At 48.3% G+C, this 288,122-nt stretch overlaps 3 protein-coding genes, 1 long non-coding RNA gene and 1 pseudogene across 4 annotated transcripts; 3 read left to right on the top strand and 2 right to left on the bottom strand.

Moving 5' to 3' along the window:
- Positions 1–57,810: 57,810 nt before the first annotated feature.
- Positions 57,811–62,116, bottom strand: LOC141197721 (uncharacterized). Its single transcript, XM_073662804.1, has 5 exons — positions 61,895–62,116; positions 61,688–61,811; positions 61,507–61,604; positions 61,218–61,308; positions 57,811–59,245 (listed from the first exon to the last, which is right to left on the bottom strand). The coding sequence occupies exons 1-5, from the start codon at positions 62,114–62,116 to the stop codon at positions 58,254–58,256; spliced, it is 1,527 nt and encodes a 508-aa protein (XP_073518905.1). The 3' UTR covers positions 57,811–58,253.
- Positions 62,117–62,208: 92 nt separating this feature from the next.
- Positions 62,209–64,538, bottom strand: LOC141197776 (uncharacterized). Its single transcript, XR_012269851.1, has 3 exons — positions 64,480–64,538; positions 64,131–64,409; positions 62,209–62,357 (listed from the first exon to the last, which is right to left on the bottom strand). It is a non-coding gene; the product is annotated as an uncharacterized lncRNA (long non-coding RNA).
- Positions 64,539–81,960: 17,422 nt separating this feature from the next.
- On the top strand, positions 81,961–110,379 carry LOC141197720 (uncharacterized). Its single transcript, XM_073662803.1, has 9 exons — positions 81,961–81,969; positions 82,071–82,197; positions 83,884–83,981; positions 84,180–84,270; positions 92,167–93,280; positions 102,590–102,659; positions 106,186–106,281; positions 107,369–107,459; positions 109,465–110,379. Exons 1-9 carry the CDS (start codon positions 81,961–81,963, stop codon positions 110,334–110,336), a joined length of 2,568 nt encoding a protein of 855 aa, XP_073518904.1. The 3' UTR covers positions 110,337–110,379.
- A 17,862-nt stretch (positions 110,380–128,241) lies between these two features.
- Positions 128,242–136,407, top strand: LOC141197719 (oocyte zinc finger protein XlCOF29-like). Its single transcript, XM_073662802.1, has 3 exons — positions 128,242–128,386; positions 128,516–128,695; positions 136,321–136,407. Exons 1-3 carry the CDS (start codon positions 128,309–128,311, stop codon positions 136,405–136,407), a joined length of 345 nt encoding a protein of 114 aa, XP_073518903.1. The 5' UTR covers positions 128,242–128,308.
- Positions 136,408–167,884: 31,477 nt separating this feature from the next.
- LOC141197717 (uncharacterized) lies at positions 167,885–287,644 on the top strand (annotated as a pseudogene).
- The last annotated feature ends 478 nt before the right edge of the window (positions 287,645–288,122 follow it).

Here is a 288,122-nt window from a genome sequence, read left to right as displayed (position 1 = left end):
ACTGTTTGGGCGCACGGCAGGGCTCAGAAGGGAAGAGGCACCATTTGACTTTTTGAATGTAAAATTTGCTTGAATAATTAGCGGACGCCATGTCACGTTTGGGAAGCCCCTGATGTGCCTAAACAGTGGAAACCCCCCACAAGTGACACCATTTTGGAAACTAGACCCCTCGAGGAACTTATCTAGATGTGTGATGAGCACCCTGAACCCCCAGATGCTTCACAGAAGTTTATAACATTGAGCCGTAAAAATAAAATTTTCACATTTTTCCCACAAAAATGTTTTTCAGCCCCAAATTTTGCATTTTCATAAGGGTAACAGGAGAAATTGCACCAAACCATTTGTTGTACAATTTCTCCTGAGTAAGCAGATACCCCATATGTGGGGGGAAAACACTGTTTGGGCGCACGGCAGGGTTCAGAAGGGAAGGATCACTGTGTGACTTTTTGAACACAAAATTGGCTGGAATCGAGAGCGGACACCATGTCGTGTTTGGAGAGCCCCTGATGTGCCTAAACAGTGGAAACCCCCACAAGTGACCCCATTTTGGAAACTACACCCATCAAGGATTTTATCAAGGGGTATAGTGAACATTTTGAACCCGGAGGTACGACACAGAATTTGATAACTTATTCAATATGATGACCTAATGTCATTAGTCTTGAGCGCAAGTGTTCACTACTTGAGTTTGAATCGGATACTCAGGTATGCACCAAGTATCGCGAGGGCTCGAGTGACTTGCTTGAGTCCCCATCCCACATGTTTCACGGTTGTTATACACCCAAAAAAAACATGCGGGGATTGCTCATGTATAGCAGGCAATCCCTGTGTTTTTTTGGCTGTATAACAACCACGAAACATGCGGGGTGAGGACTCGAGCATATCACCCGAGTACCTGATGCAAACTCAAGAAGCGAGTACTTGCGCTCAACACAAGTCACCATATTGTCGTCATTTTTTTTCTTTACTATTGAAAAAATCCCAACCCCAACACAACGCTAATACAACTCTAACCCTAACACAACTCTAACCCTAACACAACCCTAATCGGAACTATAACACAAGCTTAACCCTAACCATAATCCTAACCTTAAACTTAACACAACCCTAATCCTAACCCTAACACAACCCCAACCCAACCCCAACCCTAATCGTAAGCCTAACCCTAATCGTAACCCTAACGCAACCCTTACACAACAATAACCCTAACTGCAAAGAATGGAAAAATTATACAACAACCCATTTGGATCACAAACATCATGATTAGAGGTTCAAAAGTGGAAACAGTGCCCCTTTTGTCCACCAAAAACAATTCCATATACATGCCATAATTTATAACAAGGAGAAAAATGGAGCCTTCAATAGCTTAGAACGATTATTCAAATTTTATTACATATAAAGATTAAAATCAGTAACAAAAAACACACCATATAACATTTATGCACAAAAAAAGTGATCAACACAGACCTCAAGCTGTAAGTAGCCAGTGGCGCCAATTACAATGTGGTATCATGAATAGTGACTATGCCACAAGGGCATTCCTATACGTAGTACATACTGAGAGTATCTAATGAGTCCATAAGTTAAACCCTGAGCCAAAGGGAAGGTATAGTACCTAGTACATCTTGGTAGTTATCAATAGGCTCAAGGGAGAATACATATTAAATAATTGGACTCATGAACATACCCAGCAGTTGGAGATGGACGCCAATGGGACCGTCAACCTGGTGAGAAGATTCCTCACGTCCCCTACGCACGTTTCGCTTGTATAAATGACCGCTTCATCATGGAGGAAAGAATGGAAAAAGAATATTTTTTTTATGTTAGAATTTTTATCTAACTAAGGGGGGGACAAAGGGGGATTTGATTTATTATTTTTTTTCTTTTGATCACTGTGATAGGGTTTATCACAGTGATCAAAAGGAACCAATAGGGAAAATTCCTTATTGTTGCCGATCACCGGCCGGCAGATCTTTTTTTTTCGTGATCAGTGATTAGCAGCAACCACGTGATCGGGGACTGGAAATAGCGGCTCTGATCATGTTCTCCAGGGTCTTAGCTACCCCCGGTAGCTGAGACTTCGAGGATTTCCGACGCCGGGGTACGCTACAGCCTTATTCCTCAGTGACGCATTTTCACAGCGCTGAGGAATAAGAACCCTTAACTGCCAACGTGAAAATGCATTACGGTGGTCGTTAAGGGGTTAAATACTCAAACATTGAGAGTTGACCTCATCTCACTTTCCCCCTGACCTGTGCATGATGGCCTGAAGGATAGTTGTGAACTATAAAAGGGGGTGTGAAGACCCGGGGTCTTCCATGGGTGTAACACTACTCAAACAACACAGGGTGAGGGTAAAACAGCGTGGCAATACTTTATTGAACCACAAAGCAAACAATAAACACATAGAACAGTCCCAGCAAATTCCCAAGGTGGTACATTACACAGTCTCACCTTTCCTTCTCTGCCCGCCTGGGATAGAACAGCTGCGACTTTGGAGACTTCCAAGGCCGACTACCTCAACCAGTGGCCCTCTGCTTCTGGTGGGCCCCCACAGAGAGGAGGTAGCGGCAAGCTTAGGAAACTAGCAGTCCATTGAGGTACAAAACCTGGAGACCCGAGGGTCCCAACCTGGTCTCTCCTAGAGTTTCCATGGGGCCAGATGACCGGCGGGTCACAATCTGGCTTCTCCGAATGTCTCCATGGGTTGCAGGCGACCGGAGGGTCCCTCCTGGCAACCCCAAACAACATATCCATGGGGCCAGGTGACTTCTTCATCCCACCCTGGTCTCCCCAAAATGTATCCATGGTCTCTCTGATGGTTAATGGAGCTGATCCATATCTTTCCAGCCAGGGCCGATACCCTTAGGCCTGAATCATGTAGAATCCAAATCTGAGTATCTTTAGGTAAAATCCATGGTTCCAAGCTGATGGTTTCAGGGTCTGGGTGTCCTCTTGCTTCTCCTTGATTCTCTGCTTGCAGAACTACAGACATCCCTGTTTATATTTACATCTGTGTAAGGTCATCAGTCACAGGTTGGGGGAGAGGGCAACGTCATGTCTCATTGTTTGAGCTAATCAATTTACATAGTTGGTATAGCAAGGGCCTCTTGTAAATAAACATTGTTTCAGAATCAAAGAGCAGATAACATTCAGGGTTATACAAATAATAGTCTGTGTTAATCAACTAAAGAAGAACACAAGTTAAAAAGTCAACATAAAAAGAAAGGTATACTGCTCTTGCCATCAGAAAGTATGTCTGGCATAATTAAGATTTTACGCTGTATAGTCACAGGGGATCTGCCTCTGTTCCCCAGACAGAGACTCTACAGTATGCCAGCTTAAGGGACCATGGCCCTACCTGGAAGAATTCAGATCTTCTCAACTGACCATCACATAACCCTCAAAAACGTTTTGAAGAATTCAGGTTGGGACAAAGTCACCTGGCCACATACCTCACTGCACTCGGTTAGCTTCCTAAGCTTGCCGTTACCTCCTCTTTGTGGGTGCCCGCCAAAAGCTGGGTGCTACTGGTTGGGGTAGTAGGCCCTGGATGCCATGAAGTCACACCTGCTCTAACCCCGGCGAGCCAGCGGAAGGGTGAGACTCTGTAATTTGCACCATCTTGGGTATTTGCTAGGACTGTCCGTTATATTATTGTCTGTTTGGTTGTTCAATAAAGTATTGCCACACTGTTTTAGCCTCATTCTATGTTGTCTGAGTAATATGCCCATGAGGAAGCAGTGTGGGAGTTCAGTGGGATGAGCCCTGGTCCATGCGGTCTTTCTCAAGACAGCTGGGCCAGTGGACGAGAGCACTCACTGACCCTCAGGTCTCCACACCATCGTTCAAATATTTGTTAATTCGTACGTGTTCTGTGATTTTCACACATACTCATTGAAGTCTATGGTGTTCTCATTCGAGAAAATCATTGATGAAAAACTGTTGGTAAAAATTGATTCCTTAATCAAATTCCCAGCAGAAACTCTGTAACTCTCCTACCAAAACTCATGGTTTTTAAAGTGTTTCTGCTCTGAAAAATTCTGCAAAAAAACCCCAAACTGTGTGAACACGCCTTGCCCATACCTGTCTCACTACCATAGGTCATGCCAATCAGATCTTCGATCTTTGTTTCGGGTTTCTTCTGTTTGGGCCTTATCTCAGGAGCCTTAAGCCATTATTCTCTCAGCCACTAGGCCCATTGTGTGGATGGAAAAAGTAGACCCAGTGCAGCCGTCACCACAGGAAATCTCAGATGCAGACCCAGGTGATGGGTTCGGCCTGAGAAAAAATGCCTCCACTAATGCACAGTTAGCTTTGGGGGCAGAGGAAGAACATTTCTGCCCACCGAAGGGGCTGATCCCAGGGAGGCAGGACAATAAGCCACATGTTTAATCGTGAAGTGGTGTAATGACGTGGAAGGGATAGGATCGAGGCTGAGGTCTTGGAGCCCAGGGATGAATGGCCTATGGAGATCAGTCACCAACTGGGCTTGATAAACGTGCTACAGTTGTGGGATCTGTTGTTTGGATTTAAACTTTCTTAAAGGACTGTTGCTACTGGACACCTGTGCTTCCCTCATTTTACATGTCGTCTGGAGGAATGTGAATACAGACTATAATGGCTGGAGATTCAAAATCTGTGGGCCAACCAAAAATTTGGAGACAGCGAGTATCGCATGGTACAAAGGCAATGGAACTACCGTCCCCGGGGAAGGGATCGTGTGTACTAATACAATTGTATTTTGTACATTTATCTGGAGTTGTTGTAAAAACTTGATGTAAGGAATAAAATATTGTTGCATCGTTAACCTGCCTAGTTGAATATATACATCCCACAACCTCAGATCTTCACAACATCACTTGAGGCACATGGCATGTTAAAGAGGTTGTCTACTACTATAGAGAATGCCCCAATGTATTTAAACAGTGGAGATAAGTCTTTTTGTAAATACCTTGTGTGGTCTTTATTGCCTGTGAGCGGCGCCATCGCTGACCGCTCACAGGCATCACATGACCTCCGGCTGTAGCCGGCTCGGGCATAAACTGATTTCACGTCAAGTCAGGCGTGACCCAGTGACGCACTCCCCTCCAATTGATGGGCTGTGGACGGGGATACCCCGCACGTCACAGCCCAGCATCTACCGCGTGATTTCCTTCTCCGGCATTCACTGGGAAAGCGTGCGGTGGATGCTGGGCGGTGACGCGCGGGGAAACCTCGCCCACGGCCCATGACTCAGTGAGGAACGCGACACTGGTTCACGTGACATCAGGGGATGCCAGAGGAGGCTGCAGCCGGGGGGTCACGTGATGCCTGTGGGGTCAGCGATAGCGCCACTCACAGGCAATAAAGACCACACAAGGTATTTACAAAAAGACTTATCTCCACTGTTTAAATACATTGGGGCATTCTCTATAGTAGTAGACAACCTCTTTAGCATCGTGAGCCACACTGCATACAGTCACGTGTGGTGTAGAATACGTCATTGACGTTCTTCTCCCCCAAAGTGAGGGCATAGGGCCTAGGGAACGGAAATAGCTAGAGACCCAGAACGACGATGAAATATGAAAACACTATAAAGGGATAGGTGTGCAAAGACCTGAGAAAGGTGAGAAGATTTCTTTTTATCTCCTTCCTTACCTTGAGTTAATTTACTCATCTCTAGACTGTAGATCAGCAGCTAAGAGAACTTTATTCTTCTAGACTTGCGTCAGACTCCTGAATTACCCAGTGGCCAGCAAGGATAATGAGTCATTTGACGTGAAATGGCCGTCGTCCATGAGAGGTGGAGCACCTTTCGGCCACGGTGTCCGCTAGCTGCAATTAGTTCCATCTGATTTTCCTTAGGAATGTTGTGACGCTACTTATCGATTATAAAGCTGAAGAAGCTATTACGTGAAACGCGCGTTAGGGGTAAACAGGTCTAGGTAATTATTATTCTGCATTCCATCTGGGGTGTCTTGCTGGTACCTGCTATAATTCAATGGATACCTACTACCTTATAATTAACCATTTGGTACAATACTAAATTCACAGATATTTTTCCGCATTTAGCTATCCTGTGACCTATGCAGTATATTCAGCATTTATTTAACCTCAACCTGCATACAAGTTGAATATCTCTATCTGCACGCTGTATTTTATTGGTCTTACCGCATGATTCCACTAGGGGGAGATATTTACAAAACTGAGTGCCAATACAAACCTATATATTTGCACTGAGCACTTTACAGTGACCCCTGCTTGGGTATTTACTATACAATGATCTGGTGAGTATATTTGTTTTGACTTACATACGATTTTTATTGCACTAGCAATACTGATGTGGTACTATATTTCTCCGTGTGGAGTGTGTTATATTGTGTATATATATTATAGTATAATCTTGTTTTTTTGGCAGTGTGTGTTCTCCTTTTTGTATATTTTTGTTTTAATATATATGTCATTTTTATGTGTTTAATAAAATTTATAGATTATATTAATGTGTTCTACTTCCTACTCATTGTCTCAAGGGAGTGTCTCTTTTGGCTGATCATCGATTATGTGTTTAAAGCTAAAAAGCCCAACTACATAGAGGCCAAAGTATCTGCCATTGTTATATGAGATTGTACCGTACCCAGTGTGAATGATAGATGCCTTACAGCAATGTTCTCAGGAGTATTATATGCCTTGGCAAAATGTTCTCATACGGTAATACACATCCTAAGACGACGTTCAACTATAGAATCCCGGTGTGTTTTCTTCCCCCACAGTCCTTCCATACTAAAAAAGTCAGCTAGGCTTTAGTGGTTCTCCCAATATGACCCCTGGTACAGTTTCCTTAGAAGCACAGCAGTTCACAGTCTTCCCAGTATAGTACAGGACTTTTGCATGTCACACTCTTTCCTCCTTTTTGAATGTCGTCCTTGACATTCATCTTAATTGGTCAATCTGACCACTTCTGAGACAGTGGTGAAGGTTGGATAACTTTATATACAAATTGGCATTGTGAAATTGGTATAACATTCATAAACATTGATAACAACCTAATCTCACGACCTTTTTCTTGTAGGATGCCTGTAAGAAATAAAAAATTAACACAATTAAAACAATCAGCATCTCTTGAGCTGGAGCTTTTCGTACGTGTTCAACCAGCTCTCTCTCTCTTTGCTTTAACAGTTCTTTGTTTCTGTTAAATCTTAATTACGGATATTCATTTTATTCTTAATTCTGAATTCTGTACCATACATTGCATAAGATTGCATCAGCCATCGTGTTAGGGTTTCTAGATGACATGCGCTATTTGTGTATTTTTTGTTCAGTGCCATATGCAGAAGAACAGGTGCTATATGACTGGCCTATATAATCTCATGTTAGAGGGGGGCGCTCTTGCCATTTCACAGGACACAGAACGAGAATCTATGTGTGAAGAAAACAGCTGCTGATGTAGGCCCAAGGAGACACGTTCTTTACCCGGACACATGGTATCATCCTGACACACGTGCTGGACACAGACAGACGTAACCTACCATCCAGGATCCCAGGAAAAGATGGGTGAATCTCAACTATTAAGCTAATTATGGACAAATGGACAATCACTCTAACTATTTAACTATTTTATGTAACTTCTGCAATCATTCTTTTTAATGGAAAATTCAAGAATAAATCAATACTTTTTTTTATAAGAATATCCTGATATTGATACTTTGATCAATCACATCTGATAAGAAGTCCTTGATAGAAAATTATACGGAAATAAATATTTTTTCACAGTTTCTACAAAGTCTTTTAAGGAAAATCAAAGCATGAAAACAAGTCTTTCCACCAAGCAACATCTTCCATACTGCCTTTCGGTGATGAATACCACTCAAGTGGGCTTACCTTGTCCACAGGCAGAGATACCTGTTTCCATTCGACAGTCCTTGGCACTTGACTCGGTTCACCAAATGTCTCATACGTCACCATCACGGGCCTCCTCACTTCTCGAATCGACATCCTCCTGGTGGGTTGTTCCTCAGAGACCACAGGTTCTTCGGTCACAGAAGTTTCTTTCGCCGCACTAATTTCCCGTGCTTCCTCAGTTGCTCTTGGAGCTGCCTCTGTAAGTTCCTGTACTTCTCCTGAGTCGCTTGTTTCCACACGGTCTGGTAATTCTGCTCCTCCTGAGTGTCGATCGGTCTCTTCATGGGCTGGTGTTCAATCATCAGATCTGAATTGGACTTCATCTGTACTCCTTGGTACGAACTCTGGAGCCTCAGGACTTAGTTCATTCTTCTGAGGATGGTACATCCCTCTCCTTGCCGGTCTGAGAAATACAACAGTGTGTTCTTCTCCATCGGAACTTTCAAGGTCACTATCCACCTCTGGAGCTTCAGTCTATGATGATCCCTTTGTGGATCTCGGACGATGTAGGTCTACTTCTGGGAAGTCTTGTTGGGGTGGAAGATAATCACAGGGTAGCAGTAAATTACGATGTACTATTCTGGTTTTCTTGTCTCCCGTTTCCAATCGGATTTCATACACTGGGCTGTCATTAGCTTTCCTCCTTACGACCACATACACCTTGTCTTCCCAGTACGAATGAAGTTTTCCTGGATCGCCTTTCTCACTTACGTTCTTGACTAGCACCCGGCTTCCCAGTGCCAATTCTGCTCCATAACATTTTCGATCATAGTACTCCTTACTCTTGCTCTGTCCTTGCGTAACCACTTTGGACGCTATGTTGTATGCCTCTGCCATCCGTTCCTTCCATTTCCGAACGTACTCTGAATACGTTCTGTAAGTCTCTGACACCGGAGTATCAAATATGATGTCGACTGGCAGTCTTGGCGATCATCCATACAATAGGAAAAAGGGTGATTAACCCGTTGCATCGCTCTTTGTACAGTTTTAGGCATGTACCACTTTTGCACAAGAACTCTTCCAGTCTTTCTTCTCGTCAGCTGTTGAAATGCGCAACATCAACAATAATGTCTGGTTAAAACGTTCCTATTGTCCATTACCCTCTGGGTAATAGGGCGTTGTGCTGGATCTCAGTATTCTACAGTACTTTCCTAGCTTGGCAAAGAGCTGGTTTTCAAATTCTCTTCCTTGGTCATGGTGTAACCTCAAAGGGAACCCAAACCTCAAAGCAAAATCATTGAAGATCTTCTCTGCTGCTGTTCGACCTGATTTATTGGTGGTGGCATATGCTTGAGCAAATCAAGTGAAATGCTCCATCACCACCAAGATGCATTCGTAACCACCCTTGCACGTCTCGAGATGTAGAAAGTCTATTGAGACCATCTCAAATGAATGCATAGTTTGGATGTTGCCCATAGGTGCCCGGGTTGATGTGTTGGAACATTTATCTTTCAGACAACCACACTCCCTGGTCACGTACCTCTCAATATCTCTCTGCACGTACAGCCAGAAGAAAAGTTCACGGATCAAATTTGTTGTCCTTTCCACTCCCAGGTGTCCCATGTTTTCATGGAGTTCTTTGAAGACCAATCTACTGAATACTCTGGGTAGTACCAACTGCTGGTTTTGTCCTCCTTTGCGATACAGGATACCGTCTTCACTGAGGTAGAGCTTCGTCCATTCTTTAATTAAAACAGATACTGCTGGTGACTCATTGTCTCTCTCCCGTTTACTTGGAAACCGATTTTGGTCCACATAAAGTAGTATTCCACCAATTATCTGATCTTACTGTTGTGCTCTACAGATTTTCCCTTTTGGTAGTTGTTGAATAGACCAGGGGTGATCTTGTTCTCTCGCTTTTATGGTGGTTTCCACCGTCAACTGACACCACAATGGTGTGTCTTCCTCCTGATAAGCTTGTACTGCTTGGGTAGTGCTCTCAATTGTTTCCAGACTGACTTCCTCTGAACATTCTTACATGAACTCCTCAGGCACTAGTGGCATTCTTGACAATCCATCAGCATCCGCATTGCATTTTCCTGGCCTGTACTTGATACTGAAATTGAAGTCAGCTAGTTCAGCGACCCATCTCTGACCCGTTGCATTCAGTTTGGCTGTAGTAAGGACATACAGTACAGACCAAAAGTTTGGACACACCTTCTTATTTAAAGATTTTTCTGTATTTACATGACTATGAAAATTGTACATTCACACTGAAGGCATCAAAACTATGAATTAACACATGTGGAATTATATACTTAACAAAAAAGTGTGAAACAACTGAAAATTTGGCTTTTATTCTAGGTTCTTCAAAGTAGTCACCTTTTGCTTTGATGACTGCTTTGCACACTCTTGGCATTCTCTTGATGAGCTTCAAGAGGTAGTCACCGGAAATGGTTTTCACTTCACAGGTGTGCCCTGTCAGGTTTAATAAGTGGGATTTCTTGACTTATAAATGGGGTTGGGACCATCAGTTGTGTTGTGCAGAATTCAGGTGGATACACAGCTGATAGTCCTACTGAATAGACTGTTAGAATTTGTATTATGGCAAGAAAAAAGCAGCTAAGTAAAGAAAAACGAGTGGCCATCATTACTTTAAGAAATTAAGGTCAGTCAACCTGAAACTTGGGCAAACTTTGAAAGTGTCCCCAAGTGCAGTTGCAAAAACCATCAAGCGCTACAAAGAAACTGGCCCAGGAAAGGAAGATCAAGAGTCACCTCTGCTTCTGAGGATAAGTTTATCCAAATCACCAGCCTCAGAAATCACAGGTTAACAGCAGCTCAGATTAGAGACCAGGTCAATGCCACACAGAGTTCTAGCAGCAGACACATCTCTTCAACAACTGTTAAGAGGAGACTTTGTGCAGCAGGCCTTCATGGTAAAATAGCTGCTAGGAAACCACTGCTAAGGACAGGCAACAAGCAGAAGAGACTTGTTTGGGCTAAAGAACACAAGGAATTGGACATTAGACCAGTGGAAATCTGTGCTTTGGTCTGATGAGTCAAAATTTGAGATCTTTGGTTCCAACCACCGTGTCTTTGTGCGACGCAGAAAAAGGTGAACGGATGGACTCTACATGCCTGGTTCCCACCGTGAAGCATGGAGGAGGAGGTATGATGGTGTGGGGGTGCTTTGCTGGTGACACTGTTGGGGATTTATTCAAAATTGAAGGCATACTGAACCAGTATGGCTACCACAGCATCTTGCAGCGGCATGCTATTCCATCCGGTTTGCGTTTAGTTGGACCATCATTTATTTTTCAACAGGACAATGACCCCAAACACACCTCCAGGCTGTGTAAGAGCTATTTGACCAAGAGGGAGAGTGATGGGGTAATACGCCAGATGACCTGGCCTCCAAAGTCACCAGACCTGAACCCAATCGAGATGGTTTGGGGTGAGTTGGACCGCAGAGTGAAGGCAAAAGGGCCAACAAGTGCTAAGCATCTCTGCTGCACAAAGTCTCCTCTTAACAATTGATGAAGAGATGTGTCTGCTGCTAGAACTCTGTGTGGCATTGACCTGGTCTCTAATCTGAGCTGCTGTTAACCTGCGATTTCTGAGGCTGGTGACTCGGATAAACTTATCCTCAGAAGCAGAGGTGACTCTTGGTCTTCCTTTCCTGGCGCGGTCCTCATGTGAGACAGTTTCTTTGTAGCGCTTGATGGTTTTTGCAACTGCACTTGGGGACACTTTCAAAGTTTTCCCAATTTTTCGCACTGACTGACCTTCATTTCTTAAAGTAATGATGGCCACTCATTTTTCTTTACTTAGAATTTGTATTATGGAAAGAAAAAAGCAGCTAACAGTTTATTCAGCAGGACTATCAGCTGTGTATCCACCTGACTTCTGCACAACACAACTGATGGTCCCAACCCCATTTATAAGGCAAGAAATCCCACTTATTAAACCTAGAATATAAGATATATTTTCAGTTGTTTCACAATTTTTTGTAAAGTATATAATTCCACATGTGTTAATTCATAGTTTTGATGCCTTCAGTGTGAATGTACAATTTTCATAGCCATGAAAATACAGAAAAATCTTTAAATGAGAAGGTGTGTCCAAACTTTTGGTCTGTACTGTAGGTCAAAGGGTTGTTGTCAGTGTATACCTCAAACTCTTTGCTGTAGTATAGATAATCTCTAAATCGTTCACAGATAGCTCATTTCAATGCCAGGAACTCCAATTTTCCGGAATGTAGATGGTAATTCTTCTCGGCGTCTGTCAATGTTCTAGAACCGTAACCGATGACTCTCATTTTTCCATCTTGATGCTGATACAGGGCAGCTCCCAGTCCAACCTGAGAAGCGTCACAATGAAGAACAATTGGTAAATTGAAATCAGGATATCCCATGATGGGTGGTTTTACCAGGTAGTCTACTAGTTCTTCCATTGCCTCCTGGTGGTCTGCTGTCCAGAGAATAGGCTGTTGGGACGAAACGGTGCTGTTTCTTTTAAGCCCAGTCCTACCCGCATTCTTCTTTTTCTCCGTGGGTGTTGTTGTCTCTGTCATCCCCCCCAAGAGGAGGTATAGTGTGTCAGGGTAAAAAAGAATATATATTTTCTCTATTTTTCCACTTTTATACTTTTATACGCTTTGCTTATGTACTAACCACCATTTTGTGTCTTATAACAATAAGCTTTCCTTGCTACGTGTTACTCAGATCGAAACTTATGCTAAGATGGCGCCGGTATCAGCCAAGCACCTGTTTCAGAGAAATGAAACCAAAACATCAACTGACTGTTGTCTGCCCAGAGACTGAGTTAAGGAGATGTGGACCAATCAGGAGTGGCCAGATACTAGACATTTATGACTTACCCCGCCCCGAACAATCCATTTATGGCTTACCCCGCCCCGAACAACCCCTTTCCCCTCCCCATTATGTAGTGTATTTAAGTTTGTGCATGCGGAAATAAAGACAGAACATTGCTAAGATTGTGGCTTGCCAGTAGCCTTCTGAGCATGCTCTGAGTTTGAACCAGCTTGTTGTCTGACTCATTCTTTGAATGGTTGACCCATGCTCATAGCCTTAATTTGGAGTGACTGGAGGACGAGTGGAATGTCGCTACGACCCCGTTGGCGCCCAACGTGGGGCGTGGCTAGCGGTACGCCGCCCTCCCGGACCCATATTGCTGACTTCCCTGGTGGTGACCGCGGCGGCTGAATTTGAGGCCTGATCAACCTCCATCGAACATGGTAAGTCGAGATGTATTTTATATGTCTCACTTGCCTGTGTGTCAGCCGCAGCGGTTCCTGTGGGATTATCAGTTTGGATCTGGGTGGGTGACCGGTCGAGTGGTGAGACCTTGGGCGTCCCGCGCCACGTCCCGTACCAGCAACTGTGAGACCGAGTGACGTCGCATGCCTGCGCGTTCTCGTGTGCACACCACCTCCTCCTCCACCAGTCACTGTACTTTTCTTAGATAGTTGCCCCCCGTGACTGATAGACGATTCCAAGCCATCCTTGAATTGAAGTGTAAGGGAGAAAGAATCTGTGACGAATTGAGGAGTGCTCTTCGTCTACCACAGAGACTGCTGTAAAGTCAAGGTTAGGAAAGGAGATAGATTGAGGTGTCTCTCTATCTCATCAGTGTATTGAGGTGTGCTCTACACTGAAGGTTAGGAAAGGAGATAGATTGAGGTGTCTCTCTATCTCATCAGTGTATTGAGGTGTGCTCTACACTGAAGGTTAGGAAAGGAGATAGATTGAGGTGTCTCTCTATCTCATCAGTGTATTGAGGTGTGCTCTACACTGACGGGTGGTGACCTGTAATCAGGGTGCCGTGGTGAGTCGCACTGTAAAGTCGCCATTCAAGGTTAGGAAAGGAAATAGATTGAGGTGTCTCTCTATCTCATCAGTGTATTGAGGTGTGCTCTACACTGAGGGGTGGCGACATGTGGACTGCACCAGTGATCTGAGTCGCGACAGATCATTGCTTTCTATAAGAAAATGTTGCTTATGTTCAAATCTGAAAGACCTGGCAAGATGCCGGATGGTGCAGTGGGAGTCATCCAATTAGTAGAGTCACGGGAAAGCAAGGAGGCTGTTAAGAATGTTAGGAATTTGTATAAAATGATAAGTTTACCCAGTACGGGCAGACTTCAGCCTTCAGTGTAGAAGGAATGCGTAACAAAAAAAAATAAATAAATAAAGGGATGTTGAGTGATCAAGGACTCCTGCACCAGGCTCAAGCACATCTTAGAGTAGCGAATGAGTTAAAGGTTGAGGGCTGGAAAGAAGTAGATGGTGCGGGGGGGACAGAGAATGCCGAGCCTTTGTTCGGATACATGAAAGCTGCAGAATGTGATTTGTTATGTGACCCTAAATTGGCCGTAACCCCGTTGATGCCTGTCACTACACCGAGCCCTCAGCCACCACCCTATAATGGCGCCGACGCCAAATCATCGGAAGGATGGACGTGTCGTATGTGTGGAGAGCAGAACCCGCCCTGGGCGGAGTTCTGCTGTGTCTGTGGGGCGGGCCGCCCATGGCACGATGCCCAGCCTGCCTCCAAGAACAATCCCACTCCCACTCCAACTCCTCCCTCCAACGGCCATCTTTCTACACCTTTTCCTGCCTCCAAGAACAATCCCACTCCCACTCCAACTCCTCCCTCCAACGGCCATCTTACTACACCTTTTCCTGCCTCCAAGAACAATCCCACTCCCACTCCAACTCCTCCCTCCAACGGCCATCTTACTACACCTTTTACTTGTTGTGGGAGGCCCGGAAAGCCCCAATCCGGCCTATATCCACTACTAGATCCGTCCGGTGCTTATTACCAGCCGCCAGCACGGGTGGAAAAGCCCGCAGTCCCAGAGCACCCATCTGAAACTAATGTGATACCCTCTGCTCCAGTCCACGATGCTGAGGCGCTCCCTCTGTTCCCCATAGGGGTCGCCCATAATCCTGGGGATATCCTCCTCAACTCCTCAGAATTTCAGGCCAGACTACTCTCCCTCCGCCAACATACTGTTACTCAAGACGATACGGAGCCAGATGAGGGATGGGCTCAAGATACTCCAGCCCCCCCCCCTTTATCCCATACGTCTCCTATGGCATCCTCCACCCCACATCCATTACCCATACTCCGGCCCTTGCTCCAAGCAACTGCTGAAAGAACACCACCCCCCAGCCCCTCAGAAGTCTGGGACCCCTGCCGCTCCCGGAATCTAGTAGACCCATCAGGACGCCCTGTCACTCTGTCAATAGGCTATGGTGACATCCTTACACATCGGGTGGGGGCCATAGTCAACCCTGCAAACACCCGTATGAGCCATGTTGGAGGAATGGCTCGTAAAATTGCCCTTGCTGCTGGTTCCACTCTGGCTGCAGAATGCCAGGCTCACTTAGCCGAAAACGGAGAGCTTTCAAAAGGCCAGACCTTAGTCACCCGTGCGGGTAGACTGCCCGCTGATGTTATCATACATGCACTGGGTCCTATTTATGACCCCCAGAACCCCGAAGAGTCACGTTCCACTCTCACATCTACCATCCGTTCAGTACTCCTTCATGCAGGAAAATTGAGTCATCAGGATATGCCCAGACGCACTTTAGCGATACCACTTATATCTTCTTGAATTTTCGGCTACCCACTCGGGCCGTGCATGGAGGAACACGTACTAGCCCTCAAGGAAGGCATGGAGACTCTCCCCCATGGATTGGACTCAATACGCATTGTATGTGTCCGTAGTCCAACAGTTCATGCTGCTATGCCTTTGGCCCTTAAGCTACTAGTGGCAACCTCCTCCCCAACACCGATACCTAATGCGGTTCTGTTGCCTGAAGAATCCTCCCTAACTGCCACCCCAAACACCACCAAGGAACATGCGACGCTGCCCGGTCCTCAACAAGTTCCTGGACCTTTAGGGATGATCAAATATCAACCCTTTACCCCAGTACAAGTAGACACTCTGGTCTCAAAGCTTCCTGATCCCGATAAATCTCCCATGCAGTATGCTAGACGCTTGGACACAACCAGAGCCATTTATGGTGCAACCTGGGCTGATTTGGCAGGTATCACATCTGTGAAGGCTAAGGAATATTTCTTGCCTACTATCGAAAAGGCCATGGATTCCACAAAAGCAGGATCCCTTAGTATGTATGAATCCGGCCTAGAATACATGAAACAGTTAAAAGCCTGGGCTCAGGATCGCTTGTCAGATCAAGCTGGGTCTGTACAAGATGTTCAACAAGACCCTGATGAATCTGTGGAAAGATATGCTGCAAGACTCAGCATGCATTTTGAGGATCTCGGATACAGTCCTCACGTCAAGACGCAGGCCGCCCTGTTGGTTCAGGCCCTAGTAGATGGCCTACAAGACGCCCTCAGAGATGAGGTTCTGAGGGTACGCCCCGAGATCCGTTCTTCTTCTTTTAACGACGCGGTGGACATTGTCAAAGCTTTCCAAAAAGCCATGCTAAAAATAGAAAAGGATACTAAGCCAAAGAAGAAAGCCGCTCCTGCCATGGTATATCAAGCTCAAGAAAGCTACCCACCCCCTGGCAACCAACATGGAATCAAGTGGGTAATGGTTAAAGGCACAGGTGATGATACTCCTCCCACATATAGAAAACAAGACAGAAGAAATGACAGGGGGCCACCTAGAGACAAGAGACAATCTCGTGATTCTGAAGGACGCATACTGTGTTGGGAATGTGGTAGCCCTAATCACATTCTCAGAGACTGTTCAACCCGCAGACAGTACCATGACCGCTCGTTTCATGACGGTCCACACAACCATAGACCTTCCCGTGAACCATCTCACCCACGCCAATGACGGCCCGGTCAATCAGTGTCCACTTTCCCGTCTACGCACTCCACGGCCGCCTGTGGGACTGTCACTTTACAGGTGGACCATCAACCATTAAAGTTCCTGGTGGACACTGGGGCGGCCACATCTGTCATTTCTTCCACACAGCTCCCTCCCTCGGTATCCCTATCACCGGATACCCTCACCTGTGTTGGGGTGGAAGGCCAACATACTTCCTCCCCACTCACAGTCCCTGTGTCTGCAGGACCATTCACTGGAGTACTCACAAGATTCTTGGTCTCAGAAACTTGCCCCGTTAATTTGTTGGGAGCCGATCTCTTAGAGCGGATGAAGGCAACTATTACCTTCGGAAACCATGGTATGGAGCTTCTTCTGCGAGATCCTCATTCCGAACAAGGGACTGAAGATTGCTGCGTTCTCAAAGCCTTCCCTCTCATGATGATGACCATACAACCTCACACTCTTCTTGATACCTCACAGTTCCCTCACTCTCTGTGGTCCAGCGGGCCAGAGGACGTTGGCCTCCTGCAGGTTCCCCCGGTCCAAGTACACCTCAAGCCTGGACACAGGTATCCACGGTTGCCACAATACCCCCTCAAGGCGGCACAAGAACAAAGCTTGGGTACCCAAATCGCTTCCCTCCTGGAGTCAGGAGTCCTTGTTAGATGTGTATCTCCATGCAATACACCACTCTTTCCTGTAAAGAAGAAAACCGCTCCAGGAGAGCCTCCAAGATACCGGTTGGTTCAGGATCTCAGAGCCGTCAATGCAGCTACCATTTTAGAAACTCCAGTGGTACCCAACCCAAACACCCTCTTGTCTCAGGTGCCTCCAACGGCCACCTTGTTTACGGTGTTAGATCTGGCCAACGCCTTCTTCAGTATACCCTTGCATGAAGATTCGTGGTTTCTTTTTGCCTTTACCTTTCAAGGAGCACAGCTTACATGGACCAGGACTCCACAAGGAGCCCAGAACTCTCCTAACCAATTCATTCATTCTATGAAGTCTATTCTGGGGCCATGGGTTCAAGAGAACCCTCAGGTCACTCTTCTACAATATGTGGATGATCTTTTACTCTGCGGCACTGAAGAGAATTTGCCAGAGATGTCAACATCCCTTCTCTGGTTTCTTCACTCAGCTAACTGTAAGGTCTCGAAAGGCAAAGTCCAATGGTGTCTGCCCAAGGTCATTTTTCTCGGACATTGTATATCACAAGGTGCTAGACATCTGACTGAAGAAAGAAAACAAGCCATCATGGATATCACCTTCCCAACCACCTACTCCGCTATGCAGACTTTCCTTGGCCTCATCACTTACTGCAGGCAATGGATCCCGGATGCCTCAAAGCTTATGCAACCCCTGTATGACTGTCTTAAGGACGAAGGCTCCGTCTGGCTTCATGCTGAAGATCCACGTGTCTCTCACCAACGCAGACTATGTTTTGACCGCCTTAAACAGGCTGTTGTCTCTGCCCCGGCCTTGGGCTTACCAGACTATACTCAGCCATTTCACCTCTTTGTCTCTGAATCGGAAGGTCATGCCTCTGGAGTTCTAGCACAACGCTATGATCATAAGTATCGGCCTTTAGGCTACTACTCAGCCCGCCTGCACCCTGTCGCTCGAACTGCCCCCACGTGCCTTAAGGCGGTCCACGCTGCTCACATCCTCCTTGACAAGTCAGCTGATATCGTCCTTGGACATGATCTAGTTATACAGGCTGGCCATGATCTCTCGGCTGTTCTGCAACAAACATCTCCGAAACATCTAACCAACCAAAGACACCTGCGGCTGCAGTGTTCCCTATTGTTGCCCTCCAATATAACATTTACCAGATGTCTGACTATCAACCCTGCCACTTTGCTTCCACCTTCTAGGGGAGAAGATGAACAGGGTGAAGGTCCATTGGCGGAACCTCATGATTGTATAAAAATTTTGCAGGAAGAGACTTCTGCTCCAGAGAATATGGTGGCACATCCGCTCGCACACCCTGCCTTGCATCTATGGACTGATGGATCCCGTTTCGCAGACCCTCAAGGGAAGTTCCACACGGGATATGCTGTCACAACAGACCTAACAGTCCTCAAGGCTGAAGCTCTACCACCATACATGTCTGCACAAGAAGCTGAACTTGTAGCTCTCACAGAAGCCTGCCACCTGGCAGCTGGAACAACGGCAAACATATATACCGATTCTAGGTATGGACATGGAATTTGCAATGATTTTGGACTCTTGTGGAAGTCTAGAGGATTCATCACAGCTGCAGGTACACCAGTGAAACATGCCTCATGGATTAAGGCCCTAATGAAGGCCCTGGAACTACCCATTCAGGTTGCTGTTATCAAGGTCAAGGCTCATGGAAGACTAGATTCCAGGGAAGCCAGGGGCAACCACCTAGCTGACCAAGCAGCCAAGACTGCAGCAGTGGAGAATGTGTCATCAAAGTGGCAGGAAAAGGAAGAAGAGATGGGGGAGACCCTGCAAACCGTAGCTGTGGTGCTCACTAGAGCAAGGGCCAAAGAACAGCCGGCGGAAGACCATACAAGTCCAGCGGAGACACGAGTGGAATCCAGGGGGGTCAGGATGCCTGAAGAAAAATTGTGTGAGGAACAAAGGAAGACCCCCACTGAAGAAGTCAAGCAATGGAAAGCGGCAGGAGCCGTGCTGGCAGGTCGCAAAGATTTAAAGATCGACTCAGCTCTTTATCAAGTGGACGGAAAACCTTGCTTGCCCAGGCGCATGTACTCAGCCGTGGCAGCATGGGCTCACGGGCCTACACACAGAGGAAAGAATCAAGCCTTGGCATGTATCAAGAAACTGTACTTTGCACCCGGAATCTCTTCCACTGTGACTGCATACTCAAAATCCTGCTCTGTCTGCGCTACCTGCAACCCAACGTGTACGGCACGGGTCCCTCTCCAACACCTGGCTAAACCAGACTACCCTTGGCAGAGAATACAAGTCGACCATATCCAAATGCCTAAAGCAGGAAAATATGAGTACGTTTTGGTAGCCGTGGATATGTTCTCAGCCTGGCCCGAGGCCTACCCGGTTGTCAACATGACTGCTAAAGTCACAGCCAAGAAACTGATCACTGAAATTGCCTGCAGATTTGGAGTTCCCCAAGTCATAGAATCGGATCAAGGACCAGCTTTCACAGCAAATATCTACAAAGAACTTTGGAACATGTTGGGAACAGATTTGGGCCTCCACACTCCATACTATCCTGCCAGGTCAGGCAAAGTGGAAAGGATGAATTCCACACTCAAGACCCAGCTCTTGAAAATGACCCAAGATCATCCCCTCCCCTGGCCCGACCTACTCCCTATAGTATTGTATCATATCAGACACACCCCACAAGCTAAACATGGGCTAACTCCCTATGAAATTTTGTTTGGGACCCCACCTAAAATAGGAGAAATTAGGCCCCAAGAGTTGTCTGAAACACATGATAGAGTAGTAAAATTTGTGATTGCTCTGTCTAAAGAATTGACTAACACCCGCTCTGCAGTGTCTGCTTCTCTCCCAGAATCCACAGGTGATGCGGTACATGATTTCACCCCAGGCGACCTGGTGTACGTAAAGAAGTTTGTCCGGAGAGACTGTCTCCAACCCAGATTTGAGGGCCCCTACACTGTGATCCTGACTACTCCTACAGCTCTGAAGCTTGAGGGCAAGAGCACCTGGATTCACGCCTCCCACTGCAAGAGAGACAAAACGAGCCTATAAAAGATGACTACCTTCTTCTATATCCTTTCCATATGCTTACTGTCTGTCCCAGGGTGGACAGCTACCACATTCTGGGTAGATACACACGCAAAAATCCAGACGTATCGATTTGATTACTGTGACATAGTGAATTGCGCAGGAATGACATGGTATGCTGCATAGTCCCCTTATACAGGAAAGCTATAAACAATGCTGTTCCAACCTCCGGGACCTTTTTTGAATCAAGAAACCACATCTCTGTTACATGATGATACCAGTAAGGAAGATATGGAGAAATACACTCCTTTGAACAAGCCTGACCAGACCCCCCATGACAGAGTCCAATTGAGAGATCTAGTTTAGGGTCAGTTGGGAGAACTCCATGTGTCATTTAGGGTAGGGCTCAATTGTTTGGGGGCGTCCCATAAGGGGGCAGTCTCTAAGATGATTGGGTGAAGAAATCCACCTCCCCTCTCCCCACACATGGACAGTCTCAAAGGCCCCGAAGCAAGGGAAAGCTTAGTGTTTAGGGGGGAATGTCAGGGTAAAAAAGAATATATATTTTCTCTATTTTTCCACTTTTATACTTTTATACTTTTATACGCTTTGCTTATGTACTAACCACCATTTTGTGTCTTATAACAATAAGCTTTCCTTGCTACGTGTTACTCAGATCGAAACTTATGCTAAGATGGCGCCGGTATCAGCCAAGCACCTGTTTCAGAGAAATGAAACCAAAACATCAACTGACTGTTGTCTGCCCAGAGACTGAGTTAAGGAGATGTGGACCAATCAGGAGTGGCCAGATACTAGACATTTATGGCTTACCCCGCCCCGAACAACCCCTTTCCCCTCCCCATTATGTAGTGTATTTAAGTTTGTGCATGCGGAAATAAAGACAGAACATTGCTGAGATCGTGGCTTGCCAGTAGCCTTCTGAGCATGCTCTGAGTTTGAACCAGCTTGTTGTCTGACTCATTCTTTGAATGGTTGACCCATGCTCATAGCCTTAATTTGGAGTGACTGGAGGACGAGTGGAATGTCGCTACGACCCCGACAAGTGGGGCGGCAATCCTGGAGAAGTTGCGAAATTAAGTACTAAAGTAGGAGAGGAATCCTTATATCTGCCTCAACTCCCCGACGGTAGAGGGCCGCTTGTCTTTTAAGGCCTGTACCTGAGTGATTTCTGGGTCCATGGTATATCCTTCTCCGGACACAATTTTCCCTAGAAATCGGACTTGTCTTTTGAACAGTTCACACTCCTTTGGGGTCATCCTAACTCCGTGTTGTTGATACTGTTGTAATACGATCCTCACGTGTTCAACATGCTCCCGGAAGGTTTGCTGTGTACCACATTGTCATCCAAGTACAGCTGGCAGATATCGTCCCTCAATCCTTCTAAACATGTCTCCATGCTCCTCTGGAATTCTGTTGGAGATGAACTGAGCCCAAACGGTATGCGGATCCACTCATATAATCCCCACGTTGTGATGAATGCTGTCAAGGGTCTACTGGACTCTTCGACAAACCCTTAGTGGTATGCCTTACCCTGATCGAAGACAGAGAACAAGTTGCTTCCTGATAGGCTATCCAGCATATCTTGGATCTTTGGTATTGGGTGCCGATTAGGTACTGACTTTCGGTTTAGTTCCCGGTAATCACAACAGAGTCTCAACATACCGTCCTTCTTCCTAACACAGACAATAGGAGAGGAATAAGATGACTTCGACTTTTGGACCCAACCTCTGTTGATGACATCTTGTAAATATTCTTTCACTTCACGATGTAATGGTTTTGGCACAGACATGTAACTTCTGGTTACTGGGGTTGTGTCTTTCAAACTGATTTTCAAATGCAACGATGGGATACAGCCTATATCAGAGTCATCTTTGGAGAACGCATGACACTCTTCTCTCAGCATCTGTTTTGCTACCGCTAGATCTTCAGCCCACAAGTGTTCCAGGGGTACTGGGGGATCCCAGGACCCCGAGGTGGGTTGCGCAATTTCCTCCCCTGGGAAACTCCTGTTCCTTGGTCGGGAGACTGAATTCATTGTAGACCCCTGGGCTGGTCTCACACTGGCTGGATAAACCATTTTAACGGTTTTGATGTGACCTAACACAGTCTTTGGATCCAGTCTAATTTTGTGTTTTGTAGCATTCATCACCAGTACTGTCACTCGAGCAAACCCACCAGTAGGAATCGTAAGCACAGTCTCACCTTGAACTAGGCCTTCCGCAAGTTCTGAGAAGTCTTTTGGCACGAACCTTTGGGACTTTTTGGGACTTTTCTTCCCGGTTCTACCCGGACTCCACACCTCACCACCACCATTTGGTTTGCAGGGATGATGGTTGGGCATAAGCCTACCTTCACTTCTTTAGTTCCATTGTATTCTGTGCTTTCTTTACTCTATGAATCACGTTTTCTGCCACGGCGTTGGGTATGGCAAGCGATGTGGCGATTGCATCCACCACCAAACGCCCCTGTCTTGTGTTTCGTGATGACCTCACTGATTACATTATAACCCAGGATAGGATCCTTTGCCACGTTCTGATCACTGGTCACGAGAAAAGGTACCAAAAGCTCGATGGTGTTGCTGTTCTTCGTGGCCCCGAGTTGGAAAGTCACTTCCACCCAGCCTATGAAAGGGATTTCGGTCTGGTTGATGGCTTTGCTGTGGAGTTCCACTGGTCCCAATAGTTCTTTTAAGTGACCGAAGGCAAGTGTGTGGCAGGTAGCGCCTTCTCCATTCTTCATTTAAAAGGCTCGTTTGGGCTCCTGTGTCCCACAGTGATTTTACTAGGAGTCCATCTAGCTGGCACTGTATAAAGCACCTTTCACCAATTAGGCTGATGAGGTTATCTGTGCTGACTGAGGAATCCTCCTCCCAGGAGTACATCGTTTGACCTCTGCACTGGGCATTAAGTAACTGATGCCCCTGTCTCCCCTGCAGCTGTTGCAGATGGGAACACACTTGGGGATAGTACTGACGCAGCAGTTTTACCTCATGAACCGTTCTGGGGTATGGTGAGATTTGGATTTGCTTCTGGGGCCTCCTCCGTGTCGCGGTTACCAGTCGCCTCGCACTGGTAACCTCCTCTCTTTTAACCCAAGCGACCATGACCATTGGTATTCCTTGGCATAATGCCCTTGCTCACCACATCTTAGACAGTGGACACACACCGTACTGTGATTTCAAGAACGGCACACTTCACAAACTGGGTATCTTCTGTTTTAGAACCCACTCCTGGGTCTGAGGGATACCGGTTCTGGCCTAGAACAAATCAACTTTTTCACCTCCATCAACTCGGCTCGCAGTTCTCCTATTACTTCCTCCCAGTCAGAGCTGGCAGGCCTCCCTTTTGTTGGTGATTTAAGGTTCCCTCTCAGAGGTGGCACTGGAGGGTCTCTATGATGATCTTCGGACTGGCCACTGGGGGTCTCCATCTTCAGATAACTCATTTTGGAGATTTTAGGAGCAGAGCCTTTCTTTAACTTCTGTTCGCTCTCTGACTCCAAACTAGCGGCCTCATTCATTTTTTCAATTAGGACTTCGTCTAAAATGCCAGGATCTTCTAGGTACTGTTTCAGCTGCAACTTGATATCTTTGCTGATTAATCCCGTTCCCAATGATCTCAAGAACATCTTCTGGACTAGTCCAGCATAAAACTTCTTTTCCGCTTCTACATCTTTGGATGCAAACATCAGTCTATCCTTCAGTTCAATTGCTCTGAACAAGAAATTTTGGGGTGATTCCTTATTTTTCTGTGAGAGGTTAATGAGTCGGTGGAACAATTCTGAAGTACTCTCTTCTTTATAGTGCCCTTTTAAAATCATCATCACATGTTGCAAGGTCAATTGACTTTTCATTTCTAGCATACTACGGAGGTTCAATCCTGGGCTGATCGCTTTTACCACCCCCTCAACGATCTCATCTGGCTGGTAGCCTTTCTGTAAGCCTGCATCGATCTGGTGCAACAAGTTCCTATAAGACAAGTCTCCCTTTCTGTTCACACTCTCCAATCTGTCCCCGGATCTTGAACTCTTTCTTTATGGTGATTTGTGGTGTTAGAGAGGACTGTCTCCCTGATTTATCTAACCTGAGCAGGTTAAAGGTCCTGTCTGAGTCTATCACCCGTTCAGAGCTTTTGGTGTATTCCTGCAGGGCTGTTGTTAGGGCTTTGAATTGTTCTTTCAATTCCTGTAGTTCAGTCTGTGGACGGAGATTCCCGCTTTTGGTAATTGGTGCCGCCCCTCTATACTCCAACTTCAACCTGGTTAGAAACTGTGTTAGTTCCTGGAGGAATGTCCCCATGATGTCTTCAGCTTCTTTCTCCCCCAGCTCATCCAATTTTTGCATTAATGGCAGCTAACAGTTGCCTGCGGTTGTGTGCTTTGGAAATCTGTTCTACTGACATCTTTATATGTTCTGCTACTGTTCTCAATTCTTCACAGGTTAACTGAAGAAGCAGCTCACTAATTCTGTTCATTTGTATTTCCACATCCATTGCTGCTAGTGAGTTTTTCATTAGGGCTGGTCTCCTTTAACTGGTGTAGCAGAGTTGAGTTGAGGTGCTGTGCTGCTGTGTTTTTCCAGACACTTTTCCTCTTCTCCCTCTACCCGCTAATTCCTGCTCAGGATTCCCAGTACAGGCCAGCAATGCTACCCACACGCCGCTAGGTTCAGCTAGGGGCGAGACAGGTTACATGAATTCTTTGGAATCCTGGGGGAACCGTTACTCAGGGCGACCATAGACCATGTGCTGCAGTTTCTCTCAGGCACACAGGGGTACTGACCGTCAGGCACAGACACGTAGGTTGTTTCACTTTGCTGACCAGACAAACTTGACAAGAGTACCCAAACGGTAGAACAGTAGCATTTAATAAGAAGCCGCACAGCCAGTGCAAGTTAAGTCTTATGAGCAACAGGCTCCAGTGACAAACAGTACAGTTTCCTTAGCAGCACAGCAGTTCACAGTCTTCCCAGTAGTACAGGACAGCACAGTTCTAATGCAAAGGCACATTAATGAACACAGCATTCTTTACAGCACAGTGAGATGGAGGAGGGGGGGGGTTGCTGAGGGAGATGATCCCTGTGACACCATTTCTTCCAGTCCTTATCTTTCTGCCTGACAATACTCTGCACTGTTAGTTCAGGGACTCTACCTGACCTGTGCTTAGCTTCACTCCTGACTTGAATTCTTTTCACTTGCAAGGGCGCTTCTGTGAGATACAGTACACAAACACCACCTTTCTCTTCGGCTCCAGCCAGGCAGTAAACAACTTCCCCACAATGCCCCTGGGGCCCTGCTAAAACACTCCCCTACTCCTGTGACTGTGTTAACCCCTCTAGTTGATGGATGCTTCTGAAGCACAAAACTTCCTGTCTCATGTGCTTGTGTTACTTCTAATAGTTGCTGAATGGTTTTAAAGCAACAGCACTTCTGCATGTCACACTCTGCAACAGCACTACTTCTGCATGTCACATATAGCGAACACACGTCCGAATTCCAGCGCATGGAATATGTGTATATGCCCCCACACGATCACTGCCAGCTTCATGATAACCCAATTAAGATTATTCGCTGCCACCACCAATCAGTTCTGGCCGATTGACGCCTTATAGGTAGCATATATGGCTTCGGGGGTGGGGGAGGAGATTACAGAACAGAAGAAAGGAAACAGAACTATTACATTTTATATTTAATCCAAAAGGGAGGCAGTGTCTATGAAAAAATATACAAAAGATTTTACAAAGGTGGACAAAACAATACAGAATATACAGTTACACAAAATAAAAAGGGATTAACAAAAGAAACTTACTAGACAGATCGCAGAGACGATTCAGTTTAGCTGGAGGTGAGGCGCTCAAATGGACCGTTATTGAACGGGACCCGTGCTTACAAATATGTATCTCCCGGCATGAGTATAGATCCAGACTCAGCTGGACCTTTTATGCCAAAGGGGAGACCTGCCCACACACTCCCCTGTGATGACCTCACGTTGGCAGGTCGCATGGTTTTTATTAAATCTCTAACTTCTACGATAACTTCTCGTTGGTTGATAGCAGAAGTTAGCAAGTGACGCCATATTTTTTATAGAGAATTTACCTTTCTTTTGAGACCAGACATGACCTGGCTGCTTATTTTTGTACTTTTGCGTTATAGTTTACCGGAAGGGCGTACAGATACAGAAAAATATGCGTATTGTTCCTTAGCTAACCCTGCCACTAAAAATGTATCCCATCGCGATCGGAATTATAGAAGTTACGATATTCCATATTTCGTGTCGTGCCTATGAGACTGCAGATTCAACACCTGTGCAAATGAGAATGACCCGGCTATTGTGAGGAGTGTGGTAGATTTCCTTTGAACCTTATCTAGAAGTTTCCTGCCCATTCAGTCTCTGGCCCATATGCTCAAATGTGTCTATTTGTCACCCATGTCTCTACATTTGGTATGGTAATTAGCCTAGGTTTTTGGCCACTTCTTTTGTGCCCTACCACTTTGCATAGAAGCAGCCTTTCTAGATTGCTAGCTCCTTCTCCTGTGACAAATCGTATAGGGGAGGGGGGAAGAGGGGTTTGGAGGGAGAGAGAGATTTTTAGCATTTTCCATGACATCTCCCCCTTTTTGAGGTAGCATAGGGGCCAATTTACAGGTCGCCTCTTAAGCCTACTTCCACGGCACCCCATAATACGCTCTCTTTCAGGGGTTCGGAGATGGGATTCTCCAGTGGATAACCACCCTTTCCTGCTGATCCGACAAGCTGTGGACCCAACTCGCCCACCACCATGATCGACTTGGTTCGAGCTTTCCGATCACCCTGACCGGTTTGGGGTACATTTTTCCCACCCCTCTGACAGGCTACGGGTACCTTCCTCCTATACTCCTGACAGACAGTGGGACCCACATTTCCCTCACTGTGCCCGGTTGTGGGACCTACCTTCCCACCCCTCATTGCTACCTGGGGAGCCGGGTTAACTATGGGGCAGCTACAAGCGGCCATTTCACAGTCTGTCATGACACTGGTAGGCGGCACAGGACCACTTTCCTTATGCTCCCTGTGTTTCTCCCCATCTTTTCCCATTATCTCTGGAGCCGTGCTAGTCATGGGGCAGCTACCACTGTCCATGTCACCATCTGGCAAGACACTGGTCACCTGCACGGGATGACCTGCTTCCTGGTGTCCGTGCCTGCTCCCATTGCCCATAGCACTTATACTTGCTCCTTTTAGGGGATCCTCAGCAACATCACCCCGCGACATGACGTGGCCGAGTTCCCCTTTACCGCAACACACATTTTTATTATGCATCACATTGACATTATTGACACTGACATCACATGACATTTCAGATCTGGGAGGGTTTTCAGGTATGTATCGGGCAACCAACCGTCCCAGATTAGTTCCCAATAGCACGTTAATGGGACGTGCTATTGGGAACTAATAGCTTAACCTCCCTTAACCCCCTCCCCGCACCCCAGTCCAGGAAAACTCAGGCCATCAGTATGGGACGGCGAACACCCTCAAACCTGGTGACAGCCAGGGTCTTCCCAGGAATGAGTTCTTCTGGCAACACGAACTTAGGGCGGATGAGGATAAGTTCTGCGCCAGTGTCCTTAAGTCCAACAGTAATGGTGTTGCCCACAGTAACCGGTAAGTTCTCACGGGCCCTGCTAACTGCCCCACTCACAAAAATAATGGCTGCAGTAGGCCCTGGGGCCTCAGTTGTGGGGATCCTCTCCTGCCTCTCGGGGCAGACAAGGCTGATGTGACCCGTTTGGTCACAAGTATAACACCTCCGAGAGTCAAATGCAGGCTAGTGCTGGAAGATGGGGCAGGACCCCGAGGGCCGGCTGGCTGGAACACTGGGGGTGGTTGTTGGCTTACCCCCTTTCCAGCTGGCGACGGCTGACTTCCGCACCTCTGATTTGTGTTTGGCCTTATAGGCATCTGCAATCTGGGTTGCTTTGGTGGCTTCCTTCAGCTCCCGGTCCAGTACAAACTGTCACACTTCCACAGGGAAAAGACAAAGAAACTGGTCCTTCACCATCAGATCCTTCAGGCCCTCGATGGTGGTGACTGACAGTCCTCGGACCTACTGCTCAAAGTTGATCCTGAGCCCATCCACCACATCACTGTAGCTGTCATGTGGTCCACGTTGGAGGGCTCTGAACTTTTTCTGGTAAACCTCTGGAGTCCGCTGGTACTTTTTTTTTATCAGGGCCTGCTTGATGGCCTTGTAGTCTCCATCTTGGTCTCGAGGGAGAGAAGCAAATGCATCCAAAGCTTTTTCTCTGAGCCCTGGAGTTAAATATCTTGGCCACTGGTCCTCAGGCAGCTAGTCCTGTCTGCAGGCTTTTTCAAATCCCCGCAGAAATATGTCCAAGTCCCCGTCCTTTTCCATTACAGGAAAATGCTCAGGATGGGGCATAAAACTGTTGGCACTGTTGGACTCATGGGTCTGTGTGGGGGATGGCTCCTTCTGAATCCGGTCTAGTGCCAGCTGGTACAGATGCTCATCTTGGGCCTGTCGCTCAGCAGCCTCTTGGAATTTCATTATCAGCTGCAGTCGCCCGTCATGATCGTCTGCTGCAAACTACTCCAAGACCATCTGCAGGTGGGGGTCCATACTACCCTGGCTGCCGGTATGGCTGGCAATCACAGGTGGGACCCCTGCAGCAGCGCCCTCTGGGCCTTGGCTGGCCGCCCCATCATCAGGGTTCTGCTGTCGGACTGGCTCTATGGCAACTTGCAACAATTCAGGCCTTGGTTTTGCCTGTTGAGTCAATCTGTCCCAGCTCACAGAGAGCAGTGATAGTGTCCTCTGACTGCTGGTGATACCAGGGCTCTCCATGCGTAGACATCATTGACAAACAAAAGATAGGACAGAAAAACAAGAAAAAGGTGGGGGAGGTGCAACTGCTACACGTACAGCAATGTCCCAGATAAAAAAATATTAAAACAGAGCCTGATTTCTTAAAACTTTGAACAGAATTCTCGCAAGAACCGTGCAAGTTTTCAGTGACAGGAATGATTGCTCAATCTGTGTGACCCTGGCCTGGATGCCACAAATGTTTAATAAAGCTGTGTCTGAGAGCAAGGGGGAGGTTCCCTGGTTAGGGACCATTAGCATGCAGCACCTCCTGTCCCAGGCTAGTAGGGGGAGCAGGCTGCCCCTATAAAAGCTGGAACTGGGGGCAGGGTTAGGGAGAACTGGACGACCTGTCTCTGAAGTGAGAGGTGTCCCAGAGAAGGGAGAGTCAGTTCAGCTGTAACTGAGGAGGTCGTGTGGCAGTAGAGGAGCCACGAGCCAGGGACGGAAGGCGAAGTGAGCCTGTCCTGGCTGAGAGAAAAACTGATCTACCGGAATTTGGTGTCCGAGGCTGTTAGGATTCCAAGTCCTACAGCAAATAACCAGCCCGCAGGGGATTGTATGTCCCTTGGCCTAAGAAGCCCGGAGGTTCCGCCACAGCAGAAGGGACCAGCAAAGCTGCACCAGGCCAAGAGTAGAAAGGGACCCAAGTTGCCAGCCATACGGGCGAGAAGACACGGCGAGCTCAGAAACGTGGGCTATTACACCACGAGGAGGGAAATGGCCAGAAAGAGCGCAGAGAGCACAGTAGGCCTACACCCTCACCCTGACCAGGAGGGCTTCCCACTTGTTCTCAGACATCCAGGCCCCCTTCTAGCCAGGACTGTTTTTGGGTCGTCTCACCTGTCCCAATAAAGACCCTGAACAGTTCTTGAGGCCTCCGTTTCCTGGCTATTGCGATCAGAATCATCCCCTCCATCATCCACTTACACTGCCCTGGGGCTACACTCCTCCCGTGGGGGGTTATACTACTCAGTGCTGCACACTTACATCTGCCCCAGTGGTCTGCACTGCAGCGGCAGTTATCCCTGACCGCAATCCAAGGGTGGCGCAGTCGGAACTTCCCATACATATATCAAAAGACGGTTTCCATTTAAGCCTGACACCCTGAGCACGGGATCGGGTCGCCACTACTACTCCCCATCCGCATCCAGAGGCCCGGCCCTGAGTACCCCACGGGCCAGGGGGCGAGTCAAATCCAGCCACTGATGTTCTGTAATATCCCACTGCTTGCCACCAATTTATCAGGGATTGTGCACACGCACGATCCCAATTTTTCATTACTTAGCTATCGGCAAGCGAGCAGTGAGCGTATGGCATACACACCTCCGAATTCCAACTCATGAAATATGTGTATACACCCCCGTACGATCACTGCCAGCTTCACAATAACCCAATTAAGATTATTCACTGTCATCACCAATCAGTTCTGGCTGATAGGTAGTGTATATGGCTTCGGGGGGAGGGGTGAGATTAGAACAGAAGAAAGAACTATTACATTTTATATTTAATCTGAAAGGGAAGCAGTGTTTATGAAAAAATATACAAAATATTTCACAAAGGGGGACAATACAATACAGAATATACAGTTACACAAAATAAAAACGGATTAACAGAAGAAACAAGAAACTTACTAGACAGATCGCAGAGACTATTCAGTTTAGCTGGAGGGGAGGCGCTCCAATGGACCATTATCGAACGGGACCCGTGCTTACAAAATATGTCAATAAACAAACTGCGGACCACATAATAAACAGTGTGGGTTGGGGGTCTAGAGGGGAGACTCAACCCCCATCTCCACACAAAAGTGTGATATAACAAGGATGGAGACATGCAGACAAATGAGCCATATTCCTTTGCTGACCTCTACGGGGAGCAAACGGAATATGGCTGTCTCCTGCCATTGCTCCGTCCCTGCGCTGTTCCTCTCAGATTTGGGCCCCCCTTCAGTGGGTGAGTGAGGTGCTACATAGCTTTTGTGGTAGCGTGGGCTCCATGAACTCAGTATAGTTGAATTTAAGCTGTTGGATCACTTGCTCCTTTCTCTATCCCTGCATCACTGTGCTCCATGATCCCTTGGGTGGGGTCCCCGTAGAGGTCAGCAAAGGAATTATCTGGTGACAATGCGGAGAGTGGCCTTGGGACAGATCAGGGTCTGCAGGAGAACATTAATAAATTTAAAACACTCCTGAAACGGAGAACCCGCACCTGGTGGAATCATGCATTTTTAATGAAGTATATTGATAAGACTCTTATCCCCAGAGGTTTGCGGGTTGAAATCTTTCCCTCATTTCCGATTGAGGACGAGACCTTTAAGAATAAATGGGAGGAACTGGCGGATACCTGCTCCCTGGGATTTCTTAAACTACTGAAAGGACTGAATGAGACATCTCTTAATGAGATGGAGATTGAAATTGAACAATTACAAGTTCAATTTAAGAAAGATATGTCTACTGATAAATTGAAGCAGTTGAACGATGAGGTCGATCTGGAGTGTCAGAAATGGGTTAAGGAAATACATGCTAATAAAATTAAGAAATTTCAACGTGACATACACGATAAACAATCTCGGAGTGTATATAGATGGCGAATGCCCTTGGTTAGATCACTTCGAGATCCCGGAACAACTTCTTCTCTCGCTCGACATCAATCGCTTCAACTGCTTCAAATGGGGATCATATACCATCGGAAAACCCAGGTGGTCGCCCAGGAACAGATAATCTTCCATTACCGAGAATCCAGACAAGACCTACTAATAGGAGAAAACGTACCACGTCTTATCAGGTTAGTGATCCCCGGGGGGGACTCCGTGTCGTGAACCTATCCACTCATGTACTAACCGAGGCACAGATGGAGGTCCTAAGTTTGGGTCTATCCTTTGCACCCACTAATGCATTTAACTTTTTTACTGCTTTGAAGGACCTCCATCTGTTTGCACGGAAACTTATTCTCAAAAAACTTTATTCCAGGTCGCATGGTGAGGATGGCCCGATGACCGCGGCAGAGAGAAAGGCATTAAAGAACTTGGAGGACCTCCTTTTGGAGCAGGAACAACCCCCCCATAAGAGGTGGGCTACCACAGCCGCGACATCCGAGATCTACAAGGTTCCATCCCTTGTCCTTGAGCCCTGCAATCGAGATCTTTGTACGCTTGGTGACGGAGGATTTGAGGCATCTCCCCACACGGAGGTGATATGATAATCTTACTTACTCTCAACGTACAGTGATACATCAGTTGCAATCGCTCCGTGATGTTGTCATTAAGCCGGCGGACAAGGGAGGGAACATTGTACTGTGGCCCTGCTCCAAATATGAGAGGGAGGCGCTATGTCAACTAAGAGACATCAAGACGTATTCCAGATTATTTTACAATCCCACGGCCTCCTTCTCTGCTGCGCTCCAGGGGATCCTGGGCCGCGCCTGTGAACAGGGTATTATTAATCGGCGGGCAGTGGAGGCTTTAACTGTTCGATTTCCTAAGACTGCTACTTTGCATTTACTTCCTAAAATTCACGTCCGATCGTGTCAGGATTGGGCAGTTTGTGTGGTCCTATTTGTCATTATATTGACAGCCACCTCCGCCCGTTGGTGGAAACCCTTCCGTCATATATCAAGGACACGATGGACGTTCTCGCGCGGGTTGATGGCGTCCTTGTTACAGATGGCACTCTCCTGGTCACGGCCAATGTGGAGAGTCTTTATACCTGTATCGGCCATGATCTGGGACTGTCAGCGGCCCGCCTGTTCCTTGGAACTTCCGAGCTGGACGGCCCATCACTTGAGTTTATCCTTGAGCTCCTCCACTTAGTCCTCTGCCACAACTATTTCTTATTTATAGATACAATGATACAGAAGTGGGCATGGCGATGGGGGCGACCTGTGCGCCCTCGTATGCCAACCTCTTCCTGGGCACCTGGGAAAGGGATATATTTGGCGACAAGGGCATACTGGGCGCGGACCGCTTCGTGTCATGGCTTAGATACATGGATGACATCCTATTCTTTTGGCAGGGGACGGTGGAGGAGCTTGACGATTTCATGTTGCGGCTCAATTCCAACAATCGTGCTATTAAGTTGACCTATATGTATCATCATAAATGGATTGATTTTTTGGATATCACTTTGGAGGTAGACTGTGATTCTTTTATTCAGACTGATGTCTTTAGAAAACCTACCTCGGTCAACTCCTTAATACATGCTGCTTCCGCACATGACTCCTCTACGATTCGGGTCGTCCCGGTCGGACAGTTCCTTAGGATGAGGCGGATCTGTTCCACTGATTCCAACTTTGAAAGACAGGCCTCAGACCTGGCCGAGCGTTTCAGACAATGCGGTTATAGTAACCGCTGCATCGGCCGTGGCTATGTGAGGGCACGGAACACTTCCCGTAACCATCAGATTTATCCTCCTAATGTACCAAAACGGGGGACACCGGAGAGGATCCGCTACATTTCCACATTCAACCATGAGTGGGGGACTATGCGGCGGATCCTCTCCCGCCACTGGAGCATTCTCGGAGCGGAGCCCTCCCTATGGGATTCTATAGGAAATTACCCACAAATTACACTTCGGCGGGCTAATAACCTGGGTGATTTGCTGGTTTCAAGCCATTATGTTCCTCCCTTGTCCAACCCCTTTAGGTCCCGCGTACCCACGGTGGGTTCCTTTCCGTGTGGCTAGTGTGCCGCCTGCACCAATGTCCTGCGCAGCACGTCCGTCACGTCCTCTGATGGTTCTCGCCAATTTAGGATCCGTAATTATATCTCTTGCGGTACAACCCATGTGGTGTATTATGCCATATGTGGTTGTCAACTGATTTATGTGGGACTTACCACAAGAGAACTAAGAATCAGGGTTCGTGAACATGTGCGGGACATTGGTGCGGCTCGGACTGTGGTCGATCCCCGTGAGCTAAAGACTCTGCCACGCCACTTCAAGGTAGTCCATAATTGTGACCCCAGGACGTTGAAGGTGCGTGGCATTGATGTCATACATCTTGGCTCAGGGAGTGGAAATGGCAAGCGACTTCTGGCCCAAAAAGAGGCCAGATGGATTGTCACTTTGGACACCGTGGCTCCGCGGGGCCTGAACGAGAACCTGGGGTTCTCTATTCCTTTCTCTGAGATAGGTTATTTGATTTTTTGAATTTCATATAATGAGTTCTTGTTCTCCTGCGGATCCTGTTCGATTGACTAGGGGCCATGGCTATATGTCTTTATATTTTTTGGATTTTATGTGTTCTTACTGTTTGTGTTTACTTCTTTTATGTAGTGATTGCGCCCAAACAACTGTCTACTCTGCCCCATACCATCCGTGGAGGCGAATCCCGCTTGTGGACCCCTTCCATCCTGACATTTGAAACGGAGTAGATGGATGATGAAGATTATATGCACATACACTTTTACAGTGTGTGTCCTCCCCTTTGTATTTTGATGTCTGTCAGCATCTATATGATTACTACTTAGTGCTATATTCTCTTAGATACTTTGTTTGATATTATGCATGAATATTATTATGAAGGGATGGCACCTTATGATGCGGCCATACTGATTCTAGGGAATGGTTTTGCTCACTCCATATATACTTCCCTCTGTATTTATCTGTGCACAGATGTGGTGCGCATGCGCCCAGTCTCCCCCGCCCTGTGGCCGCGCTCAGCTGTCACTAAGCCTTCGGAGCGTCACCGGGAATAGCGCTCGCCTGCATTTCCGGGCACGCGCCGACGTCTTGACGGCTGGGGCGCGTACATGGAGGCGGTAGTAGCCGCAGCGCATGCGCCGTTTTCATCTAATGCTTGGCGGCCATATTGGAAAATCACGTGACAACACATGTGACCTCCTGGGGGGCGTACTTAAAGGTCCTGAAAGCGCAACCACACATGCCTCTTAAGAAAGCCAAGGGAAATCACCGTCGAAACGTGCGTCAAAAAGAGGCTGTCTCCTGCCATTGCTCCGTCCCTGCGCTGTTCCTCTCAGATTTGGGCCCCCCTTCATTGGGTGAGTGAGGTGCTACATAGCTTTGGTGGTAGAGTGGGCTCCATGAACTCAGTATAGTTGAATTTAAGCTGTTGGATCACTTGCTCCTTTCTCTATCCCTGCATCACTGTGCTCCATGACCCCTTGGGTGGGGTCCCCGTAGAGGTCAGCAAAGGAATATGGCTCATTTGTCTGCATGTCTCCATCCTTGTTATATCCTATATATTTGATGTGATGTACTGTTTTTAAATGAATTATTTATTAAATAAAGCTTCTTATGCCAGTATACTCAACGGTTCTGCTGTTTATATTTACAAAATATGTGTATCGTCGGCGTCTCTGTCTCCTGCCAGGCAGAGACGCCGTTCCCCTCACTGGCGCGGTCCTGGTCCGGCGTCCTCATGCTGTTGCGCGCAGGGCGCAGCTTCCCGGGCACTGTGCTTACGGCGTTCACGCTCCCTCCCTCTTAAAGGGGCCGCGCGCGCCGTCCTAAAGAGTCCCTGGCCAATGGCCGGAGGACCACTCCTATATAGAGCACCTCCTCCAAAATGGGGGTACCTGTGCAAGGTTGTTGTTTGCGTGCTAACACTCTCCTCAGCCCTCAGGTTCCAGTACCTGCCAGACTGTCAACTAGCCATGCCTGTCTATCAGCCGTGGCCGCCAGCCTGTCTGTCTGCCGTGCCCGCCAGCCTGTCTGTCTGCCGTGCCCGCCAGCCTGTCTGTCTGCCGTGCCCGCCAGCCTGTCTGTCTGCCGTGCCCGCCAGCCTGTCTACCCGGATCACCTGTCAGGCCACCTGCCATGTCTGCCTGCCTATCTACCCGGATCACCTGTCAGGCCACCTGCCGAAGAACCACTCCTATATAGAGCACCTCCTCCAAAATGGAGGTGCCTGAGCAAGGTTGTTGTTTGTGTGCTAACACTCTCCTCAGCCCTCAGGTTCCAGTACCTGCCAGCCTGTCTGTTAGCCGTGCCCGCCAGCCTATCAGCCGTGCCCGCCTGCCTGTCAGCCGTGCCCGCCTGCCTGTCTGCCGTGCCCGCCAGCCTGCCTGTCTGCCGTGCCCGCCAGCCTGTCTGTCTGCCGTGCCCGCCAGCCTGTCTACCCGGATCACCTGTCAGGCCACCTGCCATGTCTGCCTGCCTATCTACCCGGATCACCTGTCAGGCCACCTGCCGAAGAACCACTCCTATATAGAGCACCTCCTCCAAAATGGAGGTGCCTGAGCAAGGTTGTTGTTTGTGTGCTAACACTCTCCTCAGCCCTCAGGTTCCAGTACCTGCCAGCCTGTCTGTTAGCCGTGCCCGCCAGCCTATCAGCCGTGCCCGCCTGCCTGTCAGCCGTGCCCGCCTGCCTGTCAGCCGTGCCCGCCAGCCTGCCTGTCTGCCGTGCCCGCCTGCCTGTCTACCCGGATCACCTGTCAGGCCTGTCATGCCACCTGCCATGTCCGCCTGCCTGTCTACCCGGATCACCTGTCAAGCCACCTGCCGTGTACGGTTGTTTGCCTACCTGAATCAACTGTCTGTCTACCTGCCGAGCCCGCCTGTCTGTCTACCCGGATCACCCGTCAAGCTACCTGCCGTGTTCATTCGCTGTACCGGTCAGCTTCAGCCATCTGACCCGTGGGCGTCTCCTGCTCTCACACAAGGTCGGTCCCTGGTCCACCTGCCCGGTCCCTCCCTGGTTCGCGGAGTCGATTAAGCCGCCGTGTGGCCAGGGTCGGTCCGAGTTGGCACTTAGTTACTCCTCTCTGGTCCCTCCTTGCATCTCAGCACAGAGGTTCCACCACCCGGACCCGTAACAGTTTGCACAGGCCATGGAACCCGATGGCTCCCAGGTCCTTCGCTCTCAGACCCGTACCAAGAGGTCTCTCACCAGAGATCCCAACAGGATACTATCCTGTCCTATCTGCGGACAGTCAACTCCCGCCTGGACGCGCTGTCCACCCCGACTGTGTCGACTGTGTCTGTCTCTAACCGATCAGCACCCACTCCGGCAGCACCTCAACCCAGTGGCGCTGTGGCACCCGGCTTTGGACCCCGGCTCTCAGCACCTCCACGATTTGGTGGTGACCCCGTTCTTTGTTGGGGCTTCATAAATCAGTGCACGCTGCACTTTAAACTCACCTCCAACCAGGCCAAGGTGGCGTTCATCATGTCTCACCTCACCGGAGAGGCGTTGGCGTGGCTTAACCCTCTGTGGGAAGAGAGGGGATCCCCTGGTGTCCGATCTTCAGGCTTTCCTCGCTGCCTTCCGGAAGGTGTTCGATGAGCCCGGACCAAAATCTTCTAGTGCCTCCTCACTTCTCCGTCTCAGCCAAGGGAGTCTCACTGTGGGCCAGTATGCAGTGCGTTTCCGAACCCTCGCATCTAAACTTACTTGGAACAATGACGCCCTGGTGTCCACCTTTTGGGAGGGGCTTTCCGGACGGATCAAGGATGAGCTAGCCGGTCGTGACATACCACCCTCCCTGGACGACCTGGTGTCATTAGCTACTGTCAGGGAAACACACTTGGTCAGACCTTGCAGCCCTCTGGCGCCCCCTTATCCTGCTGGTCAAACACGGTATTGACTGGGGATAAGCACGGGCGCAGCTGCTCTAATTTATGTTGACTATTGTGGCACGTGATGTGACAGGACGTATATATACCACCAGTTCCTTCCAGGAACGTATATATACCTCCGTCCAGCCACCCTCAAACCACAATACCGCATAAATATTGGTATACTTCCACAACCGATCGCTTAACAGGTGGATTGGGTACCTGTTCGGTAACGTGAATTATCGGGTGAGGAACGTGTTTGCTCGAAATAGGACAAGAAGAACGAAGCTGGTAAATAATAATGATTTGCTCCCGAAAGTGGGCAGTGTTTACAAAATATATACAAGATATTATTAAAGAGACAATTTACATATATGCATAAACAGTTATTAAAATAAAAAGGATAAGGGATAACAAAACCTGCGCCACGAGGTGATGGTCTCAGATTCTGCGGGGGGGGGGGGGGGGGGGGGCGGCTCCCCGGAAATTAGATGTGATTCTTCCACGCAGCGAGGGGTGCATGCGTCTGATGTCCCAGGGCAAGAATGAATTAAAATGGCCGTTCTGGTTTTTAGTAAGGGGCCAAAACATTAGGAGACACCCATGTTGTTTACCTCACACAGGGGCTCGGTTTTGTGAACCCACCCAGCTGCATAAGACATAAAAATCCTTCAGATTTCATATCTTGGTATGGGGGGGTCCCACATCCAAGATGGAGACATCATGTTTGCCGTCACCGCTATTCATGAAGATGGATATCAAATATGATATCTCTATGACGCTCAGAAGCTCAGAATCCATTTCCCAGGTTCCTGGTGGTCTCCCAGCCACGAAAACCACACCATCACAATTGGAAAAAGGTGAACATCTCAAAAATGTGTGTTTGTGACAGTCATGTGCATTATTAAAATCGACATTAAAAGTTTGTACAGTTAGACAATAGAATCTTGGAGGGAATTTCCAGTTTAGACCAGAATGCTTGCTCTGGGCTGAGGCTTTATGGCGGTCATAAAAATTCCTGGTTTGGGGAAAGCAGAGAAGTTCTATGTAGCCTCTTCCAAATGAGCAGGGGGTGGAGATTTAGGACATCTCTCATTTTTAAAACTAGGACAAAAATACATTTTGCCTGACATCTCCCCCTTTTTAGACTGCGCTATGGAGGTAGGACCTTCTGGTACTCCTCCAGGCGTATCTCTGGAGGCTCCCCTCGCCGGGACAACCCATCGGCATTGCCATGCTCGCTGCCTTTGCGGTGTTGAACGGTAAAGTCGTACTGCTGAAGGGTGAGGCTCCAGCATAACAACCTTCCGTTGGCACCGGACATGGTGTGCAGCCAACTCAGGGGGTTGTGGTCAGTGAAGGGGTGCCCGTACAAGTAAGGCTGTAAACGGTTGAGGGCCCATACAATGGCCAGGCACTCCTTCTCTATGGTGGAATAGGCCACTTCCCTCGGCAGCAGTTTCCGACTTAGGTACAACACGGGGTGTTCTTGGTTCCCCGAGTCGACCTGGCTGAGTACAGCATCGAGGCCAAACTCACTGGCGTCGGTCTGTACGAAGAGTGGCCGTGTGCCGTCGACCGCCTTTAGCACAGGAGAGCTGCTCAGGGCAGTCTTCAAAGCCCGAAAGGCCACCTCGCATTCATCTGTCCATTTGACTGAATGGGGTAGGCTCCTCCTGGTGAGGTCTGTCAAGGGCTTCGCAAGGCTACTATAGTTTTGTACAAAGCGTCTATAGTACCCGGCGGTACCCAAGAAGGACTGCACCTGCTTCTTGGTCCTGGGGGTGGGCCAGGACACGATAGCGTCCACCTTCCCAGGCTCTGGCTTCAGAGTACCCCCACCTACCCGGTGCCCCAGGTAGTGGACCTCGTTCATGCCCATCTGGCACTTTCCTGGCTTAATGATCAAGCCCGCCTGGTGAATGCGCCCGAGCACCTGCTGCAGATGCTCAAGGTGATCCTCCCAGATGGGACTGAAGACGGCAATATCATCCAGGTACGCCACTGCGTACCTCTCCAGTCCCTGGAACAGGTGGTTGACCATTCGCTGGAACGTGCCAGGGGCATTTTTCATGCCAAAAGGCATGACCGTGGATTCATACAATCCGAAGGGGGTGATAAAGGCGGACTTCTCCTGGGCCTTGGGGCTCAAGGGAATCTGCCAATATCCCCGACTCAGATCCATAATGGAGAGATAGCTCGCGCTGGCTAACCGCTCCACCAGCTCCTCAATGCGTGGCATTGGTTGTGCGTCAGAGGCTGTGATAGCGTTGAGCCCCCTGTAGTCCACACAGAACCGGGTGGTCCGGTCCTTCTTTGGCACCAGGACTACAGGTGAGGCCCACGCACTCTTGGACCGCTTAATCACGCCCAACTTCAGCATCTCCTCGACCTCCTGGCGGATGACATGCTGCACCTCGTCGGAGATTCGATAGGCTGTCCGCCGGAGTGGGGCATGATTCCCGGTGTCCACTTCATGGACCACCACTTCAGTCCTGCCAGGCAGGATGGTGAACACTGCTTGGAAGGGTTTCAGCACTGCTCGCATCTGAGACCTTTGGTCTGCGGATAGCAAGGCGCTTATCTCTACATCCTCTGGGGACCCGCTGGCCTTCGCTTGGGCCAGCATGTCCAAGAGGGGGTCGTCCTCCCCATTCTCGGGCAGGCTGCAGACCGGTAGGACGCAGGCTCCACGTTCTTGATGAGCCTTCATCATATTAACGTGAAAAGCCTTCTGCCTACCCCGCGCGTGGTCAAGAGTGATCACGTAGGTGACCGGGTTGAGCTGTTGGTGAATGACGTATGGGCCTTCCCAGGCCGCCTGAAGCTTATCCTTTGGTACGGGGACCAGCACCCACACCTTCTGACCCACCTGGTAGGTCCGCTCTCGGGCGTTCTGGTCGTACCAATGCTTCTGGTCAGCCTGGGCTTGCGCCATGTTGTCATGCACCAACTGCGTCAAGGTCTGCATCTTGTCACGGAAGCGCATGACATACTCCATGATGGACACTCCTGGGGAGCTCGGCTCTTTTTCCCAGAATTCCCTTATCAACCCAAGGGGTCCTCGGACACGCCTGCCATACAGGAGCTCAAAAGGGGGAGAACCCCGTCGAGGCCTGTGGAACCTCTCTGTAAGCAAATAGCAGGTGTGGGAGGTAACGCTCCCAGTCGCGTCCCTGGGTCTCAACCAGCATTTTTAACATCTGTTTGAGGGTACCGTTGAATCGCTCACACAAACCATTGGTTTGGGGATGATACGCGCTCGATACCAGATGCTGCACCTGCATTTTCTTACATAGGGCCTCCATTAAGCGTGACATGAACTGGGTCCCCTGGTCGGTAAGCATCTCCCTGGGAAAGCCTACTCGCGAAAAGATGGCCAAGAGGGCGTCCGCCACCTTATCCGCCCTAATTGAGGACAGGGCTACTGCCTCCGGATACCGGGTAGCATAGTCTACCACGGTAAGGATGAAATGTTTTCCAGAGCTGCTGGGTATGGCCAGTGGTCCCACAATGTCCACAGCAATCCTCTGGAAAGGCTCCTCTATCACTGGCAAAGAGATCAGGGGGGCTTTGGGAGCCGGCCCTGACTTTCCCACTCTTTGACACGTGGTACAGGAGCGACAGTAGTTCACCACATCTGTCCCCATTTTGGGCCAATAAAAGTGATGAGACAGCCGGGCCTTGGTTTTGCTGACCCCCAAGTGTCCAGCGAGTGGAATTTCATGGGCGATCCGCAAGAACTCATCCCTGAATTGGTAGGGGACGACCAGCTGTCTTTCCCTCAGCCACTCCTGTTGGGGTGTACAGGGAACTGTCTCCCAGTACAACCTCCCTTGGTCCCAGAATACCCTCTCCTTATCCGACTCGGAGGTGGGTTTCTCAGCGAGGCTCCTTAACGTCTCCAGGCTAGCATCTGAGTGCAGAGCTGCCTGAAACTCCTGGCTGGAGGAAGCCAGAAGTGAGGTTAAGGCCACGTCCTCACTGGGACCGGCTCTGGGTCCATACCTGATTCTGTTATTCCTCTGTCCGAGGAGGGTCCAGAAGGCAGGGCGTTACTTGCGTTCTGGGCACTCTGACTGCGGGTAACAGTGGCTATATAGGCCGTCTCCCCGGGGAATAACACCGTCCCATCAGCCTGTGCAGCTATGAGTACTACTTCCCCATCCCCCCCATTACCTCAGGCACAGTGCTACGTATGGGGCAGCTACCATCAGTGTAACATACCTGGCGGCGTCCTTGCATGGTGGTCCATCTCCCACTGTGCAAGAGCGCGCACTTGATCTCCAGTCCAGAATGTCTCTCTGGCTTCCCTCCTTGCTGTCTGTTTGTCTGTTTTGGCTGCATAGGGCGACGCCCGCTGAACTTCCTGTTTCTTGTACCTGCTGCGGACACGCCCCTGTTGCACCTTCAGCCTATTGCTGTCCATCTTTGGGTATTTATACCACCTTCTTCCTCAAGATGGCGCCTGAGCATTGTGTCCTGTCAGTCGGCTTTTTGTCTCTGACATGCCAGGTCCTATCCTGTTTTCCTGCCTGTTTTCCAGTTCTGTGTCTGAACTGTGGTCTGTTCTTGTGAACACGCTTCTTGCCTGTTCTTTCGCCTTCTAGGGGCCGTATTCCTAGATCTGCCTGTCTGTGCCTTGCGGTATCTGTTCCCGTCTGAACAGAGTCCTGTTTGTGTCCCTGCCTTGCGGTATCTGTTCCTGTCTGAACTGAGTCCTGTCTATGTCTCCTGCCTTGCGGTATCAGTTCCCGTGTCTGAACTGAGTCCTGTCTGTGTACTCTTGCCTGCTGCCTTTCCTGGAGGCTGTATTTCCAGGCCTGTCTGAACACGCTCCTAGCCTGTTCCTCCCGCCTTCTAGGGGCCGATTACCTAGATCCGTTCCTGTATCTTGTCTGTCCTGTCTGAACACGCTCCTTGCCTGTTCGTTCCGCCTCTCTGGGGGCCGTATTCCCAGACCCGCTCCTGTATCCCGCTGCAGTGTCGGTCTCTTCCGTACACTCAGTTCCAGTCTGAACTCTCTCCTATCCTTTACCTGTTTTGCCTCTATGTCCGTTCCTTTCCTTTTTCTGCAGAGTCTGAACTCGTACCTAACTCCTGCTTGTTGTCTCTGTACTCCCGTTTGTGAGTTTGTGGTCCACGTGCTACTTCACTGCAAGTACCCTGTGGGTATCTGGCTCTGCCTTTCCCTTCCTGTCTGTTCCGTGTGAACAGAGCCCTGTCCGTCCTGCTCTGACTCCTTGCTCACTGCTCCGGCAGCCTTGCTCCGCTCTGACCCTTTTGCTCTCTGCTCCGGCAGTCCTGTCCTGCCCTGCTTCTGCTCGCTGCTCCGGCAGTCCTGTCCTGCCCTGCTTCTGCTCGCTGCTCCGGCAGTCCTGTCCTGCCCTGCTTCTGCTCGCTGCTCTGACAGTCCTGTCCTGCCCTGCTTCTGCCCGCTGCTCCGGCAGTCCTGTCCTGCCCTGCTTCTGCCCGCTGCTCCGGCAGTCCTGTACTGCCCTGCTTCTGCCCGCTGCTCCGGCAGCCCCGTCCTGCTCTGTTCTTGCCCACCGCTTCGGGCATTCCCTCTCTGCTGTGGTTGTCTACCGCATCTGCGGTTCTGTGACCCAGTCTGTACTGGGTCTTAACCTTTCTGTGCTCCAGCCCGTCCTTTCGGCCAGTACCTCCCTGCCTGCATACTCGCCTGTATCCACCCATCTGCATACCTGCCGTGTTTGCTTACATCCACCAGTCTGTGCCAGCCTAACCTGCCTGTTCCAGTAATCCCAGTGTGGGTCAACCCCCGTGTCCGGAGTTTGACCTGGAGTAGCACCTGGTCCCTCTGCCCGGTTTCTCCCTGGTGCACTGGCGTCGTATGCCGTCGTGCCACCTTGGTCGGATCGGCCAGATACTTAGTCACGCCCCTCCAGGCACTCTCCGGTCCATGGTCCAGTGGAACCACAACACCCGCACACGCCAGTCAGTCCGGGCGTGTGCATAACAGCATGCTCAGGCCATGGTTCCCGTTGAGCCCCACGGCCTTTGCTCTCTGAGAAGTTTTCCAGCGAATACATGCATTAAAAATAAATAAATATTTTTTTTTTTTTCTCAGCTGAGTTCCAGGCTAATTACGCACCCGTCCAGATGGATCTATCTGCTCTCGTTCCTGCGGATCCGCCACGTTACTATGGGGATCCAAGACAAAGTCGTGCATTTGTGGAGCAATGCATGCTACACTTCAAGTTCTACCCTCTATGTTTTCCCACCGATCGGGTTAAGGTGGCATTCATTATGTCTTACCTGGCGGGTGATGCCTTGGAATGGATCAACCCCCTATATGAAACACAGGATCCGATCCTCCTGGACCTAATGGCCTTCCTGGTGGCCTTTCTAATGGTCTTCGATGATCCTAACCCGGAGGCTCCTGCTGAAGCTTCACCTCCCAATGTCCCGGAGCAGCCCCGATGGGTAATGTGTGTGGGTACCGCAATAGTCCTCCAGCCCAATGAGACTACTGCCCACCCAGAATCCTCACAGGGTGACTACGCTTTCCGGAATACTTCTCCCAACCTCAAGAGGCAGTCCAGACGTGCTAGACGTAGAGGCAAGCCGTCACGCCAGGGTCTGTCCTCCCTGAGACCTCCTGACCCCAACCTTGAAGTCCCTACTGAAGCTTCATCTCCCTGTATCCCAGAGAAGCCCCAACGGGTAATGTGCGTGGGTAGTGCTCCGGTTCTCCTGCCCGAAGAGACTTCTGCCCATCCAGACTCCACACAGGAGAACTTCCTGCACCCGGCATCAGATGCTTCACCCACTTTAACCGGTGTGCATGTCCAAGGATGCTCCAAAGCTGTGGTTACCTCTGAGTCTGTGCACCTCTACTACCTGGCGGAGGACCCCCTGTTGTCTCCTGAATCCTCCGGGATACCACTCGATGACAAATGGAGAGAGACTTCTCTACACTTGGTACTCGATACTTTGTCCGCTTCGTCCTGTGAGTCTGACAATGGGTACCCCGAAGTGGTAGTTACCCCCGAGTCTCTACACCCCTCCGACCAGGCGGAGGACCTCCAGTTGTCTCCAGAACCCTTCGGGGTGCTACCTGGTAGCGAAAGGACAGAGACTCTCCTATACTCTGTACCTGATACCTCGCTCGCTTCGTCCAGTGAGTCCAACCTAGTGTACTCCGAAGCAGAGGTTACTCCCGAGTCTCTACACCCCTCCGACCAGGCGGAGGACCTCCAGTTGTCTCCAGAACCCTTCGGGGTGCTACCTGGTAGCGAAAGGACAGAGACTCTCCTATACTCTGTACCTGATACCTCGCTCGCTTCGTCCAGTGAGTCCAACCTAGTGTACTCCGAAGCAGAGGTTACTCCCGAGTCTCTACACCCCTCCGACCAGGCGGAGGACCTCCAGTTGTCTCCAGAACCCTTCGGGGTGCCACCTGGTGGTGAATGGACAGAGACTTTCCTATATCCTGGATCTGATACCTCGCTTGCTTCGTCCAGTGAGTCCGACCTTGTGTACTCTGAAGCAGAGGTTACCCTTGAGTCTCTACACCCCTCTGACCAGGCGGAGGACCTCCAGTTGTCTCCAGAACCCTTCGGGGTGCCACCTGGTGGTGAATGGACAGAGACTTTCCTATACTCGGTACCCGATACCTCGCCTGCTTCCTCCAGTGAGTCCGACCTAGTGTACTCTGAAGCAGATGTTTTCTCTGAGCCTCTGCACTCTTCTGACCCGGCGGAGGACCTCCAGTTGTTTCCTGAATTCTCCGGGGTACCACCAGATAACAAAGAGACAGTGACTTTTCCTCATTATGTACCTGATAACCCGTCTATTTCTTCCTGTGAGCTTGACAAGATGTACCTCGAAGCAGAGATTACCCCCAAGTCTCTGTCCCCCTCCAACCCGGTGAAGGACTTCCAGTTGTCTCCTGTACCCTCTGGGGTGCCACCTGAAAATATGTGGAGAGAGACTTCCTTGTGTGCTGTTCCTGGTACTCCACCCGTTTCGTCTGTTGCTAAGGATGGCTGGATAGGAGGTAGCATCCTAGCTAACCAGATGAGATCAATTTTTCCTGTGGACAGTGGAAGTGATCTCCTTGAAGTGAACGACTGGTCCTCGAATTCCCTGCGGAAGATTCTGGCAGGCCTGAAGAAGAGGGGGCGTAAGGGGGGGGGTACTGTAACATACCTGGCGGCGTCCTTGCATGGTGGTCCATCTCCCACTGTGCAAGAGCGCGCACTTGATCTCCAGTCCAGAATGTCTCTCTGGCTTCCCTCCTTGCTGTCTGTTTGTCTGTTTTGGCTGCATAGGGCGACGCCCGCTGAACTTCCTGTTTCTTGTACCTGCTGCGGACACGCCCCTGTTGCACCTTCAGCCTATTGCTGCCCATCTTTGGGTATTTATACCACCTTCTTCCTCAAGATGGCGCCTGAGCATTGTGTCCTGTCAGTCGGCTTTTTGTCTCTGACATGCCAGGTCCTATCCTGTTTTCCTGCCTGTTTTCCAGTTCTGTGTCTGAACTGTGGTCTGTTCTTGTGAACACGCTTCTTGCCTGTTCTTTCGCCTTCTAGGGGCCGTATTCCTAGATCTGCCTGTCTGTGCCTTGCGGTATCTGTTCCCGTCTGAACAGAGTCCTGTTTGTGTCTCTGCCTTTCGGTATCTGTTCCCGTCTGAACAGAGTCCTGTTTGTGTCCCTGCCTTGCGGTATCTGTTCCTGTCTGAACTGAGTCCTGTCTATGTCTCCTGCCTTGCGGTATCAGTTCCCGTGTCTGAACTGAGTCCTGTCTGTGTACTCTTGCCTGCTGCCTTTCCTGGAGGCTGTATTTCCAGGCCTGTCTGAACACGCTCCTAGCCTGTTCCTCCCGCCTTCTAGGGGCCGATTACCTAGATCCGTTCCTGTATCTTGTCTGTCCTGTCTGAACACGCTCCTTGCCTGTTCGTTCCGCCTCTCTGGGGGCCGTATTCCCAGACCCGCTCCTGTATCCCGCTGCAGTGTCGGTCTCTTCCGTACACTCAGTTCCAGTCTGAACTCTCTCCTATCCTTTACCTGTTTTGCGTCTATGTCCGTTCCTTTCCTTTTTCTGCAGAGTCTGAACTCGTACCTAACTCCTGCTTGTTGTCTCTGTACTCCCGTTTGTGAGTTTGTGGTCCACGTGCTACTTCACTGCAAGTACCCTGTGGGTATCTGGCTCTGCCTTTCCCTTCCTGTCTGTTCCGTGTGAACAGAGCCCTGTCCGTCCTGCTCTGACTCCTTGCTCACTGCTCCGGCAGCCTTGCTCCGCTCTGACCCTTTTGCTCTCTGCTCCGGCAGTCCTGTCCTGCCCTGCTTCTGCTCGCTGCTCCGGCAGTCCTGTCCTGCCCTGCTTCTGCTCGCTGCTCCGGCAGTCCTGTCCTGCCCTGCTTCTGCCCGCTGCTCCAGCAGTCCTGTCCTGCCCTGCTTCTGCCCGCTGCTCCGGCAGTCCTGTCCTGCCCTGCTTCTGCCCGCTGCTCCGGCAGTCCTGTCCTGCCCTGCTTCTGCCCGCTGCTCCGGCAGTCCTGTCCTGCCCTGCTTCTGCCCGCTGCTCCGGCAGTCCTGTCCTGCCCTGCTTCTGCCCGCTGCTCCGGCAGTCCTGTCCTGCCCTGCTCGTGCTCGCTGCTCCTGCAGCCCCGTCCTGCTCTGTTCTTGCCCACCGCTTCGGGCGTTCCCTCTCTGCTGTGGTTGTCTACCGCATCTGCGGTTCTGTGACCCAGTCTGTACTGGGTCTTAACCTTTCTGTGCTCCAGCCCGTCCTTTCGGCCAGTACCTCCCTGCCTGCATACTCGCCTGTATCCACCCATCTGCATACCTGCCGTGTTTGCTTACATCCACCAGTCTGTGCCAGCCTAACCTGCCTGTTCCAGTAATCCCAGTGTGGGTCAACCCCCGTGTCCGGAGTTTGACCTGGAGTAGCACCTGGTCCCTCTGCCCGGTTTCTCCCTGGTGCACTGGCGTCGTATGCCGTCGTGCCACCTTGGTCGGATCGGCGAGATACTTAGTCACGCCCCTCCAGGCACTCTCCGGTCCATGGTCCAGTGGAACCACAACACCCGCACACGCCAGTCAGTCCGGGCGTGTGCATAACAATCAGCCAGGTCACCATCTGTTGTGACACTGGTCACTGGCACAGCACCACCTGCTTTGTGGTCCCCGTGCCTCTCCCCATTACCCTTAGCACTGACATTTGCTCCTGCTAGGGGATCCTCAGCAATATCACCCCGCAGCGTGATATGGCTGAGTTCTCCTGTACCTTCCAGTACATCATCATCATCATCATTATCAGCAGGTAAAGCATTGACATTCACAGTATCAGCATTAACCTTACCAACCGTATCAGATCGAGGAGGGGGGTCAGGGACATAATAAGCAAACATCCTCCCCAAATCAGTTCCCAACAAAACATTTGCAGGTAGATTTTCAGATACTCCCACTTCCTTCATCCCACTCCCCGCACCCCAATCAATAAAAACCCGGGCCATGGGCAAGGGGCATCGGAAGCCCCCAATCCCGGTGACAGTCAGGGTCTTTCCCGGAATAAGCGCTTCAGCGGACACCAGTTCGGGTCGGATGAGGGTTCGTTCAGCCCCAGTGTCCTTGAGGCCTACAGTGACAGTGTCCCCTACCATGACAGACTGCAAGTTTTCACAGGCCCTCCCAACCGGCCCACCCACCAAAAGAACTGATGCATTAGGCCCTGGGGCCGTGGATGGAGGGTTCTTCCTCTGCTTCTCTGGGCAAGTGGCGCTGAGATGACCAGTCTGGTTGCAGAAATAACACCTGCGGGCATCAGATGCAGGCCGGGCATTGGTAACGGGGAAAAGGCCTCCGGAAGGTCGGCTGGCAGGGGCAGGAATGGTGGTTGATGGCTTACCCCCTTTCCAGCTGGCGACGACAGGCTTCCGCACCTCTGGTCTCCGGTTGGCCTCGTAGGTGTCTGCGATCTGCGCTGCTTTATTGGCATCTGGTGGCTCCCGATCCATCACGAACTGCCGTACCTCAGTCGGACACAGATGCAGGAACTGGTCTTTCACCATCAGATCCTTTAGCTGCTCAAAGGTGGTCGCTGACAGTCCTTGGATCCACTGCTCAAAGTTGGTTCGGAGCCCATGCACCACATCGCTGTAACTGTCGTGCGGTCCACGTTGGAGGTTCCGGAACTTTTTACGGTACACCTCAGGAGTCAGTTGGAACCTCTGGATTAGGGCCTGCTTAATGGCATCATAGTTCCCATCGAGGCTCTGAGGAAGAGCCACAAACACATCCAGAGCTTTGCCTCGCAGCCCTGCAGTTAAGTATCGCGCCCACTGTTCCTCAGGCAGCTGGTACTGTCTGCAAGTCTTTTCAACACCCCTCAGAAAGGTGTCGAGGTCGAAGTCCTTTTCCATCACCGGAAAATGCTCAGGACGGGGCTTAAACAGGGTCACATTGTTGGCCTCACTGCTACGTGAGGTGGATCCTGGGATCCCGAGTTGGGCCATCTGCAGTTCATGGGCCCTCTGGGCTTGGGCCTCTCGCTCTGCTGTCTCGGCCCTCTCGGCCTCCGCTCGCCGCTCGGCAGCCTCCTGGTGCTGCTGAATTACTTTCAGCAGTCCTTCATGATCCTCTGCAGGAAGTTGCTGTAGACCCATCTGCAGATACGGGTCCACGCTGCCCTGGTCGCTGACGCGGCGTGCATCTACAGGTGGGACCCCTGCAGCAGTCCTTCCATATCTCGGCTGACCCCTGGCCCTGCTGAGGTCTGGAGAAGGGCTTGCTCGGTATCCAGTTGCGCCAGTGCAGCAGCCATTTGTTCTTTGTTTTTGCCGAGGGGGTCAATGCCTTTGGTTATACATATTCCAATAAGAGTGTCCTTTTTCTGCTGGCTGCACCAGAACTCCCCAACTACGACCATGATCACCAAAATAAAAATAGAAAAGAAAAAACGAAGAAGGGTAGGGGTAACTGCTACACATACAGTATTGTCTCAGATCTAATAAACACTGAGTTCGATCTTCAAAACTTTTGTGCAGGGTCCAGGTAAGAACCGTGCAAGTTTTTAGTGAGAGGAATGATTGCTCAAACCAGATCACTAATGTCCTATGATCCCACCGCTTGCCACCAATTGTCAGGGAAACACACTTGGTCAGACCTTGCAGCCCTCTGGCGCCCCCTTATCCTGCTGGTCAAACACGGTATTGATCGGGGATAAGCACGGGCGCAGCTGCTCTAATTTATGTAAACTATTGTGGCACGTGATGTGACAGGACGTATATATACCACCAGTTCCTTCCAGGAACGTATATATACCTCCGTCCAGCCACCCTCAAACCACAATAATCACATAAATACTGGTATACTGCCACCACCGATCGCTTAACAGGTGGATCGGGTACTCGTTAGGTAACGTGAATTAGCGGGTGAGGAACGTGTTTGCTCGACATAGGACAAGAAGAACGAAGCTGGTAAATAATAATGATTTATTCCCGAAAGTGGGCAGTGTTTACAAAAGATATACAAGATATTATAAAAGAGACAATTTACATATATGCATAAACAGCTATTAAAATAAAAGGGATAAGTGATAGTAAAACCTGCGCCACGAGGTGATGGTCTCAGATTCTGTGGGGGAGGACGGCTCCCCGGAAATTAGATGTGATTCTTCCACGCAGCGAGGGGTGCATGCGTCTGACGTCCCAGGGCAAGAATGAATTAAAATGGCCGTTCTGGTTTTTAGTAAGGGGCCAAAACATTAGGAGACACCCATGTTTACCTCACACAGGGGCTCGGTTTTGTGAAACCAGCTGCATAAGACATAAAAATCCTTCAGATTTCATATCTTGGTATGGGGGGGTCCCACATCCAAGATGGAGACATCATGTTTGCCGTAACCACTATTCATGAAGATGGATATCAAATATGATATCTCTATGACGCTCAGAAGCTCAGAATCCATTTCCCAGGTTCCTGGTGGTCTCCCAGCCACGAAAACCACACCATCACAATTGGAAAAAGGTGAACATCTCAAAAATGTGGTCCCTGTGTTTGTGACAGTCATGTGCATTATTAAAATCGACATTAAAAGTTTGTACAGTTAGACAATAGGATCTTGGAGGGAATTTCCAGTTTAGACCAGAATGCTTGCTCTGGGCTGAGGCTTTATGGCGGTCATAAAAAATTCCTGGTTTGGGGAAAGCAAAGAAGTTCTATGTAGCCTCTTCCAAATGAGCAGGGGGTGGAGATTTAAGACATCTCTCATTTTTAAAACTAGGACAAAAATACATTTTGCCTGACAGCTACCCGGATTGACATCCGTTTCCTGGAACGCACTATGGAGATGACCCATGAAAGGAGACCTCCGCGTCTCGCTCCCGTCTTCCAAAGTCCAGTCTCACAACCTGCACTCCGCCGGGTGTCTTCTCCAGAACCAATGCAAATTGACCAAGCCAAGATGGTCAAGTCTCTCCAGGTGACCAGTCGTGCCGTGGGAAGTAGCTTCTATTGTGGCAATATAGAGCATCAGATCCGCTCTTGCCAGGTGAGACCGGGAAACTCCAGTGTCTAGGACCGCTCGGAGAGGTCGTCCTAGACAAGAGTTCTTCCTCTCCGCCCTTGACTCTGTCTGTTTCCGTTACCAGTGGTGAGACCCGCTTCTTCGAGACTGCCCATCTGGATTCCGGAGCCGCTGGGAATCTCATTCAACAGACCATTGTGGAGCATTTTCAGATTCCTACCATACATCTGGCAGATCCTTTAGCAGTTTACTCTGTGGATGAAAAACTTCTCCCTGAAACCATCTTGTTGGTCACTGAGCCAGTAACTCTTCAGGTGGGAATGCTGCACTCGGAGAAGATCTCCTTTTATGTACTGTCCGGTCTCTCTCATCCCATCTTGCTTGGCCTGCCTTGGTTACAGAGACATAAGCCCGTCCTGAATTGGAGCTCGGGAGAGGTGCTCTGTTGGGGGCAGGAATGCCATAACACCTGTCCGGTTCCAGTTCGTCCTGCTCGACCCCCGTCTACTCCGGCTAACCTACCTGACTTGCCTGCACCACACTGGTCCTATGCAGACGTTTTTGATAAAAAGGAGGCAGAGACACTACCACCTCATAGGCTGTATGATTGCCCCATTGACCTAATACCTGGTGCCTCAACTCCTCGGGGGCGAATCTACCCCTTGTCGCTAGCCGAAACCCGTGCCATGTCTGAATATATTGAAGAAAATCTTGCTAGGGGATTTATCCAGAAATCCACTTCTCCGGCTGGAACAGGATTCTTCTTCGTCAAGAAGAAGGACAGCTCTCTTCATCCTCGTATTGACTATAGGGGTCTAAACCAGATTGCCATCAAGAATAAGTACCCCCTGCCTCTCATCTCCGAGCTGTTTGACAGCTTAAAGGGCGCCAAGATCTTCACTAAGCTCGACGTGCGTGGGGCATACAATCTGGTCCGGATAAGCCAGGGAGACGAATGGAAGACGGCATTCAACACCCGGGATGGTCACTACATGTACCGCGTGATGCCCTTCGGTCTCTGCAATGCTCCAGCCATCTTCCAGGAGTTGGTAAACAATATCTTTCGAGATCTCCGGTATTCCTGCGTGGTAGTGTACCTGGACGATATCTTGGTGTTCTCCCCTGATCTGCCCTCTCACCGGAGGGATGTTCGTCAGGTACTGCTGAGGCTCCGGAGTAATCACCTGTATGCCAAGTACGAGAAATGCCTCTTTGAGCAGACCTCCCTGCCATTTCTGGGGTATATCATCTCGGAGACCGGACTGCGGATGGATCTCGAGAGGGTGTCTGCCGTCTTAAAGTGGCCCCGACCTGAGGGGTTGAAGGCCATTCAGCGGTTTCTGGGATTCGCTAACTATTACCGCTTCTTCATTCCTCATTTTTCCTCCCGGACAGCTCCCACCTCTGCTCTTAGCCGTAAGGGAGAAAATCCCAGGGAGTGGTCTCCCGAGGCAGAGAAGGCCTTTATCTCTCTTAAACAAGCTTTCTCCTCCGCTCCTGTGCTGCACCATCCTGATGGCAATAAACAGTTCTTCCTGGAGGTTGATGCCTCTTCCTCCGGAGCAGGAGCAGTGCTCACCCAGAAATCCTCGTCCGGGCGAATGGTGACCTGCGGCTTCTTCTCCAAACTCTTCTCTCCAGCCGAGCGTAATTACTCCATAGGAGATCGTGAACTGCTGGCCATCGAATTAGCGCTGGAGGAGTGGCGCTACTTGCTTGAGGGGGCTCTGCACCCGGTGGTCATCAACACTGATCATAAAAACCTCGCGTATTTGCAGACCGCCCAGAGACCAAACCCGAGTCAGGCCAGATGGTCTTTGTTCTTTGCTCGATTCTGTTTCAACCTCCATTACCGCCCGGCAGAAAAGAACATTAAAGCTGATGCTCTATCCCGCTCTTTTCTGTCTTCCGACCTGGAGGAAGAGCCTCTGCACATCATTGATCCCTCCAGAATTATGATTGTTGCTCCATTTGACCTGTCTCATCTTCCCCATGGTAGCGGCTCAGGATCAGAAGAGGGTCTTACTCTGGGGCCATTCATCCAAACTGGCTGGCCATGCCGGCCAGAGGAAGACATACAGTTAGGTCCATATATATTTGGACAGAGACAACATTTTTCTAATTTTGGTTCCAGCCATTACCACAATGAATTTTAAACAAAACAATTCAGATGCAGTTGAAGTTCAGACTTTCAGCTTTCATTTGAGGGTATCCACATTAAAATTGGATGAAGGGTTTAGGAGTTTCAGCTCCTTAACATGTGCCACCCTGTTTTTAAAGGGACCAAAAGTAATTGGACAATTGACTCCAAGGCTATTTCATGGACAGGTGTGGGCAATCCCTTCGTTATGTCATTCTCAATTAAGCAGATAAAAGGCCTGGAGTTGATTTGAGGTGTGGTGCTTGCATTTGGAAAGTTTTGCTGTGAAGTAAACATGCGGTCAAAGGAGCTCTCCATGCAGGTGAAACAAGCCATCCTTAAACTGCAAAAACAGAAAAAACCCATCTGAGAAATTGCTACAATATTAGGAGTGGCAAAATCTACAGTTTGGAACATCCTGAGAAAGAAAGAAAGCACTGGTGAACTCATCAATGCAAAAAGACCTGGGCGCCCACGGAAGACAACAGTGGTGGATGATCGCAGAATAATCTCCATGGTGAAGAGAAACCACTTCACAACAGCCAACCAAGTGAACAACACTCTCCAGGAGGTAGGCGTTTCAATATCCAAATCTACCATAAAGAGAAGACTGCATGAAAGTAAATACAGAGGGTTCACTGCACGGTGCAAGCCACTCATAAGCATCAAGAAGAAAAAGGCTAGACTGGACTTTGCTAAAAAAACATCTAAAAAAGCCAGCACAGTTCAGGAAGAACATTCTTTGGACAGATGAAACCAAGATCAACCTCTACCAGAATGATGCAAAGAGAGAAGTATGGCGAAGGCGTGGTACAGCTCATGATCCAAAGCATACCACATCATCTGTAAAACACGGCGGAGGCAGTGTGATGGCTTGGGCATGCATGGCTGCCAGTGGCACTGGGTCACTAGTGTTTATTGATGATGTGACACAGGACAGAAGTAGCCGAATGAATTCTGATGTATTCAGAGCCATACTGTGTGTTCAGATCCAGCCAAATGCAGCCAAACTGATTGGTCGTCGTTTCATACTACAGATGGACAATGACCCAAAACATAAAGCCAAAACAACCCAGGAGTTTATTAAAGCAAAGAAGTGGAATATTCTTGAATGGCCAAGTCAGTCACCTGATCTCAACCCAATTGAGCATGCATTTCACTTGTTAAAGACTAAACTTCAGACAGAAAGGCCCACAAACAAACAGCAACTGAAAACCACCGCAGTAAAGGCCTGGCAGAGCATCAAAAAGGAGGAAACACAGCGCCTGGTGATGTCCATGAGTTCAAGACTTCAGGCAGTCATTGCCAACAAAGGGTTTTCAACCAAGTACTAGAAATGAACATTTTATTTACAATTATTTAATTTGTCCAATTACTTTTGGTCCCTTTAAAAACAGGGTGGCACATGTTAAGGAGCTGAAACTCCTAAACCCTTCATCCAATTTTAATGTGGATACCCTCAAATGAAAGCTGAAAGTCTGAACTTCAACTGCATCTGAATTGTTTTGTTTAAAATTCATTGTGGTAATGTCTAGAACCAAAATTAGAAAAATGTTGTCTCTGTCCAAATATATATGGACCTAACTGTATCTGCTCATTACCCGGCACTATTGGTGGCCCACCCTGTGCAAGGATGTTGCGTATTTTGTCGCGGCTTGTTCCTCTTGTGCCCGTAACAAGATACCCAGGCACCTTCCAGCCGGTCGTCTCCTTCCTCTTCCTGTGCCTTCCGCTCCGTGGCAACATATTGCAATGGATTTCATCACGGATCTTCCTGTATTGGCCACTTGTACTGTCATTTGGGTGATCACCGACCACTTCTCCAAGATGGCTCACTTCATTTCTCTGCCTGGTCTTCTGTCTGCACCTGTGCTGGCTAAGGACTTTATCCGTCACATCTTCCGTCTCCACGGCTTACCCCTCCACATTGTCTCGGACCGAGGAGATCAGTTCACTTCTCGCTTTTGGAGAGCCATGTGCAAGCTGCTGGATGTCTTTTTGCATTTCTCTTCTGCCTACCATCCTCAGTCCAGTGGTCAAGTGGAACGTATCAATCAGATCCTTACCAACTTTCTTCGGCACTTTGTCAAAGCTCACAATAGCGATTGGGTTGAGCTCCTACCCTGGGCCGAGTTTTCCTATAACAACCATGTAAGTGAGTCCTCTGCTAAATCTCCATTTTTCGTGGTCTACGGTCAAAACCCTGGATTCCATTTCCAGTCTCCGCTTCAGTGGACAATCCTGCCGCGGAGTCTCTCGTCAGTGAATTTTCTGCAATTTGGGAGTACACTAGATCTGCGCTTCTTCAGTCCTCCGAGCGGATGAAGAAACATGCTGATAAGAGACATCTGGATCCACCTCAATTCTTTCCGGGAGACAAGGTCTGGCTTTCCTCCAAATATGTCCGTCTCAAGATTCCATCATATAAGTTGGGTAAGCGGTTCATCAGTCCGTTCGAGATCCTGAATCAAATAAATCCAGTGGCTTACAAGCTGAAACTCCTGGCCTCCTTATGGATCCCCAACTCCTTTCATGTGTCTCTCCTCAAACCTGTTGTCTTTAATTCAATTCTTTCTCTGACAATCCAGGTACCGCTCCAGCTCTAAGCTCCGCTGAGGACGTCTTTGAGGTAGAGAACATTTTGGCCATCAAGAGGGTAAGAGGAAAGATTTTCTTTCTTGTGGATTGGAAGGGGTTTAGTCCTGAGGAGAAATCTTGGGAGCCCAGGGAGAACATTCATGCCCCTCGTCTTCTTGAAAAATTTCTTGCGGGCCTAAAGAAGAGGGGGCGTAAAGAGGGGGAGGGGGGTACTGTAGCATCGGCGTCTTTGCCTCCTGCCAGGCAGAGATGCCGTTTCCCTCACAGCCGCAGTCCTGGTCCGGCGCCCTCCAGCTCCCCTGCTGCTGCTGTTGCGCGCAGCTTCCCGGGCAGTGTGCTTAGGGCGTGAGCACCCTCCCTCTTAAAGGAGCCGCGTGCGCCATCCTAAAGAGTCCCCGGCCAATGGCCGGAGAACCACTCCTATATAGAGCACCTCCTCCAAAATGGAGGTGCCTGTGCAAGGTTGTTGTTTGTGTGCTAACACCTGCTCAGCCCTCAGGTTCCAGTACCTGCCAGCCTATCAGCCGTGCCTGCCGGCCTGTCTACCCGGATCACCTGTCAGACCACCTGTCATGTCCGCCTGCCTGTCCACCGGATCACCTGTCAGGCCACCTGCCGTGTCCGCCTGCTTGCCTACCTGGATCACCTGTCTGGCTACCTGCCGAGCCCGTCTGCCTACCCGGACCATCCGTCAAGCTACCTGCCGTGCTCATTCACTGTACCAGTCAGCTTCAGCCATCTGACCCATGGGAGTCGCCTGCTCTCAAACAAGATCGGTCCCAGAGTGGCACCTGGTCCACCTGCCCGGTCCCTCCCTGGTTCACGGAGTCGATTAAGCCATGCGGCCAGGGTCGGTCCGAGTTGGCACTTAGTTACGCCACTCCTTGCATCTCAGCACAGAGGTTCCACCACCCGGACCCGTAACAATATGTATCTCCCGGCATGAGTATAGATCCAGGCTCAGCTGGACCTTTTATGCCAAAGGGGCGCCCTGCCCACACACTCCCCTGTGATGACCTCACGTGGGCACCTTCATGGTTTTTATTAAATCTCTAACTTCTGCGATAACTTTTCGCTGGTTGATTGCAGAAGTTAGAAAGTGACGCCATATTTTAATTGCAAAATTTACCTTTCTTTAGACACCAGACATGACCTGGCTGCTGTCCGTTATTTTTGTACTTTTGCGTTATGGCTCACCGGCAGGGCGTACAGATACGGAAAAATATGCGAATTGTTCCTAAGCTAACCCTGCCGCTAAAAATATGTGTCCCATTGCGATCGGAATTATAGAACTTACGATATTCCATATTTCGTGTCGGTGCCTACGAGACTGCAGATTCGACACATGTGCAAATGAGAATGACCCGGCTATTGTGAGGAGTGTGGTAGATTTCCTTTGAACCTTATCTAGAAGTTTCCTGCCCATTCAGTCTCTGGCCCATATGCTCAAATGTGTCTATTTGTCACCCATGTCTCTACATTTGGTATGGTAATTAGCCTGGGTATTTGGCCACTTCTTTTGTGCCCTGCCACTTCGCATAGAAGCAGCCTTTCTAGATTGCTAGCTCCTTCTTCTGTAACAAATAGTATAGGGGGGGGGGGGAGACTTCTAGCATTTTCTATGACAAGTTAAAAGAAGCTATTTGTAAGCTGCCCACTTTATATACTTGAAAGTACAGATCACAGATGCAAGTGGCTGAGCAATTGCAAAAAAAAAATCTATGGCAAAGCTACTTCAGGAAAAAGACAGCCAGATTTTTCTTGAAATGACTTGGCCGGCATCTTAAAGACGCAATGTGCACATAGCCAAACAAGCATCATAATTGAAGTTTTCCCCATACCTGCTGTCCTAGTTCTAGAGCAGACAACTGTTTTGTCCAGCTAAAAAAAAAATTATTACAGCTGAATCAATCAGGAAAACAGAATGAAAACTGATCAAAAAGTTACACTTTTCCTAAACTGCAACCAATAAAAATTTTTCATTCTCCTTCACGTTCCCCACAAAAAAGCCACCATACATTTCAATAGATCGAAACATAAAAATGTTGTGGGTCTTTAAATGTAGCAGAAGAAACAAAGAGATTTCATTGTCCAAGAGTATAAAAACAAAACATACTTCCCTGTGTGAGCTCTTTGATGTTCATGAAGTTATATGTGGGTAAAACATTTCTAAACATCCCGAATATAATTATGACATAGCACCTATATGAGTTATGTGATGGTCAATAAGATATGATCTCCTATTTTTCTGACATTCTGTGCATGAAAATTACTTCATCCCTGTGTGACTTCTTTGATGTCTGACCAAATGTATTTTAGCCTTATAACATTGTCCGCATTCTGAACATGAATACGGCTTCTCCCCGGTGTGGCTTCTCTGATGTATAACCAAGGCTGATTTATGGCTAAAACATTTCCCACATTCTGAACATGAAAATGGTTTTTCCCCCGTGTGAATTCTCTGATGTATAGTAAGAGTTGATTTCTGTTTAAAACATTTTCCGCAATCTAAACAGGAGTACGGCTTCTCCCCTGTGTGACTTCTTTGATGTCTGACAAGATCTATTTTAGCTTTATAACAATTTTCACATTCTGAACATGAATACGGCTTCTCCCCTGTATGGCTTCTCTGATGTATAACAAAAGTAGATTTATGGCTAAAACATTTCCCACATTCTGAACATGAAAATGGTTTTTCCCCCGTGTGAGTTCTCTGATGTATAGTAAGAGTTGATTTCTGTTTAAAACATTTTCCGCAATCCAAACATGAATGCGGCTTCTCTACTGAGTGAATTTTTTGATGATTAACAAGATCTAATCTTGAATTAAAAGATTTCCCACATTCTGAACATGAATATGGCTTCTCTTCTGTGTGACTTCTTTGATGTTTAATGAAATCTTCTTTGGTTCTAAAACATTTTCCACATTGTGAACAAAAAAATGGCTTCTCCCTTGCGTGAATTCTGTGATGTATAGCAACAGTTGTCTTACGTGTAAAGCTTTTCCCACATTCTGAGCAGGAGTATGGCTTCTCCCTTATCTGAGCTTTTCTTTCGTTAACATCACTTCTGTGACTTTTACTTTGCTTGACAGTCTGTGGTGAATCGAAGGATAGGACCTGTTGTTCAGATGATAGATCTTTGTTTTGGAGGGCTGAGAGTGTATCTGGAATAATGGCATGCTCTTCATATGAAGCTGGGGTGATACCAAGATCTTCTACTTTACATTCTGAAGATCTCAAATATCTCCTGGTGAAGTCATCTAGCAAAAATAAAAGCAGACTTATTTTGTAATATTATAACCATAACATTATGTTGTTAAAGGGGTTTTCCCCTTTCAGAAAATCCTGTCCCTGAGCACAGTTAGTTTTTTTTTAACAATCTGCGCTTTACTCATTGTCCCTGGGGCAACCGGTGTAAATGAACAGCTGAACTTATCAATGAAGGTATACACCATCTATGAGGCCATCTAACCTAGTGGTTAGCTATCATAAATAAATGCAATAAGGGTAAAGTTACCTATATATTCAGTCACCAAGATCTAGTGTCCTCCCCATCCCAATGCCGTTTCGCCAATGCTTCTTCTGGGGGAGCCACTACCATCAGGCCTCATAGATGGTGTATACCTTAATTGATAAGTTCAGCTGTTCATTTATCTACAGCACTATGCACTTGCACTTTATATGGGTTACTGAAGGTCAATACTCTGTATTTTGATTGCTATGGGACTCATTAAATCACATTTACCAGTATATATTTAATCTATTGATATTAATCATGAATTATAACAATATTTGGATCATTTTCCCTATTGGAAAGTCCTCTGTCATTGTGAAGACCCAGGGTCTTCAGTGGGTGTAATGCTACTCAGACAACAAAGTGTGAGGGTTAAACAGAGTGGCAATACTTTATTGAACCACAAAGCGGACAATAAACACATAGAACAGTCCCAGCAAATACCCAAGATGGTACAACCTTACACAGTCTCGCCCTTCTTTCTCTGCCCGTCTGGGATAGAACAGCTGTGACTTTTGGACTTCCAGGGCCAACTACCTCAACCAGTGGCCCCCCGCTTCTGGCGGGCCCCCACACAGAGAAGGTAGCGGCAAGCTTAGGAAGATAGCAGTCCATCGAGGTACAAGACCAGGAGACTCTAGGCTCCCAACCTGGCCTCTCCGAGAGTTTCCATGGGGCCAGATGACCGGTGGGTCCCAATCTGGCTTCTCCGAATGTCTTCATGGGTTCCAGGCAACCGGTGGGTCTCTCCTGGCAACCCCAGACAACATATCCATGGGGCCAGGTGACTTTTTCGTCCTAACCTGGTCTCCCCCAAAGTATCTATGGTCTCTCTGATGTCAATGGAGCAGATCTGTATCTTTCCAGTCAGGGCCATACCCTTAGGACGGAATCATGTAGAATCCAGATCTGTGTCTCTTTGGATGCCATGCTATCCATCTACTTTCCTGAAGGATGTCTCCCATTCTCCTTGTAAAGTCTTTCTGATCCTCCTTGCAGCACTATAGACATCCCTGTTTATATTTACATCTGTGTAAGATCATCAGTCAGAGATAAAGGTGCATGGCTCACCAGGTCTCATTGTTTGAGCTAATCAATTTACATAGTTGGTATCACAGGGGCTATTATAAATAAACCTCTAGCTGACTTTTAGTACAATTTGTCATTAGCATAGTAAACATGATTGTTTCCAAAGAAATAGAATTCAACATTCAGGGTTATACAAATACTGGTCTGCTCTTATTGACCAGAGAAATACACAAAGATAATAGTGTATGTCTCTTGGATTAAGAAATCTAAACGTCTGGCTTATTAAGATTTTAGGCTGTATCGTCACAGTCATCTATTATATCCTCTAGGAATTAATAACTTATCCAGTGATGATTTGAGCCTGTTTTGGGGTTACTATTCCCTCTTGTTGTATGTGTTCCTCTTTTGTGGAGGTTGTTACCCTGTCTTTTTTTAATTGTTTTTATATTTGGTCAAATAAAAATTATACATTTTAAATTTAAAGCTGGTATCTCTTTTCATCTAGACAGCTAGTTATTTGCTGATTTAGATTTAGGTTATACATAAGTGGAGGAATAATTTAGAAAACCATAAATGTGCAGCTAACAAATCCTGAGAAAACACAGCTCATAAAATGGAGCACAAAATTATTTCAGCCGGTGACTGAAAATAATCTAGAAACTTCTCTGTATCTAGTGGTCACTACTCACCTGGGTGGTCATATGTAGGAATCTCCTCTTTACACCGCTCATCACCCCTCACATATGCCTCTATAGTATTAATATGGGTCAGATCTTCACCCTGAAACAAATATTGTAAAAGTCACAGACAGATGGAGAAGTCCCATCTATGATCAGCTCTAATCCTGCCATCTCCACCGTTCTCATTACACAAGTATAAAACATATAATACTGGTGGATAAAACAAGACTGAGCACAAGACCTTCACAGCCGTCTACACATCATAGGGGAGATCTCATGACACCTTCTCTCCATCTACCTGATGATCCTGAGGAACATTGGGGTCTTCTTGTTTACAGTCCTGTGGAAGAAGAGGACGGGGACATCTCTCTGGTGTTGTCCTCTTACTGGATAGATCTGGAGGAAACACATACAGGGGCTGAATTCATTCTTTACATACAGATAATTATAGGCCGTGTGTATTTAGTCCTGTCTATTACCTGGTGATGTGAGGGGCTGGGGAACCTCCATCATGACGTCCTTGTACAGATCTTTGTGTCCTTCTAAATACTCCCACTCCTCCATGGAGAAATAGACAGCGACATCCTGACACCTTATAGGAACCTGACACATACAATGATATCGTCATCCCCCCGATCCCTCCATAGCGTTACTGTATAATGTCCCAGCATTCCCAGCAGTGTCACCTCTCCAGTCAGCAGCTCAATCATCTTGTAGGTGAGTTCTAGGATCTTCTGCTCATTGATGTCCTCATGTATCAGGGAGTGAGGTGGAGACCTCGTGATTGGGCTCAGGGGTCTTCCCCATCCCTCAGACACAGGGTCCTGACAGCGCTCACTAGAGGTCTTCTTCACTACTGTGTAATCCTGGTTATAGAGAGACACATTAATAAATCTCCCTCCAGACATTTCCAGAGTCCTCACCTCTCCAGTTCTGTCCATCTGTTATTCCCTTAGATAAGAATGATGTAATGTGACGTCATCAGAATCTCTCACCTCTCCAGTAAGCCGGAAGAGGATCTCTAGGGTGAGGTGGAATATCCTCTCCGCCATCTTGTCTCTGTCCATATCCATCTTTGATGGGTCAATCAGGAAAACTCTCCTAGGGCTCGCACTTATCAGCGTAAATAAAATTGCTCCGATGTTGTTCCTGAAAAGTAAGACGAGTGTCATGCGAGTACAATGCGATTTTTCTCACCTATCATCCGTATGCAACATACAGTAATTCTCTTGTCATTAAACCTAGTTTTCTAACTTATAAAACAATCTTAAATACAGATATAGATGATTGATAGAAATATGTGAGATATATAATCAGCGCTTTGTGTGCGTAGTTTTCTGTAATTAGCTAATAAATAAAAGAAAAAAAATGACGTGGGGTCCCTCCTATTTTTTACTAACCAGCAAAGGCTAAACAGACAGCTGATATTAATAGGATGAGGAAGGGTCCATGGATATTGGCCCGCTCCCAGACTAACAACACCAGCCCTCAGCCGCCCCAGAAATGACGCATCCATTAGATGCACCAGTTCTGGCACTTAGCCTCGGCTCTTCCCGCTTGCCCTGGTGCGTTGGAAAGCGGGGTAATGATTTTGGGGTAGAAGTCAGCTGACATCAAGACCAGGAGTTAGTAATGGAGAGGCATCTATAAGACACCCTCATTACAAACCTATAAGTTTAAAGCAAAATACACACACAGATAAAAGTCCTTTACTTGGACAAAGCGCTCCCAATCCTCTTTTACCCATTACCTTTAACAAATCAAATATTCCAAAGGGGTCTGTCGTAAATCCATCCCACAACGATCTCAAACTCTGCTACATCCGGATGGTGTGTTGAGTGGTGACATAAGCGACTGCTCAGCACATCACTAGCTGCCCCAACGCGCGTTTCGCTTTGTTAGCACATGGCCATGTACTAACAAATCAAAACGCATGTTGGGGCTGCGGTTTATTCCCAGGGGGATGATTCGGCTTTATGGGTAAGACTTGGCTGCTTTGATGTGGCCTTGTATTTGGAGGATTTGGGTGTTTTATAGATGTGTGAGGGGGAATTAAGCATAATACTAATGATAAAAGTACTATCATAGAAAGATTTATTCCCTTCTTACACTATCCTCCCCATTCATTTAACCATTTGTGTCTACCCATTTACTGAATCCTCCCCCCCTCCTTTTTTGTTACCGTCTATACTATATTTTTTTGTAATTTTTTTTTGTCTGCTGGTCACTTCATGACTTTTAGGCCATAGCCCCACTATCATTAGTATTCAGTCAGTATTTTTTCTCAGGAGTGGGAGATAAATGCAGAATTGGTGACTTCTTTCTATTCCACCTTTTCTCTGATTGTTCCTCACCCGGTTTTGGCTCCCACCCCTGAGAAAAAAATACTGATTGAATACTGACCAAATACTGATAGGGGGGCCATGGCCTTAGATTGTTTTTAGTGAGATATTTTGTACTAATAAAGGAAATATTACTTTTAACCTTTAAAACTCCAGTGGTTTGCCTTGTTTCTCTTCAAAAAAAAGCTCTGTCTGAACAAAACCTAAGTGTTGATATTTGTGAAAAAGTTGTAAAATGTAAAAATACATGTTGGTATTAACATAATGGGGAAAATCCTAACGTTCTCCCGTTATTTTACCAAGCAGTAAAGAGAGTAAAAAGAAATCTGAAAACCAAGGACAGGACTGACGTCTCCGCTGAGGACTGGAGGAGGTTCGGCCTGAATGCTGCACTCGTGGTGTGAACACGGACATATTAGATTATTTGTGGATATTCACGTGTCTTATTCTGGGTCATTTCTGGACTAAACACAGTTATTTTACTGGGCTGGTCCACGAAAAAGAACAGATTGTCCACGGACGACATTTATGAGCTGTATATTATATATGTATCCAGTATTTTGTGGTTTCTTTTACTCACTCTGGGATCTTTCTAGTTCTGCACAATTTACTTTCTGTAGGTAATTCTCACTCTGCTCTGCCCTCCGATTCTTTAGGAGGAACCTGAAGAGCTTGACGGCCTTTCAGGTAGTATAGGTCCGAGTTGCCATCTTCTAGTCTGTGGTTCGCGCTGTCTCTGCTCGCTCAGGAACCATTGGGAACCATTGGGGACTGCGGGGTCAGGATCTTTAGTCTGGACAGGAACCAGCAGGGGCAGTTGCAGTTTTTCAGCGTGTTTCCTATTTTCCCGAGTGAATTACTACACAAACAAAACAACGAAGTGTGAATAACGGCTAATCCTGCTAGAGAATAATGGAGACAGCACATACCTCCACCTGCAGAGCTGCCACCACATATATGGCTGCTCTGTGCACACAGGACCTGTGATGAGGTCACAGGAGGGGAGGAGTCAGGGGTCACATGATCAGGGGCCTCAGTGGAGGCAGGACTCTGCTGTGCTGGTTGTCATGGTGCTGGATGAGATGAAGTTTATGTGTGGGGTCAGGAGGGGTTTACAGTGTGGATGTAGCAGAGCTGTGTGTGTACGAGGTGTACGGAGCAGAGCCGTGTGTGTATGAGGTGTACGGAGCGGAGCCGTGTGTGTACAAGGTGTACGGAGCAGAGCCGCGTGTGTACGAGGTGTACGGAGCAGAGCCGTGTGTGTATGAGGTGTACGGAGCAGAGCCGCGTGTGTACGAGGTGTACGGAGCAGAGCCGCGTGTGTACGAGGTGTACGAAGCAGAGCCGTGTGTGTACGAGGTGTACGGAGCGGAGCCGCGTGTGTACGAGGTGTACGAAGCGGAGCCGGGTGTGTGCGAGGTGTACGGAGTGGAGCCTCGTGTGTTCGAGGTGTACGGAGCGGAGCCGCGTGTGTGCGAGGTGTACGGAACGGAGCCGCTTGTGTGCGAGGTGTACTGAGCGGAGCCGCGTGTGTACGAGGCGTACGGAGCAGAGCCGTGTGTGTACGAGGCGTACGGAGCAGAGCCGTGTGTGTACGAGGTGTACGGAGCAGAGCCGTGTGTACGAGATGTACGGAGTGGAGCCGTGCGTGTGCGAGGTGTACGGAGCGGAGCTGCGAGTGTACGAGGTGTACGGAGCGGAGCCGCGTGTGTACTAGGTGTACGGAGCGGAGCCGCGTGTGTACTAGGTGTACGGAGCGGAGCCGCGTGTGTACGAGGCGTACGGAGCGGAGCCGCGCGCGTGCGAGGCGTACGGAGCGGAGCCGCGCGCGTGCGAGGCGTACGGAGCGGAGCCGCGTGTGTACGAGGCGTATTGAGCGGAGCCGCGTGTGTACGAGGCGTATTGAGCGGAGCCGCGTGTGTACGAGGCGTATTGAGCGGAGCCGCGTGTGTACGAGGCGTACGGAGCGGAGCCGCGTGTGTACGAGGTGTACGGAGCGGAGCCGCGTGTGTACGAGGTGTACGGAGCGGAGCCGCATGTGTACGAGGTGGACGGAGTGAAGCCGCGCGTGTATGAGGCGTACGGAGCAGAGCCGTGTGTACGAGATGTACGGAGTGGAGCCGTGCGTGTGCGAGGTGTACGGAGCGGAGCCGCGTGTGTACGAGGTGTACGAAGCAGAGCCGCGTGTGTACGGAGCGGAGCCGCGCGTGTGCGAGGCGTACGGAGCGGAGCCGCGCGTGTGCGAGGCGTACGGAGCGGAGCCGGGCGCGTGCGAGGCGTACGGAGCGGAGCCGCACGCGTGCGAGGCGTACGGAGCGGAGCCGCGTGTGTACGAGGCGTATTGAGCGGAGCCGCGTGTGTACGAGGTGTACGGAGCGGAGCCGCGTGTGTACGAGGTGTACGGAGCGGAGCCGCGTGTGTACGAGGTGTACGGAGCAGAGCCGCGTGTGTACGAGGTGTACGGAGCGGAGCCGCGTGTGTACTAGGTGTACGGAGCGGAGCCGCGTGTGTACGGAGCGGAGCCGTGCGTGTGCGAGGCGTACGGAGCGGAGCCGCGCGTGTGCGAGGCGTACGGAGCGGAGCCGCGCGCGTGCGAGGCGTACGGAGCGGAGCCGCGCGCGTGCGAGGCGTACGGAGCGGAGCCGCGCGCGTACGAGGCGTACGGAGCGGAGCCGCGCGTGTGCGAGGTGTACTGAGTGTGTACGAGGTGTACTGAGCGGAGCCGCGTGTGTGCGAGGTGTACGGAGCGGAGCCTCGTGTGTTCGAGGTGTACGGAGCGGAGCCGCGTGTGTGCGAGGTGTACGGAACGGAGCCGCGTGTGTGCGAGGTGTACGGAACGGAGCCGCGTGTGTACGAGGTGTACTGAGCGGAGCCGCATGTGTACGAGGTGGACGGAGTGAAGCCGCGCGTGTATGAGGTGTACGGAGCAGAGCCATGTGTACGAGATGTACGGAGTGGAGCCGTGCGTGTGCGAGGTGTACGGAGAAGAGCCACGTGCATCTGAGGTGTAGGGAGCGGAGCCGAGTGTGTAGGAGGTGTACGGAGCGGAGCCGCATGTGTACGAGGTGGACGGAGTGAAGCCGCGCGTGTACGAGGTGTACGGAGCAGAGCCATGTGTACGAGATGTACGGAGTGGAGCCGTGCGTGTGCGAGGTGTACGGAGAAGAGCCACGTGCATCTGAGGTGTAGGGAGCGGAGCCGAGTGTGTAGGAGGTGTACGGAGCGGAGCCGCGTGTGTACAAGGTGTACGGAGCAGAGCCGGATGTGTAAGAGGTGTACGGAGCGGAGCCGCGCGCGTACGAGGTGTACGGAATAGAGCCTTTGGTGTACGGAGCGGAGCAGTGCGTGTACGAGGTGTATGGAGTGGAGCCACGCGTGTAACATAGTAATGTAGGTTGAATAAAGACCTCGGTCCATGAAGTTCAATCTTCCTCCCCTATTTGTACATTTTGTCTAATTTAACTGTAACTCACAATGTTATCTGTATCTAGGAAATCATTCAGCCCTACGTTGGGATTGCAGGATTTTATTTCTCTTTTTAAACATCCTAAAATGTTGTTTGCTTTTGCGGCTGCTGCTTGACATTGAGTACTGCTGCTCAGCTTACTTGTAACCAAAATATCCAAGTCCTTCTCCTGTACTGTAGTCCCGAGTATACTCCCATTTAATGTATATGTAACAATAGGATTACTCCGTCCTACATGCATTACTCTACATTGTGTTTGCCCATTCAGTCGTCTTATCCAGATTGTTCTGCAATATCGTAATGTCAAGATCAGATTTTAATATCCTACATAGTTTGGTGTCGTCAATCCCATCCAGAAGATCATTAATAAAGCGGTTAAAAAGTATCGGTCCTAGCACAGATCCCTGCGGTCCCCACTGCTGACTATGTCCCATTCAGAGAACATATCATTTATGATGACTCTTTGTTTCCTATCATTTTGCCAATTCCTTACCCATCTGCTTATAGTTCCCCCAAGTCCTTGCTTCTGTAGCTTCAGTATAAGGCTGCTATGTGGTACAGTATCAAATGCCTTCGCAAATCACATCCGCCGCATTACCAACATCCAGATTTGCACTTACCTCCTCATAGAACCCAACATATTGGTTAGACACGACCTATTCTTCATGAATCCGTGCTGATTATCATTTATACTCTCTGCGATATAACTCTGCAGGTCATCTCTGAAGATGTCTTCAAAAACTTTGCACACTACTGATGTCAGACTTACCGGACGGTGGTTACCTGGATCCACCTTCTTACCTTTCTTAAATATCGGTACCACATTGGATATCCTCCAATCCTGTGGCACCAACCCTCTTACAAGAGAGTCTAAGAAGATGAAATGCAGCGGTTTGTCAATTACTGAGCTCAATTCCCTCAGTATCCACGGATAAATACCATCTGGTCCAGGGGATTTGTCAATGTTTAATTTGCTCAGACCCAGGTGTACTTCTTTTTGTGTTAAACTAGTTATATCAGGTGGTGAACTTTGATTTTTACCCTGTTGAAAGATCCCTGGAACAGACGGTTTGTTGGTGAACATGGATGAAAAGTGCCTTTTTTAATATCACAGCCTTTTCTTTGTGTTCTATAATTATCTTGTTATTATTAACCCCTTAACAACATTAGACGTACTAATACGCGTCAATGCCCTGGGACTTAAGATCCAGACCCGTATTAGTACGTCATGGTGATCGCGCGCGCACACAGGCTGTGCGGGCGCGATCGCCGCCGGGTGTCAGCTGATTGTCACAGCTGACACCCGGCACTATGTGCAGGGAGCGGTCCCGCACCGCTCCCAGCACATTAACCCCCGCGATGCTGCGATCGAAGTCGATCGCAGCATTGCGGTGGCAAGGGGAGGTGATCGCAGATACTCACCTCCTCTTCCGGCTTCCAGCGCTGACTGCCGTGGTTTCCAGGATGTTGCCATGATGACCCGATGTCGTCATGACAACATCCGGGTCACCAGACAGCAGTAAGATTGTTTGGACATGTGCAGTGCATCTCCAAACAATCTTCTCCCTGTCCAACGCTGACAGCCTGCATGACACAGGGATGGTGCTGCATTCCTATGCTATGCAGGCGATCAGAGAAAAAAAAGTGAAAGTCCCACAGTGGGACAAAGTAATAAAGTATAAAAACTATCAGAAAGTGAAAAAAAAAAAAAAAAATTGTAAAATATAAAAAAAAAAATAATAATAATAATCCACCAAAAATAAAAATATAATGCACCCATCAATAAATATTATTTAAAAAAAAACAAACAAAACAAAACAATAAAAGTACACATATTTGGTATCGCCGCGTCCGGAACAACCTGACCTATAAAACTGTCCCACTAGTTAACCCCTTTGGTGAACACGGTAAAAAATATAAATAAAAAACGAAGCAAAAAACAATTCTTTATCACCATACCGCCAAACAAAAAATGGAATAACACGTGATCAAAAAGACAAATATAAATAAAAATGGTACCGCTGAAAATGTCATCTCGTCCCGCAAAAAACAAGCCACCATACAGCTCCATCAGCTGAAAAATAAAAAAGTTATAGCTCTCAGAATAAAGCTATGCTAAAAAAATATTTTTTCTATAAAATAGCTTTTTTATGTAAAAGTGCAAAACATAGAAATACGATATAAATGTAGTATCGCTGTAAACGTACTGACCCGAAGAATAAAGCTGCCTTATCAATTTTACCACACGCGGAACAGAATAAAAAAAGAAAAAAAAAAACAATTCCTGAATTGTTGATTTTTGTTTATTCTGCCTCCCAAAAATCGGATTAGAAAGCGATCAAAAAATGTCACGTGCCTGAAAATGGCACCAATAAAAACGTCAACTCATCCCGCAAAAAAAAAGCCATCAAATGACTGTCTGCCAAAATCTGGAAAAATTATAGCTCTCAAAATATGGCGATGCAAAAACTAGATTTTACAAAAATGCGACTTTTAGTGTGTGACAGCTGTCAGTCATAAAAACCCCATATGTTTTGATTCATAAAAATGAAAAAGTGTTTTTTTTTCACTTTTTCATTTTTACGAATCAATTTGTGAAGCACCTGGGGGTTCCAAGTGCTCACTATGCATCTAGATAGGTGCCTTGGGGGGTCTAGTTTCCAAAATGGGGTCACTTGTGGGGGAGCTCCAATGTTTGGGCACACAGGGGCTCTCCAAATGCAACATGATGTCCGCTAACAAATTGAGCCGATTTTCCATTCAATTTGTTAGCGGACACCATGTTGCATTTGGAGAGTCCCTGTGTGCCCAAACATTGGAGCTCCCCCACAATTGACCCCATTTTGGAAACTAGACCCCCCAAGGCACCTTTCTAGATGCATAGTGAGCACTTGGAACCCCCAGGTGCTTCACAAATTGATTCGTAAAAATGAAAAAGTGAAAAAAAAAACACTTTTTCATTTTTACGAATCAATTTGTGAAGCACCTGGGGGTTCCAAGTGCTCACTATGCATCTAGATAGGTGCCTTCGGGGGTCTAGTTTCCAAAATGGGGTCACTTGTGGGGGAGCTCCAATGTTTGGGCACACAGGGGCTCTCCAAACGCAACATGGCGTCCGCTAATTATTCAAGCAAATTTTACAATCAAAAAGTCAAATGGCGCTCCTTCCCTTCCGAGCCCTGCCATGCGCCCAAACAGTGTTTTTTCCCCACATATGGGGTATCTGCGTGCCCAGGGGAAATTGCACAACAAATTTTGGGGTCCATTTTTCTTTGTCACCCCAGTGAAAATAAAAAAAATTGGGTCTAAAGTAACATTTTTGTGAAAAAAGTTAAATGTTCATTTTTTTCTTCCACATTCCAAAAATTCCTGTGAAGCACCTGAAGGGTTAATAAACTTATTGAATGTAGTTTTGAGCACCTTGAGGGGTGCAGTTTTTAGAATGGTGTCACTTTGGGGTATTTTCTGTCAGAAAGACCTCTCAAAGTGACTTCAAATGTGATGTGGTCCCTAAAAAAATGGTTTTGTAAATTTTGTTGGAAAAATGAGAAATCGCTGGTCAACTTTTAACCCTTATAGCTCCCTACCAAAAAAAAATTTTGGTTCCAAAATTGTGCTGATGTAAAGTAGACATGTGGGAAATGTTATTTATTAACTATTTTGTGTGACATATCTCTCTGATTTAAGGGCATAAAAATTCAAATTTTGAAAATTGCAAAATTTTCAAAATTTTCGCCAAATTTCCGTTTTTTTCACAAATAAACGCAAGTGATATCGAAGAAATTTTACCACTATCATGAAGTACAATATGTCATGAAAAAACAATCTCAGAATCAGGGGGATCCGTTGAAGCGTTCCAGAGTAATTACCTCATAAAGTGACAGTGGTCAGAATTGTAAAAATTGGCCTGGTCATTAACGTGCAAACCACCCTCGGGGGTTAAGGGGTTAAAGGGGTTTTTCCACTAACGAAAGTTCATTTTAATCAACAGATCTTGGAATAATAATAACTTCCATAATTGGATGTGTTTAAATAAAAGGTTCCTGTGCTGAGATAATCTTATAAATGTCACCCTGTGTAATGGCTGTGTCTGACCATGTATGGAACACAGTCTGGATTAATTTAATGTCGCTGGCGATTTGTTGCTCGGTAGAGATCTTTGCTAGCTTGATTTCTTTTTTACATTTCTTATTTAGGTCTTTATACTCCTGAAATACTATTTCTATATTCTCGGCCTTCAAGATTTTGAATGCCCTTTGCATTTGTCTTATTAAACTTTGTGCTGTCTTACTTATCCATAATGGTTTCTTTTTATTCCTGGACATTTTATTAACCGAGGGTATAAATTTTCTACAGGATTCTAGTAGTATTTCCTTAAACATGCCCCATTTATGTTCGGTATCCCCGGTCACCATGACATGGTCCCAGTCTACCCGATTAAGCTCTTCCCTTAATTTGTTGAAATCAGCTTTCCTAAAGTTCCCGTTTTTTGCATTTCCTTTATTTAAATGTTTTATTGAATATTACATTGAAACTTACCATATTATGGTCGCTGCTTCCCAAATGCTCCCAGACCTGTAGATCTGAAAAATAGGACCCGCACACTTTTAGTATTAAAGTACAGGTGCACAAATACGCTATGTGGCAATGTACTAACATACATATGTTACACGATGCGTCAGAGCGCTGCGACTAATGATTACATTAACTCCAATATTGCTGTAAACGTTAAAAACACAAGGTATTTAGTTAGCGTTTTTGATCAACAAGCACAAAGCCTCCAACCACGTCAAGGTGACCTTTTAATATGGATGGTCCCTAACAACTATATGTCCTACCTCTCTATGTGCCAAACCTTGTGTTGGAAAGATGGGTGGATAAGGGTGCTGAGCCCTGGAGGGGGCCACAGTGTGCTGACGCATCATGTATCTGTATGTTTGTGCTCATGGATAAATGTCCAGGGTCGAGAACTTATAACTTGTGAGTTTGAACACTGCAAACCGCTAACTCTGTTCTGACTGGGGTAGATATGAATAAATCTCCCGTAGTTTGATTTGACCAGATTCACTCATTTCAGGGGGGAAATTTGATACAAACCGAATCTGTTAAGATGGGGTTAAAAAAAACTCTTATACTCAACTCTCCTCAGCCTTTCCTATATCTATCCTGCCACCACTGGTCCTTCGAATGGTTCTTGTTTTGTATCTTCGTTGTGGGCTTCCAGTCACTTCTGGTCGGGTCTTCTGTTCATCCTATATCATCAAATGATGCACAACGCACTTACGGTAGTCTATTGTCGCCCCAATCATTTTGATGATGGCTCCTCCGCAATTTAGTGCAACCTCTTGAAGTGAGCTGGGTGTAAGTTAACTCACTTATATGTATAAATACATGTGTGGTCAATACAAAGGACTTTTTTAACGGGATGCGTGGGAGTGTAGCGCCCCGAGGGTTCGGTTGCTACAGGGGTATTGCACCTCAACCAGAGGTGTGATATTCCACTCCCAGGTAAGGATGGAGTGTGGACCAGGGCTCAGTTAGCTGCATGCACACACTCACCCCATTTCCGGGGGACAGCTCGACGGTGCTCCCATTTATGCAGGCACAACTGACCATGTCCCTGGCTGGAGTGGGGAGGGGGGAGATAACCCAGTGATGTAGGAGCAGAGGGGACGGTTTCTGGAGCATAGTAAGGAGCTCATTGGGTGCAGGTCACCTGAGCTCAGACACAGATAAGCAGATAAAAGGTGGGAGCCATCTTAAGTCCGGGATAGCAGAGAAGAAGTCCAGTCAGTGGGTTCAGAAGGGAGAGAGAGCTGACAGGGAGCCGAGGCTCAGCCTGAGCTCAGCTCCACAACGTAGGCCTAGAGAGAAGGCCGGGGCCAGAGAGGAGAAGAGAAGAAGGAGAAGGAAGGAGAAGAGACAGAGGAGTAGAAGGGCTCCAGAAACAAGAAGGCAGAAGGGACCCTAAGAGAGCAGAATGGACAGCAACCATTGCAAACCCGCGTTATATCGGGTGAGGGGTCAGGCTGTGGAAGGGTACCGGATTCCCAAGTTGGTGGAGGTAAATCATCCCTCAGCCAAGAACCGGAGGTCGTGATCATTTATTGGTGTGACCCCCCCGCCAAACCTGCTAGGAAGGCGCCATATAGGATAGCGGGAAGCGGAGGCCAACGCTTACCCGACACGGTCCGCGGTAGCTGGACAGAAGTTTGGTCACTGGTGGGGCACGAGAGGCCAGAGAAAGGACAGAAGGGGGTCCTGTGCCATACTCCTGAATTGCCTGGGGGTTGACCGAGCTCCTCACCTGGTGGACGCAGCACGGCTTGGGCAGTCATTGCTGACAGAAGTGACATGGATAACAACTGTGAGTAAAAACCCTGGACTGCACCATTGGACTCAGTGTGATCTTTGCTGCACCTGCACCATCACCCCCAGCATCCACCTACACTGCCCTGAGGCTACACTCTTCCCGTGGGGAGTTATCCTACCCCTGTGCTGCACACCAACACCAGCCTCAGCGGTCTGCCTAGCAGCGGCGGTTATCTTTGACCGCAATCAACGGGTGGCGTAGTCGGACATTCAAAACACTGATAAATTTGTTCTGACCACCCTGAGCCACGGGACCGGATCGCCACTGCTACCCCCAGCATCGTACAGAAGCCCGGTTCCGGGTACCCCACGGCCCAGGGGGCGAGTCAGTAGAACCACCCGTGGTGCGAGGAGAGACTCGGGGCATAACTAGGGACCTCACCAAATCTAACCTCAGATGTACGATGGCTTGACTACTGCGTGACCGGAGGAAGGTGGACCCGGTGCTACTCCAGGACAAACCTCGGGTGGGTGGCAGTTGACCCCCAAGGGACAGGAGGCAGGCGCAGGCTGGCACGGGTAGGCGGACACGGCTGGTAGACAGGCAAGCGGGCACGGCTGGTAGACAGGCGGGCACAGCAGGAAGACAGGTAGGCGGGCCTGGCTGGTAGACAGGAAGGTGGGCCCGGCTGGTAGACAGGCAGGTGGGGACAGCTGGTAGACAGGCAGGTAAATGGAGATACTTGCACTAGGACCTGAGAGTTAACAAGAGTGTTTAGCAAATAAACTTAAAATGTTGCACAGGCACCTCCATGTTGGAGGAGGTGCCTTAGGTAGTTAGTGTCCTCTGGTCATTTGCCGGGGACACTTTAGGACGGTGCGCATGGCCCCTTAGGAGGTGGGGAGCGCGCGCGCACTCTAAGCACAGTGCCCGGGGATCAGCGTGGAAGGACAGAGGAGCGGGACACGGCGGTAAGAGGGGTTGGCGTCTCTGCCGGGGGAGAGGGGCAAGAGGCAGAGACGCCTGCGCTACAACTTGCACATAACTTATTCCTTCCAAGGACCAGAGAGCACTCATTATGTGTGGAGGAAAGGCGATTCCGGCAGCTAAATAGGAAAAGGTTCTTTACAGTTAGAGCAGTGAGACTGTGGAATGCCGACCACAAGAGGTAGTTGTGGCCGACACTAGAACAGTTTTTAAAAAAGGGCTGGATGTTTTTATCACAACAAATGGCATTGTGGGTTTTACATAATCTAGTGATAGAGAATGTATAACTGGTGGAGGAAGGTTGCACTTGATGGACCAGAGTCTTTTTTTTACAATCTATATAACACCAGCTACTTAAGCTCAGCTACTATTCTTTGCGGCCACTGCAGCTCAGCTCCATTGCAGTGACTGACAGAGGGCGGAAATGTAGAGGGAGAAATTGTGCGAATACCTGTACAGGTCGAATAAACTTGTTCATAAAATCCTTGCGAAAAGCGCGATATCCATTGAAGATGTTGATTAGGGTTAAGTGAATCAGCTGCTCAGTGGAACTCTGTCTCATAGTAATGGTTATCTCATTCACTTGAGTAGGATGGTACGTCAAGAGGAGACAAGAAAATATACAAGAGCAGAAAGTAGTCATAGCTAAGATTGTAACTTTCATTACTGATGCTTCGCAGAGGTAAAATCTAGTACCATTGGATGGGAGACTCGGGGAGGAAACCTGAATCAAATGAATTATCAAGAAAAATGGAAAATCTGTGAATCTGAGAAGGGAGTTGGCAAAATCCTGCTTTGACTCCCACAAAGACAGCTATTTATGAAGTACAACCAAAAGAGTCATTCCACATACAGTTTCTGATGGTTTAGAGAAACAGTCTCTAGGTGTCCATCATTTTTGAAGGTTGGTACTGTAAAATCTTTTGGAAGTGTCCCCTAGCCACCACCATGCTTCACTGTAGGCAGGGTGTTCTTTTTAGCATTTGCTTCATTCATCCTCTTTCAGTAATACTTTTATCCATAAGCCTGAAAATGTCCAGTTTTGTTTCACAGAATAGAATCCCAAAATTTCTGTGGCTTATTGACATGAAATTGACACTATTAGAGCAGACAACTCTTGCGATTTTAGGTTACTGAAGGTGTACTTCTTGGAGATGGGTCATGTTTCCTTCAAGTCCAGGTAGTGTAGTCAGTGTTCTTGGGACTTTGAACTTGTAAAGACTGCTTCCAGCTGTATCTCTAAGAACATTCAATGCCTTTGCAATCCTTTTGTATTCTTTTCCTTGTTTGCAATAAGCAGTGGTCTCTTCTCAACTTTTTTGACCACTCTAAGAATATTAATGAACCTGATGGAGTTAACTATAAAGACTGGCCTAAGATTCCTCAGGAATGCTGAAAAGCCGATGTCTGGGTATGTAGCAATGTTTACAGCTGGTGATAACTGCCATAGGGGTTCTACTAAGTACTCAGCATGCAGCTCATGAAGCCAATAGAATTAGTGATGAGTGAGCATATTCGCTACTGCTCGTCGCTCGCCCGAGCATCTCTCTGCTCGACATGGTCGGCGCTCACCGAGTATTTCTGGGGTTGCTCAGCGGGAGCTTGGGCCCCCTCCCTGCATGTTTGGCAGGGAGCCAATCAACATGCAGGGATTGCCTGCCACTCACTGTAATACCATAGCCATGTTGGTTGTGGGCATTACAGTGATTGGCTGGCCGCACAGCGTCATCAGGTCTATATCTGACCTGGCGCCGCCATGCTCATCACAGTCACTCCGGATCAGACAGTGTAGGGAGAGCTGCTGCTGCATCAGGGAGAGATTTAATCGTGTATTAGGTAGTGTAGGGAGAAAATCCGTACATTACACATATCCATCTTAACAAACAGTCCTTTTGAGGACTAACTAATCCATCTGCAGAGATATCAGGCAGGCAGTGTATATAGGCAGGCAGGCAGTGTAAATAGCAGACTGCAGTGCATATAGCACAAGAGGCTCCATTCCAATTCTGCCTTCTGCTGCTGTTAGATATTTCTAGACAAAGGCCCAGGTCTCAGGGGCCAGGAATACTTTTATTTGGATCTTAATCCTCATTATTTGCTTAAAAAGCAATCCAGAGAACACGGTTTTTCTGTGCCATTTGCTTGTTGGCACTGCAGAATACAGCCAGGTCCTTTCCATATTACATATTACTCTCCACTGTGGGAACTAGTACAAGGACTTGATCCCAAGGGCTGAACTGCCTGAGCCTGGCTGACCAGTTGTAGACCCTAGATTAAGCCTCTTGTGCCTGGACGAGATGTTTTATGATGGGCATCACCTTCACAATCTTCTCCTGCAATTGGGTAACGTGCTCAATGACGATCCAGTGGGGCGTTACTTCGGCTTCCCAGGCTTCCTTCACTATATCAAGGAGACCCCGAGGATGTCGGCCATACAGAAGTTCTAATGTAGAGAATCTGGTAGAGGCTTGTGGAACCTCCTGGATAGAAAACAACAGAGATGGTGGAGACAGTCACAGTCTTGACCGTCCTTCTCTATGACCTTCTTAAGCATACTCTTCTATCTTTTAATGAACCTGATGTTTTCAGTTGCGTAATTTGCAGGGCCTTACACAGTTGCTTCATCACCTTACTCATAAAGGCTGTTCCTTGGTCTGTGTAAAAAAGATACTTCTTTCCGTATGTTTTTTTTCTATCAAGGACTTCTTATCAGATGCGATCGATCACAGACTATATCACGATATTCTTATAAAAAAATGTATCGATTTATTCTCAGATTGTCCATTAAAAAGAATGATTGCAATAGTTACATAAAATAGTTAAATAGCTATAAAGTGATTGTCCATTTATCCATAATTAGCTTAATAGTTGAGATTCACCCATCTTTTCCTGGGATCCCGAATGGTAGATTGCGTCTGTCTGTGTCCAGCACGTGTGTCAGAATGACACCATGTGTCATCCAGTGTCTTGTGAAATGGCAAGAGTGCACCTTGTCTCTAACATGGGGTTATATAGGCCGATCATATAGCACCTGTTCTTCTGCGTATGTCACTGAACTACACTGCTCAAAAAAATAAAGGGAACACTCAAATCCCCCATCCTAGATCTGAATGAATGAAATCTTCTCATTGAATACTTTGTTCTGTAGAAAGCTGAATGCGCTGACAACAAAATCACACAAAAATCATCAATGGAAATCAAATTTATTAACCAATGGAGGCCTGGATTTGGAGTCACCCCCAAAATTAAAGTGGAAAAACTCACTACAGGCCGATCCAACTGTGATGTAATGTCCTTAAAACAAGTCAAAATGAGGCTCAGTATTGTGTGTGGCCTCCACATGCCTGTATGACCTCCCTACAACGCCTGGGCATGCTCCTGATGAGGCTGAGTATTGTGTGTGGCCTCCACGTGCCTGTATGACCTCCCTACAACGCCTGGGCATGCTCCTGATGAGGCTCAGTATTGTGTGTGGCCTCCACGTGCCTGTATGACCTCCCTACAACGCCTGGGCATGCTCCTGATGAGGCTGAGTATTGTGTGCGGCCTCCACGTGCCTGTATGACCTCCCTACAACGCCTGGGCATGCTCCTGATGAGGCTGAGTATTGTGTGCGGCCTCCACGTGCCTGTATGACCTCCCTACAACGCCTGGGCATGCTCCTGATGAGGTTGCGGATGGTCTCCTGTGGGATCTCCTTCCAGACCTGGACTAAAGCATCCGCCAACTCCTGGACAGTCTGTGGTGCAACGTGACGTTGGTTAATGGAGCGAGACATGATGTCCCAGATGTGATCAATCGGATTCAGGTCTGAGGAACGGGCGGCCAGTCCATAGCTTCAATGCATTTATCTTGCAGGAACTGCTGACACACTCCAGCCACATGAAGTTTGGCATTGTCCTGCATTAGGAGGAACCCAGGGCTAAATGCACCAGCATATGGCCTCACAAGGGGTCTGAGGATCTAATTTTGGTACCTAATGGCAGTCAGGCTACCTCTGGCGAGCACATGGAGGGCTGTGCGGCCCTCCAAAGAAATGCCGACCCACACCATTACTGACCCACTGCCAAACCGGTCATGCTGTAGGATGTTGCAGGCAGCAGATCGCTCTCCATGGCGTCTCCAGACTCTGTCACGTCTGTCACGTGTGCTCAGTGTGAACCTGCTTTCATCTGTGAAGAGCACAGGGCGCCAGTGGCGACTTTGCCAATCCTGGTGTTCTGTGGCAAATGCCAAGTGTCCTGCACATTGTTGGACTGTGAGCACAACCCCCATCTGTGGACGTTGAGCCCTCATACCACCCTCATGGAGTCAGTTTCTAACCATTTGTGCAGACACATGCACATTTGTGGCCTGCTGGAGGTCATTTTGCAGGGCTCTGGCAGTGCTCCTCCTGTTCCTCCTTTCACAAAGGAGGAGGTAACGGTCCTGCTGCTGGGTTGTTGCCCTCCTATGGCTCCCTCCACATCTTCTGGCATCTGCTCCATGCTCTGGACACTGTGCTGACAGACACAGCTACCCTTCTTGCTACAGCTCGCACTGATGTGCCATCCTGGATGAACTGCACTACCTGACCAACTTCTGTGGGTTGTACTGTAGACACCGCCTCATGCTACTGTACCTCTAGGGGTGAGAGCAATGGCAAAATGAAAAAGTGACCAAAACAACAGCCAAAAACAATGAGAACAGAGAAATGGTCTGTGGTTACCACCTGCAGAACCACTCCTTTATAGGGGGTATCTAGCTAATTGCCGATCATTTCTACCAGTTGTCTGTTCCATTTGCACAACAGCAGGAGAAATTGATTCACAATCAGTGTTGCTTCATAACTGGACAGGTAGATTTCACAGAAGTGTTATTGACTTGGAGTTACATTGTGTTGCTTAAGTGTTCCCTTTATTTTTTTGATCAGTGTAAAAATACACAAATAGCGCATGTCATCTAGAAAGCCAAGCATGATGGCTGATGCAATCTTAGGCAATGTATGGTACAGAATTCAGAAGAAAATGAATATCCGTAATTAATATTTAATAGTCGGTCAGGATCTCCCTCGGTAATCTGGTCCGGGAGAAAACGTGTACCAACTTGTGGGCTATACTTTTCACAGAGGGGTTTCTCAAGGAAACCTCTTCAGGGTACCACGTAGCATAGTCAAGGATGACCAATATGTATTGATGCCCATGAGTAAGTTTAACCAGGGGACCGACCAGGCATGGCAGTTCGCTCAAATGGCACTTCTACGATAGGTAATGGCATGAGGGGACTTTGAAAGTGAGAGGAGGGGCGGTTATCTAGCAGGTGGGACAGGACCTGCAATACTTTAAGATTTCCCGGTGACATCCGGGCCAATAAAACCTCCACATAACTCGTTCTAGAGTTTTGTCCACTCCCATATGGCCACCCAAGACATGTGAATGGACCATGTCCATCATCCTCTGCCTACATGGTCAGGGTACCAACAATTGCTTCACTATTTCCTCTCTGACCTTAGTAACCAGGTACAATAAAATAGGGAAATCTCGTGTCGGCCCCTGGCTGTTGTGCTATACCATTTATGACTGTTACATTATTGAACGGCCTCATTTAGAGTTATGTCACTATATTGGGCGAACCCTAAATTTTCGCCGGTCACCCCTAACTCAGGAATTTCGGCCTCAGGGGACACTACCTCCTCATATTCCGCAAGGACACAGAAGGGAAACCCGTCAGACTCTGAGTGTGGTGACACTTCTTTAGGGGCGACCCATCTCTTAACCGAGACACAAGTCCGAAAACAATCAACAGTCGCGGACTATGATAATGGGGTGCAATAAGTAATACACCACGCCGACCTTGTGGGACTTAGTACCTTGGGCTGTTTCAATGTCCACTCTGGCTACTGGATAGTCAAACTTCCTCTCTAGCTGGGAAGAAGGTTGGCGTCTGTTGCAATCACGATGATGCTAGAGAGGAAGTTTGACCCTCACAAGGGTCACCAAACTCCCTTAGTCTAGCCGACTATTCACCTTTACAAGACAAGCTTATGGCCCCTCACTGTGTGGAAAGTTCACACTGCAGGCTAGATAGGTATAGTATGAACAGCAGCGACCCAGGCTACAGTTCATCGGCTCGGAGGTCAGGGGACAACGGGGGCTATATGACCTGGGCCGTGACATTTCCACCATATAATATCACCAGCTGGGACTTCCGCATAACCTCCCCCGCCTCTTTGGATCTTGGACATCCTATACCATTTTGGGCCTCCACCCTCTGTTGGGACACCCAGTATGGAGTGGGTTGACTACCCAAGGAATCCTTGACCCCCTGATACCTTTCGAAAACTCTGACCAGGTCATCGGCGGTCCGGGGATCACCCTGGCAACCCAAGTCTGTATTTGCCTTGGAAAGGAGTGCACCAGCTGGTATATTACCATTCGCTCTACCATCTACGCAGGGGTAGAGATCTCTGGCTGCAACCATTTTTGGACCAGGTGCAGCACATCAAGCATTTGGGAGCAAGGCGGTTTGTCACGGTGATGCGCCCAGCGATGGATCCATTGTCTCCCCCAAGTGCACAAAAATGTCAGCTTTATATATTCCTTGGCGTCTTGTAAGGCCAAGTCATAGTAAGCCTTCTGGAGCTCCCCCATTAAATATAACACCAGTACTTCCCCCCATTGCTCAGGCGGGAGTTTCTCCCTCTTGGCGAGCTTTTAAAAAATGTTCAAAAAGGCCTCTATGTCGTCATCCTTGGTCATTTTCTGCAGGACTCTCCTTATCGCCTTCCGGATGGAAAAATCATCAGCTGACCTTGGAGCCGAAGCTGCCTCCATGCCACGAACTGCCTCTGCGAGTAAAACAAACTGCTTATTTGCCTCCTGTTGCATCAGCTGTTGTTGGTACTGCTGCTGCAGCTGAGCTTGAACCAGGTGTTTAATCAGGTCCTACATGCTGTCTGAAGTTGCTCCCTGGCTTATGGCCGCCTTCACCCAGGACATGCAGTACCTCTGTAGCAGTCACATGTGTTTCCTGGGAATGCTGCCCGCACTTCTAACACCAATTGTGGGAATGCTACTCACTTGGGTGCATGGTGAGGTAACACAGGAACGGTTTCCATTTAAATGTCCATGCTGGTATATTGGTGCTTCATAAACCATGCCACAAGCAAAGGAAAATAAACGGCCTTAACACACAAGAGGCCTTCTTACCTCCACACACACAGACCATGTGTCAAACAAACAGACTCCATTTTACCCTGTGAACCACACCCATGGATGGGTTATGTGGGCAGCCAGACCCCTCTATCTCTCAGGCTGCCCGTGAAATCTGACCCAGACACAAAAAACAAGCCTCTTAGTACTATGTGCACTACGCAATACTCCAGGTTTACATCACAGAGGACAACCACCTCTGTGATACATACCTCCCATCAACTATGTGTCCGGAAGCCACCTTGCATCATGTTAGACCAAACAAGGAGTTAATGGCTGATATACTGTACATGCACACACGTATACAGCTATAGTGAGGTAAATGGAGGTGCATAGAAACTGATAGCTTCCTTCATGCACATACACTCCCATCATCATTCATCTTACTGACCCAGAACTCGCTCTATTCAGAGGATGCAGATAGGTAACTCGGGATATATTGATCAGAAGCTTGATGGTCAAGGTGAAGAGACAAATAAAAGCCCCTCAGTCTTGATTTTTAGGATATTTACAGCTTTGTGGATTAATAAAAACAATGTGTGATTGCACATTTTTGTCTTTCAGCAGTTGATGGACATCAGCCCCTTGTGTATGAGCTCCTGGATGTCAGGAGACTTAGGAGAACAGTCAGAAGCTCCTAACATGGCGTCTGTCAGCTTCTCCATCTGTGGGCGATCCAGTGTCCTTCACCGTAAATCTCCTGTTTAAGACGGGTCCACAAGTTGTCACTAGGGTTAGGTCGGGTGAGGAGGGAGCGCGCGGCTCCGCTCAACCCACACAAAGCTCCTCTCCCTACACCTCGTACACGCGTGGCTCTGCTCCATACACCTGGTACACGCATTTCTCTGTATGCCTCGTACACACGCGGCTCCGCTCCGTACACCTCGTACACGCACGTCTCCGCTCCGTACACCTCGTACACGCACGTCTCCGCTCCGTACACCAGGTACACGCGCGGCTCCGCTCCGTACACCTCATACACGCGTGGCTCCGCTCCGTACACCTCGTACACGCGTGGCTCCGCTCCGTACACCTCGTACACGCGCGGCTCCGCTCCGTACACCTCGTACACGCGCGGCTCCGCTCCGTACACCTCGTACACGCGCGGCTCCGCTCCGTACACCTCGTACACGCGCGGCTCCGCTCCGTACACATCGTACACGCGCGGCTCCGCTCCGTACACATCGTACACACGCGGCTCCGCTCCGTACACCTCGTACACACGCGGCTCCGCTCCGTACACCTCGTACACGCGCGGCTCCGCTAAATACACCTCGTACACGCGCGGCTCTGCTCCGTACACCTCGTACACACACGGCTCTGCTCCGTACACCTCGTACACACGCGGCTCCGCTCCGTACACCTCGTACACACGCGGCTCCGCTCCGTACACCTCGTACACACGCGGCTCCGCTCCGTACACCTCGTACACACGCGGCTCTGCTACATCCACACTGTAAACCCCTCCTGACCCCACACATAAACTTCAGCTCATCCAGCACCATGACAACCAGCACAGCAGAGTCCTGCATCCACTGAGGCCCCTGATCATGTGACCCCTGACTCCTCCCCTCCTGTGACCTCATCACAGCTCCTGGGCGCACAGAGCAGCCATCTTCCTTCCATTTAGGATCCTGTAGATTCAGTCGTTCTCATCATTATCTTCCATCTTCTAGAAAATTTACCTTAAACCTTAGTGGATGGAGAAGGACAAGAAGAAGATGGCGGAGAGGATATTACACCTCACCCTAGAGATCCTCTTCCGGCTTACTGGAGAGGTGAGAGATTCTGATGACGTCACATTACATCATTCTTATCTATGGGAATAACAGATGGACAGAACTGGAGAGGTGAGGACTCTGGAAATGTCTGGAGGGAGATTTATTAATGTGTCTCTCCATAACCAGGATTACACAGTAGTGAAGACGACCTCTAGTGAGCGCTGCCAGGACCCTGTGTCTGAGGGATGGGGAAGACCCCTGAGCCCAATCACAGGGCCTCCACCTCACCCCCTGATACATGAGGACATCAATGACCAGAAGATCCTAGAACTCACCTACAAGATGATTGAGCTGCTGACTGGAGAGGTGACACTGCTGGGAATGCTGGGACATTATACAGTAATGCTATGGAGGGATCGGGGGGATGACGGTATCATTGTATGTGTCAGGTTCCTATAAGATGTCAGGATGTCGCCGTCTATTTCTCCATGGAGGAGTGGGAGTATTTAGAAGGACACAAAGATCTGTACAAGGACGTCATGATGGAGGTTCCCCAGCCCCTCACATCACCAGGTAATAGACAGGACTAAATACACACGGCCTATAATTATCTGTATGGAAAGAATGAATTCAGTCCCTGTATGTGTTTCCTCCAGATCTATCCAGTAAGAGGACAACACCAGAGAGATGTCCCCGTCCTCTTCTTCCACAGGACTGTAAACAAGAAGACCCCAATGTTCCTCAGGATCATCAGGTAGATGGAGAGAAGGTGTCATGAGATCTCCCCTATGATGTGTAGACGGCTGTGAAGGTCTTGTGCTCAGTCTTGTTTTATCCACCAGTATTATATGTTTTATACTTGTGTAATGAGAACGGTGGAGATGGCAGGATTAGAGCTGATCATAGATGTGACTTCTCCATCTGTCTGTGACTTTTACAATATTTGTTTCAGGGTGAAGATCTGACCCATATTAATACTACAGAGACATATGTGAGGGGTGAGGAGCGGTGTAAAGAGGAGATTCCTACATATGACCACCCAGGTGAGTACTGACCACTAAATGCAGAGAAGTCACAGATCCTGTGGTCATTATATTATGAGTTTGATCACACAAGTAAGTGACGTGCATTTTACTTGCAGATAGATTTGATGCATAACAAAAAAAACTTTTTTTTCACCTTTTTTTGATTAACGAATTTTGGTAGCAAAGTTTCATTGATGAAATGGAATTTTATTTGCTGCAGAAAGCCACCATGTCTCCAATTGTAATGTAGTTGTGAGTTGCCAGATTACAGCTGAATGTCAAGAAGAGAGCCGGGTCACACACAGAAGTCAGACAGGTGGACATCTAAGATGGAGAAGCCAAGGTCTATATCTAGCAGCAGTACACGTCCCGGAAGGGCAGTCAAGTGAGAAGCCAAACCATTCTGCGGTCAACAAGAAGTATATAGTCAGATCAGGAAAGGGTTTATAAGTAGAGATGAGTGAACTTGTTCGGAAAACGTTCGCCAATCTCAAAGTCGACACGAACATGGCACATTCGGATTCATGTTCGAACCCCCGAGCATTTTCCTCAAAATTGGCAAAATTCGGCCAAAGTTTGGTAAATGATACAGCTTCCACTAATGCTTTTGTTAGGACTTTGTCTAGGATAGTTGTTCTGTATGATGTGAGGGGATGACATGTTTGATGAGGGGAGAGGAGCGGCAGACTGTTATCCTTATTTTTTGTTGTTTATTAACTTAATGTGTGGAGATTCCGGCAGCCAATCAGGGTGCAGAAACCATCCACAACGTCCAGAAACAAGGGCTTGTGTCATTGGCTGCCGAAGCCACATGTCCCTCACCATATAAAAAGCAAACATGTGGCTTGGGCGCTATTTTGTCAGTGTAACAGCATGGTGAAGCTGCTGCTGGAAGCAGGCAGAACGTTAGCTAGGCAGTTTATTGTCAGCTAGTTCAGATAGATAGGATCTTGTGTCAAATCGACCTTCCAGCAGATCAATCCTTTGTGCTAGTTGTGTGGTGCCACCAACAGTCCACATTTCAGCAGATCAATCCTTTGTGCTAATTGTGTGCTCCAGCCAGCAGTCCACATTTCAGCTTCTAAATCCTTTGCGCTAATTGTGTGGCCCAGACACTAGTCCACATTTCAGCATCTAAATCATTTGTGCTAATTATGTGGTCCAGCCAGGATTCCACATTTCAGCATATAAATCTTTTGTGCTAATTCTGTGGTCTAGCCACACTATCTCAGCAAATAAATACTGATTGTTATTTTAGTGACAGGTGACTGACAGGTCTGGGTCTAGGGTTGTGAAACAGCTGGTTAAAAGAGGGGAAGGGTACATCCAACATGAGTGGGGAAAGCAAGATTGTGGTGGAAGGGGGAATAGGCTTGGTGTACCAGGTGTATGTGGGGTAGGTGGTAATGTTACTGAAATCTCTACTGAACAAACACCGGCTCGTCCTATCTAAAGACAACTGACAACTTCTGTTACTGGTCAGACTACTCCATTTCCTTTCTTTGGCAGTCGCACAGTGGTACACCTTGTAGACCAGGCCATAAAGAGCATGTGCTCCAATAGATGGCAAGCACTGCATCAAGTGTCCTCTTCCTCCACCTTAACATCACACACAGTACAATCCTCAGACATGGCACCCCAATTATCCTTGTTTCCCCCCACATCACAACTCTCCAACCGTACAACTGACTGTGCAGAACCACAGATGGGTGAGTCTGCAGAGCTGTTCACACATTCAATTCCATGGGCATCAGAGGTCTGCTCCAAAGATTTACAGACTCAAGAGGAGGAAAGCATCTGCACCGATGCCCAAATTTTTTTTCAGTTGGATCCGGGGCCGAACAAAGTAGGGTCCAAGCAGAATCCAGGCCCTCGTCACCAGATGTTAACCCCTGGGGGTGATCCTGATGAGACTCAGATTCCTGAGGCTCACACGGACTGTACTGTGCTGTCAGGGCAGGAAGAGGAGGAGGGCGAGGAGTGGGAGAATAGAATGGATAATGATGAGGTTCTAGATCCCAATTGGTGTAAACCCAGAGGCACACAGCTGAGTAGTTCAGCAGAGATGATGGAGGAGGAGGAAGACGAGGAGATTAACTTGCAGCTTCAGGCACAGACACGGAGTGGTGCAACCACGACAAACACTGCATCCTCAGCCACAACTCTGGCTGTGGCCAGCAGTGGTCGCGGGTCTGCAGTTTACAGGGACGGCAAGGGTTGCCTATCCTGGGCCTTTTTTGAGACCTCAAAGGATGACCAAACTCACGTTATCTGCCAACTTTGTAAAAAACGATTCAGTAGAGGCAAAAATTTCAATAATTTGACTACTGTAATATTAAGTTAATAATTTTTATTTATATAGCGCCACCATATTCCGCAGCACTTTACAATTAAGCGGGGACATGTACAGACAATAAATTCAATACAATTTAAGACAGTTTAAACAGTTACATTAGGAGTGAGGTCGCTGCTCGCAAGCTTACATTCTACAAGGAAATGGGGGGGACACAATAGGTGAAAAGTGCTTCTTATTTCAGGTCTGGCAATTATAATAAATAGGGATTTTCATATAAAGCTGTATGATCCGGTCATCAGCCAGTATGTTTAAGTTTAATACTCAAGTACCGAGTAGGGAGCAGATTCTGAAAAATATTTAGAAGGAGGGAACAGGTGAAAGTTAATTTACTGAGAAGTTAAGGTGGTGGGCTTGTTTAAATAGATGGGTTTTTAAAGCGCGCTTGAAGACATGGGGGCTAGGCATCAGTCGGATCGCCTGGGGTAGTGCATTCCAGAGATCTGGTGCAGCACGAGAGAAGTCTTGGAGACGGAGATGCAAGGTTCGGATTATGGGGGATGTTAGTCTTAGGTCATTTGTAGAACGGAGGGCACGTGTAGGGCTATAGGCAGAGATGAGAGAGGAGATATAAGGCAGTGCAGAACTGTGGAGAGCTTTGTGGGTGAGAGCGATGAGTTTATATTGGACCCTGTAGCGGACGGGCAACCAGTGTAAAAACTGGCACAAGATGGAGGCATCGGTGAAGCGGCTGGACAGAAATACGACCCTGGCTGCCACATTCAGGACTTATTGGAGAGGAGAAAGTTTGGTAAGAGAGAGACCGATCAGAAGAGGTGATGCAGTAGTCCAGACGAGAGTGAATAAGAGCAACAGGAAGAGTTTTAGCAGTTTCAAAGGTGAGAAAAGGTCTGATTCTGGAGATGTTTTTAAGATGCAGGTGACAAGAGCAAGTAAATGATCGGATATGGAGAGTAAAGGAAAGCTTAGTGTCGAATATGACCCCAAGACAGCGGGCGTGCTGCTTGGGAGTTATCGTTGAACCCTCCAAGGTAATTTCAATGTTAGGTATAGGTAGGTTAGTAGAGGAGAGAAACACAAGAAGTTCAGTTTTAGAGAGATTCAGTTTAAGACAGAGGGAGGACATGATGTTAGAGACAGTGGACGGACAATACTTGGTATTTTGTATTAGGGTATGGCTGATGTCAGGTGAAGAGGTGTATAGTTAGGTGTCGTCAGCATAGAGATGATACTGGAACCCAAATCTGCTGATAGTTTGTCCAATAGGGGCAGTGTATAGAGAGAAGAGGAGGGGGCCTAGGACTGAGCCCAGCGGGACCCCGCTAGTAAGGGGACGAGGAGAGCAAGAGGAGCCGGCAAAAGATACCATGAATGAGCGGTCAAAGAGGTAGGAGGAGAACCAGGAGAGAACGGTGTCCTTGAGGCCTATAGAACTGAGCATAGTGAGGAGGAGCTGGTGATCCACAGTGTCAAATGTGGCAGAGATCCAGGAGAATCAGCAGGGACCAGTGACCTTTGGATTTGACTGTTAGTAGATCAATAGAGACTTTAGTGAGGGCAGTTTCAGTGGAGTGTAAGGAGCGTAAACCAGATTGTAGAGGGTCGAGGAGAGAGTTATCTGAGAGATAGCGGATTAGACGGGAGTGGACCAAGCGTTCCAGGAATTTAGAGCTGAAAGGAAGGTTAGAGACAGATCTGTAGTTAGCAGTGCAGTTCTGGTCCAGGGATGGCTTTTTAAGTAAAGGGGTTATGATGGCATGTTTAAATGAGGAGGGAAAGATACCTGAAGAAAGAGAGAGGTTAAATATTTTAGTCAGGTGAGTGGTGACCACCGGTGAGAGAGACTGCAGGAGATGTGAAGGAATGGGGTCACTGTTGCAGGTCGAGAAGAAGTGAGGAGCTGGGTAACTTCTTCTGTAACAGCCTCAAAGATGGCTAGTGAGCTTGAAGTGTGGCTGGGAAGGGGATCCAGGCACTGAGGAGATTGGACTGGGATGTCCTGATGGATGTGGTTGATTTTTTTCTAGGAAATAAGTGGCCAGGTCCTCCCCGCTGAGGTTGGTGGTGGGGGCCTGTGCTTTAGGTTTCAGCAGGGAGTTTAAGGTTTCAAAAAGTCGTTTTGGATTGTTGGACAGTGAAGTGATGAGGGTGGTGAAGTAGGATTGTTTGGCCAGATGAAGGGCAGAGTTATAGGTTTTGAGCATGAATTTATAGTGGATGAAGTCCTCTGCTAAAAGATTTTCTCCACTGACGCTCAGCACACCTTGAGCAACGCTGAAGAAAGCGTGTTTGCATTGTGGGCCAGGGCTGCACATGCAGCGAGCAGAGACAGGAGAAGACCAGGTCCAGAGAATTTCCGTCTTCGTGCGTAGGAGAATTAGTAAATTGTGAGAGGCCGAATGAGGAGGTTAGAGAAAGTAGATGAGAGGAAGATTGGGAGAGGAAATCATTGATGAGGATATTAAATCTCCCATGATGATGGTGGGGATGTCACAGGATAGAAAGTGAGGAAGCCAGGTGGCAAAGTGATCCAGGAACTGACCGGAGGAGCCTGGAGGGCAATACACAACCACCACTCGCAGGGAGAAGGGTTTGAAGAGTCTGATGGTGTGCACTTCAAAGGAAGGAAACATAAGTGAGGGAACTGGGGGGATGACCGGGAAAGCACATTGTGGTAAAAGCACACCAACACCTCCACCCTGTCTATTCTCAGGTCTGGCAGTATGTGAAAATTTCAGCCCACCAAAGGAGAGAGCAGCAGCTGCGGTGGTGTCTGAATGCTGGATCCAGGTTTCAGTAATAGCCAGAAGGTTAAGGGAATTAGAGAGGAAAAAATTGTGAGTGTAAGTTAGTTTGTTACACACAGACCGTGCGTTCCAGAGAGCACAGTGGAAAGCAATAGGAGAGGGCATGCACTGAATGTTTCTATAGGCAGCTGGAGGAGAGTGGTGCATGCTAGTGGAGGGAGGCCCAAGATTGGCGGAGATGTCGCCAGGGACTAGTAGAAAGAGAAAAAAGAGAGAGAGCAGGTGGTGCAATGATTTGTATGAACGTTATGAGTGCTGTATGGAGGTAGTGGATGGTTTGGAGTGGGTGAGAAAGGTCAGTAGAGCCTCAGAGTTATACATGGGAGAGGGGAAAGAGGAGGGGTTGATATGCAGAGAGTGCACAGAATGTGTTTAAAGGGCGGGCGAGATGTGAGAGGTTAAAACAAGTAAGAAGCAGATTGCTATGACCAATGCATAATGCAATACAAGTGATAAAGAAGCAGCATGTATGTATGAATATCTTATGCACCTTACCTGTCTCCTGCCCTGCCTAACTGCTGTTGTATAACTGCTTATTAAAAGCACTTTAAGCTATTGCACTTAAAGTCTGTTGCACGTGTGACCCAGCACGCGTGCTATCCTGAGCCAGAGCTGAATATATGTATGAACCGGCACATGCGCGATCAACATGCGTTAGTTAGAATCTCACTACGCTAAAATGCGGACTAGCGGGCCTCGCCAACCACCGGCCGCCCCATCAACCACATGTGCTGCTTTTTCCTCCTCCATGACCGTGGCAAGTGTTCTCACACAAGTCTCCGGCCGCAGAACCTCCACTTGTTTATCTGGTACAGTCGGGGTGAGTGAGAGCCCGTCAGCCCATGGCTGACTGCTGCTGTGCCATTATAAAATTTCTTCTGTAGGTCAATTAATGACACTTTTCCTGGTGTCAGCCCCTAATTTTTGGAAATGTTTGGACTCCAAGTTGGGTTTCCTTCATGTGTGTTACCTGAATTTGGCAGGACTCTCAGAGCACCAGGCCTACACCTGTCACTCATCAACGTGCTACTGATCAATCTTTATGCTAGAAATCCTGCTCCAAGCCCTGTCCCAAGCCCTGTCCAAAGCCCTGTCCCAAGCCCTGTCCCAAGCCCTGTCCCATGCCCTGTCCCATGCCCTGTCCCATGCCCCGTCCCATGCCCCGTCCCAAGCTCTGTCCCAAGCCGCTTCCCAAGCCGCGTCCCAAGCCGCGTCCCAAGCCCTGTCCCATGCCCTGTCCCATGCCCCGTCCCATGCCCCGTCCCATGCCCCGTCCCATGCCCCGTCCCATGCCCCGTCCCAAGCTCCGTCCCAAGCCGCTTCCCAAGCCGCTTCCCAAGCCGCGTCCCAAGCCGCTTCCCAAGCCGCGTCCCAAGCCCCGTCCCAAGCCTCGTCCCAAGCCTCGTCCCAAGCCCCGTCCCAAGCCCCGTCCCAAGCCCTGTCCCATGCATCCATGCTGTGCAATTATACTACTTGTATTCGGAGTCAATTGATGCCACTTTTCCTGTTCGGCGCACATCGGGACGTTCGCCAAACTGAACCGAACCATGAAAGGTTTGCTCATCTCTATTTAGAAGTAGGGTCCGGTAATAATCTAGTCAAAACCAGGTAAGAGCTTAACTAAAAATTAGTAATAACAGTTTTGTTAATTTGGCGCATACACAATGAACTATGTGACCCTGTGGACTTAGCGAAGCATCTCCACCAGCGCAATCCATTAGTCCCTACTTTAGCGTCTGCTGTTAACATCACCGTCTTATATAATACATACAGTCTTGGCAGAAAGTGGATTTTGGCAACAAGGTGCCAACAATTTTGTCTGGCCTATTTTTGGACTTTTTTTTCTCTCTTTTTATTTTTGTGTTGTTCCAGTACCCAGAACAGAAATAAGCGAGTGTATAACAAAACAGGAGAAATACTTCATTTTCTGGAATCATTTCAAGGGCGCCAACACTTTCGGCTATGATTGTATATGGAGAAATGTGAGACAATATAGAGATTAAAAATACAATTTATTAGATTGCAGTTGAGAACACATAAAAATACAAAAAGCCATATAAGAGGGATAAATGTAATCACAAAAAGACAATGGAATGGGGCACATGGGTGAGCCCGGGATAAGTCCTAATCATACAGCCTTAAAGGGGTATTCTCACTTCCAAAATCCTACCCCAAAATATAGTAGGTGTAATAATAATAATAGCAAATACCTCCAATTAGAAATGTGGTATAGTTCTCCTGATTTTCTTTGTCACTTACCCCATGTGCAGGGCATTGCAGTAGCTTAGGTATCCATGGGTATGACCACTAGCAACTAACTGTCACTATATGAGTGATAGTAACCATGGATACCTAATCTACTGCAATGCCCTGAACATGGAGTAAGTGACATAGTGAATCAGAAGAACTATACTACATTTCTAATTGGAGATATTTGCTTATATTATTATTATTACATCTACTACATATTGGGATAGTTTCTCGGAGATGTGAATACCTCATCTTGCATGTTTTTATGGCGTGTATTTTTCTCTGTTGCTTTAGATTGTAATGTAATAAAGCTTATTTTTAATCCTCCCTTTATTGCCCCAAAAGTTTCTGCGTATATGTATTATGTTCGTCGATGGTACGTTAGGGATTCAGTACCATGGGATTTGTGCAGAGGTGGCTCACCACTGTCTTAGGTCATAGTTTCATTATACTTTGATTTGTAAAGAATTATGTATAGAGAAATGTTATAAAATATAAGGCATTGATATTGAAAAATAATAAAATCAGATTTATTCTTGGCAGATGACTGTGGTGTCAAACCAGATACCCATGAAAAGCGTGCCATTATTCCAGCTATACCTCCAGCCCTTCAGAGCAGAAATCAATCATCTGAGCCTTTTCAGTCCGTCATCTACTTGGATTCATCACAGACTGTTAAGCAAAATGAAAGCCAGAGAAGGGATGTCGAACATCAAATAATTCCCACAGGGAAGAAACCATTTTCCTGTTCAGAATGTGGGAAATGTTTTCAATATAAATCTAAATTGCTTAAACATCAAAGAATTCACACAGGAGAGAAGCCATATTTATGTCCAGAATGTGGGAAATGTTTCAACCAGAAATCACATTTCCTAATGCATCAACGTATTCACACAGGAGAGAAGCCATATTCATGTTCAGAATGTGGGAAATGTTTTTACCATACGTCAAATTTGCTTACACATCAAAGAATTCACACAGGGGAGAGACCATATTCGTGTTCAGAATGTGGGAAATGTTTTAGGCAGAAACGAGATCTTCATATACATCAAAGAATTCACACAGGTGAGAAGCCATATTCATGTCCAGAATGTGGGAAATATTTTAACTACAAACCAGATCTTCTTAAACATCAAAGAATTCACACTGGAGAGAAGCCATATTCATGTCCAGAATGCGGGAAATGTTTTATCCAGAAACCGGATCTTCTTAAACATCAGAGAATTCACACAGGGGAGAAGCCATATTCATGTCCAGAATGTGGGAAATGTTTTAAAAACAAATCTACTCTTCTTAAACATCAAAGAACTCACACAGGAGAGAAGCCATATTCATGTCCAGAATGCGGGAAATGTTTTATCCAGAAATCAGATCTTCTTAAACATCAGAGAATTCACACAGGGGAGAAGCCATATTCATGTCCAGAATGCGGGAAATATTTTAAACACAAATCAAGTCTTCTTAAACATCAAAGAACTCACACAGGAGAGAAGCCATATTCATGTCCAGAATGTGGGAAATGTTATAGTTTGAATTCAAAACTTGTTGAACATCAGAGATCTCATACAGGGGAGAAACCATTTTTATGTTCAGAATGTGGGAAACGTTATTCTCGGGAATCATATCTTCATCATCTAAAAACTCATGTCGTGATATAGTCATTTCCTTGTTTATTAAAATAATTTTGACAAATTTTACAAGAAAAAATATCCAACAGTTACAGTCAAATTAAAGTCACAGTTTTAGAAGAGAAACAATTTTCATCACTAAATGATGATTAGGAAATAGAGATGAGCGAATATTCCGTTAGTCCATTTGATGAAAACCACTAACGCTGCCACCAATCCTGGACCTAAGGACGTGGACACAGTGGAAGCCTCTGGCCTACAAGTGATTGCAAAGCAAACTTCACAGCACACTACATATGGACCGGGACACTGCTTGTTTGTGAGGTGCCAGGGCGTGGAGAAGCAGCATTTTTCCCACGACTACCGCCCTGGGCACCATCCACTGCCACCAGTCGCGGTTTTACAACGCCAGCAAGTCGCCTTTACTTGGCAACACACTGGGACATATGCACATCCAGCTTTCCCAAGCTCCTGAGCAGTTCACTACTTGCACTCTGGCTACCTGGTAACACAACCAAGCTATTTTCTCTCCCCGAGATCGTGGGTTCGTTAAAGCAACGAAAAACAAACATATTAAATGTTAGATTTAATATCCAAAAGTAACACAGTGCTTAAAAAAGTTACAAATCAACCAATAACATGAAGTCATACATAATACAAACAGTCTAATAAAAAGAATGAATAAACCTTACATGACTGGACCATGAGATTTCTTTGCGGGGAAGATGCCACCGAAAAGGTTGTGGTACTGAACGAGCATACGCATGTGGTTCTTCGGGATCTGACCTTGATATACGGTAGAAGAGATGTTATAATGGGTCTCATCAGACCCTTCACTCCCCTTTCCGCTGAGGTAAGAAGGAGACGGCTTATAATATTTGATTCTAATTCAGTTTTTGTCCTCATTTCTGATGTGGGTCATATTTTTTCCAAGAAACATTCCATAGAAACAATATGGCCGTCATCTATACATATCACACATGAAAATGATCTATCATAATTCGGGGAGATATTGCGCCCCTGTGGATTGCCAGTTACCAAAACTTTTGCAATTTTACCCAAAGGTGCCAATCTGCTCCCCGATCATGGATATATCCATGGATTCTGTAAAACTAGAATTATAATACAAAATACAAAAAAACTTAAAATATTGTTCTACATTCTCCCAGCTGGGCAGTACAGACAGACTGACTGCACAAGATGAAAGCCCCAGCCTCTGCATTTAATACCCATGTGCCAGTGGAGCCATACAGTGACACATCTGATGGTCCAAATAGTTATCCAACAATGACAGCTACCTGTTCATTACTCTGTATACAGACTCCATGTCAGCTCTCCATCAGATAACCTGCTTCAATTAACTGCTCACAGCGGGTGGAAGGCAGTGATCAGAAGCCCCCAGCCTTTGATCTGCATAACTCCATGTATGACAAATCAAATCAACCAAAAAATTGATTTCTACCAAATCGATTAGTTAAAAAATGAAAATACTCCAAACTCTCCATTTCCCTGGAAAATACATGTATGACACTCTTAAGGTTTCTGATGACCATATCCAGCCCTTTAAAGCCCTTTAATGCAAAGCTAGCCTTAGTAATGTCAAAATGCCGCTTTTTGCTTTACAGTGTCTCTAATTGTTACTGGCATATGACATGGCGCGTCTTACCTCTATATTACCCCATCCTTTACTACTAATATTACTGGGACTGTCTGTAGTGTTTAAAGTGACACCTTATTATGAACTGATACCCTGAACTGAACTGCATACCCGAGATAAGACTACACTAACACTTTGTAATGTAGTAGTGTTACGCTCCTGTCCCACGAGTTCATGCCTCTTTTAATACATGAGAATATCTTGTTGGCTTTAGAAGACACGGATTAATATTAAATTAGGTGATTTCATATGTGTTTTGCAAGTACAATCCAGATCCTTCTCTACCAGTGACTCTCCTAGTTTAACTCCCCTGAGCATACGATGACGGCAGATTATTACACCCAGGTCCTTCTCTACAAGTATCTCTCTTAATTTAATTATCCTAAACATACGATGACTGCACATTATTACAATCAAATCCTTCTCTACCAGTGACTCTCCTAGTTTAGTTATCCTGAATATACGATGACTGCACATTATTATAAACAGATCCTCATCTACAAGTGATTTACCAACACGGTACTCAGTAGTTTTACTGTTTTAATATAATTAAAACAGGGAGAGATTTGCTTGTTTATAGTTAGTATAGGTATTCCAGAACATATATACAACTGAACTAACAGTCCTTCTGAGGACTAATCCAGCTGCATATAATCAGAACTAGGCAGGAGTTAGGCAGGCAGTGTATGCGGCAGACTGCAGAGCATATAGCGCATGAGGGTCCATTGATCGTCCTGTCTGCTGTTGCAGTAAAAATTACAGATATTTGTAGACATAGCCACAGATATCAGGGGCAAGGGCAATTTTTTTTTATCTTAATCCTGGTTATTTGCTTAAAAAGCATTCCAGAATACACCATTTTTCTGCTCCATTTGCTTGGTAGCACCGCAGAATACAGCCAGATCTGTTTCATATTTCAGCGATAAAAAAAAACAGAAATTTGAACTGAACGTGGAAAATATTGGCCTCCTTTTCCATTCTGTTGCAGTGTGTCGGTCAAGCTATTCACACTAGGTCTCTGTGTAGAATAATATTAGTAAATTACAGGCCTGATATTTAAAACCGTGGTTCTCTGTCAGACATATCACCTATAACAGTGTTCCAAAATCATCCATTTCTGCCTTTCAATTCGTTGCAGTGTGTCGGTCAAGCTATTCACACTAGGTCTCTGTGTAGAAAAATATTAGTAAATTACAGGCCTGATATTTAAAACTGTGGTTCTTTGTCAGACATATCACATATAACTGCGTTCCAAAATCAGACATTTCTCGTGAACGTGGAAAATATTATCTTCCATTTAAAATGGGCAAGGTGCGTGGCAAGAGACGGGGAAGTGGACGTGATGGTGATGGTGCATTCAGAGGACATGGCCGTGGGCAAGCTGAAATTGTGCCACAACAAACACCCACATCTTGTCGCTCGACCTTCCTGTCCCAATGACTAGGGGATCGCAGTACACCACTACTGAACCCAGAGCAGTGTCAAATGGTTGTTGGTTGGATAGCAGATAACGCTTCCAGTGTCTTTGCCACCACCCTGTCTTCCACACAGTCAAGTCTCAGTAGCCATGGGTCTGGACCACATATTCCTCACCTTGAATCTCCTTCGTCCCACCATGCCGAGTGCTTGGAGACAACTAATCCCACACTTGGACACTCAGAAGAGCTGTTCACTTTTCCATTTGTAGATTCAGCCCTCTTGCCTGGCCATCTTCAAGCGAGTCAAGAGGAGAACGCGTGTAGCGATGCCCAAATATTGGAGCAGCCACGGTCACACGAAGGCAACAGTGAGAAAGTGCAATTACTGTCACAAGAGGTGGATGATGATGATGAAGAGACACAATTGCCAGAAAGTCAGGAGGAGGACCAGGGTGCGGAAGTGGACGACAAGGTGGTAAATGATATAGTAACTGACCCAACTTGGCAGGGGGACATTCTGAGCAAGGACAGAAGCATAAGGGAAGAGAGGCGTAGCACCACAACAGGCAGGAAGAAGCAGTGTGGTGGCTGCAGACAAGGCGGGAAAGCGTTCCTCATAACGCCAACAAGACGGAAGTTGCCAGTACAACTGTTAGGTCTTCCCGAGTCTGGTTGTTTTTTAAAGACTCTGCAGATAACCCCAAAAAGGCCATTTGCACCACCTGCCAGGCCAGCTTCAACTAGCAGCCTGACCACCACCAGTATGATCAGGCACATGGCAGAAAAGCACCCGACTAAGTGGGCCGAACCCCAGGGTCCAGAAACAGTGACTGCGGGTGACACCACTGCTTCTTCCGCTGATGTGCATGCACGCCAATCCCCCATCCATGGTGCATGCCAAGATGCCTCCCGCCCTGCACGTGTGTTGCACACTCTCAACTAGCACCATCAGCAAGCCCGTCCTTGTCCCAGTGCAGCGTCCAGTTGCCCCTACCCCAGTCCTTGAAACGCAAGCGCAAATACACAGCCAGTGCCCCACAGGCCACACTACTAAATTCACACATTTCTCGACTGCTTGCGCTCAAAATATTGCCTTTTTGGCTCGTGGAGATGGAAGCTTTCCGCAACCTTATGGCAGCGGCCGTCCCTTGGTATTCTGTCCCCAGCCGCCACTATTTCTCCCGGTGTGCCATCCCCGCATTACACAAGCACGTGTCACACAACATTAGCCGTGTCCTCAACAACGCAGTTACTGGGAAAGTCAACCTAACCACGGACACGTGGACAAGTGCTTGTGGGCAGGGACAGTACATCTCGCTAACGGCACACTGGGTTAATATAGTGGAAGCCGGGACCCAGTCGGACCTTGGGATGGAATACATCCTCCCAACGCTGATAATTGCTTGCCCCGGGTCAGTCAGGGTTGCCCCCACATTCTACAGCTCCTGCACCTCCTCTTCCTCTTCAGCCTCCATCTCCGAAATGACCACATCAGTTGCAATGCAGCACTGCTTCGGCCAAGCGGCAACAAGCTGTGCTGAAGCTAATATGCTTAGATGACAAACCGCACAAGGCTGAAGAGGTGTGGACAGCTCTGAAAGAGCAAACAGATCTGTGGCTGACATCGCTGACCCTACAGCCAGGCATGGTTGTGTGTGACAATGGCCGGAACCTGGTGGTGGGTCTGAGGTGAGGCGAGGTCACACAAGTACCAGGCCTGGCCCATGGTCTTAACCTCGTGTTTCAGCGGTTTCTCAAAACCTACCTGGATCTGTTGGATCTGCTTGTCAAAGTACGCCGCCTGTGTGCCCATTTTAGAAAGTCAGCTACAGCTTCCGCCGCCCTTGCCATGCTTCAGCAGTGTTTGTAGCTTCCAACTCACCGACTGATCTGCGATGTCCCCACGCGTTTGAACTCTACATTGCAGATGTTGGGAAGGATTTGTGAGCAGAAGAGGGCAGTTGTTGACTACCAGCATCACAAGGATATCGGTATTCAGGTCAGACTCCACAGATAAGACCTCAGGAGTGGACATGGATGTCAGACATTTGTACCATCCTCCAAAACTTGGAGGACTCCACCAAGATGGTGAGCGGCGATGATGCCATAATTAGCATCACCATCCCACTTCTCTGTCTTCTGAAATGCTCTCTGCTCACAATTAAAGAGGATGCATTGCAGGCAGAGCACAATGAGATGGAGCAAGGAACCATACAGGGTGATTCCACACAGTCCAGTCTCATCTCATCCCAACATGGATTGGGTGACAATGAGCAAGAGGAGGAAGAACAGTAGCTAGTTTCCTGCGCTATAGACGGTACTACCTGCACAACTGTCATACCGTCTGCTCAGCATGGATGGCCTGAGGACAGGGAGGAAGAGGATGAGGAGGAGAGCATGGTCAGTCATCCTCTTGGTGAGAATACAGAAGTCTTGCCTCTTTGCAGTCTGGCACACATGGCTGAGTTTATGTTACGCTGCACTTCCCGTAAACCTCGCGTAGTCCAAATTTTGGGTGACAATCATTACTGGTTGGTGATACTTCTAGACCCATGCTACAAGGAGAACTTTCTGTCTCTTATTCCCCTGCAGGACAGGCCTAATAAAATGGGGCAGTACGAGAAGGCCCTTGTTGAGGAATTATTTAAAAAATTCCCATCAGAAAACGCTGGTGGCAGAGGTCACAGTTCGTTGGACAACAAAGGAGTACAGGCAAGAGAGACACAAATACAATCCAGCAGAGGCAGGGGAACACTATCAAAGTTCTGGGACAGTTTTCTCAGACCCTCCCACAGGCCCTGAGGTGTGGAGTATTCTCCCAAGGAAGGAAAAGTTTCAGAAGATGGTGAGGGAGTACCTTGCCGACCGTACCAACGTCCTCCGTGATTCCTCTGTGCCTTATAATTATTGGGTAACCAAGCTGGACACGTGGCATGAACTGTCTCTCTCCACCTTGGAGGTCCTGGCCTGCCCTGCCACTAGCGATTTGTCAGAGCGGGTTTTAGTGCTACTGGTGGAACTATAACCGACATGCGCATCCACCAGTCAACTGAAAATGCTGACAGGCTGACTCTTATAAAAATGAACAAGGGTTGGATTAGGCCAGACTTCTCAACACCACCGAATGATAGCAGCGTAACATAAACTCAAATACAGTGTCTTTTTTTTGGAGAGGTCTAACTCTATTCCCATGCACCTCTGCCTTCACACCCAGACATGGGTATATGCTTCCTGATTTTGTCTATTTGCTTTTGTCCTCCTCCTTCTCCGCATCATCCTCCACCAACATATCACCACCACATGTACCATATCAACATATCTATGTTTCTTGCAAGGGGTATTGGAGTTCCTCCAAATTTTTGTCAGCCGTTGCTTCACTGCATAGGCAAACACTATGGGAGACACACTTCCTAATAATGGGAACATTGTTTTCAGGAGGCCCCCCGACCTCTACATCTCTTGCAAGGGGCATCGGAGTTCCTCCAAATTTTTGGCAGCCATTGCTTCACTGCATAGGCAAACAGTATGGGATACACACTTCCTAATAATGGGAGCAATTTTTGCAGGAGGCCCTTCGACCTCTACATCTCTTGAAAGGGGCATTGGAGTTCCTCCAAATTTTTGGCAGCCATTGCTTCACTGCATATCCTGTAACTGAATAGCAGACCCTCTCCTTTCTAATGGGAACATGTTGTACTCGTTACTGTGGCCCAGCTGTATGTGTCTTTATATTATTAGTGGGGTTTTTCCCAAATTTTGGCAGCCCTTGCAGTCACAACATGGGCATTACCACTATAGGAGACCTGCTCCCTTTTAAATGGGAACATTTTTTTTTTACTGAGACCCTCCTCTATGTCTCTTCAAAGGGGTATTGGGTTGCTTCCAAATTTTTGGTAAACCTTGCAGTCACAGCATACGGAATAACAGTATAGGAGACCCACTCGTTAATAATGGGAACTACAAATCATAGCCGATTGCTGGCCCTTTAAGAATAGTAAGGGCCGCCTGATGTCCCTATAAAAATAGTCTTCGTGACTTTCAGAGTCCCTCCATCATAAATGAAACAGGATTTGTCTGATGATGTGTCACACACCACATGGCCAGATAAGTTTGTAAAATTACATCTCCTGGTGAATGCATTTGTCTTGGTTGAAAGCAATGCAAAAGTGCAAACAAGCATGAAAAACGCTATGTGTGAACATAGCCCAAGGTGTGGAGGAGCATTTTTGTTTTTGTTTATTTATTTTGCCTTATATACACAAGTCATTACCCTGGAAAGGATGTTCCTTAACATATTTCCCAGGAAAATTCATTTTGGTTTAGTTTTTGTATGCTTTATTGTGAGTCTGTAAAAGTGGCATAATACCTCTGACAACGTTGTTGACAGCAGTGACCTGGGAGTCAGAAATGCTTCCAGGGTTCTTCCCCATGCTGTTCCCATGTCATTTGAGCACTGTTCCCATCGATTTGGGCAATTTTTAGGCCCTCTGCAGACCGCCGAGGGGAGCCGCCGGAAAAATGCTCGAGTTTCCCATAGACTTACACTGGGTTCGTTACTCAGTCCGAGCACTCGAGCATTCCAATTTGCTCGACTCGAACAATGAGTACCCGAGCATTATAGTGCTCGCTCATCACTAGTGGAAAGGGCTTGGATATGAGGTTTGAAGGAGAGATTAGAGTCAAGGGTTACCCCTAGGCAGTGAGCTTGCGGGACTGGGGAGAGTGGGTAGCCATTGACTTTGATAGATAGGTCAGGTGGGTGGGGTTGAGTGAGATGGTGGAAAGATAATGAATTCGGTTTTATCCATATTAAGTTTTAGGAATCTAGCAGAGAAGAAAGATGAAATAGCGGACAGACATTGCACATTACCACTTGCTCTACCATCTGCGCAGGGGTAGAGGACTTTGCCTGCAACTATTTTTGGACATGGTTCAGCAAATCAAACATTTGGTAGCGAGGGGGTTTGTCACTGTGATATGCCCAGCGGTGGACCCGTTGTACCCTGACATTGCCACTCTCAATCGCGTCTTTTAAGGCTAAATCATAGTAGGCCTTCCATAGTAGCTCCCCCGTTAAGTATGGCACCAGCACTTCCGCCCATTGCTCTGGCTAGAGTTTCTCCCTCTCGGCGACCCTCTCAAAAATGGTCAAAAAGGCCTGTATGTCATCACACTTGGCCATTTTCTGCAGGGCTCTCCTTACCGCCTTCAGGATGGGAAAATCATTAGCTGACCTTTGAGTCAAAGCTGCCGCCATGCCGCGAACCTCTGTTAAATAAGCAGCTTATTTGTCTCTTGTTGCGCCAGCTGTTGTCGGTACTGCTGCTACAGCTGGGCTTGTACCAGGTGTTTCACTAGGTTCTCCATGCTATCTGACGTTATTTGCTGGCTTATGGCCGCCTTTGCCCAGGGCATGCAGTACCTCTGTAGTAGTTACACGTGTTCCCTGGGAACGCTGCCTGCACTTCTAAAACCAATTGTGGGAATGCTACTCACTTTGGTGCGTGGTGAGGTAACACGGGAACTGTTTCCATTTATATGTCCTTGCTGGGTTATTGGTTCTTCATAAACCACGTCACAAGCATAGGAAAATAAACGGCCTTTCAATGGAGGCAAAACAAAGTAAACAGTTGCAACAATGGCACTTTAGAGACAGTCCAGTTTGGAGATGACACACAGGAGGCCTTCTTACCTCCACACACACAGACCATGTGTCAAAACAAACAGACTCCATTTTACCCTATGGACCACACCCAGGGGTGGGTATGTGGGCAGCCAGACCCCATCATCTCTCAGGCTGCCCCTAAAACCCGGGTACAGAAGCACAAAACAAGCCTCTTAGTACTATGTGCCCTAGAGCAATACTCCAGGTTTATAACACAGAGGACAACCACCTCTGTGATACATACCTCCCATCAACTATGTGTCCGGAAGCCATCTTACATCATCTTAGACCAAACAAGGAGTTAATGGCTGAAATACATACAAACACGTATACAGCCATAGTGAGGTAAATGAAGGTGCATAGAAACTGACAACTTTCTTCATGCACATACACTCCCATCATCATTCATCTTAGTGACCAGAACTCGCTCTATTCAGACGGTGCAGATAGATAAATCGGGATATATTGATCAGAAGCTTCATGGTCAAGGTGAAGAGACAAATAAAAGCCCCTCAGTCTTGATTTCTAGGATATTTACAGCTTTGTGGAATAATAAGTATAATGTGTGATTGCTCATTTTTGTTTTGATGAACATCAGCCCCTTGTGTATGAGCTCCTGGATGTCAGGAGACTTAGGAGAACAGTCAGAAGCTCCAAACATGGAGTCTGTCAGCTTCTCCATCTGTGGGCGATCCAGTGTCCTTCACCGTAAATCTCCTGTTTAAGACAGGCCCACAGGTCGGGTGAGGAGGGAGCGCACGGTTCTGATCTGTCCACATGGCTTCTCTTACACATCAAACACACACACGGCTCCGCTCCGTACACCTCGTACACACGCGGCTCCGCTCCGTACACCTCGTACACACGCGGCTCCGCTCCGTACACCTCGTACACACGCGGCTCCGCTCCGTACACCTCGTACACACGCGGCTCTGCTCCGTACACACGCGGCTCCGCTCCGTACACCTCGTACACACGCGGCTCCGCTCCGTACACCTCGTACACACGCGGCTCCGCTCCGTACACCTCGTACACACGCGGCTCCGCTCCGTACACCTCGTACACACGCGGCTCTGCTCCGTACACCTCGTACACACGCGGCTCAGCTCCGTATACCTCGTACACACGAGGCTCAGCTCCGTACACCTCGTACACAAGCGGCTCCGCTCCGTACACCTCGTACACACGCGGCTCTGCTCCGTACACCTCGTACACACGCGGCTCTGCTCCGTACACCTCGTACACACAGGGCTCTGCTCCGTACACCTCGTACACACGCGGCTCCGCTCCGTACACCTCGTACACACACGGTTCCGCTCCGTACACCTCGTACACACGCGGCTCCGCTCCGTACACACGCGGCTCCGCTCCGTACACCTCGTACACACGCGGCTCCGCTCCGTACACCTCGTACACACGCGGCTCCGCTCCGTACACCTCGTACACACGCGGCTCCGCTCCGTACACCTCGTACACACGCGGCTCTGCTCCGTACACCTCGTACACACGCGGCTCAGCTCCGTATACCTCGTACACACGAGGCTCAGCTCCGTACACCTCGTACAAAAGCGGCTCCGCTCCGTACACCTCGTACACACGCGGCTCTGCTCCGTACACCTCGTACACACGCGGCTCTGCTCCGTACACCTCGTACACACAGGGCTCTGCTCCGTACACCTCGTACACACGCGGCTCAGCTCCGTACACCTCGTACACACGCGGCTCAGCTCCGTATGCCTCGTACACACGAGGCTCAGCTCCGTACACCTCGTACACAAGCGGCTCCGCTCCGTACACCTCGTACACACGCGGCTCTGCTCCGTACACCTCGTACACACGCGGCTCTGCTCCGTACACCTCGTACACACAGGGCTCAGCTCCGTACACCTCGTACACAAGCGGCTCAGCTCCGTACACCTCGTACACACACGGTTCCGCTCCGTACACCTCGTACACACACGGTTCCGCACCGTACACCTCGTACACACACGGCTCTGCTCCGCACACCTCGTACACACGGCTCCGCTCCGTACACCTCGTACACACGCGGCTCCGCACCGTACACCTCGTACACACGCGGCTCTGCTCCGTACACCTCGTACACACAGGGCTCAGCTCCGTACACCTCGTACACAAGCGGCTCAGCTCCGTACACCTCGTACACACACGGTTCCGCTCCGTACACCTCGTACACACACGGTTCCGCACCGTACACCTCGTACACACACGGCTCTGCTCCGCACACCTCGTACACACGGCTCCGCTCCGTACACCTCGTACACACGCGGCTCCGCTCCGTACACCTCGTACACACGCGGCTCTGCTCCGTACACCTCGTACACACACGGCTCTGCTCCGTACACCTCGTACACGCGCGGCTCCGCTCCGTACACCTCGTACACACGCGGCTCTGCTCCGTACACCTCGTACACGCGCGGCTCCGCTCCGTACACCTCGTACACACGCGGCTCTGCTCCGTACACCTCGTACACACGCGGCTCTGCTCCGTACACCTCGTACACGCGCGGCTCCGCTCCGTACACCTCGTACACACGCGGCTCTGCTCCGTACACCTCGTACACACACGGCTCTGCTCCGTACACCTCGTACACGCGCGGCTCCGCTCCGTACACCTCGTACACACGCGGCTCTGCTCCGTACACCTCGTACACGCGCGGCTCCGCTCCGTACACCTCGTACACACGCGGCTCTGCTCCGTACACCTCGTACACACACGGCTCTGCTCCGTACACCTCGTACACGCGCGGCTCCGCTCCGTACACCTCGTACACACGCGGCTCTGCTCCGTACACCTCGTACACGCGCGGCTCCGCTCCGTACACCTCGTACACACGCGGCTCTGCTCCGTACACCTCGTACACACACGGCTCTGCTCCGTACACCTCGTACACGCGCGGCTCCGCTCCGTACACACGCGGCTCTGCTCCGTACACCTCGTACACGCGCGGCTCCGCTCCGTACACCTCGTACACACGCGGCTCTGCTACATCCACACTGTAAACCCCTCCTGACCCCACACATAAACTTCAGCTCATCCAGCACCATGACAACCAGCACAGCAGAGTCCTGCATCCACTGAGGCCCCTGATCATGTGACCCCTGACTCCTCCCCTACTGTGACCTCATCACAGGTCCTGTGGGCACAGAGCAGCCATATATGTGGAGGCGGCTCTGCAGGTGGAGGTATGTGGTGGCTTTTCCTTTTTTCGTTAATGTGAAGAAATGAGTTTGTTGTGAAATCGCCCAGAAGTGAGAATCTCCCTAATAACAGACGGAGTCCTGTGACCTCACTATAACACCCGTCTCCGGCCTAAGAGTAGAGCGCCCCCGCCTGACAGGACTTTGGGGTCTTATCTGCTGTTTTCAGGTCACTTCTTCTAACTGTTTTAGAAACCTGAAGGGGTTAAAAGAAGTTAAAGAAACTGAACGTGTGAACAGCGAGTTGTTCATCATTATCTTCCATCTTCTAGAAAATTTACCTTAAACCTTAGTAGATGGAGAAGGACAAGAAGAAGATGGCGGAGAGGATATTCCACCTCACCCTAGAGATCCTCTTCCGGCTTACTGGAGAGGTGAGAGATTCTGATGACGTCACATTACATCATTCTTATCTATGGGAATAACAGATGGACAGAACTGGAGAGGTGAGGACTCTGGAAATGTCTGGAGGGAGATTTATTAATGTGTCTCTCCATAACCAGGATTACACAGTAGTGAAGAAGACCTCTAGTGGGCGCTGTCAGGACCCTGTGTCTGAGGGATGGGGAAGACCCCTGAGCCCAATCACGAGGCCTCCACCTCACCCCCTGATACATGAGGACATCAATGACCAGAAGATCCTAGAACTCACCTACAAGATGATTGAGCTGCTGACTGGAGAGGTGACACTGCAGGGAATGCTGGGACATTATACAGTAACGCTATGGAGGGATCGGGGGGATGACGGTATCATTGTATGTGTCAGGTTCCTATAAGGTGTCAGGATGTCGCCGTCTATTTTTCCATGGAGGAGTGGGAGTATTTAGAAGGACACAAAGATCTGTACAAGGACGTCATGATGGAGGTTCCCCAGCCCCTCACATCACCAGGTAATAGACAGGACTAAATTCACACGGCCTATAATTATCTGTATGTAAAGAATGAATTCAGTCCCTGTATGTGTTTCCTCCAGATCTATCCAGCAAGAGGACAACACCAGAGAGATGTCCCCGTCCTCTTCTTCCACAGGACTGTAAACAAGAAGACCCCAATGTTCCTCAGGATCATCAGGTAGATGGAGAGAAGGTGTCATGAGATCTCCCCTATGATGTGTAGACGGCTGTGAAGGTCTTGCGCTCAGTCTTGTTTTATCCCCCAGTATTGTATGTTTTATACTTGTGTAATGAGAACGGTGGAGATAGTTACATAGTTTATAAGGCCGATAAAAGACAAGCGTCCATCCAGTTCAGCCTATTTCTTGTGCACTGCAGCTATTCCGCAGCGTTGATCCAGGGGAAGGCAAAAAAAAAACATGTGGTATAGGCCAATTTACATCATCGAGGAAAAATTCACTTCCCGACTCCAATCTGGCAGTCAGATTAAATCCCTGGATTAATTAACTAAGCATAAGATGTAATTTTATTGTTCTCAAGAAAGGCGTCCAGGCCTCTCTTGAACTCATTAAGTGAGTTGGACATCACCACTTCCTCTCCCAGAGAGTTCCAGAGTCTCACGGCTCTGACCGTAAAGAATCCCCTTCTATGCTGGTGCAGGAACCTCCTTTCCTCCAGACGCATAGTGTGCCCCCTCGTCTTTGTCACCATCCTTGGTATAAACAGGTCATGGGAGAGATCTCTGTATTGCCCCCTGATGTATTTATACATGTTTATGAGGTCTCCCCTAAGCCTTCTCTTTTCCAACGTAAATAGGCCTAATTTTGACAACCTCTCTGGGTATTCTAGTCCCTCCATTCCCTTTATTACCTTAGTCGCCCTCCTTTGTACCCTCTCTAGCTCCAATATGTCTTTCCTGAACACCGGAGCCCAGAACTGTGCACAATATTCTAAGTGCGGCCTTACCAGCGCTTTATACAGAGGAAGAACAATGTTCTCATCATATGCCCCTATTCCTCTTCTGATGCATGCCATGACTCTATTTGCCTTCGCAGCTGCTGCCTGACACTGGGCACTCCAATTTAATTTGCTATTAACCAAGACGCCCAGGTCCTTCTCCATGTCAGATTTCCCCAACGGTTTCCCATTTAATATGTATGGGTGACTGCTGTTTTTCTTTCCCATGTGCATGGAGATGGCAGGATTAGAGCCGATCATAGATGGGACTTCTCATCTGTCTGTGACTTTTACAATATTTGTTTCAGGGTGAAGATCTGACCCATATTAATACTACAGAGACATATGTGAGGGATGATGAGCGGTGTAAAGAGGAGATTCCTACATATGACCACCCAGGTGAGTAGTGACCATTAAATGCAGAGAAGTCACAGATCCTGTGGTCATTATATTATGAGTTTGATCACACAAGTAATTGACGTGCATTTTACTTACAGATAGATTTGATGCATAACAAAAAAAAACTTTTTTTCTCACCTTTTTTGATTAACGCATTTTGGCAGCAAAGTTTCATTGGTTAAATGGGATTTTATTTGCTGCAGAAAGGCACCATGTCTCCAATTGTAATGTAGTTGTGAGTTGCCAGATTACAGCTGAATGTCAAGAATAGAGCCGGGTCACATACAGAAGTCAGGCAGGTGGACATCTAAGCTGGAGAAGCCAAGGTCAATATCTAGCAGCAGTACACGTCCCGGAAGAGCAGTCAAGTGAGAAGCCAAACCGTTCTGCGGTCAACAAGAAGTATGTAGGCAGATCAGGAAAGGGTTGAGAAGTAGGGTCAGGTAATAATCTGGTCAAAGCCCAGTTTTGATTCTCCATTGAACATTTCACTAGAAAAGATCAGTGACAATACACACAAAGGAAATAAACGTGTCTATAACAAAACAGGTGTAATTGCAATAATGTCCTAGGAGAAATACTTCATTTTCTGGAACAATTTTAAGGGCGCCAACTATTTCCACCATGACTGTGTACAGAGAAATGTGAGACAATATAGAGATTAAAAATACAATTTATTAGATCGCAGTTGAAAACACATAAAAATACAAAAAGCCATTTAAGAGGGATCAATGTAATCACAAAAAACAATGGAATGAGGCATCTGAATGAGTCCTGGATAAGTCCTAAGCATACAGCCTTGAAGGGGTATTCCCATCTCCAAAATCCTATCCCAAAATATAGTAGGTGTGATAATAATAATAGAAAATACCTCCAATTAGAAATGTACTCCGAGTGTCCTGGGATCACCACGCTGACGTAGCGACCCTCCATCCCCTTACAGCAGAAGCACAAGGTGGCAGAGACAACATTCGTGACTGTTCCGCACACCGGATTGTTATTGTCGGGGAAGTTCCCGATTCGGATCTTGGCCCCCATCAGTCGCTCCAGACCACAGTCCATCCTGTTAGTTATGGCGACGCTGGATGTCTTGTAGCTCTTGCCCAGGTCCAGCTTCCACCAGGGATCCTTCTCCAGGTTGGAGACACTGACTTCAATAGTGACTTCTGCACCCACACCAACCTGGAGAAGGATCCCTGGTGGAAGCTGGACCTGGGCAAGAGCTACAAGATATCCAGCGTCGCCATAACCAACAGGATGGACTGTTGCCCTGAGCGACTGATGGGGGCCGAGGTCCGAATCGGGAACTCCCCCGACAATAACATTCCAGTGTGCGGCACAGTCACCAATGTGGTCTCTGCCACCTTGTCCTTCTGTTGTAAGGGGATGGAGGGTCGCTACGTCAGCGTGGTGATCCCATGACACTCGGAGTACCTGTCGATGTGTGAGGTCGAGGTTTATTCAGACTCCAATTAGAAATGTGGTATAGTTCTCCTGATTCTTTGTCACTTACCCCATGTGCAGAGCATTGCAGTAGCTTAGGTATCCATAGTTATGACCACTAGCAACTAACTTGCAATGCCCTGAACATGGGGTAAGCGACATAGCGAATCAGAAGAACTATACTACATTTCTAATTGGAGATATTTGCTAATCTTATTTTTATTACACCTACTACATATTGGTATAGTTTCTCGGAGATGTGAATACCCCATCTTACATGTTTTTATGGCGTGTATTTTTAACTGTTGCTGCAGATTGTAATGTAATAAGGCTTATTTTTAATCCTCCCTTTATTGCCTCAAACGTTTCTGCCTGAATGTATTATGTTTGTCGATTGTATATTAGGGGTTGAGTACCATGGGATTTGTGAACAGGTGGCTCACCACTGTCTTAGGTCATAGTTTCATTATATTTGATTTGTATAGAATTATGTATAGAGAAATGTTATAAAATATAAGGAATTGATATTGAAAAATAATAAAATCAGATTTATTCTTGGCAGATGACTGTGGTGTCAAACCAGATACCCATGAAAAGCGTGCCATTATTCCAGCTATACCTCCAGCCCTTCAGAGCAGAAATCAATCATCTGAGCCTTTTCAGTCCGTCATCTACTTGGATTCATCACAGACTGTTAAGCAAAATGAAAGCCAGAGAAGGGATGTCGAACATCAAATAATTCCCCCAGGGAAGAAACCATTTTCATGTTCAGAATGTGGGAAATGTTTTATCCAGAAACCAGATCTTCATAAACATCAAAAATTTCACACAGGAGAGAAGCCATATTCATGTTCAGAATGTGGGAAATGTTTTCAATATAAATCTAAATTGCTTACACATCAGAGAAGTCACACAGGAGAAAAGCCATTTTCATGTTCAGAATGTGCGAAATGTTATATCCAGAGACAAGACCTTCTTAAACATCAAATAATTCCCACAGAGAAGAAACCATTATCCTGTTCAGAATGTGGGAAATATTTTAAAACTAAATCTAAATTGCTGACACATCAGAGAATTCACACAGGAGAAAAGCCATTTTCATGTTCAGAATGTGCGAAATGTTTCAGCGATAAGTCAAATTTGCTTAAACATTACAGAAGTCATACAGGAGAGAAGCCATATTCATGTTCAGAATGTGGGAAATGTTTTATCCAGAAATCAGATCTTCATAAACATCAAAGAGTTCACACAGGAGAGAAGCCATATTCATGTTCAGAATGTGGGAAATGTTTTATCCAGAAACCAGATCTTCAAAAACATCAAAGAATTCACACTGGAGAAAAGCCATATTCATGTCCAGAATGTGGGAAATGTTTCACGCAGGGTTCATGTTTAATACAGCATATACAGTTACACAAAATAAAAAGGGATTAATAGAAGGACTTACTAGGCCGATCGCAGAGACGATTCAGTTTAGCTGAAGGGAAGCAGTCAAATGAACCGTTATGGAACAGGACCCCCGCTTACACAAATATGTATAACCCGGCATGAGTATAGATCAATATTCGGCCTGATCTTTTATGCCAACGGGGGCACTGCCCACACACTCCCCTGTGATGACCTCACGTGGGCTGGTCTCCGCCCTTCTTGGTTTTATTAAATCTCTAATTTTCTGCGATAACTCCTCACTGGTTGATCGCAGAAGTTAGCAAGTGATGCCATCTTTTTTATTGCAAATTTACCTTTACTTAGAGACCATACATTACATGACTGCTGTCCGTTATTTTCATGTTCTTGCGTTACAACTCACTGGGAGGGCTTACAGATATGGTAAAAATGTGCATATTGTTCATTAGTTAACCCCACCGCTAAGAAAGTGTGTCCCATCACACTCGGAATTATAGAACTTCCGATATTCCATATTTCATGTCAGTACCTAAAAGTTTAGGGATTGCAGCTGGGAATGTCCTGGCTATTTTGGGGAGTGAGATAGGTTCCCTTTGAAGCCATAAGGAGATGTTTCCTATTTACTCAGGTGTCTATTCATCACCCATGTCTCTCCATGTGGTATGATAATTAGCCTGGATAATGGAGTTTGTCACCTCTTGTGTGTAGTCCCTTTTGGATAGAGACAGCTCCTTAGATTGCGAGCTCTTGCTCCTTTGACAAATGGTATAGGGGAGGGGGAAGAGTGACGGATTTCAGAGGGAGAGAGATTCTTAATATTTTCTATGACAATGCACTATTTACTATCTTTTGCATAAGATTGCCATATGAAATGTACTTGTTATATTAGACAGTTGCTTTACATCAGGGCGTGGTATGGTCCATACAGTTTGCATCTCAGACCTAGTCTTGTTCAGTGTTTTTTCATTTTCTGTCTGTTGTTATTGGCGTGTAATGTAAAGGCATCACCTGTAATGTCAATAACATTTATTCATTTAATCTACATTGTTGCTGGAGGTCCTTTTGCTTTATAGGTTTTCTTCATTTGGGCCTTTGAGGTACTGCCTAAGGCGTCATACGTACGGCCATCATGGCAAAGTTTGTGAGGAATCTCCTATAGTACCCCACGATTCCCAGAAAGGCTCTAACTTGCTTTTTTAAGAGTGGTCTTGGCCAGTTTTGGATTGCATCTACTTTACTGATCCGGGGTTTGATCTCGCCTCTACCTACTACATATCCTAGTTATTTGGCCTCTTTATTTCCCATGGCAAAATGTTTTCAGATTTATAGAAAACCCTGCCTTCCTGAGAGGATCAAACACCGCCTGGACCTTTTGCAGGTGACATCTCCAATCCGGGCTGAAGATTACGATATATAAAGTATGATGCAGTGTAATTCTTACGGATTGCGAGGATCCAGTCTTCTCCTTGGCTTCTTGTGACATGGGGATTTGCCAATATTTCTTAGTTAAATCCAAGATGGTTATATACCTTGCCAGCCCACGTCTCGCGATTAGTTCATCCACACACGGCATCTGATATGCGTTGAACTTGGACTTCATTCAGCTTCCTATAATCGTTACAGAACCTCCATTCGCCATCAGGTTTTGGAACCAGGACAATAGGGATAGACCACCCTCTCTGATTCCTCAATGACTCAGAGATTCCTTGGAGAATAGCTCTCGCTAGGCCTCAGGAATTAGATAGGGCTTCAAGTTCACCCGCACATGGGATTCCATCAGAACCTCATGTTCTATGACCTTTGTACAAAATAGCAAATCTAAGAACAGGTCCCTGTTCTGCTGCAACAACTCCCGCACTGCTATTTTTGAGCCTTCAACGGGATCTTTGCTATTATGACTCTTTCAACATCTGCTTCAGGCTTGTCCTGAAAACATGGAGTTTCAACTGGCTCCCTATCTTGCCACCTACGTACACTTGGTACAGTTTTAGTCTTCCTGGTTATTATTATTAATTAATATAGTGCCATTAATTCTATGGCGATTTACATGTGAAAAAGTGGTATACATAGCAGACAACAAGTACAATAGTTTAAACAAAAACAAGTCACCGACTGGCACAGGAGGCGAGAGGACCCTGCCCGTGAGGGCTCACAGTGTAGAAGGGGTGGGTGAGGATGCCGTAGGTGAGGGTACAGCTGGTCATGCAGTGAGGGTTACTGCAGATTGTAGGCTTGTCGGAAGAGGTCGGTCTTCAGGTTCCTTTTGAAGGTTTCCACGGTAGGCGAGAGTCTGACTTGTTGGAGTAGAGAGTTCCAGAGTAGGGGGGATGCGTGGGAGAAATCTTGTATGCGATTGTGGGAAGAGGAGAAAGGAGCAGCGTAGAGAAGGTGGTCCTGTGAGGATCGGAGGTTGCATGCAAGTAGGTACCGGGAGACTAGATCATAGATATATGGAGGAGACAGGCTATGGATGGTTTTGTATGCCAAGGTTAGGGTCTTGAACTTGAGTCTCTGGGCAATGGGGAGCCAGTGCAGGGATTGGCAGCAGGAAGAGACTGGGGAATAGCGGGGGGACAGGTGCATTAGTCGGGCAGCAGAGTTTAGGATAGATTGCAGGGGTGCGAGAGTGTTAGAATAGAGGCCACAGAGCAGGAGGTTGCAGTAGTCGAGGAGAGAGATGATGAGGGCACGCACTAGTGTTTTTGCAAATTCATGGTTGAGGAATGTGCGGATCCGGGGAATATTTTTGAATTGGAGTCGGCATGAAGTGGAAAGGGCTTGGATATGAGGTTTGAAGGAGAGATTAGAGTCAAGGGTTACCCAGAGGCAGCGAGACTTTGATAGATAGGTCAGGAGGGGGGTTGAGTGAGATGGTGGAAATATGATGAATTTGGTTTTATCCATATTAAGTTTTAGGAATCTAGCAGAGAAGAAAGATGAAATAGCAGACAGACATTGTGGTATTCTGGTTAGTAAGGAGTTGATATCGAGTACAGAGAGGTAGATCTGTGATGGACCTTGTAGTTCCCTTCACCAAGCTTCTCTACCACCTCATAGGGGTCTTACCATTTGGCCAAAAACTTACTCTCCACTGTGGGAATTAGTACAAGGACTCTGTCCCCGGGGCTGAACTGCCTCAGCCTGGCTGACCCGTTGTAGACCCTAGATTGAGCCCCTTGTGCCTGGAGGAAATGTCCTTTTATGATGGGCATCACCTTCGCAATCATCTCCGACATTTTGGTGACATCCTCAATGATGCTCCGATGGGGTGTAACCTCGGCTTCTCAGGAATCCTTCTCTATATGAAGGAGACCCCTTGCATGTCGACCATATAGAAGTTCAAATGGAGAAAATCCGGTCGAGGCTTGTGGAACCTCCCGGATAGAAAACAACAGATACGGGAGGAGACAGTCCCAGTCTGACCGTCCTTCTATATGACCTTCTTAAGCATACTCTTCAATGTTTTATTTAACCTTTCCACAAGGCCGTCCATCTGGGATGGTACATGGATGTCTTCAGTTGTGTAATTTGCAGGGCCTTACACAGTTCCCTCATCACCTTACTCATAAAGGCTTTTCCTTGGTCGGTAAGTATCTCCCCCGGTAATCCGTTCCAGGAAAAAATGTGTACCAACTCGTGGGCTTTACTTACCACAGAGGAGTTTCTCAGGGGAACCGCTTCAGAGCACCACGTAGCATAGTCAAGGATGAACAATATGTATTGATGCCCACAAGCAGATTTAACCAGGTGATGGACCAAGTCCATGGCAATTCACTCAAACGGCACTTCTATGATGGGTAATGGTACGAGGGGACGTCGAAAGTGAGAGGAGGGGCAATTATCTGGCAGGTGGGACAAGACCTGCAATACTTTAAGATTTCCTGGTGACATCCAGGCCAATAGAACCTCCGCACAACCTGTTCTAAAGTTTTATCCACATCCAAATGGTCAAGACATGTAAATGGACCATGTCCAGCATCCTTCGTCTACATGGTCAGGGTACCAACAATTGCTCCACTATTTCCTCTCTGACCTTAATAACGCTGTACAATAACTCCCCACTCAACATAAAATAGGGAAACCTGGTGTCAGCCCCTGGCTCTTGCGCTATACTGTTTAAGACGGTTACATTATTTAATGTCTCCTTTAGCATTAGCTCCCTATCACGGGCAGACCTAATATTTTCACCGGTCCCCCCTACATCAGGAATGTTGGCCCCAAGGGACACTACCTTGTCATCCCCCACAAGGACAGAGAAGGGAAACCCATCAGACTCTGAGTGTGGTGACAGTTCTTTAGGGGCGACCCGTCTCTTAATCGAGCACTGTCACCCTCCCCCAAATGTCCCAAAACAAACAAAAGTCCTGGCCTATAATAATGGGGTGCAGTAAGTCCTAGACCACGCCACGTGGGACTCAGTACCTTGGCCCATTCCAATGTCCACTCTGGCCACTGGATAGCCTTTAGCATCCTCATGAAAGCAATTGACGTCAACCTTCTTTCCATGGATGAGCTAGAGAGGAAATGTGGCCCTCACGAGGGTCAACAAACTTTCTAAGCCTAGCAGTCCAGTCACTTGCCGACCATTCCCCATTACGGGACAAGCTTGTGGCCCCTTGTTGCGTGGAAAGATCACACTGCAAACTGGATACACATAGTATGAACAGTGGCAACCCAGGCTACAGTCCATCTGCTCGGAAGTCAGAGGACAATGGGGGGCTATATGGCCTGGACCGTGATATTTCCAGCATATATTGCCAGCTGGGACCTTTGGTATAACCTCCCCTGAGCCTTTTGACCTTGTACGCCCCACCCCTTTTTTGGGTTCCCCAAGGAACCATTGACCCCGTGATATCTTTCGAACAGTCTGACCAGGTCATCTGCATTCCGGGGATCCCCCTGGGCAACCCAAGTCTGTATTGGCCTCGGAAAGTAGTGCACAAACCGGTAGATTACCACTCGCTCTACCATCTGCGCAGATGTCAGCTGCTGGCCTCTGATAGGCCGGCGGCTGGCGCTGGTATTGCTATGCACAGAGCCGGTCTCTGCGCAGCAATACACTGCAATACAGCGCTGATATCGGCGGCTGCGGCCACGATCGTTACAGGGTCCATGCCTGCGGGCCACAGGTGCAGAAAGGACGCTGAGGGAATGGAGGACAGGTGAGAATATATATTATTTTCTCTGTCATGTGAAATACAGCACAGGGGACCTGTACTCAGTATGGGGGGACGGGGACCCTGAGCGCAGTATGGGGGGACGGGGACGGGGACCATGAGCACAGTATGGGGGGGACGGGGACCCTGAGCGCTGTATGGGGGGGGGGATCCTGAGCGCTGTATGGGGTGGGCTGGGATCCTGATAGCTGTATGGGGGTGGGGCGGGGACCCTGAGTGCAGTATGGGGGGACGGGGACTCTGTGCGAAGTATGGTGGAGGCGGCCCTGTGCGCAGTATGGGGGGGGACATGTCTGCAAGATGGGGACCTGGATGGGGGACATGTCTGCAACATAAGGACCAGGATGGGGGACAATGTCTGCAATATGGGGGACCATGTCTGCAATATGGGGGACCTGGATGGGGGACCATGTCTGCAATATGGGGGGACCTGGATTGAGGACCATGTCTGCAATATGGGGGACCTGGATGGGGGACCATGTCTGCAATATGGGGACCATGTCTGCAATATGAAGGCCATGTCTGCAATATGGGGGACCTGGATGGGGGACCATGTCTGCAATATGGGGGACCATGTCGGTAATATGGGGGACCATGTCTGCAATATGGAGGACCTGGATGGGAGACCATGTCTGCTGGATGGGGGACCATGTCTGCAATATGGGGGACCTGGATGGGAGACCATGTCTGCAATATGGGGGACCTGGAGGGGAGACCATGTCTGCAATATGGGGACCAGTTCAAAAGGTGTATAGAAAATAAAATGGTATCACTAAAAATGTCACTTTGTCATGCAAATAATGCGGCCCCCCAAATTAAATGTTTTTCCGTGTGCGGCCCATATGCCCTGCTGAGTTTGAGACCCCTGGTCTAGGACAACCACTTCTGTGATACATACTTCCCATCAACTATGTGTCCGAAAGCCACCTTACATCATCTTAGACCGAACAAGGAGTTAATGGCTGAAATACATACAAACATGTATACAGCCATAGTGAGGTAATGAAGGTGCATAGAAACTGACAGCTTCCTTCATGCACATACACTCCCATCATCATTCATCTTACTGACCCAGAACTCGCTCTATTTAGATGGTACTAATAGATAACTCAGGATATAGTAATCAGAAGCTTCATGGTTAAGGTGAAGAGAGTCTTGATTTCTAGGATATTTACTGCTTTGTGGATTAATAAGTACACTGCGGGGACCCCCAACCAAACCCCGACGCTCAGCCCCCCTACCACCGCCCCTTTCCTTGCCAATAATGTACCACGTACAACTGGATGGATGAGGATCAGTCACAGCTTTATTAACTATTTCCATTCATTTTATTAGAAAGGCATTTCATTTTTTCCAAAAATTCGCTCGTTGCCCCATGCCCTGTGTCTCCACACAGTCAAGTCGGCCAACAAGTGGAACTTTCTAACATGTCCTTTCTTTATTTCCAGGCCATGGAGGATCCTGCATACCTGCATGCAGGACTCCGACCCCCACCCATCTCGCTTAACGCTTGCTCGACTCCGTCTTGGAGCCCTGACAAAAATATATCCAGACCAATATCAGTTAAGGGAACTCCATCGGGCATTATAAGGCCTGTTTTATCCCCTTCCAGTTGTCGGTGTCGTTTACAAATTTTTCCATCCGTGCGTTGATTATCCGCTTTGTTCGTTCAAAGGCCGCGCTGTCTCGAGCACCTCGTCATACCACTCTCGGCACTATCTCCGACCACACTATCGTTAATTTTGGGAAAAATGCTCTGAAGCGCCCCGTGTCTAGCTTCATCATTGTAATTAATTCTACACTCTTGTAATGGCCAAGGTCGTTTCCCCCGGCGTGTATGACTAAGATGACCAGACCTCTTGCCCCTTTCCCTATTCCGATCACCTCTAGGAGTACCTGTGGCCATTACAGGTCTCTAATGCCTCTCCAGTTGAAATATGTCTCATGAAACCCCAAGTTCCTCCCGCCTGGGCGGACTTTTGCCCTTTTTTCTGCCCAGTATATGTATGAGTGGCCTATAACCCAAACTGTTGGCTTCGTGTCACCTGGAAGAAAACAAACCACGTTAAGATAACAAGTCCGGTCTTATGTATCTCACGAAACAAGCGGATAGCCATCTCCCTATCCTTTGAACTTCCAGTTCTGACAGTCCTGCTCTTGCTGCTTCCATGGCTGCGCCTATGCGGAATGAGTGCGTTCCGTACTCTTTAGGGGAATTCCCTGCTGATGTTAGGTGTGAGGACTTGGCCACTTACTAAATACTTTTCCAGCACTGAGCACCCATTTTCATCGATCTTATTTTTGCATTTTGTTAGAAATTTGCTTGCTGTGTTTTGTTAGTGATTTGTTTGCTCATCAGTTCAATCTCAGGTATCCATTCCATTCAGTGACCTTATCTCAGGGGCCTTGGACCATTGTTCTTTAAGCCAAGGGACCCCTTATGTAGAGGGAAAGAGTGGACACAGTGGAGCTGTCACCACAACGCTAAGGGGGAGGGTGTCATCACTTCTGACCTTTGGAGGGGGCTGACCCCAGGGAGGAAAACAGACACATGCTTGAGTGAGAGTTGTGTGGAAGGATTGAAGGAAGAGGATGGAGACTGTAGACTTGGAAGGATGGATGGATAAACATGTTACCATTATGGATTATGTCGCTTGGATTTAAACTTTCTTCAAAGGACTGCTGCTACTGGATACCTGTGCTTTCATTGTTTTATCTGCCGTCTAGAGGATCATGGACTGTGGCTACAGACTATACTGGCTGGAGATACAAAATCTGTGGGCCAAACAAAAGTTGGGAGACAGTGAGTATGGCCTTATACAAAGCCAGTGGAACTTCTGAACCCAGATTGGGAATTTGAGGACGGAGAGCTGTATTTTGGCCATTTACCTGGAATTCCTTTATTACCATGGCTGTGATCAATAAAATATTGACGCATCGTTAACCTGCCAAGGTGACTACTTACAACCCACAACCTCAGATCTCTACAAGTGATGGCAAGCGGTGGGATCACCTGTCTCTGGACAGCATACCAGAGAAAGTTACTGAGCGGTTACTTGGCGGAAGAGATGTCAGACTCCATCTACTAGAGGCTCAAGAAGGAGGAGCTGAGAACTCTTTGCTCTGGGAGAGAGCTAGAGTGGTTGCCAGAGAATAACCGTGCGACCCTAATACAACGCTTAGGACGATTGGGACCGTGAACCGCCACAGGAGGAGGTCAGTTCAGACGTGGAGGAGGGCATCTCCGTGGAGGGACCACAGCCCAGGGCTGTCATCCACATGGCAGAGGATGAACCAACTGAGTTGAGGCGGCTGCTGGACGCACTAGGAGAGCGGGCCACGGAGATGGAGTGGACGGTAGTGCTAAGCAAATATCTGGGTGTGCATGTAGCAATACCCCCACCCGCCCCAGTGCAGAGGACAATGGATAACAGGAGAGAGGGGCCTACATCTTTAAGGTACCGAGATATACCACAGTTTAATGAGGACACCTCAGATATTGATGAACATCTCCGGTTATTTGAGAACCTCTTCCTGCTGCATGAGGTGTCAGTCAGTGACTGGCCCAGATTTTTGAGCGTTGGCCTGACCGGAAAAGCAAGAGAAGCTTTTAATAACTTGTGTTCGGTGGATCAGAGGAATGCCGTCACGCCAGAAACCTACCGGAGGAAGTTTCGGGAGACTGACAAGCCCACTGCACACACACATCGGGAGTTTGCCAACACGCTACGTATGGCATGCACTCGGCGGATAGAAGGTCTGGGGGCTCGGGAAGCAGAACATGTAATGGACATAATCATGTTGGAACAATTTATGTCAAAGCTCCCAGGTAATTTAAAAGAATGGGTGGCAGATAGAAAACCACTCAGCCTGGATGAGGCTGCCAGATTGGCTGATGATTGGTCTGCCAATCGACCCGGGCAACGTAGAAGTACAGCCCCAGTGAGTCGGGAACCAGGGCTTACACGGAGGCCAGTGAGACCCATGGACCACCGAGAGGAGGCACATTAGGCATTTATTAAATATTCATTGGAACTGGTATCTTGTTAATGGGGATCCGTCGATGTGTGATAGGAAGAAATTGCTTTGTGGTCTGATGGCTATATAGTGCTGGCCAAAAGTATTGGCACCCCTGCAATTCTGTCAGATAATACTCAGTTTCTTCCTGAAAATGATTGCAATCACAAATTCTTTGGTCTTATTATCTTCATTTAATTTGCTTGCAAGGAAAAAACACAAATGAGAATGAAGCAAAAATCAAATCATTGATCATTTCACACAAAACTCCAAAAAAGGGCCGGACAAAAGTATTGGCACCCTCAGCCTAATACTTGGTTGCACAACCTTTAGCCAAAATAACTGCGAACAACCGCTTCCGGTAACCATCAATGAGTTTCTTACAATGCTCTGCTGGAATTGTAGACCATTCTTCTTTGGCAAACTGCTCCAGGTCCCTGATATTTGAAGGGTGCCTTCTCCAAACGGCCATTTTGAGATCTCTCCACAGGTGTTCTATGGGGTTCAGGTCTGGACTCATTGCTGGCCACCTTAGAAGTCTCCAGTGCTTTCTCTCAAACCATTTTATAGTGCTTTTGGAAGTGTGTTTTGGGTCATTGTCCTGCTGGAAGACCCATGACCTCTGAGGGAGACCCAGCTTTCTCACACTGGGCCCTACATTATGCTGCAAAATTTGTTGGTAGTGTTCAGACTTCATAATGCCATGCACACGGTCAAGCAGTCCAGTGCCAGAGGCAGCAAAGCAACCCCAAAACATCAGGGAACCTCCGCCATGTTTGACTGTAGGGACCGTGTTCTTTTCTTTGAATGCCTCTTTTTTTTTCCTGTACACTCTATGTTGATGCTTTTTCCCAAAAAGCTCTACTTTTGTCTCATCTGACCAGAGAACATTCTTCCAAAACGTTTTAGGCTTTCTCAGGTAAGTTTTGGCGAACTCTAGCCTGGCTTTTTTATGTTTAAGGGTAAGAAGTGGGGTCTTCTTGGGTATCCTACCATACAGTCCCTTTTCATTCAGACGCCGACGGATAGTATGGGTTGACACTGTTGTACCCTCGGACTGCAGGGCAGCTTGAACTTGTTTGGATGTTAGTCGAGGTTCTTTATCCACCATCCGCACAATCATGCGTTGAAATCTCTCGTCAATTTTTCTTTTCCGTCCACATCTAGGGAGGTTAGCCACAGTGCTATGGGCTTTAAACTTCTTGATGACACTGCGCACGGAAGACACAGGAACATTCAGGTCTTTGGAGATGGACTTGTAGCCTTGAGATTGCTCATGCTTCCTCACAATTTGGTTTCTCAAGTCCTCAGACAGTTCTTTGGTCTTCTTTCTTTTCTCCATGCTCAATGTGGTACACACAAGGACACAAGACAGAGGTTGAGTCAACTTTAATCCATGTTAACTGGCTGCAAGTGTGATTTAGCTATTGCCAACACCTGTTAGGTGCCACAGGTAAGTTACAGGTGCTGTTAATTACACGAATTAGAGAAGCATCACATGATTTTTCAAACAGTGCCAATACTTTTGTCCACCCCCTTTTTTAGGTTTGGTGTGGAATTATATCCAATTTGGCTTTAGGACAATTCTTTTTGTGTTTTTTTCATTAAAGACAAATTAAATGAAGATAATAATACCAAAGAATTTGTGATTGCAATCATTTTCAGGAAGAAACTGAGTATTATTTGACAGAATTGCTGGGGTGCCAATACTTTTGGCCAGCACTGTATATCTTTTAGGTTTTATAACCGGACAAAGTGTCCCTTTTGTGGGTTGTACAAGCACCCAAGTGCCCCTGCCAGCTGGCTCCGTTTTGGATTTACGCATGCATATTGCATTATTGGCTTCGACAACGTCCTGGTGTAACTAATAAGCCTCCGCTGGCGCTATTTTTGGATTGAGGTACTAATTCATCTATTCGCATCGCCCCAAAGAAGGCGATCGCAAATGCGGTAGACAGTAGTGTCGCTTCAAATTGTGAGTGGCATATTACTGATGTTAGGGATATGATGTGGGAGAGCAATTTTAATGATACCGGACACCTGCACTCCTTGCTTGGCTGAGCCCTTTTCCACCCTTTTAAGGCTTGTCTAATGATGTTTTTTTTTTGTCACGTCTCCACAATTCAGAGTTGGAAATGAAATGCCCCTCCGGCCAGCCACCGCTGCGCCGACGCCCCTGACAAGCCTCTCATTATTAGCTGGTGGAGAAATTATATGGGGACTTCTAACCTGGCTTGGTCACATTGGTCAACCCGTCAGCCTGCCACTAATCGTGTCCACTCTTCCCATGCCTTACCGTATTGCTTGCCACGTCGACGGGGTGACTGACGCTCGGATTAATGGCATCAGCTGTTCACCACTAGATCCTATAGGGATGGGGGGCAAAAGGAGCTCTCTGAAAACCTGCCAATTGTGATAAAGCGTTAATAGTAGTATAGTAGACCTAGCACTGGGAGAGACGATGCCATCTTGTTTATACAGTGCACTAGGCTGGTGTTTTTTGTTATGAAACGTATATTTTTGTTCGCCAGGCGCGTGCCCCATAGTTCTGTTGCTGCCACTATCGGGAAGAGTTCAAGAAGTGTCTGTATTTTTGTCAGTCCTTGTTCTGACCAATAAGGAGGCCATAAGCCCGTGCACCATTGGTTATCTAATATTGCTGCATAATCGCCCGATTCTGCCACCCCGGTGAATAATTTTAACTCAATGTTGGACTGTTCTGCTGACATGAATAACGTGTGACTGTTGAATGATTGTAAAAAGGTTTTCCACACCTCTAAGTCCACCAGTAGCTGCCTGTTGATTCTGATTCTGTGATTCGCTTTTGATGTCTTTTTTGTAGCGAACGATAAGAAAAAACCCTGTCGATTGGCATCACCCGGCTCGCAAACATGAGAAGGCCTAGTAACACTTGCATCTGCTGTAGCGTTACTTTCCTTACTGCGCAAAATCCCTCGATCAGGTGTAATGTTTTTTGTATTTTTTCCGTTGGGAGGTGGAACAACCTTTCCGTTGTGTCGATTTCGATGCCCAAGAATGATAGCTTAGTTGTGGGGTCTACAGTTTTTGTTGGGCATAAAGGGACTCCGAACCGTCACGAGATGTTTGTGAATTAGTTCAGTACTGATTGGCATTGGTTTGAGTTTTTGGGTCTGATGAATAGGGAGTCATCTAGATAATGTGTGACGGACCTATTGCTGGTTTCGTACCTCTGCACCCATTTCAGGAAGGAACTGAATAACTAAGTAATAGCAAGATATTGAACAACCCATTGGGAGGCAAGTGTCGTAGAAGTAGTCGTTGTCCACTAGGCATCCCAACAGGTGGTAGCAATCTGGGTGTACTGGTAGTAGGCAAAAGGCACATTCTATGTCTGATTTAGCGAGCAGCGCTCCCGGCCCCACATCGCGTACTAACATTACTGCTCTGTCGAAAGACGCGTAGGAGACCGAGGCGTCTTCCGACGAAGTACCGTTGTTCACAGACTCTCCTTTCGGGTAAAACAAATGGTGGATCAGGAGAAATGAAGCTGACTCTTTTTGGGGGATTATTCCCAATTAGGTAACTCTTAGATTACTGAATGGTGGTTTTGGGAAGGGGCCCGCTATTCTGCCCAGAGCTACTTCTTTTTGGATTTTTTTTTTAAGTATTTCGGGGTGCTCTCTTGCTGATTTTAGGTTATTTGAAAAAGTGGGTGATTTAGTGAGCTTGAATGGGCTGAAAAAACCGTATGTGAAACCGAAACGTAAGTGCCCCGCCGCGTCTTTTCTAGGATATCTGTAGCCAAAGGCCCTTCGTGGCTACGCTCATAGGGGTCCTTGGATTCTGCCTGTGGGAGTTTAATTGATAATTTGCTTGCGGGATGAGAACATTTTGCCGTGGGGTGGGCTCCCCCGCAGGCTGAGCATTCGTGTTTGTATCTGCATAAGGTGTAAAAATGACAATGTCCCTCGTTATACTGCCAGCAGGCCCCTGGTCTTCGTACGGCCACTGAATTTGGCCTGCTGTTGTCGGTTGTCCAGTAGTTGCTGTTGGAAAGGGATGGTGTTTTTGTGATAGCATTAGTCGTAGCCAAACGTCTGTAGTTTTTACCCCCCCCAGCCTAGCTGTGGTTGAAGGGGCAACCGCCTCCGGAACTCTTTGTCGTAGCGCCACCATGCTGAACCGCCGTGGGCTTTGTATGAGTTATACACCATAACTTGGTATATGAATAATTCCGAACAGCGTTCCGGATGCTTTGGGCCCATAATGCAAACGCTTGTAGCCAGTTACTCATTGTTTTTGCGACCTTTTGTTTGTGTTTGTCGAACGGTCTGTCGGCTATCCTTCTCTGTTTGCTATAGTATGCTGGTCAGCGGATACGAGTGACCATATGTCGATGTACTCGTTATTCCATGTTTTGGTTTCCTCATCTATGTGTGATCCTAATGGACTAATCCCACAAAAGAATGCGTCCTTGTGCACGCAAGCTAATGGCGGTGTAACTTTTGTTGTATTATTTGTCGGGCCTGGCGGCACTGATAGTTGTTCAACTAGGGCTTTAAGGGCCGCTATCAAGTGTGTGTTACTAATTCCCCTTCCAGTTATATCGCACTCACCCATTCCTGCGGCTGGAGGAGGGTCTCCGATGTGTGGAGGAACGCCGTCACCAGTCTCGTTCACGCTCGATTCTAGGACCACCAGGGAAAAAGGAAGGACATCTAGGACATCACCTTATTTTTATAACCATGGGACGGCTTGTGGCAGCCATCCCTGTCACTTCATTGGTCCCTTCAGGGACTTCCTATCTTTAAGGGGAAGTCAGTAAGGGGCAGCGAAGCGGGATCACCAATCGCCATGGCCCGGGGAGGGGCCACCGCAGTCAAAGGCTCTTTCCTTATTTAGTGCAACGCCTGCCATAATGTGTGGTTGCTCATTTTTGTCTTTTGCCAGTTGATGGATGCTATCCCCTTGTGTATGAGTGCCTGGATGTCAGGGGAATATCTTTGTCTGCAGAATTATTGTGCAACTAATTGGAAACAGTCAGAAGTGCCAAACATGGAGTCTGTCAGCTTCTTGACCTGTGGGCGATCCATTGTCCTTCACCGTAAATCTCCCATTTAAGAAGGGCCCACAAGTTGTCACTAGGGTTAGGTCGGGTGAAGAGGGAGCTGCTCTCCTTACACCTTGTACAGACACGGCTCCGCTCCGTACACCTCGTACACACATGGCTCCGCTCCGTACGTCTCCAACACACGGCTCCTCCCTGTACACCTTGTACACACATGGCTCCACTCCGTACACCTCGTACACGCGCGGCTCCACTCCGTTGACCTCGTACACGCGCAGCTCTACTCCTTACACCTCGTACACGCGCGGCTCTGCTCCTTACACCTCGTACACGCGCGGCTCCGCTCCGTACACCTCGTACACGCCCGGCTCCGCTCCGTACACCTCGTACACGCCCGGCTCCGCTCCTTGCACCTCGTACACACGCGGCTCTGCTCCTTACACCTCGTACACACACGGCTCTGCTCCGTGCACCTCGTACACGCCCGGCTCCGCTCCTTGCACCTCGTACACACACGGCTTCGCTCCTTGCACCTCGTACACGCGCGGCTCTGCTCCTTACACCTCGTACACACGCGGCTCTGCTCCTTACACCTCGTACACGCCCGGCTCCGCTCCTTGCACCTCGTACACACACGGCTCCGCTCCTTGCACCTCGTACACGCGCGGCTCCGCTCCGTGCACCTCGCACACGCGCGGCTCCGCTCCGTGCACCTCGTACAGACGTGGTTCCGCTCCATAAACCTCGTACAGAGGTGAGTCCGCTCCATACACCTCGTACACAGGTGAGTCCGCTCCGTACACCTCGTACACACGTGGCTCCGCTCCGTACACCTCGTACACACGTGGCTCCGCTCCGTACACCTCATACACACGTGGCTCCGCTCCGTACACCTCATACACACGTGGCTCCGCTCCGTACACCTCGTACACACGTGGCTCCGCTCCGTACACCTCGTACACACGTGGCTCCGCTCCGTACACCTCGTACACACGTGGCTTCGCTCCGTACACCTCGTACACAGATGGCTCCGCTCCGTACACCTCGTACACAGATGGCTCCACTCCGTACACCTCGTACACATATGACTCCGTTCCGTACACCTCGTACACACACGGCTTCGCTCCGTACACCTCGTACACAGATGGCTCCGCTCCGTACACCTCGTACACAGATGGCTCCACTCCGTACACCTCGTACACATATGACTGCGTTCCGTACACCTCGTACACACGCGGCTTCGCTCCGTACACCTCGTACACAGATGGCTCCGCTCCGTACACCTCGTACACATATGACTCCGTTCCGTACACCTCGTACACACGCGGCTTCGCTCCGTACACCTCGTACACATGTGACGTCCTCTCCTCGAAAAGCCCTTTTTGTTTACCCTGGGAGATGGGGGACTCGGTGTCGGGTCCTGTAATGGAGAGATGGGGTACAGCCGTGGCCCGGACCCGACCCGTGCTCTGGGCCGTCACATTAAAAAGGATGGTGTGGGCTTATCCGGGTTGAGTGGCTGATTTACGACTACGCCACCTGTGGCACCTGGTGAAGGCCACCAGCGCCGCTGCAGTCCGCTGAGGCATGGTGTTATGGCGGCCAAAGTTATTACTACTCCCCACAGACAGAGCAAGGCCTCAGGGCAGAGGGACAGGATGGAGGGGGTAGTAGTAGAGGAGAACGGGCGCTGCGTCTTGCGGTGTGGCGCAGAATAAACAGTCCGGAGGCCATAAGGGTGAACTACCAAGGCTTTACTCACTTTAGAGATGGCAGAAGGAAGGCGACTCCCTGCTCCCCGCGGAGTCCTGGGGTCCGACAACCTCAGAGTAAGTCCAGCATTCAGTCGGGACCCTACACCAGAGTGTTCCTGAACTACAGACCGAATCCTTTCCTGTCCGTGTGTGTAGATAGGCCGGGTCTCCCTCTGAGCTCCTCTCAGAACAAGGGCACGGGTGGCAGCTCCACTCCGTCCGATACCCGGTGGGATCCTCTGGGCCTACCGGGCTTTCCCGACCAGGACATGGAGTAGCAAGGTCGGGTGTCGGGGGCCGGTACCCCTCTTACAGCCGGACTCCCTCTGAAATGGCTTTTTATTAAATATGAAATTTAACGTGTAACTAACTTGTAAGTCCTCCACCCTCACCCACTAACTGGTTCCCCAGTCTCCTTGTAACCAGGGGAGCAGCACCTAGTGCATACTAGCCCCCTCTGGTGAAGAAATGTGGAGTTGGATGCAAAGGTTGGGTCATGACTATCACACTGTTCTTACCTCAGAGGAGGAACACTACACTCCATTAGAGAAGTGCAGCATCCCTGTGGCGGTCGAACCCTCAGGGGCGCCACACACACACACGGCTCCGCTCCGTACACCTCGTACACATATGGCTCCGCTCTGTACACCTCGTACACGCGCGGCTCCGCTCCGTACACCTCGTACACGCGCGGCTCTGCTCCGTACACCTCGTACACGCGCGGCTCTGCTCCGTACACCTCGTACACGCGCGGCTCTGCTCCGTACACCTCATACACTCGCGGCTCTGCTCTGTACACACACGGCTTCGCTCCGTACACCTCGTACACACGCGGCTCAGCTCCGTACACCTCGTACACACGCGGCTCAGCTCCGTACACCTCGTACACACCCGGCTCAGCTCCGTACACTTCATACACTCGCGGCTCCGCTCCGTACACCTCGTACACACGCGGCTCCACTCCGTACACCTCGTACACATATGGCTCCGCTCTGTACACCTCGTACACGCGCGGCTCCGCTTTGTACACCTCGTACACACGCGGCTCCGCTCCGTACACCTCATACACGCGCGGCTCCGCTCCGTACACCTCGTACACACGCGGCTCCACTTCGTACACGCACGGCTCTGCTCCGTACACCTAGTACACTCGTGGCTCCGCTCCGTACACCTCGTACACATATGGCTCTGCTCCGTACACCTCGTACACACGTGGCTCCGCTCTGTACACCTCGTACACTCGTGGCTCCACTCCGTACACCTCGTACACACGCGGCTCTGCTCCGTACACCTCGTACACACGCGGCTCTGCTCCGTACACCTCGTACACGCACTGCTCTGCTCCGTACACCTCGTACACACGCGGCTCTGCTACATCCACACTGTAAACCCCTCCTGACCCCACACATAAACTTCAGCTCATCCAGCACCATGACAACCAGCACAGCAGAGTCCTGCATCCACTGAGGCCCCTGATCATGTGACCCCTGACTCCTCCCCTCCTGTGACCTCATCACAGGTCCTGTGCGCACAGAGCAGCCATATATGTGGTGGCGGCTCTGCAGGTGGAGGTATGTGGAGTCTCCATTACTCTCTAGCAGGATTCGTGTTCGGTCTCTTGGACGTCGCCTTCTTCTCGTGTTCTTCATGTAATGAAGGCTCCTCCACACGTCTCCGGCAGCCGCTCCCTGGATCACGCGCAGCACATTGAGGCCATTAGTGAACGATCCTTTTCCTTTTCTCGTTAATGTGAAGAAATGAGTTTGTTGTGAAATCGCCCAGAAGTGAGAATCTCCCTAATAACAGACGGAGTCCTGTGACCTCACTATAACACCCGTCTCCAGCCTCAGAGCAGACAGGACTTTGGGGTCTTATCTGCTGTTTCAGGTCACTTCTTCTAACTGTTTCCACCTGAAGGGGTTAAAGAAGCTGAATGTGTGAACAGCTAGTTGTTCATCATTATCTTCCATCTTCTAGAAAATTTACCTTAAACCTTAGTGGATGGAGAAGGACAAGAAGATGATGGCGGAGAGGATATTCCACCTCACCCTAGAGATCCTCTTCCGGCTTACTGGAGAGGTGAGAGATTCTGATGACGTCACATTACATCATTCTTATCTATGGGAATAACAGATGGACAGAACTGGAGAGGTGAGGACTCTGGAAATGTCTGGAGGGAAATTTATTAATGTGTCTCTCCATAACCAGGATTACACAGTAGTGAAGACGACCTCTAGTGAGCGCTGTCAGGACCCTGTGTCTGAGGGATGGGGAAGACCCCTGAGCCCAATCACGGGGCTTCCACCTCACCCCCTGATACATGAGGACATCAATGACCAGAAGATCCTAGAACTCATCTACAAGATGATTGAGCTGCTGACTGGAGAGGTGACACTGCTGGGAATGCTGGGACATTATACAGTAACGCTATGAAGGGATCGGGAGGATGACGGTATCATTGTATGTGTCAGGTTCCTATAAGGTGTCAGGATGTCGCTGTCTATTTCTCCATGGAGGAGTGGGAGTATTTAGAAGGACACAAAGATCTGTACAAGGACGTCATGATGGAGGTTCCCCAGCCCCTCACATCACCAGGTAATAGACAGGACTAAATACACACGGCCTATAATTATCTGTATGTAAAGAATGAATTCAGTCCCTTATGTATTTCCCCCAGATCTATCCAGTAAGAGGACAACACCAGAGAGATGTCCCCATCCTCTTCTTCCACAGGACTGTAAACAAGAAGACCCCAATGTTCCTCAGGATCATCAGGTAGATGGAGAGAAGGTGTCATGAGATCTCCCCTTTGATGTGTAGACAGCTGTGAAGGTCTTGTGTTCAGTCTTGTTTTATCCACCAGTATTATATGTTTTATACTTGTGTAATGAGAACGGTGGAGATGGCAGGATTAGAGATGATCATAGATGGGACTTCTCCATCTGTCTGTGACTTTTACAATATTTGTTTCAGGGTGAAGATCTGACCCATATTAATACTACAGAGACATATGTGAGGGGTGATGAGCGGTGTAAAGAGGAGATTCCTACATATGACCACCCAGGTGAGTAGAGACCACTAAATGCAGAGAAGTCACAGATCCTGTGGTCATTATATTATGAGTTTGATCACACAAGTAATTGACGTGCATTTTTCTTACCGATAGATTTGATGCATAACAAAAAAAACACATTTTTTTTCACCTTTTTTGATTAACGCATTTTGGCAGCAAAGTTTCAGTGGTGAAATGGGATTTTATTTGCTGCAGAAAGGCACCATGTCTCCAATTGTAATGTAGTTGTGAGTTGTCAGATTACAGCTGAATGTCAAGAATAGAGCCGGGTCACACACAGAAGTCAGACAGGTGGACATCTAAGGCCACGACCCCACGCGATCAGTATTCGGTCAGTATTTTTTCTCAGGAGTGGGAGACAAAACCAGGTGAGGAGCAATCATAGAAAAGGTATAATAGAAACAAGTGCACCTATCCTGCATTTATCACCCACTCCTGGGTTTGGCTCCCACCCATGAGAATAAAATACTGACCAAATACTGATAGTGGGGCCGTAGCCTAAGCTGGAGAATCAAGTCAAGGTCAATATCTAGCAGCATTACACGTCCCGGAAGGGAAGTCAAGTGAGAAGCCAAACCGTTTTGAGGTCAACAATAAGTATTGTGGTATAGCGACAAGCTTGGCTGTATGCGGAGGTAAAACACATGATACTGTCTCTTTAAATTTTCGAGTTGGCTTATTTAGCAGTCATAAACTACCCTGGAGTCCATAAAGAAACACTGCCTAGTCGGCAAAAGAGACAAAACAAAATACAACACTTGCATCACGGTCCCTATCTCGGCCAAGGTCTGGCCACTCACAAATTAGTCACACACAGGTTCAGCACAGCATGTGCTAGCTCCTTCCTGGAGCAAAATTTCCCCAGGTACTGACCACACCTAAGTGTGAGGGCTGGCTATTTAAAGCCCAGACACTCCCCTGATTGGAGGTATGGTGGATAACATCCCTCTCTGCACTTTTGTTATCCACTGAAAACATTCCCTTGTAAATGTGGTTCTATTAACTCTCTCTGCACCTGCTTGTGCAGGAGAACTTGCATGTTTTCACATCTCTGAGCTTAAGAGTCTCAGCAACACATACCTTCCTTCTGACACACTACGAGTGACTTTGTCATAGTATGTAGGCAGATCAGGAAAGGATTTAGAAGTAGAGTCAGGTAATCTAGTAAACACCAGGTAACCGCTTAACTAAAAATTAGTAATAACAGATTTGTTCATTTGGCACATACACAATGAACTAAGTGACCCTGTGGATTTAGTGCAGCATCTCTACCAGTGCAACCATGGACTATGTTGCGAAGGCTGGTTAGAAAAGTGACAGTGAAGGAGCATGCCAATGCCAGAACATTTCATTTTTTTTGCGCTGTTCCAATACACACAAAGGAAATAAACATGTTTAATTTCAATAATTTTCTGGGAAAAATACTTCATTTTCTGGAACAAGTTCAAGGGTGCCAACACTTTCGGCCATGACTGTTGTGGTAGATCAGCTCACTCAGCTTCACATGGAGGTAGACACAAGAAAGCTGTCTCTTTAAAACTTTCAGTGGTTTATTCAAGCACGGCATAAACCATTGTATAGTCCATTAACATAAACACGGGCCTTCTGGCATAACAGAAAAATAAAAGAAAATGTATAGTACAGTCCATAGGCCTGCGGGGATCCACCCGCTCAGGGTTAAAAAAAACACCCAGTTCAGTTTAGCAACACCCGAGCGCCTCTCCAGAGACACTGAACAACACATGATTCAACAGGCTAACTATTTATATTTCAGACCACACCCTGGGTTGGAGATAATGGTGAGCGACCTCCCACCCATGCTATGGTCATTCACAAAAAACCCAGCCCTTTTAAAATGGCCAATTAACCCCTCTCAACACAGTGTGCTGGAGAAAAACTGCTAGGTTTCAAATCACTGAAGCAAATAGCCTCAGTGACACATATTTCCCCTCCAGTACTTTGCCAGTGACTTTGTCACTAATTCCCCCACCCTCCTCTTCCCAAAGCCGAGCGTTTTGGCACCTTTAGTCACCAAACAGGGAAGTCTGGACAGGGAATCTGCATTACCGTGTAGCTTCCCGGGCCTGTGCTCCACATGAAAACTAAAGTCCTGTAGGGCTAGAAACCACCTAGTCACCTGGGCTTTCTTCCCCATTTTTACTCTCATCCATCTCAGGGACGCATGATCTGACACTAGCCTCAACTTTCGGCTTAACAGGTAATACCTCAGGGTGTCAATTGCCCATTTGATGGCCAGGCGTAGTTTTTCTCCTTCCCCCATGACGGCACCACGGAGAGAGGGGATCCGCCCTTCAATAACAGGAGACCTACAGATAAAAACGGCGGTACCTGTCTCCCACATCAGTTGGTTTCCTGTCCTTGACGGGGAACCTACAGTCGGTGTACTTATAGGAAAAGAAAGGCATACTTGAAGTGCAAAAAAAAAGAAGACATTGTGGGATTCAAGGCACGGCCAGACCTATTAAGGCAGCTGGGGTTCCCTGCCTCGGCTGGTATGGTGTCCTGAAGCACCACTGCTGGGGTCAGCGGGCCTCCAGGGTGTGCAGGGAGACACAGTGGTAAGAAGTCCAACGTGCGCTGCCCCTCCCGGAATCTCCATGGACTCTACAGGTGCTGGTGTGGACGCGAACCCGGAACTTCCGGGTTTCATTGTGCAGGCACGGGGATTCACCAGGGGCGCATCCTTATGATGCAGCGCCGCAATGCAAGACTGGGTAGCCAGTCTGCGCATGCGGCGTGTCAGCCCACACAAGGCTATGAGCCGGGCATCCCCACGGCGGGACGGTCCGGCAGGTAATATGTTTAAAAAACATATATATGTGAATATATTGTTGAGGGAACAAGATATCCTGATTGTCCCGTACCTGGACGATTTTCTGATAAAAGGCAGTTATTTTCAACATTGCAAGAACCAACTAGGGAAGGTCACAGATTCCTTGACCAACTTAGGCTGGCTTTTTAATCTAAAGAAATACAAAACCCGAGCCAAATCAAATACAGGAATATCTGGGCATAGTGTTAGATTAAAAAAATCAGGAGTGTCGCCTCCTGGCAGAAAAAAAAGCAGAAGATCATAGCTCAGATATCGCGGATAAGGGACTGTGACTCTACAGAAAGCCATGTCCCTCCTAGGTTCCATGACTGCCTGTATTTCGGCCGTTCAATGGGCTCAGGTGCATACCAGAGATTTGCAATGGGAAATCTTAGGAGCCAAAAACTCTCTAAAAGGGCATTTAGAAGGTTCGCTAACCTTGTCGTCAAAAACTGTACTTTCTCTGGGGTTGTGGTTGAGAATAGATAAAGTAACCCGGGATATTCTATGGGTGATCTCAGTCTCTCAGGTTCTGACCACAGATGCAATACCCAGGGGTTGGGGGACTCACTTGAACAACCAGTTAGCTCAGGGGTTCTGGACAGAGGGCCTAAGATCAGTATCCTCAAACATGAAGGAGCTTCTAGCAGTAAAGTTCGCCCTTTTAGAATTCTTAGACACTCTGCAGGGTCACCACGTAAGAGTGTTCTCAGAAACCGGGTAGTAGTAGCATACCTGAATCACCAGGGAGAAACCCGGTCACACCTCTAATGGAAGTAACAGAGTCCATCTTCCAGTTCGCCAAGAGCAATTTAGGGTCTCTATCGGCTCTCCACATAAGAGGGTCAGAAAACCACAGAGCAGACTTCCTGAGCCGGACCCAGTTGAGACAGTATCATGGTGTAGGGGGAATGCTTGTGAGGAAATGGCAGATACGGGCACGGTGAGCAGGGAAAACTAGTCTATCCCTAGACTGGGAACCATGAATAGCCCTGACGCCGAAAATATCTCTGATGGTGAGATGGCTCGGGTCTCCACCCTAAGCCCTAACTCCTCCACAAGCCCTGTGCTAATCCACCTCACCTCCCTCCACTGAAATAGATACAGCAACTTCAAAGGAAAGAACTTCAGCGGCACTAACGAACAGGTCAGCACGACTTCCAGGTAGAGAGTGAAACTCTATCAGCAGCACCACTTGGTGGAAGGAGAGGCTACTTAAAGGCTAGGGGGAGGAGACTCACACATTAACTCACATCGACCAGGACATCTGCCATTAACTCATGCAGTACTAGGGGAAATAACACAGTTAAAGTAACTGCGGCATCTAGAATAGACCGCACATACTTAGCGCTAGACAGTGCGTGACAGACAGGGCGAGTGGGAACTAAAACAGTCAGTATTCAATCAGATTGTAAAGATATGGGGACATCCTTCCATAGACCTATTCGCCAACAGTCCGAACAGGAAGGTAGACGCATTCTGCTCAATAGACCCCAAGAGGGAATTCCATAGCTTTAGACGCCTTCTTGAACCCATGAAACCACCCTCTAGCCTATGCTTTTCCTCCGATTGCCCTGATTCCGGCCGACTGAGAAAGATCAGAGAAGACAAAGCAAGAGTAATCTTGATAGTCCCCTTCTGGCCGAAGAGGACGTGGTTTTCTTGGCTGAGGATGATATCTATCTCCGACCCCTGGGTACTCCCAGAACTTCCTGGTCTTCTTTCCCAGGGACCGGTCCTTCAACCTCAGGTAACAAACTTGCACATGACAGCCTTTAATTTGAGAGGGCTCTCCTAGGGGATAAAGGGTTTACCCCAAACTTAATCTCCACGTTACTACAAAGTAGGAAACCCATAATCACCAAACTTGGAGGAAGTTCATCTTCAGGTTCCAGGTTAGAAGGAGGGGTTCCACTAACAGTCATTTTAGAATTTCTACAGAGGGGGTTGGAACAGGGCCTAGCTACAAGCACCTTAAAGGTTCAAGTCGAAGGATTAGGGGCCCTATACAATTGCGACCTGGCCAGGAATGAATGGATATCTAGATTCAGCAAGGCATCGACTAGATCTAGACCCATTCCCACTCGGAACAGTTCCTTGGGATTTAAACTTAGTCCTTACAGCTCTAAACAAACCTCCCTTTGAACCTTTGGCAGATGCATCTCTAAAAATCCTATCCCTTAAGACATCACTTTTAGTAGCTCTCACGTCAGTGCGTAGAGTCAGTGACATCCAGGCAATATCTGCAGGCCCTCCCTTCACACAAATCTTGGAGGATAGGGTTATTCTTAAAACCGACCCAGCCTACCTACCAAAAGTGGTGTCACGATTCCATAGAACTCAGGAGGTCACCCTCCCTTCCTTTTGCCATAATCCCAAGAACAAGGGAGAAAAGGACCTACATACATTAGATGTCAGAAGGATAGGGCTCTCTTTGTGTGCTTCCAGGGACCTCGGAGGGGGCAAAAAGCTTCCAAAAGCACGTTGGCAAGATGCATAAGAGACGCCATGGACGCGCCCCCAGGGCCGTGGGGTACTCGGCAGTCGGGCCTCTGGTTGCCGGGGGATATCACGGTGGCTGGCCCGGTCCGTGACCCAGGGCGGTCAGTGAAATTGGGGAATACTTTTATATGGGTTTTTTGGGATTATTCGTGACGCCACCTGTGGTGTCTGGTGAGGATCACCAGTGCTGCAACAGTCCTCTGAGGCAGATGATAGGGCAGCTTGAGATGGAACGGCTCCTCACAGGTGGAGCAGGCCTCAGGGCAGTGTAGATGAATTGAGGAGGTACGCTGGGTGTTGTAGTGCAGGGAGGGAAATGGCACCGGCGAAATAAAGGAGCGGAGGCAGTTCAGTGCAGTCATCCGAGATTTACTCACAGTTCTTAGACAGTCCACAGGTGCACTGTAATGGTGCAAGCCTCCCGCGTCGCTCTGCGTTCAGTCCTTCCTCAGGCAGCTCGGGTGTACCTGGCAGAACCCCACTTTCTTATGTACCTCTCAAGACCGACTTCACGCTGGGTCTTACTCCCTCCTGCCCTGCGCTTCCCACTGTGAATCCTGTTCGGGTGCTGCGAGGTCCCCCCTGTCGGTCGGAGTTGCACAGACCTGCTTGACCTTACTTGGATTGAAGTGAGGGTTTGGCTTCTGGCTATAGAAGTCAGAAGCCTCCGGTTTTTCCAGCCGAGGCTTGAAGCTGCACGACGGGGCCAGGGGCCGGTCCCCTTCTTGCGGCCTAGATTCTCCTGACACCTGGCAGGTTCGGGGTGTACAGGTGCCGCCTGCACTCGCCGTACCCCCTAGGATCCCCTCTTCAGAACGGAGCTTCCTCCCTGCTCCCCTCCTGGGCCTCTGAGGCTAGGCCCTGCTTGGGGAGCAGAGCTCTGACAGAGACTCTGCTCCCTGACTGTCTTCACTCTCTCCTCTCACTGACTGGACTGCACTATTCTAAGATGGCTTCTTTTTATATCTTTACTGTATGAGTGCTCCCCTAAACTACTTCCTCCATCCACACCCACTACTGGTTCCCCCTACCTTTGGGTTCCCCCCACTCCAGCCAGGGACGGGGCTCAGCAGCTGCGCTCTGCATGTCGCCCCTCCAGCCGGCCTGGAGCAGTGTAGTGTTGGATGCAGGTGTTTGGGGTTCCGGGCAGCACTCCCTCCTTACCTGAGTGTAGGGAGGCACCACACCTCTGAGTGAGGTGCAGTACCTCTGTGGCGACTGAACCCTCAGGGGTGCCACACCTTCACTCTGGCATACTTCTCATGTGGGAAAGCCGCCCTGGAGAAAGTGGAAGCTCACTCAACTGCAGTGGCAGCCTCCTGGGCGGAAAGAGCCGGTGCCTTGATAGAACAGATATGTAGAGCTGCAACTTGGTCTTCCCCCTCTACATTTTTAAATCACTATCGGCTGGATCTAGCCTCTTCTTCAGACCTTACTTTTGGCAGAAGGGTTCTGGAAGTGGTGGTCCTTCCCTAATGATACCGGGGAAGGAGAAAGACGTAGTTACTTACCGGTAACGAGATTTCTCAGAGCCAATGATGGCACCCTTACATTCCCTCCCTTCACGTGTGGGTGTGCACACTTATTTTCATTATTTATATGTAGTCACATGGTGTAACTGATAAGCTTCATAATAATGTTGAATTTTGTGTTATTAACCTGGAGGGCTTCTCGTGCTCTGTAAACAACTGATGCTGGAGAGAGGTACTGCCCTTTTTAGCTGTAGGTTTCCTGTCCTTGAAGGGCGTATCCCCTCTTTCCGTGGTGCCGTCATGGGCTCTGAGAAATCCTGTTACCGGTAACTAGCTACGTGTTTCTCACTGGCAAAACGTTTTCTACTTAAGTACAAGATGGGATGTTCCTCCCCGTTTACTACTTGGGACATCACAGCTCCCAACCTGACCTCTGAGGCGTCCGTCTGGACCACGAATTCCTTGCTGAAGTCAGGTGTGATCAAGATCGGCAGCTTAAACAGAGTGAGCTTCAATTCTTGGAACTCCATCTCAGCTTCAGAAGACCATCTGACCATCGCCGACATCATGCCCTTAAGAAGGTCAATCAGGGGTGCAGCTATCATAGCGAAATTCGAGATAAATGGCCGATAGTATCCCACAATTCCAAGATACGCCCACACCTGTTTTGCGGTCAATTCTGGATCATCTCTACCTTATTTACTTGTGGCCTGATTTCGCCCCATCTGACTATATATTGTGACAGACAGTAGCCCTGCAGTTGGTTGCAGGAGATCTCTACGTTTGGCATTACAGACATCTTCTTAGAGACTAATATACCACAAAAAGAACCAGACTTTGATATAAATCATGCTAACTCCATTATTAAGCATTTTGCTTAGAAAAACAGAGTAATTACACATGCAGCAATTTTTGTGAAAAAGTGTAAATCCATTTATTTTACATATATGCTGACAAACAATTAAAAACAGTTATTTAGCAGACAGTGAGCCGTAGTGGATGATGAACCGATCAATTGGGGTGGTTTGCAGGTTTACAAGTATATATCCTGAGTGGCATTAACATCAATCAAATCACATTGCAGTAAACGGTTTAACACCAGTCTTTTTTAGTAATCAGAAGGGCTTTATCTTCCCCTCTCCACGGGAGGTAGCTAGCAGCAGGCAGAGAAAACACAAAAAGTCACAGTTTAACAGCACACCATTATTTATATATATATATATATATATATATATATATATATCTATCTATATCTCAGTCTATGCCTCAAGTGCAATCATAAATGCAGGCTGCAGACTATCAGTGCTCATGTACCCAGTGCATAGTTACCCTGTGCTGAAATCTCAAACCCCAGTTAGTGTCACCTCACTGAATCAAGCAAGAATATCTCATTTTACGGTGTTGTATTACATGCTATTACCAGTCTGGAAAGCTGTTAAGACCCACTTACCACGTGACCCCTGGCCCCAATGTGCATTTCGCACTAGCTTCCTCAAGGGGGCGTGGCTACAGGCTCAGCCAATCACTCTTTTATGTCGGGCTAAGAGATCACGTGCTTCAATCTGTCCAATGCCGATCAGAAGGCGGCGCATGCATTCAGCCCCACCTACCCTCCCCCCACCGTCCCTCGCTCCTCAACCACGCATGTCTGGACATCAGGATTAAGTCACCTGCGTCCAGCGCGGAGGATACTGACAGCGATGGACCGTGGAGAGGGAGCGGGGCGCACCTGATCAGGAACAGGAGAGAGAGAGCACTGTGAACAAAGGTTAACCCTATAGAGTCTGTTTTGGGGCCGAGTGCCAGAAAATCAGATCTTAAAGGAGAACACACAGATAATCTCTACAGAACACTCCTCAATCTGCTTATTACATTTTCAAATGTCAATGTGCAGACCGGCATGACATAAATCATGCAGAACCCAAAACCTTATAAATTAACCACTTTTTTAGTAAACTTCATTGTTACATTACCTACTGGGCTTCTGCAAAACAATGTCTGCCAGTCTGCACTCACATAGTTCCTTCAAATAGGAGACATGCAGACTTTATATGGGATTTCAGTTTCTTTAGTGTTCTGTCTTTCATATTCAACATGTGGAATCATAGAATCATAGAATGGTTGAGTTGGAAGGGACCTCCTGGGTCATCTGGTCCAACCCCCTGCTCAAAGCAGGATTCACTAGATCATCTCAGACTGAATCATCAGAATGATTCGACATTCGGCTTGGTCCTACCTCTGTTTGTTCTTCACTCAGCCTTTCTAAAGACATCAGGGCATCATCTTCTATTTGGTTGGGGGTCCTGTCTTCCAGATGGTTACTATCCATCCCTCGATTATGTACTTTGTGAAGAACCAATTTTCTCGCAAACAAATTTAGATCTTTTACAGCAGGCCCTCATGATGCTCTTGGTCCTGGATGGCCTTCCACAGTCTGCTTTCTTGCTTCATCATCTTGAAGGGCTCCACTTTCTTTTCTTCTGGCTGGCATGGTGCGGCTTTATCATCCTGCTCCTTTAACACGAAGGGACGAATGACTGTAAAGCTGCCAGGAGCGTTTTTTTTATCCCCTTAGATCATTGTGACACTACAAAGCCTGCAATGTGATTTGATTGATGTTAATGCCACTCAGGATATACACTTGTAAACCTGCAAACCACCCCAATTGATCGGTTCATCATTTACTACGGCTCACTGTCTGCTAAATAACTGTTTTTAATTGTTTGTCAGCATATATGTAAAATAAATGGATTTATACTTTTTCACAAAAATTGCTGCATGTGTAATTACTCTGTTTTTCTAAGCAAAATATCTTCTTAGAGACTGTCTCTAGGACCCAGAGGCTACCTTCCTCGGGCTAATTAACTCCCTGGTCTGGGTGTATAAATACCTGCTGTGTCCAGAGGGAGGTGCCGGCAATATTCGTTACTACTTGTGAAGGCTTTAGCAAGAGCAGTACTACGTCCTCTCTGGAGCTTGAGGACATGTGCGCATTTGTCTGGAGTCGTCTAAAGCGAAGCAATTTACCCGTTTGTCCTCCCTTGTTGTCAATAGTTTAGTGGAGATCGACTAGTGCTCATCTCCTCCCTTCCCTAGCCTGAGCCTAACACCAGGGAAAGACAGGGCGAAGTATGGGTGCGGCGGTTGGTGAAGAGCCAATACAGGGACGTTAGGGGAGACAGGGTGACGCTAGATCAACCTAGGAGGTCTCCACTCCCCCCCCCCCCCCCTCCCCCTTTCCCTAGAGTCTGGGCTCACTTTCCCTCTTCCCGTTGTGTTGCACTAAGTCTTTCCCACACCTTGTGTGACATATATAGCCCAAGTATTTCACCTCTTCTTTTCCTATGGTGCACTTCTTTTGGTTTATAGTAAACCCTGTCTTACTCAGCGCATCCAGTACCGCTTGGACCTTCTGCAGCTGACTTCCCTAATCCAGGCTGAAGATCACAATGTTATCCAGATAAGCTGCGGCATACTTTATATGAGTGGCTGGACCCAGTCCATGGCCCTCTGGAAGGTACCTGGGGCTCCCTGCAGACCGAACGGTATGCTGGTGTACTGAAATCACCCATCAGGTGTAGCAAAGGCCCTCTTCTCTTTGGCACTTGGGGGACAGGAAAATTTGCCAGTACCCTTTCGTTAGGTCCAGGGTGGTGATGTATCTGGCTGGTCCTAGCCTCTCAATAATTTCATCCACACGGGGCATCGGATACATGTCAAACTTGGAAACCTCATTTAGCTTCCTGTAATCATTGAGAGTGGAGCTTTTGCAATCAGGCTTCGGCACTAGGACAGTGGGGCTGGACCAGCAACTCTTTGATTCCTCGATGACGCCCAGGCTTAACATTCTCCTCACCTCCTTTGAGATTATCTTGAGGCGGGCTTCGAGAATCTGATATGGCTTTAGGTCCACCTGCACATGTGGTTTTGGCAGGGTTTCATGCTCCACAACCTGCGTACATTCTGGCAACTCCAAAAACAGGTCTCGGTTCTGCTGAAGTATTTCTTGGCACTGCTGTTTCTGGGCCAGTGACAGTGTCTCTACCACTATGACCTCCTCGACCTTCGCTTCAGGATTGGCCCCCAGACACAGCTTCCACCGGTTCCCTGTCTCTGCACAGTTTGAGTAGGTTAATATGCTATACCTGGTATAGCTATCTTCTCCCTGGCTGTTGGCCTTGTTTTTGACGTCAGTCAACTTTTCAACCACCTCGTATGGCCCTTACCACTTGACCAGTAACTTACTTTCCACCGTGGGGATCAACACCAACACCCAGTCTCCAAGGCTTAACTTTCTCAGTCTCGCCGTCCGACTGTAGACCCTTGCTTGGGCCTCTTGGGATTGAAGGAGGCTCTCCCTCACAAACGGCATCACCTTCGTGATTTGGTCCTGCATATGGGCCACATGTTCGATGACGCGCCAGTGGGGTGTTACCTCGGCTTCCCAGGTCTCCTATTGCAATGTTCAGAAGTCCCAAGGGTGCTGTCTGTATAGCAGCTCAAACGGCGAGAATCCCGCAGAGGCTTGGGAAACTTCCCTAATCGAGAATAGCAGGTAGAGAAGTAGGCAATCTCAGTCCCAGACATCCTTTTCCACGGCCTTCTTAAGCATGGACTTTAGGATTTTATTGAACCTCTCCACCAGGCCGTCCGTTTGCGGATAGTACACGGACGTCCTGAGTTGTGTAAGGGTCTACACAACTCCCTCATCACATAAAAGGAGTTCCTTGGTCTGTCAAGATCTCCTTTGGCAGGCCTGTCCAGGAGAAAGTGTACTAGCTCTTGGGCTGTACTCCTGACAGAGGAGTTTCTCAGGGGTACTGCATCCGGATACTGTGTTGCATAGTCCATCACCACTAGGATGTATTGGTGCCCCTTGGCAGACTTAACCAGGGACACGACAAGGTCCATGGCAATCCGGTCAAATGGGATCTCTACAATGGGCAACGGCACTGAGGGGCTTCGGAAGTGGGAAACTGGAGCAATTAGCTGACAGGTAGGGCAGGAACGGCAGATAATAATGTCTCGGTGACATCCAGGCCAGTAGAACCTCTGCAGGACCCGCTCTTGAGCTTTGTCTACCCCCAGATGCCCACCCAAGATATGATACTGTGCCAAATCTAATACCCTACGTCTATAGGGACCCGGCACCAACAACTGCTCTATCACTTCCCCTCTAGGTTTAGTGAGACGATAAAGCAGTTTCTCATTTATGGTGAAATATGGGAACCTGGTGTCAGTCCCTGGCTCTTGAGCAACCCCATTTATCACAGTCACATTATCGAATGCACCTTTTAATGTAAGAATCTGCATTTGAGCAGTACCAAAATTCCCCCCAGAAACCCCCAACTCTGGAATCTCGGCCTCTTGGGTCACCGTCTTGCCTGCGGTCCCTCACAGGGCTGATAGACCACACTGCAAGTGAGATAGGCATTTTACAGACAGCGCTGCCCTAGGCTGCATTCCATCTGCTCGGAGGACATAGGGTAACGGGCGGCTATCTGTCTGGGACCATGACAACAGCTCCAGCAGAGCAAGTCTTTCCCAGCAGCTTTTGTCAACCCCACAGTAACTCCTTGGGACCTCTGACTATTCCCCCTCCATAGTTGTGGCTCTACCACCCCTTTTCAGACCTTCGGGCTCTTTTGGGAGACCCCGATATGGGGATGCAACACTGCCCACCTTCCTTAGGGACCTCTCGACCCCCCCCCCCCTGGTACCTCTCCTCTAAGCCAACCAGGTCGTCCGCATTCCGGTGGTCTCCCTGGGCAACTCAGGTCTGCACTGGCCTAGGAAGGGAGTGAGCAAATCTGCTCAACCATCTGGGCTGGAATGGAGGACTCCAGTTGCAGCTATTTCTGTACTAGTTGCAGTAGACCGAACATTTGGGAGCGAGGGGTTTTATCACCATAATACGACTAGTTGTGAACCCTTTGTGCTTTGAACTACAGTCAATCCAGCACGTACCAAAATTTCAGCTTTTAATTTGGCATACTCCTGTGCGTCCTGTAATGCCAGGTCATAATAAGCCTCTTGGGGCTCACCAGTTAGCTAGGATACCTGCACCTCCACCCACTGCTCTGGCGGCAGCTTCTCACGCTCTGCTACCCATTCAAAAACAGTCAAAAATGCCTCCATATCATGCCCTGGAGTCATCTTTTCCATGGCTCGCCTTACTGCTTGCCGGATGTACGAGCCATCACCTGGACTTGGGGGAGGGTCTGCTGGCCTCCCACTAATGGCCTCTGCGAGGAGTTCCATCTGCCGCGTAAGCACCTCCTGTTGCTGTCGCTGCTGCACCAAAAGTTTGTTTCCTGTTGTGCCAACTGCTGCTGTTCATTTACTTGCTTTTGCTGTTGCTGCTATTGTTGGACCTGGATCAGGTGCTTGATAAGCTCTTCCATATTGTCTGTCGTCGTTTCCTGGCTTATAGCCGCCTTTACCCAGGACATGCGTTTTCTCCACACCCGCTACAAGTGTTCCTGAAACGTTGCCCGCGTTCGAAACACCACCTGTGGTAGATTGGCTCACTCAGCTGCACATGGAGGTAGACACAGGAACGCTGTGTCTTTAAAACTTTCAGTGGTTTATTCAAGCACAGCATAAACCAATGTAAAGTCTATCAAAACAAACACAGAAAAAAGGGGAAGCGCCCCTAGTGCAAATCATACAAGGTGGATAGAACACTTTAAGGTGATAATTACTCACCCTGTGAGGTTGTGCTCTCAGGCATAGCTCTGCACAAGTAGGAAATAGATCCTCCCTGAGGGCTGCAGCTTCACCCACTGGGTTCCAACGGGAGTCCAGAAATTCGGATGACGGATAATGGAAATGGATGATCGATAGCGCTGCCCAGCAACCGATGCCACAAATGAGTGAACTTGAAGAGTTATATTTATTCGCTACGCGTTTCGAGGCTGTTCTAGCCTCTTCATCAGGCAAAAATCGATATAAAAAAAAGTCTTACTTACAGGCTATTCTATACACCCACCAGGGTGTTCCCTGACAAATCATTCATTAACTGACACCTGTTCTATGTGTTTCTATACAAACCAGAAACTCTTAAAATGCCAAATGTATAGAAATATATAGTTTATATATACATATTGTGGAAAGTTTAAAACTCTACTAGGACTCTCTATTGATGAGCCTTTGTAATCTATTCGGTGTGTTGCCAGATATCTGTACTATTACAGTTAATTTTAATTTGGCAGGATCCTTGTTGTGTTCATTTATAAAGTGTCTCGAATGTGGATTACAATATCTGGGTCGTACAAGTCAGGCCCTACATAACCCAATGAGCGGGCATAGGCATAATATTAACAATGGAATCAATCATATGTCACAGTCTTTCGAGACTTTTTAAATGTACACAACGGATCCCACTGATTCTGAGAGTGTTTTTTCGTGACCTATTGTTTTTCATGATAGAGGTAAAATTTATTCGATATGACTTGTGTTTATTTGGGGGAAAAAAATGGAAATTTGGTGAAAATGTTGAACTTTTATGCCCTCAAATCAGAGAGTCATGTCACACAACATAGTTAATAAATAACATTTCCCACATGTCTACTTTACATCAGTACAATTTTGGAAACAAATTTTTAGAAGCCAAATTTTTTTTGTTACGAAGTTAGAAGGGTTAAAAGTTGACCAGTGATTTCTCATTTTTACAAAATTTACAAAACCATTTTTTTAGGGACCACATCACATTTGAAGTCACTTTGAGGGGTCTATATGACAGAAAATACCCAAAAGTGACACCATTCTAAAAACTGCACCCCTCAAGATGCTCAAAACTACATTCAAGAAGTTTATTAAACCTTCACGTGCTTCACAGGAACTGAAGCACCGTGGAAGGAAAAAATTAACATTTTACTTTTTAGTCACAAAAATGATCTTATCACCCCAAATTTTGCATTTTCACAAGGGTAATAGGAGAAAATGGACACCAAAAGCTGTTGTAAAATTCCTCCGGAGTACGCTGATACCTCATATTTGGGGTAAAACCACTGTTTGGGCGCACGGCAGGGCTCAAAAGGGAAGAAGCACCATTAGACGTTTTGAACGCAAAATTGGCTGGAAATGAGAGCGGACGCCATGTCGTGTTTGGAGAACCCCTGGTGTGCCTAAACAGTGGAAACCCCCGACAAGTGACCCCATTTTGGAAACTAGACCCCTCAATGAACTTATCTAGATGTGTAGTGAGCACTTTGAACCCCCAGGTGCTTCACAGAAGTTTATAACGTAGAGCCGTGGGGAAAAAAAAAAATCCACAAAAATTATCTTTTCACCCACATTTTGTTGTTTTCACAAGGGTAACGGAAGAAAATGGACACCAAAAGTTTTTGTGCAATTTCTCCTGAGTACGCTGATACCTCGTATGTGGGGTAAAACCACTGTTTGGGCGCACGGCAGGGCTCAGAAGGGAAGGATTGACGTTTTGGAATGCAGACTTTCATGGAATGGTCTGCGGGCGTTTTGTCACGTTTGGAGAGTCCCTGATGCGCCTAAACAATAGAAACCCCCACAATTGACCCCATTTTGTAAACTGGAACCCCCAAGGAACTTATCTAAATGTGTGGTGAGCACCTTAAACCCCCCAGGTGCTTCACAGAAAATTATAATGTTGAGTTGTGAAAATAAAAAAAATCTGATTTTTTCCACAAAAATGATCTTTTCGCCCAAATTTTTTTATTTTCACAAGTGTAACAGGAGAAAATGGACTCTAAAAGTTATTGTGCAATTTGTCATTAATATGCTGATACCCCATATGTGGAGGAAAACCACTATTTGGGCACACGGCAGGGCTCAAAAGGAAAGGAGTGATGTTTTGGAATGCAGACTTTGATGGAATGGTCTGCAGGCGTTTTGTCCAGTTTGGAGAGCCCCTGATGTGCCAAAACAGTGGAAATCCCCCACAAGTGACCCTGTTTTGAATATTACACCCCTCAAGGAATTTATTTAGAGGCATAGTTTTATAGTAATGATTATAATGTTTTTGCATTTACTGGTGTATGAATTAATAATGCGGTGTTATGTGTGAATTGTGCGGAGTGCATCAGATTATAAAGGTGTGTTGTGTGAACAGGGTATAAACAAGTTTTATTAATTTGTGGACGTGTGGTACGCTTTGAAGCAATTCTTAATGCAAAGGCCAGGTTTCTCAGCGCAGGTTTCACAATGGTAAATTGTGTCTTTTCGGATTCCCATTTTGGAGCATTCTCTGCACAGTTTTTGTGTTCTTCCCTTCCTCGTAGTTTGGGGAACCTCTCCTGGAAAATGCTGACCTAGGACAATACGGGCACTATCACTTTCAGAAGTACTGGGACCCTCAACTTCCTGAGTGCCAAACATTAGGGTCTTGATGACTACCTCCTGAAACTGAAGGAAGGTCCCCGTATTGCCTGCAGTTCCGAACAGCACAAAAGCATCGTACAGTGCCATCTCTACAATGTGCACGGCTAATTTTTTGTACCATGCTTTAGCTTTTCGCATGGCACTGTATGGTTTGGGGACCTGATCTGAGAGATCTACACCCCCAATGGGCTTATTATAATCCAAGATACAATTTGGCTTTGGGACTTGTGTTGTTGTACCTTGAACAGTGACAAGGGAACTGTTGTCACGGTGTATGGTGGTCAAAATAAGGACATTCCTCTTGTCCTTATACTTGACCACCAACATGTTGTTGCAGCATTGGGCTCTGCTTTCGCCCCTTCCCAGTGGTTGCCCGATTAGTGGCTTAGGGAGGCCTCGCTGATTTTTTTCGCACTGTGCCTCATGCAACTGTACCTCCGACAGAGAGGGTCTTGAAGAGCGGGATGCTGGTGTAAAAGTTATCAATGTAGAGGTGATAACCCTTATCCGCAGTGGGTGCAGCAATTCCCACACAATTTTCCCTCTCACCTCCCAAGACAGGAGGGCATTCAGGTGGGGCAATCTGGGTGTCCTTCCCTTCGTAGACTCTAAATCTGTGGGTGTACCCTGAGGTACTCTCGCACAGCTTGTACTGTTTTATTCTGTACCTGGTCCTCTTACTGGGCAGATATTGTCAGAATTTTAGTCTCCCTTTAAAATGAACCAGAGATTCATCTATAGAGATGTCTCTTTGGGGGTTTTACGCCTCAGCAAATTTTCTGCTGAAGTGTTCAACTACTGGCCGAATTTTGTATAGACGATCAAAGTTAGGATCGTCTCGGGTAGGACACAGCGCATTATCATTATAATGCAAAAATTTTTGGATCGCTTCAAATCGTGTCCTTGTCATGTCTTGGGTTTTGGGCGAAAAATTGATGGGCATACAAATTTTTCTGAGCCACCATAACATTTATTATTTCTTCACTGGAAAAGAATTTGAAGAAGTCAATTTCAGTGAGGCCTGTAACCTCAAATTGGATTCCTGAGTTGCCGATGAAATCCGGAATTACAGGCTGATAATTTTCGGGGGGTCCAGTCCATATGGGATCGATTGCTGTAGGGGTTTCCTGCGTCCTAGGACGCCTTGCTGGGGGTCCTTCCTCACTAGATGAAGAGGAATTGAGGAACGTGGGAACTTCCTCGCTGCCTGAATCTGTGTCAGAGGCAAGGAATGCGTATGCCTCCTCTGGCGAATAGCGTCTTCTTGATGAATGGGCCATTTTTATTTTAATTTTCAAAACACTGGGGATGTGTGTGTAATCGCTGCTTGTGTATTGTGTGGGGCCTGTGTAAGGGGTACTATTTATTATAAAAAGTAGAGAGCGAAAAAGGAAAAATTTAGAAGAAACACAAGAAAAAAATTAAAAGAAAAATAAAATGTAAAAAAAAAAAAAAAAAGTTTGTCAAAAAAAAAAAAAAAATTACAGTGAGTTACCCGACGCTAATTCTTTTTTTTTTTTGCAAAAGAAAAACGGACGTCACCAAACGCTTGGTGACGTCCGCTACTTTAATACACTACCTTGCTACCTATAAATCTACACTGTACTACTATTATTAGTTTTTTCTAAAAAAAATAAAATAAAATCGGACGTCGCTTACACTGTGACGTCCGCTACTCTAGCTAAAAAAAGAAAAAGCCCCTTGGCGCAGACTCTGATCAGCAGCGATACTGATCAGAGCGCTGCGACCACGGGAAGAGCACGGATGCTCAGCGCAGGACGCTGCGTGCAAAAATTCAATTGGGTGTGGGGGGAGGGGAAGGGACTGGAACAGGGATTGGGGAACTGCCTCTGCTGTGATCCGAGTCAGCAGCACAGGAGATCTGAGAACAAAGCTCAGATCACACAGGAGATCGCAGGAGCAGGAGACAGCTCTGGATCACAGGGGGGATCGCACTGGCCACCAATGAAGTCTTTCTCAGGCACACCAGAGGGGTATCACCACCGCTCTGCACGCCAACACTGAGGTAAAGATGGCGTGCAGAGCGGTGATCGTTATTTTAGATGAACCCCTTTGGCGCTGATTGGCTGGTCAGAAACTATTGTTCAATCAGCGCCACCGGGGTTGATCAGGAGAGGTGACATCGCGATCACCCCACCCATTGTGACGACTGTGATTGATGATGTGTCACTTGTTTTTTTGTTCTTTTTAAAACTTTATTGAAACATTGCTGTGATTGGCTGGTCAGAATTGACCAGCCAATCACAGCGATCGCCGACGCGGTGGTACGGAACAGACCCCGGGGCGATGTGCGGGGAAGGCCTGCTGTTAGAGACATCTTAACCCAGTCACCACGCAATGCAGCGCGGTGGCTGGAAATAGCGGCGCCGTACATGTACTGCTCTTGTTCCCGCAGAGCAGTACATGTACGGCGCATGTCGGGAAGGGGTTAATATTTAACAATTTCCCCTTTTTGAGGGTGACCGAGGTCAACTGGAATCCTCAAAGTAAATAGGTTCATCTTTCGGATAATAGGATCATCCTTTCTTTTTCTTCTTCCTTGGCAATATCATTTAATGCCCATAATAATAATAAAAATAATAATATCCATATTAGATTATTGTTATACGTATTCAATAGCATAATGATGTGGATTCATGTTATGGTAAGCCGTGACTAATATTCATATAAAATGTATAATTATACTTTCCTAAATCTAAATCGAAGCAATCACGGATCATCTGATGTCATCGGGTCTTCGTCTCGTCTTCTTCTTGGTTCTTTTATAACAGTCTTTAGATGAAAACTCCTTTGAAATAAATTATAACGTGTAGATATTGTTGAGTCCATAAACTGTGCTCTTTATTAGAAAGATCATGTGTCAATTGATAAGAAAACCAAGTCCATGGATGAAATGTAGCTTTAATATCTGTGCAGTGTCTCCTGGACTTACGTTGGATATTCTGGAATCCTCCGTGTGTCCACACTGGTCTCGTGTCACTTTTGGAACAGATGTGACGTCTTTGGTCAGCATAGCAAGGGTTAACTTGACACTTCCCTGCTTTATATGGAACCATAACTAGTACTTAGTCCTTAATGCACAGGACATACAGTACAGACCAAAAGTTTGCACACACCTTCTCATTTAAAGATTTTTCTGTATTTTCCTAACTAGGAAAATTGTACATTCACACTGAAGGCATCAAAACTATGAATTACCACATGTGGAATTATATACTTCACAAAAAAGTGTGAAACAACTGAAAATATGTCTTATATTCTAGGTTCTTCAAAGTAGCCACCTTTTGCTTTGATGACTGCTTTGCACAATCTTGGCATTCTCTTGTTGAGCTTCAAGAGGTAGTCACCGGAAATGGTTTTCACTTCACAGGTGTGCCCTGTCAGGTTTAATAAGTGGGATTTATTGCCTTATAAATGGGGTTGGGACCATCATTTGTGTTGTGCAGCAGTCTGGTGGATACACATCTGATAGTCCTACTGAATAGACTGTTAGCTGCTTTTTTCTTGCCATAATACTAATTCTAAGTAAAGAAAAACGAGTGGCCATCATTACTTTAAGAAATGAAGGTCAGCCAGTCCGAAAAATTGGGCAAACTTTGAAAGTGCTGCAAAGAAACTGGCTCACATGAGGACCGCCCCAGGAAAGGAAGACCAAGAGTCACCTCTGCTTCTGAGGATAAGTTTATCCGAGTCACCAGCCTCAGAAATCGCAGGTTAACAGCAGCTCAGATTAGACACCAGGTCAATGCCACACAGAGTTCTAGCAGCAGACACATCTCTACAACAACTGTTAAGAGGAGACTTTGTGCAGCAGGCCTTCATGGTAAAATAGCTGCTAGGAAACCACTGCTAAGGACAGGCAACAAGCAGAAGAGACTTGTTCGGGCTAAAGAACACAAGGAATGGAAATTAGACCAGTGGAAATGGTGCTTTGGTCTGATGAGTCCAAATTTGAGATCTTTGGTTCCAACCACCGTGTCTTTGTGCGACACAGAAAAGGTGAACGGATGGATTCTACATGCCTGGTTCCTACCGTGAAGCATGGAGGAGGAGGTGTGATGGTGTGGGGGTGCTTTGCTGGTGACACTGTTAAGGATTTATTCAAAATTGAAGGCATACTGAACCAGCATGGCTACCACAGCATCTTGCAGCCGCATGCTATTCCATCCGGTTTGCGTATAGTTGGACTATCATTTATTTTTCAACAGGACAATGACACCAAACACACCTCAAGGCTGCGTAAGGGCTATTTGACCAAGAAGGAGAGTGATGGGGTGCTACGCCAGATGACCTGGCCTCCACAGTCACCAGACCTGAACCCAATCGAGATGGTTTGGGGTGAGCTGGACCGCAGAGTGAAGGCAAAAGGGCCAACAAGTGCTAAGCATCTCTGGGAACTCCTTCAAGATTGTTGGAAGACCATTTCCGGTGACTACCTCTTGAAGCTCATCAAGAGAATGCCAAGACTGTGCAAATCTGTCATCAAAGCAAAAGGTGGCTACTTTGAAGAACCTAGAATATAAGACTTATTTTCAGTTGTTTCACACTTTTTTGTTAAGTATATAATTCCACATGTGATAATTCATAGTTTTGATGCCTTCAGTGTGAATGTACAATTTTCAAAGTCCTGAAAATACAGAAAAACCTTTAAATGAGAAGGTGTGTCCAAACTTTTGGTCTGCATGAATGAAAGAATGCAAGAATGACTTGTTGTGTTTACTCAGAAAATTGAAACATGGGGGGGGGGGGTGGAGTATTTAGTCAGCAAGTTCTCCCACTTAAAAAGATGAGGTCGGCCTGTAATTCACATCATTGGTCGACCTCGACTATGAGAGACAAATTGAGAAACCAAATCCTGAAAATCACATTGTCTGATTTGGAAAGAAATGTTTATCAAATTTTGGTGGAAAATAAGTTTTTGGTCAATTACAAAAGTTCATCTCAATCCTTTGTTCTATATCCTCTGTTGGCAATGACAGAGGTCAAACGTTTTCTGTAAGTCTTCACAAGGTTGGCACACACTGTTGCTGGTCTGTTGGCCCATTCCTCCATGCAGATCTCCTCTAGGGCAGTGATGTTTGGGGCTGTCGTTGGGCAACACGGACTTTCAACTCCCTCCAAAGGTTTTCTATAGGGTTTAGATCTGGAGACTGGCTAGGTGTAGCGCCGGCGTCCCTGCCCTCTGCTAGGCAGGGACGCTGTTCCCCTCACCTCTCTGCTCCGTGCCCAGCGTCCTCCTCCCGCTCTGCTGGCAGCGCACGCTCCTTCCCGGCCACTGTGCTTAGGGCGCGCGCGCGCTCTCCCTCCCTCTTAAAGGGGTCGCGCGCGCCGTCCTAAGGAGTCCCCGGCCAATGGCCGGAGGACTTCACCATATATAAGGCACCTCCTCCAAAATGGAGGTGCCCGAGCAATGTTGTTGCACTGTTCACTACTCTGCTTCAGCCCTCAGGTCCCGTTGCCAGTTACCTGCCAGATACCTGCCAGATTCCTGCCAGCTTGCTGTCTTATTCCTGCCTGATATTCTGCTACCTGCCTGCTAGCCTGAGGTCCGACGGTCTGCCTTACAACTCCTGTCAGTCTGTCTAAGGACCAGCTTACCCGCTCACCTGGGAGCGCACATCAGCTACCTGCCTGCTTGCCTGAGGTCCGACGGTCTGCCTTCCAACTCCTGTCAGTCTGTCTATGGACCAGCTTGCCCGCTCACCTGGGAGCGCACATCTGCTACCTGCCTGCTAGCCTACCTGGAGGCTCCGCCGTCACGTGCAGTGACCACCTGCCTGTCCAGTGACTCCTGCCCGCTCACCTGGGAGCGCTCATCTGCTGCCTGTCTGCTAGCCTACCTGGAGGCTCTGCCGTCACGTGCTGTGACCACCCGCCTGTCCAGAGACTTCTGCCCGCTCACCTGGGAGCGCTCATCTGCCGCCTGTCTGTTGGTCTTCCTGGAGGCTCCGCCGTCACATGCTGTGACCACCCGTTTATCCAGAGACTCTCGCCTGCTCACCTGGGAGCTCACGTCTACCATCAGCCGCCACAGGTCGTACCAACCCTTTACCCAGAGACTGCCCCGGTCACTTGCCGTGACCTCCTGCCCGTTCATCCAGAGACTGCCCCGGTCACTTGCCGTGACCTCCTGCCCGTTCATCCAGAGACTGCCCCGGTCACTTGCCGTGACCTCCTGCCCGTTCATCCAGAGACTGCCCTGGTCACTTGCCGTGCCTCCTGCCCGTTCATCCAGAGACTGCCCCGGTCACTTGCCGTGACCTCCAGCCCGTTCACTCAGAGACTGTCCCGGTCACCTGCTGTGACTGCCTGCCCGTCTTCCCTGGTCGCCACCCGCTCCCTTACAAGGACCGCCCCCTTGTATAGTAGCTCAGAGGTTCCGCCTCCCAGACCCGTTACAGTTTGCTCGGGCCATGGAACCCGGTGGCACCCAAGCTCCCTCGCTCTCGGACCTGTGTCATGAACTGTCCCGTCAGAGGTCCCAACAGGAGTCCATCCTGGGTCAACTGCGGAATGTCAATTCTCGCCTGGACACTCTGACTGCTCCGCCAGCAACCTCCGCCAGTGCCAGGACTCGCAATCCGGCAACTCCGCTGTCCACTAATACCATGGTATCCTACCCCGGACCCCGGCTTTCTGCACCTCCTCGCTTCGGAGGCGACTCCGCCCAGGCTCGGGGCTTCATAAATCAGTGCACCCTGCACTTTGAACTCCTGTCCCACCAGTTTAACTCCGACCGGGCCAAAATTGCCTTCATCATGTCCCATCTCACCGGGGAGGCCCTGGCCTGGCTAAATCCTCTATGGGAGAGAGGAGACCCCCTGGTGTCCGACTTGCCTGCCTTTCTCACGGCTTTCCGGAAAGTCTTCGACGAACCCGGACGGAAGACCTCATCCGCATCATCACTGCTACGCCTCCGTCAGGGAAGTCTCACCGTGGGCCAATATGCCATACGGTTCCGTACCCTTGCCTCGGAGCTGGCCTGGGATAACGACGCTCTGGTATCCGTCTTCTGGGAGGGTCTGTCCGGCCGTATTAAAGATGAACTTGCCGGTCGGGACATTCCTACCACTCTCGATGACCTAATAACTCTTGCCACCCGGATTGACCTACGGTTCCAGGAGCGTGCCAAAGAGGTCATCCGTGAGAGGAGGTTTCCACGTCTAGCTCCTACTTTTCAGAAACCCGTCACTCCCTCCGTCTCTCCCCAGGTACACTCTCCTGAGCCTATGCAGGTCGACCAGACCAAGATGGTCAAAACCCGTCAGGACTTACGCCGTGCCGAGGGGAGCTGCTTCTACTGTGGCAGTAAGGAGCACCGGATCCGTGCCTGCCCAGAGAGGTCGGGAAACGCCTGTGTCTAGGTTCGCTCAGAGAGGTCGACCTAGACAAGAATAAATCCTCTCCATCTCTGCTGCTGTCAGTCACAATTGTCTGCGGGGAGAACCGTTATTTCGAACTAGCCCAACTTGACTCTGGAGCAGCCGGGAATCTTATTTCACAGTCCCTGGTAGAGAAATACCGCATCCTCACCAAACCTCTGGCTATACCCTTGTCTGTTGCTGCCGTGGATGGGGGTCTCTTACCACGCCCCATCCAACTCATCACCGAATCCATTACTCTGCTGGTGGGAATGCTGCATTCTGAGAGTATCTCCTTTCATGTTCTGCCTGGACTCTCTCACGCCCTCTTGCTAGGTTTACCTTGGCTCCAGAGACATGCACCCGTGCTTGACTGGCAGACCGGAGAAGTCCTTCGCTGGGGACAGGACTGCCATAAGACCTGTCTGGTTCCCGTCCATCCCGTCCGTCCTTCTCCTACCCCAGCTAATCTACCTGGACTTCCGATTCCTTATTGGTCTTATGCTGATGTCTTTAATAAAAAGGAGGCAGAGACACTACCCCCTCATAGACCATACGACTGCCCTATCGACCTGTTACCCGGTACTACTCCTCCCCGTGGGCGTTTTTATCCATTATCCGCTGCTGAGACCCGGTCGATGTCCGAATATATTGAGGAGAATCTGGCCAGGGGATTCATCCGGAAATCTACCTCCCCGGCGGGAGCAGGCTTCTTTTTCGTCAAAAAGAAGGACGGCTCTCTCCGTCCCTGTATAGACTATAGAGGCCTTAACCAGATCACGGTGAAGAATAAGTACCCCCTTCCGCTCATTCCGGAGTTATTTGATCGTCTGAGGGGGGCTAGAATCTTCACCAAACTGGACCTCCGTGGGGCGTACAACCTGGTTCATATCCGTCAGGGGGATGAATGGAAGACGGCATTCAACACCCGGGACGGCCACTATGAATATCTGGTAATGCCCTTTGGTCTCTGTAACGCTCCTGCCGTCTTTCAAGAGTTGGTCAATGACATCTTCCGGGACCTTCTCTACTCCTGCGTAGTGGTGTACCTGGACGACATCTTGGTCTTCTCTCCGGATCTCTAGACTCACCGGAGGGACGTTCGTCAGGTCCTGCTCAGGCTCAGGCAGAATCACCTCTTCGCTAAATACGAGAAGTGCCTCTTTGAGCAGACCTCGCTTCCGTTTTTGGGCTACATTATTTCTCAGACCGGCCTACGAATGGATCCAGAGAAACTGTCTGCCATCGAGAAATGGCCTCGACCGAAGGGGTTGAAGGCCATTCAGCGGTTCCTGGGCTTCGCCAACTACTACTGCCTCTTCATACCACACTTCTCTTCCCGGACTGCCCCAATTTCCGCGCTCACCCGTATGGGTACTAATCCCAAAGAGTGGCCGCCCGAAGCAGAGGAGGCCTTTCTTTCCTTAAAACAGGCCTTCTCTTCCGCCCCGGTGCTGCATCGCCCGGACGGCAACAAGCAGTTCTTCCTGGAAGTTGACGCCTCCTCCTCTGGAGCCGGAGCGGTACTTACTCAAAAATCATCTTCCGGGAGGATGGTAACTTGCGGCTTCTTCTCTAAACTCTTCTCCTCCTCAGAGCGCAATTATTCCATAGGAGACCGAGAGTTATTGGCCATCAAACTGGCATTGGAGGAGTGGCGTTACCTGCTCGAGGGGGCTCTTCACCCGGTAATAATTTACACTGACCACAAGAACTTGGCTTACCTCCAGCATGCCCAGAGACTTAACCCGCGCCAAGCCCGGTGGTCCTTGTTTTTTGCTCGCTTTGATTTTGTTCTTCATTTTCGCCCGGCTGACAAAAACGTCAAGGCGGACGCCTTGTCTCGATCCTTTCTGATGTCTGATCTCGAGGAAGATCCGAAACACATCATCGATCCCGCCAGAGTAATGCAGGTGGCTCCCGTGAGTCTAAATCGTCTCCCTCCCGGAAAGACGTTCGTATCAGTACCTGATCGGGAGAAGATCCTTCACTGGGGTCACTCGTCTAAACTGGCTGGCCACGCCGGTCAGAAAAAGACCCTCCAGCTTATTACCCGGCACTACTGGTGGCCTACCCTGCACAAGGACGTAATAGACTTTGTTTCTGCCTGTGTGTCCTGCGCCCGCAACAAGGTTCCGAGACATCTGCCAGCCGGTCGCCTCCTTCCACTTTCTGTACCTGCTGCCCCCTGGCAGCATATAGCAATGGACTTTATAACTGACCTCCCAGTCTCTGCCGGTTGTACGGTCATTTGGGTGGTCGCTGACCGCTTCTCCAAGATGGCTCATTTCGTTCCCCTGCCAGGCCTCCCGTCTGCACCCGAGCTAGCTAAAGACTTTATTCGTCACATCTTTCGTCTTCATGGCCTGCCCCTCCACATCGTGTCGGATCGTGGGGTACAGTTCACCTCACGCTTCTGGAGAGCCACTTGTAAACTGCTAGACGTCACCCTGGACTTCTCTTCCGCTTACCACCCACAGTCCAATGGTCAAGTGGAGCGGATCAATCAGAACCTGACCAGTTACCTCCGGCACTTCGTTAATGCCCATCATTCAGACTGGGTGGATCTCCTACCATGGGCCGAGTTTTCTTATAACAATCACAAGAGCGAATCCTCCTCCAAATCCCCGTTTTTTGTAGTCTTCGGTCAGCATCCTCGGATTCCTTTTCCTGTCTCCACCTCTGTGGACAACCCGGCTGCGGAATCTCTCGTTAGTAAATTTTCCTCCATTTGGGAGAGTACCCGATCCGCACTCCTTCAGTCGTCCGAACGGATGAAAAGACACGCTGACAAAAAACGCCTGGATCCTCCACAATTTCGTCCTGGAGATAAAGTCTGGCTCTCATCTAAATATGTCCGACTCAAGATACCTTCTTACAAGTTAGGGCCTCGGTTCATCGGTCCTCTGGAGGTCATCAGTCAGATCAACCCGGTGGCCTATAAATTGAAACTCCCGGCCAACTTACGGATCCCTAACTCCTTCCATGTATCTCTCCTCAAACCTGTGGTTCTTAACTCTTTTTCCAAGTCTACAGGTACGCCTCCTGCTCCGGTTTCTGCTGAGGACGAGTTTGAGGTAGAGAACATTCTTGCCACCAAAAGGGTAAGAAGAAAGACCTTTTTTCTAGTGGATTGGAAGGGGTTTGGTCCTGAGGAGAGAACGTGGGAGCCCCGGGAGAACATCCATGCCCCTCTTATCCTTGCTAAATTTCTGTCTGGCCTAAAAAAGGGGGGGCCTAAAGGGGGGGGTACTGTAGCGCCGGCGTCCCTGCCCTCTGCTAGGCAGGGACGCTGTTCCCCTCACCTCTCTGCTCCGTGCCCGGCGTCCTCCTCCCGCTCTGCTGGCAGCGCGCGCTCCTTCCCGGCCACTGTGCTTAGGGCGCGCGCTCTCCCTCCCTCTTAAAGGGGCCGCGCGCGCCGTCCTAAGGAGTCCCCGGCCAATGGCCGGAGGACTTCACCATATATAAGGCACCTCCTCCAAAATGGAGGTGCCCGAGCAATGTTGTTGCACTGTTCACTACTCTGCTTCAGCCCTCAGGTCCCGTTGCCAGTTACCTGCCAGATACCTGCCAGATTCCTGCCAGCTTGCTGTCTTATTCCTGCCTGATATTCTGCTACCTGCCTGCTAGCCTGAGGTCCGACGGTCTGCCTTACAACTCCTGTCAGTCTGTCTAAGGACCAGCTTGCCCGCTCACCTGGGAGCGCACATCAGCTACCTGCCTGCTTGCCTGAGGTCCGACGGTCTGCCTTCCAACTCCTGTCAGTCTGTCTAAGGACCAGCTTGCCCGCTCACCTGGGAGCGCACATCAGCTACCTGCCTGCTTGCCTGAGGTCCGACGGTCTGCCTTCCAACTCCTGTCAGTCTGTCTATGGACCAGCTTGCCCGCTCACCTGGGAGCGCACATCTGCTACCTGCCTGCTAGCCTACCTGGAGGCTCCGCCGTCACGTGCAGTGACCACCTGCCTGTCCAGTGACTCCTGCCCGCTCACCTGGGAGCGCTCATCTGCTGCCTGTCTGCTAGCCTACCTGGAGGCTCTGCCGTCACGTGCTGTGACCACCCGCCTGTCCAGAGACTTCTGCCCGCTCACCTGGGAGCTCTCATCTGCCGCCTGTCTGTTGGTCTTCCTGGAGGCTCCGCCGTCACATGCTGTGACCACCCGTTTATCCAGAGACTCTCGCCTGCTCACCTGGGAGCTCACGTCTACCATCAGCCGCCACAGGTCGTACCAACCCTTTACCCAGAGACTGCCCCGGTCACTTGCCGTGACCTCCTGCCCGTTCATCCAGAGACTGCCCCGGTCACTTGCCGTGACCTCCTGCCCGTTCATCCAGAGACTGCCCCGGTCACTTGCCGTGACCTCCTACCCGTTTATCCAGAGACTGCCCCGGTCACTTGCCGTGACCTCCTGCCCGTTCATCCAGAGACTGCCCCGGTCACTTGCCGTGACCTCCAGCCCGTTCACTCAGAGACTGTCCCGGTCACCTGCTGTGACTGCCTGCCCGTCTTCCCTGGTCGCCACCCGCTCCCTTACAAGGACCGCCCCCTTGTATAGTAGCTCAGAGGTTCCGCCTCCCAGACCCGTTACACTAGGCCACTCCAGGACCTTGAAATGCTTCTTACGAGGCCACTCCTTCGTTGCCCTGGCAGTGTGTTTGGGATCATTGTCATGCTGAAAGACCCAACCACGTTTCATCTTCAATTTTGACCCCACGTGGTGAGATCTTGTGTGGAGCCCCAGATCGAGGGAGATTATCAGTGGTCTTGTATGTCTTCCATTTTCTAATGATTGCTCCCACAGTTGATTTTTTTTCACCCCAAGCTGCTTGCCTATGGCAGATTCAGTCTTCCCAGCCTGGTGCAGGGCTACAATTTTGGTTCTGGTGTCCTTCGACAGCTCTTTGGTCTTCACCATAGTGGAGTTTGGAGTGTGACTGTTTGAGGTTGTGGACAGGTGTCTTTTCTACTGATAACAAGTTCAATCAGTGGAGGACAGAGGAGCCTATTAAAGAAGAAGTTACAGGTCTGCGAGAGCCAGAAATCTTGCTTGCTTGTAATTGACCAAATACTTATTTTCCACCAAAATTTGATAACATTTCTTTCCAAATCAGACAATGTGATTTTCAGGATTTGTTTTCTCATTTTGTCTCTCATAGTCGAGGTCGACCTATGATGTGAATTACAGGCCGACCTCATCTTTTTAAGTGGGAGAACTTGCACAATTGGTGGCTGTCTAAATACTTTTTTTTCCCCACTGTATATTGGAACCATATCATTATATTTAATGAAGCAATATTCTTGTACTAGACATTACGTTATTAAATATTGATGTGTTTTCTCAATTGTGACGTTGAACTGAAATAAAATAAAAAATGAGAATTAAAAATGAAAAAATAAGGAGAAAGTAAGAATAAAATTTTAAAAATGAAAAATAAGAATTAAGAATAAGGCCTTTATATGTTAACGTAATCACAATGAATTTGTCATTATCAGTAACAAACACTAAAATTTCCATTATCTGGATGATTTCGCATTTGTTAAAACCTTGTATTACCAAAAATAATTAAGTTATGCAACTTTGCATGTAATACCCTTCAGTTGTACCTTTTTGATATTTCTCCTTTATTAAAATGTGTGAAAAATAAGTATTGATCAAAAATGATGATATAATCAGGATCAAAAACACATATTCCCCCTTAATACCAAAAAAAAATATTGTATATATCAGAACCAAAATTAAAAATAATTATTTCATAAATATTTTGCATAAATTTCAAATTAATTTGTAGCATATATTTGTCTGAAGATGTGTGTATTTAGCTAGGTAACCATTATTAAACCATACTGATGTGTGGTTGCAATTATCTACTATTAACTAAATCAAGAAATAATAATTACTATAGAAAGTACATACAATATAATTTAAGATTTTCGGCGATCTGCGATTTATTCCCGGTTGCTCTGGCGAGAGCTCGGGTCCCATCCCTGCATGTTTGGTGCTCTTTAGAGAGCCAACGAATGTGCAGGGATTGCCTGCCACTCACTGTAATGCCATAGCTATGTTGGTTGTGGCATTACAATGATTTTCTGGCCGCATAGCATCTTCAGGGGTATATAAGACCGGGTGTCACCATGCTCGTCACAGTCTACCCCGGAATCATGCAGTGTAGGGAGAGCTGCTGCTGAGTCGGGGAGAGATTTGCTTCTTTATTAGTTAGTATAGGTATTCCACAACATATATCTATATCCATCTAAACTAACAGTCCTTCTGAGGATTAATCCAGCTGCATCTATTCAGTGGTGATAGCAGAAGTTAGGCAGACAGGCAGTGTATGTGGCAGACTGCAGTGCATATAGCAAGAGGGTCCATTGAATGTCCTGTTAGTTTATTTATTCCACAACATATATATATATAGTTAGGCAGACAGGCAGTGTATGTGGCAGACTGCAGTTTATAATACAGCACAAGAGGCTCCATTCTAGTTCTGTCTGCTGCTGCTGTTACAGATATTTCTAGAAATAGCCCAAGGTATCAGGAGCCAGGGATAATTTTTTTTTAATCTTAATCCTGATTATTTGCTTAAAAATGAATCCAGAGAACACAGTTTTTCTGCTCCATTTGCTTGTTGCCGCTGCTCCTTTCCATATTACAGCGATAAAAATCCAGAAATTTGTAGTGAACGTGGAAAATATTGGCCTCCATTTAAATTTTGTTGCAGTGTGTTAGTGAAGTTATTGACACCAGGTCGATGTGAAAAATAGTAACCTACAGGCCAGCTATTTAAAACTGTGGTTTTCCGTCACACGTATCACATATCATTGCGGTTCAAATCCAGCCATTTGTAGTGAACGTGGAAAATATTGTCCTCCATTTAAAATGGGCTAGGCGTGTGGCAAGGGACGGGGAAGTGGACGTGATGGTGCATGCAGAGGCCGAGGCTGAGGCCGTGGGCAAGCTGAAATAGTGCCACAACAAACACCCACATCTTCTTGCTCGACATTCCTGTCCCAATTAATAGGGGACCGCAGAACACCACTATTGAACACAGAGCAGTGTAAAAAGGTTATTATTGGATAGCAGATAATGCTTCCAGTCACTTAGCCACCACAGCCTGTCTTCCACACGGTCAAGTCTCAGTAGCCGTGAGTCTGGCCTGCATATTCCTCACCCTGATCCTCCTTCCTCCCACCATGCTGAGTGCCCGGAGACAACTGATCCCACACTTGGACACTCCGAAGAGCTGTTCACTTTTGAATTTATAGATTCGGGCCTCTCGCCCCTTTCCACTTGAAGCGGGGCAAGAGGAGATCGCATGTAGCCATGCCCAAATATTTGAGCAGTCACGGTCACACAAAGGCGACGGTGGGAAACTGTTACAAGAGGTGGATGATGATGAGACACAATTGCCAGAAAGTCAGGAGGAGGACCAGGGTGTGGAAGTGGAAGATGAGGTGGTGGACGATGAAGTCACTGACCCAACCTGGCAAAGTGATATGCAGAGCGAGGACAGCAGCACACAGGGGAAGGAAGGATCGCACCACAACAGGCAAGAACAAGCAGTGTGGTGGCCGCAGACAGAAGGCTTTGCTGATAACCCCAAAAAGGCTATTTGCACCACCTGCCAGGCCAGTATCAGCAGGGGTAGCAAAACTAGCAGCCTAACCACCACCAGCATGATCAGGCACATGGCAGCAAAGCATCCAACTAAGTGGGCCGAACCCCAGGGTCAAGCAACAGTGTCTGCTTGTGACAAAACTGCTTGTTCCGCTGTTGTGCGTGCTCGCCAATCTACAGCGCCTGCACCTCCTCCTCCTTTTCAGCATTCATCTCCCAATTGACCACATCAGTCGCAAGCTGGAAGCACTGCAGCATTGCCTCGGCCAACAGGCTGTGCTGAAGCTAATATGCTTAGGTGACAAACCACAAAACGCTGAAGAGTTGTGGACGGCTCTGAAAGAGCGGGCAGATCTGTGGCTGACACCGCTGAACCTACAGCCAGGCATGGTCGTGTGTGACAATGGCCGGAACCTGGTGGCGGCCCTGAGGCGAGATCACACGTACCATACCTGGCCCATGTGCTTAACCTCGGGGTTCAGCGGTTTCTCAAAATCTGTCGGATTTGCTTGTCAAAGTACGCCGCCTGTGTGCCCATTTTAAAAAGTCAGCTACAACTTCTGCATCTCTTGCCATGCTTCAGCAGAATGGCAGCTTCCAGCTCACCGACTGATCTGCGATGTCCCCACACATTGGAACTCTACATTGCAGATGTTGGGAAGGATTTGTGAGCAGAAGAGAGCAGTTATTGACTACCAGCATCAACAAGGCTGTAGGTATTCCAGTCAGTCTTGTCAGTAACTTTGAATTTAAGCTTACTTTGTTCAGCAAAAGAAGAAATTATATCCATATTTTGCTTACCTTTTTCAGCTTCTCTTTTAAGCTGGGCTTTGATCATAAAAGTATTTCTTATCATCAGCTCGTCTGATCTTTGTAGTACCTCCGGTGCCTGTCAATCCATCTGGAGAATATATCAATCCTCAATCTGTAGGTTCTTTCTGATTCTTGTGACAAAGTTAGTGGAATTCCTGACACTTGGAGAACAGGTGTTCCTCTCTTCCCCCTTGTTCAAGGAGAAGAAATTCCACTTGAAAACATGAAAAATCAGAACTGGCTGAGGCTCGCCAAAGTGTTAAAAAATACTTATTTCCATATATTTTTATATATGTAGGACTGTTTACCAGATGCGATTGTTCAAAAGGACATATCACAAAATCCTTATAGAAAAATGTGTCTATTTATTCTTGGATTGTCCATTAAAAAGAATAATTGCAGTAGTTACGTTAAATACACTGCTCAAAAAAATAAAGGGAACACTTAAACAACAGAATATAACTCCAAGTAAATCAAACTTCTGTGAAATCAAACTGTCCACTTAGGAAGCAACACTGATTGACAATCAATTTCACATGCTGTTGTGCAAATGGAATAGACAATAGATGGAAATTATTGGCAATTATCAAGACACACTCAATAAAGGAGTGGTTCTGCAGGTGGGGATCACAGACCACATCTCAGTACCAATGCTTTCTGGCTGATGTTTTGGTCACTTTTGAATGTTGGTTGTGATTTCACACTCGTGGTAGCATGAGATGGACTCTACAACCCACAGAAGTTGCTCAGGTAGTGCAGCTCATCTAGGATGGCACATCAATGCGAGCTGTGGCAAGAAGGTTTGCGGTGTCTGTCAGCGTAGTGTCCAGAGGCCGGAGGTGCTACCAGGAGACAGGCCTGTACACCAGGAGACGTGGAGGGGGCCGTAGGAGGGCAACAACCCAGCAGCAGGACCGCTACCTCCGTCTTTGTGCAAGAAGGAACAGGAGGAGAACTGCCAGAGCCCTGCAAAATGACCTCCAGCAGGCCACAAATGTGCATGTGTCTGCACAAATGGTTAGAAACCGACTCCATGAGGGTGGTATGAGGGTCCGACGTCCACAGATGGGGGTTGTGCTCACAGCCCAACACCGTGCAGGACACTTGGCATTTGCCACAGAGCACCAGGATTGGCAAAGTGGCCACTGGCGCCCTGTGCTTTTCACAGATGAAAGCAGGTTCACACTGAGCACACGTGACAGAGTCTGGAGACGTCGTGGAGAGCGATCTGCTGCCCGCAACATCTTTCAGCATGACCGGTTTGGCAGTGGGTCTGTAATGGTGTGGGGTGGCATTTCTTTGGAGGGCTGCACAGCCCTCCATGTGCTCGGCAGAGGTAGCCTGGCTGCCATTAGGTACCGAGATGAGATCCTCAGACCCCTTGTGAGACCATATGCTGGTGCGGTTGGCCCTGAGTTCCTCCTAGTGCAGGACAATGCCAGACCTCATGTGGCTGGAGTGTGTCAGCAGTTCCTGCAAGATGAAGGCATTGAAGCTATGGACTGGCCCGCCCGTTTCCCAGACCTGAATCCGATTGAGCACATCTGGGACATCATGTCTCGCTCCATCCACCAACGTCACGTTGCACCACAGACTGTCCAGGAGTTGGCGGATACTTTAGTCCAGGTCTGGGAGGAGATCCCACAGGAGACCATCCGCAACCTCATCAGGAGCATGCCCAGGCGTTGTAGGGAGGTCATACAGGTACGTGGAGGCCACACGCAATACTGAGCCTCATTTTGACTTGTTTTAAGGACATTACATCAAAGTTGGATCAGCCTTTAGTGTGTTTTTCCACTTTAATTTTGGGGGTGACTCCAAATCCAGGCCTCCATTGGTTAATAAATTTGATTTCCATTGATGATTTTTGTGTGATTTTTTTTGTCAGCACATTCAACTTTGTACAGAACAAAGTGTTCAATGAGAATATTTCATTCATTCAGATCTAGGATGTGTTACTTGAGTGTTCCCTTTATTTTTTTGAGCAGTGTAGTAACAAAGTGATTGTCCATAATTAGCTTATTAGTTGAGATTCACTCATCTTTTCCTGGGATGGTAGGTTCCGTCTGTCTTTGGACCATGTGCTCAGACTTTGTGGCAGACCCCCACGCATAGATCCTTCATCTGGTGTAGTGTGTAGTGGCAAGAGCCCCACCCTGTCTCTAACATGGGATTATATAGCCCCCTCATAGCATCTGTTCATCATATATGGCACTAATTTACATTGAGCTAAAAATAGCCTGAATGCCTAACACAAGGCTTCTGCAATGTATGAGTACAGAATTCAGAATTAAGAATAAAAAAATGAATATCCGTAATTAATATTTAACAAAGAGGCAAGAACAGCCTCGAAACGCGTAGCAAATAAGTATGGATTTTCAAGATCACTCCTGTGAAGAATGTTCAAGATAACCCCATGACAATCACTGTGCACTGTTTGATGGGTTTTATAGAGATCTTCAATGCACAGTGTAATCTGACTCTTTTGAATACTTTTTGCAGCAAGCAGAAGTGAGGGAGCTGAGGAGCATGGGGGTGACAAATCACACTGCAGCTGCAAGCTGCACAGGATGTCCCTTCCCCCACGCCATGTGCTCCTTTGTGTAAACTACTATAATTCAACAGCGAGTTATGGGAATACGATACATCCGAAACCTGAGGGAATGGCGAATGTTACCCTAGCTTTAAATACAGTCCAGCGTGCCCGGATGGGGAGATGCACAGACTTGCAGGGGCCCCTAGGCCCCCTATGTTTGGTATCCACACGTAGCAAGGGCGTGGCTGGGTCCGATGACACCAGAACGGGCTCCGTTCTGGACCGTCGACCAGGTGGCAGTAGTTGTAGTGACCGAGTAGTGGGAGTGACTCAGAGTGACACAGAGAGTTTAAAGGTCTCTGTAGCTAAAACCTATTGTCTTTTCCTGGGAAGGTTGATCCTCTGGATCAACTTTAGCAACTACAGAACTTACAGGTCGAACTTGATGGACACAAGTCTTTATTCGGCTTTACAAACTATGTATCACTATGTATGTGATGTCAAGTCATGTGGGAAAAGTCCTGCAACAACAAAAAGGGCCTGCACGCCTCCCATGTAGCAGCCCTTCCCCCCCGAAAGCCAGGCCTTTCCATCTAAACCGGTAACTGACTCTTATTAACTGCTTTATATCTTTTGTACTCCGGCTATTGTATTTGTAACTCTGACCACTGTGTATGTATAACCCTTATGTATAAAGTGTATTGTTTAGTGCGTCCTTAAGGCGATAAAATATATAATTTAACCTTGGGCTGTTCTTTTATCTTGATCCACGAATCTTACATCTGTTGTTCGGTCCATTCGAATACGCTACCGGGCTGGTTTCTAGCCCGGTATAAGTCCGTTATATCAAATAGAAACTTGTGGCAGCTCTCCCAGGCCGACCAGGCTCTGCTTCACTGGAGCTAGTGAAGGAGCCTCTCAGTCTGTCAGGGGTGTGAGCGAGTGTGGTGCCACGTCAGTGACGGAGTGGACCACCTCTTCTCACTCCCTGGTGCCTTAATGTACCCATGTGGACAGGGGGTATCAGTGTAGAACTGTACAAATCTTACCTTACGCGACCTTGAGGGGGGTGCATAACGTCACGTTGGTGCAAAGGGTAGATCCACATCACGTTCTCCCTCTGGCATAGTGTGATGTCAGGCAGGTGGTGGCAGCGGCGAGATTCTGTGGAGTCTCCCTGCTGCCATTTCATCGCAACTCCTTTGTGGCATCGGTTCCTGGGCAGCGCTATTGTTACATTCACGCCTGGATCTTACGGCGTGGTTAGTGGTCCCACTGGGCCACGGGCCGAGGAGTGCCTGGTGGGGCGTAACTAGGGGCCTCACCAGATCTGACCCCGGATGCACGGTGGCTTTACGACTCTGCGATCCGGAGGAGGAACGAGAGAGGTGACCCAGGTTCTACTCCAGTGCAGACCGCAGTCACACAGCTGTTGTCCCACACCGGGGCACACAGGTTCTGCTGGTGAGCTGGTAGGCAGGCACAGGTGGGCATGGCTGATAGGCAGGCAGGCCAGCACGGTAGTCAGGCTGGCCGGCAGGCTGGTGGGCACGGCAGGCAGGCTGGATAGGGACCTGTACAAACTGGGTTATAGGAAAGGAACCACAGGTTCAGACTGAAGCGGAGCGGAACTGCAGGTACGCATTGGAGCGGAGTGGAAACGCAGGTACGGACTGGAGCGGAAATGCAGAAACGGACTGGAGTGGAGTAGAACCGCAGGTAAGGACTGGAGCGGAACCGCAGGTAAGGACTAGAGCGGGAATGCCGCAAGCACGGCTGGGCAGGAATGCCGTAGATGCGGCCAGGCGAGCACAGGGAGATTTTGAGTACGCAGGAGATGAATACGAAGACAGGGAGACAGGACAGATAGAGCCAGATTCACACAGGGTACTTACAATGAAGTAGTGAGCGGACACAGAACTCACAAACAGAAGTGCAGAGACAACAGGTTGGAGTTAGGTGCAGATTCAGACACTGCAGGTAAGGAGGGAGGTACTGGAGTAGACACAGGAGGTAAAGGAAAAGATCTAACATAGAAGCAAATGAGAAATAGGCTAGGACACAGAACAGACGAGAATGAGATACAGGTACAAGCCTGGGCACCCAGCCCCCAGGGTGGCGTAAACCGACTAGAAGACACAGGTATAGGTAACAGGCCAGGGTATATAGCCCCCAGGGTGGCAGAACAAGATGGATACAGGACCGGACAGTTGCACATAGCACACTGAGAGAAAGTGATGCTCAGGCACCTCCCAATGGGTAGAGGGGATTTAAGTATCCAGTGCCTCACAGCAATAGGCTGGGGACAGATTAGGAACGCGCGCATTGTTCCTTTAAGACCCAGGAAGTGCTGGCGCCGCCGCCCTAAACCTGCAGACGAGACATGCACACAGCAGACATAGGAACACAGTGCGCAGCCTGGACTCGTGAGTAAGTTGGCGGCCTTGCATGGTGGGAGATGAAAAGCCATGCTGGCACACCGCCAGGGATGTTACAGCTATCGATTACCAATTCCCATTATCCATCATCAAAACAAACACGGCCCTTCTGGCATAATGGGAAAACAAAATAAAATGTGTAGCTCAGTCTACACGTCTGCTGGGATCTGCCCGTTCAGGGTTAGCAAACACAGTTCAGTTTGGCAACACACGAGCGCTTCTCTGGAGTTAGCCTCTTCAGACACACTGAACAACTAATGATTCTAACGGCTGGTTATTTATATCTCAGACCACATCCTTGGGTGGAGAAAACGTGAGTGACCTCCCATCCACTCTATGGTCGTTCACAAAAAACCCAGCCCTTTAAAATGGCCGATTAACCTCTCTCAACACATAGAATGCTGGAAAAAAACTTCTAAGGTTCAAATCACTGAGGCTAATAGCCTCAGTGAAACATATCTCCCCTCCAGTACTTTGCCAGTGACTCTGTCACACTGTATATAGAGAAATATGAGACAATATAGAGATTAAAAATACACTTTATTAGATCGCAATTGAAAACACATAAAAATACAAAAAGCCATTTAAGAGGGATAAATGTAATAAAAAGATTCAATGGAATGGGGCATATGCATGAGCCTTGGATAAGTCCTAAGCATACAGCCTTAAAAGGGTATTCTCATCTTCAAAATGCTATTCCAAAATATAGTAGGTATAATAATACTAGTAATAGCAAATACCTCAATTAGAAATGTGGTATAGTTCTCCTGATTCTCTGTTCCTTACCCCATGTGCATGGCATTGCAGTAACTTAGGTATCCATGGTTATGACCACTAGCAACTAAATGTCACTATATAAGTTGTAGTAACCATGGATACTTAAGGTACTTCAATGGCCTGCAAATGGGGTAAGCAACATAGTGAATCAGAAGAACTATACTACATTTCTAATTGGAGATATTTGCTCATATTATTATTATTATTACATCTATACTACATATTGGGATAGTTTCTCGGAGATGGGAATACCCCATCCTACATGTTTTTATGGCGTGTATTTTTATCTGTTGCTGTAGATTGTAATGTAATAAAGCTTATTTTTAATCCTCCCTTTATTGCCTCGAACTTTTCTGCGTATATGTATTATGTTCGTCGATGGTACGTACCATTCAGTACCATGGGATTTGTGCACAGGTGGCTCACTACTGTCTTAGGTCATAGTTTCATTATACTTTGATTTGTATAGAATTATGTATAGAGAAATGTTATAAAATATAAGGCATTGATATTGAAAAATAATAAAATCAGATTTATTCTTGGCAGATGACTGTGGTGTCAAACCAGATACCCATGAAAAGCGTGCCATTATTCCAGCTATACCTCCAGCCCTTCAGCGCAAAAATCAGTCATCTGAGCCTTTTCAATCCGTCATCTATTTGGATTCATCACAGACTGTTAAGCAAAATGAAAGCCAGAGAAGGGATGTCGAACATCAAATAATTCCCCCAGGGAAGAAACCATTTTCCTGTTCAGAATGTGGGAAATGTTTCGAATATAAATCTAAATTCCATAGACATCAGAGAATTCACACAAGAGAAAAGCCGTTTTCATGTTCAGAATGTGGGAAATGTTTTATATATAAATCTAAATTGCTTACACATCAGAGAATTCACACAGGAGAAATGCCATTCTCATGTTCAGAATGTGGGAAATGTTTTAACCATAAGTCAAATTTACTTGTACATTACAGAAGTCACACAGGGGAGAAACCATATTCATGTTCAGAATGTGGGAAATATTTTAAACATAAATCACATTTCCATATACATCAGCGAATTCACACAGGAGAAAAACCATTTTCATGTTCAGAATGTGGGAAATGTTTTAACCGTAAGTCAAATTTCATTATACACTACAGAAGTCACACAGGGGAGAAGCCATATTCATGTTCAGAATGTGGGAAATGTTTTATCAAGAAACTAGATCTAATTAACCATCAAAGAATTCACACAGGAGAGAAGCCATATTCGTGTCCAGAATGTGGGAAATGTTTCAAACAGAAATCAGATCTTCTTAAACATCAAAAAATTCACACTGGAGAAAAGCCATATTCATGTTCAGAATGTGGGAAACGTTATAGTTCGAATTCAAAACTTGTTGCACATCAGAGATCTCATACAGGGGAGAAACCATTTTTATGTTCAGAATGTGGGAAATGTTTTACGCAGAAATCAGATCTTTTTAAACATCAGAGAATTCACACAGAGGTAAAGGCACATTTATGTCCAGAATGTGGAAAAGGTTTTAACCACAAATCAGATCTTCTTGAACATCAAAGAATTCACACTGGAGAGAAGCCATATTCATGTCCTGAATGTGGGAAAGGTTATTCCCGGAAATCATATCTTCTTCATCATCTAAAAACTCATGTAGGGATATAGCAATTTCCTTGTTTAATAAAATCATTTTATTGGCAAATTTTACAAGAAAAGAAATCCAACAGTTACAGTCAAATTAAAGTCACAGTTTTAGAAGAGAGAGAAACCATTTTCAGCACTAAATGATGATTAGGAAATAGAGATGAATGAATTTTCCATTAGTCTGTATTAGTAGTTTAGGGCTTAGCTAGTGATAGATAAAAACATTAGGACAAATAGGCGTGGTGGGCCTAATAGTGTGTAAGGTATAGGTTAGGATACAGTTAAGTGTTTGGGACCAGCCCAGCATTGGAGGGGGTAGGTCAAGCAAAAAGGGGAATCACTTCCTGGTTTAGTTAGATAGAAAAAGTATTAGGTTCGTGTCAAGTTTGAGGTTCAAGCTGCAGAGGGCTGGGGGCACGTAGAGTCTATATCGTTTTGGCAGCATGAGACTGTACCAAATTTTCTGCGGAAATTCCTGCAACGTACGGGGCCTGTGGCCCGAATTAGGCACTGAGAAGTGTGCCTTAATCCCTTCCACACAGAGGAAGCTGGACAGGGAAACGCGAGAGGGAAATGTAATGGATCTCGGGAGTGCTGTGGTGCCAGAAGGGAAATCCCTGGGGCTAACGAGGAACAAGCGTAGGGGTAGTCCGAGCGGAACGTAAGCAAGAGCTTGAAATGTACTATGTTACTGGAGCTGGAGGGTGGTGTGCCAGAAACTGCTTGTTACAGACTGTTGTATCTGAACTGTCCAGTAAAGTTTAACTTGTTATAACGAAACAGTTGTCCTCTGATGTGTGTGGCTGATCCTGAACCTAAGGACGTGGATACAGCGGAGATTTCTTTGCGGGGAAGATGCCACCAAAAAAGTTGTGGTACTGAAGGCCATACGCATGTGGTTCTTCCGGATCTGACCTTGATATATGGTAAAAGAGATGTTATAATGGGTCTCATCAGACCCCTCTCTCCCCCTTCCGCTGAGGTAAGAGGGAGACGGCTTATAAGATTTGATTCTAATCCAGTTTTAGCCTTCATTTCTGATGAGGGTCATATTTTTCCCAATGAACATTCCATAGAAGCTCACTGATCCTTCACTGACCTGCCTCCTATTTTACATAATTCATCTAGTATTGCGGGTCTAGGTAAAATAAGAGGCAAGTCAGTGAATGCCCAGTGACCTGTCATAAGAGCATAGAGATGAATAAGTAATCAGAGCACCAGATAGAGCCCACCCCACAGGCGGCCCCGGAGCGCGATGTGTGGCAGTGACCGGGATTGTATACGAGGGACGTTATATATCCCCCAGAATGTGTACAGAGACCTATTAAATCCATTGGAGTGCATTGCAGTCACAAACTCCCCTGCGGCTGCAATGCAGGAATGAAGGTGAGCATGGACCTGGTCAGGCTATCTGGCTAAGGCAGATAAGTAAAACCCGGCAGGGCCTTCATTTCTTGGAGGAGGCTACAGGAAGGCAGTGGGGCGGCCTCCTCCCTCCAACCCGGGTTTTCCAGTGGCTCTTGCCACAGGTCCTTTAAAAACCCTGCACTAAGGATTAGTGTTCTGCATTGGAACCTGCTAGGAGGATAGCAGGAAAGCTCGGCGGGCCTGTGAGTAGCTGAACCACCGCCTGGGAAGGCTCTGCACCCGTCAGGCTCTGAGCCGCCTGGCGCGGCCGTTGCCCACGGCAAAAGTTGTTTGACTCATGTAACCCGGCTGCGAACCGGAGAACTTTTCTGTTTACCCATGAGTTGCTGAATAAAGCTGTTTATGTTGGACTTGCTTGGGTCACTGACTCAGTTACTGCACGGTGTGAACACCGCCGCCCTGCAGCGAGCATATCATTATCTCCAAACTGAAAGTAAGGCTCCTCTTCTCCAAACCCAGGTACCATCCGCACATTGAAACGCATGGATTCCGCATGTACAGATGCAGTGATGCGGATTCTATGCGTTCTAATGCAAGTCAACGGCGGCGAAAACGCAGCGCTTCCACAAAATAATTGGTAGTGCTGAGGATTTTTCCGCAATGATAATCCGCAGCGGAAATTTCCGCAGTATGTGCATAGCACATGCAGATTATCATTGGGCAACATGGCAGGCCTTCTACCAAGCGTTTTTTAAGCGTTTCTGCAGCGGAATTGCCACTGCGAAAACGCTTAAAATAACGCATAGTGGGCACACAGCCTAAAGATTACATAAGAACCACAGGACGGATTTCATCAATCCAGGTATCAATTTAATCAATGTAATGGCGCTCACCTGACAGTGTATGTAGTTTACTGAGCACAATCCTGCTGACAGGTGGCTCTGCATACTCCACCTTGCTCCTTGGGGGAACCATGACCCGGGCCATTCGTATAGATCAAAGATTTCGGGAGAGATGTGGTGAGCAAAAGAGGGTTTCGGTCATTCCTCTAGAGTCCATCCACTTACCTGAGGCGGAACATATGGAGGTTGGAGCTTCCATCACTCAGGCCATGAGAGGAGACGTCGGAGTGTTCTCAGACTGGACATTTCCTTAAGAACACGTGGCACGCCCGCAAGCAAGCAGGCCAAACAAGCCGAAGGGAAACGTCTAAGTTTGGGTGATTGTCAAGCAGGTCACCCAGTCTTCTAGGTACCCTTTTACTCCTCAGACAAGATACTGTTAAACATTGAGCTACTTTTTAAAAACCAATGGTTATCTGCGTTAGCTTTCATTGGCTTTGGGTCTGCTGTCAATTTCATTGATTCTGGACTGATTCAGAAATTAGGGTTAGGGACAGTTAGGTTGGAAAGACCTATTCAAATTTTTGCTATTGACAAGACATTGTTACTTTGAACTCTTGTCCAGCTGGTTATGGTGGAGTTCACACTTAGAGTGAGAACACTTCACTCTAAGTCCATCTCCTGCCATGCACTGGATACTTTACCTGCTGGGTTGGCATTGGAGTTTCCATGGTTATGTATTCACAATTCTATTATTGATTGATGTTGGAAGGATATTGTTAAATTGAGCCGCAATTGTTATAAGAAATGTCTTAGCTCTGTACAAATTTGCTCCGCTAGTCCGGAAGTTCTGCCTGGGTACCTGAAGGACTTCGGAAATGTATTCTTGGAAAAAGAGGTGAAGATACTACCCCCACATCGTCCTTATGATTGTACTATTGATCTTGTTATTTATCCCATATTACCTAAAACTCAGCTGTATAATTTTTTGGTACCTGAAGGTACTGCCATGAAAGAATCTGTAAATTATAGTTTATGGAAAGGTCATATCCATACTTCCTCCCCTGTAGCAGCTGGAGTTTTCTTTGTTAGAAAGAAAGATGGTGGCCTCTGTCCTAGTCTTGATTACCGGGAATTAAACAAGATTACGGTTCAAGATACCTACCCACTTCCACTCATCCCTGACCTACATAATCAGCTTATGGGGGCTAAGTGGTTTTCTAGGGTGGCTTATAATTTAATACAAATTCGGGAGGGTGATGAGTGGAAGATGGTGTTTTTAACATCCAAGGACCTTTTTGAAAATCTCGTCATGCCTTTTGGGATAGCCAATGCGTCAGTGGTATTTCCAAATTTTTTAAACAATATATTTTCTGATATTATTGGAAGGTTTATTGTGGTTTATTGCAGATCTTAAGTGTTGGTCGCAGATGCTATTGGGGCATTTGATAAATTGAAAGAGTGTTTCATGTCCGCTCCAGTTTTAATACAATCCAATCTCCAGGAGCCGTTCATTATGGAGGTGGATGCTTCAGAGATCAGAGTAGGGGCTGTATTATGTCAAGGTTCCAAGACTCTAACCAACTTGCCACCATCTGCTGAGAGAAATTATGATGTTGGTAATCGTGAACTACTCGCGGTTAAATTAGCTTTTGAAGAATGGAGATATTTTTTGAGGGGGCAGTTCATCAAGTCACGGTAGTGACAGATCATAAAAATTTAGCCTATATTGAATCAGCTAAACGATTAAGCCCTAGGCTGGCCAGATTGTCCTTATTCTTTTCTAGATTTAATTTTTCTATAACGATCAGACCAAGGTCCAAGAATTTGAAGGCAGATGCTTTATCACGCAGCCTTGATTCAGGCCCCAGAACCACCATCCTCCATTTTTCCTCAGGGTATTATGGTTTCTATGGTATCTTCGGAGTTGGATGTGGATGTCCCAGCCGTTGGCTCCTTCCGCTACTGTAAGTTCCAAATTATTTTTGCCAGTCTATCTAAGATCACGCCTATTTCAGGAGTTTCATGATTCCGTCTTGAGTGGTCATCCTGGGGTCACAGCTACATGGAAAGCTATTGCTAGACTCTTTTGGTGCCCGTCCATGTATAATGATATTAAAAATTTTGTATCTGCTTGTGAAACTTGCGCACAAACTAAAGTCTGTCGTAATTGGCCGGGGAATTGGTTCCACTGCCAATTCCAGAAAGACCGTGGACTCATTTGTACATGGATTTCATTACTGATTTACCTTTGTCTGGAGGCAAGACTGTAATTTGGGTGGTAGCTGACCATTTCAGTAAACAAGCTCGCTTTGCTCCATTATCAGGGTACCTAATGCTGAAACGCTTTCCAGGTTGTTTATTAATCATGTGGTGAGATTGATCTTTTGTTACCTGACCGTGGACCTCGTTGTAACCATCTCTTTAACCCCTTTGTTCTGATCCGATATCTTCCTGGTGTTTTGACCTTGGACTGTTACCTGACTACTCCTTTGTCTCTTCCTTCTGTTTATAATGTACTCTCCTGGCTTTTGACCATGGACTCCTTGACTATCTAGACTCACGGCTTTTCCGTAAGAAGTGACTCAGCGTTACAGAATCTCTCTGAACATTGTATCTGACAGGGGGTGCAATTTGTCTCCAAATTTTGGAGAGCGTTTTCTAAGAAATTGGGGATTGATTTGCCATTCTCCTCTGACTACCACAATGAAGCCAACAGTCGGACAGAGAGGACAAATCAATCTTTGGAACAGATTTTCAATCCGGTTGCATTCAGATTAAAATGTCCCCAGTCTTTCCATGTCCCTAAGGTGTTCCCCAGATCCCTGTTAAAAAAAATGTGCCCTTTCTGTGTTGTCTGCCTCGCCTCTGCCTCCTGGGTATGGGGACCTTGAAAATAAGCAACAAATCAATGACATCAGAAGCTGTTCACCCTTTAACAGACGATAGCAGGCACAATACTTCTGGTACAATTCTTCTGCTCCGTCTTTTTGAGAATTAAATACGGCAATGGTATAGGTACAATTCAAGAGTGACAAAGTACTTCTCGAGTTTTCTCGGTCTGTTCCCACTTTCTTTATCCTCCACTTCCTCCTAGTAGGAATAGGACCTCTCTAAACCTCCAGGACTGGTTCACATGATGCCTTATGTAACCCACTCCTTCTAGCTGCCTAGGGGAATTACATCTTCCTCAGCTGTTTATGCTAAAGCAGGTACTCACTGATGGTGAAAGGAACCTTCTTAGTACTCCTTCAATCTGGACGTTTAGAAATCAGTTAATGTTGAACTTTTCCTGGAACAGGAACTTGCCATCCTTAGAACTTTTGTGGCTAATCACACTTTCTCTCACTTGTGGCTAGCTCCAAACCAGCAATGCTTCTTATCGCTTTAGCAGTTATTCATCAACTGCTTAACAATCAGGAACTAGTTTCCTATGTGCCCATGTAACTCCTCCCAACCTGGGCTGGCACTAACTGTTAATCCTGTCCTAGGATAACTACAGCTGTAGAACACGGTGTATGTAAAATCACAAAACTTACGACAGATAGAACAGCAGGTCGATACACTAATATATGAAAAGTCTTCTGAGAGGGTGTTTGGATGACTTCTCCACTTTTACAGAAGCAATGTCAATATCATGCGGTATATTTCTATGTAAAGAAACCGCGTCAAATGTTACACACCTGTCAGTAGTGCACGACTGCACCGAGCTTAAAATGTTATTCAGGCTAGGTTCCCTTTAAAGGAGCCACTATCAGTAGGATCAACCCTCCTCTAATCTGTCTATATGGGCATGTAGGTCATAGAATGATGAATAAAATGGAACCTTGATATCTGCGATCCGATGTCTTATTCCAGAGAAATCCTACGTTTTTCTTAATATGTTAATGAGCTGTTTAGATCTATGGGCCGGACCGAGATCTCCCTGAGAATCTGTGTACAGAGCTAATTTTAAATTAAGGGGGAGTCACCAATGTGAGACATGTAGACGAGGAGAGCAAACTGTCAGTCGTTACATGTGTCACACTGGTGAAGGGGGGCGCAGGGCTTGGTGCTATGGGCCGCAACTTTGCCCTGAAACCCTTCTTCTAAACTCATTTGTCGTACAGGAGTCCTTGATACCTCCCCGTCCATGGAACTGCACACATAATAGAAGACTTCTGGTCCGATTTAACACGTTCAGCTTTACTGTGCAATTTGGATACATGTGATTGACGCACCCCCTGGGCCGTGGGGCACCCGGAGCCGGGCCAGTAGATGCTGGGAGTTGTAGTCATCGTGGCGGTAACCCGGTCCGTGACCCAGGGCGGTCAAACCAAGGTAGTCTATGTGTATCTGGTTTAAATAGTCCGACTGCGCCACCTGTGGAGTGCAGTTATTGGGAACCGCCTCCGCGAAGCAGTCCACTGAAGCTGGTGATATGTGCAGCAAGGTGATGTAACTCCCCACAGGAAGAGTGGAGCTTCAGGGCAGCGTGTATGGAGGATGGTGGTGATAGTGCCTGGATCAATAATGATAACACGGAGTCTTTGCAGTGCAGTCCAAGGGTCTTTACTGGTGGTGATTATATAGGCCCCAACGGGAGTACTTGCTAGGGATGAGGGCCTGGTCAGTCTGGGAGCAATCCTAGAATTCCCCTGGTCAGGTGGAGTTGTAGGCCTGCCGTACTGACTGAACTCTTTGGCTATCCCGCTTATAGTCGTGTTGTAGCCCACGTCCCTGAGTGTGACGTGCTGCTCACCCGTATGGCTGGCGACTCGGATCCCGTGTATTCCTCGCTCCTCTGTGGTGGTACTGGTCCTTTCGTGTGGCTGAGCCTCCGGGCTTCTGTTGGGCCAGGAGACCTGAAATCCCCTGCCCTGCGGTATCTGCTGCTGCGCTTGAAGGGTCCCACAGCCTCGGACTCCGGTGTCCGGTCTTCTGTATGTCCTCCAGCTAGGACGAGCTCTGCCAGCTCCAGTCCTCAGCTCCTTGCTCCTCGTGTCCTCAACTCGACTACAGCCCTGTCTCTGTCTGACCTAACCCCGCCTCCAGATCCAGTTATATAGGGCAGGATCCTCCCCTTTTCTGGCCTGGAGCAGGAGGTGTTGCATGTAGTGTGTTCCCTGACCAGGAAACTCCTGTTTTGCTCCCAGACATGGTATTACTACCACTGTGGCAACCAGACCCCCTGGGGTGCCACATGATTGCGGCAGACAGAATGAGACAGAGTCCCCTCCGGTTGATGTTTCCTTTGTCCAGTGGACTATCAGTCCTTTCCTCCATTCTGCCCGACCTGCCCCCCACCTCAACAGCTTCTGTTAGAAACAGGGAGTTTCTTTCTGGCATTACAGCTTTCCTGAGGACCACCATCTTTCCCTCTCACTGTGACCCGGCTGGCCTCTTCCTCACAGAGAAGACAGAGACATGGAATCTGATACCTCTTCTGGGCCCTAGGCCCAAAACCGACCCAGGATCTGTCCTCAGACTGTTTTGGAGACTTGTAACTTACAAGACACCTCACTGCTGCTGCATCCACTGATCTTGAACCTGTCACAACTGTCACTGTCTGAGACTTCCTCTCCTGGAACTCCTGACTAGGAAGTACTTCCCCGTTTTATCTGATCTACCCCTTCCCAAAATGTGGGCTATTCCCAGCTTTTAACTATCTCTTACCCAAACTGTATATCCCTATGCCTTCCACTGGTTCCCCTATGGACAGCCCTCCCCTATGCCCGGGAACGGCCTTGAGGTAAAACCTACAGGAAAATCAAGACACAAACCGGCCATAAAGTTAAAAACAGATTTATATCGAAACGCATAAACATGAAACATTACTATACAATTTAACTCTTCTTGACTCGGCGTGTTCTTTTCACCTCCCTTATACTGGTAATATCCCCCTTCATTTAAAAAATGCTCTAGTAGCAGGAGATCTATGTCCGGCCCATAGAGCTTAACAAACCTCATACGAATCGTCCATATTGCATCTTTTTTTCATGGAGGGTCCTGCTGCCTGACTAAGCGCAGGAGCCCACTGCATTACCAAAGCTTTAAACCGCTGAAATCAAGTGAGATTTTGAAATCCCTCAGATATGCAAAACAAGCACATAGAAGAAGGCATGACAAACTTAAAACAGTGGCCGCCATCTTTTAAAATCCAGTATACCGGCTCAGTCTCGAGATAACACACAGAAGACCTTCTTACCTCCACACACACAGACCATATGTCAAACAGACTACATTTTACCCTGTGAACCACACTCAGGGCTGGGGTAGGTGGACAGCCAGACCTGCCCATCTCTCAGGCTGCCCGTAAAAGCTGGCCCACGATGCGCAAAACAAGCCTCTTAGTACTACAGTTGTGCTCAAAAATTTACACATCCCAGCAGAATTTTTCTTTTCTTGGCCTTGTTTCAAAGAATATGAATGATAACAAAAAAACTTTTTCTCCACTCATGGTTGGGTGAAGCCATTTATTGTCAAACTACTGTGTTTTCTCTTTTTAAATCATAATGACAACCAAATGACCCTGATCAAAAGTTTACATACCCCAGTTCTTAATACCGTGTATTGCCCCCTCTAACATCAATGACCGCTTGAAGTCTTTTGTGGTAGTTGTGGATGAGGTTCTTTATTTTCTCAGATGGTAAAGCCCATACTTCTTGGCAAAAAGCCTCCAGTTCCTGTAAATTCCTGGGCTGTCTAGCATGAACTGCACGCTTGAGATCTCCCCAGAGTGGCTCAATAATATTGAGGTCAGGAGACTGAGATGGCCACTCCAGAAGCTTCACTTTGTTTTGCTGTAGCCAATGACAGGTCGACTTGGCCTTATGTTTTGGATCGTTGTCATGTTGGAAGTACGTCCCATACGCAGCTTCCGGGCTGATGAGTGCAAATTTGCCTCCAGTATTTGTTGATAACTTGCTGCATTCATCTTTCCTTCAACTTTTACCAAGTTCCTGTGCCTTTGTAGCTCACACATTCCCAAAACATCAGCGATCCATGCTTTACAGTAGGAATGGTGTTCCTTTCATCATAGGCCTTGTTGACCTCTCTCCAAATTTAACGTTTATGGTTGTGGCCAAAAAGTTCAATTTTGGTCTCATCACTCCAAATTACCTTGTTCCAGAAGTTTTGAGGCTTGTCTCTGTGCTGTTTAGCGTATTGTAGGCGAGATACTTTGTGGCATTTGCACAGTAATGGCTTTCTTCTGGTGACTCGACCATGCAGCCCATTTTTCTTAAAGTGCCTCCTTATTGTGCATTTTGAAACAGCCACATCACTAGTTTTCTGAGAGTCCTGTATTTCAGCTGATGTTATTTGTGGGTTTTTCTTTATATCCCGAACAACTTTCCTGGCCGTTGTGGCCGAAATTTTTGTTGGTCTACCTGACCATGGTTTGGTTTTTACAGAGCCCCTGATTTTCCATTTGTTAATCACAGTTTGAACGCAGCTGACTGGCATTATCAATTTCTTGGATATCTTTTTGTATCACTTTCCTGTGTTATACAGTTCAACTACCTTTTCCCGTAGGTCCGTTGACAATTCTTTTGCTTTCCCCAAGACTCACAATCCAGAAATGTCAGTGGCTGGATGAAAGATGCAAGAGTCTGTCTGGATCCCAAAAACTCACTCAGCTTTTATCCACACACACTGATTACAAGCAAATAGGTCACAGGTGAAGATGTTACCTTTAGTAGCCATTCAAACCAATTTGTGTCAAATTCTGTGCATGTTATCAGGCCAAATCACCAGGGTATGTGAACTTTTGATCAGGGTCATTTGGATGTTTTTGGTTGTCATTAAGATTTAAAAAGAGAAAACACAGTAGTTTGACAATAAATGGCCTCACCCAACCAATAACCATGAGTGGAGAAAAAGTTTTTTGTTATCATTCATATTCTCTGAAACAAGGCCAAGAAAGCAAAAATTCTGCCGGGGTATGTAAACTTTTGAGCACAACTGTATGTGCACTAGGGCAATACTCCAGGTTTACATCACAGAGGACAACCACCTCTGTGATACATACCTCCCATCAAGTATGTGTCTGGTAGCCATCTTACATACCTCCCCCCTCTACCTAAAGTTGTGGGGCTTGGCACCTTCTACTTCCAGGCATAGGATTCTCGAGAGGGCATCGGCATTACCATGCAGCTTCTCGACTCTATGTTCAGTGGAAGCTGAAATCCTGCAGGGCTAGAAACCAGCGGGTAACTCGAGCATTTTTCCCCTTTTTCTCCCTCATTCGTCTGAGTTGGGGATGGTCTGATACTAATTTAAATTTTCGCCCTAACAGATAGTATCGTAATGTGTCCATTGTCCACTTTATAGCCAAACATTCCTTTTATACAATGGAATAATTCTGCTCACATGCCAACAGCTTCCTACTCGGGTAGAGAACAGGGTGCTCCTCCCCATGTACACCTGAGAAAGGACGGCTCCCTGTCTTGCCATGGCTTCATAAGATTGATGTGGTACACTTGGTATGGTTTTCGTCTTTCTGGTTGATGAACCTTGTAGTTCACTTAACCAAACTTCTCTACCTTCTCATAGGAGCCTTGCCATTTGGCCAAGAACTTACTCTCCACTGTGGGAATTAGTACGAGGGCTCTTTCCCAGGGCTGAACTGACTCACCATGGCTGACCGGTTGTAGACCCTAGCTTGAGCCTCCTGTGCCTGGAGATGTCCTTTTAGTATGGGTATCACCTTTGCAATACTCTCTTGCATTTGGATGACGTGTTTAATGATGCTGCGGTGGGGCATGACTTCAGCTTCCCAGGTTTCCTTCACTATATCAAGGAAACTTCGTGGATTTCAGCTATACAGAAGTTCAAACGGAGAGAATCTGGTACATGCTTGTGGAACCTCACGGATAGAAAAGAACAGATACGATAGGAGACAGTCCAAGTCTCAACCATCCTTCTCTATGACCTTCTTACGCATACTCTTCAAAGTTTTATTGAACCTTTCCACAAGGCCGTCCATCTGGGGATGGTACACGGACGTCTTCAGTTGTGTAATTTCCAAGGCCTTACACAGTTCCCTCATCACCTTACGCATAAAGGATGTTCCTTGATCGATCGGGATGTCCTTTGGTATCCGCTCCGTACACCTCGTACACACATGGCTCCGCTAAGTCCACCTCGTACACACACAGCTCCGCTCCGTACACCCGCAGCTCCGCTCCCTCCACCTCGTACACGCGCGGCTCCGCTCCCTCCACCTCGTACACGCGCGGCTCCGCTCCCTCCACCTCGTACACGCGCGGCTCCGCTCCCTCCACCTCGTACTCGCGCGGCTCCGCTCCGTCAACCTCGTACACGCGCGGCTCCGCTCCCTCCACCTCGTACACGCGCGGCTCTGCTCCGTACACCTCGTACACACGCGGCTCTGCTCCGTACACCTCGTACACACGCGGCTCTGCTCCGTACACCTCGTACACACGCGGCTCTGCTCCGTACACCTCGTACACACGCGGCTCCGCTCCGTACACCTCGTACACACGCGGCTCCGCTCCGTACACCTCGTACACACGCGGCTCCGCTCCGTACACCTCGTACACGCGCGGCTCAGCTCCGTACACCTCGTACACGCGCGGCTCTGCTCCGTACACCTCGTACACACGCGGCTCTGCTCCGTACACCTCGTACACACGCGGCTCTGCTCCGTACACCTCGTACATACGCGGCTCCGCTCCGTACACCTCGTACACGCGCGGCTCCGCTCCGTACACCTCGTACACACACGGCTCTGCTCCGTACACCTCGTACACACACGGCTCTGCTCCGTACACCTCGTACATACGCGGCTCTGCTACATCCACACTGCAAACCCCTCCTGACCCCACACATAAACTTCAGCTCATCCAGCACCATGACAACCAGCACAGCAGAGTCCTGCATCCACTGAGGCCCCTGATCATGTGACCCCTGACTCCTCCCCTCCTGTGACCTCATCACAGGTCCTGTGCGCAAAGAGCAGCCATATATGTGGAGGCGGCTCTGCAGGTGGAGGTATGTGGTGGGGGCTCTGCAGGTGGAGGTGTGTGGTGGCGGCTCTGCAGGTGGAGGTGTGTGGTGGCGGCTCTGCAGGTGGAGGTATGTGGTGGGGGCTCTGCAGGTGGAGGTGTGTGGAGGCGGCTCTGCAGGTGGAGGTGTGTGGAGGCGGCTCTGCAGGTGGAGGTGTGTGGTGGCGGCTCTGCAGGTGGAGGTGTGTGGTGGCGGCTCTGCAGGTGGAGGTGTGTGGTGGCGGCTCTGCAGGTGGAGGTGTGTGGTGGCGGCTCTGCAGGTGGAGGTGTGTGGTGGCGGCTCTGCAGGTGGAGGTGTGTGGAGTCTCCATTACTCTCTAGCAGGATTTCTTTCTTTCTCACTTACATTGTGTCTCTATACTTTTCTTGTGTCATTCGTTCTTCATGTAATAAGGAATCATACAGACGCTCAGGAGGAGTCTGTGCCTCCAGCAGCCGCTCCCTGGATCACACGCAGCACATCGATGTCTTCCTGGACAATCCTTTTCCTTTTTTTCTCTAATTAATTGCTCGTTAATTTGAATAAATGAGTTTGGCCTGCAAATCGCTCGAGTAAGAAGTGAGAATCTCCCTAAATTATAGAATGAGTTCCTGTAACCTCACCAGAGATGAGCGAACCCATATGGTAAAGTTTAGGGTTCGTACCAGACGCCTAGTCTCCGGTACCGAAACCTGAACATGGACTTCCGTGTTACTGTTCGGGTTCGCCAGCCTAATAAAGCTTGTTGAAAGGCTGCAGCACAGCAAATGAACAATTTTTTTAGGCTTTGGGCACTTTTAGCCCAATCACAGCCATGCTACGTGTTGGCATGACTGTGATTGACCGGAACACCATGTGACCTGGCCTGTATTAAGGCCGGATCACACATCGCCATTCTGATGTCTGGTGCCCTCACAGCCTGGTGTACAATCCCATAAGAGCCTAGTGCGGTGTGCCATCACAGCCTGGTGTACAGTCCCATAAGAGCCTGGTGTGGTGTGCCCTCACAGCCTGGTGTACAGTCCCATAAGAGCCTGATGTGGTGTGCCCTCACAGCCTGGTGTACAGTCCCATAAGAGCCTGGTGCGGTGTGCCCTCACAGCCTGGTGTACAGTCCCATAAGAGCCTGGTGCGGTGTGCCCTCACAGTCTGGTGTACAGGCCCATAAGAGCCTGGTGCGGTATGCCCTCACAGCCTGGTGTACAGTCCCATAAGAGCCTGGTGCGGTGTGCCCTCACAGCCTGGTGTACAGTCCCATAAGAGCCTGGTGCGGTGTGCCCTCACAGCCTGGTGTACAGTCCCATAAGAGCCTGGTGCGGTGTGCCCTCACAGCCTGGTGTACAGTCCCATAAGAGCCTGGTGCGGTGTGCCCTCACAGCCTGGTGTACGATCCCATAAGAGCCTGGTGCGGTGTGCCCTCACAGCCTGGTGTACAGACCCATAAGAGCCTGGTGCGGTGTGCCCTCACAGCCTGGTGTACAGACCCATAAGAGCCTGGTGCGGTGTGCCCTCACAGCCTGGTGTACAGTCCCATAAGAGCCTGGTGCGGTGTGCCCTCACAGCCTGGTGTACAGTCCCATAAGAGCCTGGTGCGGTGTGCCCTCACAGCCTGGTGTACAGTCCCATAAGAGCCTGGTGCGGTGTGCCCTCACAGCCTGGTGTACGATCCCATAAGAGCCTGGTGCGGTGTGCCCTCACAGCCTGGTGTACAGACCCATAAGAGCCTGGTGCGGTGTGCCCTCACAGCCTGGTGTACAGACCCATAAGAGCCTGGTGCGGTGTGCCCTCACAGCCTGGTGTACAGTCCCATAAGAGCCTGGTGCGGTGTGCCCTCACAGCCTGGTGTACAGTCCCATAAGAGCCTGGTGCGGTGTGCCCTCACAGCCTGGTGTACAGTCCCATAAGAGCCTGGTGCGGTGTGCCCTCACAGCCTGGTGCGGTGTGCCCTCACAGCCTGGTGTACAGTCCCATAAGAGCCTGGTGCGGTGTGCCCTCACAGCCTGGTGTACAGTCCCATAAGAGCCTGGTGCGGTGTGCCCTCACAGCCTGATGTGGTGTGCCCTCACAGCCTGGTGTACAGTCCCATAAGAGCCTGGTGCGGTGTGCCCTCACAGCCTGGTGTACAGTCCCATAAGAGCCTGGTGCAGTGTGCCCTCACAGCCTGGTGTACAGTCCCATAAGAGCCTGGTGCGGTGTGCCCTCACAGCCTGGTGTACAGTCCCATAAGAGCCTGGTGCGGTGTGCTCTCACAGCCTGGTGTACAGTTCCGTAAGAGCCTGGTGCGGTGTGCCCTCACAGCCTGGTGTACAGTCCCATAAGAGCCTGGTGCGGTGTGCCCTCACAGCCTGGTGCGGTGTGCCCTCACAGCCTGGTGTACAGTCCCATAAGAGCCTGGTGCGGTGTGCCCTCACAGCCTGGTGTACAGTCCCATAAGAGCCTGGTGCGGTGTGCCCTCACAGCCTGATGTGGTGTGCCCTCACAGCCTGGTGTACAGTCCCATAAGAGCCTGGTGCGGTGTGCCCTCACAGCCTGGTGTACAGTCCCATAAGAGCCTGGTGCAGTGTGCCCTCACAGCCTGGTGTACAGTCCCATAAGAGCCTGGTGCGGTGTGCCCTCACAGCCTGGTGTACAGTCCCATAAGAGCCTGGTGCGGTGTGCCCTCACAGCCTGGTGTACAGTTCCATAAGAGCCTGGTGTACAGTCCTATAAGAGCCTGGTGCGGTGTGCCCTCACAGCCTGGTGTACAGTCCCATAAGAGCCTGGTGCGGTGTGCTCTCACAGCCTAGTGTACAGTCCCATAAGAGCCTGGTGCGGTGTGCCCTCACAGCCTGGTGTACAGTTCCATAAGATCCTGGTGCGGTGTGCCCTCACCGCCTGGTGTACAGTCCCATAAGAACCTGGTGCGGTGTGCTCTCATAGCCTGGTGCGGTGTGCCCTCACAGCCTGGTGTCCAGTTCCATAAGAGCCTGGTGCGGTGTGCCCTCACCGCCTGGTGTACAGTCCCATAAGAACCTGGTGCTGTGTGCCCTCACAGCCTGGTGTACAGTCCCATAAGAGCCTGGTGCGGTGTGCCCTCACAGCCTGGTGCGGTGTGCCCTCACAGCCTGGTGTACAGTTCCATAAGAGCCTGGTGTACAGTTCCATAAGAGCCTGGTGTACAGTTCCATAAGAGCCTGGTGCGGTGTGCTCTCACAGCCTGGTGTACAGTCCCATAAGAGCCTGGTGCTGTGTGCCCTCACAGCCTGGTGTACAGTCCCATAAGAGCCTGGTGTACAGTTCCATAAGAGCCTGGTGTACAGTTCCATAAGAGCCTGGTGCGGTGTGCTCTCATAGCCTGGTGCGGTGTGCTCTCACAGCCTGGTGTACAGTCCCATAAGAGCCTGGTGCTGTGTGCCCTCACAGCCTGGTGTACAGTCCCATAAGAGCCTGGTGTGGTGTGCCCTCACAGCCTGGTGTACAGTCCCATAAGAGCCTGGTGCGGTGTGCCCTCACAGCCTGGTGTACAGTCCCATAAGAGCCTGGTGCGGTGTGCCCTCACAGCCTGGTGCGGTGTGCCCTCACAGCCTGGTGTACAGTTCCATAAGAGCCTGGTGTACAGTTCCATAAGAGCCTGGTGCAGTGTGCTCTCACAGCCTGGTGTACAGTCCCATAACAGCCTGGTGCGGTGTGCTCTCATAGCCTGGTGCGGTGTGCCCTCACAACCTGGTGTACAGTCCTATAAGAGCCTGGTGCGGTGTGCCCTCACAGCCTGGTGCTGTGTGCCTTCACAGCCTGGTGTACAGTTCCATAAGAGCCTGGTGCGGTGCGCCCTCACAGCCTGGTGTACGATCCCATAAGAGCCTGGTGCGGTGTGCCCTCACAGCCTGGTGTACAGTCCCATAAGAACCTGGTGCGGTGTGCCCTCACAGCCTGGTGTACAGTCCCATAAGAGCCTGGTGCGGTGTGCCCTCACAGCCTGGTGTACAGTTCCATAAGAGCCTGGTGCGGTGCGCCCTCACAGCCTGGTGTACAGTCCCATAAGAGCCTGGTGCGGTGTGCCCTCACAGCCTGGTGTACAGTCCCATAAGAGCCTGGTGCGGTGTGCCCTCACAGCCTGGTGCGGTGTGCTCTCACAGCCTGGTGTACAGTTCCATAAGAGCCTGGTATACAGTCCCATAAGAGCCTGGTGCGGTGTGCTCTCATAGCCTGGTGCGGTGTGCCCTCACAGCCTGGTGTACAGTTCCATAAGATCCTGGTGCGGTGTGCCCTCACCGCCTGGTGTACAGTCCCATAAGAACCTGGTGCTGTGTGCCCTCACAGCCTGGTGTACAGTCCCATAAGAGCCTGGTGCGGTGTGCCCTCACAGCCTGGTGCGGTGTGCCCTCACAGCCTGGTGTACAGTTCCATAAGAGCCTGGTGTACAGTTCCAAAAGAGCCTGGTGCGGTGTGCTCTCACAGCCTGGTGTACAGTCCCATAAGAGCCTGGTGCTGTGTGCCCTCACAGCCTGGTGCTGTGTGCCCTCACAGCCTGGTGTACAGTCCCATAAGAGCCTGGTGCGGTGTGCCCTCACAGCCTGGTGCGGTGTGCCCTCACAGCCTGGTGTACAGTTCCATAAGAGCCTGGTGTACAGTCCCATAAGAGCCTGGTGCGGTGTGCTCTCACAGCCTGGTGTACAGTCCCATAAGAGCCTGGTGCGGTGTGCTCTCACAGCCTGGTGTACAGTCCCATAAGAGCCTGGTGCGGTGTGCTCTCACAGCCTGGTGCGGTGTGCCCTCACAGCCTGGTGTACAGACCCATAAGAGCCTGGTGCGGTGTGCCCTCACAGCGTGGTGTACAGTCCCATAAGAGCCTGGTGCGGTGTGCCCTCACAGCTTGGTGCGGTGTGCCCTCACAGCCTGGTGTACAGTCCCATAAGAGCCTAGTGCGGTGTGCCCTCACAGTCTTGTGTACAATCCCATAAGAGCCTGGTGCGGTGTGCCCTCACAGCCTGGTGTACAGTCCCATAAGAGCCTGGTGCGGTGTGCCCTCACAGCCTGGTGTACAGTCCCATAAGAGCCTGGTGCGGTGTGCCCTCACAGCCTGGTGTACAGTCCCATAAGAGCTTGGTGCGGTGTGCCCTCACAGCCTGGTGCGGTGTGCCCTCACAGCCTGGTGTACAGTCCCATAAGAGCCTGGTGCGGTGTGCCCTCACAGCCTGGTGTACAGTCCCATAAGAGCCTGGTGCGGTGTGCCCTCACCGCCTGGTGTACAGTCCCATAAGAGCCTGGTGCGGTGTGCCCTCACAGCTTGGTGCGGTGTGCCCTCACAGCCTGGTGTACAGTCCCATAAGAGCCTAGTGCGGTGTGCCCTCACAGTCTTGTGTACAATCCCATAAGAGCCTGGTGCGGTGTGCCCTCACAGCCTGGTGTACAGTCCCATAAGAGCCTGGTGCGGTGTGCCCTCACAGCCTGGTGTACAGTCCCATAAGAGCCTGGTGCGGTGTGCCCTCACAGCCTGGTGTACAGTCCCATAAGAGCTTGGTGCGGTGTGCCCTCACAGCCTGGTGCGGTGTGCCCTCACAGCCTGGTGTACAGTCCCATAAGAGCCTGGTGCGGTGTGCCCTCACAGCCTGGTGTACAGTCCCATAAGAGCCTGGTGCGGTGTGCCCTCACAGCCTGGTGTACAGTCCCATAAGAGCCTGGTGCGGTGTGCCCTCACAGCCTGGTGTACAGTCCCATAAGAGCCTGGTGCGGTGTGCCCTCACAGCCTGGTGTACAGTCCCATAAGAGCCTGGTGCGGTGTGCCCTCACAGCCTGGTGTACAGTCCCATAAGAGCCTGGTGCGGTGTGCCCTCACAGCCTGGTGTACAGTCCCATAAGAGCCTGGTGCGGTGTGCCCTCACAGCCTGGTGTACAGTCCCATAAGAGCCTGGTGCGGTGTGCCCTCACAGCCTGGTGTACAGTCCCATAAGAGCCTGGTGCGGTGTGCCCTCACAGCCTGGTGCGGTGTGCCCTCACAGCCTGGTGTACAGTCCCATAAGAGCCTGGTGCGGTGTGCCCTCACAGCCTGGTGCGGTGTGCCCTCACAGCCTGGTGCGGTGTGCCCTCACAGCCTGGTGCGGTGTGCCCTCACAGCCTGGTGTACAGTCCCATAAGAGCCTGGTGCGGTGTGCCCTCACAGCCTGGTGTACAGTCCCATAAGAGCCTGGTGCGGTGTGCCCTCACAGCCTGGTGTACAGTCCCATAAGAGCCTGGTGCGGTGTGCCCTCACAGCCTGGTGTACAGTCCCATAAGAGCTTGGTGCGGTGTGCCCTCACAGCCTGGTGTACAGTTCCATAAGTGCCTGGTGCGGTGTGCCCTCACAGCCTGGTGTACAGTCCCATAAGAGCCTGGTGCGGTGTGCTCTTATAGCCTGGTGCGGTGTGCCCTCACAGCCTGGTGCGGTGTGCTCTCACAGCCTGGTGTACAGTTCCATAAGAGCCTGGTGTACAGTTCCATAAGAGCCTGGTGCGGCGTGCTCTCACAGCCTGGTGTACAGTCCCATAAGAGCCTGGTGCGGTGTGCTCTCATAGCCTGGTACCGTGTGCCCTCACCGCCTGGTGTACAGTCCCATAAGAACCTGGTGCGATGTGCCCTCACAGCCTGGTGTACAGTCCCATAAGAGCCTGGTGCGGTGTGCTCTTATAGCCTGGTGCGGTGTGCCCTCACAGCCTGGTGCGGTGTGCTCTCACAGCCTGGTGTACAGTTCCATAAGAGCCTGGTGTACAGTTCCATAAGAGCCTGGTGCGGCGTGCTCTCACAGCCTGGTGTACAGTCCCATAAGAGCCTGGTGCGGTGTGCTCTCATAGCCTGGTACCGTGTGCCCTCACCGCCTGGTGTACAGTCCCATAAGAACCTGGTGCGATGTGCCTTCACCGCCTGGTGTACAGTCCCATAAGAACCTTGTGCTGTGTGCCCTCATAGCCTGGTGTACAGTCCCATAAGAGCCTGGTGCGGTGTGCCCTCACAGCCTGGTGTACAGTTCCATAAGAGCCTGGTGTACAGTTCCATAAGAGCCTGGTGCTGTGTGCCCTCACAGCCTGGTGTACAGTCCCATAAGAGTCTGGTGCGGTGTGCCCTCACAGCCTGGTGTACAGTTCCATAAGAGCCTGGTGTACAGTCCCATAAGAGCCTGGTGCGGTGTGCCCTCACAGCCTGGTGTACAGTCCTATAAGAGCCTGGTGCTGTGTGCCTTCACAGCCTGGTGTACAGTCCCATAAGAGCCTGGTGTGGTGTGCCCTCACAGCCTGGTGTACAGTCCCATAAGAACCTGGTGCGGTGTGCCCTCACAGCCTGGTGTACAGTCCCATAAGAGCCTGGTGCGGTGTGCCCTCACAGCCTGGTGTACAGTTCCATAAGAGCCTGGTGCGGTGCGCCCTCACAGCCTGGTGTACAGTTCCATAAGAGCCTGGTGCGGTGTGCCCTCACAGCCTGGTGCGGTGTGCCCTCACAGCCTGGTGCGGTGTGCCCTCACAGCCTGGTGCGGTGTGCCCTCACAGCCTGGTGCTGTGTGCCCTCACAGCCTGGTGTACAGTCCCATAAGAACCTGGTGCGGTGTGCCCTCACAGCCTGGTGTACAGTCCCATAAGAACCTGGTGCGTTGTGACCGTAATACAGGCTGGTGCGGCGTGACCGTAATACAGGCTGGTGCGGCGTGACCGTAATACAGGCTGGTGCGGCGTGACCGTAATACAGGCTGGTGCGGCGTGACCGTAATACAGGCTGGTGCGGCGTGACCGTAATACAGGCTGGTGCGGCGTGACCGTAATATAGGCTGGTGTGGCGTGCCAGTAATACAGCCTGTTGCAGCTTCTCCGTAATACAGCCTGTTGCAGCTTCTCCGTAATACAGCCTGTTGCAGCTTCTCCGTAATACAGCCTGTTGCAGCTTCTCCGTAATACAGCCTGTTGCAGCTTCTCCGTAATACAGCCTGTTGCAGCTTCTCCGTAATACAGCCTGTTGCAGCTTCTCCGTAATACAGCCTGTTGCAGCTTCTCCGTAATACAGCCTGTTGCAGCTTCTCCGTAATACAGCCTGTTGCAGCTTCTCCGTAATACAGCCTGTTGCAGCTTCTCCGTAATACAGCCTGTTGCAGCTTCTCCGTAATACAGCCTGTTGCAGCTTCTCCGTAATACAGCCTGTTGCAGCTTCTCCGTAATACAGCCTGTTGCAGCTTCTCCGTAATACAGCCTGTTGCAGCTTCTCCGTAATACAGCCTGTTGCAGCTTCTCCGTAATACAGCCTGTTGCAGCTTCTCCGTAATACAGCCTGTTGCAGCTTCTCCGTAATACAGCCTGTTGCAGCTTCTCCGTAATACAGCCTGTTGCAGCTTCTCCGTAATACAGCCTGTTGCAGCTTCTCCGTAATACAGCCTGTTGCAGCTTCTCCGTAATACAGCCTGGTGTAGTGTGCCCGTAATACAGCCTGGTGTAATGCGCCCGTAATACAGCCTGGTGTATACTGCCCTAACGACCTGGTGCTGAGTCCCCTAATCCAGCCTCTTCTCTACTGTGGTCGTGGTGCTGCTGGTGGTGGTGTAGCTGCTGCAGGAAGAGGACGTGGTCATTCTGTGCCTGCTATGTACCCAAATGAAACACCTTCTTCTGGTGCATGCCTGCGACAGGACATTCTGCGTCATTTAGTAGGGCCACTACATGAAGGGTGAGGCCAGAACATGTTGAGGCGGTGTTAGATTGGATGGCTGAGAGTGCCTCCAATTCCTTCACGTTATCTTCCACCTAGTTCCCTGCAGAAAGTGCAGAGTTGGCACCTGACGACCATGGCCGGATCACCCCCTTGCTAATCAGCCAAGTAGTCTGAGCCCCAAGTCATGCATCAGTCTCTTCTGCTTTTTGATGACTCCACTAGTTGGGGTTGAGTGGCCCATCCACCTGCCCCTGCTCAAGAAGTGGAAGAGACTGAGTGCACTCATGCCCAACCACCTGTTCTGTTGTCGGATGAGTATGTTGGAGGGCTAGTGCACACAGTCATTGGACCACCGCAGCACATCTCACAGGATGACGAAACACAGTTGCCAACTGCAGTGTCTTTCTGCAGTGTGCAGACCTGCATGGAGGGTAGGGGTGAGGCGTGGGTAGAAGGGTGGAAGATGATGAGGTCCTAGACTCCACATGGAGCGAAGGTCATCCTAGTGACGTTCGGAGGAAGAGGAGGTGGTCACGGTTCCCCAGCAGTAAAGCAAAAGAGGGAGCATGGTGCAAAAGCACAGTGGGCAGCCCCTAGCCTGTATGTCGGCTGCTACTGCCCACTGCGTTGAGGAAATGTGCGTAAGCACTGAACGCATACGGCGATCTCCGGCACCATAACAACTTACCTATGCGGGAGGCCAGTTGCCGCGGCGTCTCTTCGGGCAGAAGGCCGGGATCCACTGTCGATATCGGCGCATGCGCATAGCGCGCTTCCAGCGCCGTTTTATTGAAGACACATTGCAAGTGTGTCTTCAATAGACACATTGAAGACACACTTGCAGTGTGTCTTCAACAAAATAGCGCCGGAAAGCGCGGACTGCGCAGGCGCTGAGCTGGCGTTACTGTTCTCCCCCCGCCCTCTCCTGACATCACTAATAATTTAAATATGTAACGTACCACCACACTTCGCCGCCATTTTAAAGACAGAAGATTTCTGCGTCACACAGTACCTCCGGTCTCTATCTTAAAAAAAAAAAAAAAAAAAAAACATTTCGTACTATATACAGTACAGACCAAAAGTTTGGACACACCTTCTCATTTAAAGATTTTTCTGTATTTTCATGACTATGAAAATTGTACATTCACACTGAAGGCATCAAAACTATGAATTAACACATGTGTAATTATATACTTAACAAAAATGTGTGAAACAACTGAAAATATGTCTTATATTCTAGGTTCTTCAAAGTAGCCACCTTTTGCTTTGATGACTGCTTTGCACACTCTTGGCATTCTCTTGATGAGCTTCAAGAGGTATTTTATAAGCAGGGGTCCAGCTCGATAACGACCTGAATAGTCTCTGCAATCTGTCTAGTAAGTTCTTCGATTAATCCCATTTATTTTGGTTTAACTGTATATGTACTGTATTGTCCCCCTTTGTAAAACCTTTTGTATATTTCTTCATAAACACTGCCTCGCTTTTGGATTAAATATAAAATGCTCTGTAATCGTCCATGACACCGACTCCGACTCCATTGCTCATGTTTAAGTGATAAATTTACTGTAGCACAGATTCATCTCAGCTAAAACTCTAGACCCTTATATCAGGAATAGGACAGACACTTGTAGGACATTTCATAAATTTCCCAAATTCTTATAAAAAAATATTCCCAACAAACTGCATTGAACTACTGTACCCAATTTATTATATATTTTAGGAGTCGGAGTTGGTCCATTTTATACTGACTCAGACTCCACCAAAATGGGCTCCGACTCCACGAATTCGACTCCATAGCCCTGACCAGAAAACAGGCGTCCAATCAGGCCTGTATTTGAATATTTTAAATCTGGTTGGTGATGGCAGCGAATAATCTAATTGGATGAAACTGGCAGTGATCTTACGGGGGCATACACACATATTCCATGCATTGGAATTCTGTGGTGTCTACGTCTCACTGATCGCTTGCCGATAACTATGCAGTGAGTAATTGGGATCGTCTGTGTGTGCGATTACCTGACAAATTGATGGCAGCGGTGGGATATTGTATGATCCCTCCGGTGTAGTTTCCTAACAATTGACGGCAGTGGTGGGATATTGTATGATATTTCCGGTGTCGTTCCTTACAGTACCATTACCTTAAACTGAATGACTTGGGTCAAACATTTGGGATATCCTTCCACAAACTTTTCACAATAGTTGGTCGGAATTTGGGCCCATTCCTCCTGAAAAAACTGGTGTAACTGATCCAGGTTTGTAGGTCTCCTTGCTCGCACCTGCCTTCTCAGCTTTGCCCATAAATTTTCGATAGGATTGAGATCAGGGCTTTGTGATGGCCACTCCAAAACATTGACTTTGTTATCCTTAAGCCACTTTGTTACCATTTTGGCAGTATGCTTTGGGTCATTGTCCATTTGGAAGACGCATTTCCGCCCAAGCTTTAACTTCCTGGCTGATGTCTTGAGATGTTGCTTCAGTATTGCCACATAATCTTCTTTTCTCATGATGCCATCTATTTTGTGAAGTGCACCAGTCACTCCTGCAGCAAAACAACCCCATGACACAATGCTGCCACCCCCATGTTTCACTGTTGGGATGGTGTTTTAGGCTTCAAAGCTTCTCCTGCTTTCCTCCAAACGTAACGATGGTCATTATACCCAAAAGGTTCAATTTTAGTTTCATCAGACCACAGGACATCTCCAAAAATTAAGGTCTATGTTCCTGTGTGCATTTGCAAACATTAATCTGGCTTTTTTTATGTTTCTTTTAGAGTAATGGCTTCTTCCTGGCAGAGTGGCCTTTCAGCCCGTGTTGATACATTACTCGTTTCACTGTGGATATTGACACAATCTTATCAGCTTCTGCCATCCTCTTCATAAGGTCTTTTGCTTTTGTCCTTGGGTTGATATTCACATGTTGGACCAAATCATGTTCATCTCTGGGATACAGAACCCGTCTCCTTCCTGAGTGGTATGATGGCTGGACATTCCCATCTGGACATTCCCATTCTTTCGCTCTCATTATTCTGGCATTTGGCAAATATGAAAAATCATGGTAATCCTAATTGACCTAAAATGGGAAAGGTTTATTCTGACTTCATGTCAGATATTGAGAAAAACATGCATATGTGTCTTTTTATTTAGTGTTTGTAAACTTCTGGTTTCAACTGTAAATTGGCGTGCATGCAGCATGTAAGTGCATGTTTACACCTGGCCACTAAACAGAAAAAAACAAAGAAACATAATAAGCAAATACCCTATAATAAATAAGCAAATAAACAGCAATAGTGCATGAAAATAATATAGGGTACTGTCACGGGTGTGTTGCCACGAAGATCGTCACGAGTACACAGCCTGACTTCTCGCAGCTGACTTGTTGGTGCTTTGTGTTTCTCGGCAGTGAGGGAGTTAATTCTCTCTCTCTCTCTCTCTCTCTCTGGGCTAGATGAGGTCCAGCCTCGCCCAGCTGCAATCAATACTTCTGTAGTGAGACTCCTTCATATACCTGCTGGTCTGTTTGGGAGGTGTCGGTGAAAGCATTTCATTCAGACTGACAGAGCGGATCGTGGTGTTTGGAGTTGCTGAGATAAGTGTATTTGGAAGTGTTTTTTCCCTTTCCTCGCTTTATCATTTATCTCCTTTCCCGTTGGTTTTCCCTCTGTTGTAGTTGAGAAGTTGTTTGTATGCAAGGTGGTTTTGGTTTTTCCCTTGTACTGTCTCGTTCGTCTAAATACTGTGTTTGGGCATATTATTTCTTGTTCCCTTTGGTTGTGATCGGGGTCCTTCTCAGGACTAGATTACTGAGGTGCAGGGATCTTCAGGAGGTAGGGGTTACGCTGGCGGCCTGGACCTCTGTACCTTTAACAGTACCTCCAGGTTGAGGGATTAGTCAGGGCCCCAGCTTAGGGTCAGCTTAGGCCCCCTACCTCCAGTATACAGAGACAGCGTGACATTTTCACCGACCCACTTAGTTTTTCTCCAGCTACTATGGATCCAGTAGCCGGTCTAGCTCGGCAATTGCAGAGTTTGTCCATGGAGCTGGCGGACGTTAGGTCCAAGGTTTGGCATCCTCAGGAGCAAGCCGGACCAGAACCTAAAGTAGCTCTCCCTGATAGGTTCACTGGGGGGCGGGACAAGTTTTTTGTTTTCCGGGAGGCATGTAAATTGTACTTTCGGCTGCGGCCTCGGTCATCGGGGAGTGAAGAACAAAGGGTGGGAATTGTCATCTCGCTCCTACAAGGGGACCCACAATCTTGGGCGTTCTCTCTTCCCCCGGGTTCCCCGGCTCTCCAGTCAGTGGATAGGTTTTTCGCTGCCCTGGGACTCGTATATGATGACCCAGATCGGATCTCCCTTGCTGAGTCTAAGTTACGTAGGATCCAGCAGGGAGATCGTCCGGCGGAGGAATTCTGTTCGGAGTTCCGTAGGTGGGCCACTGACACCCAGTGGAATGACCCGGCTCTTAGGAGCCAGTTTTGTCATGGTTTATCCGACAAATTACAGGATGTGTTGGCACAGTATGACTCTCCCGTGTCTCTGGAAGCCGCTATGGCCCTCGCTATTCGCGTGGACAGACGGCTTCGGGAGAGGTGCGGGATAACTCTACCCCCTGTGATGACTCCACCTCCTACAAGGTCCCCTCATATGGTGGTTCCCCTGGTCAGTCCAGAGGAGCCTATGCAATTAGGAGGGACATCATTTCGGGGGAGGGGACCGGTGGTGCGCCATAAGGCAGGAAGGTGTTTCTTCTGCGGGAGAAAGGGACATTTTATTGGGGGGTGTCCATCCCGTCCCTTGCAGAGTGAAGAGTCGTCGGAAAACTGTTGATCCCAGGTTGTGTGGTGGACGGCAATCTGGGAGTAGGTATTTCGTCCCTAGGTTCGTCTCAGTTTCTCGTACCGGCGGAGGTGGTGGTGGGTACGAGAACTGAGAGGATATCTGTTCTTCTGGATAGTGGGGCCGGGGCTAATCTGGTTGATGCTCGGTTTGCCCGGGTTCAAGGTATGCGGTTGAGTGAGTTGGCTAAACCCATCCCCATATTCTCGATCGATGCCAGGCCTCTCGGGCAGGGAAGTTTTTTGCAAGTTGTGCATGACGTAAAACTTCAAGTGGGGGCAATACATAAAGAACTGTTGTCTTGCTACGTGTTGGAGGGTCTTCCCACTCCTATTGTGTTGGGCCTTCCTTGGTTAGCTAAGCATAACCCGGTTATTAATTGGCAAACCAGGGAGATAAGCCAATGGAGTAAATTCTGTAATAAAAACTGCATGAACACGGTCATTGGTGCGGTTACTCCTTGGGTCTTACCTCCATTTCTGGCGGACTTTGAGGATGTATTCTCGGAGAAAGGGTGTCAGGAACTACCTCCTCATCGCGTGTATGACTGTTCTGTAAAACTGCTCCCTGAGGCCAAGTTACCTAAAGCTAGGTTGTATAACCTTTCTGGTCCTGAGAGGCAGGCCATGAAGGATTATATCTCAGAAAGTCTGGCTAAGGGGCATATTAGACCTTCATCTTCACCGGTGGCTGCGGGGTTCTTCTTTGTTAAGAAGAAAGATGGAGGCCTACGCCCTTGCCTGGATTTCCGTGAACTTAATCGGATTACGGTCCGAGATCCGTATCCGCTCCCACTTATTCCCGATCTCTTTAATCAGATCGTGGGCGCCAAATGGTTTTCTAAGTTGGATCTCAGGGGGGCGTACAATCTGATTAGGATGAAGGAGGGGGATGAGTGGAAGACGGCGTTTAACACTCCGGAGGGGCATTATGAGAACCTTGTCATGCCATTCGGTCTGACTAATGCCCCGGCGGTGTTCCAACACTTTGTTAATGACATTTTTCGCCGCTTGGTGGGACAGTTTGTTGTCATATATCTGGATGATATCCTAATTTACTCGCCGGATCTGGTGTCTCATCAGGAGCACGTTAGGCAGGTGTTACAGATCTTGCGGGATAATAAACTGTATGCCAAGTGGGAAAAGTGTGTGTTCGCCGTACAGGAACTCCAGTTTTTAGGCTTCCTGGTTTCAGCGTCCGGTTTTCGTATGGACCCTGGGAAAGTGCGGGCAGTTCTTGAGTGGGATCTGCCAGAGAATCTTAAGGCACTACAACGTTTCCTGGGGTTTGCTAATTATTACCGGAAGTTCATTCGTAATTTCTCGTCCATGGTTAAGCCTCTCACTGACATGACTAAAAAGGGGACGGATTTTTCTAGGTGGTCTGACAAGGCTTGTCAAGCATTCTCCTCTTTGAAAAAATGTTTTGCCTCGGCGCCCATACTCATTCAACCTGATGCGTCTCAGCCATTCATTGTAGAGGTAGACGCTTCCGAGGTAGGGGTGGGAGCAGTATTGTCACAGGGTTCGTCCCCTGGTAAGTGGCATCCGTGCGCCTTTTTCTCTAAAAAATTGTCGTCCGCTGAGAGGAATTACGATGTCGGCAATAGGGAACTCTTGGCCATTAAGTTAGCTTTTGAGGAGTGGCGCCATTTTCTGGAGGGGGCTGTTCATCCGGTCACCGTCATCACCGATCACAAGAACCTGCTATATCTGGAGTCCGCTAAACGTCTGAATCCCAGACAAGCTAGGTGGTCATTGTTTTTTACCAGGTTTAATTTTGTCGTTACATATCGTCCTGGGTCAAAAAATGTAAAGGCGGATGCCTTATCTCGTAGTTTCCCGGGGGCCGGGAATACGGACGACCCGATTCCTATCCTTCAGGAGGGGGTGGTGGTTTCGGCAGTATGCTCTGAGCTGGAGGAGGAGGTATTGGAGGCTCAGGGGGACGCCCCTGTTGGACCTCCAGGGAGATTGTTTGTTCCAGATCAGTTGCGACAAAAGGTGATCGAGGCACACCATAACTCAGTTTTTGCAGGACACCCGGGGAGTAAAGCTACTGTGGATCTCCTCTCGCGTCGGTTTTGGTGGCCTAATTTACATAAGGAGGTGGTAACTTTTGTCGCGTCCTGTGGGGTTTGTGCGCGCTCTAAGACCTCACATACCCGTCCGTTTGGGGCCCTCTTACCTTTGAAGATCCCGGAGCGTCCTTGGACTCATCTGTCTATGGACTTTATTACGGACCTCCCTCCGTCTTCGGGTAAAACGGTCATACTCGTTGTAGTGGACAGGTTCAGCAAGATGGCACATTTTATCGCTCTTCCGGCTCTCCCTAATGCTAAAACTCTTGCGCAGGTGTTCATTGGGGAGATTGTGAGGCTTCACGGGGTACCCTCCGAGGTGGTGTCTGATCGGGGGTCTCAGTTTGTGTCCAAGTTCTGGAAGGCGTTTTGTGCACGGCGGGGGATGCAGTTGTCATTCTCATCGGCTTTTCATCCTCAGACCAATGGTCAGACGGAACGTATGAACCAGAGCTTGGAGACATATCTCCGGTGTTTTGTGTCAGAGAACCAGGAGGACTGGGCTTCTTTCTTACCTCTGGCAGAGTTTGCTCTTAATAATAGGCGGAGCGAGTCCACTGGTAAGTCCCCGTTTTTTGGGGCATATGGTTTTCACCCCCAGTTTTGTACTTTCAGTGGGGGGGGCTCTTCGGGGGTTCCTGAGGAGGAACGATTTTCCTCATCACTCGCTTCAGTATGGAGAGGGGTGCTGAAGAATCTGAATACTATGGGGAACCGATACAAACGTATGGCTGATAGGAGGAGAGTGTCTGGTCCGGACCTAAGTGTGAACGATCGGGTATGGTTGTCTACCAGGAATATAAAACTTAAGGTTCCCTCCTGGAAACTGGGTCCCAGGTTCATCGGGCCGTACAGAATCAGTTCTATTATTAATCCGGTGGCATTCCGTCTTGACCTCCCCCCTACGTTTAAAATTCACAACGTGTTTCACAGATCATTGCTTAAGAGGTATGTGGCGCCGGTGGTACCGTCACTTTTACCTCCCCCTCCAGTGGTTGTCAATGGTAACTTGGAGTTCCAGGTATCGAGGGTCATTGATTCACGCTTTAATCGCCGGTCCCTTCAGTACCTGGTTCATTGGAAGGGGTATGGTCCTGAGGAGAGGATGTGGGTTCCTGCGTCGGATATTAACGCAGACCGATTAGTTCGGGCCTTCCACACGACTCACCCGGATAAACCTGGCCCTGAGGGTCCGGAGGCCCCTCGTAGAAGGGGGGGTACTGTCACGGGTGTGTTGCCACGAAGATCGTCACGAGTACACAGCCTGACTTCTCGCAGCTGACTTGTTGGTGCTTTGTGTTTCTCGGCAGTGAGGGAGTTAATTCTCTCTCTCTCTCTGGGCTAGATGAGGTCCAGCCTCGCCCAGCTGCAATCAATACTTCTGTAGTGAGACTCCTTCATATACCTGCTGGTCTGTTTGGGAGGTGTCGGTGAAAGCATTTCATTCAGACTGTCAGAGAGGATCGTGGTGTTTGGAGTTGCTGAGATAAGTGTACTTGGAAGTGTTTTTTCCCTTTCCTCGCTTTATCATTTATCTCCTTTCCCGTTGGTTTTCCCTCTGTTGTAGTTGAGAAGTTGTTTGTATGCAAGGTGGTTTTGGTTTTTCCCTTGTACTGTCTCGTTCGTCTAAATACTGTGTTTGGGCATATTATTTCTTGTTCCCTTTGGTTGTGATCGGGGTCCTTCTCAGGACTAGATTACTGAGGTGCAGGGATCTTCAGGAGGTAGGGGTTACGCTGGCGGCCTGGACCTCTGTACCTTTAACAGTACCTCCAGGTTGAGGGATTAGTCAGGGCCCCAGCTTAGGGTCAGCTTAGGCCCCCTACCTCCAGTATACAGAGACAGCGTGACAGGTACTTAGTTAACATAATTTTGATCAAAATAGTTGAAAAGCCAACCCACCACGTCACGGTGACCCTATTAGGGACAGTCCTAACCCTAATATTTAAAACCTTACTGTTTGTCAAGTGACTCTGTCCAGATTGCCTTTTCCTTCAACTCTGCTTCCTCCACCATGTCCGGTCACAGCAAGACCTGCACCACCAACAGCCAGGCGGAAACGACAGAAGGCTGTTCTGAAACTCCTCTGTTTGGGGCACAAAGCCCACACTGCGCAGGAGCTGTGGATAGAGATCAAAGAGGAGACAGATGAGTGGTTGGTGCTGGTGAACCTAAAGCTCAGCCTGGTGGTGTGTGATAACGGATGAAATCTTGTAGCTGGTCTGGGCCTAGCCGGTTTGATGCACATTCCTTACCTGGCACATGTGCGGAATCTGGTGGTGCAAAGATTCCTTAAAAATGACCCACATATATCAGAGTTTCTGCTGAAAATGCTGGTAGTGTGTGCGCGCTTTCGGTGTTCTCACCCTGCAGCGCTCGCCTGTCTGCGCTGCAGCGTCACTTCTGCCTTCCCGCTTACCACCTCATATGTGACTTACCCACAAGATGGAACTCCACCTTGCATATGCAGGAGAGACTGTGCAAGAAGCAGCACGCAATAGTAGAGTTTCAGCTGCAGCACGCACGGGTGAGTTGCTCCGTGGAACAACACTTCACCACCAATGGGTGGCCCTCCATGAGGGATGCGTGTGCTGTGTTGCGCTGCTTCGAATACTCCACCAACATGGCCAGCGCTGATGATGCTATCATGAGCATTACTATACCACTTCTATGCCTGCTGGAAAAACCAGCAATGACGGAGGAAGAGAAGCTTGAGGAACAGGGACTATTTACATAGTTATCAGGCCTGTCGACCACACATGGCTTGGAGGGTGGATTCCTGTACCAACAGCGGCCAGGTATCCAACTGTCCAGCCTGGAGACAGTTTTGGAGGAGGAGGTGGAACCGTGTTCGCAGCAGGGTGGAACTAAGCAGCTCATGGGGGGTACAGAGGACCCAGACCATACACCTCCCACCGAGGACAGCTTGTCGTTGCCTCTGTGCATCCTGGCACACATGAGCCAATACAAGCTGCTGTGCTTGTGCAACGACCGCTGAATTGCCTGGATTGTTACCACTGCTGATTACTAGGTGATGATTCTGCTGGATCCCCGCTACAAGGACAATGTACCATCATTACTTCTCTCGTTGGAGCAGTAGCACAAAATACATGAATACAATCGCACGTTGGTAGAGGCACTACTGACTGTGTTCCCACCTGACAGCGGGGGCTCAGTGGAAGAACAAGGCAGAGAAGAAGGAAGTCGCTAACGCAGCTGGGGCACCACCACCACCTCTGAAGGCAGGGTTAGCATGGCTGAAATGTGGCAAAACTTTCTCAGCACACCACAACTTCCTGCACCACCATCGCCAACTGTCCGTATCAGCAGGAGGCAGCGATTCAACAACATGGTTGAAGAGTACGTGTCCACACGTCTCCACGTACTGAGTGATGGGTTTGCCCCATTTAACTTCTGGGTCTCCAGATTGGACACATGGCCTGAGCTTGCCCCTTATGCCTTGGAGGTGCTGGCTTGCCCTGTGGCAAGTGTACTGTTGGAACGTGTGTTTAGCAAGCCAGGGGGTGTGATCACAGACAGGCGCATCCGCCTTTCCACAGCCAAGCAAGCTCACATTCATTAAAATAAACCAGGAGTGGATCCCACAGGACTTGCCCGTACCTTTGGCTAACTAGACAACTATACTAGCCGCACGCAGCCATTGTTATGCTCTATTTGCCATTCGTTTAATTTTGAGGCTCCTCTCCCAAAACGAAAAAACAAAAGAAAAACAAAACTAAAAACAGTGTTTGCTACCTTCTCCTCTGCATTTTCCACCTACACTGCCGTGTCCACCTCCTCCTGCACTTGGACCTCCACCTCCTAGTTCTTGATTGTTATTTTATTTATTTTTTTTACTCTGTTATTTTACGTTTCTTCCTATCCACATTTGTTTGCAGGGCCATTGTCCTGTTCTTACCCCCGTTTTGCTTCTTTTTTGCAGCCCCCTAGTCCTTACTATGACCATTTTACAGCCATTTTAAAGCACCTATTGACTTCTATTGGGTGTGAGTTTGAGGTCAAGTTTGGATGCCGAACCAAAATTTGAACTACAGTTCGGCCCAACTCGAACATCGACGGGTGCGCTCATCCCTAAACCTCATAATATAAACACCTTCTCCAGTCCTCAGAACAGAGAGGTGTCCTGACATGCCTTTTTTTTGGGCATCTTATCTACTGTTTTCAGGTCACTTCTTCTAACTGTTATACATCTTTGGAAACCTGAAGGAAGTTGGTAAAAGAAGTTGAAAAAACTGAACATGTGAACAGCAAGTTGTTTTTACATTGTTGTGCATTATGTGCAATCTTTTGACTGTTTATTTTGCACTTTTCCAGACTGGTTGCAGGACGTGTCCACCTGAAAAAACACAGTGTGCACAAGCCCTTACACTATACGGAATCACTGCTCCTGTATCTTGTTCCCCATGGTATTTTGTATGATTTTACATCATCTTCCTTCCATTTAGGATCCTGTAGATTCAGTCGTTCTCATCATTATCTTCCATCTTCTAGAAAATTTACCTTAAACCTTAGTGGATGGAGAAGGAGAAGAAGAAGATGGCGGAGAGGATATTCCACCTCACCCTAGAGATCCTCTTCCGGCTTACTGGAGAGGTGAGAGATTCTGATGACGTCACATTACATCATTCTTATCTATGGGAATAACAGATGGACAGAACTGGAGAGGTGAGGACTCTGGAAATGTCTGGAGGGAGATTTATTAACTTGTCTCTCCATAACCAGGATTACACAGTAGTGAAGAAGACCTCTAGTGAGCGCTGTCAGGTCCCTGTGTCTGAGGGATGGGGAAGACCCCTGAGCCCAATCACAGGACCTCCACCTCACCCCCTGATACATGAGGACATCAATGACCAGAAGATCCTAGAACTCGCCTACAAGATGATTGAGCTGCTGACTGGAGAGGTGACACTGCTGGGAATGCTGGGACATTATACAGTAACGCTATGAAGGGATCGGGAGATGACGGTATCATTGTATGTGTCAGGTTCCTATAAGGTGTCAGGACGTCGCCATCTATTTCTCCATGGAGGAGTGGGAGTATTTAGAAGGACACAAAGATCTGTACAAGGACGTCATGATGGAGGTTCCCCAGCCCCTCACATCACCAGGTAATAGACAGGACTAAATACACACGGCCTATAATTATCTGTATGTAAAGAATGAATTCAGTCCCTGTATGTGTTTCCTCCAGATCTATCCAGTAAGAGGACAACACCAGAGAGATGTCCCCGTCCTCTTCTTCCCCAGGACTGTAAACAAGAAGACCCCAATGTTCCTCAGGATCATCAGGTAGATGGAGAGAAGGTGTCATGAGATCTCCCCTATGATGTGTAGACGGCTGTGAAGGTCTTGTGTTCAGTCTTGTTTTATCCACCAGTATTATATGTTTTATACTTGTGTAATGAGAACGGTGGAGATGGCAGGATTAGAGCCGATCATAGATGGGACTTCTCATCTGTCTGTGACTTTTACAATATTTGTTTCAGGGTGAAGATCTGACCCATATTAATACTACAGAGACATATGTGAGGAGTGATGAGCGGTGCAAAGAGGAGATTCCTACATATGACCACCCAGGTGAGTAGTGACCACTAAATGCAGAGAAGTCACAGGTGAAATTAAATTGTATTACATGTAATAATCTGTGTCCTGTCAGGATTTGTTATCTGTATATTAATTGATTCTTAAAGTCATCCAAGTGGCAGTATTCTTTATCTAAGTTAAAAAAGGGTACTGTGCTGGTGGCAAGTGCTACGGGTGGAAAATATCTGGAATGAGTTTGTAAAATTAATTAATTCTATGAAACGAATGCCCCTTTATTGTGCCAATAAAATCTTTATAACTAAGAATCTTAGAAAAAAATGGAAACGCTGGGTGAACTTTTTTTGGTTAAGAAACAATATAAATAGCATTATATACTTAAAATATATTGATAATAATTAGTACACATCCACAAACCTAATAGATTCTGCTAAATGTAGGATCTAATAGGCTGCCGTGTATTATAATACTGACAGGCAAACAATGCACTGCACTACAAAAGTAGTGCACTGTATTACTGTATCTAAGCAATCAATTTCTATTATTTTAAAAATAAAGTCTAAAAAGAAGTGTTAATATAAATAAAAATCCCCAAATTCCCAATTCTCCTCCAAAAAAGAGCTTAATTTGAAAGAAAGAAACAAACAAAACATGACATATTTGGTATCACCATTTCCATAACAACCTGTATGTATAAAACTACAACTCATATCCTGCAATAAACAAGCTCGCATATACTTGGGTCACCAAAAAAACTGTTCTGACTCCAGCTGGGTAAAGATGACAAAACGATGAAAAGTTTGTTCGTTTCACCTGCTGATGTCACGACAAGTGGGTCTTTGTCTTCTGCATTCCGGGTGGATCCCGGGCTGTGGGCTGTTACCCCCCCCCCCCCTCCCGCGTCACACCCGGCATCCACCGCGCGCTCTGCCTCTCCCCATTCATTGGGAAAGCGCTGTGGATGCTGGGTGTGACGCGGGGGGGGGGGGGGTAACCCGCCCACAACTCGGCAACCACCGCGGGGACCCCAGCGCTGAGTCACGCCTCACCTGGCGCGGGGTCGCGTGATGCCGGCTCCATATACCGCCTCGACCGCATGACATAATATTACATTATCTGATTGCAAATACATTAATCAATAAATTCAGTCTTGCATCTGGTTTAATCAGGGCTTCTCCATTCATTACCTGCTCCACGGCGCTGCCCTGCTCCACGGCGCTGCCCTGCTCCACGGCGCTGCCCTGCGGCGCTGTCCTGCTCCATGGCTCTGCCCTGTTCCACAGCACTGCCCTGCTCCACCGCGCTGCCCTGCGGCGCTGTTCTGCTCCATGGCTCTGCCCTGCTCCACGGCTCTGTCCTGCTCCACGGCTCTGTCCTGCTCCACGGCTCTGTCCTGCTCCACGGCTCTGTCCTGCTCCACGGCTCTGTCCTGCTCCACGGCTCTGTCCTGCTCCACGGCTCTGTCCTGCTCCACGGCTCTGTCCTGCTCCACGGCGCTGTCCTGCTCCACGGCGCTGTCCTGCTCCACGGCGCTGTCCTGCTCCACGGCGCTGTCCTGCTCCACGGCGCTGTCCTGCTCCACGGCGCTGTCCTGCTCCACGGCGCTGTCCTGCTCCACGGCGCTGTCCTGCTCCACGGCGCTGTCCTGCTCCACGGCGCTGTCCTGCTCCACGGCGCTGCCCTGCGGCGCTGTCCTGCTCCATGGTTCTGCCCTGTTCCACGGCGCTGCCCTTCTACACGGCGCTGCCCTTCTACACGGCGCTGTCCTACTCCACTGCGCTGCCTTGCTCTGTGCATTTAAGGGTCAACACTGAAATCAGAAAAGTGCTAGATAACTGTGTAGTGTCCTAATATCATTATCTTGCGCTATCGATAGATTAAGATCTGTTTTGGCATCACACTTTTAGTTGGGTAATAACTGAATGTTGCTATTTCATATAGAAATATTACACTGAGCAAAAATATAAACACGACACTTGTTTTAGCTCCCATTTTTCCTGAGCTGAACACAAAGATCTAAGACTTTTTCTGTACACACAAAAGGCCTTTTTCTCTCAAATACTGGTCACAAATTTGTCTAAATCTGTGTTAGTGAGATCTTCTCCTTTGCCGAGATAATCCATCCACCTCACAGGATGCTCATTAGACACATGATTATTGCTGGATACTGGCAGTGACTTGAACACGTTGTCGCATACACCGATCCACAGCATCCCAAGCATGCTCAATGGGTGACATGGCCGGTGAGTATGCTACCATGCAAGACTTGGGATGCGTTTAACCTCCAGGAATTGTGTACAGATCCTTGCAACATGGGGCCGTGCATCATCATGCTGCAACATGGGGCCGTGCATCATCATGCTGCAACATGGGGCCGTGCATCATCATGCTGCAACATGGGGCCGTGCATCATCATGCTGCAACATGGGGCCGTGCATCATCATGCTGCAACATGGGGCCGTGCATCATCATGCTGCAACATGGGGCCGTGCATCATCATGCTGCAACATGGGGCCGTGCATCATCATGCTGCAACATGGGGCCGTGCATCATCATGCTGCAACATGGGGCCGTGCATCATCATGCTGCAACATGGGGCCGTGCATCATCATGCTGCAACATGGGGCCGTGCATCATCATGCTGCAACATGGGGCCGTGCATCATCATGCTGCAACATGGGGCCGTGCATCATCATGCTGCAACATGGGGCCGTGCATCATCATGCTGCAACATGGGGCCGTGCATCATCATGCTGCAACATGGGGCCGTGCATCATCATGCTGCAACATGGGGCCGTGCATCATCATGCTGCAACATGGGGCCGTGCATCATCATGCTGCAACATGGGGCCGTGCATCATCATGCTGCAACATGGGGCCGTGCATCATCATGCTGCAACATGGGGCCGTGCATCATCATGCTGCAACATGGGGCCGTGCATCATCATGCTGCAACATGGGGCCGTGCATCATCATGCTGCAACATGGGGCCGTGCATCATCATGCTGCAACATGGGGCCGTGCATCATCATGCTGCAACATGGGGCCGTGCATCATCATGCTGCAACATGGGGCCGTGCATCATCATGCTGCAACATGGGGCCGTGCATCATCATGCTGCAACATGGGGCCGTGCATCATCATGCTGCAACATGGGGCCGTGCATCATCATGCTGCAACATGGGGCCGTGCATCATCATGCTGCAACATGGGGCCGTGCATCATCATGCTGCAACATGGGGCCGTGCATCATCATGCTGCAACATGGGGCCGTGCATCATCATGCTGCAACATGGGGCCGTGCATCATCATGCTGCAACATGGGGCCGTGCATCATCATGCAACATGAGGTGATGGTGGTGGATGAAAGGCAGAATAATGGGCCTCAGGATTTCGTCATGGTATCTCTAAATTGGCATCAATAAAATGCACCTGTGTCCATTGTCCATAACATACGCCTGCCCATACCATAACCCCACCGCCACCATGGGCCACTTAATTCACAATGTTGACATCAGCAAATCGCTCACCCACATGACGTCATACACACAGTCTGCCATCTGCCCTGTACAGTGAAAACCGGGATTAATCTGTGAAGGGAACACCTCTCCAACATTCCAGACGCCATCGAATGTGAGCATTTGCCCAAGTCAGTTACGACAACGAACTGCATTTGGGTGGAGACCCCGACGAGGATGACAAGCTAAAGACAGGTGCACACCCCGACGAGCATGACAAGCTAAAGACAGGTGGAGACCCCGATGAGGACGGCGAGCATGCAGATGAGACACTTTCTAACAGTTTGTGCAGAAATTCTTTGGTTCTGCTAACAGATTGTTGCAGCAGCTGCCCGGGAGGCCAGTCTCGGACCATCTTGGAGGTGAAGATGCTGGATGTTGAGGTTCTGGGCTGGTGTGGTTACACGTGGGTCTGTGGCTGTGAGGCTGGTTGGATTTACTGCCAAATTCTCTGAAACGCCTTTGGAGACGGCTTATGGTAAAGAAATGCACATTCAATTCACGAGCAACAGCTCATGGTGGACTTTACTGCCGTCAGCATGCCAATTGCACGCTCTCTCAAAACGTGCGATATATGTGGCATTGTGCTGTGTGAGTTCAGCTCATGAAAAATGGGAGCAAAAACAAAATTGTTGCATGTATATTTTTGTTCAGTATAGTAAATATAACATTAACAATATAAAGATAAAGTTACATTATTACAAATATATTTGTTTTATTCTTGGCAGACGTCTTTACCGGGAACTCAGAGAGACATATGATATCCTCAGATTTGAAAGCAGATGATCATGGTATCCCACCAGATACATATGAAGAGCATGCCATTGCTTCAGATATAATCTCAGCCCTTCACAACAAAGATCTATTTTATGATCAACCGGTCCTATCTTCTGATTCGTTACAGAATGTTAAGCAAAGTAAAAGTAACAAAAAGGGTATTAAGGAGCGGAGAGCCCACTCAGGGGTGAAGCCATTATCATGTTCAGAATGTTGGAAATGTTTTAATTATAAATCAGATCTTGCTATACATCAAAGAATTCACACAGGGGAGAAGCCATATTCATGTTCAGAATGTGGGAAATGTTTTAATCGGAGGTCCAATCTTGTTGAGCATCAAAAAACTCACACAGGGGAGAAGCCGTACTCCTGTTTAGATTGCGGAAAATGTTTTAAGCAGAAATCAAATCTTACTATACATCAGAGAATTCACACGGGGGAAAAGCCATTTTCATGTTCAGAATGTGGGAACTGTTTTCGCCGTAAATCAGCTTTTGTTATGCATCAGAGAATTCACACGGGGGAAAAACCATTTTCATGTTCAGAATGTGGGAACTGTTTTCGCCGTAAATCAGCTTTTGTTACGCATCAGAGAATTCACACAGGGGAGAAGCCATATTCATGTTCAGAATGTGGGAAATGTTACAGGGGTAAAGTAGATCTCGTTAGACATCAAAGAAGCCACACAAGGGAAAAGCCATTTTCATGCCCAGATTGTGAGAAATGTTTTAGTAGGAGATCAAGTCTTATAGACCATCTTAAAACTCATATTGTGTGTAAATCATAATTATATTTAGTATGTTGGAAATGTTTACCCACACAACTTCATAATCTTCAAAGAGCTCATAAGGGAAAATAATAATTATTTTTTTAATCTTATTTAATTGACAGATGATACAAAAAATACAACAGTTACCTGCAAAGTCCTATGCCAAAAAGGTTCTTTAACTGCAGGAGTCTAGGGCAACTAAAGAGGAGACAGGCTGGTATGCAGGGCTGGTATTAGGGGGAAGAAGGGAGAGGGGTAACTGGGCAATTTTTCTCTCCTACGGGCCCTCACTATTTCTATTCTGAGTTTAAGACTGCTTAAAGACCTCTGGTGACATCACGGTCATATGACCGTAATGTTACTAAAGGTTCTTAAAGAGAACCTGTCATCAGGATTTTGCTAAGTAAACTACATACACTGTCAGGTTGGCGCCGGTACACTGATTAAAATGAAACCTGGGTTGATGAAATCTGTCTTGTGGTTGTTTAATCTTTGATTGCAGTTTGGAGATAATGATATGCTTGTGCTTCTGGGCGGGTCTGTGGGCCTGTCTTTATTTGGTGCTCTGTTCTGATATTCATCCCTATGGAATTAAATGACAGGTCACTGAACCTTCGGTTACTTGCTCCCTAATTTAAATCTGCACTTGCGCAGTTCATATTGTGGTCTTTAAGAACAATTTTTCAACTGCAGCAAAATGACGCCCACGCATGCGCAATAGCAGCTATCGCTTGCTGATAGATGCTACTGAGCACTCGCCGCGGCCATTTTGCTGGAGTTACATTTTTTTTTTTGTAACAGACCACAGTATTTAAAATAGGAGGCAAGTAACTGAAGGTTCAGGTTCTCCCAATCTACCCACACACATGTGGAATATTTGCCAGGTTCTGCAGAGATTAAGGAAGAACCATCTATATGCCAAGTATGAGAAGTGCGTCTTCAAGCAAACCTCTCTTAAGTTTCCAGGGTATATCATCTCGAATCCCGAGAAGGTGTCCACCGTCCTGAAGTGGCCCTGTCCTGATGGTCTGAAGGCTATCCAGCTTTTTCTCTGATTCTCTAATGATTACCGCCAATTCATTCCGCCTATTATTTGTGCAATGACCTGCAAGGGGGCCTACCCTAAGGTATGGACTGTGGAGGCAGAAAACACCTTTGTCTCCTTAAAACAGGTTTTCTCCTCTGCTCCTGTGCTGCATTGACCAGGCAATAATAATCAATACTTTTTGGAAGTGAATGCTTCTTTCTCTGGGGCCAGAGCCTTTCTTATCCAGAAGTCTCCTTGCGGTCAATTGGGGACCGGTGGTTTCTTATCCAAAATCTTCTAGTCTCCTGAACGCAACTACTCGATAGGCGATCGAGAACTGTCGGCTATAAAACTGACTCTGGAGGAGTGGCAATTTTTGCTTGAAGAAGCGATGTATCCGGTGGTTATTTACTGACCAAAAGAATCTAGCCTATCAGCAGTAGGCAAAGCGGCTAAATCTTTGTCAAGCTAGGTGGTCTCTGTTCTTCGCCCGTTTCAATTTCATTCTCTATTTTCGGCTGGCGGATAAGAACGTTAAGGCGGATGCACCTTCTATGTCCTTTTAGTCTTCCGACCAGGAGGAAAAACCTAAACACATCATTGAGCCCTCCAAAATAGTTACTGTCTCACCACTGGATTTGTCTTTGGTTCCTTCCAGGAAAAACCTATGTTGCTGAACCAGAAAGGAAGCGGGCTTTCAGTGGGGTCACGCGTCTAAATTATCTGGTCATGCTGGACAGAAGAAAATGTCGGCATTATTGGTGGCCAACCCTTCGCAAGGATGTTGCGGATTTCGTCTTGGCCTTTCCCTCCTGTGCTCAGGACAAGACTTTGAAACGGCTTACGACTGGTCGCCTACTTTCTTTGCCTGTTCCATCTGCTCACTGGCAGCATATCGCGATGGACTTCATTATCAACCATCCAGTGTCGGCCGGGTGTACCGTCATAAGTAGTTATGAATCGCGTCTCTAAGATGGCCCATGTCACTCCACTGTCCAGCCTTCCATCTGCCCTTGTGCTTGCCAAACTCCTGCCTTAGGGAAAATTATCATACAACGACCATGTGAGTAAATCGTCTGCTGAATCTCGTTTTTTTTTGTGGTCTACGGTCAACATCCCAATATTCCGTTCCCAGTGTCTACTACCAACAATATTCCTGCTGCTGAATCCCTCATCAAGGGCTTTTCTAAGATCTGGGAATACACTAAGACCACTTTGTTGAAGTCCTCTAAACGGTTAGAAGAAACATGCAGACAAGACACATCTGGACCCGACTTTTTGTTTCGTCCTGGGGATAAGGTTTGGCTGTCTTCAAAGTATGTCTATCTCACTATACAGCTAGGGAACATTATTTGAATTCCAGCAATTGGATGAATTACCTGGTACCCTGAATTCGTCTAAAGTATCAAGCCCTGTGTGAGACCGTTTTTTATAATGAGCACTGGCACCATGAGCACTTTAATATATGAAGTAGTTTTTATTATATTGGTCCTCGCTTCATCGGTTCAAGGTTCTCAAACAGATAAATCCTGTCGCCTACAAACTCAAACTCCCAGCCTCTCTACAGATCCCTAATTAATTTTAAGTGTCTATCCTCAAGCATGTCGTCCTCTTCTTCAAAGATTCAGGTACCGCTTCTGCTCCAGTCAGCTCCGAAGACATTTTCAAGGTACAGAGCACTTTGGCGACCAAAAGGGTAAGAGGAAAACCATTTTTCTTGTGGATTGGAAGGGGTTTGGTCCTGAGAAGAGGTCGTCGGAGCCCAAAGAGACAATCCGTGCCCTCCTCCTGGAGAGATTTCTTGCGGGCGTGAAAAAGAGGGGGCGTAAAGTGGGGGTACTATAGCGCCGACGTCCCTGCACATTTCTTCACTCTCCCGGCAGAGACACTGACCCACTCACTGCTGTGGCCCTTGTCCTGCACTTCCTCCTCCGGCTCATGCCCAAGGTCTGCACACTGCTCGCAGATCCGTGCACTGTGCTTAGGGCACTGTGCTTAGTGTGTGTGCGCGCGCGCTCCCTCCTTCTTAAAGGGACAGCGCGCTGTCCTAAAGTGTCCCCAGCCAATGGCAGGGAGACAATTATTATAATTTTAAGGCAATGCCTGAGCAACGTGTATTGTTAGTTGTCTGTACACTTGCTAGTTGTCAGGTCCCCAGTACCCGCCAGTCAGTGTACCTGTCTGCCCATACTTGCCTTGTGTTCCTGTATATCAGCCGTGCCTACCAGCACCTGCCTGTATATTAGCTGTGTCAGTCTTTATACTAACCGTACCTGCCTGCACCTGCCATGACAGTCTGTATAGCAGCTTTACCTGCCAGCACACGCGGCTCCGCTATGTACGCCTCGTACATGCGTGGCTCCGCTCCACACGCGCGGCTCCGCTCCGTACACCTCGTACACGCGCGGCTCCGCTCCGTACACCTCGTACACGCGCGGCTCCGCTCCGTACACCTCGTACACGCGCGGCTCCGCTCCGTACACCTCGTACACGCGCGGCTCGGCTCCGCTCCGTACACCTCGTACACGCGCGGCTCCGCTCCGTACACCTCGTACACGCGCGGCTCCGCTCCGTACACCTCGTACACGAGCGGCTCGGCTCCGCTCCGTACACCTCGTACACGAGCGGCTCGGCTCCGTACACCTCGTACACGCGCGGCTCGGCTCCGTACACCTCGTACACGCGCGGCTCGGCTCCGTACACCTCGTACACGCGCGGCTCGGCTCCGTACACCTCGTACACGCGCGGCTCGGCTCCGTACACCTCGTACACGCGCGGCTCGGCTCCGTACACCTCGTACACGCGCGGCTCGGCTCCGTACACCTCGTACACGCGCGGCTCGGCTCCGTACACCTCGTACACGCGCGGCTCGACTCCGCTCCGTCCACGCGCGGCTCGGCTCCGCTCCGTACACCTCGTCCACGCGCGGCTCGGCTCCGCTCCGTACACCTCGTCCACGCGCGGCTCGGCTCCGCTCCGTACACCTCGTCCACGCGCGGCTCGGCTCCGCTCCGTACACCTCGTCCACGCGCGGCTCGGCTCCGCTCCGTACACCTCGTCCACGCGCGGCTCGGCTCCGCTCCGTACACCTCGTCCACGCGCGGCTCGGCTCCGCTCCGTACACCTCGTCCACGCGCGGCTCGGCTCCGCTCCGTACACCTCGTCCACGCTCGGCTCCGCTCCGTACACCTCGTCCACGCGCGGCTCGGCTCCGCTCCGTACACCTCGTCCACGCGCGGCTCGGCTCCGCTCCGCTCCGTACACCTCGTCCACGCGCGGCTCGGCTCCGCTCCGTACACCTCGTCCACGCGCGGCTCGGCTCCGCTCCGTACACGCGCGGCTCGGCTCCGCTCCGTACACGCGCGGCTCGGCTCGGCTCCGCTCCGTACACCTCGTACACGCGCGGCTCGGCTCCGCTCCGTACACCTCGTACACGCGCGGCTCGGCTCCGCTCCGTACACCTCGTCCACGCGCGGCTCGGCTCGGCTCCGTACACCTCGTACACGCGCGGCTCCGCTCCGTACACCTCGTCCACGCGCGGCTCGGCTCGGCTCCGTACACATCGTCCACGCGCGGCTCCGCTCCGTACACCTCGTACACGCGCGGCTCCGCTCCGTACACCTCGTACACGCGCGGCTCGGCTCCGCTCCGCTCCGTACACCTCGTACACGCGCGGCTCGGCTCCGCTCCGTACACCTCGTACACGCTCGGCTCCGCTCCGTACACCTCGTACACGCGCGGCTCGGCTCCGCTCCGTACACCTCGTACACGCGCGGCTCGGCTCCGCTCCGTACACCTCGTACACGCGCGGCTCGGCTCCGCTCCGTACACCTCGTACACGCGCGGCTCGGCTCCGCTCCGTACACCTCGTACACGCGCGGCTCGGCTCCGCTCCGTACACCTCGTACACGCGCGGCTCGGCTCCGCTCCGTACACCTCGTACACGCGCGGCTCGGCTCCGCTCCGTACACCTCGTACACGCGCGGCTCGGCTCCGCTCCGCTCCGTACACCTCGTACACGCGCGGCTCGGCTCCGTACACCTCGTACACGCGCGGCTCGGCTCCGTACACCTCGTACACGCGCGGCTCGGCTCGGCTCCGTACACCTCGTACACGCGCGGCTCGGCTCGGCTCCGTACACCTCGTACACACGCGCGGCTCGGCTCGGCTCCGTACACCTCGTACACGCGCGGCTCGGCTCCGCTCCGTACACCTCGTACACGCGCGGCTCGGCTCCGCTCCGTACACCTCGTACACGCGCGGCTCGGCTCCGCTCCGTACACCTCGTACACGCGCGGCTCGGCTCCGCTCCGTACACCTCGTACACGCGCGGCTCGGCTCCGCTCCGTACACCTCGTACACGCGCGGCTCGGCTCCGCTCCGCTCCGCTCCGTACACCTCGTACACGCGCGGCTCGGCTCCGCTCCGTACACCTCGTACACGCGCGGCTCGGCTCCGCACACCTCGTACACGCGCGGCTCGGCTCCGCTCCGTACACCTCGTACACGCGCGGCTCCGCTCCGTACACCTCGTACACGCGCGGCTCCGCTCCGTACACCTCGTACACGCGCGGCTCCGCTCCGTACACCTCGTACACGCGCGGCTCCGCTCCGTACACCTCGCACACGCGCGGCTCCGCTCCGTACACCTCGTACACGCGCGGCTCCGCTCCGTACACCTCGTACACGCGCGGCTCCGCTCCGTACACCTCGTACACGCGCGGCTCCGCTCCGTACACCTCGTACACGCGCGGCTCCGCTCCGTACACCTCGTACACGCGCGGCTCCGCTCCGTACACCTCGTACACGCGCGGCTCCGCTCCGTACACCTCGTACACGCGCGGCTCGGCTCCGCTCCGTACACCTCGTACACGCGCGGCTCGGCTCGGCTCCGCTCCGTACACCTCGTACACGCTCGACTCCGCTCCGTACACCTCGTACACGCGCGGCTCGGCTCCGCTCCGTACACCTCGTACACGCGCGGCTCTGCTCCGTACACCTCGTACACGCGCGGCTCCGCTCCGTACACCTCGTACACGCGCGGCTCCGCTCCGTACACCTCGTACACGCGCGGCTCGGCTCCGTACACCTCGTACACGCGCGGCTCGGCTCCGTACACCTCGTACACGCGCGGCTCGGCTCCGTACACCTCGTACACGCGCGGCTCCGCTCCGTACACCTCGTACACGCGCGGCTCCGCTCCGTACACCTCGTACACGCGCGGCTCCGCTCCGTACACGCGCGGCTCGGCTCCGCTCCGTACACCTCGTACACGCGCGGCTCGGCTCGGCTCCGCTCCGTACACCTCGTACACGCTCGGCTCCGCTCCGTACACCTCGTACACGCGCGGCTCGGCTCGGCTCCGTACACCTCGTACACGCGCGGCTCGGCTCGGCTCCGTACACCTCGTACACGCGCGGCTCGGCTCGGCTCCGTACACCTCGTACACGCGCGGCTCGGCTCGGCTCCGTACACCTCGTACACGCGCGGCTCGGCTCGGCTCCGTACACCTCGTACACGCGCGGCTCGGCTCCGTACACCTCGTACACGCGCGGCTCGGCTCCGTACACCTCGTACACGCGCGGCTCGGCTCCGTACACCTCGTACACGCGCGGCTCGGCTCCGTACACCTCGTACACGCGCGGCTCGGCTCGGCTCCGTACACCTCGTACACGCGCGGCTCGGCTCGGCTCCGTACACCTCGTACACGCGCGGCTCGGCTCGGCTCCGTACACCTCGTACACGCGCGGCTCGGCTCGGCTCCGTACACCTCGTACACGCGCGGCTCGGCTCGGCTCCGTACACCTCGTACACGCGCGGCTCGGCTCCGCTCCGTACACCTCGTACACGCGCGGCTCGGCTCCGCTCCGTACACCTCGTACACGCGCGGCTCGGCTCCGCTCCGTACACCTCGTACACGCGCGGCTCGGCTCCGCTCCGTACACGCTCGGCTCCGCTCCGTACACCTCGTACACGCGCGGCTCGGCTCCGCTCCGTACACCTCGTACACGCGCGGCTCGGCTCCGCTCCGTACACCTCGTACACGCGCGGCTCGGCTCCGCTCCGTACACCTCGTACACGCGCGGCTCGGCTCCGCTCCGTACACCTCGTACACGCGCGGCTCGGCTCCGCTCCGTACACCTCGTATACGCGCGGCTCGGCTCGGCTCCGTACACCTCGTACACGCGCGGCTCGGCTCGGCTCCGTACACCTCGTACACGCGCGGCTCGGCTCGGCTCCGTACACCTCGTACACGCGCGGCTCGGCTCCGTACACCTCGTACACGCGCGGCTCGGCTCCGTACACCTCGTACACGCGCGGCTCGGCTCCGTACACCTCGTACACGCGCGGCTCGGCTCCGCTCCGTACACCTCGTACACGCGCGGCTCGGCTCCGCTCCGTACACCTCGTACACACACGGCTCCGCTCCGTACACCTCGTACACACGGCTCTGCTCCGTACACCTCGTACACACGCGGCTCTGCTCCGTACACCTCGTACACACGGCTCTGCTCCGTACACCTCGTACACACGCGGCTCTGCTCCGTACACCTCGTACACACGCGGCTCTGCTCCGTACACCTCGTACACACGCGGCTCCGCTACATCCACACTGTAAACCCCTCCTGACCCCACACATAAACTTCAGCTCATCCAGCACCATGACAACCAGCACAGCAGAGTCCTGCATCCACTGAGGCCCCTGATCATGTGACCCCTGACTCCTCCCCTCCTGTGACCTCATCACAGCTCCTGGGCGCACAGAGCAGCCATCTTCCTTCCATTTAGGATCCTGTAGATTCAGTCGTTCTCATCATTATCTTCCATCTTCTAGAAAATTTACCTTAAACCTTAGTGGATGGAGAAGGAGAAGAAGAAGATGGCGGAGAGGATATTCCACCTCACCCTAGAGATCCTTTTCCGGATTACTGGAGAGGTGAGAGATTCTGATGACGTCACATTACATCATTCTTATCTATGGGAATAACAGATGGACAGAACTGGAGAGGTGAGGACTCTGGAAATGTCTGGAGGGAGATTTATTAATGTGTCTCTTCATAACCAGGATTACACAGTAGTGAAGAAGACCTCTAGTGGGCGCTGTCAGGACCCTGTGTCTGAGGGATGGGAAAGACCCCTCAGCCCAATCACAGGACCTCCACCTCACCCCCTGATACATGAGGACATCAATGACCAGAAGATCCTAGAACTCACCTACAAGATGATTGAGCTGCTGACTGGAGAGGTGACACTGCTGGGAATGCTGGGACATTATACAGTAACGCTATGAAAGGATCTGGGGGATGACGGTATCATTGTATGTGTCAGGTTCCTATAAGATGTCAGGATGTCGCTGTCTATTTCTCCATGGAGGAGTGGGAGTATTTAGAAGAACACAAAGATCTGTACAAGGACGTCATGATGGAGGTTCCCCAGCCCCTCACATCACCAGGTAATAGACAGGACTAAATACACACGGCCTATAATTATCTGTATGTAAAGAATGAATTCAGTCCCTGTATGTGTTTCCTCCAGATCTATCCAGTAAGAGGACAACACCAGAGAGATGTCCCCGTCCTCTTCTTCCACAGGACTGTAAACAAGAAGACCCCAATGTTCCTCAGGATCATCAGGTAGATGGAGAGAAGGTGTCATGAGATCTCCCCTATGATGTGTAGACGGCTGTGAAGGTCTTAGGCTATGTGCCCACGAAGCAGATTTGATGCAGAGCGTTTTTGCCTCTCTCTGGCAGAAAAAAACGCATGCAGATTTATATGCGTTTTTTCTTCCAGGCAGAAGTGTTTTTAAGGCTGTGTGCCCACGTAGCGTTTTTCAAGCGTATATGCTGCGGAATTTCCGCAGCGTAAACGCTTGAAAAACGCATGTATATCCGCACCCCATGGTCCCCAATGGCATTCCGCAATGTCAATGCCCATGCTGCGGATTTTTCCGCAGCGTATATGCTGCGGTCAAAAATCCGCAGCATGTTCATTAATTTTGCGGAAGCGCAGCGGAATCAATGTGCGGATGGTACCCAAGTCTGGATGAGAGGAGACTCTCATCCAGACCTGGGTACCAAAGAACCTGTAAAAAAAAGAATTAAATAAAGTTTATACTTATCTTCTGATGTTTTCCCTCCGTCGCGCTGTTGTCTGAAGGACCTGCCACGTCATTGAGTCATGTGACCCACCACATGACTCAATGACGTCACCGCAGGTCCTGCACACAACAGCGTGAGCCGCTCAAGCCTCCGGACGGGGCAGAGAATGCATCAGAAGGTGAGTATAAAGTTTATTTTTTTATTTTTTACCATTCTGAACAAGTTGTCAATCACTTTTCCAAGTGATGCTTGGAGAAGTGCTTGATAACCCGCATGCGGAAATGCATGCAAAGACGCCTCACAAACGCTTCTACCTGGCGGGAAAACCGCATGTAATATCCGCATGCGATTTTCCCGCCAGGGAGAAGCGTAAAAAATATGCTTCAGGTCCGCAACGTGGGCACATAGCCTTAAGCGTTTTTACATGCGTTTTTCAAGCATTTTTCCAAGCAATTTTGAGCATCACTTGGAAAAGTGCTTGACAAGTTGATCACACAATATAAATCCATGCAACCGGCATGGATTTATACTGAGTGAACAACTTAGATGCTTTAAATGCAGCATCTATAGTAAAAAAAAAGAATTAAAACATTAAAAAAAAATATGTATATTCACCTCTCCGGCAGCCCCCGGTCTGCTCTCTGGTCTCCTCCAGTCTGCTCCCGGCCGCGTCTTCTCTCTTCAGCGTCCCTCAGTGTACTGTCAGGACCTGCGGTGACGTCATTTAGTCACCTGATGGTCACGCGACTGCTGATGTCGGCGGTCAGGTGATGGTCGCGTGACCATCAGCTGACTGACGTCACCGCAGGTCCTGACAGTACACTGCGGGACGCTGAAGAGAGAAGACGCGGCCGGGAGCAGACCGGAGAGCAGACCACCGGCCGCCGGAGAGGTGAATATACAGGTTTTGTTTATTTTTAACTTTTTTATTTCTTTTTTTCACCGCGTGGTAGCCGGGATGAAGAGGAGTTATAGTCTCCTCTTCATTCCGGGTACCACACGCACCGCGATTACGCTGCAAATTCGCGGCCATTGAATTTAATTGAAACGCAGCAAATCCACATATACCTGCGGGTTTGCTGCGTTTCAATGTTCCTCAATGGGCGCGAATTTGCAGCGTAATCACGGTAGAAATGGTCATGCTGCATTTTGTAACGCAATGCGAATTTGGCACGCAAATTAGCGCATCATGTGCACAGCACATCCGAATTCACATTGCTTTGCATGGCAGACTGTATTACAAGCGTTTTCGCGGCCGTAAAAACGCCGCAAAAACGCTTCGTGGGCGCATAGCCTTTTTCTCAGTCTTGTTTTTCCCCTTCTCCCATGACAGTACCACCTGAAAGAGAGGGTATCCGCTAATCAAGGACAGGAAACCTACTGAACAAAAGGGTGGTACCTCTCCTCCGCGTCAGTTTGGCTTCCTGTCCTTGAAGGAACCTAAAGAGTAAAGGAACTGTACGATTGAACTTACCCAAGTCTGGTTAGTGTCCACAAGGATCCGGGATGCTGACAGGTATGGAGACGCCACCGCCGGCCAGGAGGTTGGGGTGTGTGGTTACATGACCTCTTTGTTGACCTCCAGCTGACACGCTGTTCCTTGTCTACGCATGCCGGGGCACGTGGTTGGCATGCCATGTGTCGAGTGCGCAGGCTCCACGGCAACCTGGGTCTGTGCAAGCGCCTGGCACGCTAGTGAGATATCCAGTGTGGCCCTGGTGATGAAGCGTGCCAGAAAGCAATGAAGCAGTAAAATGTTGGGTCTACGTATAAGCAAGGCTCGCCAGTTGGCTCCCTGCAAACGACGCGCCGAAAGGAAAAGTCTGACCCGGAAATAATGTGAGATTTCTGGGTGAGGTCGGGAGCGGACGTTGGAGATGTGGCTGTGGCGTCCCTCTGGTATATAATGGAGGGATGACTACCGGATGGTGGAGGTGTGCAACTTTCTTCCTGATGCCATAGACATGCTGGAAGAGCAGCCATAGCCACCATGGCAGCTGCAGCGTCATCATCAGAGACGCAGCAGCGGCGGCCATACAAGTGGCCAGAAGAACAAGGTAGATGGATTTGGATATATACGTCACTCTCTGTGGTATTTGGTGCACAGAAAGGAAACTACTCCTTATGATATAAAGGATAAAACTCTTTATGCAGAAGAGAAGATAATTTATTCGGAACCTGCAATCCATTATATGTGTAACGTTTCGGCCATAACATTCTGACCTTCATCAGACTACAAAAAACAAAATAGAAAATTAAACAAAGAAAAAGAGAAAAAAAATTAAATAAATATTACATAGGATAATGCGCTCCATCGAAACTATACAACTTCTTTTATTCAGTAGCAATATAGGCAAATGTTCATAGAAAATGATAGAATGCAGGTATTCTGATGGTAGGGACTTCAGGGTGCTGTAGATTTCCAGTCATTGTCAATCATAGCATGAAATGAATCAAGTGTTTGTTTAATCACATCATATGGGTGGGAGGCATGTAACTCAGGTCATTCTGAATATGTATGAAATATATTTATGAAAATTGCGGGTGTGATGAAAATTTTTTTTTGAAATACCATATTTTGCGGATTATAAGACGCATCGGGTTTATAAGATGCTCCCCAAATTTTGGGGAGAAGAATAGGAAAAAAATGTTTTTTTAAAAACCGGTGCATGTTATAATGGGCTTACCTGGGGGGCTGAGGTGTTGGGTGGAGCGGGGTCCCAGGTGGCAGGGTTGAGGCAGGAGTCGGGAGATCGCTGCTGCCGGAAGTTTCAGCCTTCTGGCAGAGGCAGGAGTCGGAGGATGACTGTGGTCCCCTGGCTTGCGATGCCCTGGACTGCTGTCCCCTGACTTGCCTGCACTGTCTTGCGGTCCCCTGCGCTGCGGCCTGGCAGGTGTCCGGTGGTGCGGGGGCTCCGCTGATATTTTGTAAACGCCGGAGCCCCACACCTTCCATATTGTTACATGCGGCGGGAAATGGCCGCCTCCGGCGGCGCATGCTCAGGTTGAGATCTCTGTACCGAGATCTTGATTGCGCTTGCGCCGCCTCCGGCGGCCATTTTCCCGGAGACCGCTGCATGTAACAGTATGGAAGGTGCGGGGCTCCTGTGTCTACAAAATGTCGGCCCGCACCACCGAACACCTACCAGACCGCAGCGCAGGGCATCGCAAGCCATCTTCCGACTGCAGCAATCCTGGGACCCCGCTCCATCAACGCCGGTGATTTTGCATTATAAGACGCATCCCCATTTTCCCCCCAAATTTGGAGGGAAAAAAGTGCGTCTTATAATCCGAAAAATACGGTATATATAAAAAAAAAAATAATAAATGGGAAAATGATCTACGTATAGTAGTCTAGTTTGTTAGAAAAAGAAAGAAAAGGGGATAAAAATGGAGAGGGAGGAAAAAAAATGGGGGGGGGGGGGTGGAGAGGGAAATCTCCAGGGGAGAACGGCCATGTGAACTGATCCAGCCTCCATCTCCGGTACCCTAGACTGAATGGCAGAGTCGTGAGTGATCTTCGTATATGTTCACCATGTTAAATAGGTCCTTTTCTCTCAGTGTTCTTTGCTAGGAGGGGCCTAAGAAGTGTAGCGCCAAGCTAAAAGATAAAAAATGTGCGCTTTGCGGGGATAACTTACCCAGCACATATATGAAGAGACTCTGCCCTGATTGCATTCTGAAGACCATCTCCGAAGAATCCCCCAACTTTGCCATGGATTTAAAATCCGTAATTGGGGTGGACGTTAAAGACTCCATTAATTCACTGATTCAGCAGGAAAGGGGTAAAAGGGAGAAAAGATCCAAACGGCAGGCAGCTGATTCAGAAGAGTTGGTAATATGTGAGGATAGAGACGAATCGTACTCCTCTTAGTCCTCCTACTCATCCTTTGATAGTAATAGACGGGGTAGGTCGTGTTTTCCTGCGGCACTTACAGATTGAAAACCGATAAGTTGGTAAAGGCCGTTAGAACCACTATGGGCATATCCGATCCTAAAACCCCAAGAACAGTCCACGACATTATGTTTCGGGGTTTGGAACAAAAGAAAAGAACCACATTTCCGGTTAATGAGAAAATTAAAATGTTTATTAATAGGGAATGAAGGAAGCCTGAGAAGAAGGATCCGCTGCCCTCGTCATCCAAAAGGAGGTGTCCGATTGTTGAGGAAGAAGCGGACATGTGGGACAAAACCCCTAAAATAGACATGGTGGTGGCCAAGTCATCCAAAAGATCCACACTGCCCTTTGAAGATCTGGGAACTCTTGATCCTCTTGATAAAAAAGTGGATGTGTATCTGAAACAGACATGGATGTCTTCGGTGGGGGCATTAAAACCAGCAGTTGCGGCAACGTGCACGGCCAGATCAATGATGATTTGGTTACAGCAGTTAGAGGATGAGAATAAGAACAACGTCCCTAGGGATAAGATCCTGTCTAATCTCCCGTTAATGTAAGAATCAGCTAACTTGCTCGCAGACGCCTTGGAAGATTCAGTGAGGTTTGCAGCCAGGTCGGCAAACCTGTCAAATGCTGCCCATAGAGCACTATGGCTCAAGAGCTGGCTGGGAGATGTTCAGTCCAAGGCCAAGCTATGCTCGATTCCATGCGAAGGAGAGTTTCTCTTTGACGAGTACTAAATGATATACTGGACTAGGCGGGAGACAAGAAGAAAAGATTTCCCAGTGTGCCCATGCCACAATATAGGAAGTGCTTTCATAAAAGAAGGCATAATCGAAACAAATCCCCTAGGGATCAGGGGAAATGGAAAGATAGGAAACCAAAAAGTGGAAGTTTCATGTTTGGGGGCCCTTCCTCTGAGACAAGGAAGACTTCCAAGTGGCAGGCTTCCCCAGGTAGGAGGAAGGCTGTCCCACTTACTGCGTGCCTGGGAGAAGATTTAATCCAGCACATGGATTCTTGGGATAGTACGATAAGGGCTAAGGCTGGAATTCAAATCTGATCCCCGGCACACCTTCAGAATATCATCTCCCTGGGGTCCCAGGAAACAATTGGTTCAGGAGGCAGAAGTTTTGAACCTAGTACAGAAGCAAGTGCTGACGGAGGTGCCAGTGCAGGAGCAGGGGAAGGGATTCTGTTCCCCCTATTCCTAATAAAAAAGAAATAGATGGCACCTTCAGGATCATAGTGAACTTGAAAGAAAGGGGAGATCAAATTTCTAGTTTACAGGCCCTTCAAAATGGAGACCATAAAATCGGCCATAAAAATGCTATTTCCAGAGTGTTATACTGTATGAGTGTGCTAGGCCTGAAGGACATGTACTACCACGTCCCAATCTATATGGAAGATCAGAAATTCTTGAGCGTGGCCTTGTATATAAACAAACAAGTCAGGCACTTCCGGTACAGAGCGCTACCCTTTGGCCTATCTATGGCTCAGAGGGTATTTACAAAAATTATACGGAAGTCGCAGCGCATCTTCGGGAGCAGAATACCCTAATAATCCTGTACGTGGACGATATTCTAGTGGTGGGCAGGTCAATAGAGCACTGCCGTTGTCAACTGATAACAATCAGGATCAGCTTGACCGACCAGGCTGGGAGGACTACTAAACCTGAAAAAATCAAAACTGGAACCACTGAGGGTTCAATCTTTCTTAGGACTTATCTTGAACGCAAGAGAGCAGACTTGTCTACTGCCGGAAGAAAAGAAGGACAAGTTCATAGTCTAAGTCTCAGCAGCAGTCACAAAACCTGTTATGACTCTAATAAGGGCAATGTCACTACTAGGGACAGTGACTTCCTGTATTCCAGCAGTTCAATGGGCCCAGATACACTCCAGGATTTTACAACAGGACATTCTAAGGGGCGAAAAAGACTCAAGGGCTGTTTGGAGGGAAACACTTTCCCCGGTGACTATCGATTCCATGACATGGTGGTCGGAAATAGAGAATCTGTCACAGGGAGTCCCTTGGCCATATCAGATCAAGGATACAATAACGACAGATGCAAGCTCGGATGGATGGGGAGCACTTCTGAGGGATTGCGTAGTCCTGGGAGTCTGGTCAAAAACCGAAAAAGGTTATTCGTCAAATATGAAGGAGTTGCTTCATATTAAGGAAGTAAGGAACAGTAACAGTAAGGAACACAATAATGAAGTTCCTTTATTTCCTGCAAGGGCATCATGTTTGCATCAAGACAGACAACCGGACAAGAGTCGCCTACATCAATCATGAAGAGGGCACAAGATCCCGCTCTCTAATGTTGGTGGCAGAAGAGATCCTTCAGTTTGCTAAACAACATTGGTTGATACTGACAGCACTTCACATAAAGGGGAAGGAAAACGAAAGAGCAGATTTCCTGAATCGAATCCCACTAAAACAAGGGGAATGAGAACTAAATACGGCAGTATTCCAACAGATTGTGGATCGTTGGGGCCAGCCAAATGTAGACCTGTTTGCAAACAGACAAAACAGGAAAATAGGGAAGTTCCGTTCTCTGGATCCAAGAAATAAAACCTATGCAGTGGATGCTCCGCAGATTCCTTGGGACTTCAACCTGTCTTACGGATTTCTCCAATTAATGTTGATTCCCACAGTGTTGAGGAAAGTCAGGGAGAAGGAAGCGCGGATCACTTGGATTGCTCCATTCTGTCCCAAGAGACCAAGGTTCTTATGGATAAGGATGATGTCATTATCGGATCCATGGATCTTCCCAGATGTTCCGGATCTCTTCAATAAGGGTCCAGTTTTCCATCCGCAGAGATCGAACCTTCATTTGACGGCCTGGAGTTTGAAAAGGCATTCTTGATTCACGAGGGTTTCTCTCTGAACGTAGTCACTACTCTGCTTAAAAGAAGAAAACCAGTAACAACTAAGATATATGGTAGAACCTGGGTAAAGCTTTGGGCTAGGTCGGGACAAACCTTGGGAGGTGAAATACCAATAAATGCCATATTACAATTTCTCCAGAAAGGTATGGAAATGGGCTTAGCTACTAGCACTCTTAGGGTGCAGGTGTCGGCCCTATGGGGCCTTATATAACTATAATTAGGTGGTTAACAGGTGGATTATTAGATTCATCAAAACAGATGCAGGCCAAAACCTGCCCCAAGAATACCTCCCTGGGATTTACATCTTGTCTTGGAAGCATTAACTAAAGCCCCCTTTAAACCACTAAAAGGATTGCCAGTCAAGACAGATGGTGATATTGGTAGCTCTAACTTCGGCCCGTAGAATCAGCGACACACAGGCGTTATCGGTTAACCACTCGTTTACGCACATTGCTGATGATAGGCTGGGTCTAGTCTTAATACAACTCTATCTTCTGAAAGTGGCCACCAAATTTCATAGAAGCCAAGAAATTGTTCTCCCCCCTCCTTTTTTTAGTAATCATTAAAATGCAGAGGAGCAGCGGCTTCACCCCCTAGATGCTAAACAGGTTCTGGTTGAGTACTTGGCTGTGACAAAACAGTGGAGAAATAAATTAAACTTTGTTTGTTTCCTTCCAGGGAGTTAGGAAAGTAACAAGGGGTACCCTAGCTGGATGGATCAGGGAGGCCATTAGGTTAGCCTACTCCTCTAGTAATAGGTCAGTTCCAGAGAACTTGGAGGCTCATTCTACTAGGGTCGTAGCGACCTCCTGGGCAGAGGAGGAGGAAGTGTCTATCGGCAGGATATGTAAGGCGGTTACATGGTTCTCTCCTTCCACCTACTATAAGCATTACCGACTTGATGTCTTCCTCTGATGATCTATCCTTTGGGAGAAAGGTGTCAGAAGCGTTGATCCCTCCATAAGGTGTTTGTTCTATATAAATCTCTCAGGTGGTGCTGTCATGGGAGAAGGGGAAAAATTGTAGTTACTTACCGGTAATGGGATTTTACAGAGCCCATGACCGCACCCTTATATTCCCTCCCTTTTATCACTGGTTGGTGTGCTCTACATTATTGGGTATATAGTTGGGAATGTTTTGGTTGGTGATGTTTGTATTAGTAACTATCTGGAGGTCCTCTCATGCTCTGAAACCCAACTGATGCAGAGTACAGGTACCGCCTTATTCAGTAGGTTTCCTGTCCTTGGTGGGCAGATGCCCTCCCTCTCAGGTGGTGCTGTCATAGTTCCATTATCAGTAAGTAACTAAGATTTTATCCACCAATATTATATGTTTTATACTTGTGTAATGAGAACGGTGGAGATGGCAGGATTAGAGCTGATCATAGATGGGACTTCTCCATCTGTCTGTGACTTTTATCATATTTGTTTCAGGGTGAAGATCTGACCCATATTAATACTACAGAGACATATGTGAGGGGTGATGAGCGGTGTAAAGAGGAGATTCCTACAGATGACCACCCAGGTGAGTAGAGACCACTAAATGCAGAGAAGTCACAGGTGAAATAAAATCATGTAATAATCTGTGTCCTGACCGGATTTGTTATCTGTATATTAATTGTTTATTAAAGAATACTGCGACTTAGATGACTTTATAGAAGGCCGACATGGATACTGTTCTTGTGGCAAGTGCTGCAGGTCAAAAATATCTGGAATGAGTTTTGTAAACTTAATTGATGAATTATATAAAATGAATGCCCCTTCAGGGCCGGCTCAAGGTTTTTGTGGGCCCCGGGCAAAAGAGTCTCAGTGGGCCCCTTTAACACATACCACGATTCATGATGCACAGATACCGCAGAGAAATATATATACAGTGGGTACGGAAAGTATTCAGACCCCTTTACATTTTTCACTCTTTGTTTCATTTCAGTCATTTGGTAAATTCTAAAAAGTTCATTTTTTTTTCTCATTAAAGTACATTCTGCACCCCATCTTGACTGAAAAAAAATGTAGAAATTTTTGCAAATTTATTAAAAAAGATAAACTGAAATATCACATGGTCTTAAGTATTCAGACCCTTTGCTCAGACACTCACATTTAAGTCACATGTTGTCCATTTCCTTGTGATCCTCCTTGAGATGGTTCTACTCCTTCATTGGAGTCCAGCTGTGTTTAATTAAACTGATAGGACTTGATTTGCAAAGGCACACACCTGTCTATATAAGACCCCACAGCTCACAGTGCATGTCAGACCAAATGAGAATCATGAGCTCAAAGGAACTGCCCAAGGAGCTCAGAGACAGAAGTGTGGCAAGGCACAGATCTGGCCAAGGTTACAAAAGAATTTCTGCATTACTCAAGGTTCCTAAGAGCACAGTGGCCTCCATAATCCTTAAATGGAAGAAGTTTGGGACCACCAGAAGTCTTCCTAGACCTGGCCGTCCAGCAAACTGAGCAGTCGTGGGAGAAGAGCGTTGGTGAGAGAGGTAAAGAAGAACCCTAAGATCACTGTGGCTGAGCTCCAGAGATGCAGTAGGGAGATGGGAGAAAGTTCCACAAAGTCAACTGTCACTGCAGCCCTCCACTAGTCGGGCCTTTATGGCAGAGTGGCCCGATGGAAGCCTCTCCTCAGTGCAAGACATATGAAAGCCCACATAGAGTTTACTCAAAAGCACATGAAAGACTCCCTGACTATGAGAAATAAGATTCTCTGGTAGGCCGAAGATAGAGACGAAGATAGAGCTTTTTGGTGATAATTGTAAGCAGTATGTGTGGAGAAAACCAGGCAATGCTCATCACCCGCCCAATACAATCCGAACAGTGAAACATGGTGGTGGCAGCATCATGCTATGGGGGTGTTTTTCAGCTGCAGGGACAAGACGACCGGTTGCAATTGAAGGAAACCATAAATGTGGCCAAGCACAGAGATATCCTGGATGAAAACCTCTTCCAGAGTGCTATGGACCTCAGACTTGGCCAAAGGTTCACCTTCCAACAAGACAATGACCCTAAGCAGATGGCTAAAATAACAAAGGAGTGTCTTCAGAACAACTCTGTGACAATTCTTGACTGGCCCAGCCAGAACCCTGACCTAACCCAATTGAGCATCTCTGGCGAGACCTGATAATGGCTGTCCACCAATGTTCACCATCCAACCTGACGGAACTGGAGAGGATCTGCAAGGAAGAATGGCAGAGAATCTCCAAATCCAGGTGTGAAAAACTTGTTGCATCATTCCCAAGAAGACTCATGGCTGTACTAGCTCAAAAGGGGGCTTCTTCTCAATACTGAGCAAAGGGTCAGAATACTTATGACCATGTGATATTTCAGCTTTTATTTTTTAATAAATTTGCAAAAAGTTCTACATTTCTGTTTTTTTCAGTCAAGATGGGGTGCAGAGTGTACTTTAATGAGAAAAAAATGAACTTTTTAGAATTTACCAAATGGCTGCAATGAAACAAAGAGTGAAAAATTGAAAGGGGTCTGAATACTTTCCGTACTCACTGTATATATAGTACAATGCCAAAGATTTCTCTTCTTACATTATATGAGTGATATCTATTGTAAATTCCACAATAGCTCAGAAACTGGCGAATCGCTCCATACAGGATACTGGCCCCCCATAAAATGCTCCATACAGGATATTGGCCCCCATATAACGCTCCATGCAGGCTGTGCCCCCACATAATGCTACATGCAGGCTGTCCCCCCCCCCCCCAATAATGCCTCATGCAGGCTCCCCCCCCCACATAATGCCCCGCGCAGGCTGTTCCCCCCTTATAATGCCCTATGCAAGCTGTTCCCCCCCCCCTCATAATGCCCCATGCAGGATGTCACCCCCCTTATAATGCCCCATGCATTGCCACCCCCTCTTCTAATGCCCCATGCAGGATGTCACCCCCCCTTATAATGCCCCATGCATTATGTCACCCCCCTTATAATGCCCCATGCAGGATGTTACCCCCCCTTATAATGCCCCATGCAGGATGTCACCCCCTTATAATGCCCCATGTAGGATGTCACCCCCCCTCCCTTATAATGCCCCATGCAGGGTGTCACACCCCCCTCCCTTATAATGCCCCATGCAGGATGTCACTCCCACCCCCTTATAATGCCCCATGCAGGATGTCACACACCCCCTCCCTTATAATGCCCCATGCTGGATGTCACTTCCTCCCGTCTTTTAATGCCCCATTCAGGATGTCACCTCTCCACCTCCCCCCCCCTTATAGTGCCCCATGCAGGATGTCACCCCCCCCATATAATGCCCCATTCCTCCATGCATTAAAAAAAACTCACTTCTCACTTGCTGCCGCTGCTCCAGACCCCTCAGCGTCGCCGGCGTCTTCCCACTCTGCGCTGTGACTGCTCAGAAGAGAGCTCGGTGGAAAGACATCACCGCACTCTCTGACCTGAGACGACAGTCAGAGGACGCGGTAGAGACCGGAGCTGCTGCAGAGGCACGGGGAGAGGTAAATATTGTGCCGGGGCCCTGAGCAAGCGGGGGGTGGCGGGCGCTGACACCGCTCTCCTCCACTCACGGGTCCCATAGCTTGGCTGGGAGCCCGACGGCGAGTGGGCCCCCCCCCCCCGCCTGCTCTGGGCCACCGCACTTGCCCGGGTGCGCCGGGTGCTGACGCCGGCCCTGTGCCCCTCTCTTGTGCCAATACATTTTTTTCTAGCTAAGAATCTATTCTGGTTCTGCGCTGTATTATCTAAACAATCAATTACATTATTCTGAAAATAAAGTCTAAAAAAAATTGTTAAGCAATGCAGAAAAATGCCCAAATTCCCAATTCTGAAAATAAATTAAAAACCACAGCTCTTTATGCAAAAATAATTCCCCATATACAAGTAATAAAACACGTAGGCGGAGACCTGTCAATCCAAGACAGCGGGCGGAGAGAAGCCGCCGGGAACCCGCCTGTCCGACTAGTCTATTAAAGTATGAATTTCTCTGAAACGCCGCAGAGTTTCAGAATGAAACGTACCTGGCTGACATCATACAGCCAGTGTCTTCTGTACACTGTCCGCGCATTGGGAGCCACTGCGGACTGTGTAACAAAATTCCTACACCGCCTCGACCGCATGGCATAATTTTACATTATGTGATTGCAAATAGATTAATAAATAAATTCAGTCTTGCATCTCGTTTAATGGCAGTGCTTCTCCAATCATTACCATACTGCTCCACCTCGCTGCCCAGCTCCACTGCACTGCCCTGCCCTGCCCAACCGCGCTGCCCTGCCCCACCGCGCTGCCCTGCCCCTCCGCTTCCCTGCCCCACCGCGCTGCCCTGCCCCACCGCTTCCCTGCCCTACCGCACTGCCCTGCTCCACTGCTCTGCCCTGCTCCTCTGCGCTGCCCTGCTCCTCTGCGCTGCCCTGCTCCTCTGCGCTGCCCTGCCCCACCGCGCTGCCCTGCCCCACCGCGCTGCCCTGCTCCACCGCGCTGCCCTGCTCCACCGCGCTGCCCTGCATTTAACGGTCAACACTGAAATCAGAAAACTGCTAGAAAACTGTGTAGTGCCCTAATATCAGTATCTTGCTCTATCGATAGATTGAGATCTATTTTGACATCACACTTTTAGTTGGTTAATGACTGAATTTTCCTATTTCATATAGAAATACTAATAAATATAACATTAACAATATAAAGATAAAGTTACATTATTACAAATATATTTGTTTTATTCTTGGCAGATATCTTTACCGGGAACTCAGAGAGACATATGATATCCTCAGATTTGAAAGGACATGATCATGGTATCACACCAGAAACATATGAAGAGCATGCCATTGCTTCAGATACAACCTCAGCCCTTCACAACAAAGATCTATTTTATGATCAAGTGGTCTTATCTTCTGATTCGTTACAGAATGCTGAGCAAAGTAAAAGTCACAGAAAGGGAGTTAAGGAGCGGAGAGCTCACTCAGGGGTGAAGCCACTATCATGTTCAGAATGTTGGAAACCTTTTAATTATAAATCAGATCTTGTTATGCATCAGAGAATTCACACAGGGGAGAAGCCATATTCATGTTCAGAATGTGGGAAATGTTTTATTCGGAAAGCGCATCTTGAGAACCACCAGAAAACCCACACAGGGGAGAAACCTTTTTCATGTTCAGAATGTGGGAAATGTTTTACAGAGAAATCAAGTCTTATCAAACATCAGAGAACCCACACCGGGGAGAAGCCTTTTTCATGTTCTGAATGTGGGAAATGTTTTATTCTGAAAGCGCATCTTCATATCCACCAGAGAACCCACACAGGGGAGAAGCCTTTTTCTTGTTCAGAATGTGGGAAATGTTTTATTCGGAAAGAGCATCTTGATATCCACCAGAGAACCCACACAGGGGAGAAGCCTTTTTCATGTTCAGAATGTGGGAAATGTTTTATTCGGAAAGCGCATCTTGATATCCACCAGAGAACCCACACAGGGGAGAAGCCTTTTTCATGTTCAGAATGTGGGAAATGTTTTATTCGGAAAGAGCTTCTTGATTACCACCAGAAAACCCACACAGGGGAGAAGCCTTTTCCATGTTCAGAATGTGGGAAAAGTTTTATTCGGAAAGCGGATCTTGATATCCACCAGAAAACCCACACTGGGGAGAAGCCTTTTCCATGTTCAGAATGTGGGAAATGTTTTATTCGGAAAGCGGATCTTGATATCCACCAGAGAACCCACACAAGGGAGAAGCCTTTTTCATGCCCAGAATGTGGGAAATCTTTTACAGAGAAATCAACTCTTATCAAACATCAGAGAATCCACACAGGGGAGAAGCCTTTTTCATGTTCAGAATGTGGGAAATGTTTTATTCAGAAAGCGGATCTTGATATCCATCAGAGAACCCACACAGGGGAGAAGCCTTTTTCATGTTCAGAATGTGGGAAATGTTTTATTCGGAAAGCGGATCTTGATATCCACCAGAGAACCCACACAGGGGAGAAGCCTTTTTCATGTTCAGAATGTGGGAAATGTTTTTGTCGGAGATCAAATCTTGTTGAGCATGAGAAAACTCACACATAGCAGCAGCCTTTTTCATGTTCAGAATGTGGGAAATGGTTTCGCTGTCAATCAGATTTTGTTATACATCACAGAATTCTTACGGGGAGAAGCCATAGTGATGTTCAGAATGTGGGAAATGTTACAGGGGTAAAGTAGATCTCGTTACACATCAAAGAAGCCACACAAGGGAAAAGCCATTTTCATGCCCAGAATGTGAGAAATGTTTTAGCAGGAGATCAAGTCTTATACACCATCTTAAAAACTCACATTGTGGGTAAATCATAATTATGTTTAGTATGTTGGAAATGTTTACCCACACAACTTCATAGTATTCAAAGCGCTCACAAGGGGAAATAATCATTTTTATTTTTTTAAACGTATTCATTTGACAGATCATACAAAAAATGCCACAGTTACCGGCAAAGTAGTCATATGCCAAAAAGGTTCTTAAACTGCAGGAGTCTAGAGGAACTGAAGAGGAGACGGGCTGGTATGCAGGGCTGGTATTGGAGGGAAGGGGGAGGACACACTGGGCAATTTTTTGAGGCTCTCACTCTTTTAGGGGCCCTCAGTAATTCTTTTCTGAGGTTAAGACTGCTTAAGGACCTTTGGTGACATCACGGTCATGTGAGTCTATAGGAACTGAAGAGGAGATGGGCTGGTATGTACCGTATGTGCTATATGTGTGTGTACAGTGGGGAAAATAAGTATTTGATACACTTCCAATTTTGCAAGTTTTTCAACCTTCAAAGACTTGAGAAGTCTGTAATTTTTATCGTAGGTACACTTCATCTGTAAGCGACAGAATATAAAAATAAAAAACCAGAAAATCACATTGTATGATTTTTACATAATTAATTTGCTTTTTATTGCATGAAATAAGTATTTACTACAATAGAAAAGCAGAACTTATTATTTGGTCCAGAAACCTTTATTTGCAATTACAGAGGTCAGACGTTTTCTGTAGTTCTTGACTAAGTTTGCACACACTGAAGCTAGGATTTTGGCCCCCTCCTCCATACACATCTCCATGTTTCAGGGCTGTCGCTGGGCAACTTTGAGTTTCCACTCCCTCCAAAGATTTTCTATTGGGTTCAGGTCTGGAGGCTGGTTAGGCCACTCCATGACCTTGAAATACTTCTTACGGAGCCACTCCCTTCAAAACGGTGCAGTCATCTTGTCCACTTTGCAGAAAAGCACTCCCAAAGTATGATGTTTACCCCACCATGCTTCACGGTTGGGACGATGTTCTTGGGTTTGTACTCCTCCTTCTTCTTCCTCCAAGCACAGTGAGTGAAGTTGATACCAAAAAGTTTTATTTTGGTCTCATCTGACCAAATGACATTCTCCGATGCCTCCTCTGGATCATCCAGATGGTCATTGGTGTACTTCAAGGGGGCCTGGACATGTGAGGAGCCATCATCAAAATAGCCTGCTGGTCCCAATCTGGCTTTTCTGAATGTCTCCATGGGTTCAAGGCGACCTGAGGGTCCCACCTGGCAATCCCAAAAACATATCCATTGGGCCAGATGACTTCATCGCCCTAACCTGGTCTCCCAAATGTATCCATAGGCTCTCTGATGGTCAATGGAGCAGATCCGTATCTTTCCAGTCAGGGTAATTTACCCTTAAGCTGGAATCATGTAGAATCCAAATCTGTGTCTCTTTGGATAAAGCCATGCTATCAAGCTGATGGTCTGAAGATAGTCCTTGTAAAGTCTCTTTCAATTCTCTGTTTCAAATATGGCTGCTACAGAGGCATATGTTAATTTAAATAGTTCACATTTGTTCTTCCAAGTACACATCCACAGGGCAAGGGATAGGGAGGGTATTATTCCACAGGGCTCAGGTCTCATTGTTTGAGCTTTCAATAAACCCACACAGCCGTCATAGCAGGGGGGGCTCTTTAAATCAACATCTAGCAGGCTTTACTATTATATGCAATTAGCATGGTAACAAACCTCATTGTTTCAGAACCAAGAGAAGACAACAATCAGGGTTATACAAATACTGGTCTGTCCTTTTTTTTTTTTTCTTTTTTTTTTAATCAAATGTTTTTTATTGATTTTTATAAAGATTCTCAAAAAGGTAAAAAAAAAAAAACCTCATCAAGACAAACATTGGAGAAGCACAGTTCTCCACCCCCCAACATTCAGAAACATTAAACATGAGTTATTTATACATCTTGGCTCTGCAAAACCAGCATAATTAGACGGACGAATATTTGAACATAATAACGATAGTCAATCCAACCAAACAAACCAATAATAACATGGTTTTTAATTTTCAGAGAAGTTTGATTTGAGGGATCATATAAACGTAATTCAAAGCGAGCCAAGGCGAAATCTCAGTTCTCTAGATGTGAAACCAGAGCCATCTGTTACGGATCCGGGTGGTGGAACCTCTGTGCTGCGGTGCAAGGAGGGACCAGAGGGGCGTAACTAGGTATCAACTCGGACTGACCAGGGTCGCACGGCGGCTCAATCGACTCCGTGAACCAGGGAAGGACCGAGCAGAGGGACCAGGTGCTACTCTGGGCCAGTCCTTGTATGAGAGCAGGTGACTTCCACGGGTAACTGGCAGAAGCCTCCAGGTAGGCTGACTGGTAGGCACGGCAGGTAACTAGTAGGAGCCTCCAGGTAGGCTGGCTGGTAGACACGGCAGGTAACTGGTAGGAGCCTCCAGGTAGGCTGGCTGGTAGGCATGGCAGGTAACTGGTACGTTCTCTGGGTAGGCAGGCATGCCTGGCCCATAGACAGACTGGCGGATTTGGATCGTAGGTTGACCGTTGGGCTGGAGAGTACACTTGGTTGGCGGACAGGACTGGTAGTCAGGCTGGCGGACTGGACTGGTAGTCAGGCTGGCGGACTGAACTGGTAGACAGGCTGGCGGGCTGGACTGGTAGTCAGGTGGGCGGGCTGGACTGGTAGTCAGACTAGCAGTGGGACCTGAGCACTGAAGCAGAGTTTAGAACACAAAGCTACAACCTTGCACGGGCACCTCCATTTTGGAGGAGGTGCCTTTTATATGAGAGGTCCTCCAGCCATTGGCCGGGGACTCCTTACGACGGTGCGCGCGACCCCTTTAAGAGGGAGCGCGCGCACGCCCTAAGCACAGTGCCCGGGAAGCTGCGCACGCCAGCAGCAGCAGGAGAGCTGGGAGACGCCGGGCAGGGAGCGTGGCGGTAAGGGGGACGGCGTCTCTGCCTGTCAGGGGGCAGAGACGCCGATGCTACAGTACCCCCCCCCCCCCTTTACGCCCCCTCTTTTTTAGGCCGAAAAATTTTTTTTAAGGAGAAGCGGGGCGTGGATGTTCTCCCTGGGTTCCCAAGTTCTCTCCTCTGGGCCAAACCCCTTCCAATCCACCAGAAAAAAGTTTTTTCCTCTTACCCTTTTGGTGGCCAGAATGTTCTCTACCTCGTAGACGTCCTCAGCGGAGACCGGAGCTGGGGAGGTACCTGGATTGTCGGAAAAAGAATTAAGCACAACTGGTTTGAGGAGAGATACGTGGAAGGAGTTGGGAATCCGAAAGGAGGTGGCCGGGAGTTTTAACTTGTAGGCTACTGGATTGATTTGATTGAGGACTTCAAATGGACCGATGAACCGTGGACCCAACTTATAGGAAGGTATTTTGAGACGAACATGTTTGGAGGAGAGCCAAACCTTATCTCCCGGACGGAATTGAGGTGGGTCCAAGCGTCTCTTATCAGCATGTTTCTTCATCCGCTCAGAGAATTGAAGAAGTGCGGATCTAGTGTCCTCCCAAATGGTGGAAAATTCGCTGACCAGAGACTCCGTGGCAGGGTTGTCCACTGAAGCGGAGATGGGAAACGGAATCCGGGGATGTTGACCGTAGACCACAAAGAACGGGGACTTGGAAGAAGATTCGCTCTCATGGTTGTTATAGGAGAACTCGGCCCATGGTAGGAGCTCTACCCAATCGGTATGGTGAGCATTGACAAAGTGCCGGAGGAAGTTGGTAAGGATCTGGTTGATACGTTCCACTTGGCCATTGGACTGTGGATGGTAAGCAGAGGAGAAATCAAGGGTGACATCTAGCAGCTTACATGTAGCTCTCAAGAAACGCGAAGTAAACTGGACCCCGCGATCAGACACAATGTGGAGAGGTAGGCCGTGAAGACGAAAGATATGATGGATGAAGCCCTTAGCCAGCACAGAAGCAGACGGGAGACCAGGCAGGGGGATGAAGTGGGCCATTTTAGAAAAGCGGTCAGCAACCACCCAAATGACAGTACAACTGGCAGAAACAAGGAGATCAGTAATAAAGTCCATAGCAATGTGTTGCCACGGGGCAGCAGGTACGGAAAGAGGCAGGAGACGACCGGCTGGAAGATGTCTGGGAACCTTGTTGCGGGCACAGGATAAACAGGCCGTGACGAAGTCTACAACATCCTTGCGCAGGGTAGGCCACCAGTAATGCCGGGTAATGAGCAGGAGGGTCTTCTTCTGGCCAGCATGGCCGGCTAGTTTAGATGAATGACCCCAGTGAAGAACCTTCTTACAATTCGGAACCGCTACAAACGTCTTACCGGGTGGGAGACAAGACAGGTCCAAGGGAGCCACATTCATCACTTTGGAGGGATGAATGATATGCATAGGCTCCTCCTCTTGATCGGAAGACAGGAAGGATCGGGACAAGGCGTCGGCTTTAACGTTCTTGTCCGCAGGGCGGTAATGTAGGGTGAAGTTGAAGCGGGCGAAGAACGAAGACCACCGGGCCTGACGCAGATTGAGTCTTTGGGCATTCTGTAGATATGCCAGGGTTTTGTGGTCAGTGTAGATGACCACCGGGTGCAGAGCCCCCTCAAGCAGGCAACACCACTCCTCCAGCACCAATTTGATGGCTAGCAGTTCTCAGTCTCCTATGGAGTAGTTGCGCTCGGACGAGGAGAAGAGCTTGGAGAAGAAGCCGCAGGTTACCATTCTCCCGGATGGAGATTTCTGGGTGAGCACCGCTCCGGCTCCGGAAGAGGAAGCCTCAACCTCCAGAAAGAACTGTTTGTTGCTATCCGGACGGTGCAGCACTGGGGCAGAAGAGAAGGCTTGTTTTAAGGAGAGGAAGGCCTCCTCCACTTCGGACGGACATTCCTTAGGATTTGCTCCCTTGCGGGTGAGCGCAGAGATGGGAAGCAGTCCGGGAAGAGAAATGTGGGATGAAGAGATGGTAATAGTTGGCGAAGCCCAGGAATCGCTGAATCGCCTTCAACCCCTCCGAACGGGGCCACTTTAAGACAGCAGAGACCTTCTCGGGGTCCATCCGTAGACCTGTCTTAGAGATAATATAGCCCAGGAACGGAAGAGAGGTCTGCTCGAAGAGGCATTTCTCAAATTTTGCGTATAGGTGATTCTGCCTGAGCCTAAGCAGGACCTGACAAACATCCCTCCGGTGTGTGGGAAGATCCGGAGAGAAGACCAAGATGTCATCCAGGTACACCACCACGCAAGAATATAAGAGGACACGGAAGATGTTGTTAACTAATTCTTGGAAGATTGCTGGAGCATTACAGAGGCCGAAGGGCATCCCACGGTATTCATAGTGACCGTCCCGGGTATTGAATGCCGTCTTCCACTCGTCTCCTTGGTGGATCCGGACCAAGTTATAATCCCCACCAAGATCGAGCTTTGTGAAGATCTTCGCGCCTTTAAGGCGGTCGAACAGCTGAGAGATGAGCAGCATGGGGTATTTGTTTTTGATGGTAATCTGGTTGAGTACAGGGGCGTAGTGAACTGTCTTTATTTTTTACGAAGAAGAATCCGGCTCCAGATGGGGAGGTAGATTTCTGGATGAATGCCCTGGATGAATGCCCTCGATGTACTCCGACATGGCCCGGGTTTCGGCCAACGACAACGGGTAGATACGCCCACGGGGTGGAGTGGCACCGGGTACCAGGTCGATAAGGCAATCATATGGCCTATGAGGTGGCAGTGTCTCTGCTTCCTTCTTGTCGAAGACATCTGCATAGGACCAGTAAGGTGCCGGTAGACGGAGGCCGAGCCGGGCGAACCGGGACCAGGCAGGTCTCATGGCAATCCTGCCCCCAACAGAGCACCTCACCGGATTGCCAATTCAGAACGGGTTCATGTCTCTGTAGCCAGGGTAGACCTAGCAAAAGGGAGTGAGAGAGTCCGGAAAGCACATGGAAGGAGATCCTCTCTGAGTGCAGCATTCCCACCTGAAGGGTTACGGGCCCAGTGACGAGCAAGATGGTCACCGGAAGGAGTCTTCCATCCATGGAAGCGACTGCCAATGGTTCAGCCAGAGGTTTGGTAGGAATCTGATACTTCTCTACAAGGGACTGGGAAATGAGATTCCCAGCGGCTCCGGAATCCAGATGGGCGGTTTCAAAGAAGCGGTTCTCTCCACAGGAAATAGAGACGGATAAAGTCAAGAACGGAGAGGATTTACTCTTGCCTAGGATGACCTCTCCGAGCAGTCCTAGACACTGGAGTTTCCCGGCTTCACCGGACAGGAACGAATCAGGTGCTCCTTACTACCACAGTAGAAACAGCTCCCCTCGGCTCGGCGTGTTTCTTGGCGAGACTTGACCATCTTGGTCTGGTCGATTTGCATGGGTTCGGGCGAGCGTGCCCGGGGAGTTGCTGGTTGGGAGGCAGATTTCTGGAAAACAGGAGCAAGACGAGGAAATCTTCTCTCCCGGGTAGTCTCCTTAGCACGTTCTAGGAAACAGATGTCAATCCGGTTAGCTAGTGACACCAGGTCATCCAGGGTGGTAGGAATGTCCCGGCCGGCTAGCTCATCCTTAATCCGACCGGAAAGACCCTCCCAGAAGGTGGACACCAGGGCCTCGTTGTTCCAGGCAAGCTTAGAAGCGAAGGTACGGAACTGGATGGCATACTGGCCCACGGTGAGACTCCCTTGGCGGAGACAGAGCAATGAGGAGGCAGTAGAAGTCCTACGTCAGGGCTCATCGAAGACCCTCCGGAAGGCAGTGAGGAAAGCCGGAAGATTGAACACCAGGGAATCCCCTCTCTCCTATAGAGGGTTTAGCCATGCCAATGCTTCCCCGGTGAGGTGAGACATGATGAACGCCACCTTGGCCCGGTCGGATGTGCCAGAAGTTCAAAGTGCAGCGTGCACTGGTTCAGAAAACCCAGACATAAGACAGGGTCACCCCAAAAATGAGGAGGCGCAGAAAGCCGGGGAATTAAGCTGGATGCCGTGGTATTGGTAGGCAGCGGCGCCGCCGGAGCAGGTGTCGCTCGGCTCGAGGCGGGCACAGGTGGGACAGACAGCGTGTCCAGGTGAGAGTTGACAGACCGCAGGTAGGTCACAATGGTTTCCTGTTGGGATCTCTGACGAGAAACCTCCTGGTACAGGTCAGCAAGCGAAGGAGCCTGGGGGCCACCGGGTTCCATGGCCCGTGCAAACTGTTACGGATCCGGGTGGTCGAACCTCTGTGCTGTGGTGCAAGGAGGGACCAGAGGGGCGTAACTAGGTATCAACTCGGACTGACCAAGGTCACTCGGCGGCTCAATCGACTCAGTGAACCAGGGAAGGACCGAGCAGAGGGACCAGGTGCTACTGTGGGCCAGTCTTTGTATGAGAACAGGTGACTCCCACGGGTAACTGGCAGAAGCCTCCAGGTAGGCTGGCAGATAGGCACGGCAGGTAACTGGTAGGAGCCTCCAGGTAGGCTGGCTGGTAGGCACGGCAGGTAACTGGTACATTCTTCGGGTAGGGTGGCAAGCCTGGCCCATAGACAGACTGGCGGATTTGGATCATAGGCAGACCGTCGGGCTGGAGAGTACACTTGGCTGGCGGAGACAGGTAGTCAGGCTGGCGGACAGGACTGGTAGGCTGGCGGACAGGACTGGTAGTCAGGCTGGCGGACTGGACTGGTAGACAGGCGGGCGGACTGGACTGGTAGTCAGGCTAGCGGACTGGACTGGTAGACAGGCGGGCGGACTGGACTGGTAGTCAGGCGGGCGGGCTGGACTGGTAGACAGGCGGGCGGGCTGGACTGGTAGTCAGACTAGCAGCAGGACCTGAGGGCTGAAGCAGAGTTTAGAACACAAAGCTACAACCTTGCACGGGCACCTCCATTTTGGAGGAGGTGCTTTTTATATGAGAGGTCCTCCAGTCATTGGCCAGGGACTCCTTAGGACGGCCCTAAGCACAGTGCCCGGGAAGCTGCGCGTGCCGGCAGCAGCAGGAGAGCCGGGAGACGCCGGGCCGGAAGTGCGGCGGTAAGGGGGACGGCATCTCTGCCTGTCAGGGGGCAGAGACACCGATGCTACACCATCAATCCATAGACCCCATATCTTGTCAAATTTAGCATATCTTTTTAGGTATATACCTTTTCCCAAATTTACTAGCCAGTTAACTTTAGCAATAAATTCTGATATCATAGGCTCCTGATCTGCTATCCATTTTTGGGTTATCGATTTTCTTGCCATGTATAACATACGTTCCACCGCAATTTTTGCCATACTCATCAGTAGTCAGATCTTCAACATATCCCAGTATACATACCAATGGGGAAAGTTCCACATCAGTTGAATAAACCCTGTTAATCATTGCTACAACACTCTTCCAAAAGAACACCAAGTTAGGACAGTTTCCCATCATATGAAGCATATCTGCTATGTTAGTTTTGCATCTAGGACAGTGGGGACTTGAACCAAATCCTATGCTAAATAAGAATTGAGTTGTCCTGTATACCTGGTGTGTCACATATATATGGGACAGTCTATGGGATTCACTTAAAGACAGTTGTGGAACTCTTTCCAGTATATCTGACCAGTGATTTTCCTCTATGGGTCCCATTACACTCTCGATTTCTCTTTTGATCGCATCGGCTGGTTTGTCAATATAATGTCTAAGAGAATGTTATAAAGTAATGAGATTAGTCCACAAGAACTCTAGGTTAGCTATTCTCTGTATTATTGAGTTTCGGGGTACCCCTCCTTCCAGAACAATGCCTTCTGCATGCCTAAATTGTAAGTATCTATAGAATTCAGAGGGAGGTAACCCATATTCGTTTTGCAGCTGTGAGAAGTCCTTAATCACATCACCTGTCAGCACCTGATTAAGTCTGTTTAATCCCTTGGCGCTCCAGGAGCAAAATCCCACCAGTTGGTATAGGTTTGGATGCCATGGAGTGTTCCATAATGAAGTAAATTGCGAAACACCTTTTTATTCCTTGTAATTTTTTCACCGTCCCCCAAAGTTTGTGACATAACAGCATAGACGGTATTTTGCCTCCAAGTGTCCCAAACTTATGCGCCTCCAGTACCTCATAGAGTTTATCTGATTGGAAATAATGCTGTAGCAACGTATGCTGAGCTCCCCCTCCCCCAGGGTCGTCCCATCTCCACATACGCTGAGCTCCCCCTCCCCCAGGGTCGTCGCATCTTCACATACGCTGAGCTCCCCCTCCCCCAGGGTCGTCGCATCCCCGGATATGTTGAAGCTGAGATGTCATATAATATACCCATGGGTTAGGAAACGCAAGCCCTCCCATTGTTTTGTTTCTTTGCAATGTTTCCAGTTTAATTCTGAGTCTGTTTGACCCATATTAATTTTCTAAACTCCTGACGGACTGAAAAGTGTCCGATTTATCCATATTGGGGAGTTGTGTAGAACATACAGCAATTGTGGCATCCAGATCATTTTGACCAGTTCAGCACGGCCCACCACCGACAACGGTAACTTAGACCAGGCGCCTAGTTTACCTCTAAATTTAATTAAGACTGGATCAAGATTCAACTTCTCATAATCATTTATTTTTGCCGATATATTGAAGCCTAAACTCCGATACCACTTGTAAACCTGAGTTAATGTAGTGGGAAGCATTCTCATCTGTATTATCCAATGGAAGTATGACTGATTTGCTCCAGTTTATCTTCAGACCAGAGTATTTTCCAAATGTTTATATCGTTTCCATTGCTATAGGAAGGGACTCAGAAGTTTTAGCCAAAAATAATAGAGTGTCGTCAGCGTATAAAGTGACCTTATCTTCGCTGTTCCCTCTACGAAACCAACTATTCCTGGATGCTCCCTGATAACCGATGCCAGGGGTTCAATGGCCATTGCAAAGAGCAGGGGGGACAACAGGCACCCCTGTCGCGTACCTATACTCAATCCAAAAGCAGGGGAGAGGTGTATATTTACCCATATTCTAGCCACCGGCCTACCACACAGGTTAACCCATGAAATAAAACTAGGTCCTATACCAAACTTTTCCAGCACCACCCATAAATATTCCCACTCAACAGAATCGAATGCCTTAGCGGCGTCCAGAGAACGTACAGCTCTATCACCATCCACCGGCAATTGAAGATTAAGAAACAATCTCCGGATGTTAAGAGCTGTGGATCTAGCCGGCATGAAGCCTGACTGGTCGGTATGGATAACTGTAGAAATTACTGTATTCAATCTAGATGCCAGAACCTTCGCAATAATTTTAACATCAGTTGATAACAAGAATATGGGCCTGTATGAGTCAGGGATTAAAGGGTCTTTACCTGGCTTAGGTATGACTACTATCACCGCCTCTTGCATTGAATGGGGTAGGGTTCCCCACCTCACCGCTTCCTCGAAGGTAGCCAGTAAGTGGGGAAGTAGAATATCTCCAAATCTCATATATTTCTGTGGGAAGCCCGTTAAGTCCTGGCGATTTGTTATTAGCCATAGAGGCTACTGCCATTTGTAACTCCTCCAGCTGTAGTGGTCTATTTAAAAATTCTTGATCTTTACTGCTGAATGTCGGTAGTTTGATTTCCCTCAAGTAGGATAAGGGAAATTTAAATTGTAGTTTGGATGTATATAAATCTTTATAAAATTCTAGCAGAGTGTTTGAGATCTGGTCAATCTGGTTTACTACCACGTCTTCTCTGACCTTCAAAGCACCAATAAAAGAACTCCCCATCTGGGCTCTTGCCATCACAGCCAGTAAAGCCCCCGTCACACTAAGCCAGATCGCTGCTGAGTCACAAGTTTTGTGACGCAACAGCGACCTCAGCAGCGATCTCGCTACGTTTGACACGTAGGAGCGACCAGGCCCCTGCTGTGAGATCGCTGTTCGTGTCGAAATGGCCTGGACCATTTTTTGATCATTGAGGTCCCGCTGGGTAGCATGCATCGGTGTGTTTGACACCTTACCAATGACCTCGTTGGCGACTCAGAACTAAGAAGTCGTCACTCATCGAGGTCTGAATCGTCAGAGTAGCTGCTATGTGACAGGGTCTCAACGACTGCCGACATCGTTATACAGATCGCTCCTTCCATATCGTTGCTGCGTCGTTGGGAAGATCTGACTGTTTGACATCTCAACAGCGACCACATAGCGACGCAGCAACGATCCCTGCCAGGTCGTATCATTGTCGGGATCGCTGTAGCGTCGCTAAGTGTGACGGTACCTTAAATGTCCTGCCTTCTCCACCTCCTCGAAGAAGGACGTGGATGTGCTTGTTGATGGTGCTAGTTGAGAGTGTGCAACGACAGGTGCAGGGCAGGAGGCATCTTCGCATGCGCCATGGACAGGGATTGGCTTGCACGCACAACAGCATAAGAAGCAGTGATGCCACCCGCAGACACTGTTCCTGGACCCTGGGGTTCTGCCCACTTAGTGGGGTGCTTTGCTGCTATGTGCCGGATTATGCTGGTGGTGGTCAGTCTGCTAGTTTTGCTACCCCTGCTGATGCTAGCCTGGCAGGTGGTGCAAATGGCCTTTAGGGTTAAAAACTCAGGAAGACCTAACAGTTGTGCTGGCAACTTCCGTCATGTTGATGTTACTGGGAACGGTTGCCCGCCTTCTGTCTTCGGCCACCACACTGCTTCTTCCTGCCTGTTGTGGTGCTACGCCTCCCTCCCCCTGTGTGCTGCTGTCCTCGCTCTGTATGTCTCCCTGCCAGGTTGGGTCAGTTACTATATCATCCACCACCTCGTCTTCCACTTCCGCACCCTTGTTCTCCTCCTTACTTACTTAGTAAGTAACTAAGATTTTATCCACCAGTATTATATGGTTTATACTTGTGTAATGAGAACGGTGGAGATGGCAGGATTAGAGCTGATCATAGATGGGACTTCTCCATATGTCTGTGACTTTTACAATATTTGTTTCAGGGTGAAGATCTGACCCATATTAATACTACAGAGACATATGTGAGGGGTGATGAGCATTGTAAAGAGGAGATTCCTATATATGACCACCCAGGTGAGTAGTGACTAGTGTTGAGCGAATTTGTTCGGCATTTCAAATTCGTGTTCAGGGTTCTGTCTTGTTCGCGCCAAAAAATTGGCTCCGTCCACGAACATCCCTGATTTGCCATGCTGTCACGCAGATGTTATCTATTCTGAGGTTAAGACTGCTAAAGACCTTTGGTGATATCACGGTCATGTGACCATAATGTCACCAAAGGTCCTTTAACTGCAGGAGTCTAGGAACTGAAGAGGAGCCAGGCTGGTGTGTACCGTATGTGCTGTATGTGTATACAGTGGGGAAAATAAGCATTTGATACATTTCCGATTTTGCAGGTTTTCCAACCTCCAAAGAATGGAGAGGTCTGTAATTTTTATCGTAGGTCACTTCACCTGTGAGAGACAGAATCTAAAAATAAAATCCAGAAAATCACATTGTAGGATTTTTACATAATTAATTAGCATTTTATTGTATGAAATAAGCATTTGATACAATAGAAAGCAGAACTTAATATTTGGCCCAGAAACCTTTGTTACAATTACAGAGCTCAGACGTTTCCTGTAGATCTTGACCAGGTTTGCACACACTGCAGCAGGGATTTTGGCCCCCTCCTCCATACACATCTTCTCCAGATCTTTCAGGTTTCGGGGCTGTCGCTGGGCAACATTGAATTTCAGCTCCATCCAAAGATTTTCTATTGGGTTCAGGTCTGGAGACTGGCTAGGCCACTCCAGGACCTTGAAATGCTTCTTACGGAGCCACTCCTTAGTTGCCCTGGCTATGTGTTTCGGGTCATTGTCATGCTGGAAGAGGAGGGAAGGAGGTTTTTGGCAAAAATCTCACAATACATGACCCCATCCATCCTCCCTTCAATACGACTCAGTCATGCTGTCCCCTTCGCAAAAAAGCACCCCAAAAGTATGATGTTTCCCCCACCATACTTCCCTGTTGGAACGGTGTTCTTGGGGTTGTACTCGTCCTTCTTCCTCCAAAAATGGCGAGTGGAGTTGATACCAAAAAGTTCTACTTTGGTCTAATCTGACAACATGGTACCAGCTCTCTTAAGGTCATTGACCAGATCCTCCCATGTAGTTCTGGGCTGATTACTGACCTCTCTCAGAATAATACTTACTCCACGAGGTGAGTCCCAGACCGAGGAAGATTTAGGTCATCTTATGTTTCTTCCATTTTCTAATAATTGTGCCAATAATTGTTGCCTTCTCACCAAGCTGCTTGCCTATTGTCCTGTAGCCCATCCCAGCCTTGTGCGGTTGTACAATTTTGTCCCTGGTGTCCTTGCTCAACTCTTTGGTCTTGGCCATGGAGGAGAGGTTGGAGTTTGATTGAGTGTGTGGACAGGCGTCTTTTATACAGGTAACTAGTTCAAACAGGTGTAATTAATACAGGTAATGAATTCAGAGTAGGAGGGCTTCTTAAAGAAAACCCAGCAGAATTCTTTCTGGTTGGTAGGTGATCAAATACTTATATCATGCAATAAAATGCAAATTAATTATGCAAAAATCGTACAATGGGATTTTCTGTTTTTTTATTTTTAGATTCTGTCTCTACCATTTTTATGAGCTGCCTTGAATAATAACCAAGCTTATTCTATGGAAAAGTCTTATATGTACAAGTACCCTGTGAATTGTAAAGTGCTGCCAAATATAAAAGTAATTATTATACATATAGTTGCAATAAAAATTATTCAACTTCCTTTCCAAATTCCGTTTATTTCCAAAATTTACAAACGTTTTGCTGTTTGCAATAAACTAATGAAACAAGGACAGTATAAAAAGCTCAACACAACTAATATAACATGTGGTTTCTCTAAATTCACCACGAAATTGCACGTTTAATGACTCCTGCCATCCAAGAATGATTCCATCCCTTCATGAGCTGCATCTTGAGTACTTAGTAGAACCCTTTCACTGCTACATTCAGAAACCCTGCTAACCTCACTAATATTCCTTGCATGCCTTCCGTCTCTTTCAATTGTGCCCTTTGAAATGTGCAGTCAGCATGTGATAAACTCTCCTACATCCATGACTTTTTCCTCTCAAATTTCCTCAACTTTCTGGTTCTCACTGAAACATGGATCCAGCAGTCGGATACCACGGCCTCTGCTGCTCTCTCTTATGTGGTGGCCTACACTTCTCTCATACCCCGAGAACTGACAACAGATCAGGTGGAGGTGTTGGTCTGCTCCTTTCAACAAAATGTACTTTTCAGGTTATCCCCCCAGTACCCTCCCTTATCTTCCCTTCTTTTGAGGTCCACACTGGCGGAATCTACCGGCCCTTCTCCCTGCGAGTGGCGGTTGTGCATCGCCCTCCGGGCACCTCCAGTCAATTTCTGGATCACTTTGCCACTGGCTTCCAAATTTTCTATCTTGCAACATCCCCACTCTCATCATGGGGGACTTTAACATCCCAATTGGCGATCCCCTTTCCCCATCTGCCTCTCATGTTTTATCGTTAACCTCCTCCTTTGGCCTTTCACAACTTACTAATTCTCCTACACATGAAGATGGAAATACTCTTTGACCTGATCTTCTCCCGGCTATGCTCAGTACATGACTTTACTAACTCTCCTCTTCCGCCCTCTGACCACAACCTTCTTTCGTTCTCTGTCAAGAACTGTAACCCTACTCATAACACCCCCACTTTCCACACTTATAGAAATATACGCGCCATTAACACCCAGAGATTTATGAAAACGTTGCAATCATCATTGGCCCCAATCTCCTCCCTCTCATGTCCTGACCCTGCACTGAAGCACTATAACGAAATATTGCAATGCGCCCTGAATGAAGCCGCACCTCTTACACATAGAACAACTCGGCACAGACGGCGACAACCCTGGCACATGCCGCAAACACGTTTTCTCCAGCGGTGCTCCAGGTGTGCCGAACAGCTGTGAAGAATATCTAATCTGGCCAAAGATTTCATCCAGTCTAAATTTATGCTTAAAACATATAACTCCGCCCTTCACCTCTCCAAACAAACCTACTTTAACAACCTCATCATCTCACTGTCCAATAATCCTAAACGCCTGTTTGACACTTTTCACTCTCTCCTTAATCAAACAGCACAGGCCCCGACCACCGACCTCAGCGCTAACGATCTGGTCAATTATTTCAAAGAAAAATTTGATCATATCCAGTAGGAAATTTTCTCCCAATCCCCAAATGTTATGCATGCTCCTCCCTCCCACAGTGCATCTTGCTCACTTTCTGACTTTCAAACCAGTCACGGAAGAAGAAGTGACCAGGCTCCTTGCATCTTCTCACCCTACCACCGACACCAGTGACCCTATTCCCTCACATCTCCTTCAGTCCCTTTCTCCAGCTGTCACCACTCACCTAACTAAAATATTCAACCTCTCCCTGTCATCTGGTATTTTTCCCTCTTTTAAACACTCCAGCATACATCCATTACTTAAAAAAAACTATTCCTTGACCAGAACAGCGCTGCTAACTACAGACGTGTTTCCAATTTTTCCTTTATCTTTAAACTCCTGGAACGCCTGGTCCTCTCCCATCTAATCCGCTATCTCTCTCTTCTTGACCCTTTACAATCTGGTTTCCGCTCTTTACACTCTACTGAAACTGCACTCACTAAAGTCTCTAATGATCTACTAACCGCTAAATCTAATGGTCACTACTCCCTGCTGATTCTCCCAGATCTCTCTGCGGCATTCGACACTGTGGATCACCAGCTCCTCCTCACTATGCTCCGCTCTATTGGCCTCAAGGACACTGTTCTCTCCTGGTTCTCCTCCTACCACTCTGACTGCTCCTTCACTGTATCAATTGCTGGCTCCTCTTCCTCTCCCCTTCCCCTTACTGTCGGGGTTCCTCAAGGATCAGTCCTAGGCCCCCTTCTTTTCTCTCTATACACTGCTCCTATTGGACAAACAATCAGCTGATCTGGGTTTCAGTACCATCTCTATGCTGATGACACCCAATTATACACCTCTTCTCCAGACATCACCTCTGCATTATTACAAAATACCAGTGATTGTCTTTCTGCTGTGTCTAACACTATGTCCTCCCTCTATCTAAAACTGAATCTGTTAAAAACTGAACTCCTCGTATTTCCTCCCTCCACTAACCTACCTGTGCCCGATATTGCTATTTCCGTTTGTGGCTCCACCATTACTCCCCAGCAACATGCCCGCTGTCTTGGGGTCATATTTGATTCAGATATTTCCTTCACTCCTCACATCAAATCACTCGTTCGTTCATGTCATCTACACATAAAAAACATCTCTAGAATCAGAACTTTTCTTACCTTTGACTCGGCAAAAACTCTTACTGTAGTTCTTATTCATTCTCGTCTGGACTACTGCAACTCATTACTAATCGGTCTCCCTTTTACTAAACTTTCCCCTCTCCAATCCTTCCTGAATGCAGCAGCCAGGATCATATTCCTCTCCAACCGCTACACCGATGCCTCTTCCCTATGCCAGTCATTGCACTGGTTTCCCATCCAATACAGAGTTCAATATAAACTTATCACTCTTACCCACACTCTTGCTCCATGCTTCAGCATCGTCCTACATCTCTCTTTCTAAACTTTCCCCTCTCCAATCCTTCCTGAATGCAGCAGCCAGGATCATATTCCTCTCCAACCGCTACACCGATGCTTCTTCCCTATGCCAGTCATTGCACTGGTTGCCCATCCAATGCAGAGTTCAATATAAACTTATCACTCTTACCCACACTCTTGCTCCATGCTTCAGCATCGTCCTACATCTCCTCCCTCGTCACAGTCTACCACCCTACCCGTGCCCTCAGTTCTGCCAATGACTAAAACTAAAATCCTCCATAATCCGAACTTCTCACTCCCGTCTCCAAGATTTCTCATGTGCTGCACCAATTCTTTGGAATGCACTATCCAGGACAATTCGATTCCCAATACCCACAGTTTTAAGCGTGCCCTAAAAACCCATTTCTTTATACTGGCCTATCGCCTCAATATACTTATCTAACTGTCCTAGTTTAGCCCATATTAAAATTTTCTTCAAATTCATGTTCATACCATCCATGCACTTAATAGTCTGTAATGTACACGTACTGGCTGGCGAACAGTTCATGTAGTGTTATGTACATACCCTATTTAGTATATTATGGCTATATTATATAACATATGTACATGATACCTTTTGTGCCCCCCCTATGTCCTCATAGACTGTAAGCTTGCGAGCAGGGCCCTCACTCCTTTTGATATGAGTTATGTTTATTCTGTAACGTCTGTATTGTCTGTATAAGTCCCCCCTAAAATTGTGAAGTGCTGCGGAACATGTTGGCGCAATAAAAATTATTATTATTATGGCAGTTATCACCAGCTGTAAACATTGCTACATACCCAGACATCGGCTTTGCCTCATTCCTGAGGAATCTTAGCCCAGTCTTTATCGTTAACTCCCTTCGGTTCATTAATATTCTTGTGTTCTCGAGAGTGGTTGAAAAAGTTGTGAAGAGACCATTGCTTATTGGAAACATGGAAAAGAATACAAAAGGATTGCAAAGACATTGAACTTGTAAAGACTGCTTCCAGCTGTAACTCTAAGAACATTCAAAGTCCCAGGAACACTGGCTACACTACCTGGACTTGAAGGAAACATGACCCATCTCCAAGAAGTACACCTTCACTGACCCAAAAGCACAAGAGTTGTCTGCTCTAATACTGTCAAAATCATGTCAATAAGTCACAGAAATTTGGGGATTCTGTCCTGTCGAGCGATGAAACAAAACTGAACATTTTCAATCCTATGGATAAGAGTATTATTGAAAGAGGATGAATGAAGCAAATGCTAAAAAGAACACCCTGCCTACAGTGAAGCATGGTGGTGGCTAGGGGAGACTTCCAAAAGATTTTACAGTACCAACCTTCAAAAATGATGAACAACTAGAGACTGTTTCTCTAAACCATCAGAAACTGTATGCGGAATGACTCTTTTGGTTGTACTTCATAAATAGCTGTCTTTGTGGGAGTCAAAGCAGGATTTTGCCAACTCCCTTCTCAGATTCACAGATTTTCCATTTTCTTGATAATTCATTTGATTCAGGTTTCCTCCCTGAGTCTCCCATCCAATGGTACTAGATTTTACCTCTGCGAAGCATCAGTAATGAAAGTTACAATCTTAGCTATGACTACTTTCTGCTCTCTTGCATATATTCTTGCCTCCTCTTGACGTACCATCCTACTCAAGTGAATGAGAGAACCATTACTATGAGAGAGAGTTCCACTGAGCAGCTGATTCTCTTAACCCTAATCAACATCTTCAATGGATATCGCGCTTTTCGCAAGGATCTTATGAACAAGTTTATTTGACCTGTACAGGCATTCGCACAATTTCTCCCTCTACATTTCCGCCCTCTGTCAGTCACTGCAATGGAGCTGAGCTGCAGTGGCCGCAAACAATAGTAGCCGAGCTTAAGTAGCTGGTGTTATATAGATTGTAAAAAAAAAGACTCCGGTCCATCAAGTTCAACCTTCCTCCACCAGTTATACATTCTCTATCGCTAGATTATGTAAAACCCACAATGCCATTTGTTGTGATAAAAATATTCAGTCATTTTTTAAAAACTGTTCTAGTGTCTGCCATTACTACCTATTGTGGTCGGCAATCCACAGTCTGACTGCTCTAACTGTAAAGAACCCTTTCCTATTTAGCTGCCGGTATCTCCTTTCCTCCAAACGTAATGAGTGCCCCTGGTTCTTGGAAGGAATAAGTCATGTGCAAGTTGTAACGCCGGTGTCTCTGCCTCCTGCCCCTCTCCCCCGGCAGAGACGTCGACCCCCTTACCGCCGCGGCCCTCGGCTAAAGTGTCCCACTTCTCCGTCCTCCTTACACACTGACACTGCCCGGGGTACACACACAACTAACAGATCCGCGAGTACTGTGCTTGGGGGGCACGTGTACTCCCTGCCTCTTAAGGGGCCGCACGCCATTCTGAAGTGTCCCCGGCCAATGACTGGATTACACTAACTACTTAAGTCACCTCCTCCAACATGGAGGTGCCTGTGCAACGTTGTAAGTTTGTTTGCTACACACTCTTGTTAGTTCTCAGGTCCCAGTGCATGTATCTCCATTTACCTGCCTGTTCATCAGCATGCCTGTCAACCTGCCATGCCCACCTGCCTGTCTATCAGCCTGCCTGTCTACCAACTGTGCCTGCCTGCCTGTCCACCAGCCGTGCCTGCCTCTTGTCACTTGGGGGTCATTTGCCATCCTCCCGGGGTCAGTCCTGGAGTAGCACGTTGTCCACATTCCTCGTCCCTCCTTGGGTCACGGAGTAGACAAGCCGCTGTAGATACCAAGTTGGATTAGGTGAGGTCTCTAATTACACCCCTAGGCTCTCCTCACACCATGGCACAGTGGTTCCACCACCCGTCCCGTTACACAAGTCCTTTGTATTGATCTCACGTGTATTTATACATATAAGTGAGATCTCCTCTGCAGACGTCTTTTTTCTAAGCTAAACAAGCCCAACTGTTCCAACCCCTCATCATATGAGAGGCCTCCGTCCCTTGTAATAATCTAGCTGCCGCCTTTGAACTAGCTCTAACTTCTGAATATCTGTTTTAAAATGCGAAGCCCAAAACTGGATCCCACATTCTAGATGTGGCCTCACAAGTAATTTGTAGTGACTACTACAGATTAAATGCAGCTATACTTTGCAGCTTTGTTCTTAGTGTTTCTAACCTGCAGACACCAGAACAAATAACAGTTGATTACGGGGTTGTTAGATGTTGGACCCCACCGATCTCCTATGGATGACCGATCCAATGAATCAGTATTCTGTGACCAAACAACCACTTTAATCATCTGTACTCCCCAGCATGCTGAGTCTTCACAAGTTGATTCACAAGCTTGTGTATAATGGTGATGAACATCATCTGAGCTTGCCCATCATCTGAAGCCTCAGTTTTCCGCCACTGGACACAACTCTCCATATTCACCCCAGTTCTTTTGACACAGAGGTAACTTGAACATTCTTCAGTCTTGTAGCCATTGTGCAGGTTTGAGTCCTCTATCGGGGTCATTTCAGGAACCACTAAAGCTTATCTGAAGGTTTTATTATGGAGGGTATATGGTACAAGAAAACAAACTGGGACTTTATTGTTTAACCCCTTCTTGTGATGTTTATTACCAGATAAAGACAGTTTGGCAAAGTATATAATCCTGAGAACATTGCTGTAAGGCAGGGATGTCAAGATCCAACACACAGAGGCCCAAAATGAAAAAATAGGACAAAGTCACGGGTCAACCAGTATATAGTATGATGGGCTCCATATAGTTCTCCATACAAATAATAGCCCCACATGGGGGTGGCGGTTCTGGTGTTGCGAGCCAAATATAACAACCCTGCTGGCCAGATTTGGCCCACAAGCCAGAGTTTGACATGTATGCTGTAAGGCATATAATATTCACGGAGTATGGAAGGTACGATACAAGCTCATACAACAATGGCAGATGTGGTTGGGTATTTCAGCTTTACAAAAATGGCTACGGGGCTCCGTACGCCTCGTACACGCGCGGCTCCGCTCCGTACGCCTCGTACACGCGCGGCTCCGCTCCGTACGCCTCGTACACGCGCGGCTCCGCTCCGTACGCCTCGTACACGCGCGGCTCCGCTCCGTACGCCTCGTACACGCGCGGCTCCGCTCCGTACGCCTCGTACACGCGCGGCTCCGCTCCGTACGCCTCGTACACGCGCGGCTCCGCTCCGTACGCCTCGTACACGCGCGGCTCCGCTCCGCACGCCTCGTACACGCGCGGCTCCGCTCCGCACGCCTCGTACACGCGCGGCTCCGCTCCGTACGCCTCGTACACACGCGGCTCTGCTCCGTACACCTCGTACAGGCGCGGCTCCGCTCCATACACCTCGTACACACGCGGCTCCGCTCCGTACACCTCGTACACACGCGGCTCTGCTCCGTACACCTCGTACACACGCGGCTCTGCTCCGTACACCTCGTACACACACGGCTCTGCTCCGTACACCTCGTACACACGCGGCTCTGCACCGTACACCTCGTACACACGCGGCTCTGCTCCGTACACCTCGTACACACACGGCTCCGCTCCGTACACCTCGTACACACGGCTCCGCTCCGTACACCTCGTACACACGCGGCTCTGCTCCGTACACCTCGTACACATGGCTCTGCTCCGTACACCTCGTACACACACGGCTCTGCTCCGTACACCTCGTACACACGTGGTTCTGCTCCGTACACCTCGTACACACGTGGCTCCGCTCCGTACACCTCGTACACACGCGGCTCTGCTCCGTACACCTCGTACACACATGGCTCTGCTCCATACACCTCGTACACGCGCGGCTCCGCTCCGTACACCTCGTACACACGCGGCTCTGCTACATCCACACTGTAAACCCCTCCTGACCCCACACATAAACTTCAGCTCATCCAGCACCATGACAACCAGCACAGCAGAGTCCTGCATCCACTGAGGCCCCTGATCATGTGACCCCTGACTCCTCCCCTCCTGTGACCTCATCACAGCTCCTGTGCGCACAGAGCAGCCATATATGTGGTGGCGGCTCTGCAGGTGGAGGTATGTGCTGTCTCCATTATTCTCTAGCAGGATTAGCCGTTATTCACACTTCGTTGTTTTGTTTGTGTAGGAAACACGCTGAAAAACTGCAACTGCCCCTGCTGGCTCCTGTACAGACTAGAGATCCTGACCACGCAGTCCCCAATGGTTTCTGGTTGAGCAGAGACAGCGTGAACCACAGACTAGAAGATGGCAACTCGGACCTATACCATAGCTCCCAACCATCCCGTATTCGGCGGGACTGTCCCGATTTGAGGGCTCAGTCCCACGTCCTGTCCCAGCACAGCTATTCTCCTACGAGAGAGGTTGGTGCCCCCCCCCAGCTTCCTCGGGGCCCCGGCACTTGCCATAGTAACTTACCTCTGCCCGTTCCTCCTCAGCTGTGGCGTCTTCCACATCTCCTGACTCTGTGACGTGTCAGGGCAGAGGGCAGGAAGACCCTGAGGAGTCCTGACCTGCCACCAGCGAGGGGGGGGAGAGTATTTGATATATATATATATATATTTATATATGGGCCCCATTCTGTATAGAGCATTATATGGGTCCATTATTCTCTGGATCATTATATGGGGTCCATTATTCTGTATGGAACAATATATGGGGCCCATTATTCTGTATGGAGCATTATATGGGGTCCATTATTCTGTATGGAGCAATATATGGGGCCCATTATTCTGTATGCAGCATTATATGGGGCCCATTATTCTGTATGGAGCAATATATGGGGTCCATCATTCTGTATGGAGCAATATATGAAGCCCATTATTCTGTATGGAGCATTATATGGGGTCCATTATTCTGTATGGAGCATTATATGGGGTCCATTATTCTGTATGGAGCATTATATGGGTCCATTATTCTGTATGGAGCATTATATGGGTCCATTATTCTGTATGGAGCAATATATGGGGTCCATTATTCTGTATGGAGCAATATATGAAGCCCATTATTCTGTATGGAGCAATATATGGGGTCCATTATTCTGTATGGAGCATTATATGAAGCCCATTATTCTGTATGGAGCAATATATGGGGTCCATTATTCTGTATGGAGCATTATATGAAGCCCATTATTCTGTATGGAGCATTATATGGGTCCATTATTCTGTATGGAGCATTATATGGGTCCATTATTCTGTATGGAGCAATATATGGGGTCCATTATTCTGTATGGAGCAATATATGAAGCCCATTATTCTGTATGGAGCAATATATGGGGTCCATTATTCTGTATGGAGCATTATATGAAGCCCATTATTCTGTATGGAGCAATATATGGGGTCCATTATTCTGTATGGAGCATTATATGAAGCCCATTATTCTGTATGGAGCAATATATGGGGTCCATTATTCTGCATGGAGCAATATATGGGGCCCATTATTCTGTATGCATCATTATATGGGGTCCATTATTCTGTATGGAACAATATATGGGGCCCATTATTCTGTATGGAGCAATATATGGGGTCCATTATTCTGTATGGAGCATTATATGGGGCCCATTATTCTGTATGGAGCAATATATGGGGTCCATTATTCTGTATGGAACAATATATGGGGCCCATTATTCTGTATGGAGCAATATATGGGGCCCATTATTCTGTATGGAGCATTATATGGGGCCCATTATTCTGTATGCAGCATTATATGGGGACCATTATTCTGTATGCAGCATTATATGAGGTCCATTATTCTGTATGGAGCATTATATGGGTCCATTATTCTGTATGGAGCATTATATGGGTCCATTATTCTGTATGGAACAATATATGAGGTCCATTATTCTGTATGCAGCATTATATGGGGTCCATTATTCTGTATGGAGCATTATATAGGGCCCACTATTCTGTATGGAGCAATATATGGGGTCCATTATTCTGTATGCAGCATTATATGAAGCCCATTATTCTGTATGGAACAATATGTGGGGTCCATTATTCTGTATGGAGCATTATATGGGGTCCATTATTCCGTATGGAGCATTATATGGGTCCATTATTCTGTATGGAACAATATATGGGGTCCATTATTCTGTATGCAGCATTATATGGGGTCCATTATTCTGTATGGAGCATTATATGGGGTCCATTATTCTGTATGGAGCATTATATGGGTCCATTATTCTGTATGGAACAATATGTGGGGTCCATTATTCTGTATGCAGCATTATATGGGGCCCATTATTCTGTATGCAGCATTATATGGGATCCATTATTCTGTATGCAGCATTATATGGGGTCCATTGTTCTGTATGCAGCATTATATGGGGTCCATTATTCTGTATGGAACAATATATGGGGTCCATTATTCTGTATGAAACAATATATGGGGTCCATTATTCTGTATGCAGCATTATATGGGGTCCATTATTCTGTATAGAACAATATATGGGGTCCATTATTCTGTATGGAACAATATATGGGGTCCATTATTCTGTATGGAACAATATATGGGGTCCATTATTCTGTATGGAACAATATATGGGGTCCATTATTCTGTATGGAGCATTATATGGGGCCTATTATTCTGTATAGAGCATTATATTGGGCCTATTATTCTGTATAGAGCATTATATGGGTCCATTATTCTGTATAGAGCATTATATGAAGCCCATTATTCTGTATGGAGTAATATATGGGGCCCATTATGTATGGAGCATTATATGGACCTATTATTATGTATGGAGCAATATATAGGGCCCATTTTGTATGGATCATTATATGGGGCCCATTATTTTGTATGGAGCATTATATGGGTCCATTATTTTGTATGGATCATTATTTGGGGCCCATTATTCTGTATGGAGAAATATATGGGGCCCATTATTTTGTATGGATCATTATATGGGGCCCATTATTCTGTATGGAGCAATATATGGGGCCCATTATTCTGTATGGAGCAATATATGGGGCCCATTTATTCTATATGGAGGATTATACTATCCGATGTGCGCTGCGAGAATTCGCCGGTTTCTGAGCTATTGTAGGATTTATAATAGATATCACTCATGTAATGTAAGAAGTGAAATCTTTGGCCTTGTACTATACCAATATTCATCTGCTGTATCTGTGCATCATGAATCGTGGTATGTGTTAAAGGGGCCCACTAAGACTCGTTCGCCCGGGGCGCACAAAAACCTGATGCCGGCCCTGTGAGAAAGAAATGGTAAGTGGGCGTGGATTGAGGTGTGGCCAGGGGCGGTGCCAAAATTGCCGTGTCCCTCCTTTGCTTCTTACAAAGTTTGGAGGAATGCCTATACTGCCTGAAAGGCCGTCATGCTCTTCAGGTTCCTCCTAAAGAATCGGAGGGCAGAGCAGAGTGAGAATTACCTACAGAAAGTAAATTGTGCAGAACTAGAAAGATCCCAGAGTGAGTAAAAGAAACCACAAAATACTGGATACATATATAATATACAGCTCATAAATGTCGTCCGTGGACAATCTGTTCTTTTTCGTGGACCAGTCCAATAAAATAACTGTGTTTAGTCCAGAAATCGCCCCAGAATAAGACACGTGAATATCCACAAATAATCTAATATGTCCGTGTTCACACCACGAGTGCAGCATTCAGGCCGAACCTCCTCCAGTCCTCAGCGGAGACGTCAGTCCTGTCCTTGGTTTTCAGATTTCTTTTTACTCTCTTTACTGCTTGGTAAAATAATGGGAGAACGTTAGGATTTTCCCCATTATGTTAATACCAACATGTATTTTTACATTTTACAACTTTTGCACAAATATCAACACTTAGGTTTTGTTCAGACAGAGCTTTTTTTTTAAGAGAAACCTGGCGAACCACTGGAGTTTTTAAGGTTAAAAGTAATATTTCCTTTATTAGTACAAAATATCTCACTAAAAACAATCTAAGGCCACAGCCCCCCTATCAGTATTTGGTCAGTATTCAATCAGTATTTTTTTCTCAGCAGTGGGAACCAAAACCGGGCGAGGAACAATCAGAGAAAAGGTGGAATAGAAAGAAGTCACCAATTCTGCATTTATCTCCCACTCCTGAGAAAAAATACTGACGGAATACTAATGATAGTGGGGCTATGGCCTAAAAGTCATGAAGTGACCAGCAGACAAAAAAAAATTACAAAAAAATATAGTATAGACGGTAACAAAAAAGGAGGGGGGGAGGATTCAGTAAATGGGTAGACACAAATGGTTAAATGAATGGGGAGGATAGTGTAAGAAGGGAATAAATCTTTCTATGATAGTACTTTTATCATTAGTATTATGCTTAATTCCCCCTCACACATCTATAAAACACCCAAATCCTCCAAATACAAGGCCACGTCAAAGCAGCCAAGTCTTACCCATAAAGTCGAATCATCCCCCTGGGAATAAACCGCAGCCCAAATGTGCGTTTTGCTTTGTTAGTACATGGCTTCATCAAGGGGAAGTAGCGTAGGCGTAGTACGCTACTTCCCCTTGATGAAGCCATGTACTAACAAAGCGAAAACGCGCGTTGGGGCAGCTACTGATGTGCTGAGCGGTCGCTTATGTCACCACTCAACACACCATCCGGATGTAGCAGAGTTTGAGATCGTTGTGGGATGGATTTACGAATATTTGATTTGTTAAAAATAATGAATGGGTAAAAGAGGATCGGGAGCGCTTTGTCCAAGTAAAGGACTTTTAGCTGTCTGTGTATTTTGCTTTAAACTTACAGGTTTGTAATGAGGGTGTCTTATAGATGCCTCTCCATTAATAACTCCTGGGCTTGATGTCAGCTGACTTCTACCCCAAAATCATTACCCCGCTTTCCAACGCACCAGGGCAAGCGGGAAGAGCCGAGGCTAAGTGCCAGAACTGGTGCATCTAATGGATGCGTCATTTCTGGGGCGGCTGAGGGCTGGTGTTGTTAGTCTGGGAGCGGGCCAATATCCATGGACCCTTCCTCATCCTATTAATATCAGCTGTCTGTTTAGCCTTTGCTGGTTAGTAAAAAATAGGAGGGACCCCACGTCATTTTTTTTCTTTTATTTATTAGCTAATTACAGAAAACTACACACACAAAGCGCTGATTATATATCTCACATATTTCTATCAATCATCTATATCTGTATTTAAGATTGTTTTATAAATTAGAAAATTAGCTTTTAAAAACGCATTGCATACGCTTGTCAAACAGTTGGTAGGTGAGAAAAATCGCATTGTACTCGCATGACACTCGTCTTACTTTTCAGGAACAACATCGGAGCAATTTTATTTACGCTGATAAGTGCGAGCCCTAGGAGAGTTTTCCTGATTGACCCATCAAAGATGGATATGGACAGAGACAAGATGGCGGAGAGGATATTCCACCTCACCCTAGAGATCCTCTTCCGGCTTACTGGAGAGGTGAGAGATTCTGATGACGTCACATTACATCATTCTTATCTATGGGAATAACAGATGGACAGAACTGGAGAGGTGAGGACTCTGGAAATGTCTGGAGGGAGATTTATTAATGTGTCTCTCCATAACCAGGATTACACAGTAGTGAAGAAGACCTCTAGTGAGCGCTGTCAGGACCCTGTGTCTGAGGGATGGAGAAGACCCCTGAGCCCAATCACGAGACCTCCACCTCACCCCCTGATACATGAGGACATCAATGACCAGAAGATCCTAGAACTCACCTACAAGATGATTGAGCTGCTGACTGGAGAGGTGACACTGCTGGGAATGCTGGGACATTATACAGTAACGCTATGAAGGGATCGGGGAGATGACGGTATCATTGTATGTGTCAGGTTCCTATAAGGTGTCAGGATGTCGCCGTCTATTTCTCCATGGAGGAGTGGGAGTATTTAGAAGGACACAAAGATCTGTACAAGGACGTCATGATGGAGGTTCCCCAGCCCCTCACATCACCAGGTAATTGACAGGACTAAATATACACGGCCTATAATTATCTGTATGTAAAGAATGAATTCAGTCCCTGTATGTGTTTCCTCCAGATCTATCCAGTAAGAGGACAACACCAGAGAGATGTCCCCGTCCTCTTCTTCCACAGGACTGTAAACAAAAAGACCCCAATGTTCCTCAGGATCATCAGGTAGATGGAGAGAAGGTGTCATGAGATCTCCCCTATGATGTGTAGACGGCTGTGAAGGTCTTGTGTTCAGTCTTGTTTTATCCACCAGTATTATATGTTTTATACTTGTGTAATGAGAACGGTGGAGATGGCAGGATTAGAGCTGATCATTGATGTGACTTCTCATCTGTCTGTGACTGTTATAATATTTCTTTCAGGGTGAAGATCTGACCCATATTAATACTACAGAGACATATGTGAGGGGTGATGAGCGGTGTAAAGAGGAGATTCCTACATATGACCACCCAGGTGAGTAGTGACCACTAAATACAGAGAAGTCACAGATTCTTCTCAGTCACCGGCTGAAATAATTTTGTGCTACATTTTATGAGCTTTGTCCTCTCAGGATTTGTTAGCTGTACATTTATAGTTTTCTAAAGTATTCCTCCACTTATGTAGCATTATGTAAGGCAGTCATGGATACTGTTCTCTTGGTACGCGATATGCGTTTCTGGCTCAGAAACCATGAAAATATCTGGAATGAGTTTGTGAAATTAATTATATGAAATGTTTGCCCCTTTATTGTGCAAAGAAATCCTGTATAACATTTATAAAAGAGTATCTTAGAAAACATTGGAAACCTTAGCTGAACTTTTCTGGTCAAGGAACAATGTATGTACACCCAATAACATTAAACTTACAACAACAAGGAAAAGTCCTGGAATTAAGGAAATCACAGAATCAATAGATATGTTAATGATCTGCAAATTATGAAAAATGGAAACAACATTTTCGAAACCTCTAGATCTATTCAGTATGGAGTATGAGCGCCACGTACGTCAATAGAGCAAAAGCCGATCAGTGAGCTCGGCAGCTCTGAGAGCCATTAGGTCTACACAGGCAGTGCTCCTGAGCTCACTGACTGCCATGCTGTTGATGTGATGTCAGGTCTGCAGCCAATATCAGACGCTGAGCAGTAGCGGAGAAACGCCGGTTGCCCCAGGGACAATGAGTAAAGCGCAGATTGTTAAAAAAAAAACTAACTGTGCTCAGGGATAGGATTTTCTGAAAGGGGAAAACCCCTTTAACAACATAATGTTACGGTTATAATATTACAAAATAAGTCTGCTTTTATTTTTGCTAGATGACTTCACCAGGAGATGTTTGACATCTTCAGAATGTAAAGTAGAGGATTGTGGTATCACACCAGCTTCATGTGAAGAGCATGCCATTATTCCAGATACAATCTCAGCCCTCCAAAACAAAGATCTATCATCTGAACAACAGGTTTTATCCTCTGAGTCACTTCAGACTGTCAAGCAAAGAAAAAGTTACAGAAGTGATGTTAACGAAAGAAAAGCTCAGATAAGGGAGAAGCCATACTCCTGCTCAGAATGTGGGAAAAGCTTTACACGTAAGACAACTCTTGCTATACATCACAGAATTCACGCAAGGGAGAAGCCATTTTTTTGTTCACAATGTGGAAAATGTTTTAGAAGCAAAGAAGATTTCATTAAACATCAAAGAAGTCACACAGAAGAGAAGCCATATTCATGTTCGGAATGTGGGAAAACTTTCAGTTTAAGAATATATCTTGTTAATCATCAAAAAATTCACACAGTAGAGAAGCCGCATTCATGTTTAGATTGCGGAAAATGTTTTAAACAGAAATCAACTCTTATTATACATCAGAGAACTCACACGGGGGAAAAACCATTTTCATGTTTAGAATGTGGCAAATGTTTTAGCCATAAATCTACTTTTGTTATACATCAGAGAAGCCACACTGGGGAGAAGCCGTATTCATGTTCAGAATGTGAAAATTGTTATAAAGCTAAAATAGATCTGGTCAGACATCAAAGAAGTCACACAGGGGAGAAGCCGTACTCATGTTTAGATTGTGGAAATTGTTTTAAACAGAAATCAACTCTTATTATACATCAGAGAACTCATACGGGGGAAAAACCATTTTCATGTTCAAAATGTGGGAAATGTTTTAGCCGTAAATCATGTTTGATTAAGCATCAGAGAAGCCACACTGGGGAGAAGCCATATTCATGCTCAGAATGTGGACAATGTTATAAGGCTAAAATAGATCTGGTCAGACATCAAAGAAGTCACACAGGGATGAAGTAATTTTCATGCACAGAATGTCAGAAAAATAGGAGATCATATCTTATTGACCATCACATAACTCATATAGGTGCTATGTCATAATTATATTCGGGATGTTTAGAAATGTTTTACCCACATATAACTTCATGAACATCAAAGAGCTCACACAGGAAAGTATGTTTTGTTTTTTCTACTCTTGGACAATGAAATCACTTTGTTTCTTCTGCTACATTTAAAGACCCACAACATTTTTATGTTTCGATTGAATGAAATGTATGGTGGCTTTTTTTATGGGGAGTGGGACGGAGTTGGAATAGTTTTTATTGGTTACATTTTAGGAAAAGTATAACTTTTTGATCAGTTTTTATTCTGTTTTCCTGATAAACTGATTCAGCTGTAATATTTTTTTAGCTGGACAAAACAGTTGCGTCGGCTCAAATATTTTGTTAGTCTTAAAAAACTGATTGCTGATTGATCCGTTTGTTAATTCAATGAAGTCAGAGTGAACGTATAAGCTTTAAAATGCAGGTGTTTTAGCATTTTAAAACCGATCATTTTCTGTTTACTGGATCCGCGTTAAAGGATGATTACTAGACATGTGAAGTCAGCCTGAGGCTACACTCACATCCATGATGATACCTGAAAAAAATTGGCAGCTGGTAAAACTCACACGGATGTATGAATGGAGCCTAAGTTAAAGAACTAGGACAGCCGGTATGGGGAAAACTTAAATTATAATGCTTGTTAGGCTATGTGCACATTGCGTCTTTAAGATGCCGTCTAAGTCATTTCAAGAAAAATTTGGTGGTCTTTTTCCTGAAGCAGCTTTGCCATAGATTTTTTGCAATGGCTCAGCCACTTGCATCTTTGATCTGCACTTTCAAGTATGTAAAGTGGGCAGCGTGCAAACAGCTTGTTTGACGAATGAACGTGTTACTTCTTTTAACTGCTTCAAGGTTTCCGAACCCTGAAGTGGTTAAAAGAAGTGACGCAAGACAGAACAGCTGTAATCAAAATTATTCAACCTCCATTGCGAATTTAGTTTTTTTTTGGCAAAATTGAGTCCTGTAAACAAAGCGCAGATTAGAGTCTTCTACCAGGGGTCATATTTCGAGAACCACTAAAGCCTAGCTGACGTTTTAGGTATAGAAGGACTTTGGGGGAAGAAAACACACCGGGATTCTATAGTTGAACGTTGTCTTAGGGCTCGCTCTCACTTGCGATTAAATCGGACGAATGCAATCCCATAGAAAATCGGATTGCATTCGGACCAATTTAATTCTATGTTTCTGTGCTCAGTTGCGGTTTTTTTTTCAAGCGCCGATCAGATTGCGATCGGGCTGGAGAAAAAACCCAGCATGCTGCGATTGCATGCTGGAATTGGATCGCACAAACCCATATAATCTATGGGTGCGTGTGAAACATCGCTCTGGACTCGGATATTACCCGAGTGCCGAGCGATTCCCGCCGATGCGAGCAACAGAGGAGATTGAGAAATTACTTTCTCCATCCCCTCCGCAGCTGTGCTGCAATCCTCACTGTGCGAGAGGATCGCAGCATGGAGCACAGACATTCGGCTCCCGCTCGCAGCAGAGCGGGAGCCGAATGTCATTAGTATATCGCATCGGATGTGATTCGCTAGTGGGACCCCAGCCTTAGGATGTGTATTACCAGATGAAAACCTCTCAGGAAAATTAAATAGAACTACTTGCAGCTAGCCGACACCGTGGCCGAAAGATGCTTGTGAAGACCCGGGGTCTTCTGTGGGCTTAATACTACTCAGACAACACAGGGTGAGGGTAAAACAGTGGGGCAATACTTTATTGAACCACAAAACAGACAATAAACACATAAAACAGTCCCAGCGAATACCCAAGATGGTACAACATTACACAGTTTCCCCCTTCTGCTGGTCCGCCTGGGATAGAACAGCTGCGACTTTGGGACTTCCAGGGCCAACTACCTCAACCAGTGTCCCCCCACTTTTGGCGGGCCCCCACAGAGAGAAGGTAGCTGCAAAATTAGGAAGCCTACAGTCCATCGTGGTACAAGGCCAGGAGACCCGAGGGTCCCACCCTGACATCTCTGAGAGTTTCCATGGGGTCAAATGACCGGCTTGTCCCAATCTGGTTTCTCCGAATGTCTCCATGGGCTCCAGGTGACTGGAGGGTCCCCCCTGGCAACCCCAAACAGCATATCCATGGAGCCAAGTGACTTCATCATCCCATCCTGGTCTCCCCAAATGTATCCATAGGCTTTCTGATGGTTAATGGAGCATCTTTCCAGTCAGGGCCATATTCCCTTAGACTGAAATCATGTAGAATCCAAATCTGTGTCTCTTTGAAAAAATCTATGCTACCAAGCTGATGGTGTTGAGGATATAAATATATGTATGATTATGGAAGTTATATGAATATGTACCTTCCTACTCATATATTTAAAATTGTAGACAATCCATAATGGTCTCCAGTCTGCCTGTGCCACGTTGTACCAGTCACCTCATATTGATCAAGGATCCACATGCTAATAGATTGTACATATAGAATAGTGTAGAACTTGTAATATCGAATCCAGATTGGAGGTGACTGGATAACAGGATTAGAGAGGTGTATTAGTTAAACATTCACAGTTGAATAAATATTGCAGAGCCCGGCATTAGCAGTCTCATAAGCTGTTTTCTATCTGTTTACATTGTGTGTATGATTTGTCCGCAGGCGGCGTATTCGAAGCTACCGTATAGGTATGGCATATAGTGTAGTATAGTTAAGTTTTGAATTCACTCTGTATACACTGTGGTATAGCGACAAGCTCGGCTGTAAGCGGAGGTAAAACACAGGATACTGTCTCTTTAAATTTTTGGGTTAGCTTATTTAGCAGTCATAAACTACCCTGGAGTCCAAGAAGAAAATACAGCCCATTCGGCTAAAGAGACAAAACAAAATATAAAACATGCAGCACAATCCGTATCTCGGCCATGGTCTGGCCACACACAGTTAGGCCCGCACAGGTTCAGCATACCCCGTGCCAGCTCCTTCCTCGAGCAAAGTTTCCCCAGGTACTGAACACACCTGAGTGTCAGGGCTGGCTATTTAAAGCCCAGATACTCCCCTGGTTGGAGGTATGGTGGAAAACGTCCCGCCCTGCACTTTCATTATCCACTAAAAAACATTCCCTTGTAAATGTGGTTTATTAACTCTCTCTGCACCTACTTGAGCAGGAGAACTTACATGTTTTTACATCACTGAGCTTAAGAGTCTCAGCGACCCATCCCTCCCTTCTGACACACTACGAGTGACTTTATCTCAACACTTATTGTAAGATTTTTAGTTATAATAGCTAGAAGTTGTTATTGATTTGGAATACTTAGACAGATAGAAGTTCCTTAAGGATTGTAGTTGCTTTAACTGGTAGGATTCAGAGGGTGGTTGAGATCAAAAGTCTATTGTTGGCGACTGTGGTTATGGTTAATTATTCACACAGAGTCCCTGCAGATTTCAGTGTGACTCTTGTACACTGACTCTTGTGAAAGTGCTGTGAAAGCATACATTCTAACAATTTATCTGGTGTTTTAAATGACATGTTCCCAGTGTACCCAAGCTCTTGTTTTGGCAATATCTGATGAAGGTTGGATGGTCATAAAAGTCTGAGCCCCCTTTCCCTAGACATCAAACAGGTTACGCAGGTTTCTCAAATTCTTATCCAGAACTAAAAGTATTCAGGTTAAATATAAATGCCAAATTGACTATTCCAAAACCAGTGGGAACTCTGTTGGAAGATATAGAGGGGCAGAGATTGTATAGCCCTACAAACATACCCTTCAGATGCAGTAGAAATCGGAGCAGCCCAGAAGCAGAAACTGATTTAGCAAAAATAGAGGTATCGCATTTGGGATTCAGATTATAATTATGGGTGGGAACACTCCGCCAACGACCGCCGAATACACGGCAAAAGATTTGGTGACTGAAAGAGAGGGAAAGAAGCATGTTAAAAATGTCAAAGCCTCCTCAAATTGTCAGGGATAACTGTCCCTAACGGGAAGCTGGATGAGAAAGAGTGGAAGGATGTGTTGGCATGTAAGAAGGGCCTCCTTAGGGATCATGATGCCCTCAAGGACGTGGAGGCATGGTGTAGGACAGCAAGGGAAGTGAAAAGACAGATGTGGATAGAAGAATATAACGATGGTACTGGATGTTATACTTATTAGCCACCACCCGAGAAAGGGGCACCGACTAAATTGGCCTATACCTCATGGTTTTTTGTTGCCTTCCCCTGGATCAACGCTGCGGAATAGCTGCAGTGCACAAGAAATAGGCTGAACTGGATGGACGCTTGTCTTTTTTCGGCCTTATAAACTATGTAACTATGTAACTATGTGACTGCAGCAGATGCACCTCCCCCATCTAGGCCTGCCCCATATTCTCCAGAGGGCTAGACATGCAGGTTCTGCCAAACACGGAACGCAGACTGGCGTGAATACTGTGCAATCTGTGCTGCACATCGCCCACAGCCACTGACTTCCCTGTATCCAGTAATCAATGCAGATGATACGCTCTACACACCAGCGGCCATCTTAGCTCAAGGCACTTCCTCCCCAGCAAGCCCAGCAGCCATCTTAACGCCTGCTACTTCCTGTCCAGCGGCCATCTTAAGTGAGTTCACCGCCCCTCCAGTGGCCATTTTATCTACTGACACTTCCACTTCAGCGTCCTTTTTAACTCCTGTAGCCGCCGGGATTTATCCGAACAGTGACATCCTTATTACAACTGTAGAAGAAGACAAGGAGTACATAGCAACCGAAACACCGGCCGCACAAGGCAAGGTTACCACTCCCCGACACCCCCAGACCATTACCTGAGGGTTGCCACTATTTGATGGGGACTCATTTAACTCCACACCTCCTGTACTCCTGCCTCAAACCAGCCTGCAGCCTCAAAGTGATACCTATGACCAGGCCCCCGTTATGTCTCCTGGAAACCCCAAGAATACAGCACTCTGGTGAATGGTCTACCAGATCCAGACCAACAACCCATGTCATTTTACAGGAACATGTGTCAGATACAGAAGATGCATTCTGTTTCATGGACAGACTTAGAGGGGCTCGTACAAATTAGAGCAGGAGATTCTTTCTGGCCAGTAATGCGACAGGCCCTAGAGCCCTACGGAATGAGGAATACCGAGTGGTATCAAACATACGTCTCAGGAGAACACTTTCTAAAACAACTTTATGTCTGGGCTAAAGAATGCTTGGTGGACCAATCCACTACCTTACAGGATATCACCCAGGGAAAAGGGGAGACAGTGGAGAAGTTCTTTCACAAATTGAAGCAGATGTTCCAGAATCTCGGATTTGAAGCCCATGAGAAGTCCCATCAACAAATCTGGGTACAAGCATTTGTTCAAGGTCTCCGTGAGCCTATACGGAAACAACTACAGACCACCACACCCAAGTACCGAAGACTGGATATGGACACCCCTTACCAACTGGCAAGAGATTTTGAGCAGAATCAAGAACTTAAACCCCCTCGCACCAGTCTGCTGGTGACACAAAATTCTCCATGGAATACGGATGCACACAGACCCACAGTCTCCTGCTATAACTGTGGGAAGGTGGGGCATATAAAGAGGAAATGCCACTCAGCTCCTCAAAGGAAGGAGCCTGGACAGCGATGGCAACAATCCCAGGGACCACCTGGTCCAAGACCTCAATAGGACATTCGCAAGCCGGATCAACCACAAGCACCAGAACCGCTTATACTCCTACACTCCACAAGACAACCAAGTGGTCCAACCTCCACCATCCAGATGGAGGTTCAGGGCAAAACTCTCAGCTTCCTGGTGGATACCGACGCAGCCAGAAGTGTAATAAGAAATATCGATTTACCAGACCCAGATTGTCTCACAGATGAAGTGGTCCCTTGTGTGGGAGTGGATGGAACTACACGCTATACACCAATGACCAAACCCCTACACATAGGCCTGCAACCTATACAGAATATGCTGTCTTAACTAGTAGTCTCTAAAACCTGCCCAGAGAACCTGCTAAGAGCAGATCTACTAGCAAAACTTCAGGCCAATATTCGATTTCATGAAGATGGCACTGTGACTTCGACTTCTCCACTATCACAAGAAGACTCAGTTGAAGTGTATGGCCTCTTCACTCTGCAGGACACCTCTGTCGACCCAGTGGATGCTACACTGATGGCACAAGTCCTGGACATCCTATGGGCACAAGGCCCAGAAAACATTGGAAGACTCCATGTCACACCTGTGGAAGTGAAACTGAAGCCAGGAGCTTTGTTGCCAAGGAAACCGCAGTATCCACTCTCCATTCCACAATCTGCTGCTATTGCACAACAACTCAAGATCTACCTAGGGAATGGAGCCATTGTCCCTATCAAGTCACTATGCAACACTCCATTGTTCCCAGTTAAGAAGAAGACACCAAAGGGTCAACCTACCAAGTACCGCATGGTACAGGACCTACGGGCAGTTAAAGAAGCAACAGTTCTGGACACTCCAATTGTGCCAAACCCACATACTCTTCTGTCATCTATTCCACCTACTTCCCAATGGTTCACAGTGATTGACTTGGCTAATGATTTCTTCAGTGTGCCGCTACATCCTGGCAGCCAATACCTGGTTGCCTTCACCCATGAGGGACAGCAATACATATGGACTGTGATGCGTCAAGAGGCCCAGGACAGCCCTTCTATGATCAGCCAAGCCATGACTATTGTCCTGGAGCCTTGGAAAATGACACACCCTAACGTCACGCTCCTGCAGTATGTTGATGACCTTCTCATATGCTCCGACTCCAAGAAAGAAGCTCAGAAAGAGTCAATCTCACTACTCCAGTTCCTGGCACACAATGGCTGCAAAGCATCCAGAGACAAGCTGCAAAGTTGTGTTTCTAGGACATTGCATCTCACACCAAACAAAGCATCTCACTGAAGATAGGAAGACGGCTGTGAAGAACATGTCCTTGGCAACGACCTCAACACAGCTTCAGTCTTTTCTTGGTATCTTTTCCTACTGGCGCCCCTGGATCCTAAGTGCCTCCGTACACATACAGCCTCTGTATGACTGTCTCAAGAATATTCCCTTTAGTCTGACCAAAGAAGCCATGTCTTTCCCAGCTTTAGGACTGGCTAACTTCCAGAAACTATTCTGCCTGTTTGTCATGGAAAAAGGAGGACATGTAACAGGAGTCCTCACACAAACTCATGGAGGAAAGCAACGTCCACTTGGATACTACTCGGCCAGACTAGACTCAGTTGCCGTGGAACACCCACCTGCATGAAAGCTGTGGTTGCAACTCACCTGTTGTTGGACAAGACTTCTGACATCATACTGGGCCACACGCTGAAGATAATGGCACCTCATGACATCACTGCCATTCTGGCCCAGACACAGCCAAAGCACCTACCTGCTGCCCATCATCTATGCCTACAGTGCTCACTTCTGCTCCCAGACAATGTCACCATCTCCAGATGTGATGTCCTTAACCCAGCTACCCTCCTACCTCTGCCAAGGGGGGAGGAGGATCACATCTCTAACACTCTGATGGAAGAGGTAGTCGACTCTGAAATGGCTCAGCATGATTGTCTCGCCTTCATGAGACAAGAAACCTATTTGACACAGATGTGCCTCTAGAAGAACCTGACAACTCTTTGTGGATGGATCAAGATATGCAAACGAAGAAGGCCGTTTTCACACTGGTATGGCAGTGGTCACAGAAGATACCGTGCTGCTAGCACAGCCACTGCCTACATCCCTGTCTGCACAGGAGGCAGAGCTACTTGCCTTGACTTAAGCCTGCAAGATGGCCACCCAGAAGAAAGTGAACATCTACACCAATAGCCGCTATGCTTGGGGTGTGTCACACAACTATGGACCAATCTGGAGGGCAAGAGATTTCATCATGGCTAATGGAACCCCAGTAAGACACCATAAAGCCATACAAGAACTGATGCAGTCCCTGTTGATGCCAGAAAGAGTTGTGGTGATAAAGGTTAAGGCACATACTGGAGGAACAATCTGGCAAACAAAGCAGCAAAAGAAGCAGCAATACTATCACTTGACACCGAAACGTCTCATCTATGTTCTTTGACTGACCGTGAAACAAAGCAAGATGAAACTAATGAACAATCCTGGGAGAATATGTTTTTGGCCCTACAGAAGCAAGCATCCAAAGAAGAAAAACACAAATGGATTCAAGATGGAGTCACACAAGATGAAATACATCTGACCCGATACCTGGGAAAATTGTGCCTCCCAAGGGTCCTCTACCCAATGATAGCCAGATGGGCTCATGGCACCACCCACCAATCAAAAATGAAGATGCACAACCTTGTGAAAAAATATTACCACGCACCAGGCTTTTCAACAGTAGCTGCAAACTACACAATATGATGTCTTGTTTGTGCTTGCTGCAACCCAGGAAAGACTGAGAAAATCCCTCAGAAGTGCACACCAAAACCCTTTTACCCTTTCCAGCGCATACAGATAGATCACATACAAATGCCACACTCAGGAGGGTTTGAATATGCCTTAGTAGTGGTAGACATCTTCTCAGGATGGTCAGAAGCATTTCCTGTGAAAAACCAATTGTGACACTGAGTCACTTTTCACAGCCAGGCCATGAGACGGGATAGTCAAGGAGTCCGAAGTCAAAGCCAGGAAGGTACATCATAAACAGAGGGAAGACGCAAAGGCGTAGTCAGCTAACGTACCGTTGGTCAGAATTCCAGGAGGACAGCAGATCAGAGCAGAAGGGGTTAATCAGACGGATTATCAGAACAAGGTCTAAGGTCAGGCAGCAGATGATCAATAAACGGAACGCAAGGCACAGCGAACAAACCACACACACTACCTGAATGTACTGTACGTCTGGCAGAGATCTGGGACAAACAGCTCAGTTAAGTAGCCAGGCATTCCCCTGGGATAATGAACGCCTGAAGATAGCCAGTGCTTCCCAGTCTCAGATTGGACAGCCGAGCTGTCAATCACCACACTGAGCTATTGCATGCCCCTGTACCAGATGGGACGGTCTAGCTGTCAATCAGAGTGCTGACCGCTCCAGCATGCCCCTGTACAAGATTGTACGGCTGAGCTGTCAGCAACTGCATCCCAGACACAGTGAGGGATGGAACCGTGACAGTACCCCCTTTTCTAAGGGGGGACCACTGGACCCCCAGGCTTCCCAGGAAACTTTAGATGGAAGGCCCTGACAAACCGATCGGCCTTCACACCTCGAGCAGGGACCCATGATCTCTCCTCTGGTCCGTATCCCCTCCTGTGGATAAGGTACTGGAGGGAATTAGACCCTACGAGAATCCACCACTCTCTGAACCTCATACTCCAAGTCACCGTCGACTCACGCTGGAGGAAGCGGGGATGATGGAGACAATATGGAAGGGAGAAATTCCTTTAATAGGGATTTATAGAAGACGTTAGGAATGCAAATGGATGGAGGAAGCTTTAATTTGAATGCTACTGGATTGACCACCTCAATGATCTCATAAGGACCAATAAACTTCGGACCCAACTTTGCCAACGGCACTTTAAATTTAATGTTCCTGGATGACAACCAAACCTTATCCCCAATCTTAAAAACAGGAACCACCAAACGTCTTCTATCGTCTTCAGTTTTTGGCGAGTCTGAGCAGTCCCAATATTCTTTTGAACCTCCTTCCAAACATCCCCAAGTCTTTGTACGGCAACCTCTACCCCAGGACATTCAGAACTAATTCTAGAAAATTCACCAAAATGGGTGAAACGCCGTTTTCCACTCATCCCCCTTCCAGATGCGTATCAAATTGTAAGCCCCTCTAAGATCAAGTTTAGAGAACACCCTGGCCCCTAGAAGCTGATTATATAGGTCAGGGATGAGTTAGAAGTGGGTATTTTTAACCGTGATTTTGTTTAGTTCTCGGAAATCGAGGCAAGGACGGAGACCCCAGTCTTTTCTTTTTTACGATGAAAAATCCGGCAGCTACCGGAGAAGAGGAAGGACGGATATGACCCTTCCGGAAACTTTCATTAACATATTCTTTCATGGCAACCCGTTCAGGCCCAGACAAATTTTAAAGTCGAGCTTTAGGCAATTTGGCACTAGGAATAAGATCAATAGCACAATCATAAGGATGATGGGGAGGTAGTATCTCCCCCTCTTTCTCCGAGAACACATCTCCGAAGTCCTTCAGGTACCTCGGCAGACCCTTCAGACTAGCGGAGCATATTTGTATAGTTTTTAGACATTTCTTGCAACAATTGGAGCTCCATTTAACAATCTCCCTCTGACACCAATCAATCACAGGATTGTGAATCTGCAACCATGGAAGCCCCAGTTCCAACCCAGCAGGCAAATTATCCAATACAAAACATGAGATGGATTCAGAGTGGAGAGCTCCTACTTAAAGAGTGAAATCCACCGTTACCTTCTTAACCAAATTCCGGGATAATGGTGTCTTGTCAAGGGCAAAGATTTGCATGGGTCTTTTTAAACTAACAGTCCCTAACCCTAACTTCAGAATCAGTCCCGAATCAATAAAGTTAGCAGCAGACCCACAGTCAATGAACGCCCACATTGATAACACCTGGATCTCGAAGGATAACACAGTATTTATTACTTTAGTAGAGGACGAAAAAGGTACCTGGGAGTCTGGGTGACCTCCTTGGACGTCATCCAGACTCAGATGTTCTCCTGATGGTTTGCCTGACTGAGGACGAGTTGGGCAATTCTTGAGAAAATGTCCAGAGAGACCATAGTACAGACAGAGTCCGAGATCTTTCTGCGTTTTTTCTCTACAACACGACTCTAATCTCCGATGGCTCCACCTCCAGTAAATGGACCTGCTTCGGGGAAGAATAATGGGCAGCCTGCTGTTCATCCCGTCTCTCATGGATTCTTCGGTCCATTCGTATGGCCTGGGTCATGGCCTCCGCCAGAGAACAAGGGGCATCATGCAGGACCAGGGCGTCCTTAAGGGTTTTGGAAAGGCCTTTGTGGCACAGGCACCTGAGAGCTGCATCGTTCCACAGAACTGCAGTGGACCACTGCCAGAACTCAGTACAGTAGTATCACCTGGGATAATGAACACCTGAAGATAGCCAATGCTTCCCAGTCTCAGATTGGACAGCCGAGTTGTCAATCACCAGACTGAACTATTGCACGCCCCTGTACCAGATTGGACAGTCGAGCTGTCAATCACAAAACTGACATTGGACGGCTGAGCTGTTAGCAACTGCGTCCCAGACACAGTGAGGGGTGGAACTGTGACACCAATCTACCAGAACCACAGCTAAAAACTGCTCTCTGTAAATAGTCCAACCGTTCTTTCAAGCACACATACACAGGGCGAGCATTAGGGAGGGTATTATTCCACAGAGCTCAGGTCTCATTGTTTGAGCGTTTAATCAATTTATATAGTTGGTATAGCAGGTGGCTCTTGTAAATAAACATCTAGCTGGCTTTAGTATAATATGCAATTAGCATAGTAACAAACATGATTTTGCTTCAGAACCAAGAGAAGACAACATTAAGGGTTATACAAATTCTGATCTGTTCTTCTTGACCCACCACAGAAACACACACAAGTTCTAAAGTCAACGCAAACACAGTAGTGCATTTCTCTTGGCTTAACAAATCTAAATGTCTAGCTGATTAAGATAAGAAGCTGTTTCGTCACAATGCTCCACATTAGCTTGGAGAAGGAAGAGGTGGCACTCTTTCTCACATAAAATTCTCCTTTATTCAAACATGTTAAAACATGGAAGTGGAGAAGCGGGTCTTCTCATGGACAACGACCGTTTCACGTCCAAATGACGCTTGAACGGGGCGAAGTGTCATTTGGATGTGAAACCGCCACTTCTTCCTTCTCTATGCCAATTTGAAAAGTTCTAATCTAAGGCTGGGGTCACACGAACATTTAAAAAAAAAAAGTACACCTCGTACACACACGGCTCCGCTCCATACACCTCGTACACACACGGCTCCGCTCCATACACCTCGTACACACACGGCTCCGCTCCGTACACCCCGTACACACACGGCTCCGCTCCGTACACCCCGTACACATACGGCTCTGCTCCGTACACCTCGTACACACTCGGCTCTGCTCCGTACTCCTCGTACACACGCGGCTCCGCTCCGTACACCTCGTACACACGCGGCTCCGCTCCGTACACCTCGTACACACGCGGCTCCGCTCCGTACACCTCGTACACACGCGGCTCCGCTCCGTACACCTCGTACACACGCGGCTCCGCTCCGTACACCTCGTACACACGCGGCTCCGCTCCGTACACCTCGTACACACGCGGCTCCGCTCCGTACTCCTCGTACACACGCGGCTCCGCTCTGTACACCCCGCACACACGCGGCTCCGCTCCGTACATCCCGTACACACACGGCTCCGCTCCGTACGCCTCGTACACACACGGCTCTGCTCCGTACGCCTCGTACACACACGGCTCTGCTCCGTACGCCTCGTACACACACGGCTCTGCTCCGTACGCCTCGTACACACACAGCTCTGCTCCGTACGCCTCGTACACACACGGCTCTGCTCCGTACGCCTCGTACACACATGGCTACACTCCGTACGCCTCGTACACACACGGCTCCGCTCCGTACGCCTCGTACACACACGGCTGCGCTCCGTACGCCTCGTACACACACGGCTGCGCTCCGTACGCCTCATACACACACGGCTCCGCTCCGTACGCCTCGTACACACACGGCTCCGCTCCGTACACCTCGTACACACACGGTTCCGCTCCGTACACCTCGTACACACACGGTTCCGCTCCATACATGTCGTACACACGCGGCTCCGCTCCATACATGTCGTACACACGCGGCTCTGCTCCGTACACCTCGTACACACACGGCTCTGCTAAGTACAGCTCGTACACACGGCTCCGCTCCTTACACCTCGTACACACGCGGCTCCGCTCCGTACACCTCGTACACACGCGGCTCTGCTCCGTACACCTCGTACACACGCGGCTCCGCTCCGTACACCTCGTACACACACGGCTCTGCTCCGTACAGCTCGTACACACGGCTCCGCTCCTTACACCTCGTACACACGCGGCTCCGCTCCGTACACCTCGTACACACGCGGCTCCGCTCCGTACACCTCGTACACACACGGCTCCGCTCCGTACAGCTCGTACACACGGCTCCGCTCCTTACACCTCGTACACACGTGGCTCCGCTCCGTACAGCTCGTTCACACGCGGCTCCGCTCCGTACACCTCGTACACACACGGCTCTGCTCCGTACACCTCGTACACATGCGGCTCCGCTCCGTACACCTCGTACACACACCTCGTACACACGCGGCTCTGTTCCGTACACCTCGTACACACGCGGCTCCGCTCCGTACACCTCGTACACACGGCTCCGCTCCGTACACCTCGTACACACGCGGCTCCGCTCCGTACACCTCGCACACACGCGGCTCTGCTCCGTACACCTCGTACACACGCGGCTCTGCTCCGTACACCTCGTACACATGCGGCTCCGCTCCGTACACCTCGTACACACGCGGCTCTGCTCCGTACACCTCGTACACACGCGGCTCTGCTCCGTACACCTCGTACACACGCGGCTCTGCTCCGTACACCTCGTACACACGGCTCCGCTCCGTACGCCTCGCACACACGCGGCTCTGCTCCGTACGCCTCGTACACACGCGGCTCCGTTCCGTATGCCTCGTACACACACGGCTCTGCTCCGTACGCCTCGTACACACACAGCTCTGCTCCGTACGCCTCGTACACACACGGCTCTGCTCCGTACGCCTCGTACACACATGGCTACACTCCGTACGCCTCGTACACACACGGTTCCGCTCCGTACACCTCGTACACACACGGTTCCGCTCCATACATGTCGTACACACGCAGCTCCGCTCCGTACATGTCGTACACACGCGGCTCTGCTCCGTACACCTCGTACACACACGGCTCTGCTCAGTACAGCTCGTACACACGGCTCCGCTCCTTACACCTCGTACACACGCGGCTCTGCTCCGTACACCTCGTACACACGCGGCTCTGCTCCATACACCTCGTACACACGCGGCTCCGCTCCGTACACCTCGTACACACACGGCTCCGCTCCGTACACCTCGTACACACACGGCTCTGCTCCGTACACCTCGTACACATGCGGCTCCGCTCCGTACACCTCGTACACACGCGGCTCTGTTCCGTACACCTCGTACACACGCGGCTCCGCTCCGTACACCTCGTAGACACGGCTCCGCTCCGTACACCTTGTACACACGCGGCTCCGCTCCGTACACGTCGCACACACGCGGCTCTGCTCCGTACACCTCGTACACACACGGCTCTGCTCCGTACACCTCGTACACATGCGGCTCCGCTCCGTACACCTCGTACACACGCGGCTCTGCTCCGTACACCTCGTACACACGGCTCCGCTCCGTACGCCTCGCACACACGCGGCTCTGCTCCGTACGCCTCGTACACACGCGGCTCTGCTCCGTACGCCTCGTACACACGCGGTTCCGTTCCGTATGCCTCGTACACCTCGTACACACGCGGCTCCGCTCCGTACACGTCGCACACACGCGGCTCTGCTCCGTACACCTCGTACACACACGGCTCTGCTCCGTACACCTCGTACACATGCGGCTCCGCTCCGTACACCTCGTACACACGCGGCTCTGCTCCGTACACCTCGTACACACGCGGCTCTGCTCCGTACACCTCGTACACACGGCTCCGCTCCGTACGCCTCGCACACACGCGGCTCTGCTCCGTACGCCTCGTACACACGCGGCTCTGCTCCGTACGCCTCGTACACACGCGGCTCCGTTCCGTATGCCTCGTACACCTCGTACACACGCGGCTCTGCTCCGTACACCTCGTACACACGCGGCTCTGCTCCGTACACCTCGTACACACACGGCTCTGCTCCGTACACGTCGTACACACACGGCTCTGCTCCGTACACCTTGTACACACGCGGCTCTGCTCCGTACACCTCGTACACACGCGGCTCTGCTCCGTACACCTCGTACACACGCGGCTCCGCTCCTTACACCTCGTACACACGCGGCTCTGCTCCGTACACCTCGTACACACGCGGCTCTGCTCCATACACCTCGTACACACGCGGCTCCGCTCCGTACACCTCGTACACACACGGCTCCGCTCCGTACAGCTCGTACACACGCGGCTCTGCTCCGTACACCTCGTACACACGCGGCTCCGCTCCGTACACCTCGTACACACGCGGCTCTGCTCCGTACACCTTGTACACACGCGGCTCTGCTCCGTACACCTCGTACACACGCGGCTCTGCTCCGTACACCTCGTACACACGCGGCTCTGCTACATCCACACTGTAAACCCCTCCTGACCCCACACATAAACTTCAGCTCATCCAGCACCATGACAACCAGCACAGCAGAGTCCTGCATCCACTGAGGCCCCTGATCATGTGACTCCTGACTCCTCCCCTCCTGTGACCTCATCACAGCTCCTGTGCGCACAGAGCAGCCATATATGTGGTGGCGGCTCTGCAGGTGGAGGTATGTGGAGTCTCCATTACTCTCTATCAGGATTAGCCGTTATTCACACTCGTGCGTCTATTTTATGTCTGCTTTTCTTGCATGGTGAAATAAATCATCCCTCTGATTGACAGCTGGCTGCTCGCAGGGAGGCTGCTGACAATCAGTGTGATGTCGTCAGTCACGTCCCATCAAGAAAGCAGAGCCAAAGAGAAGCCGCTGCTCCGTCTACGTGACTCATCAGGAGCCGCAGAGTCACCAGCAGGAGCAGTCCGTGACCGCTCTGTTCAGACAGACATTGAGGCAGGCAGTTAGGAACTATCTGCCTTTCACTTTTAATATGTTCGTGTTCACACCACAAGTGCAGCGTTCAGGCCGAACCTCCTCCAGTCCTCAAAGCGGAATTCATTAATGGCCGCCATAAAAATCCACTACTCACTAGTTTCTTCTTCCGACATCATCCAGGATCAGATCCACAGATTACTGCTTTATACCAGAATCAGTGATTGTATTATTACATAGAATTATTGATGACGTTACATCTTCTCATCTTCTTCTCATTCAGGTCTCTACAATATCGGATCCTCTCAGTGAAGATCTTCTATATAAGAGACGTTTCCTGTCAAAGATGGATATGGACAGAGACAAGATGGCGGAGAGGATATTCCACCTCACCCTAGAGATCCTCTTCCGGATTACTGGAGAGGTGAGAGATTCTGATGACGTCACATTACATCATTCTTATCTATGGGAATAACAGATGGACAGAACTGGAGAGGTGAGGACTCTGGAAATGTCTGGAGGGAGATTTATTAATGTGTCTCTCCATAACCAGGATTACACAGTAGTGAAGAAGACCTCTAGTGAGCGCTGTCAGGACCCTGTGTCTGAGGGATGGGGAAGACCCCTGAGCCCAATCATGGGACCTCCACCTCACCCCCTGATACATGAGGACATCAATGACCAGAAGATCCTAGAACTCACCTACAAGATGATTGAGCTGCTGACTGGAGAGGTGACACTGCTGGGAATGCTGGGACATTATACAGTAACGCTATGAAGGGATCCGGAGGATGACAGTATCATTGTATGTGTCAGGTTCCTATAAGGTGTCAGGATGTCGCCGTCTATTTCTCCATGGAGGAGTGGGAGTATTTAGAAGGACACAAAGATCTGTACAAGGACGTCATGATTGAGGTTCCCCAGCCCCTCTCATCACCAGGTAATAGACAGGACTAAATACACACGGCCTATAATTATCTGTATGTAAAGAATGAATTCAGTCCCTGTATGTGTTTCCCCCAGATCTATCCAGTAAGAGGACAACACCAGAGAGATGTCCCCGTCCTCTTCTTCCACAGGACTGTAAACACGAAGACCCCAATGTTCCTCAGGATCATCAGGTAGATGGAGAGAAGGTGTCATGAGATCTCCCGTATGATGTGTAGACGGCTGTGAAGGTCTTGTGCTCAGTCTTGTTTTTCCCCTTCTCCCATGACAGCACCACCTAAGAGAGAGGGTATCCGCCCATCAAGGACAGGAAACCTACTGAATAAAAGGGTGGTACCTCGCCTCCTCATCAGTTTGGTTTCCTGTCCTTGAAGGAACCTAAAGAGTAAAGGAATGGTACAATTGAATTTATCCAAGTCTGGTTGGTGTCCGCAAGGATCCGGGAGACGCCACCGCCGGCCAGGAGTTTGCAGTGTGTGGTTACATGACCTCTTTGTTGAACCGTCTCCAGCTGACACGCTGTCACAGGTCTACGCATGCCGGGGCATGTGGTTGGCGTACCCTGTATCAAGTGCGCCGGAGCCATGACCACCCGGGTCTGCTCAAGCGTGTGGCGCATTAGTGAGGTATCTAGAGGGACCCGGTGACTAAGTGTGCCGGAAAGCAGTACGGCAGTAAAATGCCGGGTCTGTGTGGCGCCCTTCTGCGCATTGGTGCCACAGATCCCAGAGGGGTGCATGGATGGACTTCTCCACAAGAGGCCCTCACAGCATACACACACCTCCACCCTACCACCTCAGACCAGCAGAGGGAGCCTGGATAGGGACATATATATACAGAGGGTGGAGTTAGGTAGGCAGTCTGCTGCAGCCAGAACAGAACACAGTTCTCAGTTAGCAGTCTGTTGAGAGGAGTCCCTGCAGGAGCTAGATTGCAGTGGAGCTCAGTCAGTCCAGACTCAGAGAGCTCAAGCTAGTGAGCCTAGGGCGTGCCGACGCCAAAAGAGCTGCGAAGCTCAGCGTGCCTGCTGCAGTGTGTAGCCTAGTGAGGGCCCCGAGTGTGGTCGAAGGCGAGTGGAGAAAATAACATAGGGGGCAGAGGAGCTTTACCCGCTCACCCCAAGAACATATACCGGACACCGGGTCCGCGTCTGCAGGGATTCTTTACACCCAACAAAAACAACTGGAACCCCTGGCGAACTATATGTCCCAGGTTCACCAAAAGCTGTTCACATACCAGGGTCAGGAGTCACGGAGGCCTAGAGACCAGGGAGTGCATCTCCAACAGAAGGCCCTACCACCAGGACAGCAGGTGCAAGACAGAGATCAAGTTAGGCCTAGCTCCAGGCAGGTCAGAAACTTACCAAGAAAAGGCAAGGAACAGGAGGCCCTACACCCGCTCACTGGGGAGAGTCCTGATATGCACCCTTCACCCTAAAGTGCCCTGGATCGTGCCTGAAACACCACCAGTAAAGGTACTGAAGGAACTGTCGTGTACTGCCTATTCTTCCTCTGACCCGGCTGGGTCCCCTCTGTCCTGCATCCCTACACTGCACTGAGGCCCCGCTCCACCTGTGGGGAGCCATACCAAGGAAGCTGCTTGAACCGGCCTCAGAGGACTGTCGCAGCGCTGGTGATCCAATGACGTCCTGTATTCCAGCAGTAGAATGGGCCGAGATACACTCCAGACATTTGCCATAGGACATTATAAGGGGCAAAAAAAGACTCAAGGGCTGTTTGGTGGGAAAGATAATACTTTCCCCGGGGACTATCGATTCCATAACATTGTGGTCGGAAACAGAGAATCTGTCAGAGGGAGTCCCTTGGCCATATCAGATCAAGGATACAATAACGACAGAATCAAGCTCGGATGAACGGGGAGCACATCTGAGGGATTGCGTAGTCCAGGGAGTCTGGTCAAAAAACGAAAAAGGTTATTCGTCAAATATGAAGGAGTTGCTGGCAGTAAGGAACGCAATAATGAAGTTCCTTTATTTCCTGAAAGCGCATCATGTCTGCATCATGTCAGACAACCGGACAACAGTTGTCTACATCAACCATCAGGGGTGCACGAGATCCCGCGCTCTTTCTAATGTTGGTGGCGGAAGAGATCCTTCAGTTTGCGGAACAACATCGGTTGATACTGACAGCACTTCACATAATAGGGAAGGAAAGCAAAAGCAGATTTCCTGAATTGAATCCCACTAAAATAAGGGGAATGGGAACTAAATTCGGCAGTATTCCAACAGATTGTGGATCGTTGGGGCCAGCCAAATGTAGACCTGTTTTGCAAACAGACAAAACAGGAAAATAGGGAAGTTCTGCTCTCCGGATCCAAGAAAAAAAACCATACGCAGTGGATACTCTGCAGATTTCTTGGGATTTCAACATGGCCTACGCCTTACCCCCATTGATGTTAATTTCCACAGTGTTGAGGAAAGTCAGGAAGGAGCAAGTGAGAATCATTCTGATTGCTCCATGGATAAGGATGATGTCAATATTGGATCCCTGGATCCTCCCAGATGTTCCGGAACTCCTCAGTCAGGGTCCAGTTTTCCATTCGCAGACATCAAGACTTCATTTGACGGCCTGGAGTTTGAAAGGGCATTATTGATTCAGAAGGGTTTCTGCCCGAACTTAGTCTCTACTCTGCTTAAAAGCAGAAAACCAGTAACAACTAAGATATGTTGGAAAACCTGGACAAAGTGTTAGGCTAGTCCGGGATAAACCTTGGAAGGTAAAATACCAATAAATGCTATATTACAATTTCTCCAGAAAGGTATGGAAACAAGCTTATCTACCAGTACTCTTAGGGTGCAGTTGTTGGCCCTAGGGGCCTTATATAACTATAATTAGGCGGCTAATAGGTGGATTATTAGATTCATCAAAGCATGTGACGGATGCAGGCCAATACCTGCCCCAAGAATACCTCCTTGGGATTTAAATCTGGTCTTAGAAGCATTAACTAAACTAACTTTGAACCACTAAAAGTATTGCCAGTCAAGACACTCACCTTAAATACGGTGATATTTGTAGCTCTAACATCGGCGACGTACAGGCGTTATCGGTTAACCATCCATTTACGCAGATTGCTGATGATAGGCTGGGTCTAGTCTTAATACAACTCTATCTCCCAAAATTGGCCACCAAATTTCATAGAAGCCAGGAATTTAAAATCCTAAAAATGCAGAGGAGCAGAGGCTTCACACCCTAGATGTTAAACAGGTTCTGGTAGAGTACGTTGCTGTGATGAAAAAAATGAAGCCTTGTTTGTTTCCTTCCAGGGAGTTAGGAAAGGCCTCAAAATAACAAGGGGTACACTAGCTGGATGGATCAGGGAGGCCATTAGGTTAGCCTACTCCTCTAGTAATAGGTCAGTTTCAGAGAACTTGAAGGCTCATTCTACCAGGGCCGAAACGACCTCCTGGGCAGAGGAGGAAGAAGTGTCTATCGGCAGGATATGTAAGGCGGTTACATGGTCCTCTCCTTCCACCTTCTATAAGCATTACCGACTTGATCTGTCTTCTTCTGATGATCTATCCTTTGGGAGAAAGGTGTCAGAAGCGTTGATCCCTCCATAAGGTGTTTGTTCTATACAAATCTCTCAGGTGGTGCTGTCATGGGAGAAGGGGAAAAATTGTAGTTACTTACCGGTAATGGGATTTTACAAAGCCCATGACAGAACCCTCATATTCCCTCCCTTTTATCACTGGTTGGTGTGCTCTACGTTATTGGGTATATAGTTGGGAATGTTTTGGTTGGTGATGTTTGTATTAGTAACTATCTGGAGGTCCTCTCATGCTCTGAAACCCAACTGATGCAGAGGAGAGGTACCGCCTTATTCAGTAGGTTTCCTGTCCTTGTTGGGCAGATGCCCTCCCTCTCAGGTGGTGCTGTCATAGTTCCATTATCAGTAAGTAACTAAGATTTTATCCCCCAGTATTATATGTTTTATACTTGAGAACGGTGGAGATGGCAGGATTAGAGCTGATCATAGATGGGACTTCTCATCTGTCTGTGACTTTTACAATATTTGTTTCAGGGTGAAGATCTGACCCATATTAATACTACAGAGACATATGTGAGGGATGATGAGCGGTGTAAGGAGGAGATTCCTACATATGACCACCCAGGTGAGTAGAGACCACTAAATGCATAGAGGTCACAGGTGAAATAAAATCATGTAATAATCTGTGTCCTGACCGGATTTGTTATCTGTATATTAATTGTTCATTAAAGAATACTGCGACTTAGATGACTTTATATAAGGCCGACATGGATACTGTTCTTGTGGCAAGTGCTGCAGGTCGAAAATATCTGGAATAAGTTTTGTAAACTTAATTGATGAATTATATAAAATGAATGCCCCTTTATTCTGCCAATACATTTCTTATAACTAAGAATCTTAGAAAAAAAAATTAAAAGCTAGCTGAAGTTTTCTGGTTCCGCGCTGTATTATCTAAACAATCAATTATATTATTCTGAAAATAAAGTCTAAAAAAAAATTGTTAAGCAATGCAGAAAAATGCCCAAATTCCCAATTTTGCCAATAAATTAAAAACCACAGCTCTTTATGCAAAAATAATTCCCCATATACAAGTAATAGATCACGTAGGCAGAGGCCTGTCAATCTAAGACAGCGGGCGGAGAGAAGCCGCCGGGAACCCGCCTGTCCGACTAGTCTATTAAAATATGAATTTCTCTGAAATACTGCAGTGTTTCAGAATGAAACGTACCTGGCCGACATCATACAGCCAGTGTCTTCTGTACACCGTCCGCACGTCGGGAGCCACTGGGGACCAACATGGCAGCCACGGGGGACTTTACCAGACCCAAAGCTGCAATAATAACTCATGGGGGGGGAAGCGATGTGTACCTAACTATTTAAATGCCACTCAGCCACTGCTGCTAAAGGCAGATGGTGGCTGTGTAACAAAATTCCTACACCGCCTCGACCACATGGCATAATTTTACATTATGTGATTCCAAATAGATTAATAAATAAATTCAGTCTTTCATCTGATTTAATGGCAGTGCTTCTCCATTCATTACCATACTGCTCCACCGCGCTGCCCTGCTCCACCGCGCTGCCCTGCTCCACCGCGCTGCCCTGCTCCATCGCGCTGCCCTGCTCCACTGCGCTGCCGTGCCCCATCGCGCTGCCCTGCTCCACCACGCTGCCCTGCCCCATCGCGCTGCCCTGCTCCACTGCGCTGCCCTGCTCCACTGCGCTGCCCTGCTCCACTGCGCTGCCCTGCTCCACCGCGCTGCCCTGCTCCACCGCGCTGCCCTGCTCCACCACGCTGCCCTGCCCCATCGCGCTGCCCTGCTCCACTGCGCTGCCCTGCCCCATCGCGCTGCCCTGCCCCATCGCGCTGCCCTGCCCCATCGCGCTGCCCTGCTCCTCTGCGCTGCCCTGCCCCACCGCGCTGCCCTGCTCCTCTGCGCTGCCCTGCTCCTCTGCGCTGCCCTGCTCCACCGCGCTGCCCTGCTCCACCGTGCTGCCCTGCTCCACCGTGCTGCCCTGCTCCACCGCGCTGCCCTGCTCCACCGCGCTGCCCTGCTCCACCACGCTGCCCTGCTCCACCGCGCTTCCCTGCTCCACCGCGCTGCCCTGCTCCACCGCGCTGCCCTGCTCTGTGCTAAAGTGCATTTAATGGTCAACTCTGAAATTAGAAAACTGTGTAGTGCCCTAATATCAGTATCTTGCTCTATCGATAGATTGAGATCTATTTTGGCATCACACTTTTAGTTGGTTAATGACTAAATTTTGCTATTTCATATAGAAATACTAATAAATATAACATTAACAATATAAAGATACAGTTACATTATTACAAATATATTTGTTTTATTCTTGGCAGACGTCTTTACCGGGAACTCAGAGAGACATATGATATCCTCAGATTTGAAAGGATATGATCATGGTATCACACCAGAAACATATGAAGAGCATGCCATTGCTTCAGATACAACCTCAGCCCTTCACAGAAAAGATCTATTTTATGATCAACAGGTCCTATCCTCTGATTCAGTACAGAATATTGAGCTAAGTAAAAGTCGCAGAAAGGGAGTTAAGGAGCGGAGAGCTCACTCAGGGGTGAAGCCATTTTCATGTTCAGAATGTTGGAAACCTTTTAATTATAAATCAGATCTTGTTATGCATCAGAGAATTCACACAGGGGAGAAGCCATATTCATGTTCAGAATGTGGGAAATGTTTTATTCGGAAAGCGCATCTTAAGAACCACCAGAAAACCCACACAGGGGAGAAGCCTTTTTCATGTTCAGAATGTGGGAAATGTTTTACAGAGAAATCAAGTCTTATCAAACATCAGAGAACCCACACCGGGGAGAAGCCTTTTTCATGTTCAGAATGTGGGAAATGTTTTATTCGGAAAGAGCATCTTGATAGCCACCAGAAAACCCACACAGGGGAGAAGCCTTTTTCATGTTCAGAATGTGGGAAATGTTTTATTCGGAAAGCGCATCTTGATATCCACCAGAGAACCCACACAGGGGAGAAGCCTTTTTCATGTTCAGAATGTGGGAAATGTTTTATTCGGAAAGATCATCTTGATAACCACCAGAAAACCCACACAGGGGAGAAGCCATTTCCATGTTCAGAATGTGGGAAATGTTTTATTTGGAAAGCGGATCTTGATATCCACCAGAGAACCCACACAGGGGAGAAGCCTTTTTCATGTTCAGAATGTGGGAAATGTTTTGTTCGGAGAGAGCATCTTGACAACCACCAGAAAACCCACACAGAGGAGGAGCCTTTTTTATGTTCAGAATGTGGGAAATGTTTTCGCTTTCAATCAGATTTTGTTATACATCACAGAATTCTTACAGAAGAGAAACCATATTGATGTTCAGAATGTGGGAAATATTACAGGGTGTCATCGCCACATAATGTGAGACGTTCTGAGACGTTGTGCGTGTTTCAAATTGAATTGTAAAATTAAATTGTAAAATTCAAATATGTGCAAGGAAGAACTACATCTGATACATTTGAGCATCAGGGCAGATCTGTCTTTTATTGCACAATCGGTCACTTATATAGCTTATTAATAGTCATACATGGTAACAATATAATTGGCTCAGCTTATCTCTACATATGTGCTGTCATTAGCATACATACTGTACATCTCATTGGCTAAAGGTAATTCTGTCTACACCCAGCTTTCTGACTTTAGGGATATCTCACTTTCTAGTTTCTGTTTTCTCGAAGTCTTTAGACAAAGACATTCCAAAGATTTTTATCTTACATACCAGCTTAAACTCCATTTTAGTAAGCAGAAGATACATGTACAAAAATCAAAATGGAGTCAGGATACATAAAGTATAAAGCCTGCTCTCACAATTCCCTTCTCTTGTATCAGTGGGTGGCTATTCCAGCCGAAGTGCCCGTCTACAGATTTCCCCAGATACATTCTCCTCCTCTAATAGAAGAAGCCGGTCTTCCTACACTGCTTCACCGGATTCTCCGGATCGGTCTGTCTGTCACACCATCGGATGGACACATATACACACATACTCAAGCTACAACAAGCAAGGAAACTATAAGTGTGCACATTCATGTGCTGGTCAGAGTTGACATCCAACAGTTTGTCATTGTAGATATAATTTATCCAGTCCACATTTTTATTCGCTGTAACGATGGGGAATAACGATTCAAGTCCAGCTACTACTTGATCTCTGGCTTTGAACTCGTCCGGTACTCCTCTTGGAAGCTCAATAGAGTCAATGTACATGTGAGGGTCGAAAGAAGTAGGAATGCTGATGTCACACTTGTGTCTCCAATTTTCTGTTGCATATTTGTGGAGCTTGTCTGTATTTGGAGTCACAATCTGGAGTGATATCAGGAATTTAACAATAGCACAAGAGCTTTCCCATCCCACTGGCAGTACTGGATAAAAGTCACCATATTCCCAAGTCAGCCTTAGCTACCGTCTGATTTTAGAGGGCCTAAGTTAGTGGTGGTGTTAGGACTTCAGTAGGAGGAACCTAAATGCTTTAGTTCAATGGTACATGTTAAATTCTGGAAACAAGTGTACATCCCAGGTCCACTGGCCTTTACATTTTTAGGGTTCATAAGGTGATACAACTGCTGGAGCAGATTACACTCTGAAGTATTTTCTCCTTCTGTTGCAGAAAATAGCAGAATTGGGCAGGAGAAAACAATGAGGTTTGTCTAGTTACTTATAGGGCAGGGCACCAGGAATAAGTCTTTGGAAGTCTTAAGTTGCAGGGTCTCAGTCTTATTTAGAATAGGTCGGTCCCTGATATCTTTAAGGTAAAATTGTCCTAATCAGTCAGTGCACCCCAAGATATTTATGCCCATCACATATGTAGTCCTGCGTCCGTAACAGAGGGGTTCTCTATCGTCAAGTATAGGGGAAGACAGTTGTCAGACTTACAAGTAAGACAGGACCCTACTGTACAACGTTTGGACATGTATTCTGGTTGTAGCATAGTCATTCTAGTAAGGAGGCTTATACCCTTGCTGTCGGTCTTTTCTTGGGCTACAGAAGGGTTATAGGCCCAGTCTACCCCAGTGTTCCACCCCACTATACTCCAGGACTTGCAATCAGATATATACTTTTGGGTGAGTCTATAGGTTTGCCCACACAGCCACTCCTTCCTAGGGCAGGAGACCATGTTTCACAAGTCAAATTCACAACGGACTACTGGGTCTGAGGTATCAAACCAGAAAGTGGTAACTAGCTCCCCATTCTTTCTCTCTTGGGACATAGTCCTCTATGAGCCCCCATTTATCTGGATAAGGCAGAGGGTGTGCGTCCACATCACTCGGTGGCTTTCTTGTCTCAGCTGTCCTCCTGCAGTGTGAGGTGTGGATCCAGTTGGGTTTTCTCTCAAACTTTACAGCCGTCTCAGTTGTCATCAAGACTTGTAAGGGTCCATCAAATCGAGGCTTAAGGGCTCTCCTGATGTGTCTTTTGACCACCACCCAGCTTGCAGGGGGTGGCACCCTTCCACAGAATCTGGATCTAGAAAACTCGAGAATATATGTTAGACAAGTATTTTGTAAGTTCAATAACATAAGAAGACAGCCTATCATGTTGCATCTTGAGCCGCTGTGGAAAATACAACCCTAGCCTAGGGGCTGACCCAAATAACAACTGATATAGGCTGAGGACTGCCTTTTTGTTGGGAATATACCTGACTGAGAAGAGTGCAAGGGGCAAGCATTCTATCCATTATCTGCCCGTTTCAGCCATGGCTTTCTGGATTTTCAGTTTCAGGGTCCCATTCAATCTCTACTCTACCACTACTTTGTGGATGGTATAGTATGAAGGCCTTTTTCACTCCCAGGGAGGGCGTTATTTCCTGCATTGCGTCTCCGGTAAAGTGGGTGCTTCTGTCACTCTTTATGGTCTCAGGCACCCGTATCTGCAGAACACTTATTAGATTTGTCTCTTTGCTGTAGCCTTGGTGATGGCTTTACATACAGGGTACGCTTCTGTACATCCTGAGAAGAGGACATCACACACAAGTACATACTCGTAGGTTTGCATCTTGGGAAGTTGAATGTAGTCCTTCTGAAGATACTGGAACGGGTACAGGGGCCTCGTTGTGTGTCTCATACGTGTCTTTTTGATGCGTCTCATGTTGATTGCACAGGTCAGACAGCCTTGAACGTGTTTGGCTGCGGTGACACTGAACCCAGGAGCATACCAATGGCAGTGGACGAGGTCTGTCATGACAGTCTTTGACTGGTGGGTATTGCCGTGGGTAGCGTGAGCCATCATGAGATACAGAACTCGGGAAAGGCAAACTTTGACCCCGACGTGCCAGAGTCCTTCTGGTGACTGCACGGCTCCCTTCTCTTGTCATCTGGCAAATTCTTCAACACCAACCTGTTGTAGCTTCTGGAGAAGGTCGAAGGTCACCGGTGGGTCTGCGGCTGAAACCATCTGTGCAGCTGCCACCTTGGCAGGGTTGTCTCTTGATTGGCAAGCTGCCGATTTTTCAGCCTGGTTGGCCAGGTGGTTGCCTTTAGATGTAGTTGAGATGACCTTTGACTTTCACCATGGCAACTTTCTCGGGTAGAGCTGGGCCTCCATCAGCCGTTGGACGGATTTATCATTCTTGATAGGCTTACTCGCTACTGCGAGGAAAGAACCAGCTCTCCATATAGGTACATAATCAGGAAAGCAAAGCGGCTGTCTGTATAAATCGTGGCAGTCTGATCTTTAGCACATCTGCAGGCTTGTTCAAGGGCACTGAGTTCTGCTTCATGGGAGGACATGTGTGAGGGCAGCTACTCTGCTTCTATGGTTTCATGAAGGGAAACAGCAGCATATCCGGTGTAGAACCGGGCATCCATACCGCGATCCATCCACAAAGAGCTCATGGTCTGGGTTATCTAGTGGGACATCGGTAACTTGACTGAAACCCCCCCGTGGAACATTATTGTTCCTCTTGTTGCTTAACTAGCAGATCACCCACATTACCACTACCATCCCCTCTCCCCCCTCCAGAGGCAACAAGGTGGCTGGATTCAGAGTAGTGCAACGTGAATGGTGAGGTTATCAAGCATAAAGAGGGCACATTAAAGACTGAGATGTCAAGCAATACGCAGAAAGAATGGCAGTAACAGCATGAGAGATGTAAATAGTGAGAGAAAGTTAAAAGAAATCCCCGCAGACTGATACAGCAGAAATAGGATTCTGAGTGAGACACTGAATCTCCCCCTCCCTGCTGGAGAAGGAGGAAAGCTTTCATTAGTACACAATTATAACGTGAAATTACTTTGTCCTTGCCTGGACTGATCGTACATAAGAGGGGCTCTGGACCAGGTTTTTGCCTTGTTATTCAGGGCATTTGTTGCTTCCACACTCTTTTCATTATATACATTATACTTACCTTCTGATGGCCCCCGGTGTCCTTAGCGATGCGTCTTGGCTTGCCGGCAGCTCGCCATGGTCTAAAAAGGACCTGCCATGGCATCATTTAGCCGACGTCAGCCTCTGCCTTCCAGGACTCTTGCCTTCCAAGCCTCTGGCCCTCCAAGGCTACTGGGATCGCTTACACCTAAGGATCCAGCCTCTGCCTTTCAGGCTTCACCAGGCTTCACCAGGCTTCAATAGGCCTCACTAGGCCTCACACTCTAGCGGTGTCCCACACGGGAACAGGCCTCACGCCTTACACACCTGTCTCAAAACAGGGTTTATATATCTTCCAATACACACAGGACCTGGGCTGATGTCACAGTCATGTGATCAGACCTTCTGTGTGCACAGGACCTGTGCGATGTCACAGTCATGTGACCAGTCACCTGAGGGAGGTACATGGTCGGCCAAAACACACCCTGGACCATTACAGTAATTCTGCTGCATTACATATCCCCCC

This window comes from Phyllobates terribilis, unplaced genomic scaffold, assembly GCF_046119375.1.
Source record: "Phyllobates terribilis strain yellow unplaced genomic scaffold, ASM4611937v1 Scaffold_86__1_contigs__length_6382490, whole genome shotgun sequence".
NCBI classification, from domain to species: domain Eukaryota; kingdom Metazoa; phylum Chordata; class Amphibia; order Anura; family Dendrobatidae; genus Phyllobates; species Phyllobates terribilis.
This window is presented reverse-complemented; position numbering and strand designations above follow the sequence as displayed.

Coding starts and splice junctions, on each gene's coding strand:
- LOC141197720 (XM_073662803.1), top strand. Junction 102,660..106,185: donor AAGCTCCAAACATGGAGTCT/GTCAGCTTCTCC, acceptor TTTCCTCCAGAT/CTATCCAGCAAGAGGACAAC. Junction 106,282..107,368: donor ATGTTCCTCAGGATCATCAG/GTAGATGGAGAG, acceptor TATTTGTTTCAG/GGTGAAGATCTGACCCATAT.
- LOC141197719 (XM_073662802.1), top strand. CDS start 128,309: ATGGAGAAGGACAAGAAGATGATGGCGGAGAGGATATTCCACCTCACC. Junction 128,387..128,515: donor TCTTCCGGCTTACTGGAGAG/GTGAGAGATTCT, acceptor CTCCATAACCAG/GATTACACAGTAGTGAAGAC. Junction 128,696..136,320: donor TTGAGCTGCTGACTGGAGAG/GTGACACTGCTG, acceptor ATTTATATGTAG/TCACATGGTGTAACTGATAA.
- LOC141197721 (XM_073662804.1), bottom strand. CDS start 62,116: ATGTCTGGAGGGAGATTTATTAATGTGTCTCTCTATAACCAGGATTAC. Junction 61,605..61,687: donor CCAGCCCCTCACATCACCAG/GTAATAGACAGG, acceptor TGTTTCCTCCAG/ATCTATCCAGTAAGAGGACA. Junction 59,246..61,217: donor TCCTACATATGACCACCCAG/GTGAGTAGTGAC, acceptor TATTTTTGCTAG/ATGACTTCACCAGGAGATAT.